Consider the following 288,358-nt stretch of genomic DNA (forward strand, 5'->3'; position numbering starts at 1 on the left):
TCAGTGTTATTTCAACATTTTCCTCCCTATTAATATTGTTGGCAACCTCCTTAGCAAATGTTTTAATTGTGCTGGAATTCTCCATCCTCAGCTGGTGAGAAGCTTTAGCCAGACCTTTGTGCTGGAATTCTCCATCCTCAGCTGGTGAGAAGCTTTAGCCAGACCTTTCTTTGTGCTGGAGTTCTCCATCCTCAGCTGGTAAGAAGCTTTAGCCAGACCAAGGAATAATGAAAGAGGATATTGTTACATTTCACGTAAAATTTTGCATCAAATGTAATCATTAACATTAACAACATCCTCTTTCTTCCCACGCTCCCAGTTTTACCTCTTACTGTCCTACCTCCGTATCCTCAGTATTTCATATAAAAAAGAATGTGGAGGGATTGAAACACACAGACTGTATATAACAGTGATAAAACATAAGGTATAAGGAGAGAGGGCCCCCCCCCCCCCGCCTCACCCAGCCTGGACAGCACACTAGAGCTGACTGACCTCCCCAGTCCTGCCACCCCTCACCCCCAAACCTCTGTACCCTTAACCCCACCATGTATATATCTCCTGCAGTAATCAGGAGAGAGGGCCCTGCACCTTGCCTGGGAAAAATGGTAGAATTGGCCCTGGTGGTGTGCATATTAAGTGGAACGAATCTGGGGACCTGAGAACAAGAGAACTAGCTCCGCCCCTTACTACAGGCCTCACTGAATGAGCTAGCCTAGGCAGTGCTGACCCCAGGTAGTGACTATGAGGGAAAGCTGGCAGGCTGACCAACACAGCTACCACCCAGGCCCAGAACCAGGCCTATGAGTTAGCCCACCCCAACATCCACAGCTTCTATGAACTGTTGGAGCATGTGAAGGGGACGAATCTACTGATCCTAAACTGCAGGATCTCCATGACGCAGGACAACAACAGGATATCCAAGAGGAGCTCCAAAGCAAGGCCCCATTATCAATAGTGTAGCAGAAGCCAGAGGCCTCAAACCAGACCAATGATTCATAGCAATGAACACTTACAAGATGTATAGACTAAAGGGATGTATAGACTCGACAGGCCACACAGTTGATTCTTTTTTTGTTGTTTGAGTTTTGGTTTTTCTTTTAAATTTTGTTTTGTTTTAGCGGGGAGGGTGCATGAGCAGAGGGTAGAAGTGAGGGGATAGGGAAATAAGTGGGATCTGGATGCATGATGTGAAATCCACAGAGAATCAATAAAAACTTGAGTAAAATATAAAGTATAATATACAAACATATTACTATTACACAATAGTTTATAATTATATTAATTACTTAAAATATAGCAAATATATAATAAAAGTATTCATTGTAATGGTTAGTAGTAATTGTCAGTCCAGTGAGATCTGTAGCTGTTTGGGGATGGACCCCTGGGCATACTTGTGAGGGGGTTAACGTAATTATGTTAACTGAGGTGGGAAGGCTTGCTTATTATGGGTGCCATTTGCTAGGCCAGGATTCTGGACCATATAGAAAGGAGAAAGTGAGCTGAGCCTGAGATTCACTCTTCCCTTCCTGACTGAGGGTGTAGTATGAGCAGTGGAGACTGCTCCACCATAATGGACTGTACCTTTGAACTGTGCACTAAAATAAACCCATTCACCCTGAGTCGGGATTTATTCCAGCAAAGAGAACAAACTAAGACAGAAAATTGATTCCAGGCCGCTATCGTGCTGTGGTAAACCTGGTCATGTGAGAGATCAATGGTATTAAAGAGAAGACAATTGCGAGGCACTGGGATAATAGAGGGGATGTGAGGTGGGCAGGATGCCACCCATCAAAGGCTCCAACTTATCAAGATGTGAACCTATGTGACAAGAGAAAGCCTGAACCAGAATGCAACTGTAAGGGGCGTTGCCTGCTCCTCAAAAGCAACTGCCTGGGAGAATGCTTCCCCAGAAACACACCTAGAAGCTGGTACGGCTGTGGTCCGAGGCAGTCAGGCAACATCCTGAGTTGGCAGCAGAACTTTGAAGCATCCCTCATATGCTACTGGTTTTGGAAGCATGAAACATGCAAGACTGAAGGGGTCATAGGGTCTTAATCCATGGTCTCAGAGAGTAACTGAGGCCACAAAAGGTGCAGCAATGTCAGAATGTTGGAAAGGAAGCCTTGGGAAACCATAGGGTAAAACTGGGAAGATGATACCAAGCTTGCAATGAAGACCCCAGTATTTGTGAGATACTGGGACTCTAGGATGTCTGCCAAGAAGAGGTGCAGGCAAAAAATAGAGATAGCTGTGGACAGGGTGATCAAGCTGAATGGGTGGATTTGCCAAGCCCTTTAGATCCCAGCCAGTTTCATCATGAGACCAGTAGGACACAGAACTAGACTTTGTCTTTTCCCTCCTGGATTTCACTTTGCTTTTGTCTTTTTCCTTAGATGCTCTTCTTCCATTTGGAATAAGAATATTTACTGTGTTCAAATATGTGTTCAAAGTACTTGTATTTGATTGTATGGTAGCTCAAAGTTAAGGGACTTTAGACTTTTAAAGTATTGGATATGTTAAAATTATGGGGACTTTTAAAGTTGGACTGAATGTTTTTTACATGGCAACATGACTATGAGCCTATGAAGACAATGGATGGAAGTTATGATTTGAAGTGATACGTTTGAGTGTCAAGTTGATGTGGGGTTTCTCCTTTTGTTTCTTTTGTCGTGATATTTTGTCACAGACACAAGAAAACAATCAAGACATATATCTTTAAGGTTTTTTTTTAAACAGTTTTTTTAGTGTATGTGTATGTGTGTGTGTGTGTGTGTGTGTGTGTGTGTGTGTGTGTGATGGCAGGGACATATTCATGCCACTGTGCATGTGCAGAAATGACAGACCACCTTTGGAGTTGCTTCTCTCCTTCCATTTTTACATTGGTTCCAGGAACTGGACTCAGGTCATCAGGCTTTCCAGCAAGCCCCTTTACCCACCGAGCCCTCTTGTTGGCCTCTCTCTTTGTGTTTCTTTTGCAGAATTCTTTATTTTCTCTCAAGCACAGCATTTTGTCTTGAGGACCCCTTATTGCCAATCTTTAGAAGTCCTACAAGTTGTTCCTTTCTGTAAAGGGCAATATAATGATTCCTTTCTGTGCACCAGTTGCTACCAAAATGTGTCAATCACCAAAACATGGAATCAATACAGAAACACAGCCTCCTGTCTGAGTTTTCAGTACTAGCCTTGGGTAGCTAAGCCAGGCATTAGTAGGCTTAGAAGTCAGTGAGCATGAACCCTTCCTTCATGGTCAGCTTTGGACCTTTCTCTGGTAACCCGTTGATTGTAAGAAGGGATAAGTGTCACAGCTGTCCCCAACTAGACTTTAAAATACTGAATGAAAGAGGTGGGGAGCCAGGGCTTTGCTGGTACCCACTAAGGGACAGTTGCTTCCATCTCTGACCCTGGGTGAAGACTTGATGGTCTAAACTTCCTAAAACAGTATGTACTATTATCTCTCTCTTAAGTGTTAACCACCTGGCTGGGAGGCCACTCCTCACAAAATTAATACAGCCAAAGACATGTTTCAGAAGTAGGTGGAATAATCATCCCTTAGTGGGATAAAGTACTTCTGTGCCCCGGAAGCCCCTCCTTCAGCTCAGTTGCTTACAGATCTTTACTGCCAAGCCTGGCCACTTTTCTAAGCTATCAAAAACAAACAAGGCCGGTGGATCTCTGTGAGTTCAAGGCCAACCTGGTCTACACAGCAAGATCCAGGACAGGCACCAAAACTACACAGAGAAATCCTGTCTTGAAAAACAAAAAAAACCCAAAACAAACAAACAAACATACAAAAATTATTTATTTTTTCCCTTTTCTCCCATTCTGTCTCCTTGAACACCAGCCCAAATCCTAAGCCTGCTTCTCCTCATGCTGGGTGCTCTCACTCTTCACGATGCGGCTTATAGACTTTAACTCAAAAGATGTGGCCTTCTGCCTCTTCTCCATCTCCATCTCACCAGCGAGTGGGATTTACTCACCCTGCTGTTCTTCTCTCACACTCTGATCAGATGGTCCCATGCTTCCTTCTAAGTCTATTTTTAAATTTTTATTTAAAAAAAAAAAAAAAAAAAAAAAAAAAAAAAAAAAACAACTAAGAACCCACCAAAGGGAACCTTGATTCCTTAGTAACACTAGGAAGATCCTGAGAAAAGTGACAGAGGGGAACAGGCAGGATTTACCTACCAATGATCAGAGGCAGCATTCTCCAGGGGCCAAAGATAGGTCTATTTAAATATACTTCGGTATCCGCAATAGTGTCAAACTTTACATATGCAACAGACACCAAGGGAATGGTCTGTCAGGATCCTTGTCCTTGTTGTTCATCTGAGTTAGGATCTTTTTTGTAGCTACCTGAGGATGGCTTGGAACTCTTGATCCTCTGGCCTCTATCTCCCAGTTACTGAGAAAATAGGCATATGCCACCATGCCTAAGCATAGAATTCTCTTTTAAACCAAGTTTTATCTTGATAGCTAGCCTTCATGTGACATAAAAGGCAGGTGGTCTTGTGGGCTGGGGAGATGGCCCAATGGTTAAGAGCACTTCCTGCTCTTGGCACAGGACTGGAGTTCTGTTACTGACACCCATGTCAGGTAAGTCACCACTGTTGATCACCAGCTGCAGGAGATCCAACACCTTACATTGCATGTGTTCTGATTTGCTTTTTCTGTTGCTGTAATAAACACCATCGCCAAAGCAACTTTGGGAAGAAAGGTTTCATTATGTGTCACTTTGTTTTAATCATACAAGTTACAATCCATCATTGAGCCAAGGCCAGAACCTAATGCATGGTTTGAAGCAGAAACCTCAGAGGAATGCAACTTACTATTCTACTTCCTGGCTCACGTTCAGCTACCTCTCTTATCCATCCAAAGCCTGCCTGCCTAGTACTGTCCACCGTGGGTTGGATGTTCCTATCCTAAAAAGTAATCAAGAAAATTGACTACAGACATGCCCATAAACCAAACTATGGCTAATTCCTCAGTTAAGGTTCACCCTTCTGAGGTGTGTCAAGTTGACAGCTAAGGCTAACTGTGACATTCCATCCCTTGTTATCTTTGACACACAAACATATCACTTTAAACCATAACCTTCCCTTTCCTGTTTGTTCCCAACATCTCATGTTAATATCATAAAATAAAATGCAGTCCAACTTTTTAAATTCCCACAGTCTTTAAAATGTTTAACACTTTAAAAGTCCAAGGTCTTTTTTAAAATCTAGAGTCTCTTAACTGTGGATGACTATTTTTAAAAAAGTTAAACACTTTCTTATTCCAAGACAAGGAAGGGCACAGTTTCAGTAAAATACAGCAAAAACAAAAGCTCAGCAGTATAAAAAGCTCAGTATCCAATATCTGAGATTCCCTTATGATCTGGCTCCAAAAAGCTTGGCTATATCCTCAATTTCTCCAGCTCTGTCACCCCCAGAACACACAGCTTGTCTCCTCGGCTGGGTCCAGCTTCCTGCCCCTGTCCTTGGCAGACATCCCACAGTCCCGCCATCTCCAATGTCCTGTGGTCTCCACTGAATACCTTCAACAATGGCTTCTGGTGGCCCCTTTTTTGAGACTCTGACCCTGCCACACAGTGCCATGCCTTAGCTTCCCTCCATCACCTCTTCAATACAGCAGCTTCCCCCACCACCAAAATAAGTACCGTGTGAGCTCTTACACATAACCAAGTTCAGCGGCCAGCTGGAGATGCAGCCCTGCTTCCCTCTAGACCTCAGCTCCTGTGCACTGGCTGACCCTGAGGAAATACTTCCCAGAAGATTTACCTCAATGATGCTGGTCTTTTAATCACAGCTGACTTTTCAAAAACAGTTAATAAGCACTCATTTTCCCAGTGAAAAATAAAAGGTTTCAGTTCCCTGGATTTTTTAACAAAAATACCCAACGCCCCTGTGGAGTCTTCACAAGCCAGGCCTCCACATTCCTTTCAGCGTTTGCATCTTCACGGTTCCCACAGAACAGCTCTGCAAGCTCTGAGCACTCAATGGCTTTTCCAGCCCAAACTCCAAAATCCTCCCACGATCGTACCAAAAAACAACATGGCTGCCTATCTGTGACAGCATGTCGCTATTGAAATGTAGGCTCAGGGGCTGAGAGAGAACGCAGTCAGTAAAGTGATTCGCCGAGCCCAATCCCAAGCACTTAGTGTAAGTTGAGTAAAAAGACAGGCACTTGTAATCCCAGTGGTGAGGAGGTCGTGACAGGAGAATGTTCGAGGCTCCCAGGCAGACAGTGCAGCTGAAATACTGATATCCAAGCCAATGAAAGACCCTATTTCAGAAAGCAAAGTGGTGGGCGGTTAAAATGGCTCAGTAAAGTCATTTGTCACCAAGCCTGAGTTTGATCCCTGGAACCCATGTAGCAGAAGGAGAACCAACTCCTACAAAGTTGTCCTCTGAAGTTCCACATGTGCCCTGGCACATGCACACCAACATACACACATAAACAAATAAATGGATAGATAAATAAACATAAAAATACTTTTAAAACTGTTAAAAATATAAAGTGGAGAGTGCTGGGGAATGTCTTTCTGTATGCTGGGAATATATGTTGTTCCCATTGGTTAATAAATAAACTGCTTTGGCCTATGGCAAGGCAGCTTAGAGGCAGGTGGGAAATGCAAGGAGAGAGAGAGGAAGAAGAAAGGCAGAGTCTAGAAAGACGCCAGCATGAGAAGCAAGATGTGAAAGTACTGGTAAGCCACAGCCACATGGCAATTTATAGATAAATAGAAATGGGTTGAGTTATAGGAGATATATCATCCTGAGTGAGGTAAGCCAAACCAAGAAGGACAAACATGGTATGTACTCACTCATAAGTGGACACTAGATATAAAACAAAGAACAATCAGACTGCAACCCACAGAACCAGGGAGGCTACAAAGCAGGGGGGACTCTAAGATGACTGTGGCTTATAATAAGTTTTGGTTTTACTCAATTACTGGACAAGCTTTAGTGAAACATTTCACTATTAGGATAAGAATTTTTACTGTACCAAGCTGAAAATAGAAAAAATAAATAAATAAAAATGGAAAAAAGTTATAAGAGCTAGCTAGCAAGAAGCCTGCCATAGGCCACACAATTGGCAATTAATATAAGCCTCTGATTAATTATTTTATAAGCATCTGTGGGACCGCAGGCAGGGCAGGACCAGAGAAACCTTCCAACTACAGGAGAGCAATTAAAGAAGCCGCATACTGTCAACCTTTGGCCTCCACATACATGCACACCCTCGTGCACACACACTGGTAAATACATGTCAACGCACACATACATATATAAATATCCAATAAAAGTATAGTCAGGCTATGTGCATAAGTTGAAACACACATGAATTTCACTTATATACCTAGGTTTCCTTCTTAAAATCTCTTATCATATTACAATAAAATATGTAATAAAATATATACAATAAAATATGTAATAAAATACAAAAATAAAAATAAAACCTATTCTCTGTAATATCCCCAGACACTGGAGATGAGGGCAAGGCCCTTGAAAGATAAGCAGATGGTGAGAATGGAGTCCTCTTGGTAGGATCCATGTCCTCATAGAGAGATCTAGAGAGAGCTCACTGTCTCTGTCCTCTGAGGGTATAAGTAGAAGACTGCTTCTGCAGGAAAAGTGAGAGCCCACCATGCTACACCCCAATCCCAGAACCCTAGTCTGCAGAACCACTAAAAAGAACAATGGTTGTTTCAACCACACAGCCCACGGCATCAGCTATCACAACCGCATTGAAAGCACATGCATCGACTACTCTTTGAAAGTATGCAGCCAGCCAGGTGTGCCCATGTCTGTGATCTTAGCAGTCAGGAGGCTGAGGCTAGAAGACTACCATAAGCCAAAGGCCATCCTGGCTACATAGTGAGTTCCAGGCCAGCTTGGGCTACATAGTAGATTGCAGTTTAGCCTCAAAAAAAGGGGAGGGGGAGACAGAAAGAGAAACTTTAAAAAAAAAAAAAAAAAAAAAAAAGCAGCCAGAATAGGTATATGAAAGAAAATAGAACATAGATGCATACAAGATAAAAGGGCTTGTTAGGGGCTAAACTGTGTCCTGTGAAAGCTATGATCCCCATTATAACCATACGTCTTAGTTAGGGTTTTATTGCTATGAAGAGACACCATGACCCCAACAACTCTTATAAAGGAAAACATTTCTTTGGGGCTGGCCTACAGTTTCAAAGGTGTATTCCATTATTATCATGGCAGGAAGCACGATGGTACAGAGGCAGACATGATGTTAGAGAGATAGCTGAGAGATCTAGATCCAGACTGACAGGCAGTAAGAAGAAATAGAGCCACTAGGCCTGACTTGAGCTTCTGAACCCTCAAAGCCCACCCCCTTGCAACACACATTCTACAACAAAACCACACCCACTTCAACAAGGCCACACCTTCTAATAGTGCTACTTCCTGTGGGCCTCTGGGGGCCATTGTCATTTCAAACCACCGCGGCATATTTGAAGAAAGAACTGTTGGGAAGGTAACTGAGGGTAATGGAGGCCAGAGGAGTATGGCTATTATCTCTAGCCAAGAAGAAGAGGCATGGTGACCTCTCTTACGGAGTAACTGTGCCTCACATATATCCCGTCATAGAGCTCATGAGGATACACAAGAGAAGAGCGTAGAGGTTGTAGCCAGAGAGGAACAGGAGCTGGCCATGTCAGTTTGCTCTATGTATGTACTGCTCTGCATACAGGCCCCTGCTAGTGTGGAAAATAATACAGACCAATTAGAAATGCAAGATAATTTGGCTGAGGAGACCGGCTCAGTCGGGGAAGTGTTTACTATGAGAACCCAAGTCTGCGGCCCAGAATGCAGGTTAAAAAGCCAGGCGTGGTGGCATTTGTCATCCCAGCACTGGGGAGACACAGACACAGACAGACTAGCCTATGGGGGAAATTACAGACTGTGAGAGACCCTGCTGGAAGAAACAAAAGAGACACTGCTGTTGAGGAACCCCTGAAGTTCACCATGCACCTCCACATGAGTATGCAGACCAGCGTGCACACCTGAACATGTACAGATGTGTATACAACATGCAAAATGTATCAAAAGTTTTGAAATCACCCCATCAGGAAGATCTTAAGACTCATTCTGGTCATTCATTACCTTTCCGGCCAAGTCCATCATCATTGGCCTCTGCCAATCTTCAGCTTCCAGTCCCTTGGACTCTGGGTTCAGGTGCAGCATTTTCCAGCCTCATATGACTCATGATGATCTTACAAACAATGTCCCTTAACCTTTTTCATGGTATGAGATAAAATAAATTTAAGTTTAAGCAGGTTTTATATTTTTAGATTAATACATTGTTTGAAATCATATTACAAAATTCATTTAGTATAATCGTTCAAAATATCTATTCTATCTATAAAAAGGATTGGCTTTCCCTCATTATTTTATGTGACATATACTGTTTGATTTACTTTAATTATGTAAGATAAAAAGAATGGTTTAGTAATAAATTTCCAAATGATACTGAATGTGATGTGGGAACCGATGTAGACTAAAATACAGATCAAAATTTAATTGCATGTGATGTCATCAAGTTCTGGCTGCTTGAGTAGCTAGTATTTAGAATCCCTGCATTCTGAAGCTAAAAAGAAAAAAATTGTGCTTCATTTTATAATTGCTAAGTTTTCATGGCTGCTATTTTACACACTCTTTCCAAATAACACATTTTTATTAGATGAAAGCCAAACTAGAAATGATTAATACTGTATTTCTCTCTGTTTCTATTTATAAGCATTTGAGGCATCTCTAGGAGCAGAATAAGATCTTTTGTATCTCACTTGTAGATCAGTTGAAAATTAGTATGAAGTTTATCACTTGATTTTCAATGACTTAGACTCCAACATTACATTCTATGTTAACTCAATGACTTCCTATTCAGTTCCAACACATGGATAAAATAAAATAATAAAATAAAATAGCCTTATAAAGTTTGAAGTCAATGATGCGTGGTCAAGTCACGATTGTACTTTTTGATGTCTCCACTGACACACTTGTTCACTTGACGGGGAAGCTTGTTTACAGTTGAGGCTGCACATTCTTGTTCATGGAAGCAAGATAGGGACATGCTTCCTCACGGTGGTGTGGAGAAAAGGACTTGAATTGCTTTGTCTCTGTCTCCAGTCATATCCTGGGACACCCTACGTGACTGCTGGCATTCAGAGAACACAGTGAAAACAATGCTCTTGATCAAAGCTAAAAACTCTTAAGCCACATAGGCCATGTAGTTGAATGTGGAAGTCATAAAAAACACCATTAACAGCAGGTTTCTGAACACTTGACAACCAAAAATTAAATCAAAATCAAGTACATAATTAATTTGGGTGGTCCTGGCAATGTTCAGTCATATTGTAGCACATGACCCACTGTAGCCCTGGACGTGAATACACAGCTCCTGTGGCACAGGGCAGGCTGGCACATCACACAATGGCAGCAGACACTACCTGAAACAGCTCAGCTTGGATCTGAAATGCTTAAATGTTTTTACTGTACATACAATCAAAAAACGGTTTCTGCTCTCCTAAAAGCAACAGTTTAATTACAGAAAACAAAGAAGTTTAATAGTTTCCTTCAATCATTCTTCAGCACATGTAAGTATAAAATCAGTGTATTTTTGTTTTGCTGTGTCAGAAAGTCTGATTTAAAAAATGCTGCTAGGGGTCATGGGTCAGCAAGACACCTCAATGGATAAAGATGCTTGCCTCAAACCTGATGACCTGAGTTCAATGCCTGGAACCCATGTAAAAGTGGAAAAAAAGTTAGAGAACTGACTCCATCAAATTATTCTTTTGCCTTCATGCACAGAACATGGCACACATATCCACCTCTCTCTCCCTCCCTCCCTCCTGCCCTCCCTGCACCCCCTCCCCGCCCCCGCACACAAATACACACTTTAGTAAAAATAAATTTTCAAAAATTGCTGTTTGATTTGCTGACTTGAGTTTCATTTAAAAAAGAAATTCAGTGACTTTGGGCTCAGGATTAGGACAGAATTTCCATTGATTTCTGAATGATCTTAAAATATATGTCTGCAACTTGTTGTATGACGAAACTCTTCCTGAGGAGATATAACGCACATGTCTACTAACCCCTGATAGGGATTTCTCAACAGATCAAAGTATGAATGTCACCAAGGTCCAACTTGGTGAGCCAAAGACTTTCATAGGAGTTACTTACAGGAATGTGGGTGAGGGGTTACTTCCAGGAGCAGAAATGACTCAAAGACAGTTACATCACCAAAGCCCACCCCAGCATGAGTGATAGCTCACAAAAGTTGGGAACCTGGAGCACACTGCACAACCCTCAGGCAGCTCAAAGTTCAGAGTGTCCTTTCCAGGTTCTTCAGTTGGTCTAAACCTCTTCCAGGCAGCTGGACTGGTCACAGAGCCTTTTTACAGCTCTGCTTCTCTAGTCTCAGAGGGATTCTCACATTTTATTTAGTCTGGAAGGGAGGGGCCTAGTGAATCTGGCCAGTTTAGGGAAGTTCCTGAAGCTATTTTGAGTCCTTTACTCTGGTACTTAAGGAACTTCCCAGCAGGATAGAATGTTTCAATCTCAGGAAAACAGTTACACAACACCACAGTGTACTGGTTTTTACGTGAAGCAATGTTCTCAGCATTGCTGATTGTAGCATTAGCGTCAATTAACTCCAGAAATGAAAATGCTCTGTGGCCTTCAGTATCAATATTCAACCAAAATTTAATCCTTTACCTAAATATAAACAAGCACATCTATCTTGTTAGTATGCAAATGTGCTTTCATCTTTAATAAATGATAAAGGTACATTACATGTCAAAGAATGTTTTAAAATAAATTTCTTTATGACGTATTGGAAATGTTTGATTTGTGTATCTTTTTTATGCCTACCTACTGGGGCGTCCATACGAATTTCTTAGGTGAAAAGGGCAGGGCATGAGAAAAGCTTAAGAATCTGCCAGCAGCAGGACCGAGCCAAAATGACTCTTGGCTGGAGGACACTGTAGGAGCTCTCGGCTGTACCACAGAACTCTAAAGTCTGTGATTGTGGGGAGTTCCCCAGCAAGTTGCATCTCTAAGAATTCTTTCTCAGTAACAGTGACAGTAACCATGTCCACACTTGAGATCCGTGCCCCTCCAGCCCATTCTGTGCACACTGAATCCCCACCCCATGCCTCTATTATCTCTTTGACTGACATGCTCCCTCCCCTGATCTGTTCCGTGGAAATCCTGCTTACCCTTCAAGGGAAACTTTGCTGCTGCTCTATCTGGTGGGCCCTCTCTTTTCTCCAGAGCCTCCATTCATTCAGTCCTGGGACAGTGAAGCCCGAGATCACAGCACAAGCCATGGACCACACTCCAAGGGCAAGTCCCAGCACCTAGGCTATAATCACTACTGCTCTTTCCTTTCGATGAGCAGATGAACCTCCATTGTGAAAACTGTGTTTTATTAATCCTAGATTAACAGCGCAGAGCAAACATGGGTGTTTAATAAGGCTACTCTTGACTTTAATTGATTCATGAGGAATACTATTTACATACTCCACAAATAGTTATTGCATGTGCCAGGATGAAGGAGACAGTGTAATCCCAGCCCTCAGTGCTGTGACATTCAAGATGCTTTATTGAGTGTTTATCTGCCAAGCACTGTACTAAGTGCTTTGTGTTTATTAACTCATTTAAAACTCAAAGCAAATCTATATGGTGGAGACTATAATTAGCCTAATTTTACATTGAGGAAGTCTAAATGGTCTTCTTGATTTCATGCCGCTAAGGAAAAAAAAGGGAACTGGTACTTGGATTCAAGGCAGCCTGGCCCTAGAGCCATTTTCTAGCTGTAGAGATGAAGGCAGGGAGACGGGCATTGAGGACCAGTGAACCAGATGCCAACGCTGTATGGGCTGGGAAAGAAAAGCAGAGCCTGCTCCAGCAGGAGATGCAGAAAGGGGTGACTGTGGTGTCCGGAGGAGTGGGAAAGGGCAGGACAGTTTCTCAAGAAAACCATTTCTAGGCTAACCCCTGGGAGATGAGCTGGAGATGAAGGTGAAAGAGATAAAGCGGCTTTATACTCAAAGGGAGACTTAGTGCCAGAGGAGTAAGAAATGTTTAAGGAACTAAAGGAAAACAGATGTGTTAAATGATGCAGCTAAACAGAAACTCGGAGACCAGGGAGTCACCTCAAGGGTGTCTGAGGAGAACAGCCGGTCATTCCAGGTGCACAGACGAGAGGCACAAACACAGAGGTGAGGAGGAGGTGGCTGAGAGAACACTGCAACAGTCTAGGCAAGTGGAGGAATCTTACATCGTGACGCTGGCAGTGGGAGAAGAAAGGGGGGAATGGACTTAAGCCAGATTTAGGAAATACACAAAGCCCAGTCAGATGACCAGTTCTGAGGCAAGAGCTCCGAGGAGGACTCTAAATTCTGTCTCCCTGGAGGTTGCAACAGAATGAGTGGAGGGTGAATTTCAGCCCCACCCCAACCCCCAACGTGGTGAAGAAGCCCCACATGGCAGAGATCTTGCAAAGGAAACCATACATGCCAAAGTCCCCCCCCCCAGGCCAACAAGCTTGAGAAGTGTGAAGAGGCTGTAGCCAGTATGGCTTATGGATAGTGTGTTGTTTTACCTTTGGCACACTGGCTGCACCTTATTCTACTGCTATTTCAGCCAGCAACTGCCACTCCACAGTTACTGGCCTGCTTCTCTGGCAGCAGCCTGGCTACCCAGGCCTGGTGGGAATTCTGTTCCCACAGGTACTGGAGCTGTCACTTCTCCTAAAGGTGGCTTTAACTAAATCCCTATTGTACTATTTATAAATAAGACTCGAGATTCAAAGGCTGGGGTGAAAATCTGCTAGCTCAGAGAGGCTGGGTTAATGAGCTAACCTTGTCTCCTTACTGGCATCTCCAAAAGACCCAAACCAGAAAAAACCTGCACCACTCCAATTCCCACCCCCCAACTACTTCCTGTGTCTGTCTCTCCCGGATGCCCTCTGATGCTCTATGACTACTGTCTGTCAACCGATTGCTAACTCAGCCTCCTGACCCAAGGTTAATTTTATTTAATCCATGCAAATGCAAACTCAGTGGACACAGTGTGATTTGAAAACCCTCCAACAATAGCTGGAGATGGAGACTATGGCGTGGGAAAGAAGGGTGGGGACGCAGAACCTGAAGTCGTAGAGTCTGGTGAGCCAAGGCAAAGAGCAGAATTACCTTATGTGCATAAGAGCCACCCAGAAATATTAGACAAGCATTGTTGTGATGGCTCTGTAGAGAATTAGCAAAGGAAGAGCAAGACTGCACAGGAAGACGTGCTGGGTGCTATGGGCTCAGGTAAGACATGCTGGCAGTTTAATGAGGGAATGGAGAGATGGAAAGGGAGTAGGAAGGCACATCTCAACACGAGGCGGTGGAGCTAGCTGATGGATCATATTTGGCAGTCAAGGCAACTAGGAGGCAACTGGGAAAATGGCCCTATCAGTAAAATGTTTGCTGTGCAAGCATGACAGTCTGAATCCAATCCCCAGAGACCACATAAAAATCCAGGCATGCACTTGTGATCAGCACTGGGCTGCAGAGACAGTCAGATCCAGGGTGCACTAGCTAGCCAACCTGGCTTAATCAGTAAACCCCTGTGTGGTGGTAATCTAATTGTACTGAAATGTGATTTTGATTGTATGTTAATAAATAAAGTTGCCCGGGGGTCAGAGCTATTAGAGCCATAGCAAGAGTGTGGCGGTGGTGGTACATGCCTTTAATCCCATAGATATCTGTGTGTTCAGGGATATAGCCAGCATTGGAGACATATGCCTTTAAGACCTAGGGGGCTGTACATTCAGACAGTGACGAGGCAGTCACGTGTTTGGGTTTGCAACCAATGAGAAGACAGAACAAAATACTTTAAATAGACGAACCGACAGGAAATAGAGTCTCCTTCGGGAAGCTGGGACACCGCAGGCGGAAGGGTGAGATTTTAGCTCTGAGCTCTGACCTCTCGGCTTTCTCTTTTGCATTATTTCTGTGTTTCTTATTTAATAAGACGGTTGGTTACATCTATACCCCTGTGCCCAACGAGAGACCCCTTCTCAAATTACAAGACAGATAGTACCTGAGGGGTGATCCCCAAGGTTGACCTCTCACCTCCACAAACACATACACTCATGCATGTATAAGTGAGCACACAGAGAGAGAGTGGGGGGAGGGTTAGAGTTTTTCTTGAACAACAGGTAACTGGGAGTGCTTCCTGCTTACTGAGATGGAGTATTTCAGAAAGCAAAGCTTAGTTAAGTGACTATCAGCAATTGTATTTGACGTGTTGAGTCCAAGGTACTCAACAACTAGAGATTCAAGTGGAGAAAGACACTGGTAGTCACAATGAGTCATTTTCACAGGTTGTGTTAGAGGTACACTAACACACCACCAGGCAGAAAAGCATTTTAGGTCACTTAGAAATCAGGGGTCTTAATTCACACACACACACAAACACACACACACACACACACACACACACACACACACACACACACACGCACACATACTCAAGAGCATGCGCCCACACATGCATGTGTATGAATAATACTTTTTTTAAACCCAGAATTTGCAAAGGGGAAACTAGGAGTTATAATATAGTAAACAGTAGGCTGAATGAATCAATATGGATAAAATCATGTGTCCGCAGAGCCAGCTGCAGCCTCCTGCCACCTGCTACCTGCCACCACAGATCCCCGCCCCCCATCCCTCCCAAGCATGCATCTGGCTCGACCACTATCCTAGCCTGAGCTAGTTAGGTCTCTGATAGACATGTCTGTACTGCATGTGCACAGATTTTTTTCTTGTCTTTGTTCTTTAAACAGTGCAGCCTAGCCATTGTTTGTTCAGTATTTACCTTGTATTCGGTGTCACTTGTAGAGATGATTAAAAACACATGTGAGGGTGTGTAAATCATAAATAAATACTACATTGTTCTGTAAAAGAGACTAGAACATCTAAGAACTTTGGTACCAGTCCTACATTGATGCCGAAGTTCTGGAACCATCCTCATCTATGAGCACAAGGACTGCTATCTTCACACCCGAAGTTCAAGACCATGGTGGGTCTGTAAGGTAAAGCCTAAGACAAGGGGAATTGGATAGATCAGTGAAATGAGGTACATTGGGACACCCCAACTCATAGAATATGAGCTTCAGTGGAGGATGTGAGAACTAATCAGGAGGTGTATAAAGGAGGAGGAGGAGAAGCAGAGGAGGAGATTGGCTAGCCACCAAAATGAAGACAAGAAAATAGTTCCAGTATGATGGACGGCTCAAAGGTCAGGATAAAACCAGGGAAGCAGCAACTATGACACCCAGAAGATTCTGGGGATCTGGATAAAAGCAATGTCGCAGGTGTGGGAACAGCTGGAACCTGGGGAATTAATGAAGGAGAAAAAGTGGGGGAGAGGTGCTGATGGCTCCTTCATGAGGCTGTAATGTTGTGAGCTGAAGAGCAGGGCATGAAAGGGGATGGGGGACTGGCAAAGAGAGGAGCGAACTGTGAGACCTGCAGAGGGAACCTAAGCAGGGAAGATGCTTCGGGCAGACACAGGAGGACCTTGTCTGTCAACAAGGGAAGAAGTGCACATGATGCAGTGCCACCAAGTTTGTGGACCAGGCTTTGTGGGGGGAAGATGAATGAATGATTTCCTTTTTATGCTTATATAGTTTTTTCGGTGAACTTGCTTCACTCAAGTAAGCTGAGAAAGACGGGCAATTAAATAAAGGCATTTTAAAAGATAATAGTAAGATATAGCATAACCATGTAACACACAGACCCCAGGAAATTTAGCATGTGGCTTTCCCCTCAACAACCTTCATTTGTTTGGAGGAAGGCAGGGAGTGGGTGGATAGTTTATTGAGAGAATGATAGAAGTCTGGCCTGGTAGCACAGGCCTGTCATCTTACTGCTCAGGAAGCTGATGCAGGAGGATCAGAAGTACAATGCCTACCTAGGAAATGGCAACACCTTGCTTGCCTCAAACTAAAACTGTGGAATATTTCTTTACGCTGTATGAATATATGTCACTGTGACTGATTTAATAAAGAAGCTGACTGGCCAATCAATAGCTGAACAGGATACAGTTCGATTGGGAGAGCCAAACTGAGAATGATGGAAAGAAGGGCGGAGTCTGGAGTCCCCAGCAGATGCAGAGAGAAACAAAATGAACATGCCACACTGAGAAAAGGTACCAAGCCACGTGGCGAAGCATAGATTAAAAAATATGGGTTAATTGAAATTGTAAGAGTTAGCTAATAACAAGCCTGAACTATCGGTCGAGCATTTGTAATTAATATAAACCTCTGTGTGTTTATTTGGGAACTGCTGGCAGAAACTTCCACCAACATAAATGTAAGGTTGTATGGGTGTGCTAAGAATGTAGCTCAGAGCTAGAGTGGTTGCCTATTGTCCAAGGTAACCTCTAGCACAGTTGAAAAGGGGAGAGAAAGAAGGAATGGAGGGAGTGAGAGGAACAAGGAAGCATGGAGATGGGTCAAGCAAGAGCAATGAAAGGAGAAAGTGGAGTGTGGGGAGCAGACAAAGTCCTGAGTGAACATGTGTTGTCGGCAGAGGCCCTGCTATGTCAAGGACCTCAGTGTCTCAGACCCCAGGGAATGCCCATGCCTTCCCCAGGTTAGTCTTAGGGGAACTACAAAGCCTTCTTCTGGTTTGTAAATGTTGACAGTATATACAAAATTTAGCAACCACAACTGCCTCCTCCTGGACACTTTCAACCTGAGATTGCTCCCCTTCAGACTAGCTAACCTTTCCTCCTTGTCTGTACATAGTAAGTGGGCTGACGTTGCATGGGAGGTACACTCCATCAGAGCAAACACAGTCCACAGGATCCCAGCTTTTCTGTATGTGTGTCTGTTGTCTCTTCAGTGCCTTGTACTTTCCCCAGTCCCGCATTGCCTCAGTCAGGGTTCTAGGACTGAGCCACACAGGTCACAGCACAAAAGGTGTGCTTGTGATGAGGACTTGGAGAGAATGAGAGAGGACATCAACAGACTTGAGATCTTTCTAGAGTGTAAGGACTGAGGGTGTGGGCTACTACAGTCTGTGCATGTCTTCCTCACTTACTTCCCACGCCATTCTTTGAGGTAGAGTCTCTCACGGCACCTGGAACTCATCAACTAGGCTAGGCAGGGTGGCTGACAAGCCCAAGGGGTCCTCCTATCTGTGCCTCCCCAGTGTTAGAATTCCAAACCTGCATCCTCAAACCTTCAAGCACAGCCTGGTGTTTTTACATGGGGGATCTGAAATCAGGTCCTCACACTTATGATGCAAGTACTTTATCCACTGATCTATCTCCTCAGCCATGCTATTTGATTCCTTAAAACAAAACAACTGTATTATTTCTATCTTTTTTTTTCTCCCTCAGGGAGCTGCACACACTCCCGTTGGAAGAAACTCATGTAGTGTTCAAACAATAGGCATCCCACTAATGTGCTATTTCTCCAAATATCACACATGGTTTCTAGGGCTTCCTCACCACCACCCCAAACCCAAACCCTGGAAGAAAAACTGATGCCTAAGTTGAAATCACAATCCATGAAGAAAAAAAAGTAACCCTTTGTAAATATATGCAAACAAGCACGGTATTGCCTCTGTGGGTGGGGAATCTTTTCCCAGGGAGTACCAGCTCTGAGGTCTGCCCACACCCTCTGGTTTCAAGTTGTAGGAATGACCCACCCAGCAGTTATGCCTCAACTGTGTTTAGGGTTGCTCTCACCCACCCTTGGCCCAAGTCAGTGAATTGTAACCAAAACGTGGAACTGAATGGACTAGGAGCTACACATTATACTCCACTGTGTGACTGCATAATTACTACACTGTACACACTGGCCCAGAGGGTGACAGGAAACTAGGGGATGTTGGACCCCATCCAGAAAGCAGAAGAAAGACACACGACCAAGATTCTTCCAAGACCAAGACTATGGCTAACCGAACCTTGTTGGCTTAGGGGGAAGACTCACCAGAGTCAGTGTTTGGGTTAAGTGAGGACAAGTAAGCTTGCTCTTAATAATTCCTCGGGCTGTCAATCATTGTCATTGTCAAACCAACCTAAGTTTTATCAATGCTTCCAGGACCTGATAAAGTCCTCCGCTTTCTATTCTCTTTAACTGACTGAAGTGAATATATTTCTTGTTAGAGAGTTTTCTAGATTTCTGAGTCTCTAAAGACCAGAGTCTACAATGGCGATCCATGAAAAATTAAAATTTAGGGGCCAAAGATGGCTCAGTGGCAGAGCTGGTGTTCAGCACATACAGGACCCTGGGTTCCATTGCCAGTACCAGGAAGGGGGAGGAGAGAACACATTTCAAGAATGGTATTATTCTGAAAGTATAAGAAAACTACATATTAAGTACATCAGACTTAAGCTCACTAACATTTCAAATGAATTCTTGACAAATCATCATAGGTGGGATGGAGTCTGCAGAGACAGAAAGATACTCATAGACACGTCCAGCTCTCAGAGCACGCAGCAGAAGTGACGGCAGCGAAGAGCAGCATTCTCAGGTTTGAGGCTGGTGTGAAGCTCTAGCCTGGAGAATAAGGTTTAACTAGTTCTGAAAACAATGCTATCAGGTAAAGGAGATTGCTTAGTCACTAAACACTTGCCTTGCAACCATGAGGACCTGAGTTTGACCCCCAGAGCCCATGTTAAAAGCAACAACAACAAAAGTCAAACATAGTAGGGTGCTTGTAATCCCAACACTGGAAGCTAGAGACAGGAGGCTCCCTGGAGTTTGCTAGCCAGCTAGCCTAGCCTACTGGATGAGTGCCAGGTCAGTAAGAGACCTGGTCTCAAAAAGTATGATGGACAGTGCCTGGGAACGACCCTCAATGCTGATCTATGCGTTGAGATCACACGCACGCATGCACGCACGCACGCGCGCGCACACACACTCAGAATCACAAGAATTTTGAATAAGAAAATGACAGGTTTCTACAGCTTTTCCATACAGCTTAAGCCACACCAAGCTGAGCCACTAACTCCATCGATGGCTGGAGGGTAACATCGAGTTAATTTGAATCCTTGTCCTAGTTTTCACTGAATTCCAAGACCTGAACTCTACAGAGTGAGCCAGACACTCAGACTCTGAACTTCATTATGCTCATATGGAAGTGGGGTAATAATACTAACCCTATAAAGGCCCTTGAGGATCAAATGAGAGAATATAGAAACCACACTGAGCAATGAGCAGCAATAAGTAGATGTTCATTATAAAGCCATCCTCCTCGAAGCCTTCCATCCTTCCAATGATTAAAGTGATCTGATCAGAAAGAAAAAGCCCCCCAGGTAAACTTTTCCATTATTTCTTTGGACAATTTGACAAACTTTTATACAATCCTTGGTAGGCCCTAGGAGACAAAGATGAATAAGATAAAGCCTCGCTACTCAAGGATCTGCAGGCTCATAAAGGAAGTGAAACCATGTCAGTCACCAGAACATCAAGGGAAGAGAACTACAGGGTGGGGGAGGGGCCAATCAATCATCGAGGGTGGGTCTGGAGAGACCTGCAGGGTGTCTGCAGGATGAGGGTGGGATGTGAGAAAGCTTCAGAGGTGCAGATGCTGGTCTCCTGAGAGTAGTGAGGAGCACAGTATAATTTCAGAAGGAATGTGAGTGCAGATTACTAAGGAATATATTTACCCTGCAGTGAGTGTGAATGGGTCCCCATAGCAAGGAACGACCACTATGGGGTTCAAGTCAAACTGCCATTTTTGACAGTAGATAATGGGGTAGGTGGGTGGTTGAAGGGGGCACTGGGCAGGCCAGGAGAACCAGGAGATCCCCCAGAAGCCTCCAGCTTCCCAGCTCCCATCTAATTCTGGGGTAATTGGAATGAAATGGAGAGTCCAAGAAGAAAAGCAGAGGCAGTGGGTGTGCAGAGAGCCTGGGGTTCGAACTGTGTGTGGCCCCTTGAGATGACAACATGGGTCTGAAGTTCAGCTGGATATCACAATGGATTCAAGGGACCAGGGTGCGAGTGATGCTAACCCCCAGGATGAGGCCGGGCTCAATCAGGAACCTGGGGTGTTTAGGAAAGCCACCTCAAGTGGGATTATAGGATCAAAGTGCAGAGCACAGTATGGAAAGAGAAAAGATCTGGCACCATCGATAATTAGAGGAAAAACATCAGTGAAGGCCAGCTGCTTTTTACGAAGAAAGGTCAAATACATGTAGGCAAAATGAATAAATACAGAAATAAAAATAAAACCACAACCCCTCTTCTTCCTTCTGTAGCCACTTGAAAAACAAGACACAATACTTTGCTGGCTTCTTGTTGTTGGATTTTTTTTTTTCCCCTCTTCCTTGTTATATATCGACTGCAGACAGAAAAACAGTTCCTGGAAAGAATGTTGCTCAGTCATTCTGAGATGATTTCGAAGGCACTGTTCAGTCTAGCGCCTGTCCTTTTTGTAACACTACCCATTCCACTTCATAGCACAGAGAGACTTCCCTGACACTCTATAGCATGCTACGAGGACCTCAAGGAGTCACTGCTTTCCGGGTAAAGTAAGAAATCCTTCTCTTTGGCATTCGAGAACCTCCTTATGTACACTGCAATCTCATTGTTCTTGTAAGGGACATTTTCCATCTATTCATGTCACCAGTCACATGTCATACTTAGGCCTCAAGTGCTTTGTTGACACTTGACACAGTTCCCTTTACACTAAGTCAGAAGCAAGAAGCTCTGCTGTGCCAATTCTCATTCACCCTCACCAAAGGCTGGAGGGCTGGAGAGATGGCACCGTGGTTAAAATCACTGCTTGCTCTTCCTCAGGATCCAGGTTCTATCCCCAGCACCTACATGGCAGCTCACAACCATCTGTAACTTCAATTTGAGGAGACCTGATGCCTTTTTTCACCTCCACAGGCACCAGGCACATACATACAAGAAAGCCAAACACTCATACACATAAATGACTAATAATTTAAAAGGCTCATCTGGAAACCTTCTCCTATACAGTGCTCTCTGTCTTCCTATGGCCTTTCTAGAGACACAATTTAGTGTCTATGTGGTTAAAGGCAGATTTGGACTTCCAAATCACCTTGGTGAACATCTCTGGAATTTAGGTTTTCCACTGCTAAACTGAAATAAACTTTACAATCCTTACTGAAATCAATTGAGCCTATCTCCACTACATATGGACAGCTTAAAAGACGACAATCTCTAACACAGAACAACAGACTAGAACCATGTCATTGTGTGTACAGCCACACATCCACATCCACACAGAACTTTCCAGCAAGGGAAAACCAGGTGTGCTCTGAGAAGATGAGTGTGCTAACACCAGGACTTCACGAGTGACCACAGTTTCAGGCTTGAGCGTTGACAGGGTATGGAGTCATGGTTTCCATCATGGGAGAACTCAAGCATTTCACAAAACAGAAAGCTGAACAAAGTTGAGGCTTGAAAAATGCTATGAGTAAAATGGACTGATTTCCCCAGCAACCTGAGTTCAGTCTCCTGGTTTCCAAGATTGTCAGCACCACGGCGAGGCATGGTGTCTTCTCCAGACTTAGAATACGGCAGATGTATTTTGGTGGGGTTTGTGGTTCTCGTTTGCTTTCTAAATTCTCTTTCCCCTTGGGGATCAGTTTTCCTTTTTGCTGCTTCCATTTCAACTGAAGGGTTGTTTCTCCTCCAATGTGAGATGATTAGCAATTAGCCCTTCACACTTAGCCGGAGACTAGAAGGCTGTTTATCTGTCTGCTTTTCCCACTGGGAAGCAAGGCCTTTGAGGATTGGTACCGTGGTCTGTCCATGTCTTTGGGTGAAACACTCTTGCAAACATGAATTATTTAGAACGTGACTGAGCCCCCTCCCCCGTTTCTATCATGTTTGGAGTAAGAATGACATTAAAACCTAACAAAAAGGACTAAGTGGGTTCTAATATCTTATTCTGTGATCAATAGTTAAATGATTTTGTCATTAATCACACAATGATGAAGTTACATGAGGAAGAACAAGCAGAATGAAGCAAATGAGAGGGGACATTAATATGTCATCAAATATGTGGAAGACTAGTGGGCGAATAACATTTACGGCTATGTGAGTTTTCCATGTATCAGGCACTAGTCCGAAGATTCAACCCCATAACTCTCCTAGCCCTTCAGTACACACTATTATCTTTCCATTTTACAAGTGTGAAATTGAAAAGCAAAAAACACTTATGTTAATAATTGGTGGAATTTGTATCCAGGCTATTTGTAAAACAGTCATTTAACCTTTAGAGACATAACGATCTTGCATTGAGTACTTTAGAATTTAGACCTGGGAGGAATGTGTTACAATTAGAATTTCCCAGCAGCAAACAGCGGGGTCAAAAGGCAAGGATGTCAAGAGTGCGTTTTTGCTGGCTAGGGAGATCACTTAGTCAGTGAAGTGCTTGCTTTGGAAGCAGGAGCAATCTTCAAGATTCCCACTCCCACCCCACCCCACCCCCCAAAAAACCAAGTAAAATGTCAGGTGTGACAGTATACACTTGTAGTCCCAGGACGGGAGAGACAGAGGCAGGAGGATCCTTGGAGTTCAATCTAGCCTATTTGGTCAGTGAGACACCCTGTCTCAAAAAGGCGGGCAATATTGGAAGGATGACAATGTCTGAGGTTGTTCTCTGCCTTTCATATGCACACACACACACACACACACACACACACACACACACACTTGGGGGGCATATTTATGATGGTCTAGACATTCAACCTTCAAACACTCTCTACATTCAAGACTTCGATGGCAGCTTTGTGTACATCTGTATGTCTCTCTTCGGCAGCATGGAAGACTCCTGGGGGTATGGACGATATAGTTACCCACGTTCTTTGGAAGCAATTGCATGCACATAGTAATCACAAATATTTGTTGGCTGTGTTTGAAGTGCTTTCCACTGGCAAGCCTTTTAGAACCGCGGTCGATGCGCTTCCCTCTGAAGTTAAGCATGAAGGCAACAGCTTCTGAAGCCCCTTCTAGGCCTCTGATTTGGAAGCAGACAAAAATAGACAGGAGCAAGCACCAGCAGGCCTGTGGCCCTCTGTGGCACAGCTGGAGGATGCTGTGCCAGAATTTCTGATTTAAAAAAAAAAAAAGGCAAAAAGGAAGGAAGGCCCTAGCAATTCTCCAAATGGCTTATTGATCACATGGCCCAGTTCTTCTAAACTCTGTCCTGGATATATCGGATGTACAAGTTGGTATTGGGAAAAGGAGCTGGCCTCTCTCCTGGTCTTGAGGAGATAGCAGCCATCCAGAAAGCTGTCTAAATATTTCTGGACTACAACATTCAAAGACAAGACAAGAGGAGCAATCAGGAAGGCTTTATAAAACCAATTGTCAGAAATAGGAAGACATCTGAAAAATTACAGCAGGGTTGAGAGTAAGCGATCTTAAATATTTGCTAGATTGTTAGAAATACTTTGAAACAATCATTTTGCCTTCAAACAATGGCCATTTGGTATTATAAATGGCACAATACAATTCTGAAACAAAAACTACGGGGGTCACTGAGCAATTGACTCTGCACTCAAATGCATTATTGTTCTATTTCTTAAGGCTAAATGCAAGTGGAGAAAATATTTTTGAGTCAAGAAAGGAAGAGGGTAGGATAATGACAATAATCCTCCAAGACTACTCTTGACAAGTTAAAAATAGTGCATTGTACATAACCTGTAGCGGAAACATAAAAACGCAACTCGAAGAGAAAGATACGCCCATGTTTCAAGATAAAAATGATGAGACAAGACCAGGCTGTGAAAGCATCCAGGGATCTCATCACAACGCAACACAACTGGTTTTTAAGCCATCCCTTCGCTGCCATTGAAGAAGACAGGCCTTAATGTCCGAATGAGCCGTGCACAATTAAAAACCATGCTGTTACGTGTTGTCCTCCTCTGGTCCCCAAAGCTACTCAGCCTGGCTGAAGATACCACCTCACTCTGTCCCCCTTCACACCCACATGCTCAGTGACAGTTCCTCCTGCTGGGAGCTCTGCACACTGTCAGAACACTGAACAAGTTATCCATGCCGATCCTCCTTCTCAAGGCCAGTCCTTGGCAGTCCTAGGAGACCAATCCAGTTGCCATAACGGGGATCTTTCTAGCCTTCTTCCGGTACAACATTGACTTGCTGTCTTTGCTCCCCTACAAATCCCCAGACTTGGGGCTGGGAGTGGAGGACAGTTGATAGTGTGCTTTCCCAGCATATGCAAGTTCCTGGGTGCCATCCTGTGCTGGTTGACTTTTGTCAACTTGACACAAAGTAGAATTACCTGAGAGAAGGAAACCTCAATTGAGAAATTGCCTTGATTGTATTGGCCGGTGCACAAGTCTGCGGGGCATTTTCCTGATTAGTGGTTTGATGTGGGCGGTTCAGCCCAGCATAGGTAATGCCAATCATGGGCAGCCAGTCTTGAGTTACTTAGGAAAGCAAGCTGAGCAATCCACAGAGAACAAACTAGTAAGTAGGACTGGGCTTCAGTTCCTGTTTCAGGTGCCTGCCTTGAGTTCCTGCCCTGACTTCCCTCAATGCTGGTCTATAACCTGTAAGCTGAAATAAATCCTTTCCTCCTCAAGCTGCTTTTGGGTCATGCTGTTTATCACAGCCACAGAGAAGTAGACCTAGGCACATCCCCAGCACTGAATAAAACTGGCATGGTGCCGCATGTCTGTGATCCCAACACTGAGGAAGTGGAGGCAGGGGAACCAGAAGTTTAAGGTCATTTTTGGCTACATAGTAAGTTTGAGCTCAGTCTGAGATAGCTAAGATCCTGTTTTCAAATGTAAGCTTAAAAATAAAAACCAGGGTCACAAGCAACCTCTCAGCTCAGAGCTCCAGTCATGAAAGCTGCCTTGTTTCTGTAGAGAACTGCATAGAAATCTACCCAAACAGCTTAGACTTGCTGCCTACAGAGGAACTGTTTCTGGGCTAGTGATCTCATAATAATAACTACCCTAAAACAAGGCCAGGCCTGCTGGCACAGGCCTGTCATCCCAGCTGCTCTGGGGACTAAGACACGGGTGTCGAAAGTTTTAAGAGTGAGTTCAAGGCCAGTCTGAGCTGTCTCAAAATAATACTAATAATACTAATACTAATACTACTACTACTACTACTACTACTAATAATAATAATAATAATAAAAGCAGGTGTGGAGATGTAATTCAGTGGTGAAGGGCCTGCCCAGCATGTGTAAGACTATGAGTTCAATCCCCAGTAACACAAAAGTAAGAGTAAATCCATAAAAGAAATTCCTCAAAGCAAGTAGTGGGAGCTAAGATTACAGAACTGATAATATTCACCAGGGAAAGAAGAGAAATTAAAATACTGAGAATGTGCATTTAATCATATAGCCACAGGAAGAAAAGACTTGGCAAAAAAAAACAAACAAAACCAAGAAGACGTTTGGGTGAAAATTCCCAGCTAATAATGCTGTCCCAGGAGCTTACAGTACAGCCTAACCCATCCCTCTGCTGGTTCAGAAAATGGAGCTGTTGAGAGCAGAGTGTCTTTTGTACTAAAAATGTCCTCCCCGCTTTAGGTGGAAAAGGGTGTCGTCAACATTACACAGTCATAATAGCTGAGGAGAAAGGGGAAAGCAAGCAAGCCCACACACCAAAATCACCACAGCTGCCCTTCCTTGTAAAATAGAAGCCCTAGGAAAGGAGAAAAGAGGGCAAAGCAAGTAGACCAGGCTTGCCCCAAGTGCCAGAAGAGAAAGGGAAGCAGCAAAGGTGACGGTTGTACTCTGAACAGAGACTGGACACCCGGGGATCCGGAAGCGGCAAGCTTTGCCTTGGCAGGTAGAAGTGTTTGTGACTCATTATGGAAGCCCTTGGAGACTCTCTCCCTGCTCCCTTCAAATGTGGGGAGTCATCAGGAATGGAAATAACCTGGTTGTGAAGTTAAGACCGCAATAGAGACCAAACAGCGGGGCATCGCTCTGGGGGATTTTCCTATCAGCCAAAGAGCCTACCTCTTCCTCCATAGATGTGACCTTCAATTACAGCCCCGTCTCCTCATCACCCATTTTCAGAAACTTATTTTCCGCAGGTTCTCCCAGGGATAATGGAATAGAAGTCTGAAGAAATAAGAAAAGGATTTTTAAAGCAGAATAGTCATTATAGCCCCAAGAGAACGTGGTTAAGTGTTTAGGAGCTTGTACAAAACTTTTTTATTTATCTTGTTTTCTGAGGACAGCTCTTACTAATGTATGTGATTGTCAAGATGGCAGCAAACACATCTTAAGCTAGATTGAGGACACCGCTTGGCTCAGAGTCCCCCCTGCATGGGACCAGCGTGTGGCTCTGGAATTCTGTCCTGTTAGCCGCAAAACCCTCCTCTGAACTTTAGAATTGCTGAAGATGATGCTGTGGCCACAGCTTGATCACTGTGAGCTGGTCCAGCATCTCTGTGAATAAAGGAAAATTGCCAGAGCCCTCTATCAAAGCATGATACTCTCTGCATATAACTTCCAGCCTAGCATGTTACCTCAGCAATGAAACTCAAGACAAGAGAGATAACTCCACTCCCATAGGGGAGCTAGAGATGGCCTAACAGGAGGTCCACCACCTCCCTATGCTACTGCTTGTTTTCTACCTGATCAGAGCTCCCTCCCTGACCCTCTGAGGAGACCTGGTCATGAAGCAGCAGGAATATGATTTTGTTGGGGGTCCCTGCAGGTATCGCCACCAACCACGAAATGAACCTTAAAGAGATGAGAATGAAAGAGAATGAAGATTCACCACAGTGGGACTTGTCAGTCAGACTGGATCAAATGCACGAGAGTCTGGTCCTGAGTTTATTCTTCTTACACATCTAAACACAGGAAAACATTGTGGGGCAGGGGGATGTCTCCACAGGACAATTCTCAGAACAAAGCTTCAGGGGTGGCTACATCAAAATTCCCTTGGAAATATCCCACTATAGCAAAGTACCTGAGACCTTTGTCACAAGAGTGAGTTCTGTTGACAGGGAAACAGAGGACTTTGTAATAAGCATAAGAATGGATTCTATTGGCGGAGGACACAAAGTACTGGGGCTTCAAGCTCTGGCTTCCATTGAAGAAAGCATGCCTGTGTCTGCGTGCTTAACAATCCTGGTGTCTCTGTGCATCCTGCAATGAGTGTGGCACATTGCCTCCCCATGGCAAGTGACCCAGAAGGGCAGGCACAGCAGCACTCTATCAGAGAAACTGCCTTCACCCACCTTGGCTGGGTAAATCCTTCCCTGAGTATTTAACGTAGAGGCTGGGGAAAGGACTTAGTTAACAAAGTGCTTGAGAGTCAAACATGAGGACCTGACTCCAATCCCCAGAATCATGTATAAAAAAAAAAGCTGGATGTGGTGACATGTGCTTGTACTCCCAGCATGCATTTCTAGCACTAGTGAGACAGAAGCAAGAGGCTCACTGGCCAGCCTGCTTAGTCTACTTGGCGATCCCTAGTTCAGTGGGAGACCTTGTCTCAAAAAACCAAGGTATAAGGTCCTGAGAAACAGCATGTCAAGTAGTTCTCTGGCACAAACACACAGGAACACTCGTAGGCACATATGTATATATGCACATGTGCATGCATGCGCACACACACACACACACACACACACACACACACACACACACACTCAATTTAGGTAATTCCCAGAGATCCTTCATGAACTAAAGTCTTGTGTTCCCCACTGAAGGGGAAGAATACCAACTTCCTTCATACCTAAGAGAATGCAGCACAGAAACATTTGGGTGTGAGGTGTCTGCATATGCTCTGTGATCCCTTTATTATGTCTTCTTTTGTGGTTTATGTAGCAGGAATCTTAAAAGTTCTTATTAATAAAATCAAACCCGGAGCCAGGTATTGGGGTGAACTGGAAAATCAGAGAGACAGAACAAGCCACAGTTAACCTCACCTGGCCAACTTCTCAGCTGGTCTTGTTTCTTCAGACTGGAAGCCTCTGTGTCCTCATCCCAGTGACTCTCAGCTGAACTGTGCTGCTCAAAACCTAAAAGCTTAACCAGCCAAATCCTTAACCAGCCAAATGCTTCTATTTTCTGGTCCTCATGCCTTATATATCTTTCTGCTTTCTACCACCACTCCCTGGGTTTAAAGGCTTGCTTTCTGGGATTAAAGGCTTGAGTCACCATGCTTGGCTGTATCCTTGAACAGAGGGATTTCTGCCTCTGGAATGCTAGGATTAAAGGTGTGTGCTACCACTGCCTATCCTCTATGTTTAATATTGTGACTCTTCTGTCTCTGCCCCAGGTAAGTTTATTAGGGTGCACAATATTTTGGGAAACACAATACCACCACAGGTTTGAGGTGTTCCCAGCTTTGTTTTGTTATCATTTTCCACACTGGAATTTGAAAGCATGTACAGACAGATGACGCTGTCTCCATATGTATATTAGAGCTCTGTGGTTGGTGTTAGGACCACAAACGGTTCAGAACACAGAGTGGATTCTAAGCCTCAGGTATAGAAGCCGATTGGTATCATGACAGCCACTCATGCACGGTCCTCGTGGGGCACCCGTGCACTCCCAGCCCGGGGTGGTGGCAAACCTACTGTTTCAAACTGCTCACAAAGCAGGAGACTCATTGAGCATGACCACTTCAGAGATCCTGAAAGATCACTAAAATTTATTCCTGAAGCCCAGGAGTTCAAAGCTGGCAATGAATCCTATAGTTTTCGGCTGCAGCAACAGTCATTTGAGGCTTCTCATGTTAGTAGTTCTTGGTCTTTATGTCAACTTGGCAGGCTCTAGAATCACCTGGGAAACAATGTTCAGGTATCTGGGAAGCAGTACAGTGTGTAGATTAGGTCAACTGAGGTGGGAGGGTCCACCTTCAATGTGGGCTGCAGCATCCCACAGGCTGGGGTGTTAGACCGAATAAAGAGGAAAAGGTGATCTGGGAACAAGCATTCATCGCTTTCTGCTTCCTGGTGGTAGACACGAAGGGACCAGCTGCCGCAGGCTCCTCCCACTATGCTATCCACACCATGATGGACTGTGCCTTCGGAGTGTGGGCCAAAATAAATCTGCCTTCCCTACTTTGTTTTTGTCAAATATTTTGTTACAGTAAAAAGGAAAGTCACTAGCTAAGTCCTCTGGACTCCATTCCCGGGTCTCCTCTTCCTCTCAGTTCCCTATGTGGTGGATGACAGAAATGCTGTCTACAGCCATCTTCCAGTGAGTGCCTCCCACAGGACAGCCAGATTCAAACCACTTGATTGCCCTCCCCTACACAGGTTTGCCCAGGGGACTCTCAGTCACTGTATGCCCGTATGGAGCTCTCACCTGCCACGTTTAGCCTACCGGCCACAACTGGTTCCAGAAGAGGCACTCTAGGAGCACCTTGACTCCCAAGAAAGTTTCTGCTCACAAGCCTTCCTTGCTACTGGAGGGCTTGTTTGTCCCTGACAGCCACCTCTTTCCAGCTGGTGACACATGTTGCTCTCTTCCCTTGGTGTCTGTGGGTAATGAAATGCTTCTGTTAGTCTGCCCGCACTACTGAGCTATCCCTCGTGTGTCTCCAGACTGACACCCTGACCATGGCTTCAGTCTCGCTCAGGACCCTCCTTCTGCCTGGTAGGAATAAACCTTTGGTAGGAATAAACCAAATACAGGCTGGACAATAAGTAGATTTCCCATGAGAGAGATACATGCCCATGGACCAGAACAGGGACACTAGGCTGTTCACAAGGACAACTGTACCTATTGAGGCATCCTCTGATCATCCTTGACCACCCACCTCCCCGAAGCACCATCAGAACCGAGAGATAGAGACCCCTCAAGACCGAGTTAGAGGAGAGCACAATAATGTGTACAGAACTGCAGTGAGAGCCACCAGGAGTGGGGACTGACCCTAGCAGAGCTCTTGGGTGGAGAATGTTCTGTCCTGTGTTTCCCCTCTCTCTGTTTCTGTCACCTTCACCATCTCTCATGGAAATGTGTACTGTAAAATGTAGCAGGAATCTTAAAGAGTCTTATTAATAAAAATCAAACCTGAGGCCAGTTATTGGGGTGAATGCTGGAAGGTCAGAGAAGCAGAACAAGCCACAGCTAATTTCACCTGGCCAACTTCTCAGCTGGTCTTGTTTCCTCAGACTGGAAGCTTCTGTGTCCTCATCCCAATGGCTCTCAGCTGAACTGCTGCTTGAAAGCCTGAAGCTTAACAAGCTAAAAGCTTAACCAGCCAAATGCTTCTAGTTCCTGGTCTTCACACCTTATATATCTTTCCTTTCTACTGTCACTCCCTGGGATTAAAGGCTCACTTTCTGGGATTAAAGGTGTGAGTCACCATGCTTGGCTGTATCCTTGAACAGATGGATTTCTGCCTCTGGAATGCTAGGATTAAAGGCATGTGCTACCACTGCCTATCCTAAGTGTCTAGTGGCTTTTCTGTTCTCTGACCCCAGATAAGTTTATTAGGGTACACAATATTTTGGGGAACACAATACCACCACAGTAAAACTTTCCAAAAAAGTTACATTTCACTTGTGGGCTTTCTGTTAATTTTTAATTCAATTTAGCATGAGTACGTGTGCATGCATGTACATCCATATGCCATGATTAGTATGTGGCAGTCAGAAGATGACAGCTCATGAGTGTTGGTTAGTTCCTTCTGCTGAGGGTTCCAGGGATTGAACTCAGGTCACCAGACTTGGCTTGAGGTGCTTTAGGCTGTGCCCTCTCACCAGCCCAGGGTCACATTTCTTAAAGAGACAAGCTGGCACATGTGTATGTGTCTGTTATAAATGGAAATCCAAACTGTCAAGTGCTTCTTGTGTTGCAAGACTCTGAACATAGTCAAGAAACCAGATCATATGGGATTTCCAAAATAACAGATTATTCCAAGCCTTTCCTTGTATGATGCTAGTATGTGACAACCTTCCCCCTAGAATTCAGCAGTTATGCTCCTGTGAAGACTACACTGTTAAATTTACTATTTTATGATTCCTAGGCAGTCTCTACATGGAAATATCCCTACTTTTCATTTTTCTCTCAAATGTTGTTTATAATTTCTGAGACTAGTAGAATATTCTGATACCAGTTTATACTACCTCTTCAACTCAGAATTTTTGTAAGACCATTCTAGAAAGTTCCTTACCTTTTAAACCGTTTCTACAAGATTCACAGAGCCATGTAAAGTGGATTAAGTGTGTAAGCATCCAATGATAGTTTTTGGGATTTTTTGCTTGTTTATTTTTGGGGTGTTTGGGGTTTTTTTGGGGGGAGGTGGTTTTTCTAGACAGGGTTTCTCTGTGTAGTCTTGGCTGTCCTGGAACTCACTCTGTAGACCAGGCTGGCATCGAACTTACAGAGCTTCACCTGCTTCTGCCTCCTGAGTGCTGGGGTTAAAGGTATGCACCACAACCACCCAGAGTTGGATTTTTTTTTAATGCCAAATGCCATTTATTGAAGGAGGGAGGAGATCTTATATACAGGCTTACAGCACAATGGGAGAAACCCAGAGGGCAGAAGTTTACTACCGATGTTTTACAATCTTGCATCTAAGCTGTTAACACCCAATATGCAGGATACACAGACAAGGAACTTCCCTTAAGCATTCAGGAGGGTGGAACCTGGCAGGGAATTAGCATAGAGAGGATATCAAGGTCAAGGTCAGCAAGCACGGCAATAGTTACCCAAAAATGGAGGCCAGGACCCTAAGGTCCCCCTTTTACCAAAAAATGAGCTTCTGACTTAGGTTGCGTGGGACATCAGCAGGTCACCTTACCCGTCATGGAGATGCCTGCCCAGGGCACACAGGCACTCTGTCTTAGGTTGGTGAGCGCCCCCCAGGCATTACCCGTCTCTGAATACTCATTATCATACAGGCTCAATCGTGTGTGAGCTGCAGAGTTAACTGCTGCCAAAGATCTCAAAGTGGTGCTGGGCTTGCAATTTGTGTGTTCGACACAGAAAAGACCAACAGAAGTCCTAACCCATCCATAGCCAGTAGGCTAAAGGCAACTGAGCCATTCCCTTCCTTAACAAGCCTTACTGCAAATTGGAGTCCATGTAAGATTGTATCCCAAAGGCAAATGGAACCTGAGTTTATAAATTTATAATTTTCAATGCCAATCGAAATGTATATAACTATTGAATTAAATTTATCATGCCCAATAGAATGAAAGATTAACTAACTATGGTAGCTACTTTTGCTGCCAGGGTCTCTACTGTGCTAGCTGTAGTAACCAATTATGAAATGGTAACCCCAGGATTTCTTTAAAGACTATTACCAGAGGAAGAGCCGGGAAGAACAAAAGCTAGAGGCACAGCTCCACTAGCTGCTGACTCACCGCTGTGGCCAAATACTTGACAAAAGTAACATAAGGTAGAAAGGATTACTTTGACTCACAGTCCGGGGTACAATCCAACATGGTGGGGGGACATGGAAAAAGAGGAAGCCGGCTGGTCACAGTGCGTCCATAGTCAGAAAACAAGAGACAGACCCTGGTGCTCAGCTCACTTTCTCCTTTCCTGCAGTCCAGGACTCCAGCCCATGAGATGACACCACCCAAACACAAGGTGGGTCCTCCCTCATCAGTCAAACTCAGGGTGGGTCTTAGGTGACTGCAAATCTAGTCACACTGGTTAACCATCACAACAATGAAAAAGGAAATAGAGGTGAAAATCGATGTGATTTGCTTCATAGTCTCATGGGCAGTTCAATGGCTCATGAGTTTCCAATTTTGAAATTAAAGCTGTTTACCCCCACAGGATATTTATATTAGAGGACACTTTTAAAAAAGAAAGAAAAACTAAACACAATGTATGAACACCAACCATACTGAAACTGAAATCAGAACGTTTTATATTTTCTCACTTGAAAACAACTAAAGGTCACACAGACAGAGAGAGAGAGAGAGAGAGAGAGAGAGAGAGAGAGAGAGAGAGAGAGAGAGCTGGCTGTGGGATGTGGAGAAGTAACTCAGTCGTAAATAAACAGGAGGCCCTAAGTTCTGAATCCCAGTGCCCATGTAAAAAGCCAGACCTGTCTGCAATTCTGGTACTGGGCAGGTAGACACAGATAGATCTAAGGGGATTTTTAGATAGCCAATCTAGGCAAACCAATGAGCTCCAGATTCAGTGAAAGACACTGTGTCAAAAAATAAAGAGAACATAGGCTGGTAAGATTGCTCACTGGGTAAAGGCACTTGTCATTCAAGCCTTGAGACCTAAGGTCATGAATGGAAGAAGAGAATCAATACCTTGAAATTTTCCTCAGACCTCTACACACATACTATGGCACAGGATCCCATACATTCATCATGCAAGTGCACACATAAAGACATTAATCACATACACACAATAATAATAAATATAATTTTTTAATTGAGAACAATATAAGAAGACACCTCTAGCCATCATATGCACACACACACACACACACACACAGAGAGAGAGAGAGAGAGAGAGAGAGAGAGAGAGAGAGAGAGAGAGAGAAAGAGAAAGAGAAAGAAAGTGACTGACATGTGAATATGTTGCCTATCCCTAGCTTAGCATATTCCTCTTTTCTTCTGGTCACAGACTCCAAAGATTCATTTCTCAGTTGCCTCTCTACACACTGTCTTCCTTATACCTGATGATACCTGATGCCCACCACTAGGGTGGGCAGCCTGGAATGCTCTTCTTGAGCAATTGACTGGCCAGGGGACATATATATATATATATATATATATATATATATATATATCCACAATCAAGCAAAAGATATGGGATAATCACACCTGCAGGGAGAAAATATCCTGACCCCAAACTTTTCTCTCTGATGTGACTTTAGAAGTCCACTGAAGCATGGGCTATTTTTTCCACCTTTGTCTTGCTCGGAGCATGCCCAAGAATCAAGCCACCAGATGGAAATACAGGTGACCTCCCACAGACTGACATCTATGTGATCTTTGGTTCCATTTTGGTCTCTGCATGAAGTCAGATCTGTGCCTTGGCTGCCTAGTCACAGCCACTAATTCACTTTTCTGGTTCAGCCAATCTAGCTTGTACTTGCTTGTGACTCTGTATGTGTACATATGTGTGTGTACATGCATGCATGTGACATGTGGTGGCCGGAGCACAAACTCATGTGCCATTCCTCAGGAGCTGTCCACCTTGATTTTGAGAGTTTTTCACTGGCCTTGAACTTGGCAAGTAGTCTAGGTTGAGTGGCTAGCAAGCCCCATGGAACCTGCCTTTCTCCATCTCTCTAGCACTGGGGTTATAAGTATTGGGCCACAAAGCCTAGCTTTTTAAAATATGGGTGTCTTAGTTATTGTTCTATTGCTATAAAGAGACACCAAGGTAACTCTTACAAAAGAAAGTACTGTTGTTTTTTCTCTTTTGAGGGCCTGCCACCTAGGTCCCAAACAAATCATACATGAAGGCTTATTCTTAATTATAAACATCCAGCCTTAGCTTGGCTTGTTGCTAGCCAGCTTTACTTAACTCAAATTATCCTCTCTGTTTTTTGCCTCTGGGCTTTTATCTTTCTCTATTCCTGTATACTTTTCTTTGTTTCTTACTCTGTGGCTTGCTGTGTAGCTAGGTGGGTGGCTGCCTGGCCCCTGAAGTCCTCCTCCTTCCTCTCTCACTCTTTCTCCCTCTCCTCCCAGATTTCTCCTTCTCTATATATTCTCTCTGCCTGCCAGCCCCACCTATCCTTTCTACCATCTTGCTATTGGCCATTCAGTTCTTTATTAGACCATTGGGTGTTTTTAGACAGGTACAGTAACAGAGCTTCACAGAGCTAAACAAATGCAACATAAACAAAAGTAACACACCTGAAAATAATATTCCCCAACAAGAAAGCATTTAATTGGGGATTTGCTTACAGTTTTAGAGGGTTAGTCCATGATCATCATGGTGTGAAGCAGACAGGCACAACACTGAAGCAGTATCTGAAAGCTTAACATCTTACTCCATAGGCAGAGAAAAAGACACTGGACCTGGTGTGGTCTTTTGAAACTTCAAAGCCCACCCCCAGTGACACACTTTCTCCAACAAGGCCATACCTCCTAATCCTCCTAATCCTTCCCAAACAGTTCCACTCCCTGGTGACTAAGCATTCAAACATAAGAGTCTATGGGGTCCATTCTCATTCAAACCACCACAGTGAGCTCTGAAGATCAAATTTCAGTCCTCAGGCTTGCAAGGCAAGCACATTGCTCACTGAGTCACCTCCCCAGACTTCTGGGTTGCATTTCTTAAGATGCAACAACAAACCCTGATTCCTGCTCACTCTGTATCCTCGAATTTACAAGATGCTTCCTCTTAAATGAGACATGAAAATGAATGTCTTCTATCTACATGGATCCTCAACATGATCAAGATGAATGTCAAACACACAGCCATCAGCATCAGTCTGCCTTGGTGGGGGACTCTTCTGAAACCCAAAGAGATCATCCTCAAGCCAGGGTTCTAAGCATCTTGGAGATCAGAAAGGTCAGACCGGGCTCTCACAAATAACCTAAAATCTGGGTGGGTATGATCAGATCTGAGTCTGGATTAGAGTTGAGTACTGCATTAGTTACTTTTCTTGTTCCTGGGATCAAATACAAGACAGGAAGCAATTTAAGAAAGGAAGAGTGTATTTTGGCTCATGGTTTTCAGTTATGGTTTACCATATTGGGGAAGGAATGGCAGGAAGGCAGGGTGGCGGGAGCATGGGCCAGTGAGATGAAAGCTGATGCCATGATGCTCAGGGCACTTTCTCATTTTTTTCCATTCAGGATCCCAATCTGGGCTGGTACTGCTCATATTTAGGGTGGGTCTTCCCACCCCAGTTAATTCAATCTAGAAAGTCCCTCACAGATAAGTGTAGAATCTAGTCTCTTAGATGATTTCTGATGCCATCAAAATATCACTCTGTAGATCAGGCTGGCCTTGAACTCACAGAGATCTGCCTGCCTCTGCCTCCTGAGTACTGCAATTAAAGGCATGTGCCACCACTGAGTGGCTACCATCAAAATATCAGAATATCATGAACCATCACAGGCATATATGGCTACAATTAGTCCATGCCTCAGCCTACTTACTGAACCTGCACAGTCACAAATAGGGGTTGAGGAGAGAGCGTAGCAGAGAAGGAGCTGGCCACCAATTGTAAAGACCAGAGTTCAGATCCCTAGTACTCATGTAAATGTAGCAGTGCGGCAGAAATCTCTAATCCCTGGATGTAGGAGGCAGAGAGAGGGAATCCCTGAAACAAACTGGCTAGGTAGATAGACTAACTGAATCAGTAAGCTCTGGGTTCCAGTGAGAAACCCTACATCAATATATAAAGGGGAGATAGATCAAAGAAAGAAGAATTCTGTTATCAGTCTTGAACCTCCATATGTGTGTACATGTGTGCACACATACACACACACACACACACACACACACACACACACACGCACACACACACACACACTTATACACAGCTCGTATATTTTCATGCCAAAAAAGAATCACAAATGGGTTTTAAAATTCAGAAAAAGGAACTGCAAGGAGTAAAGTACCTGTAGGCCTAACTAAACATAACAAAACTCTATAGGTTCAGTGGCGCCATTAAACCTATAATATGCCCAGCAATACAAATGTCTCTGAATTGTTAAAGGATAAATTATATTATTTGGCCTTATTTCATTATAAAAATTTAATTTCACTAACTTTAAGATATAGACCCAAATTCAAAACATCTCATTTGCTCTATTAAATTTCATTGCAGAATTCCTCCATAACCCCACCACTTCTGAAATCACAACGTGCCTCAGTGTCCCCACCTGTGACATGAGGGAGAAACAAGGTCCTTCCACGACAGTGATGCTTTGAATTCTGAGGATGCAAACTGAAAGCCTGACTCAGCCCCTGCCTTTTTCTTCATGGTACATTTTTCTTTCCCTTCTTTCTTTCTTTTTCATTCCTCAGTACCCAGAAGTAACCTTTACTTATCTATCACCAATGGGGATACAGTCCAGTCTCCTAGTTATAGACACAGTGTCCACAACAATCCAGGCGCACGCTCTTTAGTAAAGCTGATTGACCGGGCTACCTTTTCATCTTCAGGGTAGCCATGGCACACGTGACACTGTCCTTGTGGCCTGTGCATTTCCACTGTGTTGCCCCCCCACTTTTGCATGTCTATACTTTCTGGTTTCTGCAAGTCAAACTGTCTCTGGGAGAAGGAAGGCAAGGAAGTGCGGGGGGGGGGGGGGACGGGACACGGGGAGAATTCCCTCTGCTGTCTACACAGCCAGTTCCTGCTGGAGTGTGGAGTATCTGTGCAGGCCTCCAAAAGCTCACCTGTTCTACTAGCAGGCTAGAGTGCTCTGAAAACCTGAGTGCTCCAGGAGGCCTGCTCCTTCTGCATGACTGCTTCGTGTCATCCCTGCCTTGGTGTGGCATTACAAGTCCCTCAAGATGGTGTATTTTGTGGCTGGAAACCAACCCGCAGGTATTAATGCAACACTTCTCACAGAGGAAACGAGGTACTGTGACAATCTAATGGCTTAACAAAACAAATGGAAGGAAAAAGACTTAAGAGGGACCGATGATAGTCTGCCAGCTGGTTTGACTGAACTATGATGGCAAGAAATTGCATGACAATTTTTAAAAGTCACACATATCCCCGAAAAAATGGCTCAAGGATGCTGCTGAATGGTGACTTCACAAACGGAAGTTGTGTTATGCTCTGGTTGTTTCAGACTTGCCCAAACAATACTGTGTCACACATGTAAAGGCTAACATCTTAAATTCTCCTTGAGCTATTTTTGGGAGTGTAATGAAGGAAGAAGAGACTGGACGTAGAGGAAAGAAAGATATTATTGTTATTGAAGAGCTTTGTGGCTGTGTGGTAAGGGGAATATTCCCTGGATATCAATAGACACATTCATTTATTTGATATAAATAATGGCAGAAAAAATTTGTTTTACAAAAAAGACATTTATTTGAGAATCTACCTTGAGTTATAAAAACTGAAATAATATCTTTAACTCTGTATTACTACACAATTAGGCAAATTGTAGTGAATTATATGAAAAACCAGCACAGTATTCTGAAAACCTTCTAACATGCACTGTGTCCCTAGCCCCAAATGTGAACTTATAAAATCATCAACAGAGTAAGGACAATAGTATCCTCCCTGGTCAGCGCAGTCTCCATGTTGGTATCCCTGAGGCTCATTGACCAGCCTGCCTAAGCTAATCATCCAGCTCCATGCCAGTGAGACGACCCCGACCAAATAAGGTGGGAACAAACAAGTGTGTATTCCCTGACCCACACCCCCCAAACAAATAACACAGGTTTCTAAACATTCTGCTCTGGCCTCCTTCCCTGTTTCCTTCATACTGCCATCCTTCCTGCCTCTTCACCGCTACCATCTGCATTTCAGTGACCCATACACGCATACCTCAAAGCCAAGCGACTGTTTGGGATTACAAATGCATCCCATTGCCTCAAAGGAACAAAAAATGAAACTAGTCCAAGTCCAACTTTCTCCCAAGACAGCTTTCCTCAGTGTCCACGCCTGGGTGGCCACGAAGACCCCTATAGTTATGGAGGATTGAACCCTGCTGGTTCATTCTTGACAGCACCTGCTCCTTCGTTGCCATAGCAACCTGTCTGTCCAGTTAGCTTCATTCTCTAACTGCACTCCTTGCTTCCCCTTCCTTCCCACTGTGTGCTCCGGTGCAGCACATCAAAGCTCGTCTTGAACTGATCCTCCAGCCTCCACATCCAGGGTGCTGGGACTGCATGAGGCACCACCCTGCATGATTTTTGTGTGGTGCTGAGAATGAACCCAGTGCCTGCATGCTAGGAAAACACTCTACCTGTAGCAGGCTTTCTTTGGGGCCAACCCGCTCCCAAATAAAGACACGGAAACTTATTATTAGTTATGCATGCTCGGCCTTATCTTATGCTTGTCCCACTGGCTCTTATAACTTATTTTAACTTGTTTCTTTTCATCTACATTTGCCTTGGGACTTTTTATCTTTCTTTCATTCTGTATGTGCTAGTTTTCCTGCTTCTTCCATGTCTGACTGTCTGACACCCCACCCCCCACCCCACTCCGCCCTGGCATCTTCCTCTCTTTCTCCTTCATTCTCTTCTCTCAGGCCTAGACTCCTCCTCCTACTTATTCTCTCTGCCTGCCAGCCCCGCCTATCCCTCCTCTGCCTAGCTATTGGCTGTTCAGCTTTTTATTAGACCAATCAGGTGCCTTAGGCAGGCAAGGTGAAACAAATGCAACACATCTTTACATCATTAAACGAAGGCAGCACCAACAAACGTAACACATCTCTTTGCCTAGTTAAACAAATGCAACATAAACAAATGTAACACCTGTTTACATGGTGAAAGTAATATTCCACAGCATCGACCAAGTGAACTACATCAGCAACCCAGTTTTGAGCTCTTGGCTGGCTATTTTAATAATGATTTTATTGATCTTTCAGCATCTTTATTTTTTTTTATTCTTTATTCACACAGAGCTGTGGTTAGATTTGAAGTGAGAAGCTGTTCCCCTGTTCTGATTGCCCGAGTTGAACTGCAATGATAAAATTCTTAAAAGATTGCCATTTGGAAATTTTGAATTTATCCTCTCTAATGATAGTTTTAATTTGCTTGATGAGTATTTCTATCAGTGTTTTTTTTTGTTTTGTTTTGTTTTTTTGTTGTTGTTGGTCTGTTTTGTTTTGGGTTCCCAATTCAGAGAGAATTCAGCCAGGTAGTGTAGTGTGCACCTTGTAATCTCAGACACTATCCCAAACCCTGCCCCAAAAAGTAGTTCATGGAAGGCAGATTAATCTCCGGTTACTGTTTCAAACCAAATACCATTTTGAAACTCTAACCCCAAACTCCACAAAGGCTGTGGCTTTACCAGTAGGACTCGGAGATTGGCACTGTCCACCTGTGTCCGGGGATGCTCACATCCCAAAGACTCTGCTTTAAAACTTTATCCTGCAATTTTAGAAAGCATTCATTTCCCCGGTATTTAAGGAAATAGAAACTAGGGCTAGAGAGATGGTACATAGATGCGCTTACTGTTCTTCCAGAGGACCTGGGTTTGGTTCCCAGCATCCACATTTGGCAGCTAATAACCATCTGTAATTCTAGCTTCAGGGAAGCTGGCCCCTTTGGTCTGTGGGCACCTGCACTCACGTACACCTACCCACGTGCAGACACATACCGGCACACAAGAAAACTTAGAGTAACTTTAAAAAGAAACAAAACTCAAGATTCATTTATCCATCTTCTTCTGCCGCTACAATTCAGACAATAGCCACAGCAGGAGCCCCAAAAAGACAACGCTGCCTGGCAGTCGTTTCATAGAAGTATCATTTTAAGGGAATTGTTTCACTTTGAAATTGTTAAATTCTTTTTAATTGTGTGTACGTATGCATGTGAGTGCAGGCTCCTGTGGAGTGTAGAAGACAGTGCTGGGTCCCTGGGAACTGTAGGTATAGGTGGTCCTGAGCTCCTTGATCTGAGGTGCAGGGACCTGAACTTGTGAACTTGGGTCCTCTGAAAAAGCAGTACCTGCCCTTTTACCACTCAGCCATCTCTCCCGCCCCAAAGGGTATTTTTTTTTAAAGTTTCTTTCTTATTTTTTGAAAACAGTACCTCATGTAACACAGGCTGACCTCCGACTCACTCTGACCTTGAAATCCTGATCCTCCAACCTTTATTCCAGAGTGCTGGGATTATAACCCCATCCCACTGCGTGTGGTTATAAATTGTGATTTCATATCCTTTCCAAGTTCCTCTTCTTCCATGTCAGGTGTTGGTTAGTGCCTAAGAATACTTTGCCGTTCTATATCCATAGGTTTGACTTTAAAAACAGCATAATGCAAATCTCCACTGAACTTGATTTGGTTTTAAGCTACTTTGGGATCCCCATATTGTACCGATCTGAAGTACCAGGTGGCTCCAAAGGCCTTCTGGGAGCAATGACTCTCCTCTTATTTCTGGCAAGCTGATATGGCTTGGTGAAGGGAGCAGGGCATTTCCACTCAGCTAGTTCTTACTGGTGAGGCCAGGTTCTGACCCTGCTCAAGCCGGCCTCATGCTGCCCCTGAGGTGGTCCTGACCACCACAGCCTCTGTCCAGCACTCCTTTAGGGCAGCAGGTAGATAAATCACCCCATAGGTGGAAGCAGGCCCTATCTCCTCAGCAGATCTGTGATATCAAGAAGAGGGATGTGTGCACGAGACCAAAAAAAAAAAAAAAAAAAATCAAGCTAGGAATACTGCCAAATTCTTCCTCTGTCTCACACTTGCTCTCCTATAAAGCCGGCCTATCTCCCTGGGTGGAGAATTGCAGATATCTGAAACGGCCCTTCTCTACTTAGTGGAATCCTATAGCACAGGAAAAGGCTGTTAGCCAGAACGGTTAGCAATATACCAACGCACTAGCACTGGTAATTATTAATTAGGGTGGCTCGGCTCCATTTCGCAGCACCCACTATGGAAAACGAGGCGTCTAGGAAAGCCTCAGATAAGCGTAGCCCTGGAAAATCGGAGACAGAGCTCAAGTAAGTCTCCCCTAAAGCGCATAGGGCATGCCTTATGCGTTGGAGAGAGTACCCAGGGGCTGAGCCAGAAAACCAGGGGTCATTCATCAGTCCCCAAGCTTCTAAGCCCTTCCTTGCCCTTGCTTCTGGGTATGGGGAACTGTCCCTCCCGGGAACACCAGTTGTTGGCCTGCTTCTAGTCTGGGAAATGCACTCACAGCGGGGGTGGGGGGTAGGAGGGATTGGATTAGAAGCTGTTTCCCCAAAACATTGGCGGTTCAAGTGTCCCGCGTGTGCCCCCTAGCTCACCCGACCCGGGGCAGACTGCTTAAAAACGGCTCCGCCTGGGCGAGCAGGGCACTGGGGATCCTCTTTGGAAAGAGACAAGGATCTGGATCTCCACAGCTTCGGCCTGTTTTCCCTTTTCTGTCGTCCTGAGAGGCGCCTGGCCCTTGAACTCCAGGACGAAGGTGGCTCGGGGTCGCCCAGAGTCTAAGGCTGGCTCGGCACAGTTGGAATTGGCAGGGATGCACCCGGCGCCTGGCGTAGGGAGGCGGGGACACGCGCTCCCGGTGGCAGGGCGCCAGGGCTGTCCCCCGCCGCCGCTGTCGTTCCCCGGGCTCTGCCCTGGGCGCGGCTGACGCCTAGACCTTGCCTGCAAAGGGCCGACCGCCCCGCCACTGCCCCTTCCGCTCGACCCAGGCGTTTGACTCCCGGCGCACCCAACCCACCGGAGCTTCCAACGGGTCGGAGAGCCCAAGAGGAAGCCAGTGGAGACCATCGGAGGCGCTTCGGGACAGGGCTGGCTCGCAGTGCCCAGGGGTGGAGATGTGGTGGGGCGGGGGAGAGGGGTGGGGAGGCCGCGCTGTAGGCGGAGCCGGGTAACCAGGGCCGGAAAGAAGGCTGAGTCCAGCGCCGGAGCCCAGGCTGCAGCTCCGCGCCTTGCACAAGCTTCAGTCCAGCGCCCAGCCCAGACACCCAGCGCAGAGCCCTGGCCTGAAGCACCAGTGTCCGGGCGTCCTTTCTCCCCGACTGACCCTAGTTTTTCAGCCAAAACCTTTGACCAGAGTCTCCTTGCCAACATTCCTAAATCTTTGCCAGCCCTCGCACCAGGTAGGAGTCGGTCTCTGTGGTGGCAATGAGTCTATAAATGCCACTTCCCAGAAGGCTTGTGACCTTTTCACCTTCTTCACCAGCTCCTTCCGAGGGCGAGGAGCCCGGTTAAGTGCTTGATCAGAGGCCCCAACCAGTTCAAGTCCCTGGGTTGTCCTTGCTATTCATACACCAAACGCCACCTGCTGCAGTTCTCGGAAAGCCCTAGAGGAGGGAACGGGACGAGATGGGCGAGGGGGGAGCACCGGGCAGACGCCCGGGACTCACCTCCTTGGGGGCTGGAGGGCCAGTGAGCACAGTTGCCCGTAATCTAAAGCTGGCACTAGGAGACCTTTGCCAAGGCCTCCTGTCACCCCATCCCTGGTTCTTGCCAGTCCCTTGGGATACAAAGAAATGGGCCCCTCAACCCCGGATTCAGAATTCCTGGAGCACCTGGGTTTCTACATGGCTGGTCAGTGTCTGTTGGCGGCTGCCCCCTAGCTGAAAGGCGCGCCACCACCCATCCTCCGGGTTCATGTAACCCCAAAGGAGAGGGCATCAAATCTCGGGGAACAATGCAGCCTGCAGCGTCGTGGGGGGGGGGGGGTCGGGGGCGGCACCCACCCTCGAGCCTTTACGCAGGGCAAAGAGGCCTGGCTCCGCTGCAGCCAGGCTAGGCTCTCCAAGAAGGTCTGCCTATGCTTTACGTGGCAAAGACAGGATCACAGCTCAGCGGCGCGTCTCCCACAGCAGCCAGGCTTTCTTCTCCTGATCTACATACAGTCCCACTCCAAGAGTCCTGGAGCGCCCGGCTGCTTCCCACCCCAAGCCTCAGGCTGGCATCTGGGAAGTGGAAGGGGGGGGGGGGACTAGCTCAGCGATCCTCCCAATCGGGGAACACGGGTGCCTGGGGATTTGGAGTTCCGTGAAGTAGCCGCTAACCCCGGGCTCCCAAAACCCCTTGGCTCCAGGATCCTCGCCTACTGGAGCAGCCTAGCTCAGTCCTGGGGTGCAGAGGAGCACGCCGAGGTAGTCTAGCCGGCTCCTGGGGCTGGTACCGCTCGCCTTGCCCCTCCTGACACACACTCGTCCTTGCATTCTGGGCGCAGACAACCTGCGCCCTCTGCGCCCTTCTTCCCGCGGAGAGCACCGCAGGGTATGGGGGAGAGCCACGCCAACCCGCCGGGAAAGCACGCTGAGGGAAACTTGAGTGTCTGAGTCTCCAGCCAGGCAATCACTGGCGGAGCTGTGCGGGGAGGGGGCGGGAGGAAGCGAGGGAAGAGCTCTGGAGGGAGGGGGAGGTCGGAGGGGGAGGCGGGTGCCAGTGGAGAAAGTCCTCGCTCTCCCGTTCATCTTTTCATTGCTCTCTCTCCTTCCCGCAGACAACCCGGACCTCCTCTGGGCGCCAGCTCCTCGGCTCCAACCCGTCCAGAATCAAGCGGGATTTTTTTTTCCCCTCTAGAAATTGGCTTTGGTGTGTCGCCCGCCCTCTCCCCTCCTCCTTGCAACTCCTCCCCTCCTTTTTTTTTTTTTCCTCCTCCTTCTTCTTCCTGAGACATGGCCCGGGCAGTGGCTCCTGGAAGAGGAACAAGTGTGGGAAAAGGGAGAGGAAATCGGAGCTAAATGACAGGATGCAGGCGACTTGAGACACAAAAAGAGACGCGCTTCTCGCGGATTCAGGCATTGCCTCGCCGCTAGCCTTCCCCGCCAAGACCCGCTGAGGATTTTATGGCTCTTAGGCGGACTTAAGAGCGTTTCGGATTGTTAAGATTCCGGCTTGCTGGGCTTTCGTCCGCGCAATCGTGTTCTCCCGCAGCTGCCTTGGGACTGGCTCGGCGAAGGAGGATGGAGAGGGGGCTGCAGTTGCTGTGCGCCGCGCTCGCCCTTGCCCTCGCCCCGGCCGGCGCTTTCCGCAGCGGTAAGTGACAGGCTGAGGTGCGAGCGACCGGAGTGCCCAGGGCTGCCGGGTCCCCTCCGGCGGTGGGCTTCCCGCCCCAGCCGCGGGACGCGCGCACAGCTGCCAGGCGCAGGAAACTTGCCTGCGCTAGGAACAGAGCGAAGTCAGGGCCTCTGGGCCAGGAGGACCGCAAGCCCTCGGTACCCTGCTCCAGTTGGTTGCCGGCTGTGGGCTTCTCCTGCCAGTTTCGCGGCAGAGTTCCCTACCTTCCCAGATCAGCACACCAATTATCTTAATAATGTTTCCTCCCAGAGGCAATTAGATGAGACTCCCTTTCAAAAATCTGATGGCTGCTGAAAGTTAATGAACACTTCACCGGGAGGACTTCCTGGTTCTCCTCGCAACTCCCCTGCTCGGTTTCCTCTGGTGGGCGACACCGAGAGATAGCGGTCAGTCTTGGCGGTCGCTAGGACTCTCTCCCCCGCCTTTGTAAACCGTTTGTGATCCATCTGGAGTATGAATGAAAGTCACACTGTCAATAAAGCCTTTGGATCTATTCAGTGCAAGGCACCAGCGTATCTGAGAATCCTTAACCCTGTTGCAGCTTCCAGTTGGTTTTAAAAAACCACTCACTGTTAAGTAATGAAAGGCAGCCCTAGGTATAAACAGTGCCTTGGAACCTAAAGAGTGTGTTTAAAATGGGATCCGGTACAAATGTGTTCCAAGTCCCCTGGAAAGGTGCTGAAGGCCAGGCAAGAGCTGCTCCGAACAGTAAATCTTCAGCATTATTATTAACTAATGGCCAAATATTTACTTTAGTCTGGCTTAGATTTCAATCAAAGTAATTAGGAGAAAAGTGCATCTACTACTTATTGTGGTATATTGTTTTAATAAGAGGAGGCGAGAGGAGGGCTCTACCAGGAAGAGTTTATTTAAATCACTCCTTTATGATAGAAGTTAATCTCCTTAATGCGCTTTCCCCGGGTTTTGTGATTTCAGCGATAGATCTCTCCCAACAGGTACCAAGCAGTGTTCTCAAAAGATATGCAAAAATTTTGTGAACGCGGCTGGAATTCAATTTATTAATGAATCCGAGTTGGCGGCATCTTTCTATATACTCTGGCAGGGAAGCCAAACACTCAAAAAATCATGAATGTAGAGTTCAATTTGTTAATGAACCTGAGTTGGTGGAGTGCTTGTGTACTCTGGCAGCGGATAAAATATCATTTTCCTCTAACCAAAGAAACTCAAATGTCTAGACTTCAAAACCGGTATCCTTCACAACGCCTAAGGTTAGAGCAGTGGTTCTCAACCTTCCTGACGCTCCTACCCTTTAGTACAGTTCCTCATGCTGTGGTAACCCCCAACCATAAAATTACTTTTGCTGCTACTTCATAACTGCAATTTTGTCACTGTTATGATTCATAATGTAAATACTTGTGGAGAGAGAGAGAGAGAGTGTTGGGGCGGGGGTCGCGACCCACAGATCGAGAACCCCTGGGTTAGAGCCCTGTTGGGGGTACCCCAGATATGGTCGTGATAGCCAATATGAAGAACATTAAGATTTATGTGGTTCTGAACAGCACACCCACGCGCGCGCACACACACACACACACACACACACACACACACACACACACACACACACATTTTAATTTCCTTAACAGAAATCTGGGGAATGTTGAGAATCTGGGGTCCAGTCAGCTAAAACCCTGTTGCTAGGCTTGAGGTGACCAGTGCCAGCACATGCCTCGGTAAGCCTGTAGTCCTCTTAAAACCATATCCACCTCCTCTCAGTGTCTACTAAATTAATTCATTAACCTTATTTAGGACTAATGGTCCAGAGTCATTAGGAATTGCTCTCTCCTAATCAAGTGTTAGAGAGACTGAACAGAGTGTGGGAGTCCAGCAGTCCACATTATCTTATTACACTGTCACTTTCTCAGAAGTCACAGATTAAAGTGCTCTGGTGTGGTACCAACTCCACCTCACTGTCTTCTGAAGTGACTAGCTGGCGACTGTTTTATTTCACTCTCTTAACAGATGCCATGGTGGCTACACAGAGCTGGAGGGACTTAATGAGCTGGGGGTCAGACTCCAAGATTTCTGCCCAAATAAAATAGTGCCAGAGCCTCCACAGAGTCACACCACTGAGCTGGCTGGCATCATTAGCTGAGATTCTGAGTGTCAGCTGCAACATCAGTCCTTCTTGCAGACCTAAAGCTTTTTAAAAGCCAATGGGAAGAGAATCTGTAAGACCAAGCCCCTCCAAGCTAAGAAACAGCCAGAAACATCGAGCAATTGGAGAAAACAACATAATTTATATTGTCTTCTTTTTAATTTATGGGAAATGACTTCTGTAATGCATGTAGCTTTATGCATTTTTGATGTGCACTTCATCTTTCATTTCCATTTGACCTGGTTTTCCTGTAATAAAATTCCGTAGATTTATAAATTCATGCTGAGAGCAAAGAATGCCATTCTCTTTCCACAGGGAATCTATTAGATGTAATATTAAAATCTATATATACCATTACTGGATGTTTGTGATTGATAGGCTTATATATTTCAATGCTTCATACCTGTTCCCCTTACATAGTTTATGCACCAAATTTTTATTGCCCAAAATTAAGCATCAATAAATGGGGTGGCATTTGCAGGCTGGGGCCCTCCTGTATGAAACCTATAATACAAAGTGACAGTAGCAATCTCTGCTGAATTGTAAACCAGCCCAGAGTCTAGTTTGTTTGGCTCTTAGAGAGTCACTTCGGCATTTGGGTTTTTGTGGTGGTGGTGGCTTGTGTTTCAGTTAAGGCTCAAAACTAGATAGTTTCTCTTTCCGGGGATGTAAAAATGTAGATCGGCATATGTGATACCCAGACCTCAGTGGCCAGGGCTTCCCCTAACATCTAGTAATTAGAATTAATGCCGTGTGGCTATTTATTTTTCTTTCTGCCCCATTGCTTTGATCTGGTCGCCAAGGCTGAGCAACTTGGATAAGTAAAGCCCCGGTTCTTTCTGCATCACCGGTTGCACTTTGTTCTCTGCTGATTTGAGTCTCAAAAGCGGAGATAACTCAAAATCACTCAGATTTACAGGCAGATGAAACAACAACAAAAGGAGGTAGGCCTCAGGCCAATCAAAGTCCTGGAAGACGTCCCCACCGGTCAATGACACCGACCAGGCTTATCATCAAAAAGCCACTTGCAAAGGGGTAGCACAGCATCTTTTAGTCACCTTCCACTTAGAACTGTTCCTTAATGTGATTACACTTCTCGGAGGATAATTAAGTCTAGCAGGAGCTCCCAGGGGGCTGTGTTAACATCAATTGAGGGGATTTAATGTTTTTAATGCTAGAAGACCTCTTTCTTTGGAAGGAACTTGGGAGGTTGGGGGGGGGGGAGCATCTCAGATCTCAGCAGGCTTTCTGTGGAAGCCATGCTCCTTGAGATTAGAGAGTGTTCCTTGGTGGTGTGGTGCTCTTTGTGTTTAGGGTCACATGGAGGACTTGTGGGGACACTCTGGAGTTCCCTTTAACTGATAGAATGTTTGCTAATGCATATGTAAATCTACAAGACTCAACTGGTTGTGGGGGGAAAGAGCTATTAAAAATGTTCTTTTTGTTGCAGATAAATGTGGCGGGACTATAAAAATTGAAAACCCGGGGTACCTTACATCTCCCGGTTACCCGCATTCTTATCACCCAAGTGAGAAGTGTGAATGGCTGATCCAAGCTCCGGAGCCCTACCAGAGAATCATGATCAACTTCAATCCTCACTTCGATTTGGAGGACAGAGACTGCAAGTAAGTGAAGGAGTTTGAACAGGGCGCCACAGCACCATCTAGTGGTCATGAGTGTCTGAACGGTGGGTGTAAGAACATTGAATGGGTCCCAACCCAGATCAGATCAAGTGTCAGTGGTGTGGAAATGAAGTTACAAGGGGCTGAGTTCTCCCAATGTGGAACACTGTATTTTAATGTATGATTGCTTGTCCTCTTTCTGTTGACACTTTTGGTTTGGGAAATCTTTTGTTAAGAAATGTGTGGTGTGTGGTTCTTTCTGGAACGGGTTTTGAGAAAAAGCTTGAGTTTTCTTAAATATTGTGGGTCACCAGTATACATTATCTGCAGATGGTGAAGTTGGGTGTTTTTTAAACAAATCTGTGGCTCATTTAATGATTTTAGAGCTGTGTTTCTCATGGTTGGGGAATGTAGTTTAGTGGCAGGGGTTACCCCAGCACTCTGATTCCAAAGATGTTATTGAGTTTGACATGAAAAAAACAAGTTGTCATGGGGCAGAAATAAAGTATATGGAGTGAATTAGATGAGGGTTTGGTATTATTGTTAGTGTTCATTTGTTTATTTGTTTGTGACGGGGCCTCACTATGTAGCACGAGATGGCCTGGAACTTACTGTGCAGTTCAAGATGGCCTTGAACTTAGAGATCTGCTTGCCTCTGCCTCCCAAGTACTGTACTAAATTACAGACATTCGCCACCATGCTGAGTTTAAGCAAGAATTTTAAATATTAGGTTGATTGTGGAAAAATTTATGAAATTGATGAAAAATTGCACAACTGCAATGAAAACTTAGGTGTGTATCGGGTTTGAATTCATCTGCCCTACCTGGCTATCTGCTTCAACTTGAAGTTAATAAACAGTATGTCAAGTTTCATTATTACAATAATATTTTACTGTAGAGATCATCTAAATGCTGGCTACCTCTTTACTTGGCAACCTTGGCATGTAAATGTAGAATTTCTGCTCATGCATTGTGTGAGGTGAACCACTGAGGTCTTCATAGCTCGTCGCTTTCCATATCCAGATCCACCTCTGGTGTCTTGCCTACCTGATCCCATTCTGAAGTACTGGAAGGAGTGCAGTTCCCAATTTGAACTTGAATTATTAGTTAATCTTAATGAAGAAATGGGCCAATTCTTCTCCTTGCTTTGGACTTAACCATGTTGCAGACATGTACAATGATCAACACTCTTCTATCTGCATACTTTTATTCTTTGTAGAGAACAGAGTGATGTGAAAACATTCCCACCTGTACGAAGGACTCAGCAACCTGTTGGTTTTGTGGTGTGGTGGCAGCCAGCTTTTCATCATCAGGGCATCAAGGTGTCTACTTTATCCAACATGTTAGCGCCCAGTGAATTAGCAGAAATCCATAGACAGACAATGCATTTGTGGATAGTTGGCATGCATGATGGTGCAATGAAATTGTTCTGATTCCTGTTTAACTAAGTCTCAGCATTGGATTGCATTTTAATCTTTTGTAGAATCAATAGAGTGTTCCAGTGCTTTCTAGAAAACAGGGAGTTATTTTGATTTTGTTGTTGTTTGGAAGTTCTGGGGATCAAACCTGGGCTTCATGCATGCTAGGCAAGCACTCTGTTACCAAACCACACCCCAGCCTGTTAGTACTCTTTATGGTAACTGTTACAGTGTTAATAGTGTAGACAACTTGGATACTGTGTATTGTATTTACTTTTGCAACTTGACAATGTTTAAACTGCTGCAGGAGATATTTTCAAAAAACTCTGGTAACACATGACTCCTTCCAAAATAAAGTGCTCTTAGATTTCAATAAACTTATGTTTACTGATTTCTGACCAGGAAATCATGACCATATAGCTGTATAAAGGAATAAAGAACTCTGAGTGATCACAAGTCATCAGAGGTGGCATGGTAACAAATGTTCAACAGCCGGTTCTGGGAGGAAGCAAGTCAGGTCCTGATTTTGATTTTGCTCGTTTCCATGTCTTGACTGTTCCACTGTGGACAGTGTCCAACTCCTCAAGTGATGCTGCTGCATATAGCCTTGCAGAGGGATGTGTATCAGCAGTGGTTCTAAGAGCTGGTGGATGCTGAGCCCAGCATACCCTGCAGGGGCAGTTTGGGAGGAAACTGATTAACTTATGTACAGATAGTGCTTTTATACACACACACACACACACACACACACACAAATATGTACACTAATACATTAGTACACAGGCTGTCTCAAGAAATTGATAGTGGGAAATGATGTATGGGAAACTTTACATTGTTATTTGTCATGATACAGGGTAGGATATGACAGTACTGGAGGACCACCTTTTTAGTTCATTTCCTTCTTTAAAAAAAGACAAAAGGGCCTGACAAGATGGATCAGCAGGGAAAAGCCCTTGCTGCCAAGCCTGAGGGACTGAGTTCAGTCCTTGGGAGCCACATGGTGGAGAGAGGGAGCCTACTGTGAACAGTTCTCCTCAGGCCACCCCACATTCACTGTGGGACACAGGAAGGCACGCACACAGAGACACATGGACACACACACACACACACAACTTAAACAAAAAGATTGTTTTCATAAGGGCCACATGGTGGTTAGATATGAAGAGGTTTTTTATGGGTTTTTTATTCGTTTATGGCAGAATAAAGTGATCTCTTGATTGTCACATCTCAGGCTGTGTGTCCGAGAAGAAGCCACCAGCATCTAAATGCTGATTATTTACTCTGACTCTGTGAAGGCAGAGTGTCTCTGCTCATGGGAAATTTTTTGTGCCCCATTCTGAAGCGCAGCTGCGTGGCCTTTTTTCCCAGTGAAAAACTTCAAAATGTTACAGAGATAACAGCTTAAGGTATGGCCTCCACTGTCTTTCCAGATCCTACATGGCTCTGGTCACTGTTGAGGGTGGCAGTTAGGGCTGTTCATTCAGATGTGCTCAGGATCACAGCTTTAGCATCTACAGGTGCTCAGAATTCCTGGAGAAGGCAGAGCACACAGAGATTCTTTAAAAAATAGCTTTCAGTGTTTCATCTTCCGGTTGTATGAGGACATTTATGAAACAGTACAGCACACCTCATATCACTCCTTGAAAGGCCTACTTGCTCTGCAGGTCATGGGGATTCACACATGTGATCCCAACACCCAGGAGGTAGAGGCAAGAGAATCGGGCCTCCCAGATACCCCTCAGCTCCACAGCAGGCTTGGGACAAGCTTGGGCTGTCCGAGACCTTGCCTCAGAAAACAGAGACCAGTTGTTCATGTTCCCCTTAGTTGAGATAGTTAACGTTTCTCCCTTGCTGGCTGTGGTGTATGGTGGATGACAGTCAAATGATCTGTTGTGCTGGTGCATTAGGTTAGTAGTGGAATAAGTTAGGGAGCAGATGTGAAATCACTGAGAAGCTAAAAGCTCTCCACCAATACATTTTCATCATGACTGTGATAGCAACAATTTGGCTATTGTTAGAACATTTCAAAATATGAAAGTAAACATATGTCAAACTAAAGTGATTGATCTTGTAATGGGTTGATTCTCATATAAATACAACCTGCATTTTTTTTTCTTGAAATTGCCCCTATTTCTACAGTCAACTTTCACCATGAGAAAGCAAGCAAGAAATCAATTTCTTATAACATTCACCAAAGGAGAAACATCTTTGAGACCCAAGGAAGCAATTCTCTTCCCTAGGTTGGAGGGCTGGAAACATAATTAGACCAGCCAACTAGTTTAGCAGGGAAAAAAAAAAAAATCTCTATTTAAATTTTCATTGTTTTGTTTGTAATTATGTAAAAGCCATCATATAACTGTGACAATTCAAGATATAATCAGGAGCTTTTCATGTGAATTGTTCTAAAACTGACCTAGCTCATACGTCAACTGTGGACTTACTTTCCAAAGTAAGGGTTAGGTTCTCACCGTGGTTAGAATGGGGTGGGGGTGGGGTCCTTGGGGAAAATGAATGTGTAAGTGATTGCTGAGATTCTATTTTTTTTTAACATGCAGCAGCCCATGGTGACGCTGCCATTCAACTGGGTTCATTACACATAAGCACTGAAACCATGGTAATATGAGCCCTTCCATTGTTTTATTGAACAAGGTGTGGTATAAATCAATCAATGAACAGACAGCAGAGCACCTGTCTTCAAGGCTAACGAGGGGCTAAGGTTTCCAGCTGGATGTTCTTGTGTTGACATAAGAGACAACCGTAGAGTGCTCTGAGAGGAGAAGGTGCTGAGGAGAGGCCGGGACAGTCGCTTTTTCCCCTCACACTGGCCACATCATGCATGTTTAGGAAGCGTTAAAGTGCCGTTAAAAGTAGAGCAGCTGAGGTCTGAGGCAGAAACCTCCACTGTACACTGGTAACGTCCAACTGCTCAGAACTCCTGCTCCAAGGCTTCCTTCAGTGGTAAAGGCAGACATCTTGAGTCTCATAAAACTTTATTTCTGTATAATAAACAAGAATGCCATTGACGAAGTAGTTAGGATTTATGGAACTTCTCTGGCTTCCCAGCAATGCAGGCTATCAGCATGATAATTTATAATGGTTTGTGACAAATGCTGCCAAGCCGAGAGGTGTGTGGTTACATTCAGATCGGATGTCTTTATCTGGGGAGCGATAAAAATTTCACAGACATTGGGCTAAAAACATTAAGAAAATGAATGTGAAGCTGCAGAAGAAAAGCCTGTGAAGGTGGAGCTGGGGAAAGCCCAGCCGAGGGGTTATGGACCCCCCTCCCCCCCACACCCCCCACTCCCACCCACTTCCATCTCTTAACTCAGCAAGGACGCTTCTCTCTCTAACTTCTTTGGCCATCTCTTCGGAGTCACCAGTGATAGGTATGTTTCTGAATTCCGTGCAGCTAAAGGATCCTTTTGCTCCTGTGACTCCATCTGAATCACGATGAAATTATAATTAAATAGAGATGATAGTCAGATCATAGAGGGATTGATAAACTAAATCACACCATGTTTCCTTATTGCTACTTTAAAATTTCCTAAATGTTTATGAGCTTTGAAACACTGCTGATCCGATTTACTTTTGAAGAATGCAAACTCATTTATTAAAACTCAATCTGCCCTTGGTTTCTTAAATCTGATTACCCCTGCAAATTAAATTTCATAATTTTACAATGGCCTTTTAGTCATTTATTGACTAAATCCCATTTTTGTTTCCTTGAGTAATATTTTCTGATTTCATTCTTTCTTCCTTTCTTTTTTTAGCATGAATTTTTGTATCAATTTTGATTTTTGAGTGTTATATTAAAAACTATATTTACAGAGGTATGGTTTATATATGTGTGTGTGTGTATGCGTGTGTATGTGTAGGGGTATATATATGTGGATATATGCATGTATGTGCGTGCTTGTGTGTGTGTGTGTGTGTGTGTGTGTGTGTGTGTGTGAAATGGAAAGTATATCCAACACAAGCCCCTCCTCCTAGTCTTTCACTTTTCAGCATCACTCAGGCTAAAACAAATCTTTTATTTTATGTAAAACAGTGGGGACCTTAAGCTAAAATATGTCTCCATTTTCTATATGAAATATAGAAGTATATGTGCTTTTAATTAGAATATAATATATAATTAGAAAAGTGCATAACTTAAGTGTACCAGTTGATAAAAATCTTGAAAGGTCCCCAGACCAGAGAGAAGCAGTTCTAGTTCCAGAATTTCCTGATATCTACCTACCACCAGTCACTGCCTCTGCCCTCGAGGGGAGCTGCTGCCCTAAACTCATGTGGTTCCATTTTTGCGAGTTTCAAAGTCTAAGAGAACCAAAATATTGTTAGAAGTCTTCATGCATCTGTACTCTGAGTAGATCCTGTGAAATCTTTGGAAAGATAGAAAGGTACGTACACACACACTCAACACATACACACACACTCAACACACATACACACACACACAGACACAGACAGACAGACAGACAGACAGACAGACACACACACACACACACACACACACACACACACACACGCACTCCTCCCTTTCCAATAAGGAGTCCTGTCCTGCTGAAGACTCAGCTCATTTTTTATCGGCTACTGTAGAAATACCTTATCTATACTTACTATAGTAGCCTATACCTTATAACAAACACTGTCTTCCATCTGGATCTGCTTTCAAAGAGAATTCAGAAAATTCTTCCTCGTTTGTTTTGAGGCTAGGGGAGGGACATGCGCACGTGTATGTATGTGTGTCCATGTTGAAGCAAGAGAGGAAGTTGTGTGACACCCTCAGTCACTCTCCACCCCCTTTCAGAGCAGGGTCGCTTGTTGAATCTGGAGTCCACCTGTTTGGTTAGACGGCTGCCCAGCGAGCTCCAGGTCCCCTGCTTTCTCATCTTCCCCAGCACTGAGATTCCGGGCCCAGCTTTTCGCGTGGATGGTGGGGATTAAATTCAAGTCCTCAGGGTTGTACAGTAAGGACTGTACCAGCTGAGTGGTCTCCCCGGCTCCTCCCCCTCGTTTTAATGGATCATCTTATCACTTCTGGTTTTGATCTTGGGTGACTGTTCAGCACTCACTGGGCAGTTGGAAGAGGGCACTGCCGATCTCAGTTCAAAGAAACAGCTCTTGGGAGAGTAGGAATGGGCTCCCGTCTTGGGTACCGCTGCAACTGCAGCCCAGGAATATCATTGGGGCAGCTAACTTTCTACTTTCTTCCTCTTGATTTTTTTTTCCCATTAGCACTGATTGAATCTGAAGAGGGCCCAGGTATTTAATCAAGGGATTTGTTTGTTATGTTTCAAGTATAAGCACTCACATGTGACAGAGATGTATCTTGGGTGTGACAAGGTACGTTTGCGTTAGATGCTTGTGTACTTTTAAAAAAGCAGCAATTGGGGTGGGAAGAGGGCTCAGTGAATGAAGTGCCCGCTCCACAGACTTCGGGAGCCGAATTCGATTTCCGGAACCTAGGTAAAGATGCCAAGCATAGAGGCGTGCACTTGCAATCCTAGCCCTGGAGAGGTAGAGACTGGCAGATTCTTGGAGCCCACCGGCCAGCCACCCTAGCCAATTGAGCACCTGTGTCAAGGAAATGAGGTAGAAAATGGCAGAGCATCATGTCAGGTAACCTCTTCTGGCTTCTGCCTGCAGTCATGGTCACACACACCTACACCCCCCCCCTCTGCCACACACACACACTAAATCAGATTAATTAATTAAACAAACAAATAAATAAATAAGGTAGAGAGTTGAGAGAGACCAGCAGCACCCTCTTTTTCCCCCAGGGTACTCTTGAGGAGGGAGAAGTGAGAAATACGTAGATAAACATATAGAGGAGAGAGACAGTTAGAAACAGATGATAGCTTGGGAGGGCCTGGGTCAAAACTCACCAGCCCCTTCTGTCTCTAGTAAAGGGCTTTTAAAGGAATGCCAAGGGGTGGAGCGAAAGACCTCCCTACAGTACAGCCCAATGCAGACTGTCCCAGGCACCCTGGAGACCATGCCTGTGGCCAAGCCATCCTCTAATGCAGCCCTGCTGTGTAAAGCAGGCTCAGATCTCACTAGAAACCTTTGTGGGCTCCCACAGAGAGTAATTGAGGAAAAGACTCAAAGTCAAAGCTCTGGTCTTCATATATATGTACACACACACACACACATACACACACACACACACACACACACACACACGTACACGTACACGTACACACAACCTTCCATCGGAAGCTAAAGGAGTAGGCCCCTTGAAATGGTGTCACACTGAATCAACAAGTGTACGGTGTCCCCACCAGAGTTCTCTTTGGGACACAGAGTCCTAAGAAGGGACCTGGACAGACATGCGCCTCCAGCTTCACGTGTGTTCTCAGCTCTGTCCTTCTCATCGTAACCTTGGGCAGATGCACATTTGCGGACATGCTCCAGCAACTGCACACATGAGCACATGTGCACAGGGGGAGGAAAAGATGAACTTCACTAACCGCAGTTGCCTCTTCTCAGGGCTGATAATTAGGCCAGAGGGAGGGGTGAGGTGGAGGGAGAGGAGAGGAGAGAAGTGTTCAGATCAGGTTCCAAACGCCTCTTAATTGGGTGTTTGTCAATAGTCCTGAATGTGACAGGCGGTGACTTAGCTGTTCTAGCTCCTCGCAGGAATGGCCGTCCAGCTGGTCTCTGGTCAGATGGTCTGTGTCTAGCATCTAGGCCAGTTAATGCTGTCATATGACTGAAATGAGGCAGACAATTCACAGCAGAGAGCCCGGAGCGCAGTCTGTCTGTTCACAGCGACTACATTCTGCAGACAAACAGAGGCAAACAAACCACCAATCATCTTTTGGCTCCTGTCAACTCAACTGCTTAAAAACATTCATGTTCACCAAAGAAATGTTGACCCTGCTGCGGTGATATATTGTGAACTCTATTAAAGTTGGCCTGAAGATCAGACACACATAGGAACAAGCCACAGTCAGTCTTACTTCTAGAACTCCTCAGCCTGAAAAGGTCCTTAGTTCCTGTCTCCTCACACCTTATATACCTTTCTCCATCTAGCCATCACTTCCTTCTTAGTGCTGGGATTAAAGGCATGTGACTCCCAAGTACTGGGATGAAAGGTGTGTGCCACCACTGCTTGGCTCGGTTTTCTCACCTAGACTGAACCAATCTCATGTAGTCCAGGGTGGCTTTGAACTCACAGAGATCCAGACAGATCTCTGCCTCCCAAGTGCTAGGATTAAAGGTGTGTGCCACCACTGCCTGGCCTCTATGTTTAATCTTGTGGCTTGTTCTGTCCTCTGTTCTTCAGGCAAATTTTATTAGGGTACATAATATATCACCACACCTTACAACACGTTCCCTTCCATCCAGCCTTGATATGTATTTACTGACTCTTATTTGCTCAACATGGCTTTTATCCCCACTCCTTTAATTAATTAACTTGTATGTGTGTTCATGCGTGTATGGGATCCACTTGCTTCTACCCACCCCATCTGCCGTACCAGACTTTTGTTTTTAACATGGGTGCTGGAGATCCAAACTCAGGTCCTCAAGCTTGCACTGTTTACACTCCCCCCCCATCCCCACCCCTGAGCCAACTCCTTAGCCCTCTCCTTTAATTTAAGGTATCATAGAATGCTGGGGAAGAGCAACTTGCCTGCTTCTGATCCTCAGAGCTGCATCTTGAGTTCATAGCATGTACCCCTTGGGGTGCTGTAGGCTCAGGGCATGTGATCTTGCTTCTTCCTCTCACATATTTTAAACACCACAGACCTAAAGTTGGACAAGTATAAATTAAATGCCCAAGTGCTCCCCTGTTACTCCAAAAACCTGGCCACTGTTGCATCAGAAGATACGTCTGGGCTGTCGTACCCTTTGTAAGAAAGACTTATAAACTGTTGCCAGCCATTTTCTTCCCTGAACCAGCTCCCACAAATGCTTAAATATAAAGCAAATAATTCTGAGGAACAATTGAGCTTTTCCATTAAGTAAGCATTTGTGAATCCTGCAGAGACCAGATTGGTAATTTCCTACTCCACCTAAAATGGCTGCCAGTTAGGAATGAAAATCATGGTGGAGGTGTCTAAATTATGGTGCCCTTGGTTGGTTTCTGAACACAAAGCACAAGTTGCCATAATGTTTGCCCAAATCTGGTAGCCAGGCCAGGCATGGCTTAAGTTGATACTGTTGGTGGTTAAATGGGTGTTCTGGGTACCAGCTTTGCATATAGTCCTAGACCCCAAGTAAGAGGGCCACATTCTCTTCTAAATACTATGTATGCATTTACTCAATCTCAGGCAAATGTCAGAGAAGCTCCTCATAGCTCACCGTCTACCATATTTTATACTTGTATTTGCCACTGTGGCTCTGGAAGGGTCTAAGGGAAAATGCTTGCCCAGGCATTCACTTCCTATGACAGACAGAGGAGTGTTTTCTGAGAAAAAACAGACCCTGCCAAGTCCTTTGTTGTTATCTGGATAGATACTTTGAACAAGCAGCCAAATCAGGACAGAGGTGTTTCCTGTGGCTTTGGTGACGGGCTGGCCTGTCACGGAGAGCTTCCAGTTCCCTCCTCGTGTCTCATCCTACGTGAGGTTTCTGTAGACCAGGCAGAGAGGGCCAAAGCCAATGATTCCCAGTTAGCATCGCAAGATCTCCGACTCTCCCATACACAGATACTATGAACAGAAGATCACCAAGCTACCATGGAAACATGACGTAAGCCAAACTTTGGTCTTAGAAAAATAAATCTAAAACTTTCAAAAACATAAAGGTCCCCATTTTAAATGGACCAAAGAACATACCCTCGATACCGACGTAAGACAGCCACACAGAGCTGCACTGTGGAGGCAGCTGTGCTCACGTGGTCTTGAAAAAGGAAGGTGATCTTTGTTCTTAGAGAAGTTGAGGAAGTGGACATTCATTTCCTAAATATGGTTATAGGAAAAGATAATTAGAATGGATAAAAGGTTTAATTTCTAGAGGGATTCACTCTTTGGAAAAAATGGTAACCCACAAATCTCAGTTAACCGGACCGTCTGGGCTCCCTCTTGCTCACTATTGCTTTGCCCTTCTGATCTGACACTTCTTTGTTGAGGTGTCTCTTTCCAAATATTTGGTTAGTGTCTATCTCCCCTTAGGTGGCTTTACCCCCAATGTCATGTTCTTTGTCCATGACCTGGGCTGTGTTGAGCAATATGGAGAACACGTTGGATCAGTCCTCAAGGCGTACCTCTGTCCCCTCCTTAGCTTTCTCACCTCATGTCTGATGCATGTGCAGGTTCATTACTGAGAGCTGGGGATTCCTGATTGCCAGGGGACTGTGTTGGCAGTTCCCTGTGAGGAAAGGCTCTGGTGAGAATTGAGGCCAAGGGTTATAATTGCCCCTCTGCCATTCATTCCCATCTGTGAGACAGGAGATGGTTCATATGGGCTGGGTCCCAATTATGTGTGAATGGTGTGGTTATTGCACAGTTAATAATGCTGCTTTGACAGTAGCATTATTAGGCAGTGTAAGTGGGAAGATGAAACAATGGACCAGGTTACCTACTGTGAGGTCTGGCTGAGAACAGCGCACAGACCCAGCTTTCTTCATCTTTAAAGGTTGTATTGCACTTATTTGTGTGCATGTGCATGTGGACACATGTATTTCATGACATGAGTGTGAACACCAGAGGTCAACCTTTGATAGCTGGTTCTCTCTTACCACCATGTGTGTTTCAAGGATTAAATTCAGGTCGTCAAGCTTTCCAGCAAACACCTTCAGCTGCCGAGCCAACTTGCCAGCTCCCCAATCATTTTATTATCATATATTAATGATATACAATAGTGGGTTCAGTGTGACATTTCATGCTTGCATATAATGTATTTTCATGTTTTGACCATCACGATCTTCCCAACTAGTCCCCTTTTAACTTCTAATTCCGTGCCTCTTCTCGTGTATGCGAGATTCAGTGAGCTGCATCGAGGCCCCTTTTCTTCTGGAAGTGTGCGGCCTTCCTTCCTCCCCTGGCTCAGGAACACAATGCTGATGAGGTAGGCTTATGGATACAAGACGAATGTTAAATAAAGCCTAGGTATGACTCGGGCAGGAAGTGCATCCGCAGGTTTTGTTCCTTAAAATAAGTTCAGACCGTAAACAATAACATCCGCATCCTCAGGAGGAGACACAAATATTTCCAAAGTCGTGCATACCCACAGTGAGACAGCCCCGAGAACTTTCCTCCATGGTCTTGTAAAGGTGATGGAGCTCTGATCAGTCTCTAAACATTAAATGGGTGGAGTTCCTAACATGCCTTCTCGAAGATGCTATCTTGCTATCACACAATTGATAATAAAAGCATGTGTGCTTCTTGTTCTGGTGTCCCTGAGGGCTTGGAAATATGCCTGGCCCATTCAGAGAATGAGCCAGCCGGCGCTTAAATCTCAAGGTAGGAGTCATTTTGCAGGAAGGACCAGCCATTTCAACCAGCATGACCAATAGTGGTCTCATGAGTTTTATAGCCTGCATTCACAGGGAAAGGCAACAGGGGAAACTAATATTTAAAACAGGCAACTCACCCATTCATCCCTGCCTCTCTTTTATACTTGCTCCTGTCCCTTAACTTTGCCATCTCCTTCCTCCATTTCTGGCTTTGTCAGGTTTCCCAGTGATGAGGGACAATCTTGGAAGAGCCTGTTCTCAGGGAGGCCCTGGAATGGAAATAGAGGGGTGACTGTGTCCAGCTCTTGTCCCCAGATCACCACTATGACCAGCTGTTGAGGACATGAGTTGTGTTTGAATCCCTTGGAAAGGGCTCTTCACGTCACTGCGTTTGAAACGACACAGGTGTGGCTGGGAGCCCAGCTGAAGGAATTTGTTTTCCTCTCTGTGGGAGCCCAGTAGGCCTCTGTGGGTCAAAGGGATTCTGTAGGACTTCCCTGTCCTCGAAAAGAAGAACTCCCCCTTGGATCCTGTCACCCTTCAGATCTGTATTCTGCTCCTCTCTGCCCCCCTCCCTTTCCTCTCACTGCTGGAGGTGTGTGTGTGTGTGTGTGTGTGTGTGTGTGTGTGTGTGTGTGCCAGCTGCCAGCCAGGGCCCATTCTGATCTCTACGACGCAAATGCCACCCCCCACGACTCTTCAAACTATTGGTCACTACCTCATCCTAATTTACGTTATGTGTGTCTGGGAGAGAGTTTTTCACGTGTGTTTAGGTTCACATGTGCGTGCACTTGTATGTGGTGGTCAAAGTCTTTCTTCCGATATTATTCTTCCAGGGCCATCCCTTTGATTTTAGAGACAGGGTCTCTGGTTGAACTTGGAGCCTATTGACTAGGCTGGCCAGGGAGCCCAGGGACCCACCTGCTTCCATCTGGCAGGCACTAGAATTATGTCCAGTTTCTCACATGAATGCTGGCCTCCAACTCAAATCTTTACGCTTTCAAGGCAAGCACTTTCCTGACTGAGCCATCTTCTCAGCCGAGGGGCTTAATTTCTTTGTCGAACATCAAATACAATCACCTCCTCCCCACCTTTCATGGTTCCACTTTTCTGTGTTGTTGTGCTGGCCTGGCTGGGCCTTTTCCTGCTGCTCTCAGCCCTCTTTGAAGGGCCTCTTTCATCTCAGCCACCTGACCTACTTAGCATCTGATCTTTTGCCCAGCCCCACCTCTCACCTGACGGTTGGCCTCCAATTTTGCAGCATTTTCTGGATGATGCCTGCCTAGAAGACTTCCTTTCCATAAATGAAGACTCACACTTTACACTCATCAAGCCAACATTCTCTCTCTCTTTTGTTCCTTCATCCCTGTTTTCCCAGATTTGAATCTCTGGGGCATCTTGTGGTGCCTGCTCCTTCCCCCAAGTCTTGCCGGTTTAAATGTCTCCGAGTCACACCGCTACCATCTTTTCCATCCTTCTTCTGCCTCATTTCTGCCATCGTTCAAATTCTACTCCTTACTCTGTCTGTTGTACTCCTGCCTCGGCCTCCCCAAAGCGCTTTCCTCATGCTGGCTCCGTTTAGAAACCACAGAGTTCTCTTCTGCCCTGTTGCCTGCCTGAGCCTTTCAGTCATCCCGTGTAGTGCCGGCTCATGTCTGGGCTCACATCCAAACCACCTTTGCATAAATTTAACACAAATAATGGAGGGTGTCTGCTCCAGCTGGCAGCTGGGTGTGCCGCATGTGAGCACCTCCGTTAGAGAAGGTAGCCTGGTGTGCTCCCAGCATAAAGGCCCAAATCCACTGGCTCACGCCAACCAGCAAAATGGGAACCCTGAGTTCCGGGAAAAGAAATACCCTGAGGAGCAGAATCTAAGCTAGTCCTAGAGTAGCTGAGCTGGAGTGTTTCCTGAGGTGGAGAGTGAGGCATTCATCTCACCCTGGTTCACCTCTCATATCCTTCCTTTTAAGACAGAATCTCGTGTAGCTTAAGGTAGCCTTGAACTGGGTGGCGGCAGGGGGCAGGGGGCTAATGCCTATGCTGATCTTGACCTCTGGTCCCCCTCCGTCAGCTCCCCAAGTGCTGGGATTACTGATCTAACTGCCATACCTGGATAATACCTCGGCCTTTCTGTAGCAGCACGGCACCGGGCATGCTCACAGTCCTACGTACAAGAGGGAGAAGTTCCTGCAGTTCCAGAAAGTTTCTGTCCGTCTGACCAGCTCTTTGATGTCTCCACCTGGGATAGCCTCAGATGTTTCTGGTATCAATGACCACAACAAAGAAATGAACAAACAAACAAACAAAAGAAAAACCCAGACACCCTCAGCATCAATGCCCTCATACCCCTGTACATCTGCAGCTATATAACAGAGGGCTAAGGTGCCGGACTCACATTTCCATGGAGACCGAAGCTAGCGCAGCCTCAGACACAGGACCCACCCAACCCTCAGCTGTCCTATTTTGTGCCATTTCTGTGTCTGCCATTCTCTTGAGAAACTTGCTTAGTCAGTGGTGTGGCCTCCAAGGAGGATGTTGAAAGCATACAGTGCGACTGAGTTCTAGAACTCACTCAACCTCTATTGGCTATATATATGCTGCGGGTTTCCCATTTCTGAATATCTGGTTCCTGGAATGGGAAAGGACTGAAGAGCTCAGCTTTTTCAGCCCTCTTGGCTTCACGTAGGAGGTCATTGCTTCCCCAAAGCCCCGTTGCCATGAGTCTACGGACTCCCTTCTGGAGACTTGAGCCTGGCCCTGAGCAACTCTGCTACCCACATGCTCACAGCTCTGCTTTTGCTTCCTGCTCAGTGGCTGCGCCAACCTGCCTTTTCTGCCCAGTCCACCCCTTCTTAACTGCTTTTAAACTCCATTCTTATTAGCATATATTAATTATACAAAATAACCTGTTTCACTATGGCATTTTCATATGCCCATATTATATATTTTGTTCACATTCACCCTCTATTACCTTTTCCTGTTCCCCTTTCATTTCCTCTGGTCCCTTTCTTCTTCCCAAATAACCACTCCCCTTCCGCTTTCACATCTGTGTGTGTATGTGACTCGGTGAGTTTCATTAGGGCTCCATACGGGAGCAGGACTGAGAGGCTACTGACCGGCACATGGACGACCTGCCAGTGCTACACCACTAAAGAAAATGCCGCTCCCTCCTGCAGCAACCAGGCTGACAACAGATGCTCGCTCGGGGAGGGGGTGGGGCCTTAGGAACCTTCCTCCCAAACTCTGTTTTTTGTTGTTTTTCTAAACTGGCACATAGACGCACAAAATTGTATACGTGAAGGGGTTCCACGTAATGTGTTGATGTAGGTACATGTTGTGGAAAACATGCCTGTCTCTTCCAACATTTATCATTTCTTAATGATGAAAACTTTCCAAATGCGTAGTCTCAGACCAGTGCTTTACAGGCAGCACCCATTGGGCTGCCTTTCCCCACCCCTCGGTCCATCTTCGCGTTCCTCCTGGAGGACACACATCCCATAACAATAGCCCTAATTCATACCTGGCAGTTGGGTGTTGGAAGCTTTTGAGTGTAGACTTTCCCGATTCTTACCTGGGGGCGAGTGCACCGCTTCTGAGCGGTTCTTTAGAACTGGGAACGGGCTCGTGCGTTCTGCTGCTGGGAAACACGCCATCCGCAGGCAGGCAGCGGAGACTCGGCATCACAGTGAGCGGTGTGCATTGCCAGCCGAATCTGAGGTGTAATTTAACATAATATGCAGTTGATAGCTCTGGTATTAACCTAAACTCCAATTTCATCACTACCACAAAAGTAGCTTTTACTTTATCTTTTCATTCAACCAAACATTAAAATTAGATTGTAAAGAGTAGAAATTACACTGGGAAAAAAAAATACAAAGGAATGGCAACAGGGATTTTGTTAATGAATCCCACCTCACTCTTCGAGTCTCTGAGGCAGCGCCTATGTAATAAGCTGTGTATCTATTTGTAAAACAGACTCAAATTAAGGGGCTTATTCAGATGCCATTGTGAAAACAATTTTCCAAGATTGTGGTCTATCAACAGGAGATAAGATGGCACTTTGTTGTCGCCCGCTGAGGCCCATTATGAATATTCTATTTCAGAGGCGAATCACACTGTAAATACAATGTTCAGATTCATTTATTCCCACAATAGCATTTTTGCAAAGGTGCAATTTCATAATTTGACTTAGCATTGATAGTGCATTCCGAAGCTCTTTCTAACCACCAGTCAATTCACACATCCCGGGGAAATTGTTTATTTGCACTAGGCCCATTTTAAAAATAAAGAAAACCCAAACACACAAAGATGAAATGTTTCGCTGAGGGCTGAACAGGACGGGGGTGTGATTAAAACCCAGTAGCCTCCTCAATGCATCCTTAGGCATCTGACTAGGCACATCTGAGCAGTTTAAACAAACACGCTCCCAAGCAAGACGGAAGATCCCTGTTAACAGTTCCACAGCTGATAGGAAACTTAGTTGAGAAAACACAAACACAAGCCCTTGGAAATGCAGGATGCAGATGTAAACGGGGCCTGTTGATAGTACATTCCTCCTCTTTGTGGTCTTTCTGAGCCAGGTCTTCATTAAATCAAATGATCAACGATGAACTGACATCAAAAGTTACCTATATTCCCAGTGCTGATTGGGGGAAACCTGGTATTTATAAACCCTAGGATAACAAATGATCTGAGCTGCCAGCCCATATTCTCTCATTTGTCACATCTTTTCCAAGACAAGCGTTGAGAATGAGACTCCTTGTGTTTCTTCTCCACGTGGTCTTAGGCGTGGCTTATACAGTGACTGTTATACAAGCCCAAGATGGATAGTGATCATATATCTACTGTTTAGTATTCATCAAGGTGTACACCTAGGAAAAACTAGGTATGGTCATAAACCCTGGACTTGAGAGCTTGAAAGCTGGAGGTAATTCAGGCATTTTACCCCCCAAATGGTGTATCTTTGGACACCGAGTTTCTTCCTCTGTAAACTTCATCTGTAGCCTACTGTCTCATTCACTCAACAGTTTCATCAACTACCTGGAGAGTACCAGTTAGTGTTGTACTGATAGAGTACGCACCAAAACAGGCGCCATCCTTGCCTTCATGGCATTGCTATCTAGAAAGACATGGTGAACTGCCATTCAGATCTGCCACCTCCAGATCCCTCCTCTGTGCACCCGCCATGCCATCCCAGCTTCCTGTTCCACCTTATCTCAATCTACAGGTGACAGGGTAGGGACCCTCGGAACCCGTACAGGTTCTAAACAAGATGTGTGTGATAGGCATTTGCTTGAGGCATGTGTTTGGTGGAGGGTCTGCACAGCCCTGGGTTGCTGGTACTCTGTAGCCACAAACCCCTGCCCTGTGCTAATACTCTAGTTCTCAGAACTCCAGGTTCACTCGGTTCTTTAATTCTGGGCAGAGCCAATGTATGCCTGTTCTACGCCTTCAGCCCCACTGGCTGGCTTTAACTTCGGTTCCTTTCCTTTCTGCTACAGTCCTGGCTCAGCCAACACCTTCACTTTCTCTTATCCCTTAGTAGGGGGCTGAACAGTCAGTGGGCAGGATTTCATGTGGGTTTATTTATAGTCCTGGGTACCATTTTACTGGTTGCTCAAGTGACTCAAATTATACAAAAAGGACAAAAAGAAACCTTAGGAAATCTCTTCTTCTCTCAACCCAAGCCAGGGTCCAATGATAACTATACAACAAATATTTATAACTCAATGGTGAGTGGAGTGATATATATATATATATATATATATATATATATATATATATATTCCTTTTTGTTTTCATCTTCTCCAGTGAAGGGATCCCCAGCATCCTGGGTGTGACTAGCAGTCACAGAAACAGAAAGAAAGGTACACCCTGATGGAGATGTGAGGGAGCTGGAGCAAAGGTAGAGCTGGGGATGAGGTAGAGACTGGGAGGATTGCCCCATCTTTGTGTCCAGAATGATGGCGCATCTGACACACGAGGGATGAAAATGTAAGAGCAGGCCATGTTCTGGACATTTCAAGATGCTTTTAAGGTTTTCAGGTTGAGGGGTCTGGGCTGGCTAGAGTCACTAGACACAAGCTGGAATCAGTAGGGAAGAATGAACTTCAGTTGAGAAAATGTCCCCACTAGACGGACCTGTGAGCAAGCCTGTGGGGCCTTCTCTTGACCATTGAGGTGGGAAGGCCCAGCTCACTGTGGGCCGTGCCATCCCTGGACTGGTGATCCTGGGCTGTAGATGAAAGCAGGCTGAGCAAGCTACGACTAGCAAGGCCAAGAGCAGTTTCTCCATGGTCACTGCTTCGGTTCCTCCTTCCAGATTCCTGCCTTGAGTTCTTGCCCTGGCTTCTGTCAATGATGGAGTATGACCTGAGAGCTGAAAGCTGAAATAAACCCTTTCCTTCCCAAGATGCTTTTAGTCATGTTATTTTATCACAGCGAATGAAACTCCAAGTCAGTGTCCAAAAAGAAACTTGATTGTGGGAGGCTCGACACACTGGTCATAGGTATTCTGGATCATTTCATGGCTGAAGTTGCAGAGATGAACAATATTTCTAAGTATAGCAAGGGGGGGGGAGAGAGAGAGAGAGAGAGAGAGAGAGAGAGAGAGAGAGAGGAGAGAGAGAGAGAAGAAATCAGGCCCCCGAGGGAAAGCCAGTTACATGGGCTGATGTTCATAGGAGATGGGAAGTCATTACAAGAGAGGTTTCAAAGGGTGGCATGGGCTGCAGAGATAGTTCGGTAGATAAAGTGCCTGCTTCACAAGCCCAAGGACTGGAGTTCAAATCCCTTCTAGGCATAGTGGTATGAGCCTATCATTCCAGCACTGGGAGATGGAGATAGACAGATAGTCCTGAGCACTCCTGGCTAGCCAATCTAATCAATTCATGAGCTCCAGATTTAGTGGGACACTGCCCTGACCCAAAAATAGAATGGAACACTATTGAGGGAGACACTTAATGGTGGCCTGTGGTCTACACAGAAACAGAGAGAGAGAATTTTGGGACCATTCATGGAATCAGAACTGGGACTTTTCAGACTCCTAGGACTCCACACATGCTAAACAAACACAGATACTGAGCTGTCCTCAGCTCTTTTCACTGTCTCATTTTGTGACTAAGTGCCACTCTGGAGATCTGGTTGGCCTTGAACTTCCGGTTTCTCTGCCTTAGCATTCTCAGCAGTCTTAGCTCTACAGGGACTTTTAAACAAGCTGTTTCATTCAGCCCAAAGCATTAGGCACTGAATGCATGGGAAGAAACATAGACCACGGGGACGAACCCTGCTTTTTACCTTTGGATGTGAAAGAAATGTATACAGAGAACATTCGATGGCTTTCAAAGCAAGGTGATCAAGTTCAATAGCAATGCGTGTTTCACTGTCTAGTCTTAGGGAAAGAACAACCAAGAATCAACTTGCCAACCTCTTGCCAAGCTGTATGAAGTTCTGTCGAGGGGGGATGACTCTGCTTGATCCCACCTGATGCTTCTCACTGATCAGTGGTGACCAACCACAGCACATTTTAAATATCTGCTCAGAAGGGAGTGGCCAGTATTCTTGAGGAAACAGTGTCTCTTGTGCCATTAATTTGACACTTCAGCCTCTCACAGACTCAACTCCTTCAGCCCCCCCCCACAGACCCGCCTCCTTCAGCCCCCCTCTCACAGACCCACCTCCTTCAGCCCCCCTCTCACAGACCCACCTCCTTCAGCCCCCCTCTCACAGACCCACCTCCTTCAGCCCCCCTCTCACAGACCCACCTCCTTCAGCCCCTCCCCTCCTCACAGACCCGCCTCCTTCAGCCCCCTCTCACAGACCCACCTCCTTCAGCCCCCCCCACAGACTCACCTCCTTCAGCCCCCCCACAGACCCGCCTCCTTCAGCCCCCCCACAGACCCGCCTCCTTCAGCCCCCCCCCACAGACCCCCCTCCTTCAGCCTCTCACAGACTCACCTCCCTCAGCCTCTCACAGACCCACCTCCTTCAGCCCCTCACAGACCCCCACCTCCTTCAGCCCCCCCCCTCACAGACCCGCCTCCTTCAGCCCCTCAGACTCACCTCCTTCAGCCCCCCGGCTCACAGACCCGCCTCCTTCAGCCCCCCTCTCACAGATACACCTCCTCCAACCCCCCCCCCCCAGACCCACCTCCCTTGGAAAGAGGCAAACTCCAGAAGGGAAGAGAGGAACTTGGTTTGTAGTAAACATTTTTGCAAATTAAACAGGAAGGCTTGAACTTATAATAAAAGATGGACCTATGGTCCAGCCCCTGTAACAACTTTTAGATTCATTTCTTTAAGAAAAATCTAAAGATTTATGTTCTACATATTTTATATAGAATCCTTTTTTTTTTCTTTTTAAATTCAGAGGGCAGGCTGAGGAGACGGCTCAGTTGGTAGTTTGCCTTGCAAGCATAAGGGTTTGTGCTCAATCCTCAGAACCCAACTGAAAAACTAGTGTGGCGCCACCCTTGCTACATTAGCGCCGGGCAGGCAGGGCTCTGGCACCCCTGGCCGGACAGCCCCACCATGTAGTCAGTGAGCTCCAGGCCAAGGAGAAGCCCTGTCTCAGAAGAGTGGCACGGCATTCCTGACAATGACACCAGAAGTTATCGTCCAGACTCCACACATGCCTGTGTATGCACATGCGTACATGTGTGCCTGGACGCTCACGGACATGCACACAAAGAGGTAAAAATAAATAAATAAAAAGTGAGTGTGAGTGTGACTTTTTTTTAAAAAAAAAAATTAGGATCATTTAGGAACTTTTAAATGAAAAATTATTTCTGTATGCTCTGGCCAACTCAAGTCTCGCTTTTATACAGTAAGCCTTTTTTGGAGATGTGTATACATCCTTTAAGTGTGTATACTTAAGATGTCCTTTAAGTATGATGGAAACATGTTGCATATTTTTCCTTTAAGTAAATATTTGAAAATATAAGAAAATAAATCACCCATAGCCCCGAGGCTAAATATAACAGCTCTTTTATTTTGGTGTGTTGTGTCTCTCTTTAGTGCACTCTGCATTAGAGATATGTGCATGTTTCACAATGTTTAAAAAAAAATGCTACTACTCACTATAGACAGCTTTTCCTGTACTGTTTTCCCTTAAAATTCAATGTTAAACATTATATTAGGCTCTAAATATCAAATCATATTATCTCTTCAAAATGATGATTTTTTTTATTTAAACTTCTTGAGATATTTAGAGTGCTTTTAATTATTCACAAAGTATAAATAACTGTAAATGGTGGGGGAGTGAACATCTGAATGCTAAGCCCTCGGATGTTTTAGGATTGCACGAGATGTGATTTCTAGCTGTAGAGTTGCTGAACCTAACAATGAGGGCACAATTAAGACTCTAAAAGCCCTTGTTTGAGAGGGCAATTCACGGAGGTTTTATACAGAAATTCATGCACCTTTTCAAAGGCACTGACAGGTTTTTATGGCATGAAATCAGCTGAGATTTTAAAGCAGAAATGAGCACACTTTCTGAAATGAGTCAGATTCTGTGGGCTTTGCTGACAGCACAGACTGCTCAACCCCTCCACTGTCCTGAGAATCAGCACAGCCCTGATGCAATAAAACTATTTGCAAAGGACGGGCCATCTGAGTGTGGTCTTCAGGGTTCTATTTGCTGACTCCTGGCTTACTTGGAACTTGGGCTGTTTTGTGAGAACATCTGGATTTGTGGCTGTGGAGAATCAGGTCCTGCCTTGTGGTGTTCCGTGGAGGAAGACAGCCCTTGTGGGATCCTGAGCCCAGGTTTGGTGCAGGGCAAGAAGGATAATTTTATTGAAAGTGATTTGGAAACTAAGCGAGGAAGCTGTGAATTGACCTGATGGTTCAGTGTATGGAAAAGTCCACAGAGCCTGGCTCTGTTCCTCGGGCAGGCGGCTGCTTCTCTGTCTTTTATCTTATCTTAGTGTACTTTCTGGATAAATCCAACCCAGCTCCAACAAAAGTAGCCCCATCTATGTATGCAAGTGAATAGGACCCTGTGGTGGTTCAGCTGAAGCCCTCCTGGCTTTCTGCACCTTCCCAGGACTACAGAGCTAGAAGCTGGGAGGGAAAGGATTCTGAGAAAGAACTTTGTTCTCCTGAAACCTCCTGGACAGGAGCTCTGTCTCCCAGAAGTGAGGAGACAATCGCTTTACTGAAGTGACCCTCTAGAGCAGCCCAGACCCCTCATGGAGTGCCTTTAACAAAATTATAAAACACAAGCCTACCATGGTGCTGCACTCCAGAGGCAGAGGCAGGAGGATCACTGCAAATAGGAGGCCACCCTTATCTATGTCATAAGTTCCAGAATAGCCAAGACGACAAAGCAGTTTTTCAAAGGTCTGGGCAAATGAATTAATGGAGAAAGTGCTTTTTTTTTTTTTTTTTCAAGCATGAAGACCTGGGTTGGGATCCACAGAATCCAGGTAAAGTTGGATGTAGTGATGTGTACTTGTTAGTTCAGGGCTGAGGAAGCAGCTACAAGAGAATCTCTGGGCCTCACCATCTAGCTACACAATACACACTTACCTTTACACACATATAGCACATACATGCACACACATATGCACACATGTGCACATATATACCACACACATGGATGTATGTACATACACGTATGCCTCCCTCTCTCTCTTTCTCTCTCTCTCTCTCTCTCTCTCTCTCTCTCTCTCTCTCTCTCTCTCTCTCTCACACACACACACACACACACACACACACAATAGAACACAAAGAAGTATAATTTCTTAAACAATACCACTGTGTTGTCAATATCTGACCATTGTCCCTGAAGGAAATGTATAAACTGGCCACAGACATAAAATGCATTTCCTATATTATTTCAGTGGGTTAGTGGCTGCCCACCACCTCCCTTGTTCCCCATTGCTTCGGAAGCAGCATTGATTTCAGAACCCCTGTGTGGAAATAAAGGGCAAAGAAAGCTACTTCCATTGACTGTTGGCTCTTCCAGAGGTACAGAGGTGCTCCACCCCCAACCCACCCTTCTGACCCCAGAATACGAAAGCAGCTGCCTCAGTAAACATTGCATCGAGGCCAGCAAGATTTTATTCATGCTGGAGAAACAATGTGTGCTGGATGTGGGCAGCTCCCTGCCAATAATAGAACTCTGTTGGCAAGCTAGCCCAAGCTATCCACAAAGACTTGGAAAAGAATGGATTTAACCTTTGTTAATTAATATAAACAACAATTTCCCGTGTGTGTGGGGGGGGGGGTGAAATTAAATTTCTGTTAGAAACACATCTTGTGAAAATACTTCAAATTGTGCTCCCATCCTCAAAGCCTCAAGCACTATACACTATAAATATGTTGGGTTTATAAATGCACACATATTACTTGGCAGCTGATGGAGAAGATAACCCCGCATCTGCACTCTGGCCTCTTTAGTTGTAGATAAAGAAACTGTAGTTTGGACAGCCATTGGCTTGCTCAGGACATGGCTGACCCAGGGAGAATGTGTTTCTCCTGAACCCAGAATGTGGACATTCTCCCCTTCCTGCCAGTATTCATGCCTCATGTTCATCCGGGACAGTAAATGTCTTGTCTGTCACAGTCATCTCTGGAGGCTTTATACCTCATTCTGTGTCATCCTCAAGGATAGGGTGGCATTGAAGGACAAGTCTTACAATTTTTGTAAGAGATTTCCCTCAGTTCTATCATGTGTTATTTTATGAAAGGGGCAGGATTTTTTTTTTTTTTTTTTTGAGACAAGATCTTATGTATACCAGGCTGCCTTGAGCTTGCCATGTCATCAAAGATGACTTTGAACTTCCTATCGTCCTGCCTCCGCCTCCTGAGTTCTAGGGTTAGAGGCATGCACTGCAGTTCCTGGTTTATTTGATACTGGGGTGGAAGCCAGAGCTTTGAGCATGCCAGACAAGCATTCTACCAACTAAGCCACATCCAAGCCTGGGGAAAAGGGGGTTTTGTTTTTGTGTCTTTTTTTGGGAGGGGGCGGGGGGTTCAAGACAGGGTTTCTCTATGTGGTTTTGGTGCCTGTCCTGGATCTCACTCTGTAGACCAGGCTGGCCTCAAACTCACAGAGATCCCCCTGGCTCTGCCTACCCAGTGTTGGGATTAAGGGTGTGCGCCACCACTGCCTGGTAAAAGAAATGTTTAAAATGATAGATCATGCATGTTTGTTCAGATGTAGTTCAGCTTGGCAGATAGTTATAACCTACCTAAATCCTAAACGGAGTTACCATCAGATCACTGCGACTGTGGGTGCTCATTCTCCTTGTAGGCTACAGAGTGGGCCCCTGTTTGAGGCTCCAGGACACACGATCATGGCACACATTGTTCTAGTGTAAATCACTCTAAAGTTACTACAAGCTGCTTTGCTTGCTGGCTTGAACTTGTCCAGTTTTGCTGATGCTTTTGTGTTTGGGTTTCTTGCTTGGACTGGAAGCCCCTGGTTTTCTCCTGTGTTTCCACTCTGTTGGTGGATGGACAACCTGAAAACAGCACTGGGCATCTTTCTAGATGCTTTCGAGCACTAGCCAAGTACTCTCCGAGAGGAGAGGCATACATAACTGTAGAACTCCCACCCAGAAGGACCTGGAATGGGAATGACCAGGGTCAAGTCATTGATGGGCCTCTGACTGACATGAAGCTGTTTTCATTTCTTTGCCCAGAGGACATCATGAAAGAGCCAGCTTATCGCAAAGCTTGAACAGGATAATGTCAGTGAGGTGGCTGCTCGGGGATAGGCAATGTGCACTCATGGGTTATGAGTACCCAAAAGCATAGACAGTGAGGAACTAATGAGAATAAGGAAGTGGATGAACGAAGGGGGCCTTTTAGTAGAGATGGTTCAGGGTCTCACAGAACAGGCAGAGATGCTGAGAGAGTCCCCGGAAGGCCAACTGTTGGAGGCTCTCTCCTGGTCCTGTCGATTCTCTCCCTCGCTCTCCACTTTCTCTTTTTGTTAACCATCCCCCCCAGAAGTGGCGTGGTCCTTCTGAGGCAGGGGTTCCAGTCAAATAAAGTAAATCAGAGAAAGATGACGGAATGGAAACCAAAAATAGAAGGAATTTTAATGAGAACATGTCGTGGGTCAACTCCTAAACTAATTACTGTAATGTGTTTCAGTTGCTCTCAGCCGTTTGGGCCTTTGTTTATGTATGAACCAAATTGTATTTAGCTGTTCTCCCAGAACGGCCATGTAGCACACAGGAAGTACTTCCTCCCTCCTGTGACTTGTTTGAGTCCCTCCATCCTATCTTGGAGGCAAAAAAAAAAAGTCTCAAGATGTAGGGAAAAAAAAAAAAAGCTGTTCTTTTTAATTTCTCACCTCCATGTTGCCTGGTGCCACCCAGAAAGCCTCTTTTGGTGTGTCCCACGATGCCAAAGCCAGCACTGAAAGCTGGCATCCTGCCTGGTTTGTTGTCCTCAACAGTGCCGCAGCTAACAAGGGAGGCAGGACCGGTAAACACTTTACAGCCTGAGATGGTACCTGCCCCAAGTGGAGTATAAAGGACGTGTCCTCTGAGCTGGTACCCAGTTTGGTGGTGTGGGTCAAGCCCATCTTTGCATTTCTTTCCTTCTGGTGGACTGCTCCCCTCTGACCTCGAGGTGCTGGAACTGAAGCCCTCTCATCCTGGGAAGCCTGAAGGTCATCACTTCACTTCTCTGTCAGGGTGAGAAAAGTCTCCCGCCATTATGTCCTGGCAGTGCTCCGGATCCGACTGAAACACAGCTGACCCTGATGTGTCCCCGGAGGGTTTGGAGGTAAAGAACAGCACATGCTCCTGGATTCCAGTTTGCATTCACTGTTTCAGAAGATGGAGCTTAAGCATGTCATGAGATGGCCAGTGGAAGAGGACACCCTCTTCAGGGCCTGCCACCTGAGTGGTCCCCAAGAACTGATGCAATAAAGAATTATGGGCTGTGATACAGCTCGGTGGTAGAGCTTTTTTCTAGCTTATGTGAGGCCCTAGTTCCATCTCCAGCCTGTGCACATGCATAAACATGAAGTATCAAAGTGCCTCTTTTTCTAGTTAAAGACTTTTTTAACAACAAAAAAAGGAATTATTTCCTAGATAAAATCCTTCATGAGAAAGGACTTTTTAAAATTTGTTTTGCCCACTACCCCATTTTGATTTAGTCTCCCAATTTATAAAAAGGCTACAAGGTTTTGTTGACTTCCTCCACTCACTCTAAGGGCCAAGCTTCTTTACAGGTGAACCATCAGAAAGAAATTTTAAACAGGGAGCAGGGATTAGCTCAGTAGTGGAATGCCCACCTAGTGTGTAGAAAGCCCTGGGTTCTGTTCTCAGTACCTCAGAAACCAGGTGCCATAGGGCACACCTGAAATCTCTCAGCTACATAGCAAATTCAAGGCCAGCCTGAGCTACAGGAGATTCTGTCTTTAAAAATAAAAATATTTTTGCCTGGATGAGATAGACTCTAATGAAATCACAGAGGAGAAGTTAGATACCTTAGACAAAGGTATGGTCCAACTTTGAAAATATGAGCTGTGAAATAAAAGAAAAGAAAAAAGAAAAAAAAGGGAAAAAAAAGAAAATATGAGCTGTGACTATAATACAGCAAAACCAATCCTGAAAACACACATAATCAGTCCTTTTTATGAACAAATGAATGTGGTTTATCATTGGCCATGCCCCCTTTCTCAAAATAGGACACTTGCTAACCATGGGGACAAAGGTGGTCTTTATCTCCAAACCTGTGGTCCTGAGGTTGCTAGAGCACCCCTTGCATCTCTAGGGTCCCTTCTTGGGTCTGTTTGCCTCCTGTAAGCATAGCTGTGAACCAGGTTGGACCCTCAGCCTAAGCCCAGTGGGAGATCTGTGTTTCTCTAGGCTCCACTTCCTTAATCCACCACCACCCCTACTCCTCCTATAGTCTGCCTTTGGTCTTTGTCGTGACCATGCCCTCTAGTGAACCTAAACTGGAAGACTCTCGTGGCAGGCAATGGGAAGTCCTTATCCTGCGGCCATCTGAGGACCAAGGAGGAACCTCGGTCTCAGAGGAAACCTTTCCTGTTTACAGACTTGGGGGGGGCTTTGAAAACTTGGCCCAGGGCAGGTCAGAAGCCTCAGCTCTTATGCCAAGAGTCCAAACAGGAAGAGCCCAGGAAGGAGCCTGCCTATCACAGGAACCAAGAGGGCAGGAAGGAGCAGGTTAGAAGGACTGCATGATTAAAAGGCGAATCGGAAGGCTCGTTCTGGGTGGAGAGAGGACAACAACATTAAAACATGTATAGTTCCAATGGTTTTGCTGTCAGAAGCCACTCGGCATCTCTTTATCAACAGACTTCCTGTATCACCTCATTACCACTTAGAGAATTCAGATATTCTTTCTGTATGGAAACTTCCTGCTGGATCTATTTTGGAAGACAACAAAAATGCAAACTAATCATTTTTTGCCTCTAGATAGATAGATAGATAGATAGATGATAGATAGATAGATAGATAGATAGATATAGAGGTAAATATACAGATATATACATATATATATATATATATATATATCTTCCTTCCTCCTTTTTTCCTAATGGAAAACAAAGCCTGGGGAAACCTTGCTACTCTCTGTAGGATTTTATTTTGGGGTGTTAGGGATTATACCCAGGGCATCATGCATGTTCAGCATATGCCCACCACTGAGCAACACCCCCATCCACCCATATTGACATGGGCATTGACTGTGTTTCCATATAGAAATTAGAGAGATTACTCTATCGCCACACCATCAGGCCAACTAGAGAAGACACTGTCATCACCAGCTGGCTCAGTATGGAGGAACCCATGTTAGAGTAGAGATCCCCATCTGTCTCCCAGATCCCAGACCCTGCTTAGTGGGTGATAGATACCCTGTGACCCTGTCCCCGGCAGGTGATAACTATAGACTGTTTACAGGTTGCTCATATATGGAATTTGGGAGGTTGTAACTTTTAGTCTCTGTCGTCAATGCATTTATTTTATAAAGATCCTACTCCGTAGGTCATCAAATCCCACATAACCTCCCAAATTTCAGGCTGAAGTGGAATCCAGACTGTGATGTAAGGCAGAGCAGCAAAACAAAAGGCTTTCAGACCATGCAAACTCATCCTCCCCAGAGGCACCACCGTGAAACCGCTGCTTAGCCCTAGCACACAGCCCTGAAAACAGCTAGCCCACAGCACACATGCGGTTCAGTTAAGAACTGGTGTGGACTCTTTTCCGTGTGAGTAACACCCCCTTCCTGTTCCTCCCCATGAAAATGGCCTCTTGCTTTGGGCTTTGATCTGCTCACATGGAGGAGAGAACTGGGCAGTCACTGTGTGAAAAGGGAAGTACTCGACCCAGGAGGCTAGAAGCGGGTGGCAGCATCCTCGTGTTAGACGCATGTGTCTGTCACTTTTCCCATATTGTGGTGAATAGCTGAGAAAATCAGTATATGGAAAGGAAAGGGTTATTACAACTCACATTTGGGCAACTGTCACTTGGCCTTATTTCTTTAGGCTTGATGTAAGGAGTAACACACAGAAACAAATTGTTCATCTTATGGCTAAACATTAAAAGAGGGGGCTGAGGTCCCTCTAGCCCCTTGAAGATCTAGAGCCCCCTCTGGGGATCTCCTGCTAAACCCAAAGTTTTAAAGATTCCAGTGTCTCCCCAAAGCACCAATCCAGAGACCAAGACTTTATCACAGGTACCCATGGGGGACAGTCTTGAATCAAACTATAAAAAGAGGCTTCTCCTTAATAGACATAGAGAGCATTTACTAATTCAGAGTCTGGATGGGGACAGATAGATGGGTTGCTGACACTCCAGTGAGTCTAGAGCTCCCAGGATGTATCTGTGATTCTGAAGCAGCTGTCCACAGCAGTTTTGTAAAACTTGGGCCTCGGAAGGCAGCTCGGTCAGTAACGTGCTTTATGGACAAGCAGGAGACCTGAGTTTGATCCAGAACCCATATAAAGAAGGGATGGTAGTGCACATCTGTAATCTCAACACTCAAGAAGCAGAGACAGGAGGATCTCTGGGGCTGGTTGGTCCGCTAGTCTAGCTTACTCAGTGAACTCCAGCTCAGTTAGAGACCCTGTCTCAAAAAGCAAGTGTGTCCTCCGCACACAGAGAAATGGGAAAGGAGAAGGAAAGAGAGAGAGAGAAATGAGAATGAAATAAAACCGTTTCTGTCTTGGACGCTGTGGATGGAAACCTTGGGATGGCTCTTGGATTAGAGCCATTTCTGGTGAGCAGAATGGACTGAGGACCCTGCAGCACTCTGTCCCCACTGCAGGTGTGCCGAATCTGTTGTTCTGGACTGATGGAGCCCTGCCTGGGAGGACCAGTGGCTCTTCAGGCCAGGTGGTCACCGCGGTGAGGAGGGGGTGGTGCAGGTTCAGCCAGAGGATGGCATGGTTCAGAGCCTGACCCAGCAGTCACTCGTGGCGAGACTGTGGGCAGTGCACCATCACCAAGCCTCATTACCTTAAAGTGATGCTAAAAATAGTACTGCCTGGCTTGTGAAGTGACAGGAATATAAAATGAGATTATTCAGGGGCTGAAGAGATAGCTCATTGGTTAAGAGCCCTGGCTGCTCTTCGAGGGGACCCATTTTCGATTACTAGCACCCACATGGCAGCTCACAACATCTGTGGAGGCTCTGACACTCTCTTCTGGCACCAGGCATGCACATGGCGCACAGGCATGCATGCAGCAAAACACCCCTACACGTAAAAATAAAAATAAATCTTAAATAAAAAAACTTTAAAACATGAGCTCATTCAGCAAAAGTGCCTAGTGAGGTCCCCGGCACAAGTAACTGTTCAATGAATAGCAGATGTCAATCACAGTGGTGATAGCCATGGAGGACAGTGGTTATTTAGATTTGTGTGAAGAGCAGGGGATGTAGATTCTGGCTCCATTCCAGCTCAGACCTGGACTATCTTCATGGAGTCTACAGTGTGCCTGGTGGGCTGGGAATAAATATAAGCGTTAACCCTCAAACGCTTAGTGATCATCTCGATTTTCCAGGAAAGGGATTAAAGACTGCAAGTAGTCAAAGACCTGCCTAAGAATACAGAACTCAACAAAGAAAACATGGGCTCAAAGGAAGGACCTTCTCATGCCAAATCCCCTCTGTGGTGGGTACAATGCCCAGCCAGCAGAATGCAGATTAAAAATTCTGTCTGCAGAACTGATCCCCCTGGGGTTCTTTCCAGAGAGTAAGATTTAAAAAAAAAAAAAAAAAAAAAAAAAAAAAAAAAGCACTTGGGGATGGGGATGTTGGGAGCTCAGGCATTATATACTGTTAAGACATCAAATGGGCCCTTCAACCTCAAGCTGAAAATTCATGAGGTGTTTCTCAGGCTCCAGAGTAGGTCGTGAAAAATGGGCCTGAGGCAGTGTGGTGGCTGGGAGCTGGCTCTGTACAGTCCATTCTTCACATCCCTGAGGCTGCTGCAGCCTGGGTGATAAGTCCCAGTGAAGCAGAGACCATTCTGCAGGGAGTCCCCACTCATCCAGGGGAGAAAGAAGTTTAATGAGGCTTCCATAGGCTGCTCCTGGGATAAGGATGATGCTGTCTTAGAAGTATCCTTTCACTGACTGGAGAAGCGTTCTGTGGAGCTCAAGGTCTTGAAATAATATGGGTGTGTGTTCTTGGTATTAGATTGGGCAAGAGGACAGGAGAGCTAGCTTTTCACTGCAAATAGTTGATTCTTAAGATCGACAGAAAACACAGCTCCTGTTTCCTGAGAGTAGAATGCCAAGAAACTTTTTTTAGAACAGAAGAGTGGTTTCCTAGGGGCATGAGGACATGGCCCAGTGGATTACAATACCCCAGAATCACCAGGGGCGCAGGTACCTAGGGCTATGAGGACACATCCCAAGTGACCACAATACCCCAGTGATCACAAAGATTAGGGCACCTAGGTCCATGGAGACGTACTCGATGCAAGATCCCAGCAAATCACCACGGTATGGGCAGCCAATCTTGACCCTCAGGTCCCAAGGTTTGAAAACAGAGTCAGTTTCTTGGAACACCTGACAAGAAGCAGGGAGTAAAATTCACAAAGTCACAAGGAATGTTCCAGATATTCTCCATAATCGACCTCCGTATTAGCTACTTTTCTGCGGCTGTGATAAAACCCTGTAGCCAAGGCAACTTCCAGGAGAGTTTGTTTTAGCTTATGATTCTAGAGGAAGACTCCATCATGGAAGTTGTGGGAGATGGTAGCATGTATCTAGATCAGGAAGCTGGGCAATCTCATCTTCAACTCAAACACCAAACAGAGAGAAAACAAAGTGAGGCAAGGTCATGAACTCTCAAAGCCCACCCCCAGGGATGTGCTTCATACTAACCCAAACTTTCCCAACCCAACCACCAGTCCCAAATTAACCCAACCTAACCACTGATCCCATCTTAATCCACCCAATCTGGCAGCCCCAGGCCAACCCTCCCTACCTGGCAGGCCCACCTACTCAAATCACGCCATTGGATGACTGCATCTTGTAGAAACTATGCTTCGTGGGTGGTTTTACTTGCTATTAACCCTTGAGTTTCAGCACACTGGACAACCCTTTAGTCATTATCCTTTCCCTGGTGGGGGTTTTGGTTTGTTTATGTGTTTAATTCATTTTAGCTACTGATAGGACAACTATTTTAATATTGAATCCTCCAAATGCAACATCTGAAGGGCAAACCATCAATGAAAATTCTTTCCTTCCTTATTTTTTATCTGAAATTACATTCACCACAGTACCTTGGGCATGGTGCCAGAGGATGTAGGATGGTTCGTTGGGGTTCAGTTTTCTGTCACTCCCGTGACCCAGGTGGTAGCTCCCTCCTCCCTCCACCCATCTCTGTTTGAACCACAGGGAAGCCATCTTCACATGTGCCATGCTTTTCTATGGCCTTCCCTTGGCAGTCACTGCCTCCTAAACACAAAGGCACGACCGCATTCCTTCCGAACAGATCCACAATGTGTTTACAGCAAAGGTTTTAGGAAGCAGTTATCAAGATGAAAACCTAAGCATTTCCAATTCCATCACAACTGTGGGACACTTGAAGACGGCCTGGCTTGGATCCACGGCCCAGCACTAACACGCTGCAGATGGCGGTGGGCAGTTCTGAGGGTCTCTGCAGAAAGGGCAGAACCAAACGAGACAGTTAACATGACTGTGTGCCATGGGGTGTTAGTGGAGAGGGCCTTGGAGCAACCCAGTCAGGCTGCAAATGGGGACCCAAAGGTGTCCCACAGGTGGGTGGAGGCAGACTTGAGACTCTGCGGTCCTGCCTCAGGGGCTGGGTTGTAAAGCCCCTGTCTCTCCTTGAGTAACGTTTCGCGTCTGTGGTGATTTCTTTGGTTTTCCCAGACTGGATTCTAAAGCGATGTCAGTGAGGAAGAAAATGAAGCAGACTGAAAGCCACTCACATGGCCCTGCCAAAGCTCAGCCTCTGCAATGGAGTGAAAATGGCACAGCTTTTTATTTATTATTTTTAACAGAGGCCAAACACCATAGAAATTGTACCTGTTAATAGGATACCACACCATTTTTAACATGTGTGCATATTGTACAGGTGAAACATTTATCATCTCAAACATCAAACATTTATCACTTCTTTTTTGTGTGGTATGCGTGTCTGTGTGTCTGCATGGGTGTGTTCAGGTATGCGAACATGGAGACCAAAGGTCAACATCAGTGTCTTCCTAGATAATTCTCTCACTGACCCTGAAATTTACTAAGTCGGCTAGACTGGCTGGCTAGTGAACTACGGGGATGCTTGTCTTCCTGCCTATCCAGTGCTGGCTTCACAGGTACACATTCTGGTGCCTGGCTGGCCAATGAGTTCTGTGGATCCAAAGTTGGTTCCTCTTGCACTGGACCTACTGAGTCATCTCCCTAGCCTTGATTTCTTTTCCTCATGTGGAAAATTTCACAATCCTGTCTTCTTAGAGCACACAGGGCATTGCTGTTTCAGATAGGCAGTCCTCTCCCCGGACCCCCCCCCCCCCCCCCCCCCCCCCCCCGCCTCTCTGCTTCCTCCCCACTTCCTCCCCCTTCACACAACAGCTCCCAGCTCTTATCTGACTACATCTTAGCACCTATTGATGGACCTTTCTCCATCCTCCACCATCCCTCACCAGTTCATTCCCTCACCTCCAGTCCATTCCCTCACCTCCAGTCCATTCCCTCACCTCCACTCTTCTATTCTCAAGTCATATGGGCAGGGGATTCATCCCAGGGCCTCAAGCACATTAGACAAGCACTGGACCACAGAGTTGCACCTTGTCCTGAGACTGGTTTCCTCAGATTCCATGTGGGCATTATGGTATACTTGTCTTTCTGGGTAGGGACACCACATTTTATTATGGGGCAGATCTGTATATTAAGGGGTTGTGGTATGTGTGGGAGGGGTGCATATGTGTGAGTGTGCTCAAGGAGGCCAAAGGTCAACCTTGGTTCTTGGTTCTCATTCTACTTTGAGTTTTGAAACAGCCTCTCTTACTGGGCTAGAGCTCATCAAGGAAGCTAGACTAGCCAGCCAATGAGTCCCAAAGGTCCTCCTCTTTCTCCTTCCCCAGGGCTGGGATTACAAGCACATCACCATGTATGGCATTTTCCATGAGTTTGGGGCATAAACTTGGGCACTAGTGTCTGTATCATAAACACTTTGCTGACTGAGCTTTAATCAGATGGCTAGCACTCATGCTTCAGAAATAGCCAACATGTTTTCTGTTTTCTCCCCTTTGATGAAAGCTGAAGGCGAATCTGTTAGTAGAAGCCCAGGGGTCATAAGTAAGGTCCAGAATTGAGTATAGTACAGTGCTGGCCATGTGACTTTAACAGTCATATAGCAACTGAGGTTTTTAAAATTGAGTTTCATTTACTATTATTATTATTATTATTATTATTATTATTATTATTATTATCATTGTGTATGTTTATGCACAGGCATGTGTGTGCCATAGGGAGCACACAGAGGTCAGAAGCCAAGTTTCAGGAGTCTGTTCTCTCTGTCCTCTGTGACGTGAGGAGGGGACCCAGCCCAGGGTCTCGTGCATACAGAGCAAGCACTCTGAGGCTTGACTCAAGTTGTCAGATTTGTACAGCAACTGTCTCCCTGGCCAAAGCACCTGTTTCCTTATCACTAACATCCAGGCCTTGGAGAAGAAGCCTTGGGAAGTCCCCTCCGTGGTTCCCATTCTCAGGACTTTTCACAAGGTTGGAGTTAATGGTATGTGACTGGATTCATGATTAGCAAGTCCCTCTCCCATTGTAAAATGGTAATGGTACAAATGGGTTGGTCGTAAAATCCAAAGCAATCCTGTCCATCTGGGTTATCCTCGGTCCCAGGAGCTAAGCCATGTATGGACTGGTGGTGCTCAGGTTTGCAGGGCCAAAAACATTCCAGAGAAGGAAAAGCCTGGAAAGAAATCCCTCCTGAATTATTGTGTGAAAGTTAATATGTCAGAAACATTTCTTACTTCATCTGAAGGAAATGGAAAGTCTAGTCTGGTATAAAAATAGATTATGTGGTTATAATATGTGGTGTATATGTATATTAAATAAAAAGAGAGGTTGAACTGTCTTCTAAAGTCTTCTAACAGTGGGGCTTATGAAATAAAAATTTCTCAGGAAGGTTGGAGAAATCCTTTGATGGGTTTTAAAGTGGGAAGAACACAAGTGACTCTAGCTCCTTCATCCAGCTGAGGTAGGATGTAACGATGACGCCATGATTCCCACTGCAATGCCGTTTCCCTCTCTTGCCTGCGCCCCCCCCTCCACCCTGACACTCAGAGTCAAAGTCATCACTGGGCCTCATGTACGAAGAGCTTCGCTTGCTGTCCACCTCGATTTGGCACGAAACACAGTTCACACCACTTGTAATGTTTGAGAGTACATATTGTTTTGAGTGACGATTTCAAAAGTCCCTTTGTCTTCTATTCAAAATATGCCAGGAAGATAAAAAATCCTCTGGGGATTGAGGCCATGATCATTTGGAAGTGTGTTCTAGCATCAAAAGGCTTTGGTTCCATCTCAGTACCCCATAAACCTGGTGACTGTCACAACCTGCAATCAGGTCTCACAGGGTGTGCAGACAAGAGGATCAGGAGGTTTAACGTCAGTCTGGGGAGTATAGTAAGTTATTTCAAGGCCATCTAGGGCTACATGAGACCTCGTCTAAAAAGAGGAAAGGAATGAGAGAGGTGGGGGAGAGAGAGAGAGAGAGAGAGAGAGAGAGAGAGAGAGAGAGAGAGAGAGAGAGAGAGAGAGAGAGAGAGACCCTCACACATAACCTAATAAAGTAGAATTCTGTTCTTAAGAACAACTAGGAAGGATGCATATTAGCATTGTGGCTTGGCATTATTACCTAATACATGCTACCAGTGTGAAACTCTGGTGCTGTTGGAACTTCTGGAACTTTGTTTCCACCTTTGAAAACATACATACTGAAGCAGATCATTTTCAAGTTCATTTCAAGGTCTAGGACTCTTCTAACTTTTCCCTATGGCTTTTCTGCTTTGGGAAACTCATTGCAACCTCTGTTAAACAGGTATTATAAACAAGTGTGCCTCCTCTTTGAGTCCCTGAGGTTTTTTTGGTGAGAATTTTCTGTGTCCCTGACAGTTTCTTGACTAAATTTCCACAGTACATTTCTATTTGAGATGCAGCTGTGGCTGTTGCTGTTCATTGTTGTCTGGAGAAGTCTCATCTCCACACTACAGCGGCTTGCTTCCTTCTTGTTTGACAATAAGGGGAGAAATATGTGTTTGTTTCAGAGTCACTGGGCCACAAACATAGAAATCCCTAACGCTCTGGTTTCTTCCAGAGACTCTTAAGTATGTGTAGCCATGTGATCGTGCAGCTGAAACAATGTGAGGGCCAGATTGTGTTAGTTAACTGACCACATAGCTCAGAGATCCTGCAGGTTAAATTAATTGTTCATACCAGATTGTGTTACTTAAACTTAGGATCAGCCTATGGATGTGGTCAAGGCTTTCTTCCCAGATAAGAGTTAGAAATCTGAACTTGGTAGCTCTATAGATTGGTATGTGTCTAAAACCCAGGCACCTTTTAAAAACCCAAATAAAGGTTATTTTGAATGGACACCTACAGTGAGATTCTTTACAAGAGCACACAGTCATTTTCTCCTTCCTAAAGTGCTATTGGCAGAATAAGGCTTGGTATTTAATCTATAACCCACCGTGTCCTGCACCCCACAGTGGAGAAAAGCACAAAGGACCAGAAGAAAGAGATCAAGAAAGCATTAAAAATGTCAGGCCACAAGACCATGTTTAAATTATTAGGTGAGATGCTGTCTTGCATTTAACAATGGCCCAGCACACCTCAAGGCCAACTTCCTCTCCACTTGAATGTTTTGACGGGTTATTGCAGTCTGCCCCGAAATTGAATTTCAGTTTGTTTCAATAGTATTTTCCAGTAAATAGGAGTGACTCTGGTATCTCGTTTGTGAATCTTGATGTAATAATCAGAGGTAATTGAAGCATGCACCAGCCACAGAGACTTATGACATGTTTTTAAACAAGTATTGACTGATCTGAAACTAATTTAACAAAAGCTGAAAATTGGACTCCACTGAGAAGCCAGGCGTAGAATCCAGGGCCCGCTGCAGCCGCACGGAGTTTGGTTTTAGAAATGGTGTGTTCGAGTTTCCTTACCTTTCTTTCAGAGTTAGGTGTCAGTTAGTGACAGGCAGGGTTGTGACCCCACTGCTAGAGCTAATCATCTGACAACTGGAGTTAATCACTTGTCAGCCTGTGGCTTTGATTAACTGGGGCAGTTGTCCTCTTGTATCTTGGTGGCCCATGGAGACAGCAAACCTCTCAAAATGAACTCCAAATGCAACATTTTGTACAGCCAAGAGTACAAGTTTGGAATCTTTATATTTTGTGAATAAACTTTCTGTAAACAGACAAGCTTACTTTCTAGTATTTATTCTCTGGAATACACAAATAGATGTGCATTTAGGTACTTCCAGATAGCATTGTAATCCTGGACTTGCAAAATAATTGCCTGATTCTATTCTATTTAATGGACATTGTGTACTAAAGAAGAGAGAAGAATCGATAAAACCTGTAATTTACATCTCTATGCTGTACAAGAAGCAAAGATTAAAAGAGCAGGTGTGTGGTTCTCCTTAAGCTTACAGTGGTGGGGGTAGGGGGGTAAACATTTGCAGAGAAGAATTTGAAATTCAAATGATGGAATAAGTAGTTGAAAATGTTGGTGTATGCACAGACTGACCTCAAGTCTGAATGGCGGTGGGTTTATATTTTCACACACCAAAGAAAAGAGAACGGGTAGTTATGTAGTGCCCTGGAGAAGATGACGAATGGAGATCAAGCAAAGGGAACCATTTGATGCCTGTTGCCTAATTGGAGGAAGGAGAGGCAAGTGATAATGTAAGAAGAAAGCATGAAGGGGAAAATAATTAACGGCTTCATTAGGCAAAACTCACCATTTGTACATGTTTCTAACACACACTAACGGCAGATGCACTGAGACTCCATGCAGACCAGATTTCTCTAAAAGACAATGAACCCATGGTTCTTGCAACAGGCAATTAGGCATCCATGTCACCCTTGTCAGTAATGCGGCAAGGGATTCACAGGGAAGTGGGATCTGAACCATTTATTTTTTAAGTAGAAATCTTGCAGACATGGGCCTCATTAGAGCATCATTCCACCTGTGGAAAGCAAAGCAGGTAGAGTTGACATGATCACCTGGGGATTTGCAGACGTAATGCCCATTATCGCTAATAGACACCCAGTACCCAAATCCCAGAACGTCTAGCTGAGACTATGCCCCTAAGTATTTGGCACGCTCTTCTGACGAGATGTTGTTGTCATGATGGCTGTTTTAATAAGGTTTTGTGTAATTGGAACAAGAACAGCACCCACAGTGTGCCTTGGCGTTTTCCCTAAAGTGATTTATGTGATTTGAGGGGAAGAGATGCTGAAGGCATAAGAGGGCATGAGGACTTCTCCACCACCATGCTTATAGAACCATCTGGAAGAGTCAGCTTACCTGTCATAAAATACGGTGTAAAATAGTTTTCTGTCAGGGTTCTGTGATGTCTGCTCTGGTTATTTTTGTAGATTCATTTTATTCTCACGATGTGTAAGCTCATTTCCAAGGAAACAGTATTCTAGTTCCTGAGTATTTGATTTACAGAGAAATTCAAGGTAAACAGACATAGATCCCACCTAAGGGCATCTAAGCTTTCTTCTGTTCAGCAGTGTTGGGGCTGAGCACAGGGTTTCACACACTGGCAAGCACTCTACCCATGAGCTACATCTTCAGCCATCTTTCTACTCTTCATTTGGAAACAAGATCTCATTGAGTTTCCAGGCCTGGCCTTGGATCCACTTTGTATCCCACGCTGGGCTTGAACTTGTGACCCTCCTGCCTCAACCTCCTCAATAGCTGGGATTACAGGCCTTCTCACCTAACAAGAATATGTTTTTATCCAGGAAATAAATAAGGTATGACAGTGTCTGAAAGTAAATTCTATCAAATAGCATGGGAAACTTATATAGTTTGTGTGCCCCTGAAGGACAAGGTATATCATGAGGGATATATGCTTTGGCCATTTTATCCTTGAGTGAACATTCTTGAATATACTTATACAAACAAGGATAACCACAACTTCAGCAGGAATTACAACTTCCCAGGAGCACCATTGCACAGACAGCTCGTTGTGGCAGGAAGGGCCCTTATGTTAAGTGTGTCTGCAATCACTTGGGGCACACCCCATGTAACTAATGAAGACTTTCTTCATTAAGTCCAAGTGGAAGAGCATTTAGAGGTGACTTTGAATAAGAAAAGTTCCCAGAAGATCCTTGAATTGAGCTTTGGAAAGGGGGGATTTAAATCAGCAGAGATAAGCATTAAGGAAAGAGATGCCAAAATTAAAAATAAAACCAAAAACTCTGTATGGTTGTCCTTAGATGGCATCAAGACCGTTCTGCCTCCCCCTCAGAAAGACTAAGTCAAGCCTAAAGATGGTAGCTGAGCAGGGACAGGCGCCAGAGACTGTGTGATGTGCCACAAGGTGAAGGGAGGTTTGTTACTTTCGTGCTTTAAAATGAAGACCCCAAAGTTGATTCCTGGACCTTTGTTTAAGCATCCAAATCATCCTTCTCATTTTCTTTGTCCATTTGTCCATCTACCATCTATCTACTGGAATCCGTATTTCATCGTCAATGTTCACAGTACCCAGATTTATTTCCTTTTTTGTTTGTGTTTTTGTTTGTTTGTTTGTTTGTTTATATTTTGAAGCCTGAGTTGGAAAAGTGGAAATGTGTTGTGTTGTTTGCAGTTCGAGAACTCCTGGCCTTAAACCAGTTGAATCACTGAGACGGTTCTGAAGCTGGAAATGAGCAGAGCCCATTCATATGACGGTGGCCAACATGTTGCTAGAAAAGTGCTCAAGATCACCATCTACCAACTCAGCCTCCCCTTCTTCTACCCTCTCCATGGCAACCATACTGTTGCCTCACTTCCTAGTCAGGGGCCGGGGTCCAGACCTAAGCATAAGGCTAGCGTGTTAGACGGCACCTATGCCATGAATTCCATTCACACACCTGGGCGAGACTCTGGGCAGGGAACTCAGGACTTAGTTCAGTCAACTCACTGCTAACAGTGAGTAACTGCCTGTGAAGCTTGTGGTTTAACCACATTGACCAGCTGCTCCCAGAGTGCTGTGGACACAGCTGCCCCAAGAATATTCTCCTGTGTAACAGGATATAGCCTGCTTACTCCCTCCCAGCTTATAAAATAATGACTGGCATAAAAGCACACTCAGCTTTTCAGGAATGAGTGCTAAATAAACAGAACCTACTAGCACATTCTCCACTGAAAGCACACACACACACACACACACACGCGCACACACACGGAGAAACCCTTACTTTTTAATTGCAAAGTATAATGGAACTAAAAATCAAAGCGTCTGCTAATAGCCTTCTTCCATTTGTCCAGAAAATTTCCACTGAAGGATCAATAGAATCGCCGCTCTTACATTTGCACAGCTTGTGTTTAACATATCTGTCACCCATTAAGGAAGAAGTACTTTTGAAGACATTGGATTTTAAAGGAGAAAAATTAGAAAAATATTAAGTTGAGGTTATTATTTTTAATGACTACCAAATCCTGCATTACTTCTGCTTTGGAAGTCTTTGAACCGTTAACCTGTGCTTCTGAGTGTACATTCATCAGCGCATAATTAGGGGGAATTCCTTAGGAAGTAATTGATATGAAGGCCATATGACTTCTAAATTTACAACAGGCTATTTAAAGGTTAAATTTTTATGAAGGTTATGAGTGTGTCTAATTAGTGAAAATGGGTATTTTGCCCATGTCTGAGGGGAGAATTATTACAATCTGGTCATTAAGGAAAGTATCTTGAATCAATGACATTTTCACAGCACAGTAATAATCTACTGTGTTACACACAGAAAGAAATGTTAAAGGAGCCATCAGGTTTGGCTTGATACTATATAGTTGCATAAAAGGAAATTCAACATGCACATTAAACAGTTATGAACATAGGCACCCTCTTCATCGAGAATTCAGAGTTCTTGGCTAGCATGCCTGGCTTGTAAAAGAAAAGAAAAAAAAATCAATGGAACAAGTGAAATTCTTTGGCTTCAGAAAGCCAACCCTGAAATTAGACATGGAAACTGCTTGAGTAAATCATCAGGAAGCATTAGTCTGTGGCTATCTGGCTCGGGAGCCAGTCTGTGGTAGACAGGGACCCGCCTTCCTCAGCCTTGCATTTCATGGCAATTCCTGGGTCCTCACTCCAAAGCATGATGGGAGAGTCTTCATTTCTGCTACAAGATTCTCTAGATTGCCCAGGCAGAGTCAGCAGAACAGATAGAAGCTGGATGGTATGGGACACAGGGAGAAGGCATAGAAAAACCTAGAACATGGAGCAATTCTGAACGGCCTACCATCATCAGCACCCTCTGAGCAGCCGAGGAGCTGTTCATTTACTTAATGTCATTTCTATACTTTATGATCCAGCCAATGAATCTGACAGGTAAATGCTTCTCTTCTCACAACACACAACACACACCACCACCGCCGCCGCCGCCGCCGCCACCACCAGAAACAACAACAAGAAAAAGACAACAACTCATTCTGAAGAAGTAAACACGTAGTGACCACAGTTTGGGGTGTGATCTTAGGATCAACGGTGGCTGCTGTATGGAATTCTGAAAACGGATCTACTGAAGGAGTAGACAACGCAGAGTAAGGAATATGTAGAATGGTAGCCAGGGCATCTAGAGGGAGAGGGACCCATCCACACACAGGGAGTGTCCTCTTCCTGTAGGAACCTGAGCATAGCAGAACAGTTCCCCAGTCCAGGGGCGGTCCTCTCAAATAAAATGTGGGCCCTCAGTGCAGCAGACGCTTCACTCAGTCCTGGAAATGTGCTCAGCCTTTCATGAAAAATGCAAGGAAAGTTCTCCCTCTTGGGCAGAGGTTCTCAAACTTCCTAATGCTGGGACCCTTTAATACAGCTCCTCATGTGGTGGTGACCCCCAATCACAAAGTTTTGTGTGTGTTTTTGCTACTTCATATCTGTAATTTTGCTATTGTTACATTGTGTAAATATTTTTGGAGACAGAGGTTTGTTTGCCAAAGGGGTCTTAACCCACAGTTTGAGAACCACTGTAACTGGCTGTGAAGTGTTGCCCACCCGTGACAGTGGCATGGCCTTTGGTTCTGTCCTAGGAAAGGTACGGCCCCAACAGCCATCACCTCCAGCTTCACATTTTACTTCCTTTCACTTCCTTTTCCTTGCTGTGGTCACTGAAATTCTAAGCAAATGCTGAAAACCAAGGCAGCCTGATCCTGCTCCCAGAGACAAGAGAAAACCAGGCTCACGCGGCTGCCTCAGTTGAACCTTCTGGACCAAGTTTCATCAGCTTGGGCTATCAACGCCGTGCTTGTTCAGCCAGAAGTAGTCACTAACACAGTTTTTCAGGCCTCGGATTCGTACTGAACTGTAATATTCAAAGAAGAATAGAGGGAATTATAATGCCAAACTGATCTGTCTTGCCAACTGTATGCCATTGTTTACAAAGCTGATTTCTTTCCTGAGTTGTGTGTGCTCAAGCACAGCTGGGTGTGTTTAATGCAAGTGTGTACTTGTGCACATGTGAAGACATGAGGGCAACCTCAGGTGTCGTTCCTTGGGTACCATGCACTATTTTTTTTTTTTTTTTTTTTTTGGAGACAAAGTTCCATGTAGCCAAGGCTGACTTCAAACACACCAAATAACTGAAGATGACCTTGAACTTCTGGCCCCCTGTTTGCACTCCTAGGAGCTGGCATCCTAGGTTTGTTCCACTCGGTGGTGCTGGGGATCGAACCCAAAGCTTCACGGTGCTAGGCGAGCACTCCACTGCAGCCCTAGCCTTCTCTCTGTGACTCTGTCTCACATGAATTCTCTCCACAACCTTTTGCTCACAAAGCACAATCAACTTTAGCCCTCTACTGTAAAGAGTTCAAAGAAATCAAGTTGCTGAGGCAGAGGAAAAAGTTCAACCTTTTACATTCTATTATATGTTTGGTTTTGGGGTTTCTGAGATAGGGTTTCTCTATGTAACAGCCCTGGCTTGTCCTGGAACTCGCTCTGTAGACCAGGCTGGCCTCGAACTCACAGAGATCCACTTACCTCTGCCTCCTGACTGCTGGGATTAAAGGCTTGCGTCGCCGTGCCTGGCCCTACAATGTTTTAAATAAAGAAAATCTGCTTATGTTCTGGGATATGTGCTCCTGTAAAGAAGGAGCTCAGTGTGACCTTGACTTGTCACCTACTGTCTTGTTTGCACAGATGGACCTGTAGTGTGATAAGTAGGGAACGTTTGTTTGCACCTTTATCTACCTTCTGCTGTGCTTGGGAGAAGTAGGTGTGGAAACACACACTTAATGCTGTGCTTGATTTTAGCTGCCTTGACCATGTTCCCTTTTCCTTTCTGGGAAGCTGGCCGTTAAAGGCATTGGAGTCTGGGGAACCCCTTGGATGGGAGGATAGGGTTCTGTGTTTTCTTGTCTGAGCTACATCTGTGCTGAAATCATAGAACCTCTTTCAACAGGATTGCTTTTATGTGGCCAGATGGTTAAACTTCCCCAGAACAGTGCCCTGCTCTTAGGAGACCAGTGAGGTTAAGGCCAATGCTTACTTTTTTCCTGAACACACAATTACTCCTGCATGTCTTTATCACAATTGCTACCTAGAGGTATTCAAATTCCTTCTTCTCCCCTAAGATTGTTCCCAATCCAAAATAATAAAGGGCTTGAATTTATGAATTAGTCTGTAGAGGAAGTCAATGAAAAGAAAAAAAAATCACATAAGCTGGTCAGACAATAACCAGTGATATATATGTATTTTATATGTGCATGTTCATAAGAGTGTATGTAATGTGTATGTGTGTGTGCAGGTATATGTGCAAGTTCATGTGTGTTTGTACAGGCGTGCACATGTGTGGAAGCTGGAAGACAACCTTAGTTGTCATCCTCAGGAACACAAGCCACCTCCTTTGAGATAGGGTCTCTCAGTAGGCTCGAATGCTTGGCCAGTGAGCCCCAGAGATCCTGTCTCTGCCTCCACAGCACTGGGATTGCGAGCAACACCAGGCCCCACCTTTTTATGTGAGTTCTGGGACTCAAACTCATGCTTTATGCGTGCGAAGCAAGGCTTTAGCTGCTGGGCATCTGCACAGCCCTGGGGATTTTACTGCCAACCGGTTTGCAGGTTGTCATGAAGACTCTAGATGACAGCGTTTTGTCATTAGCTGAGTTATTCACTGCATTATGAATTGACTGGGGTGAATGGAGAATACAAGCCAGGGTGATTGCTGGTGGCCCAATAGTGTGTGGCTGATAAACTCACCGCCTGCCTATGGAGTCAAGTCACAAGAAGGCACAGGAGCAGATGCTCAGATCTTCTGCCAACAGTGTGATGTTTTCACTGAGCACCAGGGGTAAAGGAGAGAAGCTCTGTCCCCTTTGACCTGATCCCTCGGGCGTGTTTCACTCTAACGTCAAAAACTCATTAGACCCAGATCTGAAAGCTCTTGTTCTGGGCTGGCCTTTACTTGCTCCAAGACTTGAACTGTAAGTTAGCCTTAGTGTGGTGTCTGCTCAACACAAAACTATATATATATAATTTTTATATGTGCATGTTCATATGAGGGTATGTAATGTGTATGTGTGTGTGCAGGTTTATGTGCAATATATATATGTGTGTGTGTGTGTATATATATATATCCCACCACCTATCCTAAAGTCAACTCCACCCAGTCACTAAAAGAGGCTTCTTCTGCTATACACTTTTCCAGAAAAGACAGCTGGTTGTTTGAGGGAGGGACTTTACTACAAAAGGAATAAGCCCACCTACTTGGCACTGAAAGGGTTGCAAGGTAATTATTAGGGGAGAAAAAAAAAACCCCTAAAGATGCAAGTATTTGCCAACTGTAGTTCCTGCAGCTCTGATTAGCAAATTCTCTTGATCCCCAGTGAATAATTACTAATTAATCAGGAGGATTTTTTTAAGCTCTTAAAATTAGCATGTTGGGTCCTGAAGCCTGAAAAAGAATTATGGCTTTAGTTCTTCTTTCTAAAGAATTAAAGAGAAAATTGAGGATTAGGATTTTTCTGATACTGTAAGCCAGGGGCACTGCCTTCCAGACCTAAAAGCTGCTCCCCAGGGGTCCCACCCATCCCAGTGAAGGAGTTTTTTTGTGCTAATAGCAGGAATCCAACTGCAGGTCATTAAGTCAGTCCAGCACATCAATAAAAACACTTAGTGGACTTGTTACCAGTGGTCAGAATCTGGGCTGAGTGGTTTTGGGTTCTTGGCCTCTCACACCAAGAACTGAAAATAAGAAATATCACAGATTTGCAACAGAATCAAGATAACTTGATTTGGAGCAAAGGGATAGTACAGATTAAAAAGAGGTACAGTGTCAAGACTGACAGCAGGCCACGTGAGTAAAGATAACTCAAGAACCCTGATTATCATTCAGGGCTTCCTCTTCTGGGGTTCATGAGAAGGATGGTTACTGAGGGATATAGTCTGGGCAGTTCTCTATTTTAATTGATATGATTGTAAAATCATGTCTCCACTGTACATGTCTCCACCTCCAGTGCATCTGATTTTAATCCTATGCATGCCTAGTTATATACAGGCATGAGATGGTAAACGGGGGAATTCTTCCTAAAAGGTGACTAGAAGACAGTTTTACCTTATTGTACCCAAAACTAGTTCAGGCTGAAATTAGCCCATCCTGTCTTCATACTCAGATAAATTTGGATTAGACTTGAATAGAAACTGTCTAAATTTGATTGTTATTGGGGATGGGGAAATGTATACCTTTGTTCGAAGAGTGTGGCCCAATGTAGATGGAGGTAAGGGTTCTAAGGTTGATGGGTGCATTGGTTGGAGAGGGATGCATAGCACCTGCAGGCGAAGGAACTAGACTGGCAAATGCATTATTACAGGAGGAGGGTGTACATGACCTAAAACCAATGGGAGTCCCAGGTGCTAACCAAGCCTCTATACTTACCTGCTTCAAGTTTAGTGATTTCCAATAAACAGCTTTATATGGTATGCATGCACTGTGCCCTCTAACTCCATCACTGACTTTCGCTTTGATTGACTGATTTCTGACAGTGGTCCTGAGGCAGACCTACAGTCAGTGCGAACAGTTTTCTAGATGTCAGGGTATGATCACACTCTGGGAATCAGTCATGTTGAACTCAACACATTCCCTGGGCAATAGTAAAGCTACATTTTCAGAACTACGAAAACACACAGAACTACTGCTGTGAACTGAGGCTACACACGGGAGAAAAGAATCCTCTGTCCCAAATAAACCTCATGTGATGTGTACCAGTCATCCCAATATGCAGGGGATGGATCAGAACTTCAGCTAGATGGAGATGGCAAGTTTGAGATCCTATTTCAAAACAAGCAAACAAACAAAAAACCCAAAACCCAACAACTCTAACACCACCCTCCATCCCATTCACTTTTCTACAGCCTCCTTATAATACTCACTTCATAGTCCCACCTCACTTGGAAAGGGGAAATTAAGCATCTACAAAGGCATTGTATGTATTTAGTTTTTCTAACCCTCCAAGTTAGAAATTCCCATTCTATCCATTTTATAGATGAGTATCTGAGACTCACAGAGGCCCATCAGTACCTGCCCAGCACACCCTGAATAATACTAGTGTCAGAGTCAGGAAGACCCAGTTCCAGCTAATGTCAGGTGACTGTCCGCCACTGGTGTTTTGTGGGCTATCAGGGATGATGACTGCATTAGGTTTCTTTCTGTGTAACAAATACCTAACTGCCATGAACTTATAAAGAGCACAGGGCTCTTCTTGTAAAAAGCTCGCTGTACAAGAACAAGGACTGAGATAACCATGTGAAAACACTGAGCTCAGCAGCTCACACTTGTGTTTCCAGGGCTAGGGAGGTGGAGGCAGGAGGATCCTGGCGTCACTGGCCAGCTAACCCAGTCTACGTGATGAGGCCAGTCAGGGAAATGGACATCTGAGAAATAACACCTGAGGTTGTCCTCTGGCCTCCTACACGCATGCTCACATCTTCACCCCTTCTTTCCACACAGGTGCATCTACATATCTGGAAGGGGGGTGGTGTATTTTGGCTCACAGTTGAGGAAGCTTTAGAGCTAGTTCTGTTTCTTTGATCTGTCAAGAGGCGGCTGCCTTGGCAGGAGTGTGTGGAGTAGTTCAATCACTCATGACCTGGAAGAAAAAAAAAGGAAAAAGAAAGGTCTTGCAATACCCGCCAAAGACATGCCTTGTTACCACCTGACATAAAAATCTCCCATGAGGTCCCACTCTTCAAAGGTTCCACGCCTCCAAATATTGCTGAGGTGGGAACTAGAGCTTTAGCTCATGGGTCTTTGGGGGCCGCTGGAGCTACAGACTGTAGCAGCAATCCTTCCTTGTAGGCTCTTTTCCATCAAGATGGAGATGGGGCCTGAGCCTCAGAGCAAGATGTGGACTTGAGTCCTGACTGCTCCAGCCTGGCTCCACTGGACTTTGTGAAAGCGACCCCAGATGGCTTTAATATGTAGATTTGGGTTGGAAGGGGGAGCAGAAAAGGACAGTATTCTACGTGTTTAAAAAATGTTCGAGGTGTGAGGGGCTAGAGCTGGGGCTTGGTTGGTGGAACACCTTCCTAGCGTCCACAAAGCCCAGCACCCCACAAACTGGACGTGGCGGTGCTCACCTATAATCCCAGCACTCCTGAGGCAGCGGTCGGAGGATCTGAAATTCAGTCATACTTGGCTACGACGTAGTGATTTTAGGCCAGCCTGAGCTCCATGAGACCCCGTCTCAAAAAGTAAGCACACTGCCTGCAAGATGGCTCAGCAGGTAAAAGCCCTTGTGGCAAAACCTCATGACCTGAGTTTGATGCCCAGATCCCACATAACAAAAGGAGAGAGTCAACTCCTCTTAAATACAGAGAGAGAGAGAGAGAGAGAGAACACAAACAACACTAAATAAAAATACACAAATATGTATGTAAGGTTGTAAGTGCCTGAGGGGCATCAATGCCCACATGTTCCTCTCAACCCTTCCCTTCTGCATGATTTAGCCAGTTATCCAAACCCTTGTGAGGAACTTGGGAAAGTCAGCCCCTGTCCCTGTGTGTGGGTCTGTGTCTGTCTGTCTGTTTGTCTGTCTCTGTGTGTGTCTCTGTGTTTCTGTCTGTCTATTTATCCCTCCTCCTCCTCTCCTAGAGAACAGTGGAAAGTTGGCAAGAAGTAAAACTGTCCCATGAAGTGGGAGGTGGACTAGTTATAAATGCTAATGTCTTCCAGGTGGCCATTTTCCTTGGGAACTAAATTTATTGTAATTAAAATCATGTGAATTTTCTAGAACACCAAACTCTGTGAGTCTGACGCCAAGAGATGCTGTTCCTTCCACAGCACACGTGCTCCAAGAGAGGTGTACCTGACTGCCCCTCCAAAATGCCACCATTTGGGATCCAAGTTAATCCTAAAAGCATTTTCTCATGTAAAGGTTTCTTTTATTTTCATTTCAATCTAACTTACCAATAAATCTTAATTATGACATGAAATTCCACACAGACAGAAACTCAAAGTCCAAGTATTTCCTATTAAAAATATAAATTTGGTCGTCATTCCATACCACATGTCTTGACTCCTTTGGGGTTTTTGAGACAGGGCCTCGCTGTGTTGTCCTGGATAGTCTCTAACTCGCTGCGTAGAGCAAAGGGGCATGAATTCCTCAGTGGTGCTCATGAATCCACCTCCCAAGTGGAGTTACAGGCACCCATCACCACAGCCAGCTTTGTGCAGTGCTCCAAGCTTACATAGAACCCAGAGCTTCATGCATGCTACACGGTCTACCAACTGAACTGCATCCTCAGCCCACAAATTCTTGGGTGGTTTTTTTTTTTTTTTTTTTTTTTTTTTGGTCAAATTATTATCACATTTCCACCTTAGGCATGTGTCACAACAATCTTAGAATTGCTGTTTTTGTCCCTCTGGAGACCAGCTCAGTCCACTTCTCTGCTTCCCTATTCTCTGGAATGGGCGGGCATCTGAAGCCTCCTGAACCCACAGCAGGAACATCTCATTGACATCACTTCCGCTGCCCCACCCTTCCTTCTTTTGTTCTTGCCCTGGACTCGGCACTCTTCTGCCAGACACACTCTGGTGAACCTGAAAGGCACCTTGGATTTCTTGAAAGGTCTCAAAGCAAGCATGAGAGCAATCTGAAGTGGAAGAGGTTTCCTGTAGCTGGACTTGAAGATGGAGAAGGCCACGTGAGAGGATGCTGTGCTTACTTTTCCTGAGGAGATGTTAAGAAACATCTATTCACCCAAGATAAGGCATCTACCAAAGGCCAAAGTAAGGATTCCACCCAAGTCTTGTTTAGTGAATCCATCACTTTATTGGACCTGCTTGGAGAACACTGGGGGAGGAACACAAGTATGAGTGTCTCCCAAATCGCTGCCTCACCACAAAGCCCCACCCCACTGTGGACTGCAGCCCTATTAATACCTTGCTTCTCGAACTGCGACACTCTAAGAAAGGATGCAGCCATGTCGTTTTACACCCAACTTGGGTGCCAATGGTAGCTTCCCTGCCTGGGCGGACCAACAGTCGAATCTCAAGCTAACCATGTGGATTATTTTCAGCCACGCTGTCGGTCATCTGTGCTTGGTCAACAAGAAAGCTAGACTAGGTTTCCTACAGGTGTGCCTTGCTGCCTTTTCTTCTTGGCCATCTGTGGCCATTGAAACCCTCCTGGTCCCTCAATACCTTTCTTGATTTTAGACTTTTTCTCTTTAACGTTTTCCTCAATGTCTATTTGTGTGTGCAGGTATGTGCACACATGTATATAAGTGCCTGTGTCGTGGAGGCTGGAGGTCAACAGCAGATGCTGTCCTCAGTTACTCATTTCTTTTAAAAATGCTTCAGATTTATGATTATTTTTAATGATTATTTTTATTTCATGTATATGAGTGTTTTACTTCTATCTATACAAAAACTACGGCCTTCAACTCAAAGGAGACAAGAAATGATTAATTATGAGCCAAATTTGAGTAACCATGGCCCCAAAACATGGATTTAGGTTACCCTAAATCTATATTCCAATACAGACACAGCTTCATGAAGTTTCATAGTAACAGAAAAATCAAGTCATAAATCAAGGGACTTTAAAAATGCACTGGAAACAGTAAATGGCAGCTACAGCGCAGTGGGGAATCCCTGCTGTACCTCCCAGATGTTATCTGATGACTGCAGCCTTTTGGTTGGTGGGAAATTAGGGTTTCCTTAAGTTTGTTAATACATTTCAAAAGTGTTTTTTTGTTTCTTTGTGTGTTTGTTTTATCTATAGTCAAGGTATTAGGTTAGTCCCAGAAATGGGTGGGAGCAAGCAAATGGCTGTTTTGTGGGCTAAAGAAAGACCAAGACAAATTGGAATTGGGCTCTGGACCTGCAAGCTTCTAAACGTACCATAGCCATTGAGGTTTTAATAAGTCAATCAGCCTTTGCAGACAGAGCTTCTTTCCAGGCATCCCCATTCATAACTACATGTGTGGAGTGCCTGATGCCATCAGAGGTCAGAAGAAGGCATCGGATTTCCTGGAACTGGAGTTATGGCACCGTGTGTGCTAGGGACCAAAACCAGATCCTCTGCAGGATCAACAAGTGTTCGTTTGTTTGTTTGTTTGTTTGCTTGTTCGTTTTCGAGACAAAGTTTCTCTGTGTAGCTTTGCGCCTTTCCTAGAACTCACTTGGTAGCCCAGGCTGGCCTTGAATTCACAGAGATCTGCTTGGCTCTGCCTCCAGAGTGCTGGGATTAAAGGCGTGTGCCACCACCGCTGTTCTTAACTGCTGAGCCATCTCTCCAGCTCAGCCACTTGATTTTTTGAGGTCCAGTCTCTCACTGAACCTGGATGTCATCTCTTCAGCAAAGCTGGCTGACAGATGAGCTCCAGAGATACTGTTGTCAGTTCCCCCAGACCTGGGGTTATACACACATGCCGCGCCACACCAAGCTTTGACCGTGGGATCTGGGAATCTTAACTCGGGGACATCATCTATTAGTATAGATAATAACACTGAATGTTAAAATTTTATTACGTTAAGTTAGGTCCGAGAGAGTCACCTAATTATTAAAGAACAAGCCATTTGATCATAATATCATGGAGTGGTGATATGATTTTTGTCAACATGACACAATTCAGAATCACTTGGGAAGGAAGTTCCAATGTGGGATTACGTAGATAAGGCCAACTTGTGGCTCTGTCTGTGTGGAATTATCTTGATTACATTAATTGAAGAGGAAAGAAAGGAGGAGGCAACACTCTCTAGGCAGGGTATCTCGAACTATCTAAGAATGGAAAACGTGAGCTGAGCACTTACAAGCATATACTCATTAATTCATTGCTCTGGACTTGACTGTGGATGTCATGTGACCAGTTTCTAAAGACCTTCCACTGTGACTTCCCTAACATAGTGAACTGCAACCTGGAATTGTGAGCCGAGTACACCCTTTCTCCTTTAAGATACCTTTGCCAGCGTACTTTATCACAGCAACAGGAAACAAAACTACGTGAGAGACCTTTCCTAAACTCAGCATGAGTGGAGAGAAAAGTATTCAAGTGCTCTCCAGTGTTGGACTTACTCAGAGGAGACCCGTCAGAAAGCCCATGGCCAAGCTCGGGAATAACACTGAGTGGGCCTTTGAAAAGAACAGTAACGCAGGTAACTGACACCATGAAAGTTTCTAGGAGAGGAGCTGTAAGGTGAGGGTAAGGTGAAGTGCGGTGAGTGTGAGGAGAGGTGAGGGTGAGGAGAGGAGGGGAGAGGAGAGGTGAGGGTGAGGAGAGGAGAGGTGAGGGTGAGGAGAGGAGAGGGCAAGGAGAGTTGAGGGTGAGGAGAGGTGAGGGTGAGGAGAGGTGAGGGTGAGGAGAGGTGAGGGTGAGGAGAGGTGAGGGTGAGGAGAGGTGAGGATGAGGAGAGGAGAGGTGAGGTGAAGTAAGGTGTGGTGAGATGAGGTGAGGTAAGGAGAGGTGTGGTGAGATGAGGTGAGGATGAGGTAAGGATGAGGTGAGATGAAGGTTAGGTGAGGTGAGGGTGAGGAGAGGTGAGGGGAGGAGAGGGTGAGGGGAGGGGAGGAGAGGGTGAGGTGTGGTGAGATGAGGGTTAGGTGAGGTGAGGGTGAGAAGAGGTGAGGGGAGGTGAGGAGAGAGTTAGGTGAAGTGTGGTGAGGGTGAGGTTGGATGAGGTAAGGGTGAGGTGAGGAGACGTGAGAGGAGGACCCCATTTCCAGGTCGCCTGTATCTTTCAGCATCGTGCTCTTCTGGGTCTAGCCAGTAAGGGGCCCTTCGTGAACCTCCAATGCGTGCTTCTTTTGCAGTATACCTTGATCTGCTCAGAGGTGGGACTTGATCTTGGGATTGGACTGCAGAGAAGGCAACAGTGGAGATTTGGAAATGCTACTGAAATATCACTGTCCTCAGTGGGGCGACCAGTGTCAAATGTGCTCTGGCCACTGTGACAGCATTTTATACAACACAAATATGCACAAACATGTGGTTTATGAATAGATACAGCAATAGATATCACAATGCCGTTTATGGTTAAGAACTTAGATCTATGGTGCATGTTGAAAAACCTCTTGAAGAAAAAGAAATACAAACTGAATGTCACACCAAGTAAAAATGAACCCCAAACAAAAACCTGATGTGGTATGATCCTGACACTATGGCATAGAGAACATACAGTAGGGAAGCTAGAGAGGTAGGGTGGGTGGGTGGATGGGAAATAGTTAAGATAAACAGATAATAGATATAGGTATCTTGATTGTTAGATGATAGGTTCATAATAGATGATGATAGATTGATAATAGATTAGATAGGTTATAATAAGATAGATAACAGCTTAATTGGTATAGATTGATTAGTAGATTGGTAAAGATTTGACAGAAAAATAGATAAATGATAGGTAGGTACATGTGGAGATAATAGATTAGCTTGATAGATAATAGGAAGCTCAATTGATAGTAGGGTGGGAGATGGATGATAGAATGAAAGGGATACGGGGGAAATGCTTTAAGAAGGGAACATTTGCTTATGAACATAGAAACAAGCTTTGTGGGGGAGAACGATGACATAATAAAGAGGAAGGGTCTCCAGTGCGACTCTGAGTTTTGAATACACATTGTGTGGCTATTGTAGAAACTGGACTGCAGGCTGGGAGCTGGGAGGAAGCAGCCTGTCATAGTCTGCCTTTGTTTCAGGGAAGAGACCTGGGAACACTCAGCAGGGCCCTTGGTAGGAGGCTTCCTTTGTCCTCTGAACCTGGGGGCATTATCACCCACATTGACTTCAGAACACCCCCACTTCCCTCCCTTCCCCCCCACACCACCCCCATAGTCAGGGAAGCCTGCTCCAGTCTCTCCCTACTGTGCTGAGCTGAGCTGCCTGTCTAAGGAAGGTCAGGCTGCCGCACCCTCAACTAATTTGGTTCTCATCACAAGGTCCCTGAACACGCAGCCTGGGCTGGAGGACACAGGCCTCAAGGGCAGGAGGTCCACAGTCACTTTCAGCCTTGGTGGCTCCCCGGAAGCCAGGACTGCACTGTCTCTCTTTTCATACTCTTACCTTTGCTCAAACTAAAATTGCCCTAATTTGCCTCTTGAGTGTCTCCCCAAGGCCTCAGTTGGTAATTTGGGGGGACAGTGGGCCTTTAAAAGGGTGTGTGTATATATACAGGGTTCTCATTTCACAGGGACATGGGACTGTGCTCTTGAACGAAATGGCCCTGGGCCTCTATCTTGTTCTCTCTTTGCTTTCTGGCCATGAGATGAGCAGCTTTGCCTTACCAGGTTCTCTGCTGTGATGCATGCTCATCACAGGCCACAAAGCCAAAGGGCCACCTCCAACTGAAACCTCCAAAGCTGTGAACTAATGCAACCTTTTCACTTTAGGAGCCGAATGGCTCAGAATCTGGAGAACTAATTCAGCAGGTAAAACGCTTGCTGTACCAGCATGAGAACTTGAGTTGCGTTCCCAGAACCTTCATAAAAAGCTAAGCTCGGTGACAGGTACTTGTACCGCCAGTGCTGAGGATGCAGAGATAAGTGGATCCCTGGGGCTGACTGGCCAGCCTAGCTGAATCTGCAGGACCCAGGGCATTGAGAGACCCTGTCTCAAAAACAACCCAGGTGCACAGTACTTGAGGAACAGCACCCAAAGTTGACCTCTGGCCTCAGTGCAGGCATACACATGTGCACAAATACACATGCACACATACCCCCACATCTATCAACAACAATAATAATAAATAAATAATCATTAGAAGAAGTTGGAAAAATCTGGAGCTTGTGCGAGCTACGGAAGGCTGACATGAAAATGTCTGCGTAACTTTAAAAAGAAAAACTAATGAAGGCTTAGAGGAGGCAGCATGCCTCCGAGTAACCAGGCGAAAAAACAACAGATGACTGTGAATGGCTAGTTACGGCACAAAGACCCAATCCTTCCAGAAAACATGTCTGAAAGGTGCAGCAAGAGCAACTGGCCGGCCGGCCTAGCCGACGTGGAGAGCGCCAGGCCTGTGAGAGGTCGTGTCTCAAAACAACAACATGAAGCAAACAGACAAAATATAAAAACAAAGCAGACCGCTCTCGAGGAACGGCAGCTGAGGTTGACGGCTTTGCTCCACATACACTTGACACGCATGGGCCTATCCTGTCATGCTCACCCCCAGAGAGGCAGAGAAGCAGCGGCGGGGATCAGGTAACACAGCAGGCAGCCTTGCGTGGACATGGACTCCATCTCACAGGGCCCTCCCCACCTCTGGGTTCTTCTGGGGTGACTCCACGGTTAATGGATCCCCCTCAAAGACCAAGCTGGCTAAGGCAAGTGAGAGAGCATGCTGCACCGTGGAATTTATGGGACAATGTCATGCAGTATGGCCAGCATTTCAGAAAGTAAGAAATCAAATCCAATTTCCTTTAACTTCTTTTATTAAAAAAAAAATCACACGGAGTCCCATTGATTCTGTGGTTTATTAAAAAAAAAAAAAAGTCCTTGATTTACTTCCAAATAAAACATCTTAATGATAATGTTTGCTAACCAAGAAATAGAAAGTTGCTGGGAAGGCAAACACATTGATTTGCTTCTTTCTGCACAACTAGTTAGTGCTTTGCACAGTAACTTTATCTGATTATAAGCACTTGTCCATAATAAAAAAAAGATAAAAAAAAATTAAAGATATAGAAATGGGTAAAGAACATAATCTTTTTAATCTTTTTTATGTGTATGAATGTTTTACCTGCATGCATGTATGTGTACCACGTGCATGCCTGTTGGATTTCCTAGAACTGGGGTTACAGATGGTTGTGAGCACCATATGGGTGCTAAGAATTGAACCCGTGTCTCCTGCAAGCTCTGCCATGAGCCATCTCCCAGCCCAGAGATCAATATGTACCTAGAGCTAGATATATTTCCTTCACAATTGAGGGAGGGGGCGATGTTGGGGACAAGATTTCTCCATTGTGATTGTACTTGAGGGGATTGATCCTATTGGAAGATCAGGAAGACACCCACCCTGAGATTTCCCCTTCCTACCAGCTCCAATCTGTGTGGAAGCCAGTGGAGGGAGATGGGGTTTGGACACAGTAGCGCTCTCTCTCTCTCTCTCTCTCTCTCTCTCTCTCTCTCTCTCTCTCTCTCTCTCTCTCTTTCTCTCTCTCTTTCATGACAGGGTTTCTCTGTACAGTCTTGGCTATCCTGGAACTGGGCTCTGTAGACCAGGCTGGCCTCTAACTCAGAGATCCCTTCTGCTCCCAAGTGCTACAGAAATTCTTAGAAGGAAATCTTTATTCTTTTATCACTCTCATGCATGGCTATTAGGGTGAGAGCTATTTCATCGGGTAGGGTGAGGTTGGGGATCAACACAGGCAAAGGCCTGCGGCTTGTCAAGGGCTTAGACTCCAAGTCCAGGAACAGCCAAGGAAAGCTCTGTTGGCTGTTGCGGCTGCTGAACTCAGCACCTGAGGGACAATCCCTTTTCATTGCAGAAGGCTACAAGGATCCTCCTGTTGCCTTCCAGGAAGTAGATATCTGTTCAGGCACCCTCATCACACAGGGAAGAGTCTGAAAGTAGCGGACTCTAGCAGAGGGAGGATGCCACCTGGAAGAGTTGATTGGATAATTTAAAAAAATCTACAGTAAGTTTACATTCCCTAGGAAGTTTACATTTTCTTTGCAATGATCAGGGAGCCACATTGATACTGTGAACAGGGACAGAAGGGGCCACTTCCTGACTCCCCACATGGAAGGGTGAGCTCTTCCCTAGTTACCGGGAGCATCCGTTTTCCAGAGCAGGAGGAATGACTTGCAGAGCTTCCCCTGTGGCTTTTGTGAATTCCATTCCTCAGGTGTAAGTTTTCAGGTCTCCCCTAGTGGCTAGAGCCAAACAGGTGCCCTCTGGCTCACTCCGCAGGGCCCTGTGTCTCAGCCAAGGATCCTGACATTCTAAGCAAGGGTGTTTGCTTCCCTGGCAGCCGCAGAGCAAATGCACAGCCTTTTGGGGGGCGGAGAGGGGGTGGTGATGGGAGGGAGTGTCGAAATTTGCAAACTTAGGATCCTGGGCACAGGGCCAGTGAGAGCTGGGTGAGTTGCCTTGGTGTTCCAGGGAAGGAAGCTGGCCCACCAGCTGCATTCTGGGCATGGTGTCTGAGGGAGAATGGTGGGGAACGAGGCTGCTGTCAGCTCTAGAGGGAGACGCAAGCTGCTTCCTCTGTACTCCTTTGGTGCTACTTTTCTTACAACTTGGGCAGGATCCACTCTTCTGAATGTGTGCAAGAAAGCCTCTTCCCTATATTCCTTGGGACCTGATTGGATAGTACTTTGAAGGGAGTACTAAAATGCTAGCAGCCTTCAGCACCCAAATGTGACTGTAGTATCCCTGAATAACTCAATTTCCTAAAATTGGCACTGGCTATGGCTTATCTCTTGCTGGGAAGGGATTCTAATTCACACCCCTCACACTTTTAAAAATAGCTTTTACGGTTGCCAAGGGGAGGGTCTGGTATTTACTATCAGAGACTATATGAATTAAAATACTAGCTCTCCCCCCCCCCCCTCCTGAGACTCCCTAGCAATACTTAGCTGAGCACTCTGATACCTGAGAGAAAGCCTGTCCCACAGAATGTCCTTCCTTCTTCACAGGGCCTGACCCAAAGGCAGCGCGCACCAGGATTTAGTTGCTTAGTATTCATACCGTGTCAAGATCGGAGTGAAAGCTTATATTGCAAAGCGGGTGTGCGGCGGCGGCCAGACCAAACACAGCAAGCAGTTCAAATCACAGTTAGGTTATAAGAAAGCGCAGGGCAGAGTCTACAGGCCTCTCTTGTCAGCGGAGTGGTACATGAAAGGAATCCCTCCATAAAGGCTGCTAGGGAGGCTGTGGTGGGTCCAGGCTTGTTCTTCCAGGGCTACTGTTACCTCTGAAAGTTGGTTACGGTTTTAAATATATTTTTCTCCTCCTCCCTCTCCCTTGCCTGCATCCCCACCCCCTTTATCTTTTAAATAGAGAGCATTTCTGCCAGGGTGGAGAAAGAGACAATCCGTCTGTGTGTTTCCACATTTCACAAAGGGTCAGTGATAGTGGAGGTGTGAGCTGGCCCCGTGATTACTTCTGGAAACAACAGACTCAACAAGGGAAATGGTGTTTGGACAATAATTCACATATGTTAATGCTTAGCTCCATCAATGCCAGCTTTATTTTCTCCTTGATATACACAAAGCTGGCAGACAATTTTAACTGATGAGGTAATGTCATCTTTAATTTAAAGAGCCTTGAGCTGTCCACTCTAAGCAGTGATGTCATCCTGGTGATTGTCTCCTGGGGTTTTCCATAGACATAAGTCATGGGTCCTGGCAGTTCTGTTAACGACTGCGTGGTCATCATGAAGATTTCCCCCCACTTGATTTCTTTTAAATTGCCAAATACAGTTTATGTGACTGACATATTTTAGCCAGGCCTGAAATGAATATGTTCCAGGATTTTAAAAGCAAGTTAAGGTTTGAAATAAATGGGTTGCAATGGTTACATGTGAATTCTAGGAGAAAAAAATAAGACAAATCAGGATTGTCAGTCTCCCAGGTGGCTTGGTAAATAACAAGAACGAAAGGGCTGGAGTTTATTCGGTATAGGACTTACTGCACAGGCACGACGTCCTGAGCTTTAATTCCCAGCAACTCCATACAAAGCCAGGCGTGGCAGTATGCATCTCTAAGCACTTGCACTGGGAGGTAAAGATGAGGGTCCCTGGCTCGTTCACTGCCCAGCCAGTCCAGCCTGATCGGCAAACCTTGTTTCAAAAAATGAGGTGGAGAGCTCTTAAAGAAAGATAGCCAGTGTTGACCTCTGACCTCCACACACACATACACATACTCCCCTGCACGAACACACACACACACACACACACACACACACACACACACACACACACATACACACACGTTTTTAAAAAAGAAGGAAGACAAAAGCAGAACACTAAGAACTGTAACCTCAGACGAATGAAAACCTCCCCATTCTTCTCCCGGACACCTTGTGTCTCCTGTTGATGATTTTCTGTCTTGTAAAGATCCCTGTACGCCGAGCGCACATTAACCAGGTGTGACCCTTTATCACTGGTCCCATCAGTATGATTATCAAGCCTGGGTTTTCCTTGATTTCACGGTTGTGTTGTTTCTTTTCCCAACAATATCCCTTTAAGGATTCTGACCAGCGAGTATAAACAAAGTTACTTTCCAATTTTACATCCCCCCCCCCTTTTCTTGCAGACTTTAAATCACGCTTTGTGACATAAGTGTGGGCTGGGGGGGCGGGGGGAGGTATTCTGTCTCAGCCACTGAATGTGGTTACAGAGAGAGTCCTTTCTCAGAAGACTGGAGTAGGGCAGAATGGCGTTAAATAGTGAAGAATCTGTTTATTATTCCGTGGCCATATGTTTAGAAGGTCGCTCACAGAAATCAAAGTATTGTTCATGGGGCACTCTAGCCAAGGAGACATTCTGAATTCATAAGAGAACCTCGCAGTTTGAAAAGAATGCCCCGCATTATGCACAGGACACCCCTACCACAGACAAAGCAACACTACTTAATAATAGAGAATTGTGCTTCAGAGAGTTTGCTTTTTCTTGTTAATTGGTTACTTTAACTGACATTGTCTGCAAGTATAATGGACACCATTCTTCTTAATGGTTCTGTGCTGTTGATAATGTGCACAGGCAATGCGGTCCATTTTAATTATTGCATTTCACTCTATGTTTCCTCCCTCTATGCTAAGCAGTGGTAAATGCAGATGGTGCATTTTTTCCCCTTGACAGACCATACCAGATGTTAGGTTTCTCCAGTTTTGGAGTCGAAAGGACCTTTCTCTCCACCTCACCATACCTCCCGTTCTTGTTTGCAAGGTATGACTACGTGGAGGTGATTGATGGAGAGAATGATAGCGGTCGCCTGTGGGGCAAGTTCTGTGGGAAGATCGCACCTTCTCCTGTGGTGTCTACAGGGCCCTTCCTCTTCATCAAATTTGTCTCTGACTATGAGACGCATGGGGCAGGGTTTTCCATCCGTTATGAAATCTTCAAACGAGGTAAGTAACTTACATAAGAACAAGAATGACTAAATGGGTCTTTGTGTTGTTTGATTTCCCAAAAAATCATGTGAAAAAAAAGATGACGGTCATGATTTCATCCTTTCATAAAGAACTGAAATTTTTTTCCCTTAAAGAAATGTTGGGGAGATGTCTCAGCGGTTAAGAGCACTAGCTGCTCCTCCAGAGGTCCTGAGTTCAATCCCCAGCAACCACGTGGTAGCTCACAACCATCTGTAATGAGACCTGGTGCCCTCTTCTGGCCTGTAGACATACATGCAGGCAGAACATTGTACACATAATAAATAAATCTTTTTAAAAAAAAGAAAGAAAGAAATATTGGAAAATATTTTCAGTAAAGAAAATATACCCGTGATATGGCAAAAATATGTTTAAAATGGATCAAAAGTACTCAGAAATTTAAAAAAAAAATAATGGTGTCACCCCAATGTGTGTTGACTATTTAAATTCAATGCATCACATTGAATTCTGAATACTGAAAAGTATTGATTCTTATCTTTTTCAGAAATAAGCTAAAATACTGCTGGAGTTTAATACATTCTCTCTCCTTCTCCATCTCCCTCCGGCCCCCTCCAAGATCTATAAGCCAAGTTAGTCTCTAACTTGCTATGTAGCTGAGAATGACCTTCAACTTTTGATAGTCCTGCCCCTCCTTCTAGGTAGGAAGATCACAAGTGTGTGGCCCCATACATCAGGCTGGCCTCCAACTCACAGAGATCCGCCTGGTTCTGCCTCCTTTGGAGTGCTGGGATTAAAGGCGTGCGCCACCGCCACCCGGCAGTTTGCCTTCTTTTGTGTCAAGGGGAATTAGTTAGTCCCTGTTACCTTAAATCTATGGTTAGCATATTCCTCTCATTCATCTGACAGCTCATAGGCTTCTAGTTTTGAGGAACTATGGCCAGGACTTGAAAAAAAAAAAAAAAGAGAAAGTTTACCATCTTACAAGCACTTTCAAAGATATCTGCCCCCTCCAAAAATGACTGGATGACTTCCCAATATGCAGTACTGCCTAGAGCAATGAGTCTCAACCTTCCTCATACTGCAACCCTTTAATATAGTGCCTCATGGTGTGGTGACCCCAACCATAACATTATTTTCATTGCTACTTCATAACTGTAATTTTGTTACTGTTTTGAATCATAATGTAGATATCTATGTTTTCCAATGGTCTTAGGCCACTCCTGTGAGAGGATTGTTTGACCCCCAGAGGGGTGAAGACCAACAGGTTGAGAACCACTGACCTAAAGACTTTCACATAAGACCAAGCTGGAAATATTCCAGATCCAGTCTGGAACAGGTTAGCACATAAACACTGTGAGGTATCTGGAAACTACTGCAGATTCCTCTTGCATTAACTTTTGTTTCTGTTATTTACATTTTTAAGTCGGCCTGAATTTCTTGACAATCCACCAACAGTGGCTTAAGTTTGAAACACATTGTTCTGAAATACAGGAGAAAGTGCTTGTTTAAATAAAAAAAGAAATCTAGTCACAACAGTGTCAAAAACCTAAGGAATTCCAGGTCAGCGATGGCTGAGCCATGGGAAGAAGAGCCACTGGGAGTTTGGGAAGCATCAGTATGACTTCTTTACATTTCATAGATGTCTGCCTCATGTAGAAAGAACTTTCTGCATAATTTTATGTGAGCAGAGGGCTGGGCAAACAGTGAAGTGCTTCTTGAAGGCATGAAGACCTGAGCTGGACCCCTAGCAGACATGTAAAAAGCAAAGTGTGGCAGTATGTGTCTGTAATCCTAGCACTGGGGAGCTGGAGAAGTAGGATCCCAGCTGTCCAGCTGTCCTAGCCTACTTAATGAGCTAGTGAGAGACCTTGTCTCAAAAAAAAAAAAAAGAATAACACCTAAGATTGTGCCTATACATACATATGCCCTCCACACACACATACACAGAAAGAGATAGAGACAGACAGATGGATAGAGACAGAAAGACGGAGACAGACAGAAATTAATATAAGCACATACTTAGAGTATAACTGATAGTTTACGAACCACATCAGGGTGGACCCATGATTACAGAGATCCAAGTGTTTTTGCATTGGAAGTTGTATGACTTGTTAGTCCTTGTTATTCCAAGGGTATTGCATGTCTGCATGTGCCCACACATACATTCACATGGGCTTTCTTTCTTGCCTAGGGTATCATCAAAGGCAATAGGTGTCAGAAAAGGAGTAAGAATAGACTTTCATTTTCAATACTTCTAGAAGACCCAAAGCTAGTGGAGAGAGATGTGATGGGGAGGAGGGAGAGGCAGAGGGATTAGGAGAGGTTGCTGACATGTACAAAGTTCTTCATCCTTCTCCATCAGAGGCCACAGCCCACAGCACTGTTAGTGTACTCTCTGTTCCCTGTCGTGTATCCTCCCTGGAATTGTTCTCTTCAGTTTCCTATAACAGACAGACAATCACAAACTCCTTCCAGGTGCACAGCTATAACCACCAAATAGACTAAAATTGTGATCTTGCCAATGTAGCTTAATCCTATTCGATACCTCCCCATGAGTCGTCAAGCCTGTCATTAGAACCCGTCCCTGGCCTCTTGCCTGGTGGGTTAAATTCAGTCCTGCTGGATGCTGGACAGGGCCTAGGCATCCCTTGTCCTTGTCTACCTTCAACGGTCACCTACTCCAATGGGCATCCTGCTCCAGGACTATGCTGTGGTCAAAGTGTGAATTTTACTTCTGCCACCGCCTAGTGGTGGTTGGTTGGCACATCAGTTGCCCGGTCAGTGGAAGCCAGCGTGGGCATGTGGAACCAGGTGGAATAGAAACATGTCATTCTAGCGCCTGTCCACTGACTTTTCCTCAGTGAGCACTGTCATAGCAAGTACAGATGAGCTGATTCCTTCAAGCCTCAGTGGCCTTCCAGGATGCACTTGGCCTTTTAGGAAACCTGATTCCAATCTCTCTTCTCACGACACATTCCTAGGTAACCTGACTTTTTTTCTATGCACATGCCCAGGTTGTCCTCTATGCATACACTGTATACAGTACACAGAATGTCTGTGTGTGTACAAGCATACTGTATACTCATATATTACATTTACCAATGTTTCCCTTAATAGCTTCAAGTTTCCTCATGTAAAATTTGCTTCATTTCCCAACACTGTTGCTTCTATTTGAGAAATGCAGAAACCCACTTTTCCATTACTGCACATATATTTTGTATCAAAATATTCACAAAATACCTGCATAAATATACATTATTCCTCAGAAGTCATATAATGATACAGAACTCATGGGTTACTGATCTTTTGAAAACTCAGCACTTCTTTCAGGGCTCAGCAACTTCAGAAGTTTCTGGAAAACACATGGATTATACTGATCATAGTTTAATGCAACCAGGAAATTAATTTTTTAGATGCTGGCTTTGAAGTTTTCAGGCAATGGGTTACAATTATGAGAATTTGCCATTCAAATCCCAAGAGCTGAGGACAGGACTGTCCTGCCTGGTAGCCTTGGCACCACTTTGCTTCTCCCCTGGTCACCCTAGACCACCCTGACTCTCTCCCCAGAACCCCTATTTTCTCTTACATCTGTTCTCCCTGATGTTGGAACGTTGGGCCACTAGCCCAACATTCACCTAAAGAAACTTCTCTGGGACACCCATACCTCTAGCTGGTCACACTTCCTTTATTCTATCTGTTGGCCTGGGCCACTGGTCCTACTGATGAAGGAGGTTGGGCCAGTTTCTATGGACCTCAGTGTCAGGGGCTGAGTGTTGGTACTATGTAATAAAGGTTTATATATTTAACAAGGCTCAGAGAGGGATGTTACTAGGTTGGTTGAGTGCCTGCCTACCATGCAGGAACTCCTGGGCTCCACCCCCAACACCAAATAGACTAGGCATGGTAATACTCTCCTATAATTCTATTGTGTGGTCAGTGCAGGCAGGAGTAGCAGAATTTCACCAACATCCTCAGCTACGAGGAGTTTAAGGCTAAACTCCTGGGAAATAGGGGACCCTAACTGTAACCCCAAGAAAACACCTTAGCTATTACAGTTGTCCATCCCCTTTATCATCAACATCCAGATGTGACTTTTTGCAGCCATACTAGGTACTTGTCATCTTCCAAGTCATAGCCAGAGATTGGCACACCTCAGGATTTGTGTTCGCCAGCACTGCCCCCTTGCCACCCCCCCCTCCAGGCTGGCCTCACTCCTGCTCAGCCTTGGGAGCCCCTTTGAAGGTCCCGAGCCCTCTCCTGCCACTGCCCTGCCCTTTGGAGAAGACACTTTTTCAATGGGGCAAACATTTATAACAGTAAAAAACATTAAAAACAATAACAAAACCAACCCTTTGGAGCCTGGGGGTGTGGCTCAGTTGGTAGAGCGTATGCACAGAGCCCTCTTGAAAGATGAAGACAAGAAGACAAGAAGGTCAATGTCATCCTCAGCTACAAAGCAAGTCCCAGGCCAGTCTAGGTTCCCCAAGGCCCTGTCTCCAAAAACCAAACCAAAACAAAAATTTTCTTTTTGGTATATAAGTAGAGAAAATAAGAAATTATTATTCTTTTATATTCAAATTCAAAGCTTGGGGTCCATGAGGACAAGGAAGGCTCAGAGACCACCTGAGGCTCCACGGGGTGTCAGTAGCCAAGGCAGAAATGGAGCCCACATCTTCTGGCACTCAGCCCAGTTCTCTCCCATCACCCCTTAGGATTTCTCTGCCATATATCAAGCCATACTCAGCCTGGGATCACTTCCAGTTTTACGTGGTATGGCCAGACACCGTGGAAATGTTGAAAATTGTGCAGTTCTGCAAGTGGAATCAATGCTCAGCCTGCTTTTTTTTGTCTCATTGAACCATAATGTCATCTGGGCATGCTAACCTTTCCCGGGAGAAGGTATTAATGCCTTCCTTAGGGCTGTCTGTGCACCTTGCCTTTGAAGACCTAACCAAGGTGTTTCTTCCCCAGAGAGGAGGTTGAGACATCAAGACACATTGCATCTTGGAAGTAAAATTCTTAGATTGCCAACATCATATATCATATATTATATAGCATATAAATACACACATTTATTATATATTAACTATGTGACTATAAATTACTACAACAATACATGATATATTGATATGTAGTTATGGTATATGATAGACAGGTATGTATATATTCCATACATAACTTGTGAATTAGTGACTCAACTTGGCATTATCACTGTCATCTTAGACGCTCCAGAGCATCCAGAATGGAGTGAAACCCTTTACTTAAAACTAACCTGTCACAATACAAGAGGGCCAAGAGGTTTCAGCCATAATCAAATGGGTTAACATGCAGAGGCCGAGCAGAGCAGTGTGAGCCCCATGTAAGAAGGTTTGGGGTACATTCTTAACAAGCCAGATCACCCTGGAAGGCCAGGTGTGTTCAGTACCAATAACAAGGCCTGTTCTCCTCCACTCCTGAACTGTGCTAAGTCAGAGGTTAGCCAGCCAACTTTCCTCTCAAGAGCTGCCAGAGCCTCAGGTAGAAACTAGGCTTATTGACCTGAGCCACTAAAACCATCTGCTTTGATGTCTAAGAAGTTACTTCAAGTCACTGGGCACTTCAGAAGACTACTCAGTTCAGAACAGTCAGACCAGGCAGATGGCTCAGTCAGAAAAGTACTTGGCCTACATGTATGAGGACCTGAGTTCAATCCCCAACACCCAAGTAAAATGTTGGTGTGATGTAACATGCTTGGGGAAGCAGATTCAGGTCATTGGTCAGCCAGACTAGCTAATCTGTGAAGCCCAGGGGAGCTCCAGGTAAGAGTGAGAGGCCCTGTCTCAAAACATCCAGGTGGGTAGCATCCTCTAGCCACTGCATGCATGCTCACATGCACTTGCATACACAGACATGTGCACATGCACACCAAGATGAAAGAAACAGTCTTGACTTATTTCACCTTATTTCACCAGCTCTTGGAATTCTTACATTGGCCTGTGAGTCACAGCTAGACAGGGAAAGAGAAGGTGACTTGAATGTCCTCGGATTCAATACTGAGATTCAAAAGATCCCATTTTCCAGGCTGGAGAGATGGCCCAGTGGTTAAGAGAACTTTTTGCTCTTGCAGAGGAATCGGGTTTGGTTCCCAGTATTGGTATGGTAGTTCACAACCATTCCAGGATAATTCAACCTTTGTAGGCCCCAGGTGCTCCTGTGGTGTGTATATATGCAGGCCAACACTCATACACATAAAAATAAAATAAACAGATCTTTAAAAGGGAAGGGGTGTCCCATTTTCTCTGCTTTACTTAAGTTTGTCTATTTGAAGATCAGAGCAATGGTGGCCACAAGGGAAAGATGGCTTTTCCGCTGCATAGACAACCCTGCCCCGTTTGGTACTAGAGGCCATAGACCGAAATCTTGCTCATTCACGCGCCTGCAAGGTCAGCCTGCAGTCCATGCCCACCTCCTCTTGTTTTGCAATCACAAATCACCACAGTTTGCAGAGTCTTGATAACCCTGAAGAGCTATTAAAATCACACATTGTAAATATGCACCTTCTATGCACATGCCTGGGAACAAGCACATTCAGGATGGTGTACTGCACCACAGCTGATTCTTGGGGGAAGGTGATAGTGTCAGTGTTGATATCAGGTGACGCCTAGCATCGGGGCTGTAATCACAGTTTATGGTGCCCTCCCTAACTGCCACACGTTGACACGCACCTGTGTCAACACCGCTCAGAGTGGGTCAAGTCACCCGGGGTCCATGTACGAATTCCCTTTCACATTCAGTTTGTCAAAGAGACAGAGGTCACATCTGGCAGAGTGACCGACTCACAGCCAGGGGAATCTGAAACCCAAACTCTCGGGGCTGAATCCTCTCCCTCGCCTCTGTAAATGTTCTATTTCACCAATAAATGGCTGTCAGCCTTGAGATTTAAAGATCTGAGCTTGAAGGGGCTGTAATTATTTCTCTAGGGCTCTGTCGAGATTTCTGCAGCTTACTTACTCATTGCTCTCACATAATTTTATATTGTCCCTCCCCCACCCCCACCCCCACCCCTTTTTTTTTTTTTTTTTTTTTTTTTTTTTTTTTTTTTTTTTTGCCTGAAACAGCAGATTCCTTTCAATGGCTCTACACAGATGGGTCACTATGATGAGCACAGTAAACCTTAGCCTGACTTACCACATCAGTCGATGTTAGGGAATGGCTGAGCAGTGCCTGGCGAGGATGGCGATGACTGTGGTGAACTTCTCCTAGAAATCCTCTGCCTTCTCCCCTCACTATTTGTGCAGTTGAGAAATTTTCATGGTGCTCTTTTGTCTCTTGCTCACAGGTCCCGAATGTTCTCAGAACTATACAGCACCTACTGGAGTGATAAAGTCCCCGGGGTTCCCTGAAAAATACCCCAACGGCTTGGAGTGTACCTACATCATCTTTGCACCGAAGATGTCTGAGATTATCCTGGAGTTTGAAAGTTTTGACCTGGAGCAAGACTCCAATCCTCCTGGAGGAATGTTCTGTCGATACGACCGGCTAGAGATCTGGGATGGATTCCCTGAAGGTACTATCTAAGAACAGCTGGGAAAAATCCCTCAAAAAGGAGGAATCTTTTATAAATGTCATAATGCACACATCATTTCTTAAAAATAGCCAGTAATGACAAGGGAAAAGAAAATGAAACTGTGAAGGGCAGGAATGGAATTTCTGTGATTAGAAAGGCCTTCCCAACGATACGTCCCAACTCCGTCACTGTGTACATAGGCAGTGGAGGCAGAGAAAATTAGTTCAAAGTCCTGAGTGATTTCTGTGACAGCCTGGGGACCAATACATAGTTTTTCCAACCACCTTATTTCTGTTTATTAAAACATTATTGACATCAAATCGCTCATTTTAGAAATAAGAGAGGGAGAGTGGAGCAGAATTAAGGGATGACAATATCAGGAAGGAGAGGTGTAGCTGAAATTCTAAATGGGATGGTCAAGCCAGACCACAGTAAGACAGAACCATTTGAGCATGGGTTTGAAGGAGGTGAGGAAGTAGGCATGCAGAAATCTGTGAAATTTTCTGGGGAACTAGAAAGTGAAACAAAAATCCACATGAAGTGCAGGGCATTTACCCACCAACCCCACAGTCCCCTAGAGTTTTCTTGAGTGCAAGCAGCGGGAAATATTAGATAGAAGGATTTAGATTGTGGAGATAAACAGAAAATAAAGGATAGCCTCGAGAGAGCCTGGAACCTATTCCAATGGCCTTGTCTGTCTCTGCCCCAGGGTATCTATAGAGACGCCAAGGGGGTGGAGCAAAAGACCTCCCCCCCAGCACAGCCAAGTGCTAACCATCTCAGACACCTGCACTCAGGTCCGTGGTCCTAATCATCCTCTATGCGGACCTGCTGGGTAAAGTCACGAGGAAACTGAAAATGGGCTCCCACAATGAAGACTCTAAGCAAAGGGAGGAGTATCAAGAACTTGTTGCAGCCATGTTGCTGATATTGCTCTTAGCCCAGTCTCCTGCTAAGATTCCCTGGAGAATCTGCTGCATGTATTTGAAAGGGCTACTCAGAAGGGCTCAGTGGCTGGCAGTTGCAGATGTACAGCCACTGTTACAATGACAGGACAGTGTTCTTGAGCCAAATACATTGTGAGTGGAGAGCAGGTAGAATATGAAGGCAACTGCTTATGGTATTTGAAGACGACATTGAAATTCCAGTCATTTTATCAGTAAACAGCAGAGAAAAATATTAGTGTTAGAGGAGCTTTTGACTATCATTTAGTAAATGAGTGAGTTAACGTTGGTTTGATCTGTTCTTTCTCTTTTACCTTATGAAGAAGGTTATAATGAACTTACATGAACTCCTTCATTAGATGAGATTTTCCCAAACATAGCACTGATTGTTTTCCAAGCATTCAATCTGATAATTAGGAAAACAGCATTATAATAATGTGGTAACAATAGTTGGAATGTGTAATAATGGGTTTATTTGTTCACAACTCAAATTTGCAGCCATCCTTTCTAGAACTTTCATTTAAAGTGACATCTGAGGAGGAGGTCCCATCAACCAACTTATTTAGAAGACTTTTAGAAAAAGGCACATTGTTATTAGTGTCAAGGGTTTCTTAAAGTGGTAATTTTCGGGTTCTAGAAAATCACTGTGTTGAAACTAAGAACAATATAAGAGTTACCAGCCTTATGCACCCGTGGTTTGAACTATGGCAAAGTTGACTCATTTCCAGAGAGCACTGGCTTTGGAATATGAAGAAGTCACTATTTTGTTCTTGAGACAGGATTCTCATGTAGTGCAGGCAGGTCTCAAACTTACTATGTAGTTGAGGATAACTTTAAAATCCTGATCCTCTCATTTCTATCTTCCCAGTACTAGGATTCCAGGCATTCCTCATTTATGCCATGCTGGGGATTGAACCCAAGGCTTCATACACACTAGACAAGCACTAAGTCATCTGAGTCACATCCCCAACACAAAAACTTTGTATATTTGTTCATAGTTACCTGGCCTCATCCAGTCAACACCAGCACAACTGTGTGGTTATAGCTTTCTCTTTTGTAGAGAAAATGGGGACCAACCCACCTTGGTTTTTTGTCTGTGGTGCTAGAAACATTTTTGTTACTGTAGTTCAACACTCAAAATTGCCATGCCAATAGACTTAGTCTCTGGCATATTTTCCAGAAACAACATCCAAAAGGTGCAGAAGGCTTTTAACCATCGCATGACTTTATGTTCCATCTTGCCATAAACATTGAATTAAATGACTAAGTAATTGAAAGCTACCCATCAACACAATTGACTTTGAAGAAAAGCAGTGAACTCTGAACTCTGAATTGAAGGCATGCAGGTTGTGAATCACACATCTCCCACCTCTCACTCTCCGGAAGCTCAAGTAGAGTCACGAGTTCTGAGGGGATTGGTGTAGAGTGCCAACCCTGCCCCTGCAAAGGGATACTGCATGTGTGTGGCCTGGACATGGAGTTAGGGAGTGAGAAGCTCACACCACTGGCATGCCAGCTTTCTGCCTGAGCTGGGAAGAGAGACCAGAACTTGGTTGTCACTGACATTGCAGAACTGATCGGCCAAGTCAGGAATGGGTTCCCTAAGAGACAGATGAGTGCTGTAGTTTTTATTTACTTTTACATATAAAGTAGTCTAGTAAGACCATGTGGATAAAAATAGATGTGCCAATGTGCAAACTCTAAAGACTCTACCAGTAGGCTTATTAATTTATGAAAAGTGAAGTGGTCTGTCTAGAGCCTATGAAATGATTTCTTTCTGATTTATTAATCTCTTACTAGATGTACCTCTTTAGCCAGCGTAGCAGAATATGACTGTAATCCCAGCACTTGGAGGGCTTGAGTAAGATTACTATGAGTTCAAGGTTAACCTAGGCAACACAGCAAGTACCAGACTGTCTCAAAAAAAAAAAAAAAAAAAACTTTACATTTGATGGTTGCTTTTTTCATATCAGAAGGCAGAAGACCGCATTATCTTCATTCTGAGGCAGGGCTGTCATTATTGAAAAGAATAAAGGAGTGGGGTGCTGTTTTCTAAGGAGGACAGGCATACTGTCACCTTCACATCCAACTTGATGGGACTAGGATCCTGAGGTTCAAAGCCTGTACATCCCCCTTCCTGAAGTCCTCCGTGATTCACTTTGTGCATTAACTTCTGGGTTTGGGGATCATTTTCCTCCATCTCTTTGGCCTTTGGGTCTACAATTACAGAAAGAAGAAACCCAGTAGCCCTCTCCGAATACAACACAAATGAGCACACGCGTTGCGCATGAGAGCGCCTTGTCCTCCCGGCTCAGATCAATATTGCATTAGCTTGTGAGGCTGAGGTCTCCCTGTTGTTCACGAAAATTCAATACCTCTTTGTATTATTGTCGCCAGAGCCTTACACTCTCATATCTTGAGGGCTCCTAAGGAGACGTTCAGGGATCTGTCTAGGGGCAATGTTCTAAAAGACAGAAGGCAGATTTACCCAGCATGCCTCCAACATTATAAACCAGTGAGTCATGGAGACTCTCTAAATTATGAGTCTGCGTTAGACAAGTTCTCTTCTGTTTCCTCTTTCAAAGAGACTCCCCCTGCCGCCCTCCCCAGAGGAATGGGTGGCAGGGGAGGGGAGGATGGCTGTCCGTGCTTCCACGGGCACTGTCGCTTCCCTCGCCAGCGTTGACTGGGAAGGTCAGAGGCTGTGGTGACTGAGGAACAACCCAAGGATTAGGACTGTAAAAGTTTGCCCACAAACTAAAGTAAAAGATTATGAAAACCACACTGACGGAATTTAAATGAGGGGGAACCATGAGGAGAGGATGAATGGACGCTAAGCCTCTCATTTATAAGTGCAGACCAAAATGGGATTCTTACCCAGGCAAGGGAAGAACTGAGCTCTTGGCTCCAGCAAGATGGTTTTTGTGCATACATTGTGGACAACCTGGAGCTCCTTGGCCAAGAAAAGAGGCGTTGAATTAGTGGCAGGGCCTTCCATCCCGAATGAAGAAAGCCTGGCACAGAGCTAGCACTTGGAGAAGAAATCCAGGCCAAGATTAAGCTGAAAAGAAGCAGAAACAATGAGGCTTCCATTTTCTGAGGCAAATGTAACAAAATTCTCTTTGCGACATTCAAAGCTATTGACCAGTGAGATGCTCTTTCCAGGATCATTATCAGTCTCCCTTGTGTTTTCCTGGTGATAAACCATATTAGACCCCAGGTTCTCTCTTTCCAGAGAGAGGGTGATGGCTGAGAGAAGAGTCTTTGAATTCAGTCCGGTTGATGACTTTGAATACATCAAGTAATCAGCTATCCAGAGTAATGCATAGAGGGATTAGAGCTGAGGCTTAGTGGGTAGAGAGCCTACCTAGCACACACAAAGGCCTGGATTCATGTATACAAAAAGAGTATTGTGTCAAAGCTGGGCATTGAGCTCAGTTGGTAGATTTGCTTACTTCATCTAATGAAGCCCTGGGTTCGATCCCCACTTCATAAGCCAGGCATAGTGGGACATGCTTGTAATTCTAATGGCGGAAGCAGAAAGATCATAAGGTCAAGGTCATTGTCAGCTACATAGTGAGTTTGAGACGATTCTAGGATTCACATTAAACCTTTCTCAAAGACAACAAGAGAAATAAACTCAACTATGTAAACCACCTCAGTTTTTTGTGTGGTTTTAGAGGGTTGGTCAAACTCAAGACCTGTCAGTCAAGGATCTACGTACTCTAAAATACAAAGTGTTCAGATGGTCTCCCCACTAGACAGTCAGTGGTTCCTGGGGCCTTTGGGAAGAACAGCTCTTGTGGGGTTCACTTCTGTAATCATATTTGAATCACCTTACCCCCAAAGGCTGCCTTCCACACCAGTTACATGCTTGGGACTTGGAGACCCATGCCCCTTTTGGAGACCTGTCCCTCCACCCCAGGGAAAAGTGAAAAGTCTACCTACTGAGATCCTTAAGTGGAGCTATGAGTCTTAGCTGAAGTGCACAGAACTGTGGTTTTCTGGGGCTGGAAAATAATCTACAACAGACTGTACTTCAAAATCCAAGCCATATGGTATGTCTCTACCATATGTGAGATAAAAATACTAGAGAGAAAGTGACTACCTTTCTGTCTTGTTGATCTGAACAGATCAATGGAGAGGTCCCTCAGCTGCAAGGGGCTTCTGCACTCATTGCCGAGGTTGGGTTAAAACATTTCAGCAAAGGCACAGCTACACTGGCCAGCCCAATCAGAATTTGACTTTAACACAAACTAGTCAGTGTTCTGGGCCATTCATGGCCTAGGGCAGACATATCTCCTGCTGGGCACACATGGTTGCTGTGGACCATTTCATGGCCACTAAACACAGTGTAGTACAATCCCCATTCTTGGGTTTGGAAGAGTTAAAAAAAACCATCAGAAATCAGAAAAACACATTATCCATTCATTTTGGTTGTAATTTATATATAAAACATCAGTGTTTGTAGTCTCTAAGTCTTGGATGGTTAGAATTGTCTATTAGTTGGTGGACTCAGCCCCAAGGAGTGTTTTGTCAAAGCTTTTTGTCTAAGTGTGTGATGTGGGTAGTTTAGGATCCAGGGCTGCATAATGGAATGAGGAAGGAAATCTGGGTTGTGTGGCCCTGGATGTTTCCTGGGGCATTATGTCTCCCCCAGGCTCTCCACTGGGGAAAGGAGAAGTGAGACATCCTGGACCTTGCCTAACTGAAGTCTCTTTCCCTGCTGAGCTGTAGAAACAGCTTGGACTGAATTACATTCTTTGCAATTGAAAGATCTCTCTCATTCTTTGTCTCTATCTCTCTGTCTGTCTCTGTCTCTGTCTCTCTGTCTCTGTCTCTGTCTCTCTCTCTCTCTGGTGTATGTGTGTATGTGTACTTGTGTGGAGGCCAGAGGGAAACCTCGGGTATCATTTCCCTTTGCTTTTGTTTCATTTTGTTTTTACGTGTATATGTCCTGTGTGTGTATGTGTATAACATGTGTTCTCATATATGTGAGTGTGTGTGTGTGTGTGTGTGTGTGTGTGTGTGTGTGTGTGTGTACAGGTACATGTGGAGGCCAGAGGCTGGCATTGGGTGTCTTCCTCTATTGCTCTCTCCTCTATTTTCTGAGGCAGGAGCTCTCATGGAATACAGAGGTCACTCACCAACTTGTCCTTGAGATCTCGGCCTCTACCTACTGAGCTCTGGGCTCACAGCTGGGCTGCCACACCACACCCTCACTGTTTTGTACGTAGACACTGGGGATTTGAACTCCGGTCTTTGTGGCATTGAGCCATCTCCCCAACCTGGTCCATTCCTGAGAACAACTGGGCTGGCTGGGGGACGTGGTTGTGCCTGTGAACGCCCATCTGAGCACCTTTCCAAACCCTCTCCACAGATTCATCTAGTATGTGCGCCATTCACCAACTAACCAGGGAAACTCGCATTAGGCTACAAAGTCTTCATGTTCTGCTGAGACTCACTCTTATAAATGGTTATTTTTGCACCTCCTGCTGAAGAAACGACAGTCTGACATTCTCTGTGCTTCTCTTTTCCAGTTGGCCCTCACATTGGGCGCTACTGTGGGCAGAAAACACCTGGTCGGATCCGCTCCTCGTCGGGCATTCTGTCCATGGTCTTCTACACCGACAGTGCAATCGCGAAGGAAGGTTTCTCAGCCAACTACAGTGTGCAGCAGAGCAGCATCTCTGAAGGTCAGTGTGTATTCACCTCACAAAGCCCTGTAGTAAACACTGCCCGTTATTTCTCGTACACCTGCGACCACATGAAACACTACAGAAATGTTCTGTGCACTGTGGTGCCCACTGTTTGTTTTTCTCTGTAAAGGAGAAAAAAAAAAAAGAACTTTTTGTGTGTGAGTGTCAACTGGAAAAATATCATTTGCTGTATTTCCTCCATAAAATTATGTGTGAACCTCTGCAGTTAGGGAAGTGGAAAATGACTGGACACTGCGTGGAAACAATGAGAGGTGACCTGGAGGCTTCCCTGGCACCTCAAAGGCACAGGTGTCAGCAACTACAAAGGACAGTTCCAGGCAGAACCAGCCCAGGGTAGCTGATACACGGAGCCGTCACACGCAAGGATGCTGGTGGAGGAGACCCTGGGGGACTCAGTTCCATTTTCTTATAAAGTTAAAAAAAAAAAAGAATGTGTAAAAGAATGTTTTTATTTTCTTATATTTTAAATCAATTAATTTAGTGTGTGTATGTGTGTGACAGACAGACAGACAGACAGACAGACAGACAGAGGATGGCTTACAGTTCCCTCCTTTCATGTGGATTCTGGTGGAAAAGGCTGTTCCCTGCTGGCCCGTCTCAGCAGTTCTATTATTTTTTTTTTTTCCTTTTTGAGACAGGCTCTCATGTGCACCAGGCTGGCCTGAAACTCACTCTATAGCCAAGGGTGACCTTTAACCCCTGAGCCTCCTGCCTCTAAATCCCACGTGGTGGGATTACGGACGTACAGCACCATACCTGGATGTGCAATGCTAGCGACTGAACCCAGGGCTTGGTGCATGCTAGGTAAGCAGTACACCTACCGAGCCTGAGACCCAGCCTGTAAAAGGAGAGTATTTCCGTTTGTCTTCCATACCTTTCCAACAAAAAGAGTCGTGTATTTTTTAAAGATCTTATTAAATACTCAGGGCAGGGCAAACAGCTCAGTGGTAGAGTACTTGCCTGCAATGGAGGAGTCCCTAGATTCAGTTCCTAGTGTTGCAACCCCTCCACACAACAGAAAAATAAAACGAAAAGAAGAAATACTGACAAGTTCATGCGGCTAAGCATTCTTTTGGAGGCCAGACGGAGAAAACCCTGTGTCCTGTTGGTTTTGCTGACCTGCATCGCACCTGTTCCGGAGTCCTGGGTGGGGCCTGAGTGTTTCAGAGCTCTGCTAGGAATGCTGACGTCTTCTGCCCCAATTCTGACTGGGAAATGAAAAGGCAAATAAAATTCAAACTCTCTTTACACTTAACTCATTTGGTTAGTTAAAACCTTATCTGTGAGCCTGGCGGTGGCGGCGCAAGCCTTTAATTCCAGCACTCGGGAGGCAGAGTCAGGCGGATCTCTGTGAGTTCAAGGCCAGCTTGGTCTACAGAGCGAGATCCAGGACAGGCTCCAAAGCTACACAGAGAAACCCTGTCTCGGGGGGGGGGGGGGGTACAAAAAAAACAAAAAACAAAACAAAAAAAAAACACCTTATCTGTGAGGACACAAATTTTAGAAAAAGGTGACATTTCCATTAGTTGAACATGTTGGTCAGCTTTCCATTGATTCAACAAACATTAGATTTTCAGTTTAAGAAAAAGGGTTTCTTTTTTTCTTCTTCTTCATTTTTAATTTATTTTATTTTGACACATGGTCTCATGTATACCTGACTGGCTTCCAACTCAGTATGTAGGTGAGGAGGACCATGAACTTCCGATCCTCCTGCCTCCACCCCAGGATGCTGGGGTTGCAGATGGTGTGCCCCACCACATCAGATGACAAAGTGCTAGCATGCCACCCGTGTGGCTCCGTTCATGCTGCACAAGCGCTCTGTCAACCAAACCACATCCCTCTGCCTCCACCAGCGTTTTGTCAACCTTAGCCCACATGGGAGAGTCAATAATAACGGTGCTGACATTCATAATCTTATTTTTAAATATCCTCATTCAGGAAAAGATAATTATAGGTGCCATGTTCCAATAATCCGATGTTGCATATTTTCCCAGACTTTGATAATGAACTCTGTTCTCTCTCTCTCTCTCTCTCTCTCTCTCTCTCTCTCTCTCTCTCTCTCTCTCTCTCTCTCTCCTCTCTCTCTCTCTCCCTCTCTCTCTCTCTGTCTTCGTGTGTGTGTGTGTGTGTGTGTGTGTGTGTGTGTGTGTGTGTGTGTAGTCCTGAAGATAGCATCGTTTGTGTCTTCCTCAGTCACTGTCTACCATATGTTTGGAAACAGTCTCTCAGTGAATCTGACCGGTTAGGGTGCCTGGCCAGCAAGCCCCAGGGATCTGATGCCCAGTGTTCATACCACAGGCCGAGCTGCCTTTTACTTGGGTGCTGAGGATCAGATGCAGGTCCTAACGCTTACTGAACCATCTCCCCAGGCTATGAGTGAACACTTTAGTTTGCCACATTAAATATAAAATGTGTCTTCAGCCCTTCCTAATTTGTCTGCAGATTTCAAGTGTATGGAGGCTCTGGGCATGGAATCTGGAGAGATCCACTCTGACCAAATCACGGCATCCTCACAGTATGGCACCAACTGGTCTGTCGAACGCTCCCGCCTGAACTACCCTGAAAATGGCTGGACTCCAGGGCAGGACTCCCAGCGGGAGTGGATCCAGGTAGGTGGCACAAGGCTGGGCACAGCTGGGCTGGGAGACCTATGAGGCATCTGGAAAGGCTGGCAAATAGAAATGGATGCTCTGTCAACCACACAGCAAAGAGCCGTGAACACCATTCAGTCCACTCACACATGCAGAGTAGCAGAGCTGGCTTAGGTGGCCTCCCAGAAAACATTCTTCACTGCTCCTTCCAAAGTTTGAGTAGATACCTTACTTCCATCACAACTAGAAGATTCCCCCTCCCCCTAACAACTACACATTTACTTCCTGTGTGGCCACAGTTCTATTTCATTCATGGAATACAGGAATTCTGTCTGTAGGGTGTTTTAGATCTTTGTCTGCAAGTATTGGGTTTGGGGTTTGATTGGAGTAGAGCATGCAAAGTATACATGTTCTGTGTAGCAAATCGAGAGCATCTGCTAACTGTGTTCATGGGCAAGTATGGAATCCTCATATGTGCATCTTCATTAGTGCTTCTGTGGCTTCTGGGTCCTTTCTTACTGCAGCCTCGCCCCGCCACTGGTCCTCCTCCCCCAGGTCTTCTGCTCTCACTGTTTTCCGGGAGTCATCCCTAGTACCATTCAGAATACCCATCCTTGCACAACCTTGACTTCCGGATGTATCCACCTGTGTTATTTGTCTTCTTGTTGCAACAAAATATCCAACAAACGCAACTTAAGGGAGAAAGGGTTTATTTTGGCTCAGTTCCAGGTGACCCAATCTGTCAGGGCAAAGGAAGATGTGGCAGCCTGAGCAAGGGACAGCTGGTCACATTGCATCAGGAAACAGAGAAAGATGGATGCTGGTACTCAGCTCACTTTCTCCTTTTTATGCAGTCCAGGACCTTAGACCATGTTGTCCACTTTTAGGGTATGTCTTCTCACCTCAATTAACCTAATCTAGAAGATCCCTTGCAGACATGTCTGAAGATTTGTTTTCTTTGTGATTCTAAATCCCATCACATAAACAATCATGATTAACCATCTCGTCACCACCCAAGGCCCTGTGCTTGGGTTCCTGGGGTCTGCACCATTGTTTAATTAAGCATGTATATGTGAATATTCTGTGTATGTGCCAATCAATTGGCCTAAGAGTAGCCAGAGCCTGTCTTTCATTTATTGCCTGATATATAAAATGGACTAACTCCAGAGACAGTCTCTATGCAAGGGGAAAACTGAGATGGTTTATCCTCTCCCATGTCCATTGCTGTTTCAGTCATTTGAGCACAAATACAGGATTCTGTTTTACTTTGCAAAGGTCAATATTAGTTTAACATACACTTAAAGTGAAAGCCCATTATGGGAGACTGAACTCATGCTAACCTCTGAATGATAACACGGAGCCATGTGGAAAGGGTGGGAAAAGATGAGGCCTCACTCGGGATTGCTGAAGCCTGCTTTAGATGAAGCCAGAGGTGAAATTAATTTGCTCATGGTAGCTTGTCTTTCCATGTCTCCAAACCCACCAGCGGTTCCTTGTGAATGACAGACGCAGCTCTGGGGGAAGCTTGCATTTTTGCAGTGCTAAGCATGTCTGCATGGTAATGCGTTTCTATTCTGGGTAACGTGGACCTTACTCAATAATGGGGCCCCTGTGGTCCTGCAGGGGTTCTGAAACTGCCCGAGCAGCAATTCTTCTCTACGAACCAGTTCTTCTTTGGCGGAAAGAGAGAGACAAAATGGACACTCCTGAAGCACTTGTCCAAGAGATAGGATCTTCCTTCATTTTCACTCGGTGCAATCTGAGATAGCTACAGAAGAATGCCATCTACCCTTTCTCTCGTGGAATAGTGTGGTTAGAAACATGGCCACACACGCACCACACCACCACCACCACCACCACCACCCCCCATGCAAAAGGTTTATTTCTATGCATATTCCTCCACCCCTAGCCTTGGGGGGGGGGCACCTCAGACCTTTACATACCAAACTGAGCAAGGGGTTGCCGTTATCTAAAATGTCTCTGTCAGCAAGGCAGAAGAGGAAGGAAACCCGGGGACAGTTACCCAAGCTGTTGAAATTCCACATCTCCTTGCCAACTCCTTGTCATCCAGCCTCACTCAGCCTACCTCTGTGGAGGGAAAAGGGCAGACTGTTCGGCGAATGCCTGACGGTGGTGCCTCTCGTAAGCTCTTCCCCGCTCCTGTTTGCTTCTGAGGTGTCCTGGCCACTTAACAGCTTTGGGACACTTTCCTTTTCTTTTTGAGGTGGTCTCTCCGGTAGGCCATGATGGCCTTGAACTCACTATGTAGCGGAGGGTGACCTTGAACGTCTGACCCTCCTGCCTCCCCCTCCTGGGTGTGGGAATCGCAAACATGGATTGAAACACCTGGTTTTATGCGGGGCTAGAGATGGAACCCAAGGCTTCCTAAATGCTAGGCAGACACCCTACCAGTGAGCCACATTTCCCGTTTCAACAGGAGGCAGATTTGGTTGAATCCCCTAATCCTTCAAAGAAGCTAAAATTCCTCCATTTCAAAAATAAGGACACTGGGGCTGAGGAAAACCAGTAAGTATTGGTTACACGTGGGACCCTGGACTTAAACGAAGTCTGTTAGGCTTCCCAGCCCCACATGCTTCATGTTATCAAGTGTGGTGACTCCGTGGTCCATTTTCCTTCACACATGTGGGTCTCTCTCATGAGCACCAGAGTCTGTCCTCTCCTTCCCTCTAGCTGAAGATGCTTATGTTGGCAACATGTGGGGACTTCACCTCTCAGTGTCTACAAAAGGCGGCTGTCACGAAAGCTTGGCTTCTCGTTCACATTGAGGTGAGCGCCTTCTCCTTTGGCGCTCAGAGCTCATTTACACACTTATGTCTGTGTTCATGGCAGGAGCAGTTCTCATCCACCCATCACCTAATTATGAATAATTTCATGTGCTTCCAGCTTTTCTGAAGCTCCTTGGAAGTGGTTGGCTGGTTGTTTTCATCAGATAGATGTTTTATAAATTAACTAACGAGTGCAGCGTAATTCAGATGAAGGGCCGAGGCAGGCGCTGCTAATCACGCAGCATAGCACGTACGGCGGGCACACACGTATGTGTCTATTTTTATGCACATGATTATGCAGATGACATTTGTCTTGATTTTCAGCTTTATCCCATTTTGCATGAAATATGCCCCACAAAACACGTTGCTGTAGCAACAACTAGAACAAATACTTGCATGTGTTAAATTAATAAGCCAACATTGGAAACTGGCTTTCCTTAAAGACAGGAACAGCCTCCAGTTCCCATTGTTTTCTCTAGGAAATTACCAAGTAACGTTTAAAAAAAAAAACAAAACAATACATCGTTAGCTGAGGATATGAACGTCCACACTAGTGCTTCCTGTGAGATCCGTTGTCTGCCAGGAAGCTTCAAAACAAGACAAGGAGCTGCCTGGTAAGAAGAAACATGAAGGGAAGTCCCAACTGGAAGGTTCTCGAATGGCCATATCCTGCTCACAAGGCCACTTCACAAAAAGCTCTGGTTAGTGGTCACAGTTGAGCACAATGTAAAATTTGTTCATTTTTTCCAGATTATTCCCTTCTGTAGCTTGTCTTCTAGGCTACTTAAATTATTAACATGACCTTTTTCTTTCTTTGTTTCTAATGAAGCAATCACAGACTTGTATTAACTGTGATGCAATCAAAATTCTCAATTTTGTACACATCATTGCAGACTAACCTTAGACTCGTGGCAATAAGGTCCTTCCCCACAAAACAATGATGTGACCTTCAGCCACTGAAGCCCCACTAGTCCATGGCACTAGAAATCTCAGAGAAACATGGGCTGTGTTTTTCTTTTCTTCTACACAAAGTACATATCATGTTGTATTTGTTCAAGAGACATGGTCTCATAGATCCTAGCTGTAGCCATTCACACACAAAGCAGAATTTAATTTGTTAATTATTCCAATGTTTTATTAATGATGGTGTTCACCACACTGTAAACAGATTTATCCTTCCAGCTTTAATTAAAGCTCTTGGGAGCATTTTCCTCAAAACAACTGTGACTTTCCCTGATTAAAATGCCAGGAGACAAAAAAAGAAAAGCTACTCTAAGAGACATAAGACTGGGTGGAAGATGAACTCTGCTGATCCCAGATAAATAAAAATGGCACCAGGGACTAATCTATTGCCACCACACCCCCAGTGACTTTAGAAATAGGATGATTTGATAAACCAACTCAGACTGAAACTTCACTCTTCTCCAAAGGGGAAGGCATTGCCTTTTGTAGAAAAAGAAATGTTGTAGTAGGTTATACTCCAGACAAGCAGAAGACAGTTGGCTTCTTAGCCACATTCTGTCTGTTTGTGAGTTAGCCCTGGTGTAGACAGTTCACACTGGAGCAGACCTCTGGGAAAGCAGTGATCAGTTATAATGTGATGAGATTCGAACCTGAGGATAACCAGAAGCATGGTATTGGGGCTGGGCAGATAGCTGTGCAAGCATGAGGTCCTGGATTCCACCCTAAACTTTCGTTTAAAAAAAAAAAAAAGCCTTTTATAATGGGGGTTGACTGTAATCCCAGTATTGGGTGGAGGAAATAGGAGGACCCTGGGGCTTGCTGGTCTACCAGGCTAGCTCATTTGAAGAGCTCCAGACTCCAGTGAGAGATCATGTCTCAAAAGACAAGGTAGACAGACCCATGTCTCATCTCTGGCCTCTACATGCACACACAGACACAGACAGACAGAAGACACACACACACATACACACACACAGAGAGTCTTTTAAGAGCAATGACAAAACAAGTTGGACTTCTTTCAAGGACCACATGAAATAAAATAATGTTTTCTCTGGTAATCAACACTAATATACATTTTAATCATCTTTTAGGTAGAAAAAAAGTGCTTGCTTATTCAGTTCGGAGAGTGTTTGATTTGAAGTCCTTGCTTGTAACCTTTAGAGTATCCCCAAATTGAAAGTTAGAAACTGAAGTGACTTCTCTTAAAGTTGTAGACTGCAGCTTGTGTTAACAATTTGTAGACAATGTTTGCTCTCCTATTGTGCTTTCTGGATTGATCCTTTGTTCTCAGGTGTCAAGTATGGAGCAGGTACCTCATATGAAATCATGTTTGAGTTTTCACAAAATTGCCAGCATCTTTGGGGTTTACAATCTGTAACGCTTTCCTCACGATCGCTTCCATCTGCCAAATTGACTAATCCAGAATGTGTATCCAGCAGGGTTATTCTGACTGTAAACATTCCGTGTTTATAAACCAGACACACTGGGGGGTGCATTAACTCATTCAGATCATTAGCAAATCGCTGAAATTACAATAAAATGATACTTTATAAATCTGTAACTAGAGAACTGACAGAAATAGCTCACCGGGTTCCCCAAATGTGGAATGATGCTTATAAAATATAGTCTTAGCCAATTTAGGGAAAATACAGGTGTTCAGTTCAATGTGCGTTTGTGTGTGTGTGTGTGTGTGTGTGTGTGTGTGTGTGTCACAACTACTATTGGTACTCTAAATGTTCACCTGCAAAGCATATAATTTTCTTTAAAATATTCCCCCAGGTGAGTCTTGGCAAGTCCCTTTACCCTGAATCTGCACTGACTTCTGCTTCCCACATAGACCAGTGTTTTGCACTGGACTGATACCTGGGCTGTGTTCCTTCCAGAACATGTTACAGAAGCTCCTGGTCCTTGAGCCCCATTTCCTGAAGTTTGTCTCTGAGACCTTGGACTTTCGCATCACAGGTCATTTGAAGGTCATAATGAGAGGTGCATTAAATTCAGAGTCCCAAGGGTTTAGGGGTGGATTTGATTGGGAGTAAACAGAAACTCATGTAACATAATTGTTTCAATACTTTAACTGACTGCTTTGTCATGTAGAAGTTACCAAGATGGTTTAAATAACTTTGGTCAAGTTGACCACTTAATTCTGTTTTAGAAATCAGACAAATGATTTTGCTAATGAGCAATTCATGTCAACACTCCCTAAAGAGCATGAATAATGTTTGCAAACAATGTTGAAAGACCCACAGTTGTTCACCGAGAACTGGAAGGCTGTGTACAGCCCTCAGCTTGCTGCCTTGCCTTCTCATTATTGTAATGACAGTATCTTTTTCTTTTTTCTTAACCCACATTTACAGTTGCATCCTGAAAGAGACTGTTTCTCCTTCCTAGGATACCTCAACTCAAAGTGTAAGACTAAAAGTGGGTGTTACATCATTTTCCCTTTGTCTAGGCCCAAAGACCCTGAGATTTGCAGCAAATCAGGATGTTGACACCCTTGTTCCTACTCAGCTCTTAGTAAGCTATGTAGAGAGCTGTGTCCATCTGAAGGTGATCTCAAGGGCAGCAGCACTTTGGGTCCCAGCTGGCCCCTGTGTGGTTGCTGGTTGGTAGACTGTCTGTTAACTAGAGTCAACACTGTAGAAACCACAACTGTGATGCAGGACTGGATAATGTGTGGAGGAGTTTCTTAGTGTGGGCGGGGCTCAAGCTGTGAGGGATAAGTAGGTCGTGGGCATAGGGACTGCTCTGTGACTTGCGGGTTTTTGAACCCCTGGGGTACAAGCAAGAGTGCCCAGGTGCCTTCTCACACAATAGTTCCAACTCCCAAAAGACATTTGTGTAGATGTTTGGTTTTTTTCATACCCAGCCAAAAGTGACCATCAAGAGGATGCTCACAGCATCCTGGACTCCAGCTCTGAGTCATCAGATAGGGTAGGCTTCGGGAACGACAAGTAATTTGCTACCGGGTTTTTGGTGTTTTGTTTTGTTTTTAAGCTCCTTAATACTGCTCTTTGAATGGGAGCCTGGTTCTTCTGTTTCCCAAAAATACAGATATATTTGTTTGCCCTGTTCAGAAAAGTCACATCACTACTTCCCTGCTTGCTTATCTTGAGTTTCTCTATTTTTAGGTTTTAAAAGTGAACTGTTTTAACTAAACAAATACAGATGTTATTTTAGACTACTACACAATTGCATTCAAAATGCACAGAGATAAGGATGAAACCGGGGAGCGGAAACACAGGATGAAATTGTCAGTCCTGAGCAACAAGACCTGGGGAAATGAGAATGAGATCAGCACATCTGGGGAGTGTGCACACAGACATGTTTTTAGATCTCCTGAAGCATGTCAATCAAAAGTTTATTGTTGTTGTCTTTTAAGTTCCAACGTACTCCAGAGTAGGGAACAGAGATTACAAAGCCTGTCTAATATTTATTAATTTATCTTTTCATAGTATTACATTTTCATATCTGTAGCCTAAACAACAGCCCATTAAGTGCTCCTAGTTACCAGCCAGCGCCAAATCTGTGGACCAATGAGAAGGGAAGGCTGATGGCTTCACATCTGTTTTTGGGTGAAAAGGCTGTTCCTGTCTGCGGTCCTGAAAATTTAAAGAACTTCTGTTATTATACAATTGGGAATCTCCGGGAGTAAAATGTTAATGAAATCCATAACGCTTGCAGATTTTATGATAGCAGTTTTAGGAAATTCCTTTGGTGAGGTTTGTTGATTTCTGTCCCAGTGGTAATAATTGCACCTTTTACAGAGTGTGTTAATGTCCGCATTTAAGGAGCAATGGCTACATTTATGCTGCATGTAATGTAACACACCCACTCTTGAGCCTTAAATAACTTTCATATTGTAGTTTGAAAACCCCAGAGCAAAAACAAATATGTTCTTTAAAACTGGGAGAACCCCTCGGTCAAAACTTCTAGCATATCCACAAGTACCTTCTCTGGTGATGGGAGAGAGGTCTGAATCCTGGCATCCTGGCTCAGATATAGAAGGAGATGCAGGGCCTCATAGCTCTTGGCTAATACGCCACTCAAAAGATCCACATCAACATGAGGATTTTAATCAACATCAAAAGGGCAGTTTGGGTTGCTGCTCTGAAACAAAATTGATGCTTGAGTAAGTGTGTGTATACACAAGTATGTACACACCCAACCCCCATGTACAAACACATACAAACATATATGTGTACAAAATACATGCACATGTATTAGCATACATAAACCCATATACATAAACATACATATCACAAATACATATGCCTGTATGCACACACAAACATTATTCAAAATACAAGCACATGTGTGAGCATACATAAACACACATGTATATACAAATTTATGTTCCTGTATGTATGCACATAAACACACATGCATACGTGGGTTATTTCCTTTCTTCACCCTTTCCCTCCCCTCCCTCAGCCATCTAATCTCATTCAACTCTTGGTTCCAATAAAGAGAGAAAGTAGATTAAATTTTAAAATGCTCTGTATATCCCAATAGTAATAAAATGCATTATGCTTTTGTATTTCCAGCAGTTGACAAAAGTAGGCATTTGAGACTAATTGCACACATTATGACTAAGAATAATCACACATGTGTTTGTGCATGTGACTCGTGGTATTTTTTTTTAATCAGTTCTCTTTGCCTCAAGGGGTTAAAAATGCATTTATGACATTCTTCTAATTGCCTTGTGTCAGGAGAACAAAGCCGTCATTGCAGCAAAGTTTTATTTTTCTTACAATTCTTACGCTTGAAACTTCTAACTACATTTTATGGATCTAGCAAAGAGGATAAATAAGCCCTTTCATTCTTTTAGCAAGCCTGAGAGGGCTATCGATACTGTTCTTCAGGGGGTAGGTGATTGCATAAGACAGCTTCTCGGGGCCTTTCAAGCATTTAAGATTCCATGATTCTATTAAAAATAAATGTACTCGATCAGCTAGTGCCCTGAGCTTGCCTAAGATGAAAATATAAATACGTGGAGCATAGCTGGAACTCATTTTAAACGCTATTGATAATGGTGTGAGGCAGCATGCAACTAATTTTCTTCCATTAAGGAAGTTTTTTCCCTTAGATCAAGTAATTGTTAGGGCTGCCTCCACCACGGAGCTGAGGAGCTCATGCTGAAACTCTGCGTGTGGTGGGGTTGTTCCCCTGGGTTCTCCTGAGCTAGTTTGCAGGGACATGCAGCCCATGAGTGACGAGGTGAAGTACATCTGTCTCTGATGGTAATGTCTGTGAGGCTGCGGCTTACCTACTGCTACAACCTGCTTGCACCTTCAAGTCTGGCCAACACCCAGCCTCTGTCTCTCCTTAAACAAAAAATTATGTTCATTTCTGAGTACCTGTAAGCTAAAAGACTACCCAGACAGATGAAGGAGAAAGCCACACCACGCACCAGCTTCCTGAAGAAAGGCATCCTGGTTGTTTCTGGCTTCTAGAGTTGAAGTGTTTACACACTGTAGATGCTGGTAAATCCCACCTTGGAGCAGAGAAAGACCAGACCCAGCTAGGCTTCTAGCTACAGGAGCAAGGACTTAGGCAGGACTTCAATTTGAGAGGCTCTGGGAATTAAATACCAAATTTCTACTGGGAAATACTTAGGATAATAAAAAGAAGTTAGGAAATCACAGGAAATGTGAAATCATGATGAATCCTTTTGCTGTATTAAGAAGTATGTGGAGCTTATAGGAAAAAGAATAAATAGCTTTTTTTAAGCACCCAATTTTAACAAAATAAAGTATGCGTGCAGGGAGCCAAATTTGGTGGTTATTTAAACATTTCCCAGAAAATCCAGACTAATGAAAAATGCATAATGGAACTCATTACTCTGTTATATCAGTTGCTTTTCTTATTCCTGTGACACAACCCGATGTAAGCAGCTTAAGGAAGAGGCGTTATTCTGGCTTACGGTTTGGGGGTACGGTTCATCACGATGGGGATGGAAAGACGAGAGGAACAGGAGGCATCTGATTGTCACGCTGTACCCAGTCAGGGAGCAGAGAGAAGAGTGTTGGTGCCCAGCACACCTTCACTCCTCTCCAATGCTCTGAAGGGGGAGGGGCTGCCTCTGATCAAAGCCAGACAGGCAGCAGGTGTGTTCGCAGGAGTGAGGTTTTAAGGAGGAAAAGGGAAAGTCTGTGTTAGGATGAGTTGGTAAGTCCTGATTGGACAGGTTAGCCAGTGTAGTGAAGTAATGAATTTGTTTGCTGGTCCTTGGTGCTGTGTCTCAGGAACGAGTCAGACAAGGGACTAGACCTTGGGGGCTAGCTTTAGGAAGGGAGGGGAAAGGACAAAACCTGCTGAGCCACGTGTGCGGTGCGTGGCTTGTTAGAGAGCCCCTCAGTATGGTCTTCCTACTTCAGTCTACCTAATCTAGACGCTCCCTCACAGACATCCCCAGAGCTTTGTCTCCTAGGCAATTCTGTGTCCTGTCAAGTTGACAACTTTAGCCATCACATGTTCACTTAGTGTTTTAAAGTATGTTTTAAAAATCCAGATTAGTCATTGCTACTCTCAATCAACAACATTTCAGAGTGCAGATAGTATATTATTCTATAGTTTCACATGTTTCCAACAATTGCATGCATGTATAACATTCTCATTGTTTGTTTGGAAGGCATCCATACCACATGGAGTAATTTATTTGTTTAGCAGTTATCTAACATATAAAAAATTGTGTACGCTTGCACATATAAAACATGCACACACACATGTGTACACATGACACAGACAAAAGAGGAGGAAAGCAGTCAACACTTTCTTGTGTGTTTCTCGTAGGTTTCCTCTAAAATCAGTTGGCTGTTAAGTAGACGGATCTCATTTAGTGCAATAACCATGATGGTTTCTCAAGCCTTCTGCCTAGACGTTCTGTGTCTACCAGGCAGTGTGAGGCACCAATGCATGCTTCCACCCGGAAACTCAGCTGCTCTTCCCGAGCTCCACAGTACAGTAACTTAGCTCTCTTAGAGGGAACCACTGCCGCTTTCTAGAATGGTTCACGTAAAAATCTGGTCTCCACTTCACTTCCTAGGAAACGTCTAGATTTAGGATATTTGTGTTTCTCATTTTAGAGTCATCTCAATTAAGGTCTTTTATCAAACATAATTCATACAGATTAAGAGTCATCATTCCACTTCTTTTTAATTCCTAGCATTTTAATTAAAACCATGTGAGGCGATGTGCTGCAATGCCTTAACGTTGCATCTCGGGGTATAACCACCATGTAATTGAATTCCCTCTGACCAGAAAACCTGCAAAGTCCTGTGGGAAGAGAGAAGCTCCTCGAAGCATTCCAGAGCACTTTAGCTCCGTGTTTCTGCCAAGAAGTGTGTCCTCCCCCCCCTTACATGTTTACACCCCTTGCAGCCTGGCCACCTGCATCAGACAGGTGACCTCTTACCGCTGCCAAGCACACGGTTGAAGCAGATGTATCCAACCATCACTCGGCCAGTAAACTGCTTTCCACACAAGCATGACGAGCTGAGTTTGATTCCTAGGACCCACACAAGAAGTCAGAGTGACAGTGTGTACCTAGGCTCTCTGGGATGGGGAGGAGACAGGGAGGTTCCTGGGGCTTATCGACCTGCCAGCTGAGCCACGTAGATGAAGGACACAGATCAGAGAAAAGACAATGTCTCAAAAAGAATGGTGAAGAAAAGATCAAGGAAGACACTTGATGTTAATGTCAAACTTACACACACACACACACACACACTACACCAGAATGGCTCTAGTGAGTGAATGCCAGCCACAGTTTCTGGCATGTTAGAGGACCCCCAGCTGAGGTAGGAGAGGGGCACACATCACAACACTGCCCTGTGATGACTGTGCTTGTGTCCCGTGGTTTACACGTTGTCAGCCAGACATATTTTTTTCATTGTGTGACCCGAGCTCAAATGCTTGAAATTAGCATCTGGCTTATTCTCAAAACATGGAAATAATTTGCAATTGTGTGAGCTGATTGCCTTTGGACTGTGAAGGAGGCATGCGCTCCTCAGAGGGCTGCATGTTGCTATCTCTGTCCCTTTCTTCCAGGTGAGGTTCCAGTGGATTCTCTCTCTCCTGCCACAGCCTAGGTTTCATTTATCTCAGCCACTGTGAGTTCTAATCACAAGTCTTAGTCATGCTTTGAAAGTGTGATTTAGAAAATCATCCCCTTCAGAAATGACACTCAGGAAAAGAATCAGTATACCAACAGATTGGTAAGCTTCCTAGCAGGGAAATGCAGTCACAGCTTCATCTGTGTGTCATCAAAATGATCGGGCTGAGGGTGGTGACCCATGCCGGCCACGCTAGGGCTCTAGAGGCCTCAACTGTGAAGACAGGCGAGCCACACAGACAAACCCTGCCTCAGGCAAACAGACAAACGAAAATCAGAATGATGGCCTTTCCTCCAGAGACTGCGCAGAATTTGTGACAGTTGGCACGGAGCAGTCTGCTCCTTTCCCTCCATCTTGTCTCTGGGCCACATTCATTATAACCTCAGGTTCAGCGATGCTGTCAGCTCCTGGCAGGACGTTTTATGCCAACTGGAAGAGTTTTCCCGACACCTGAACTCACAACCTCTCTATCAGCACATGAAACTCTCGTTACCGGGAGAGGCCCACCTACAATCACTGAGAAATGCAGGGAACATCGTGTGAAAGGAGGCTGTCAGAGTTTATAGGGCAGGTGACTGATGGAGGCCATTACTCCCATCTGCAAGCCTTTAGTTTCCAGACCACCACCACCACCACCCCCAATTTGTTTTTGAAACCAAGATTTTCGGCAAAGGAGAAATTAAAGGCATGATTGACTGTGGAACAGGCAGACGCTGACTATAAATGCTTATCTCTAGTCAGTCACTGAGGGATCACCGCACTATAGCAAAAAGACACACATGCACAGAAGAGAACAACCACTTTGTGTTCGGGGAGGGGCAGTACACGTGTGTGCACACGTGTAGAGGACAGAGGACAGCCTCAGGTGTCACTCTTTAGGAGCCACTCACCTTGTGTTTGAGGCAGGGTATTGTAGTTGTTTGCTTACTCTTTGGCTTTTTTGCTCTTTGGGGGGCCTGCCACCCAGCTCCCACATAAATCACACGGAGACTTATTATTTCTTATAAATGCCTGACCTTAGCTTGACTTATTTCTAGCTAGCTTTTCTTAAATTATCCTATCTTTTGCTCTGGGTCTTTATCTTTCTGCATTCTGTATATACCTTTCTTTACCTCTTACTCAGTTGCTGGATGTGTAGCTGGGTGCCTGGCCCCTGATGTCCTCCTCCTTTTCTTGGTCTTTGGTCTCCCTCTTCCCAGATTTCTCCTCCTATTTATTCTCTCTGCCTGCTAGCCCCACCTATCTTTTTTTTCCTGCCTCGCTATTGGCCATTCCACTCTTTATTAGACCAATTAGATGTTTTAGACAGGCAAAGTAACACAGCTTCACACAGTTAAACAAATACAACATAAAATAATGCAACATATCTTTGCATCATTAAACAAACGTTCTACAGCATAAACAAATATAGCACATCTTGAAATGATATTCTACAACAGGATGTCTCACAGACCTGGAACTCGCCAGATAGGTTAGCCAGGCTGACTAGTGAACTACAGAGACTCTTCTATCTCCACCTTCCCTGTGCTGAGATGACAGGTGTGTGCCATTGCACCAGCTTGATTCTTTTAGTTTGAAACCTTTTTTAAACTGCCAAGAAACTAGGAAGAGGTGTGTGTGTGTGTGTGTGTGTGTGTGTGTGTGTGTGTGTGTGTGTTCTCCAGTGCACCTTGGATCGAGCTTAGCTTTGCTTTTGCCTGGAGTCTGCTGCTTTTTCCAGCCCCTCAATGATAACTCCTTACAGATTGCATTAGGTGACCATTATGACCTATGCAATGGTACAGAGAAATTGATGTTACTTTTGCCAAAGTACAAGAAAGGTATGAGGGATTCCCAGGCCTCAGGGAGACAGAGAAACAGCTCATACTTCCACACCATAGGGGATCAGGCTTGTCTTTGCTTCTTAACAGGAAGGTGGGGCAGGCAAGGCAATGTCTTTGAGACTGTGAGATATAGCACAAGAGTTATTTCATCCTTGCCGCCCTTTGAGGCAACTTCCAGGAGAAGAAACACTAAGTTCCTGAGAGACCACTTGAGAAGTGAGTAACAAGGACCACTTCATACAGGGTGGACCCAACCACCAAGACTCAGTGGCACTGCAGCTTTAAGTAATGGTCTTTCAGAAGGACTGGAGAGTTTATGTTGAGTTAGAATATTCACAGTGTGAAGTAAGGATAAGAGTCATTGCATTCCTCCTTACAGGGGACTGTTAGTGGCCCAGACACTTTCAATGTTGACTTTAATATCACACGATTGGCTTTGTTTGGAAGAAAGGAGTTTCAGATCTTGCCAACTATGCTGGACTTAAAACAGCATTGAATTTAAACATAAGGAACACTGCCGCCCCATCTGCTAAGGATTAAGGCCTCATGGAAGTCGTGAATTAAAACTGCAGAGGGCTCTCTCGCTCTCTCTCGCTATCTATCTATCTATCTATCTATCTATCTATCTATCTATCTATCTCTCTCTCACACACACACAATTACAAAATGACTAAGGAAAAACATCCTCACAGTCTATTGGCCCTGGTGTGTGAGTGTGTAGTATGTGAAGCTCATAAAGGCTGGGAGAACTACGTATTTTCTGCTGAAGAGAGGGGGAAGCTAGAGCTTGGATTGGATTGGCTAATTAACCTGCTTAGCCAGGTTGTTCTTCCATGTCAAAGGTACACAGCCACTTCCTGGGTCTCTGCTTTGACCACCACATGCCAACCAGAAGCCCCTCAGTTTTCCTAAGCCCAGAATCTGCTGAGAAGTTCAGTGCAGCCTGGATGCTCTGTACGGCGATTTATTGTTTACTTGGCGTTTTCTCTTCTTACTGCAGGACAAAATCTTGTAACCTTCCCTTCCTTGTAACACCACAAACACTTAGACACACCAAACACTTACTTGCCTTGTAAATGAATAATTGCCAGCCCCTGCCTTCCCTGCAGGGTAGGATGCCTAGTACAGGTTCAGTCTCCTGCTCACACTCACTGACTTGTCCTTAATGTTTGAGGAGCCAACGTGCGGTCTGGACATCAGAGGGAACCCTGGGAAAGCCACCACACCATGAGTGTGCTGTTGTCTCAAATACTTTGTCTCTAGCCCAGGCATAGAACGTCACGCAGCATGGAGAGGAATGTTGCACGCCCAAGAGAGCAACTCAGACAGGGAACGCGTCTCTCCTTCCTGGGAATGCCTGGCATCCCAGAGGCAGGAAAGGCAACCGAGCAGTGCAGTGGATGGTGCTGAGCTCAGAATGAATCCACAGTGGGGTCTGCCCTGGTTCCATCACTATCAGATGCTTATGATCTGGATTCCTGCATGTCACAAAGGCCCACAAAGAAGGATATGTGTATATGGAGTATATGTATGTCCCTGTGGTCTATGTGTGTATATATGTAGTCTCTCTCTCTCTCTCTCTCTCTCTCTCTCTCTCTCTCTCTCTCTCTCTCTCGTGGGGGGGGCATGTGGATGGTATGTGGTATGATATGGTGTGGTGTGCCTATGTGTGATATGTATCCAGTGTGTATCTTGGTATATAGTGTAGTATGTGTATGATGTGTGGGTACGGGTGGGTGGGTGGGTGGGTAGCTGTGTGCACATGGGCATGTGCTCACATGGTATATGTCTAGTATGTCTCTCTGGGTGTGATGGGAGTGTGTGGTGGGTGGGTGTGACATGCGTGAGTGTGTGATATGTCTTTGTAGGTAGGAGAGTGCATGTGGTATGTATGTGTGTCTGTGTTTGTGATATGTGCTTTATTAATGTGCATATGTGTGGTGTGTATGCATATATGTGATGTCTTTGTGTGATATGTGGAGGAGGGGCTGGGGAGAAAAGTCGCCCTTGTTCTCTGGTAAATTCTGCCAAGAGATCCTAGACAGAAGAGTAATATTAATCCCACTTGTAGGCGACTGGCCATTCCTTTTGTCTCTATCTCATCAGGCCTGGCCACTTCCTCAGCCCGTCTCTCCCATCCTGTGAGGCCCAGTTTGAATGCATCACTTGACCTTTTCAATAAAGCCCTTTCTATTCCCGTCCCCAGCGCTTTTCCCCTTCTCTGAACTCTGTGGGGCCCTATTGCTCTCACAGTGTCAGTTTTGACTTCACTCTGACACCATCGTGGGTGACGTACCACATTTCTGTGCATGCCTCTGCACTTCCAAGAGTCCTACCAAGTGTTTGAATCTACTGGTGACATGGCATTATCTGCACACGTCATGTCCTTCAGTCCTTTGGTTTGGTTTTGCCCTCCGCATAGGAGCATCTCTGAGGCCGTGGAGCCCGTGACTGAGCTTATGCTGCTTGGCTCTGGCTCCTTGTTTGACTTGTCAGAGTCTAAGCAAGGCTCACACTTGCTGGGTGTCTCCTTGTTCCTGGGCAACGTTAAGGGATGATCAGAGACTTCACTGTTCTCACCGAACCGAGGGGGACTGCTAGTCAAAGACTACCTCAGAATTAAAATTTTCTTTTTAAATGTGTTGCTTCTGGTTTGTGCAAAAGAGATTAACCTGAGAATGGAGAACTGTCCCAGAATCTGTTGCAGCTACAACCAGAAGTTTGTTTTCTCTTAATGTAACTATGGTCAGAGGATCCATGCAAGCAACTAGATAACCAGGGACAGTTGGTTCTTCCTGTCTTGCACTTAGAAAAAAAATTCATAGCCATCAACTTATTTTTCCACCATATAATAATATTCAAAGTGGATGTTTCCAGTAGCCCTGAGTGGGGTTTAAGTTCATCAACAAGGTAGCCACAGAGGGTCTCATATTTCCTATAACTGCACAAAATGTTTAATTTCCAAAGAAGAACTGTTGGATCATATTTTTGCTACCTCAGAATTTGGGGAGCAGCATGGGGGTACTCTGGACAAAGGAGCATGTCACTTGGCTTCTCAGTTAATTTGTCAATAAAACTTTCCTTGTTTGATAGGAATTTCGATGTAGGTAATGCATTTAAATTTAGCCCTTAAATGAAATACCCTAAATTCAAAAGCTGCAAAGCAGATCTCCTATTAAAAAGAACAATCTTAGTTACCAGCATTTTTCCATGTAACACAATAATCATGACAAAATAATATAGGTAGAGAATTATGTTATTAACCATTAGAGGATTATGTTATTAACCTTGGGTGGTTGGGTTCTGATAAACATCTATAAGCAGAGACCCTGCATTTCAGGCAGACAATGGTCAGATGCTGCGAATTAGCCCCACTCAGCCTAGAATAGCTGAGGTCCACATGCCTGACTAGGTCAGAAAACATGTGTTTTATCTAAGGAAATGAGACAATTACTTAAAAATATTTTCTTTAGCTTTAGTATCAACTGATGAATTAAACAGCCTTGAGTCATCAGAGATGTTCTGAAGAAAAGCCGCCATGGTCTTCCCCTTGCAACAGACTTTCCGGTTTTTAATCAGGCCTCAGTTCTTTGTCCTTTATTTTCTCAGGCTGTTGTGCGGCCCTGCCAGGGGAGCATTAAAAGCTGATAAATGCTCCCTTGCCAATGCTCACTCACGGGGCAGTATTTTATTGAGCAAGGCAGATTTTCATTTTGGAAATGAGGTTTTCCACATTACATTACCGATGGCCGGTTGTGCACAATCATGGCAAGCCTCGGCATGCATTTCATGGCTGGGAGGCTGCGAGCTGGGTGATTTACTATACAATGCTGAGACACGCTGCTTCGTCCTCTGGTGATTCTCAGTAAAATGTGGGTTTTTTCCTTACTTCTCTTTATCTGGGGAATGTGTTTCCTGTTACTGTGAAGACAATGCCTTTGGCCATAAAGTGTTTATTCTTGTAGATTCCCTAAAAGAAAGAACAAGGAAGAAGTCAGGGAACCCAGAGCCTTCAGGGGTCTCCTGCAGTAGGACCAACCATGCTCCCTATCCCATGCCTAAAATGAAAAGCAAGAGATTTCCTTTTCTATGTGTGAAAATAAGATATGGATAGACAATCGAATGTCTTAGAGTTTTATAGCAAGGCTGAAAAGAGGGCGCGTCTTTTTGAGTCGCTTATGTTCATCGAGCTGTGCGAACTGGCTCAGGAGCAGTGACTAGCACTCCCAAGGAGGCTGATGGACTTCTGAAGATAGCACACATACCACTGGATACCTTCCAGATGTGGATGTGTGTCACACACCCCCGGTGGGAAATGCTCAACGAGCTGAGAGAATGCATTTGATGTTCACTTGCACATGTGCCGACCCCCACTCCATATCCCTCCCCGCCCCCCTTCATCACAGAAGTCCCCCAAACTCAGAAGTGAAAACACATCCATCTTCTCGTCAAAAAGCAGACAGCTAGGAAGTGAGGACGGCCGTCTAAAATTCAGAAGATGGTGCATGAAGCTAAGTTGCTTGGGTTTAGGGAGCACATGACCTGATCGCATGCCTGCGAGTCTGGGTATTTATGGGGAAAGAGTAATGTTTGGGAAGGGAACCCACCAGAACACAGAGGGCCACTCTGTGGAGAACGGCCCTGCACAGTCCTGGCCTCTCTACCATTCCTGCTGTTTGTCTTGAGTGCACCATTCCTGTGTCCTGGGATGTAAGGTCGGTAAAAGCACAGCATAGATCTAGGCCACGATGGATCTGGACGTTCCAGATTGTCCCCATGGCTGCTGATCACTGCCTTCCAGTTGTGGAAATCGAGTGTTCAGCAGAGTCTGTGCATCTCAGGTGACGGCGTCTGCGGTAGTGTGCAAAGCAGAGCTGGCTGTTTGGTGCCTGCTAATTCACCCTTTCATTTCTTCATGGTGAGTTCTGCTCTCCCCACCCCAACTCCCCAGCCCCCACCCCCCCAAAAAGCGTTCTTTCTCCTCCTGTCTGCTTGCAGATTCCTACTGTGGAATCTTTGCTACACATCTTGGACATCACAGTCAGCTGTGGAATGTCTCCCTCCCCCTCCCCTTCCAGTTCTCTGATAACATTGTTTGCATCTTCCCTTGCCTGCTTCATGCGATGTTTGCCAGCCCTTCCTGAGGTCATATTCGAAGTTGCCACATAGTTGCTCTTCATTCTAGTCCATTAACTCACTACAGAACACCCCTGACAGGCAGTGTAACGTCTACTGGTTGGGTCAAGCTTATTACATAAAGCCCAACACCTGTAGGCTCAAAAATAGCAGACGACATCAATTCACCAGGACATGATGATGCCCTTAAAAACGCTGATGCAGTTAGGTGCGGTGGTGCCTGCCTGTCAGCCCAGCACTCCGAAGGCTAAGACAAGAGGAAACTGAGAGTTCCAGACCAGTTTTGGCTATGTAGTAAGTTCTAGACCAGCCTAAACTACACCGAACCTGTCCAAAGGGAGGGATGCAGGGAGGGAGGGGAGAGGGAGGGAGGGAGGGAGGGAGGGGAGAGGGAGGGAGGGAGGGGAGAGGGACGGAGGGAGGGGAGAGGGGGGAGGGAGGGAGGGGAGAGGGGGAGGGAGGGAGGGGGAGGGAGGGAGGGAGGGAGGAAGGAAGGAAGGAAGGAAGAAAGGGGAAAATATTCTTGACAGAGAGATAATTCCAAAAACCAGAAGGAAATGACAAGTAGTCAGTCACAGAGATGAAATGACCTTATTTTTATAACTACAAACATATATCCCCATGTGTTTTCATAGGGAAAAGACTCTGGAAGAGTGCAGTGTGTTGTTCCAATAGTGGTGTCTTGTGGAGGTTTGGTTCCTTTTTGAATCTACTACATCTTATGAATTTTTCACTAGGAATCTATTAGCTATACAGAAAAACAAATATTTTTCCAGAGAAATCACAAATGACTAAAAGGGTCTAACTAGAAGGAGAACACAGCATGATGAACTCAGTGAGCTGTATGATGAACTTCCAGAGTAGAAATGTCCGGCTCATCCACCAGGCTGCAGAGGAAATGCTCACTCCTGTTTAGAAGAAGGGTGGGGGGAGTGGAGGGGAAGGAACAGGGGGAGGAAGAGGAGGAGGAGGAAGAGGGAGGGACAGAGAGAGTGTTTTGGTTTTATTTTCTATTATGGCACAACAATTTTACATGTCAGGGTGTACAAACAAAACGTTTTCTGTTAGGAATTACAGATATTTTAACTAGGTTATACATATTCTGATGTAATTAAATAATACACATAAAGGTAGACTGAGGCCGCTGTCCTACTTCACTGTGCCAGTGAGAAAGACTCCTCAGAGCAGAGAAGGATGTCCCTGTGCCCATGTAGGTTTGTGTCTGGGCCTGCAAACTAAATTCACAAAAGGTGGATTAACCAGAGAAAGTGGTACAAATCCTGCTCCTCTTTTTATGTCCCTGGGGCTTCAGGGGAAAGCAAAAGTTCAAAGAAACAGTTACCTATCCAAGCACTAATACATCATGCTAGCAAATGGCAACTACTGTGGAGAAATGACTTACTAAAAGGAAGGGGGTGCCAGGAGGTGGTGGCGTATGCCTTCAATCGCAGTGCTTAGGAGGCAGAGGCAGGGAGATTTCTGAGAGTTTGCGGCCAGCCTGGTCTGCAAAGTGAGCTCCAGCCAGGACTATTACACAGAGAAATGCTGTATTGAAAAACCTAAATAGATAGATAATAGATAGATAGATAGATAGATAGATAGATAGATGATAGATAGATAGATAGATAGATAGATAGATAGATAGATAGATAGATAGATAGATGATAGGTAGGTATGTAGGTAGGCAGGCAGACAGACAGATAGACAGACAAATTGAAGGAAGGGTATTTGGGTTTCTAGGGTCAATAGATTGTGGCTAGTCACTAGTAACCAGAGCGCCCATTAAGTAAGGGCAGTCATTGGAAAACCAGGTTTTTCCGGGAAGGTGTGCTCATGCACTCACATGTGTTGATTCCTGGTAGCACAGCACAAGGGAGACTTTCACACCCTTAACACACAGGATACATGCCCGGCTGTCAGGCAGGAGAGGGGATAGGCAGCAGAAACTTTTTCTTGATTCTGTTGTTGATTCTCCATTGCCTTCATCTCAAAAGGACATTTATACTAAGTGGCACATTCTGGGGTGGCCGATGCTGAAACTGAGAAGCACCCAGGGCATTAAGCCTGACAAGGAAACCATGGTGCAAACAAGGTGTTGGTGAGGCCAACTGTCTCCATCTCCTCCGAGACTTTCCATGGCACTTTAGGGTGGAGGGTGATCCCTTCCAGTCATGCAGAATTCCCCGCGAGCACTTGGAGAGGAAGAGTCAGTGGGCAGATACCCCCAGTGTTAATGCTGAGCCCACAGCTTGAGGGAGGGAGGGGGGCGGTGCTTAGCAGAGACCTAGGTAGCATCCGCTCCTGTTCTCAGCCCAGTCTAGAGTCCGTGAGGTTGTCATCCATCCTTGGTAAGGCCAGCAGCAGTCACGTTGGGAAGAAAAATGAAACGGAATTTCGAATATCCCAGTGTGGCAAATAAGAGGAGCCACAGAGTTTAAAGCCCAGCAGGAAACTTTATGCAATTACCAGGGAAGTTGCTGCTGCTGGGAAAGAAAATACCATTTCCTTTTCAGGGGTGATTCATGCTTGTGTTCTAGGGGCCCCTGTGTTATGTCTTGGACATTTTCCTTACCCGGGAATTGCTTGTCTTTGCCCTAGAGGCTCCTTCCTGAAAGTCAGCTGATTCCCTATACCTGGGAATGTTCTAGGTGACCACTGCCTCCCTCCCTCCCTCCCCCCTCAAAGCTTTATAAACATGGGGCTAGGGATGTGTCTGAGATGGTAGAGTACGTGTCTAGTATCACAAAGCCCTGGGTTCCATCCCCAGGATCCCATAAACCAACGCATGCTTACCATCCCAGCGCTGGGGAGGTGGAGGCAGGAGAATCAAATGTTCAAGATTACTCTTGGCTACACAGTGAGTTCAAAGGAAGCCAGGCTACAGGAGACGCCGTGTCTGTCTGCCTGTCTGTCTGAAAGTACATCCAGTGAATAGAGTTCTAAAGTGATTTCAAATCAACTCAAGCCGCGGTTGGACACTTGAGAGTTCAATCATTCCCAGACTGAAGAGCCTCTTGAAGGCCTGACAGGAAGTTTGTTTCAACGGTGCTGCACTGTGCTCCCTTGGCCGTCCTGGTTCCAAGGACCTTTGAGCTTGCAAGTGGACGTGCGTGACTCTGGCCTAACTTGGTGATGGCCAGTCAGGCCTCCAGTGTTCTGAGAGCATTGGAAACCCTTGACACTCTTCTCCAGTGTCTACATTAACTTGCAGGTGCGAGTGTTCTGAAAGCCCAGATTTTGTAGGGAATTTTTGTTTTCTTTTTAAGTTTTGAGTGAGTATAGTTTTTTTTTTCTTTTCGTCTGAAATTCAGTTTAATTTACCATCTTTTATGTTACTTGCCAAATATTATAAGCATTGGCAGTCTCTGCTTTTGGAAACCCATGTTCACACGGGGTATTCCCTAGACACTCCCTGTTTCCCTTCTGAAGAGGATTGCCATCAAGATAGGTACTGTTGAATGAAACGTTGAAATGGCCACCATTGTTCATCTACAGTATTAATTTCTATTAAAATTTTGTTCTGGGCATGGGCCAGAGCTCTGCTGGTAGAATGTATCCCTAGCATGCACAAAGGCCTGGATTCCATGCGGTAACAAAGAGCAGGGTATGGTGCTGCATGCCTGTAAGCCCAGCACGAGGGAGGCAGAAGCAGGGGGATCAGAAGTTCAAGGTCATATTTAACTAAATAGCAACTTTCAGTCAAGCTGGGCTTTATGAGCCCCAGTATGAAAAAAAAAAAAAAAAACATGCCTTCAATCTCATTACCCAAAAATCAGATCTCTGTGAGGTCGAATTCTAGGACATCCTGGTCTACATAGCAAGATCCAGGCTTATAAGCACCCCCACCCCCACCCCACAAAAAAAAAAAAAGATTATATTGATTCTTTTTTTTTCTCTCTCAAATCTTGTGAAAACTTCTAAAGCATCAACTTTACATTTTAGACCACGGAACACAATCGTATTGTTGGACCCTTGCAGGGAAAACTGTTGGACTATGAACTTCACACTCCTTTCAGCGTGTTCCTTTTCCTGTACCTCTGTGTTTCTGCCCCTCGAAGGGCCAACAGGGGAAGGCTGTTCCAGACAGAGGAGAAGGCAGCCTTCCAAGACAGGCCCACCAACCCACGTTCTGCAGGGGCCCTGGGCTCACAGGCACTGCAGGGTTCATTGACATAGTGTTTTCTGAAAAGTGGGCTGTCAAGTCACGGGATTCAGAGGCTGAGGGAAGGGTGGGGATTTGCTGTGTCTTTGTTGTTGCTGTTATTTTCTTTTTTGAAGAAAACTGTGTTCCATTAGTTCTTAGTGTATTGTTGAAATATCTGGTCAAGGCAAACCAAGTGTATCCTTTCTTTAAAAATCTTTTCTGTAACACCCAGGCCATACAACAAACATAGAGAAACAGTCTTCCAGGGACAGCCAAAGGCGTTAGTGAAAGGACATTGAAAATACTCAACATGTGGAGACTAATCATGGTTTTATTTTAAAATTATATGTAATTATTAATGATGGCAGTGAGAAGAGGTAAAGGAAAAAAGATTTGATTATACTGAAAATATCTATGAGGACCATGAAAAGAGGGATTGTAGAAAGTCAAAAGCAAGAAAGTTCTTCCTAAGCTGGGAGCATGGCACAGGTAAAGAGCTTGCCATGCAAACTTGAGGACCTGAATTCAACCCCCAAAATCCATGTGAAAAAGCTGTGTGTGATAGCACTCACTGCCTTATGATTCCGGCATTGCAGAGGCAGAGACAGGAGGATGTCCTAGGGCTCACTGGTCAGCCAGCCTATTCCAATTAGTGATTGGGTCCCAGTAAGAGACCCTGTGTCAAAACCAAAGACAGACATCTCAAGCTTGACTTCTGACCTCGACATGCATGCACATACATGTGTGCCTGAATATACATGAACACACACACACACACACATACACACACACACACACACATACACATACACACACATGAAGGGGAGGCCCTCAGGGAACCCCAGTTCATGACCAGTTGTCCCATTGCTTTGGGGATGATTGACAGCTAGCTAATCAAGGTAGGAACACAGGACAGAGTCCCCACCACCCTCCAGGGCATGAGATTAGCAAGCAAGGCACAAGGTGAGGTTCTCTTGTTGGGAAACTGACAAAGAGGAGTTCTCAAGCCCTGCTTTATATTTTTATGTCTATATTTTTATGTTCCTCCCCATCATGCCTTGGGACTCATCTCCCTCCCAACCTAGCTGCTTATAGCAAGGCCATGAACAAGCAAAAGGAAGAAGCTTCATGCGAAGCCAAGCTCTCTTGCTCTTCTCCTTGCTGGACCATTTCAGACTCTGTGTCTGCTGCTAGAACCACCACGTTCCTAGGGCGCTCACATCAGTGCCCTTCCTGGCTGCATCTCACTAGAAAGGGATGGGATGCGGCAAAGAGTTGGGACACAGAATCAACTGGGTCAGATGGGAGCCCTAGTTCAGGCCTCTCCAGTCACGAGTGTGTGCATCTGTCTTGTCTGTCTTGAATCTCTGTCTGTAAAATGACAGGTATGATATTATACTTTGGGAAGTGTGTTAAACGTCTTGGAAGATATACTGACATGAATCCAGTTTCCTTCTTTGCACCAGAGATCAGGTGATCTTGGCTGCAGCAGGAAGAATATTCTCCTTTCTCATAGTCTGGTCCCCTTACTATCTTTGCCCCCACCCCCACCCTCAGTGTGTGTGTGTGTGTGTGTGTGTGTGTGTGTGTGTGTGTGTGTGCACCAATGGATTTCATTCAAGGTTGCCAATGGCTACATCACCTCCTTCACTGATAGATTCTCAAGGTGGGGGTAGGAAATATGGACAGACCCAACTCTGTGCATGTCTTATGCAGGTAAACTCGGGCTGTAAGTTCATGAGTCCAAGTCATATCATGCCTGGAAGACAGCATTGCACCACACTCCACCCCTGCCTGAAGCTCTTTCCTTCTGTCTCCTTCTGTGATGTTCCCTGAGCCTTAGAAGTGATGCAGATGCCCTGTTCAGAGCTGAGCACTCTGTTATTCTCAGCACGTGGACCAGTTCTGAGTCTCTGCAGGAACTGTTACCTACTGCAGGAAGAAGTTTCTCTGACCCAACCTGACAGCAGCACTAAGCTATGAGCACACGCATAAATATCTAAAAGGCAGTTTGACAGCCTTTGTCTTTCTTTAGAGTAGAGGTTCTCAACCTGTGGGTCTCGACCCCTCTGCCAAACCTTTATCTCCAAAAATATTTACATTATAATTCATGTCAGTAGCAAAATTACAGCTATGAAGTAGCAATGAAAATAACTTTATGGTTGGTGTCACCGCAGCGTGAGGAACTGTAATAAAGGGTCGCCGCATTAGGAAGGTTGAGAACCACTGCTTTAGAGGGTGGATAGGAAGATAAGGGCCCTTGACATCACATGGGGCCCTGCTGATGCCGATGGATGGAAACCCCCGTGCAGAGCCTGTGGGATAAGCTGCGTAGGCCACAGCCATGTTTGCTGGGGCAGCTGACTGACCCCATGTGTCATTGTCTTGCAGGTGGACTTGGGTCTCCTGCGGTTCGTCACTGCTGTCGGGACACAGGGCGCCATTTCCAAGGAAACCAAGAAGAAATATTACGTCAAGACGTACCGAGTAGACATCAGCTCCAACGGAGAGGACTGGATCACCCTGAAAGAGGGAAATAAGGCCATGGTGAGTCTGGCTCCTGCCCCTCCCCCCCCCCAACTAAAGCCTTTCACATGCGCGATCAATTTTTATTTGTTTGCATGGGGATTTTTCCGTCAGGCCTGGTTTATTTTTTGAATTGATTTAAAATGAAAAGTGCAATTAGAGGTTTAAATCTGACCAAAGGGTCTCATGTTCCCAGATCCAAAGGCCAAGAGGAAATTACACAGATGTTTCTTAAAAAAGACAGCAGACACACCAACCAAACTCAACGACAAACTTGAGACTCACCTTCAGCCCCACCTCCCCCCCCCCCCCCCCCCCAGGGACAGACAATGCACAGCCTAACACTGCCCACCTTAGGAGTTCCTGGTACTTGTTTGGCTTCGTTTATTTGGGGTTTTTCCTTGTGTTTCTTCATTCTTTCATAGATCTTTTTCCTCTTTCCTCTCCGTAATGGGCTAGCACTCTTTCATCCATCCTTGGCGCTCACAAACTCATTGACAAGTGCAGTTGGCTGTGACTTGTCAGAACAGGAGAACCGTGGGTTTTTCCGTGTGTTCTTTCAGATCATACAGCTAGCATGCTCCCTCCCTGCTTGAAGCTTCGACCTGGGGGGCAGCTGGGTCCAGCCTCAGGGCGTTTGCTCTGCCCTCTGTCATTTAGGAACTGAGATCTCTTCCTCAGCCGGCCTGCTTATTTGAAGTCATACTTGCTCTGATTTATTAATCAAAAGACTGAGAATTCATATTTGATGTTACCTAAAATCAAAAGCCTGCGGGGCTGGAGAGATACTCAGCCAGTAAACTGCTTACCACACAAGCATGAGGATCTGAGTTCCATCTCCAGAACCCACATTTTAAATCTATATGAGCACACGTACATACACATGCTAGTGAGATGCCTCAGAGGCTAAAGGTGCTCACTAATAATCCTGACAACCCAAACTCCATTCCTAGGACCCAAGTGGTAGAAGTAGAGAACCAATGTTCATGAGTTCCACACATGTACCATGGCATGTCCCTACACATAATAAATAAATAAATAAATAAATAAATAAATAAATAAATAAATAAATAAATGTTTTTTTAAAATGTCAGGGAGTTGGTGTGGAATGTGCTTGCCACCCCAGTCCTGGGCAGTTGAAACAGAAGGATCCCTAAGACTCATTGGCAGACCAGTAAGAAATCCTGTCTCAAAAAACTAGTTGTGTGCCAGGTGGTGATGTCGCACACCTTTAATCCCAGCACTCGGGAGGCAGAGGCAGGCAGATCTCTGTGAGTTCAAGGCCAGCCTGGTCTACAAAGTGAGTTCCAGGACAGGCACCAAAACTACACAGAGGAACCCTGTCTCGAAAAACCAAAACCAAAACAAACAAACAAAAAAACTAGTTGTGTTAGCACTGTCTGAGAAATGTCACCTGAGGTTGCTCCCTGTCCTACACACACACACACACACACACACACACACACACACACACACACACACACACGGAGGCCAGTTCAGTTTGCATGTCCTCAGCTCACCTTTTCAAACACCCATGGCTTGGCTGGTGCTGAGAAAAGCCTCTGCGGTATGAAGAAAAAGACAGTCATAGACTCCCTTGATCAGTGGCAAAATCCCTCTGTCATGGAGGGCAGGCAAGATGGAGGCCGGTGTTAGAGGACAGCCGTTCTGTGGGAAGAGAGTTCCTTGGAAGCTTCTGTGGACAGTGCAAGGGCTATCAAAGGTGGAGAACATAGAACCCTTGCTCCACCTGTGAGAAAATCCCTCATGACCCTATGGAGAAGACACAAGGCAGCAATGCCCCAGGGTTTGATGACTTCCCGTTACGGAGCACCAACAGGTCTGCACACACAAGCCTTCCCAAGCAGGAGGCTGGGAGGACACAGGAGGATGCAGCAAGGATGAGACATGGGGTCTTCACTGACCAAAATGACAGTACCAGCTGACATCTGTTCCCGCAGACCTTCCCATTTCTTCTGGACATAGATCTCACCTGAGATCTTGTCTGTCTTGTTTTCATTTGCTGGACCGTGGCAAGGTTGGAATCCAATCCTAGCCTTTCCTGACAGCCATCATCCTTTGGACAGAACGTGAACTTGTATGCCTTTCAACAGTCAGGGGAAACTCTCAGTGTTAGCAGAATGACCTACCCCTGTCTGTGCAAACTCTGTGCAATGGGTACACACCCACCCCCCAGTCTGTGCAAACTCTGTGCAATGGGTACACACCCACCCCTGTCTGTGCAAACTCTGTGCAGTGAGCCACACCCACCCCCAGTCTGTGCAAACCCCAGTCAGCCAGCTCTGGTCCCTCTAGGAGAACTAAATAGGCCCCTAAGAACAGCATCATTTGAAATGCTACTACTTCCGGAAGCTTCTCGTTACTTTCGCCACATGAAAATGTACCCATTCGGGTTGTTTCCCAGAGGGAGTTGCTGAAGTAGAAACCAAGTACAGGGGGCGTTTTGGTGTTTGCTGAAGAGGACGAGCATCGGGTCACACAAACCCAGTGAAGCAAAAGTCCCAGTCAGATGACATTGGTGAGACCTTGCTCTGGAGGGAAGAGCAAAGCTCAGGGAACTGCAGGCACTCACTGGAAGATGGGGAGAGTCTCTGTGCCCTGAAGGAAGGCTCTGATTATAATACCTGAGAGATGGTGGGGGTCACAGTGACACACACATCCACTACCACGGAGAACTGCTGGGTTTGTATTTTATTGGAAGGGGGTGGACTTATGAAACAGGGTCCCTCTATATAGCCTGCCTGTCCTGGAACTCTCTGTGTAGACCAAGCTGGCCTTGAACTCACAGAGATCTGCCTGTGAATGCTCCTGAATGCTGAGATCAAAGGTGTGCACCGCCGCCATACACACACATACACACACACACACACACACACACACACACACACACACACCTGTAAATATTGCTGCTTTTACAAGGCCATCCTCACCCATAACTGACCTACAAATCTAAAAAGCAGAGGCGTCCACTCTTATCTGAGGGAAGGCTGGTGCTAGAATGTTCCATGATGGTGTACAGAGATCCTGTAAACAACACCACCCACCACCACATTCCGTATAGTCCCAAAGGACATTTGCAGACACCTGGTTTATATTGGGCCCTCCTTGCCTTTGTGGTCACATGCCTCATTGTTCTTCGAATCGAAGGACACGTTTGTGCCTAGAAGCAGAAGACTGGAAATTTTCCGTTAAAAATCATTTATTATTTAGTTTTGCCTCTGACCACTGAAGCATAATTCTACCAATAACTCCGAAGTATTAAAATCACTGATGCATGACTAAGAACATTTACCAAGGGACCAAATAAGCAAGGATGGCAGGAAGCAGGGGATGTGGCTCTCAGTGGCTGGAATGCTTGTCTCATGCGCACAAAGCCCTGGTATTGATCATGAACACCCCTAAACCAGGCACATGGTACCTGCCTGAAATCCCCACACTTGAGAGGTAGAAGCAGAAAGATGAGGAGTTTAAGGTCTCCTTCAGCTACCTGGTGGATTCAAGGCTGGCCAGGAATACACGCCACAAGGTCTACAAAAAGAAGGAAGGGAAAGGGGAGGGAGGTACTTGGCTTAGGGCTGTATCTGAGGACATGAGCTAGAACTTTAAAACGCCAGACCTAAGCCAGCATTCAAAGAGCCTTTCTTCTGAGGAAGGGAGATAGTGAGAGTCCCCGAGGAACGTGTGAGGCTTGGCTCTTCCGGTAAAGCTAACTGCTTCTCACTTTTAAAGATGACGGCACGTGTCCTTTAATAAATGCCATCCTTGTGACAGTGCTTTTAGAGACTGAAGCCTCTCAAGCAAGAATATATGGCGCGGGGTGGCATTCTGCACTGGACAGGGTTCTCTTTGATTACAGTTATTTGGGAAAATAACATGACAGCTTGCTAATGGCACACCAACCTTGGTCGAAAATGCTAGAGCTGCTAACAGTTTCTACAAGCATTCGTGGAAAGTTTCTGGGATTTGTTTCGAATACAGCTAGTTTGTTAACACCCTCTCTCTCCCATCTAGATCTTTCAGGGAAACACCAACCCCACAGATGTTGTCCTGGGAATTTTCCCCAAACCCCTGATAACTCGGTTTGTCCGGATCAAACCTGCGTCCTGGGAAACTGGCATTTCTATGAGATTTGAAGTTTATGGCTGCAAGATAACAGGTAAGTGCCAACATGGAAGTTACCCCCTCTTGAATGAATGCAAATTTTTTCCATTCAAGGAGAATTTGTTCATATGTGCAAATATGAAGGCGATCTATTCATATTTATTTGGTAGTTAAGGTCTGTACTAGTTACTCTTCTCGTTAGTATGACAAAATACCTAACAAGAAGGAGCTGAAGGAAGAAGGATTGGCTTGCAGTTCGTGTGGATACAGTCCACCGCAGCAGGGAGGTGTGGCGGCAGGGGCAAGAGGCAGCTGATTATGTTACATCCCGGTAGGGAAGCAGAGAAGAAACAAGAAACGGCATGAGATTATAAAACCTCAAGGTCAGCCAGGTAGTGGTGGTGCACACCTTTAATCCCAGCACTCAAGAGGCCGAGGCAGGTGGATCTCTGTGAGTTCGAGGCCAGCCTGGTCTACAGAGTGAGTTCCAGAACATTTGAGACTATTACACAGAGCTTCCAAACAAAAAACAAAACAAACAAAAAGAACCTCAAGGTCTGCCCCCAGGGACGCACTTTGTCCAGTGAGGTGTTCCCTCCTAAAAATTTCACAACCTTTCCAAAAAGTTCCAGCATCTAGAGACGAAGTGTTCCAATACATGAGCCCATGGGGGACATTTTGTATTCAAGTCACAAGGGCCTGGACACTGGATGTACATGTGTCTGAATTCAAGTTCCACCTTAACTCGTTAGCCATTTGTGATTTATTTAGAGTTTCCCAGGCCTGGTTTTTCTCCCCTGCATACAGGCTACTCCTCGTGGCAGGTCGGGATCAGGCTACTCCTCGTGGCAGGTCGGGAGGTGGACATGAGCATTCAGTGTAGCGTGTCAAGTGGCAGGGATTCTGTCAGTGTCCTGCTTTCCACCAAATGCAAGCTCTGAGAAGGCAGCTCACGGGCCTGGCCCTCTGCTTGTTAGGTGGGCAGCATGCTGACTGTTATTATTGGGTCCTAAAAAATGGCTGCGCCATGGAAGGCTCCAGACCGGCTTTCTCTCTGCAGTTTTGAAATCCAGAGGTGGCTTAATCAGTCGTGCTTGAAGGAGTTTGCCTCTCTGACAAGGGCGGCTTTCACTCCCTAAACAGCCTGGCAACTCCGCCATGGATGTTTGTCTCTGTTTTGTTACCTCAGTGTGTATGTGAGTGTGTGTGTGTGTGTGTGTGTGTGTGTGTGTGTGTGTTTTCCCCTGGTGGTATTGGGGATTGAACCTGGGCCTCACACATGGTAGGCAAGCACTCTACCACAGTAGGAACTGCATCACCAATTCTTTTTTTCTTTTTTTGTTTTTTTTTTTTGAGACAGGGTTTCCCTGTGTAGTTTTGGTGCCTATCCTGGATCTCGCTCTGTAGACCAGGCTGGCCTTGAACTCATAGAGATCTGCCTGGCTCTGCCTCCCGAGTGCTGGCATTAAAGGTGTGCGCCACTGACACCCAGCTGCATCACCAATTCTTAACTGGACTTTCTAAAAGTAGAAGTCAAGTTGTGAAAGTCTCTGGTTTTTCAGTTTGTTCTTCAAACAGTGCTTGAGGAATCTGTTAACTTGAAACAAGAGGCTGTTCCTACTTGAGGGAAATGATGAGGTACACTTAGTCCTGTTACATGTCCGAGAGAGGGTCACTGGGTGGCTGGAAGTCAAGGTGTGTCCGGCCGTGAGTCGCTGGACTCGAGGCCCCCAGGCTTCTGGAACGGTCCTTACTGGGGGCTTCTCCTGTGTTCTGATGTAGAAGCCACACTCCAACCCTCTTCCATGTAAGTAGATGTGTTACAGAGCTTCCAGTTAAAAGTAGCAACAGCACACATGTAATCTTCATATCTTAAAAACTGAAAAACACGGGAGTGGGAGAAATGGCCCAGTGGTTAATAGCACCCACTGCTCTTCCAGAGGACCCAGGTTCAGTTCCCAGCACTCACATGACCGCTCACACCATCTGTAACCCCACTTCCAGGGGATCCCACGCCATCTTTCTGGCCTCTGTGGACACCAGGCTTTCCTGTGGTGCAATACATACACAAAGCAAACACTCACAAAATAAAAATAAATCTGTTTTAAAAGATTGAAACACAGACTCTGAGGCTGATTCACTAAGAAGGTAATTAAAAAGTCCACAACTTTTGGTCTCTTGTGAACCACTGTATTCTGGTCTCTTAGAACATTTCATTTCCCAGTGCACTTTATGCTTTGTCTGCTGAGCCTGATAATTTCTAAAGAAGGAAGAAAAGTGACTTTTGAAAGCAAAGCATCCCCTGGGACTTTCCCATCAGAGTGGAGATGCTGTGTTGAGAAGCTACTTCATGAAAGATCTGTGGAAAAGTCCATTTTGGAATGGAAAGCCCAGATCTGATGTCAGACCCAGGTTTTACTTGTTTCCACAGTGGACACAGACTTGTTTATCATAGGAGGATCTAAGACTTATGAAGTTCAAGGCCTTGGAGGCAGCAGTTGGGTGCAGGGACATTTGGAAGAGAGAAGGACACTGAAAACTCAGATGTGACCTTGTTTTTGTTTTTGATAATAGTTAAGTAACAGAAAGTTCTAGGGGACTGTAGAGCATTACTAATTTAGGAGTCTACCCATAAATTCATAGGAACAAGGCCACATAAGGTCTGGGTGGGAATTTCTGGTCCATTTCTCCAACCTTATTTCATGTCACTACACCAGAATTTTATATAGAAGCAAGCTTAATAAAGACTCCAAATTAGTCTGAACTCTGAACTCTGACTGTCCAGTCTCTTAAGATTTATGGTATGTCCTTTCGGTTAAATAAAATATTTATTTGAACTTAAATTATCCTTTTTATTTTCATAAGGACATCCCAAGAGGTAATTCTAGGAATGTGAACAAAAAAAGAAAGTAATTTATTGGATTTTAAAAAATAGTTAAATAGCCTGTTTATTTAAACAGTATCTAAAGTAGTTTGTTCTAATGCTTTTAAACACAGCCTATTTGTGATTTTTAACCACACAGTTGGGTTTTTCTTTGTTTTGTTTTCTCTCGAGTGAAATGACTGTCATTTCCCAGAAATTGACCTTGGCAGGTTTTTGGAGAGGGCAGTATGTGACCATGATGGTCACACAGCCAGAAAGGCCAGGCCCGGCTCAGGACTGTCCACTTAGTGAATGGCTGACTGCAGCCAAGATCTTTTGCATCTCAGATGTACATTTCCTGGTCTGTTAGTGCCTTAATGAACTGTGATGAGTATTAAATGAAAGAATATTTATAATGTACTTGGCTTAATGTGAAGTGCTCACTAAATGCCCCCACGAAATAATGCAAACATGCTACTTACTGAACTGGATGCAGGATAAGCTGCAGGTAGAGCCTGAGATAATCACTCATAAGCGTTTCCTTCTTTTCGAGACCCTGGTCCTCTGCAAGTGCAGGCTGATACAAGGTCTGCCGTGTCCTGTTGGACTAGACAATTCGGCAGAGTAGAGCCTGCTCACCACGCTTTGTCTTTACCCCTAGGCCTGGAGCACCATGAGTGTTCCGTGGTTATTTCTGGATGAAGGAGTTCCACTTCTCATGCCTTCTGACAGACAAGCAACCTTGAATTTTCACCCCCTCTTTATGAGTAGGCAAGTCCTAACTTAATCTGATTGTTTAAAGAAACTAGCAAATTTAAAATCCTTAGGACGTAAAGCATCATTTCCTTGACTTCCAAAGCCTCTAGAGTCCCACATTTGAACCTAGGTTTTACATTCAGAAATTCTTTAGAAATACAGCTATCCCCAAGATCCAGAGAATATGGTGACATGTTACCCAGAAAGAGACACACTAGGGTGACATATTCTGCTTTACAGGTGATTGAGGAAGGAATGTTTTCCTTGTTTCTCTAAAGAGGGCTGCATCATTTTGGTAAAGGAGGGGATTGGGAAGATGACACTGGGGGACTTCTGTTGGGCTGAGAGAGCCAGCCTGCGCTCTGCTCTGTGGTGTTCTATTCCCAGTCATATGCTTCTGTCAATCACAGATGAGGGTGACCTTTCCAGACACCACAACACCCTTCGGAAACTTCCCAAGCCATCAGGGGAAGACCGCATGGTGCCCATCGAGAGTTTCTGTCATACTTCACTGTTCCTTTCTCATTCTTTGAAAGCTTATTACTTGGATGTGCTCTGTTTCTCTTTGAAGGTCAAGCACAGAGGTCTTACAGTCAATTAGTATCACTAATGATTGCCACATCCAACCTCTCCCCATAACATCATGCACTTGACTCTTTCATCCAAGATTGATTTTAAGGTTTCCAAAAAACAGTGTTGCCAAGCAAAATACCAAATCCCCAGTGAGCTTGATGTGGTTAGAAAATGTTAATTGTTAGTGTACATATTTCCCATTGCAGTTTTGGGTACACTAAGTAAGTTCTCTGCAATTCCAATCCAGCTGGATATCCTATTTCTTGTTCCGTTGTTTATTTGCTTATTAAATCTCACAACATGGGCAAACGTGCATCTGAACCTGCCTGCCAAGGCAACCCTGCTATAAACTAGCATCCCATTCAAACCTTGAAATAATTGCTAATGTGATTTCTTCCTCATCATCGTTAAAAGTGAGTTATGGGCTAGGCTGAGGAAATAGCTCCATCAGTAAAGCATTTGCCTTGCAAGCATGAGGACCTGAGTTCAAACCCCAGAACCCACATAAAAAGCCATGCACAGTAGCATTATAATCCAGAGCTGGAATGGTGAAGAGGAAGTTCCCTGCTGCTTGCTGACCAGACAGTCTGGCCTAACTGGCTACCTCCAGGCCAATGAGAGACCTTGTCTCAAAAAACATCATGGAAAGTATGGGAGGATGTCCTTTGTCCCTCAGACACATGCCCACACATGCGTAGTGTAAGTCTTATGGTTTTCAGTCAAGGTCAAATCAAGGTTCTCTTTGCTGTTCTTCAGAAGGGACATTCACAGAGACGTGGTGGGGAGTGGCTGAACACTCTGACTGCTGGGGTAGTGTGGGCTGGGTATCACCAGGTGTGGGAAAGAAACAGCCCAGAAGCTCTGTAAGAGAAAGGGTGTTCAGCTAGTGGAGGCTGCTCCACTCATAGCGTCCAAGTTAATTGTGTTTTTGTAAAAGGCTGGCATCTGGCTCCCTCTTCCAGCTGTGCCTCACCTTTATAAGGAAGCTGGTTGAAAGTCAGGCAGGTGTGACCACTGTAACCAAGAAATGGGACTTCTATTTTTAACACGAGTTTCATAGTTCTTCAGTAAAATGGGTTTTGTAAATCTTTTTTTTTTTTTTTTTTTTTTTTAAATCCCCATTAGTTTATTCTTGGTTTCCAGATCCCACCCAGAGCAAATAGCCAGGCTGAGTTACAAGAAGGCATCCTGAGAAACGACAGCTGCTTCTGACTGTTGTAATATGTTGATTCATTCAGCAAGTATTTGTTGAGGATGACAGTGTACAAAAACAGGCTCAGCAAGGCTTAGAAAACAGAAAAATATGATTTGTTTCATACCCTCAATAAAATTAAGATCCGGCTTTGGTATGTGACTCAGTTGTTGGTATGTTTGCCCAGCACATAGGAATCCCTGTGCTCTGAACCCAGCACTGCAGAGGCCGCCAGGCAGTGCACACTTGAAACCCCAGTACTTAGGCAGGGGCAGAAGAGTCTGGAGTTCAAGGTCATGCTCAGCTACATAGTGAATTCAAGGGCAGTCTGGGACATGAGATCTTGTCCAAAACAAAAAAAAAAAAAAAAATAGAAAGGAAGGGAAATAAAAAGAGGAGGGTAACATAAAACTTGAGCTAGCAAAAAGTAGTTATCCAAAAGAGTGAATAAGATTGTCCATATAAGAAAAATACACATCAAGTATCATAAGGCATCCCAGAAAAAAAAAAAAAACCTATCCAATTGCAGACTGGAAATATTGACTAAGTTAAATAATATTTGAAGATGAGTCAATATTTCCCACAGATTAAATAAATGGTGGGAAGAGCAAGTTGATAGGAAGGTCTAGCAGAGAGAATGAATGGGAGAAAGCCCCACCTCCACCCAGAAAGGAAGTGCTTCTTCTCTAGTATCAGTGAAAGTACAAGTGAGGAGCTGGGATGTGTGATGTTCAAGGCCCTGCTTGCAAGCCCTAGTGTGTGAATGAAACTGCAGCATCAGAACTGTACAATTTTGTGAGGAGACGTGCTGACTGGCTTATGCTTAAGGTCAACACAGGAGCCTCACTGGAATCACTTAGAACGGTTAAACTTTCAGATTGCAATTTATCACAGTATGTCGAATGGAATTGTTTCAAAGGAAAAGAGGTTGTCACTCCTGTATGTCCCTAACTGAGCTGCATGATTTTGCAAGGAGGATAACTGATGTCAGTTATTTATTAAGCAACCAATCAGTCAATCAATGATGGATACTCGCCTGTTGCTTAGAAACTCGATCTGCTATTGAAGATGTGAAGGGGTCCATAGGTACTTCATTGCTCTTGGGGCTTTTTCAGTCTATCTGTGATTACAGGACTTGTAATCCCATCCACAGCACGGCTCTGTCCCAGCTTGGAGTCACTTCCTGCCTGGGCCATCACATGCCCAGAGGGGGAGTCCTCCCAAGATGGCTCAAGTTTCCATAACTCTTGAGCTGCATCTTGATGTTCACACGGGCTGTGTCTCTGAGATCAGGAGAGAGGAGGCTGAAGGTCTTGACCAAAAGCAGCGATAGGAAATCTGTCTATGGGATGTGAGGGGAGAATTGGTAACTAGCATGTATTGTCAGTAACTGGATATATTGGATAGCTGATATGAAACCAAAACGAGACTCGTGTGTGTCTCACGGATTCATGGGGTGTTTGAGTTCACGGAAGGTGTGCATGTGGGGAGAGCACATGCAGATGCGTGAAGGCCCCAGGCAAACTCTGTTGGCAGTCCACAAGTGCAGCCCACACGTATGTGTTTGTTTCTTTGTTTTTGAGACAGTCTCTCACTGGGATTGGGAGCTCACCAATTCATCAAGGCTGGCTGGCCAGTGAGGCTCAGGGATCTGCCTGTCTCTGCCTCCCCAGTGCTGGGTTACAAGTGTCAGCTGCCATGTAAAAAACATGGAAATCGGAGATCTAATTGAGCTAACTCCCCAACACCCAGCATGTGATTCTTAAGACCTAGATAGAAAATATTGCTCTTTTCCTTGAAATAATAGAGAGATAGGACAGAGGCGAGCTTTAGTGTCAGGTTCAAGAGTCACTTGTGGAGTGACAGCAGAGGATGTCCTGGGGCCACCACACATGCGCAGGTCGATTTTCATCTCAAAAGGCAGATCCAGGCGAACCTCTATAAATTCCAAGCTGGCCAGAGTTACACAATGAGGCCCTGTCTCAAAAAAAGGGGGCTCAGTTAGCAGCGTGCTTGCCTACCATGCACCAAGCTCTGGTTCAATCCATAAGAGCACATGCATTGAACATACCTGTCATCCCAGCATTCAAGTGGTGCAGGCAGGAAGATCAGAAGTTCAAGGTCATCTTTCATCTCAGCTACTCATTTCAAGCCTACATTAGACCTTATCATTAAAAAAAAAAAAAAAAAATAGACCAGGCGGCGGTGGTGACGCATGCCTTTAATCCCAGCCCTTGGGAGGCAGAGCCAGGCTGATCTCTGTGAGTTCAAGGCCAGCCTGGGCTACCAAGTGAGTTTCAGGAAAGGTGCAAAGCTACACAGAGAAAAACCTGTCTCGAAAAAGCAAAAAGATAAAAAAAAAAAAAAAAAAAAAAAAAAAAAAAAAAAAAAAAAAAAAAAAAAAAAAAAAAATTAAAAATAGATCCTGAAGACAGTTGATGGAAAGGATAAAATGGCACCGTCCTTGTCCTTGAGCATGGGGCTCCCTGGACCTCATGTGCCTCCTCCATGCTAAGCCAGGTTCTTCCTTTGTTGCTTCAGCAGTTTCTTGTTTGGGGGATAATATTTCTTTAAGTATCTCCAACCCACCATAAACTGGGACCGGTAGGCAGCACTTCCTGAGACTGGAGCAACTTCTAGGAACAAAAGAGCATGGAACCTTAGCTTGACATTAAACTTAGGAGACCTGAAAAGGCAGAAGGGCAGGGGTGGAAGTGATGCTCTGGGTGAAGATCTCCTTCACAGGAATGTAAGTCTGAGGAGAGGATACAAGTAGAGAAGAAATCTGCAGGAGGGAAGGCTCTGCTAATGTACACTTAGAGACTGGGAATTTCATGTAGATGGATACAAGCTTATGTGTTCTTTCTGAGCTTGGTGTCTCTCAGGAAATAACCTCACCTCGTCTGTTCTCTCCACCTCTAGATTACCCTTGCTCTGGAATGCTGGGCATGGTGTCTGGACTTATTTCAGACTCCCAGATTACAGCATCCAACCAAGGAGACAGAAACTGGATGCCAGAAAACATCCGCCTGGTGACCAGTCGTTCTGGCTGGGCCCTGCCGCCCTCACCCCACCCATACACCAATGAGTGGCTCCAAGTGGACTTGGGGGATGAGAAGATAGTGAGGGGTGTCATCATTCAGGGTGGGAAGCACCGAGAGAACAAGGTGTTCATGAAGAAGTTCAAGATCGCCTATAGTAACAACGGCTCCGACTGGAAAACCATCATGGATGACAGCAAGCGCAAGGCCAAGGTGAGGCCTGGGGTAGGGAACAGCCACTGTCTGGGGACACTGCCTGCTGGCTCACCAGGAAGTCACTTCTCCAGACCATGATAGAAGTGAAGAGTCATTTCTTCATGTCCTGGGATTTTTGTGGTGGTTTGGTTGTGTGTGTGTGTGTGTGTGTGTGTGTGTGTGTGTGTGTGTGTGTGTGTCTGTCTGTCTGTCTCTGTGTGTGTGTCTGTGCATGTGTGTGTGTGTATGTGAGTATGCATGTGCCCATGTATGGTTGTGCACACACATCCATTCACGCATGCCTAAAGCACCGCACATGTGAGTGTGGAGGCCAGAAGTCAACCTTGAATGTGGTTCCTCAGGAGCTAGCCACCTTGTTTTTTGAGACAGGGTCTAGGCTACTTGGCCATAAGTCCCAGCAATCCTCAAAATCTCCACCTCCTAAGCCCAGGATTACAAGCATGCACCACTATACCCAACTTTTTCCATGGGTTCTGGGGATCGAACTCAGGTCCTTATGCTTGCATGGCAGCACCTTACCAACTGAGCTATGGTCCAGGCCCCTTTTCACGTCCTGGCAGAAGTCAAGGCCTTCCCAGGGAAGCACAGGTTTGGCCAGGCTGGCTTGTCAGTAAGCTCCTGGGGTCTACCTGACTCCACCTCTCCAGCATGGGGGTGACAAATTCAAGATGCCTAATCTGGCTTTTACTTGGGCGCTGGGGGACTAGTCTCAGGTCCTCATGACTGCAGAGTAAGTGCTTTAGTTAGACCTGCCCCCCACCCCCCGCCCCCGCCCCGAAGCATTTGTTTGTCGGTTTGTTTGTTCACAGTACTGAAGAGCATGTATGCAGAGAACATACTCTTCACTGAACCACATTTCCCCACACTGTTTAAAGTTTCCATTGTTGAGCTGGGGATGTATGTAATCCCAGTACTCAGAAGGCAGAAGCAGAAGAATCTCTGTGAGACTAGCCTGGGGACATAGTGAGTTCCAGGCCAGTGTGGACTATAGAATGAGACTACACCAAAAATAAAACGCAAACATATATTCAGTTGTCATAAAATATGCATAGAATTTACCATCTGAATCTTTGTAAGCACACAGCATGACAGTGTCATGTAAATCCATATCTATGGCCAGCTCTTCTCCAGAACTTTAGGCTTGTGAAGCTGAGATGCTGGGCCCATCAGGAATCCCTCTCCGCTTCCCCTCAATCAGTCCTTACCCATCATCCTCCTGCCTCCCGCCCTGGGTCTGACTACTCAGGAGCCTCCTGTAAGCCAGTCATAGTACAGTATTCCTTGCTTCATGGCTAGTTTATTTCACTTAGTGTAACATTGAAGTCGTGTGCGTCCCAATTTCCTTCCTTTTAAGAGCAGAATAGTGTTCTGCCATGTGAAAAGCCACATTAATTTATACATTCACTACTGAGGGACCCTTGGGCTGTCTCTGTCTTTTGGCTATCGTGGATAATGCTTAGATATATTCTTATGCGTTTGGAACCTCTTAAAACTCAATAACCTCCTGCTAATCTAATGAAACGAGGAGGCAATCTGAATATTAAAATATCCCAGCATTCAAACCCAAAAGATATGCTTTAACCACTAGGTTTTACTCAGGGTTCTGGCTACATTTATTTACACTTCCTGAGCAGACCACACCAAGTTGGAACGGGTCCCAGGAGAGTACTTGGGTGGCCCTTAAGTGGATTTGGAATGAAAATGAGGACCCACCCCCAGGTTTTCACATACTCTGTGGACATTTCTCACACCAACACATTCGGCCTTTGTTCTAGGTCTTTCTAACTCTACCCACCCAAAGCTGTTTCCCCCATGGGTGAAGACCGCAGCTCATTGGCTGGGACATCCTCTTTCCCTTTCCAAACAGGGTGGCAAGGCCTTGCAGATAGGAAGCAATCCTGGTCCCACTGCTAGCTTTCCTCCCTCCAGATATGTGGCTTTGAGGGTAAGACCCTGTTCCCCCAAAGGCTGCAGGTCAGTGATGGAGCTGCCGGCCACTGGCGAAACCAATGTTCTTGCTGAGTACCGTGTCAAACTGTCTCTCATCCCTCCCTGAACTGACTTGTGGTTTCTAAAGCATCTCAGCATTGTGTGTGGCTACATTCTTTCTTTTCGGAGACAGGGTCTCATGGAGGCTCCCACTGTGGCTGGCCCCCAACTCACTAGGTAGCTGATGATGTCCTTGACTTTCTAATTCTCCTACTGGGATCACAGGCATGCACTATTATGCTTGGTGTATGCAATACTGAAGAATGAAACCCTGGGTCCAGTGCATGTTGGGCAAGCACTCAACCAATTAGTTGACCTACAGCCCCAGCTCATAACCTTCCTTCTATCTCATGTCTTTTTTACTTTCCTCTTTTAGTGTGTGTGTGTGTGTGTGTGTGTGTGTGTGTGTGTGTGTGTGTGTGCATGTTTATATGTGTAACTGTCTCTGGGTGTGTCATGCACTTATGTGCACAAGCATGTGGAAGCTGGAGGGCACTTTATCCATCATTCCTCAGACGTGATCCACCTTGTGTTTTGAGACACGGTCTCTCTCAGACCTGGGACTTACCAGCTAGGCTAGGCTTACCGCCCAGGGAGCCCCAGGAAATCTCCCATCTTGGTCTCCCCAGCACTAGGGTTACAGGTGTGTGACACCACTCCCAGTTTCTTTTTACTTGGGCTCTGGAAATCAAACTCAGTCCTTACCAACTGTACGATCTCCCAAGTCCACTTGTCCTTTTTATGTCCACCCTTTCTGGACTTGGGAAAAGGGAGAGGGAAACCCACCCCCAAACTGACGTCCCTGTACACCGACTTCAAAGAGTGGAATGGACCGTGACTTCATCCTGGAACTTGAGCAGGCAGCAAACCAACCCCCGCTGCTGCCGAAGCAGGGTGTGTTGTTGTGACACGTTCTTCACACGAGGCTCTGAGAGAGCAAACAAGTCGCCATATGTGTCTGATAGGAGGCATCATATGCTTCCTGTCATCTATCCCTCACGGCAGTGGAGCCTGAAGCTGTCAGCCTGTCGCTGCAAACCCAGTATAGAGTAGCACACGAAGCTGACGTGTGTGTTTCAACTTTAACAGAGTCCCCTGCTGGAGACTGGGTGAATACATTGGGATTTATCCCTGAAATGTTCGTCACTGTCATCCTCCTATGATACCTGAAGCCATGGAGACTTCTAGACCACTTAGACTGAGCCTAATCTCTGATTCTTAGCATGCTCTTCCCCTAAAATAATATTACTAAAGTAGAAATGGAAATTGGTAAAATCTTCCATTTCAGACAGCCTACATTTTCAAATTATATAAAGGTATTTGAAACGTATTCTACTTAATGGTCCAAATGCTGGCTGCCTGCCGAAGATGCCAGCCATCATTCACGTAAAAGTGAAATGTGGATATTTGTAGGATAAGACAATGCTTTTGTGAATTAATCTCCTTTATGCCCTTCCCTCACCCCCACCCACAAACGTATAATTGGCAAGGTCTATCTTCTACCAGAGTGGTTATGGTCAGAGCCTGGCCCTTGCAGCCCAACAGGTTACTCTTAGCCATCACAAATACCAGGAGAAAAGCCGAGAAAGGGGACTTATCTATCCGATGTGGCCCCATTGAGAAGATGAGCAAAGAGGGTATCAATGGCCCCAAGTTTATCTTCCAGGTCCTGGGCATGAGGCTTAGGTTTAAAGAGAGGGCTAGAGGTATGCATAGATAAGCAGTGCTGGTCAATTGTGGTCTCGCCCATCACTGATCCACCCTTGTCTCAGCTCCCATCTCTGCTGCAAGGTGGTCTGACAAGTCCTCAGAACTGTGTGAAATCTCTTCCTGGGGGACAAGCTCTCACTGTGGCTAGCACCAGCCTTCAGCCTTTTCTTTTGCCCAGAATTTACTAGGGAAATTCTAATTCTTTGGGGTTCATCATTTTTTCTATAGTATAAAAGTCAAGGTGAGGGCATGATTGTCTCTCTTTTAACTTCCTTCTTGCCGGGATGGTTACATGTCAGGGTCTAGATTAACTAGACGTTTCAGGCCTAGAAGGAGCCAAAGACCTCAGGTTCTAAAGAACAATGGTTTGTGGAGCCCTACGCTAATTCCTAAGCCAGCCTCTGCTGTCTGAGTTCACCCGAGCCCATGCGGCTTTCACAGCTAGTGTTTTCCCAGCTCACCACTGACAGCTTTCATAAAGATTCACATTGTGTTCGTTCTTTGTTCAAGCTGAAGTGGGGAAAGGGTCCCAGAATTCCAACGATAACAGTGCTTCCTCTGATGCTCTTCCCAGCCTCATCAGTGTAGACAGGACTTGTGTGTGTAGTAATGGTGTTTTCGTTACAATTAGCGTCTTGCTGACAACAGCTTAATTGGGACTAACAATGCTGTGTGTCAGATTCTCAATTACTCACAGTGCTTGTGGATCTATCAAGAGTCAGGACCTTGATAGCAAATGTATTCCTTAAAAAAGGAAATTGATGAATTAAGCTCTAGTGTTAGTATGTTAGATTGCTACTGGATTTTCTGAGTTATAAAGGCCAATTAATTAACTTCAAGAACCCAGAGCCCTTGGTTGTCTGTCTGTCTCTTCCTACATGTTTCCTGTAGACATGGCATGTTCTCCCTGGGATCCTCACATCCTCTGCTGTGTTAGGATGCTGAGCCCATTCGGTGTGCTCCCACTCTGCCTGGAAGGGCTGGGGTGGCCACTCCATCTGGCTGCCAGTTTGCACCAAGTTAAAGGCACATCAGTGAATACAAATGTGTTTCCTGGGTACAGACATTTCTTGGACGTTGGTGTTCTTCCCTCCTAGTGAAGAGGCCAGAAGCATGGTGTGTGCGGAAGACATCTCAGCTATACAGGAGGCCAACACAGGAGAATCACGTCAGCTCAGGAACTGTAGTCAGTCCTGGGTACCACAGAAAGACCCTCTTTCCTCAAAAGCAAAAATAAAGTGAGGAGACTGTGCTACTTGATCTTTGAGAGCCAGAGCCCTGGAGTGGTGTGGCTAAGAGTGCGAGTCAGTCAGCCAAGGTTTGCATCCTGCCTCCACAAACTCCTTGACTACTCTGTGACCCATTTCCTCATCTAGAAAAGATGTGTAAAGGACTCTAGAGATGACTGGGGAGGTAAAGTGTTTACCTCGCAAGCTTGAGGACCTGAATTTGATCGACCCACATGAAAAAGTCGGTTATGGTAGAGTTTGCTTGCAGTCCTAGCAGTTGGGGAGGGGGAGGGGCAGGCAGAGGCAAATGGATCCTTAGGGACTCTGATCACCAGACAGAGGTGCTATTAGGGTGCTAATCAGTATACCCTAACAGACGTTGTTAAAAAAACAAAGCAAAAAAGTAGAGAATGCCTGAGGGAATAATACCTGAAGTTGCCCTGTGGCCTCCATAAACACACACACACACACACACACACACACACACACACACACACACACACACACACGGGATGGTAGAAACCAATGCATACTGTAGTTCAGACCACCACCTGAATGTCCCTAGTAACCAGGATTGCTGTTGACCATTGAGGTAAGAAGACTTTTGGTCTGTAAGTACCTTAGCTGGTAGTATTCCTTAAGCAAAAGCTTTCCATTCATCGGTTTAAGCTAAGGTCTTGAAATATGGCATTTGGATTCCATTAAACTATTACTGAGCTGAGAGTATAGATTAGGGGTAGAGCACTTCCCTAATACACAGGAGGCCTTGTTTCCAACCCAAGCATCACAAAAGGAAATTAATTCTTCCTTCTTCAGGGATTTAATTCACCCTCTTCAAGAGGACCAAGTTTGAGCAAAAACAGGAGCCTCTCATTTAAGAACCAGTAACTGCAGTCTTTACTGAAATTCGGTATCTACTATAAACTCCACGAGGTGGCTAGTTCTCTTCCTACATTATCTTCCTCCACCTCAAATAAGTGATACGGAGCCACATCTGCAAGGCAGATGGGAGGATCATTTCAAAGCCTCCCATTAAATCTTCAGCTTCTGGAGCAACAGTGTGTGCTTTAAGGCTCCTGAGAAATGACACTGGCCAGTTCTTAGACCACATTTGTTTTTCCTTTTCTCACTTATGGAAGAAATACCAAGCATTTCTAAAGAAATGGGTTCAGTTCCCACTTCTATGCCCTACCAAGAGTCCCGATGAAGGTGGCTGGGGAGATGGTTGCATTTGTAAAGTACTCGCTGTGCAAGCAAGACCCAAGTTACATCCCCCCCATCCATGTACTCAGTCATCATGGCAGCTGGCAAGTGGAGACCCTGGATCACCGGCTAGCCAGTCTAGCCAGTTGGTGAGTTCCAGATTCAGCTAGAGACTCTCTCAAAAAATAATGTGGAGAGCGATTAAGGAAGACATCCAGCATTGACCTCTGACCTGCACAGGCTTGGGCACACTCATGTATATCACACATGCATGTGTAACACACACACACAGAGAAAGATAGACAGACGGACAGACAGACACACACACACACAGAGAGACTTGAATCAAGTAAGGGGGTTCAGAAAATGCCACTCCCAAATACGCCCCCTTGGATTTTCTGGTTTAGGGTCTGTAGGGCCCAGAAAATGCAGGTACAGTTCTCTCTGAGCTTCCTTCCCCTGCTAACAAAGATCCTCTGGGGCCTGTCCGAGGAATGTCATCAAACAGGAAAGGATGAAGGCCATGTCACAGCAGGGAAGGCTGGGGTCAGACCCCCACCTAGACATAATGGGCACAGGTCTTACCTTCTGGGACCTATAAATCATCATCTGCCCCCTACACTGCTTGCAGTCTCTCGCCTTGCTCTAGAAAGAGAGATAGGCATTTCCAGAGCTCACTGGGTACTCAGGAATTTGCTTTTCTTCAAGGCTCTGAGGATATTCTTAATGTGGTCCTTCCTTCTGTTAACCTTTCTACTCTGTTTAGTTCATACTCAGTTACTGACCTCTTAGACAGTAAGAGTTTCTACTGTCCTATACAAAGAAGAAACCAAGTGACCTCGTGTATGTGTGTGTGTGTGTGTGTGTGTGTGTGTGTGTGTATCTATGTGTGCATATGGTTCATGTACAGGTGTGTGTGTGTCTCTGTGTGTGTGTGTATCTATGTGTGCATATGGTTCATGTACAGGTGTGTTGTGTCTGTGTCTGTACATGCATATGGTTCATGTACAGGTGTGTGTATGTCTGTGTGTGTGTGTGTGTGTGTGTGTGTGTGTGTGTGTGTTTTGTGTGCAAGGATGTTCATGAATGTGGAGGCCAGAGGACACCCGCAGGTGTCATTCCTCAGGCACTTTTCACCTTGTGTTTTGACACAAGTCTCTCACTGACCTGGGCTAACCATTTAGACAAGGCCGGCTGGTTAGCAAGTTCCAGGGATCTGCCCGTCTCTGCCTCCACAGTGGCGGGATCACAAATGCATAGCACCATACCCAGCCTCCTTTTTCATGGATTCTGGGCATTGAACCCAGGGCCGTATTCTTGAAAGGCACGGATTTGACCCGCTGCGCCACCTACCCAGTTCTTATTACTTTTTCTCTTAATAACCAGCTCTTTTTGCTTCACAGTCTTTCGAAGGCAACAACAACTACGACACCCCCGAGCTGCGGACGTTCTCTCCTCTCTCCACGCGCTTCATCAGAATCTACCCTGAGAGAGCCACACACAGCGGGCTTGGCCTGAGGATGGAGCTTCTGGGCTGTGAAGTGGAAGGTGACTATAGTTCCTAGGGCCCCTTCTCCTCCCTCCCTTTCTACTTACATCCTCACGCATCTCTGCCTCTGAGGTGCTGAGGTAAAGCTGCCACCCTCTCCCCGGAGTGAACGGTAGCTTCATACCTCACAGCCAGTGAGATCTGGCACACACACCCCATGCCACAGATCATCCAAGTTTTGCCTCAGTAGTCTACACTGCTTTCTTTCTTTGGAGTCTAGAAGATTGTCTCTCTTGAGTGTGTGTGTGGGGTGTGTGTGTGTGTGTGTGTGTGTGTGTGTGTTAGAGAGATGGCTCAGTTGGTTGGTAAAATGCTTGCCACACAAAGCATGAAGGCCTGAGTTCAATCCTCAGAATCCACATTTTAAAAAAAAAATGCTGGGTGTGGTAGTGCGCGTTCGTATTCCTAGCACTGGAGAGGCAGGGAGAGGCAAATCCATCCCAGGCTAGCGAGAGACCCCGTCTCAAAAACCAAGGTGGATAACATCTGCAGAACAAAAGTCAAGGTTGACCTCTGGCTTCCACATGTATGTATACACATGTACACCTCCACACACAGGAACATCCACATACAAAAATATCAAGGTGAAACATACAAAAACAAAAATTCATTTTGCTTATTCATTTTTGAGATTGCTTATTCATTTTGAGATTTATTTTGAGATTGAGAGTCCCACTATACTCTAAATTGGCCTCAAGTTTGTGATCCTCCTGTCTCAGCATCCCAACTAGCTGAGATTATGATATGTGCCACCATTTTAAAATGAATAACCCAGTGTCTTTGAGCGTATCCACAGTTTTCTTGTCTCCACCATCTCTCTGGGGTTCTGAAATACTTCCATTGAGGTTCAGTGACGCCCTCGGCCCACTACGCTGCCTCTCCCTCTGTCCACTTCTCAAAACCCCTCGCCAACTCTTTTGGCTTCCAAGGGTAAAGGGGTCATCAAATGGCCCAGAGGGAAAATCACTTTTGCTATGGCAAGACTGGCAACCTAAATTCAATCCCTGGAACCTTCCAAAGAGGAGAGAATTGACCCATGAGAGTTGATCTCTGGTCTCCACATGTACGCACTTGCTCACATAGTCATCTGCACCCCCACACATACACCACACATGCACAAATAACAAAGTCAAAATTATTTTAATAAATAAAATAATAAATAAATATGTGTATAGGTCTGTCCCATCCAAATTTCTGTCTGTACTATTGACTACTGTCCTGCTCCATTTGATAGAGGGATGTCAAGACATCTTGGATTGATTCCTTAGGCTGCTAGGAAGAAAGAAAGTTTGACCTGTGATAAAGTATCTGATCCTATGGTGAAGTCTGCTGAAGGACATTCCCTCATTTCTCAGATTATCATATGAAGGTCACGTGAAGGACAAATTTCAGACCCAAAATCTTACCAGGGACGGAGGTGCTGAGTGATTTGAGCTGGTTATTGTACCATTTGTTGCTTGATGCAATGGAATTCCCATCTGCCTTAGATCTGGGTATAAATGAGTAACCTTACACCAGCTTTTCCTCCTCCATAGAGGTCCTTCTCTGGGTTACCTAGAAGAATGGCTGCTGTTGGTGCCCAGATGTTAATCAACTGAGCACATGCTCGAAGTTGTTGTGAAGAAGGCTTTTTAATATCACCTTCCTCAGGTTTCAGAATTATGTGTGTGTTGAGCTACCCAAACATAATTACATTCCTGAGCACATTAAATGCCGTAGAACTTTCTCTATGCACTGTAGGATTTTAGGCTATCAATCACCACACTGCTGAGTAATTCATAGCTACTCCTCGATACAGATTGAAAATCAAGTTGTGACTCCCACCCTACCCATGCTTGTGGCTTCCAAATCTGTAGTCTTAATCTTTCCGACACTATCACTGCAGACCAACAGTCAATGTCAGGGATCAGGCAAATGACAAAGAAGCAGTTAGCAACCTTGAGCGAGTATAAAATGTGCTCATTCAGCGTTCTGAGAAGGGCGGTCCTCTGGGAGAGGGGAGGTGGTACCCGGAGGCAGGTGTTTCACCCTGATCCTGGGCGGAACTGTGATTTAGAGGGTGGGATGAATGGGGGGGGGGGTTTTGCAAACATTGAGCCTTGTGGCAGTTTGCCAGTTTCAAGTGCAGCGTAAGATAGGGGACATACAAGCACTGCCCTGAGGTAAAGAAAAGTCATCTGGGAAACATAATGCCACCGCTTCTTAATGCACGTGGCGAGGGGCTGCCCTTCTCTGCCTGAGGCCCCTTCTCAGGCTTTATCAAGTGAGCACTGGGACCAAGCTTCTTAGTGGTGTCTGAAGGGCTACTGGGGAGATGATGGGGTCCAGTCCAGCCTTGAAGGACTCTCTAGCCTGTTTTGTGCTCAAGCTCCTTTTTAACAACAGTTGGAGATCCCCAGAAGACTGTCAGACTGGGAAACTGAGGCATGAAAATGAGTCACTTCTTACTTTTTGTAATGGAACCTAGGTGCCACCTTGGACCACTTCCAGTAATAAGCCTCTCCTTGTACGCACGATTAACAATGAGGAAACGTCCACAGAATGAGCAGAGCCTAAAAGTCTTAAAAGTTGCAGGTTATCAAGGACTGTGCACGCTGAGGGACAATAGCTATACCAATGGCCAGGCGTTCTGCTGACCCAGGGATGGCAGTGAATAGAGCCTGGGGTGTGTGTGTACATCAGGTAGGAGTGTGCATGGATATGTGTTCAGATGAGTGTGTGCATGTGCTCGTGTGTGTGTGTGTGTGTGTGTGTGTGTGTGTGTGTGTGTGAGTGTGTGTGTGTGTGTGTGTAAAACACTAACTATTAAGAAAAAAATGTAATAAGTACTGGGTAGATGGCACAGAGGGTAAAATCCTTGCCTTTCAAGAATAAGGCCCTGGGTTCAATTTCCAGAATCCATCCAGAAGAAAGTTTACATGGTGGTAAATATTTGTGATCCTACCACTGGGAAGGCAGGGATAGGCAGATCCCAGGAACTCACTAACCAACTAGTTTCACGAAGTCCAGGAGATGGGCCTAAACAGCAAATGTCATCTGTTCATGGTGATTTCCTAGCTATTCTTAGGTTCAGGGCTTTGGAGCACTGGAAACTCAGTTCTGCCTCTACATTTCGCTTAATGCTGCTCACTCCTTAAGCACAGTGACAGTGTTGAGTTCCTCCCAATAAAGCAACTGTAACTGGCGCATTCCTCCTGGCCAGGGCTGGAGAGGAGCCTCCCCCACTTACCTATTCCCAGCCTCTCATATGGTTCTCTCCCATTAAGAGACTTGACCCTTATCTCTTGTCCTGTAATGTGAAATACAATCCTCCAAACTGTAAAATATTAAACAGATTGCAAAAATGAGTAACAGGCTGGGGGAAAAAATGGACTGAACCAAATTTAAAGGACTTCAAAAGCAGTCTTTGATTAATGCTGGCTACTTTTCAACTACAAACTCCAAGATACAGGGGGCCCAGCCAGCAGTGGAATGCAATCCCACTGGAGACCAGACTAGGTGAGCTGACCTCAGGCCACAGGAGACAGCTCACACACCTGCCTGGGACAGAGGGCCCCAGGTGGAGAGCTGCTTAGAGAGAAACAGAACAACCTGTGAGCAAAGACTAGCGCCATGCCAAGTGCGAGCTGATGTTCCTTTGTGCAGAAAAAACAGTGATACAGACAGAAAACTAGTCAATACTGAGACCATGATAGAATTCGTGGGTGTGGCTTCTTAGTACTTCAGAAATAAAAGGGAATGTGGTGTGTGCTCTCACGCGGGGGTTCTTGACTCCAGAGTTATGAACAAATATCTGGGATACTCGAGAGGCTTTGCAGGAAAGAAATGTTTACATAGATAACTATGTTTTGACTGCCCCTGCAGCCAAATTTACTCAGCGGGTAGGGATCAAACACCCAAACCCAGCAGCCCCTCATTCATGTTATAAAATTCAGGGGTGTTTAGCTTCCCACAAGAGAGGCAGAGCATGTCCCTAGCCTCCACAGTACCCTCTAGAGTGTGCTGCGCAAGCATATCGGAAGCTTGATAACACTTTTCAGAAGTGTGGGAAGTAATACCTGGATCTTGTTTCAGCGCCTACAGCTGGACCAACCACGCCTAATGGGAACCCAGTGGACGAGTGTGACGATGACCAGGCCAACTGCCACAGCGGCACAGGTGATGACTTCCAGCTCACAGGTGCAGAGCCCACCCTCCTCCCACCATTGTGCCCTGTCCGTCTGTGTCCTAGTCTTCTGTGTGTCTGCTTGTCGCTCAGAGTGGTGGGTGGCCGGGGTACTGGCAGGGCCACTGAAGAATGGAAACCCACAGGTGGCTTGCCACCCCCCAGGTGGCTCCGTTTCCTCCCACCACCCACGTCCACAAATCACTCCTAGTAGCTGCGGCTGTTTTCAGAGCTGAGCGTGTCAAATTCATCTTCAGGCACACACACACACACACACACACACACACACACACACACACACACACACACACACCCGAGGTACCATGCACAGCACCCTTCCCTAACCACACGCTATAAAGCGTTCACTTTCCTTTCCTAATGAGGACAAAATTGTTTGAGTGGAGGCTTTATCCAACAAATTGATTAAATTAGACTTCTAATTTCAATGCAGCTTTTAAGTTAGGATTTTGCAAATTGTTTTGTATTGAAATTTACTAAGGCGGAATTAGCTATGACTTCACATCAGCCCTGCCTGGCAGGTTCATCAGATGGGGATATGCAGGTGCCTCGGGGTCTATCTGGTGTTACTCTCACACCATCCAAAACCACAGAATCTATAAAGAAACCTTTTTTTCCACTTAGACTGGCAGAGGGAATTAAACAAATAGAGAAATGGGACTGCCCACTTGAAAACTGGGCAGGGCACTGAAATTCATACTCTATTTCTGCAAAAGGTATAACAGGACCTTTAAGACTAACTGGAACAGAAAACTCTGACAATCGTTTTGTGTTGTGTATGCGTGTGTTTGTGTGTGCATGCACATGTGTATGCTTGTGAAAGTCAGAGAAGGACATTGGATGTCCTCTTCAATTTGTTCCTTATTTTTGGAACCCCGCCACCCCACCCCACCCCCGCCCAGTTTGGCTGGACTGGCTGACCACTGAGGTCTAGGGAGTTACTTGTCTCTACCTAGCCCACGCTAGGGCTACAGATGTGTATTTCGGCTCCTAACTCTGTGTTTTAAAAAGCCTGGCTTGGCTTTTTATTGCATCTGATATAAAAACCAAGTGCACTGAATTTAAACAGACAAGGACCTTCACGGGCCGTAGAGACCCAAACCCTTCCCTCTTAGACATGTGGGTGGAGCCTGGGCACATGTTTGTTTGGGGGTCTGCAGAATTGTGCTGGGTCTTTATGCATACCCACCCCCTTGGAAAATGTTGATGGCGATAACAAATGCCAGGAGGCGCCCGGTCAGGAGGCACCCTGTAGTGTTGTGGGGCAGGCTGTCTATGATACAGGCAGCCTGTTGATGCCTGGTCTACTGTGGTGGCTGCGTTTGGTCTGGGGACTGCGAAGGCAGGCTAGCCCCGATACCCATCTCACAACACACACATGGCGCAGTTGTGCTTGAGTTTAGTGATCTCAGAATGACGGATGAGAATGGATTCAGCTTTGCCCCGGGCCACTTGTGTTGTTCACTGCCTCTCGGGAACACGGAGGATGGGGACCCCGCTGGGCCAAAGAGAGAAAAGTCGGCACTGACGTAGGAAGGGGTCTGGCCCTCGGTGAGCAACATGGCCAGCTGCCAGAGGCCACGGCAAGAAGAGCTGTTGTCCTTTACACAGACAGGTTGATGTTGCCAGTAGAGATGCCTGTGGGCCTGACTTGTCCTCTGACAGGTGACCGGTGGGTGGGACCCGTCACCCCACCTTTCACTTCTGTTTTCCCTCTGGCTTCCTGCACCTAACTTTTTATGTGGGCACTAGGGATCGAACTCGGGTCCTTGGGCTTATGCAGCAAGGACTTTGCTGAACTGTCTTCCCAAGCGCCTGACCCAGAGCCCCCGTAATGAATTCTCATGAGCAAAGTTGACGGTGTTATCATGTAATTTCCTAATACTGCAAGGCTAATGGCTGAACCCATTCAAGCGAAAATTTAGGGACTGTCCCTTGGTTCATTTCCAATTACGTCAAAGTCTCTCCTCTGCAAGAGGAAAGAGCTCCAGGCCCTAGGTAAAACACAAGGTTAAAGGGGGGAAAAATCAACCCAGAAATGTAGCACAGCTGACCAGAATTTTTATGTTTAAATCCCAACCCCCCCCCCGAAACTGTCACCCTCCAAATTTCAAAGATTTACCACACGGCTGTGGGCTGGCAATGGAAATCTTATACTTAAGTAGCCACAAGCCCCAAAATGTTTGTCCGATGAATGCAGAGACATTTTTATGTCAGACAACAAGTTCTGGGGCCAACATAGAAAACAGTTCCATCCCCAAGCCAGGCCCCATACAACCTTCCCAGAGTCGCCTGCAAGCAGGCCACCCCAAGCCTTAGGGTTCTGTGGGCCCCAACACAGCCTCAGCGAAGTCCCTCATGAAAAGGAGGCATTTCAGAATCACAGTACACCCTTTTCAATTGCCCTCTGTGGAGGGCTCTTATCCTTGTGAGCCCGAGGGTAGTCAGTTAATATTGATTAGAAACAAAGGTTCAGATTTACTCCCCATATCCGAACAAACGGCCTTCTCATTTTTACGTTAGTTCATGACTGAGCCAACTGAAACCAGAGCCTTTGAATGAATAGGGCAAGCCTGTTAGCCTGGAGCAAAGCGCAGATGAGGCAAGCCTTGCACCCCAGAAAATGTGTCATTCAGAGTGGAAACAGTGACAGCCCTTGAGAGGACAAGGTTTTGTTTCACCTACAGTGATGAAATGGTTTCTTTAGTAGAGAAAAAAAAATCTTTCCTAATTTTTTTTAAAGTTAACCATGCCATGAAAGAAAATAGTTATTTTCTTAGGCTAGTATGTCTCAACAATTCTAAAAATCTATGCCCATTAGTAAGAACCTCAGGGGCTGGTCATGCCCGGCCCACAGCCCACTAAGAACACATGGTCTTGTTCATTCTCAGGCTTGATTTTCATTGGTTATGTTGAATATATTACATTGGTCAAAATTAAAAGTGTATGTGTGTGTGAGTGTGAAGGAGTGTGTCGTTTTCCTGGAAAAGGCAATGCTCACATAACATCATTTTCATGAATCCAACTAACCACACCTGACCCGAGTACCTTTCATCTGTAAAACACTGACTCGCTGAGCTCACACCTGCTCCAAGCAACTTTCTACATACAAAAGGCATGCCTCTTGAACTCATCATACCAGACCCAAGTAACTCTGCATGTGAAACACAGACAGACACAGACACACACACATACACACACACACACACACACACACACACACACACACACATCCTGCGCTCACCTGACCCAAGTACCTCTAATATTCCAGAGTCAGCATATACTCACATTACCCTTTTGGCTAATTGTGACAGACTTTATGGCTAGAGCTATAAACTTTGGGTGTCCGGTGTAATAAAACCAGGGAGGCGGGGAACGTTCTTCCTTGAACTCCAAGAGCAGGGTGTATAGAAACAGGGTTGAATCTCTCTTCAGCAATGCTCATTCCCTCAGTACATTCAGAGTCTCCTCTCATTTTTCTCCTGGGGTGGCATGTTCAGATATAGAGGGAACCAAATACTCCAGCCAAATGCTATGACTCGCAAATGATGCTGACGTTCAGGTGAGCTGTGCCCCCGGTTGGCATTGGAGAGCGTGTGTCTCTACGCTTTCTGGCCAAAGTTAGGAATCATCCCTGAAGTTGCTGAACTACAAACCCGTTTGAAAGGCAGTGGGAGGTGAAATTTCACCTTGAGCCACGTGGCCCCAACAGTGGAATTCAGCTTCCAGCCTGTTACAAAACTGATCGTGCGTATCAGATATGAAAGCGTGTGTTCACCTTGAATCTCTCTCCTCTCAGACTACTGGGGACAGTATGCTAATGTATTCTGGCCTCCCTCCAATCCTGCCATCAGAAACTCACCTTCTTAACACTCAGTGTGCAGAATCCCTTCTTTCCAGTGTCTACCTGATGGAGGCCATGCATATGCGACCCTTCTTCAGCACAGGGAGTGGGACGTGTTAGTGAAAAGGTTTAGCTCAGAAACTGCTAGATGTTCCGAAAGTAAAAACATTTTGGCTCTCTAACGCACGCCAGCACACTAATGTGAGCTCTGGTCTGTGGGGCTGTAGGAAAGGACAGGCCTGTGTAGAGAACATCACAGATCTGTATGAACTGAGGGCGCTAGGCCGAGCGCAAGTGCAGCACCTTAGAAGCGCGTGCAGAAGTCCCTGCAATAAGTCTCTGCCCTTCCCACCACGCCTCTATCCTGAGTAGACCAGTGCTTAGACTCTGGAATAAAGATCGGTTCCTCGGGACTAGGGAGATAGCTTAGCAGACAATGCGCTTACACAATCATGAGGACCTGAGCTCGGATCCTCGGTCCATGTGAAAAGTCAGGTGCAGCTGGAGCAGTGTGCACCAGTAATGCCTGTGCCAGGGAGGTGGAGACAGGAGCCCCTGCACTCATTGGCCAGTCAGTTCAGCTCTAGGGTCAGTGAGAGGCCCTGTCTCAGAAATAAAATGGAGGGGTCTGGAGAGAGCCCAGTGGTTAGGAGCTTGTATAAAATCTGAGTTTGGGTGCCAGGCAACTTACAACTGTCTGTAACTCCAGCTCTAGGGGATCTAGGGGATCCAATGCCCTCTGGGCTCCACAACACACACACACACACACACACACACACACATGGGCAGACACACATGTATTTAAAATACACATAACTTAAAATAGAGTGGAGAACAATTGAAGAAGAGACGTAATGTTGGCCCTCTGGCTTCCACACACTGTGTGTGTGTGTGTGTGTGTGTGTGTGTGTGTGTGTGTGTGTGTGTACTAATAGAGATGATCCGTTCCCTGCTGTGATGATACACTAGAGGAGAATGGCTCCCTTAAGCTCCTGAGTAGAAAGCAACACACTGCTTGTTTCCCAGACCCATCAAGTCGAAGACTCATCTGAGAAGCTCTGGGAAATAATTTATTTCAAGGCCCTTTCTCCCAAATATTCCGTTCCCACTAGGTCCCAGAGGGGCTGAGCAGAGAGGAAACTGTGATGAGTAATCAAGGTTCTTCCTGTGGTTGGGCGAGTTTGAGAACACTGCCAGGGGCCTGGGGGTACTCAGTAAAGTGCTTGCTACACAAGAGTGAATAGTGGCATGTGCTTGTCACCCCAGCATTGGGGAAGCAGAGACAGGAGGATGCCTGGGACTTGATGGCTGGCCGCCCTAGCCTAACCAGCAAGCTCCTGGGTCTCAGTGACAGATCTCACCTCAATAACTCAAGGTAAGAAGGACATCTGATATTAGTCTCTTGCTTTCATGGGCACCTTCACACACAAGTATACATATTCATGTATCCTCATATGCAAGCACCCCCACCCATACAGACACACATACAGAGAGAGAGAGAGAGAGAGAGAGAGAGAGAGAGAGAGAGAGAGAGAGAGAGACTTAGAACAGCCTGGAGTGGGGATGGCAAAGCAGCCATGCAGAAGAGAAGTTAAATTCTGCACAAGGCTACAGCCCATTCCCCCGACAGAGATTTCCAAGGAAGTCCCAGGCTGAATCAAAGCTAACAGTATTTCTGCAATCATTGTTCCATTCCTGAGTCCCCTGGGACTGTGAAGAAATGTTTATCCCCTTGGCCTTCACAAACCTTCCACCGCTTCTCCAAACCATATTCTAAGCAGAATATTTGTTCTTGGAAAAAAATAAACAGCTATGCCAGAGGAAAGAATGAAAAAGGGAGAGAACCACAGTCATCCACTTCAAACCTTCAGTTTTAAAAATACCTTGCGGGCACTGACCTCATGACTTCCCTGAGGGCACACTTCTCAAACGCTGGAAACTATTTGAAGCTTCAAGGTGTAGGTCAAGTTTAATACTTCAGTCAGTGAGGACTGTTAGCGGCCCTGGCCTTTCACTGTTGAAACTGAATGTCACATTTAGCCTTAGAGCCAAGTCCCAGACTCCCCATGCCTTCTGGATACTTTATGAGGAAATGTGCCAGGATATATGGCACACTTGAAAATTGCTACAAGAGGACCTCATTACCACCACCACCAAAAGAGAGAGAGAAAAAGAGCAACGCATTTGCTAATCAGCCCAATTTAACAATTCCTTTGTGTGTGTATGTGTGTGTGTGTGTGTACATGCAAGAATGTGATATTATACACCATAAATAACAATGTTTATTTGTTGATTTTTTGAAGTTTAAAAAACGAATGTGTGAGGTTTTTTAAAAAGTAATGCTGCCAGGCGGTGGTGGTGCATATTTTTAATCCCAGCACTCAGGAGGCAAAGCCAGGTGGATCTCTGTGAGTTCGAGGCCAGCCTGGTCTACAGAGCAAGATCCAGAACAGGCACTAAACTACACAGAGAAACCCTGTCTCGAAAAACCAAAAAAAAAAAAAAGTAATGCTGTTAGAGCTAGGACAATGAATCAGTTGGTAAATGGCTTCCCCACATGCCTGAGGGCCTGAAGTTAGCCCTTAAAGCCCCACCCCCCCAAAAAAAAACAAAAATGTGAGCATGATAGCAACAAGCTTGCAGTCCAGTGTTAGGGGAGTGGATCCCTGGGGCTCACTAGCCAGCCAGCCTAGCCTACTTGGGTGACCCTGTTTCAAAGGAGGTAAGTGACATTTCTAAGCATGTCACCTCCGGTTGTCCTCTGGCATCCACATGCACATACCCCTGCACACTTACCCAGGTGAATCTGAATCTGCACACACTTGTAAACACACCCAACATGTGCATAAAAACTCAAATAAAACAGTTTGATGGTAATGTTGTTTGAATCAGATATTGTGGGAGACCAAGTATCAGTCAAACGTGGTTGATCTTGGCAGGGACTCAAGCAAGAATTTTCTGTCAGGAATGTGTCAATATGTGAGCTTGTAACATTACCCACCCTTACCTCTGTTTTCTTATTTTGGTATGCTATTGCTCTTATTTTTCAGGAGGCACCACTGTCCTGGCCACAGAGAAGCCAACCATTGTAGACAGCACCATCCAACCAGGTATACCAGATGTCTAGTTTCATACACCTCCCTTCCACTTCCAAACAACATCACTGAGCTCTCTGGTTTCAATTGCTCTAAAGGCCTAGGAAAGATGCCCAGGCATCCGGTCTGAAGGAAAGCTGTAAAAGCCACATGCCTTTGGTCGGTCCTCAGTAAGCGCCAGTGAGCAAGATTCCCTTCCTCATCAGTCATTGCTGAATGACAAGTCCCAGCTACCCCCTAGGGAACTGAGCGACATACTTTGTTTAATTGCAGCACAGCTCTGATGTGGCCTGTGTTTGCAAACTGGAAGAAGGAAATCCCACCAGCCACAGCCTAGCTATTTATTTTCATCACCATCCTGCAAAATCAAGAAGCGCAAAGTTTGTCTGCTGTGCCTGCCACAGAGTTGGCAGTTTTACAACAGCACTTCCAGGGGGTGTGCCACGAGACAGGGCGCAGGAAACCAAGGTTTACACTGTGCCCGGGCAGAGAAACAGCCCAGGAGCAGCCCCCTTATCCTTAGCTATGAGGAAAACCCAAGGACTCTGCACACCCAGCAGTGCGGGTTATCAAAGGCTGCCCTCTTTTGTTTTCTGTTAGTATTCTGTGACATTCTTCCCCACAGACTCCCACGAAGGGAAGCACTTGTATAAGCAACCAGAGTTTTTTTTTAAATACTTTGGAGTTAATCATTAGAGGAAGGTGAGAGAGGTCAGCTTTCCAGATTCTTCCATTTCCTTTATTGAAGTTCACTCAGCCTTGGCCCCGGCAGTCATTTATTAATGGACCGTGTGGTGTGTATCAATGTTTCCTCCACGTTGACTGCAGGAGAGAGGACTAGAAAGGACTGCCCTAATTAGCATGCTTCCTTAAAGGCCATTGTCACCGTTGACCCGATTAAATGGCAAGGCAAACTCCTTCTGTGGAACTTTCCCCCAGTTTTCTGGCACTTAGGCTGACCAAATGCTTGCTCCCATGTAGCCTAAGACCGCTCGCTCAAACATGAGGCAGAGGAATAGTTGCCTAAATGCCCCAAATGCTGTATTCCTGCACACACCTTTCCAGGATATAATTTGACTTTGGGGCCTGTAGCCTATGATGTTGCTAGGCTCTGAACCCAGGCCCTAGCAGCCCTAAGATGCTAGGTCTGTCCACCCACCCTCAAGAGGTCACTCAAACAAATAAGAGATGGCAACAAGCAAAAAAAAGACAGAGTGGGAAGAGGAATCAAGAGGTCCAGAGACACTCAACTCCATCTTAGCGATTCTGACATGAGATTTATGTTTAAATAGAGGGCAAGAGGTATGCTGTCAGCCCTGGGTGAAATCTTCCCAGAGAAAAGTTTCCCCCTCCCGATGGCCCAGGCATGAGCCATCCTCCTCCCAGCATAAGATTTATGGGGAAATCCCAGTATTGTTTTAATAGTCTGATGATACAGGAAGGACACCAGTGTCTCTTTGCAAATATTTTGCTCTTACCAGGCCATTGCAAGGAGGAAGGTCCTGGTCTACATGTCCTGTGGCAGGCTTCTCTAGAGTGGGGCTGTGGGACTGTGGCTCTCAGCATGCTGTCTTTGGAATGAGACAGAGTGAATAGTGGGGTTCTGATGATGTCATGTGTGTTTTAACTGCTCTTCTGGTTCCTTCTCTTGCTGGAAGTGATTAGAGATCCTCTGCAGTAGTCAGCTCTCTGGCTTCATTCATCTCTCTTCTCGCCTATCGAAAGAGCATAGGTATCTTTGAAAACAATCAAAGTGAAGGTCATGGTGACCAGACCACATGTGGTTTTGATAACACATTTGCTTTCTACGGGACCTCTGGGTCATTCTTGTGAAGGCCTTACAAACAGGGACCTGTCAACCCACTCTCAGGGTCTGTCAAGGTCAGAGGACAGGAGTCCAGAGCATGAATCAGTAGGACTTGTGGCTACCACCACCTAGACAAGACTGGTTCAAACAGCCTATCAGACTATTTATTCCATTGTCTGAGTTAGGAATCTGATCTTCACCTCCTCAGTGGAAGGTGATGAACTGTGTGACCTTTGGAAGATAGCTGTTCATTAGAGCGTTCTGGTTAGGTCACTGCATAGGCTTCATGGGGACTTCCAGAGGTCCAGCTCAAGGTTAGGTTGATCACACCTAAACCTTGCTGCATACAGGCTTTCCATACTCCCCAGGTAACAGCAGCAGCAGACAGACCTCAAGGCTTTGTCAAAAATTCTGTTTTCCTGAGCAGTTACAGTCTAAGAAGAATCTTAAGATTCTGTTTTAAGGGCTGAGGGGGTATCTCAGTGAGGAAATGCAAGCATGAGAACCTGAGTTCAATGGCCACACAGAAAACAGGGTACATGGAGCATTCATGGAGGTGGAGATGGGCAGGTTTTAGTGACCCAATCCTAGCAGGCCTAGCCCTACTTGGCAAATTCCAAACCCCAGTGAAAGCCTATCACAAAAAAACAAGGTGGGTGATACCTGAGGAATGGCATCTGAGGTTGACCTCTGACACACAAACATACACACACACACACACACACACACACACACAGACATACACACATGCATGAACACATGAACGTACACACAGAGAGAGACTTCATCTTGAGGATTTTTATCAATATGATAAGCTCAGCAGGAATACAATATCCATATATTGCCTAGGTTGTCATCAGAGGCATAAAAGCCTATTGATGCTTGGACAGAAAGTGCCAACACACACACACACACACACACACACACACACACACACACACACACACACCCGTTTAATGCAGTTCTCTCTGCAAAGGACTTTCACCCTCTGAGGGTCTCCCCACATTGCCCCAGCAGCTCACAGTGTGTTGGTGACCTGTGATTGTGTGTGCTTCCATACCTCACTTGCTTGGACTTTGGGACCAGGGGATGACTAAGCAGAGATCACACGGGACAGGAGCCTTGACTCGAAAATGAAGCCCTTGCTTACATCCTGTGTTCATGACTCAACTGCGGGCAAGATCGTCTCAGTAGCACAGCTGGCACTTGCTCACAGAGGCCGTAAATTTGTTTTCAGTTCGGAAGATTGTTTCCTGCTATTTTTAAGAAGGGATTTAGTCCAATTATTACTACTGAATTTAATGAGAACTGTGCACAACTCCAGGGCCTGGGTAATAATTGAAATCTTGGCTGTTAGTGTCCCTGTGTCTGTGTGTCTTTCCTCCACTTGACTTTCTCATCTTCCTCTCCCCTTCCCCTTTTCGCCTTCTTTCCTAATCCTCTGCAGTTTTCTTTTGTCTTCTACAAATGTCTGTTGATAATTTTAATGTTGAGTCACCCTTTTATCCAGGCTTGAGTTGTCAGCACTGAGCTACACGCTTCACAAATCCCCCGTCCCCCTGAAATGCATTGACTTTTCTAAATGAATAAGACAGCCATATGTCATCAAAACAAGACAAGGAGACAGGGGTCCAATACAATGTAAAAGTTAAATTCTGGGGCTGGCCAGGCTACTGGATGCTAAAGGCAGACCACTGTCCACTGAGGAGAATATTAATGTGAGGAACAACTTACTCCTTGTCATGGTCATTGCTGAAATGCTTTATGATGTCTTCAGAATATTATCCAACATAATGCACAGTGCGGATATCTGGACCAGAGAGCAACTTTTATGTGCTAGCAAAGTGGATGGAACCAAAGCCATGTGGGTTGTGAAGGCTCTCTGCCCTCTTGAATATCTTACAAAGCAGACTGAAGCGGAAAAGTTAAACCCTCACACTTTGACATGGACGTTTCCTACCATGAGGTTACACAACAGTACATTCCAGGGCAAGGACGCTGACCACGCCATCTGCAGAAGTCAGTTTTGCTGCCCAAGGGCGGTAACTTCGGGAGGGAGATTTCTGAGCCTTGTGAAGTCCCACTTCATGCTTCAATAGCTTGCACATGAAAAACCTCTCTCCTCTGACACTCAGGCTGTCCTTTTGCACTAGCTGAGCATGTGCACAATAAACGCATCATGTGACCAACTTTTCTTTTGCAGACAGCTCTGCCCACCCTTTGGGAGGTCACATTACCTCCTTACTATAAGGAATTACATTCCATTTCTGATTATTCATATGGTGTGCTCCTTCCAAAATTGGACATTAGCACTTGAAAAGAATTCCTTGGAAACCAAAACATGCATATTAAATCATCCTTATCTATTTAATAAATCTTCCCATTAGAGCCCCTCCCTCCATTGTTCAGTGGGGGGAGGGGCACTGGAGAGCACAGGAAGAGCTATCGCAGGACTTTGTGTTAAACACTTGGGCAAGTTAAAGAAATGCTCAAAAGGAGACGAGGTCTCCGCCTGACCCTAAGGCAGCCCATAATAACATGCTTTCCTTTATTGTACAAGGCAAGTCCTTTGAGATTCCACTTCAGTTGGGCAGACGCCCCGATGTGCCTCTAGCTGACTCAATACTGCCATCCTGTGGAAGACTGGTCTCGGGCTTGCTGGCCGTGGGGACAGGGGCCTCACAATGATCTCATCTTTGGAATTGTTTTTAGCCACCGCTGACTCCTCCCCCAAACAAAACAGTACTACCCCTGATTTCTTCTTTCAGTACTTCCAAACTCAAGACCCTTTCAGAGAACCAGACTGAGTAAACGAAAGGCTTTGGGGTTATGGAACGCTAAGGTCAGACGCCTTCCTACAAACCCATTAATGCTTTCAGCTTCCAAAGCAAGCATTTGGAAGATTTAAAAAAGTATTTCTGAAGGGTCAATGTTTAAATGAGTTTGGGCTTTCTGTGACCTCAAATCGAGGTTTTAAGTGGAGCGAACAATTTATATGCAAATTTAGAAGTTCACCCAAAAAAAGCCAGAGATTTATTCTGAAATTAATTGACCTGATGGAGAGCACAGAAGAAAGGAAATAATCGCAGGAAAAGGCCTCAGTCCCTCCTCCCTGACACAGGTTTGAGCTGTCAGCTGGCGTGATGGGGGGGGGGGCTAGGCTTCCTGTCAAGTCACATCCCAACTGTGGAGGCTACAGTCAATCTCTTATAAGATTCCTTTCATTGATGAAATCAATTTTTGCGGTTCATCCTCAATAACAGATTACCCTTCCTATTGGCTATTGTGCAAACAGGGGAAATGCCACTGATGCCCCACACACGTGTTCCTTGGAAAGTAACCTTCCTGGAAATCTTATATAAACCTGATTGATTGCCGGGGAAATCCATATTCTTGGTAAAGATGCACACACACACACACACACACACACACACACACACACACACAAATGAAATGGTAGTGCTAAATATGACTTTGCAAACATTTTGACATGTTCAGGCATCTATTAGTTTCTTGGTAATCCTGGATTTTGTGGGTTTCCCAGAGCTTTAGAACAGATATAAGATTATTTTTTTTTTAAAAAAAAAATGTTTTGAGTATTAATGGCCTTCCTGAACCTGGTGGTTAATTCTCCCCATGTGTCTGTCTGTCCTTCCCCACTGAAGAGTTTCCGACCTATGGTTTTAACTGCGAGTTTGGCTGGGGCTCTCACAAGACCTTCTGCCACTGGGAACATGACAGCCACGCGCAGCTCAAGTGGAGCGTGCTGACCAGCAAGACGGGCCCCATTCAGGACCATACAGGTAAGAGTGACACCATGCCTCCATGCTAGGCACATCTTTGGTTACCAGGGAAGGTCCCTGACACCTGCAGCTTTGTGGGTGATAAGAAATGCTAGAAGCGTTCACTTGTGCTTCTGCTTTCTGGAACTCTCAAGATTCCTTTCTGTAATGGAGAGAGGCTTGGGGCAAGAATAGGAATTCTGATTGAGTCTGGCCATGGACAGGCCTTCCTAAAAAAAACAACAAATGGAGCAAGGATGGGAGAGAGCCCTGTTTACTTTTACCAAGGTCAACTTTAGCCACATTCAGTGAACTCAAGCTCATTTTACTTTTTCTGGACTTTTACTAAGGATGTTTTTCAGTAGGGGCCAGTACTTAAAACCAGACATGGTTAAACAAAAAAACAAACAAACAAAACAGACATGGTAGCACGTGCCTGCAATCCAAACACTGAGAAGAGGCACACAGGAGGATCAGAAGTTCAAGGTCATCTTGGCTACATATTGGGTTCCAGGCCAGCATGGGTTCTGTGAGACCCTGCCTCGGAAAAGAAATAATACTGTCCAGTGGGCATTCTCTGTGCGCAAGCACGCCTCGTCGGCGATCTCTGCATCCCAGGCTCGGCTAATGCATGGCCAAGCACAGCGCATCCTGGTGCTTCTTCTCTGGTCCCCTGAGGAAAAGGGAGAACAATTCAGGAGACTTCGCTCAACCTGACCCATTTCCTCTAAGCTCCATACTCCAGCCCTCGACCGTAGTTTCCTCTTACGAGGAGTTGCTGGGAGAGGAATGATTCAGTGTGTGTGTTCCTTCCCATCCTGTTTCTTTGTTTTTTGTTTTGTGGTTTTTTTTTTCCTTTACCTTACATGCAGTTCTTATACAGAGCCGGCAGCATCCTGATAAACAGACATACACCTACTTCCACAGACACACTCCCTACACACACACACACACACACACACACACACACACACACACACACACCACTCCTGAAATATAGTTAGTAGTGGACCACCAAAAGAGTGTTTGGGGGTGCTGAAGAACCCCTACATTTTTGCATGCCCGCCCTGGGGGCGGCTGGCTTGTGGGCTGCCAGATGAGTCGAAAGGTAGCCCACCCTCTCCCATTGTACTGTTCTCTTTTCCACAGTGAATATGAGCACAAAGTAAGCTGAGGGCCCCTTTCTGCCACGGCTACCTCCTTTCCTAATAAGAGTGACAAGGAAATTGGATAAAATTGGACTCCTTCAATTCCGAGACACTTTCCATTGAATCTTAAGACAAGCGGTTTTAGAAAACTTCAAATACTTTGACTGTAAATGGCACTGTACACATAAATGGCATCAGATTAACTAAATGCAATTAGCCAAGACGAAGGCAGCAGTAGCGGGAAAATGGATGCAAAGTGAAGTGAAATGGCTCAGTAGGACCTGACATTCAGAGGGGGTGAAAAGCTGTGTTAGCCGGAGACAAAAGCTAAAAGGCTCACAGAAGCGGAGTGCTAATTGAGAAAATGAAGACCCCGTTCCCGACCCAGAGTCTGGTAAAATGTCTGAAAGGGAAACACCGGCACTTTGTGCGTTGGAGAATCACAAGCCGAGTCCATTTCTGGGATCCACAGCAGAGAAGGGATTCCTTCCGACTATGTGGCTCCTTTGTTCTCCCAGCCGCTCAGCCTGACTGGCAGCTGGCTGTGCCTTCACTAGAAAGAGCCTCCGCTGCACAAGAGATCATCTGGGAGAAGCAGGCATGCCTGGCATGGAAAAGACAGGAACTTGTTAGCGAGGAACCATCTAGATGAAAACAGCCCCCACCTGCCAGCGTTCATGTCCTTGGGCACTCCCAGGATATTCACTTCTCTTTTTCTTTTTTGAGACAGGGATTCACTCATGCCAGAGCTGGCCTTAAATTCCCACTGTATGGCTGATGATGACCTCGAACTTCTAATCCTCCTGCCTCTACCTTGGAGTGCTAGGGTTATAGGCATGTGCCACCACACCCAGGTTTATATGGTGCTAAGGAAGGAACCCAGGGCTTCATGCATGCTAGACAACACTGTACAAACCGTGCTCCACCCCCCAGACCTACGCTTTTTAATAATATTATTAGGAAGCTAGGCAAAGTAGTGCTCACTAGAATTCCAGCCCTCAGAAGGAGGACCGCAAGTTCAAGGCCAGCCCATAGTGAAACTCCTTCTCAAGTCAATGATAATGATATTTGGAACTTTGCAAATTGGATGTTGAGGCATTTTAAAATTATTGCTACTTTGGTGACATTCCTAACTTTGAATGGTAAAGGAATTGCACTGGGTTCTGTGCTCTTGACTTTAGGAATGGATCTGTGTACCTCTTAATAAGCGATTCCAGCTTCTTTGCCTTGTTCACTGAATGCTGGGGGGGGGGGATGCAGTAAGGGTAAAAGAGAACCCAGTGAGGACTGGGGAGATGGTCCTGTCAGTAAAGTGCCTGTCATGCCAATATAAGGACCTGAGTTCAGATCTCCAGCACCCAGGCATGGCCTTGTGTACCTATAATCCCACTGTTGAAAGGTAGAGACTAGAGGGTCTTTGGGGCTGAAGGTCAGCCTGTCCAACCAAATCAGGGACTCTAGATTCACTGAGAGACCATCTTAAAACAAGGTGGGGAAGAGATTGAGGGATGCCCAGCATCCATTTCTGGCCTCCACACACACATGCATGCACCCATACATACACACACACACACAAAGACTCACCCATAATCATAGCTCAGGAGGTGAGAGGAATTTCTCTGAGAGATGGTGCCAGGGTATAGTTGAGACAAAGGCTATGTGCGCAGCAGTTAGACTGGCGGCCGAAGTGTGGGCCCCATAATCTTGTTTCCTCCCTTTGCCGTTACCCACTACAGTCTTTTCCCAAAGGATCGCAGAACAGGTGTGCTTTTTCCCTGAGCATCTCAGTGGACCAACCTGCCACTCACTGAGGCAATGGCACTGTCACAAAGGGACACCCAGGTCCTGACATCTCAGCAGGATGATAGAAACCCAGGAGTACCAGAATCAGCAGGCACTCAGGGCACACTCCCCACGAGGGTAGAGAGTGATGCTCTGCAGTGTCTCATACACATGTGGATCAGGGACCTATGTCCACTCTTCCTCATGGATCCACTCACTGACTTAACAAGAGCATCCATGGGAGCTCAGGTTGATTGCCCAGTAAGAGAAGAGCTGCCTACTGAGACACGTAGAGACTACCGGAACCAGGCATGAGGACATGCCCACATATGCATGGTGAAAAGGTACCTCACAGGCCTGCAAGCCTGTGAGCCAGGGAAGGAAACACCCTACTGGCCTCTGAGGCCCAAGCATCACGTTACATCCCCGGTTACCTCAGGTGAGGTGTGGGAGTTTGTGATTCCTATTCAGAGAGCAAAAAGGCAGCCCACAGGTTGTGTTTAGACCAGGTGGAGGCAAGCACAAACGTTCCCACTGGGGGTCATTAGAGCAAGGCCAACAGGCAGTCCTCATGGCGCCATAAGCGCGGCCGTTGCCAAATGGCGCGTTCAAAATGAGTGTCAGAAATGCGGGCTTGCTTCTCCTTGGGCCTGAAGCACGGCAGACAGAAGCAGGCTCTCAGGTGAGAGCCAAACTCTTGGGCACAGCTGAGAAATTCATAGACCAGTAACATACACTAAAGGGAAAAGAAGAACATTTATTTGTTTAAAGATGCTCAGGGATTGGTGAGATGACTCAGTGGAGGAGGCGGAGTGCCTGCTTTGTAAACACAAGGGTGTGAATTTAATCCCCAGAATCCATCTTTAAAAAAAAAATAAAATAAAATAAAACAAAACAGGTATGGCTTGTTGTCCTAGCACTAGGGACAGGTAGACAGGTTGAAGTTGGCCTTTCAACCTATCCTATTCGTGGAGCTGTAAGTTGTTGACACCCTGTCTCAGAAGACAAAATGATTAGCATCTGGAGAGTAATGCCCAGGGTAGGCCCCTGGCTTTTACCTGCATAGTATAGGTGTGCTGAAACATTTTAAAGTCACTTTCTCCGAAGTCTGGAGACAGACTGCGCATAGTGTCTACCTTTCATAGTGTGAAGACAGGTATAAGTTACAGCCTGGCTCCCTGTGATACTGTGATCCAGGTAAGCAGTGCCCAAAGTCCACTCAATGCCTCTTAGAGTAAGGCCACAAGTGCCCATGGGGTTACTAATAACTGCATCTGCTCTTCCCACTGGCTGCTTGGCTCCTTGGTGCCCCGCCCAGGAGAATGTCTTTATGGGTAGGTAGTTCTTGACAGGAGAGAGAGAAAAGTGCTGTGGACTTGTCTGGTCTCCCTGACACAGAGTTTTGCCTCAGCAGGAGATGGCAACTTCATCTATTCCCAAGCTGATGAAAATCAGAAGGGCAAAGTGGCCCGCCTGGTGAGCCCCGTGGTCTATTCCCAGAGCTCTGCCCACTGCATGACCTTCTGGTATCACATGTCCGGCTCTCATGTCGGTACCCTGAGGGTCAAACTGCGCTACCAGAAGCCAGAGGAATATGATCAGCTGGTCTGGATGGTGGTCGGGCACCAAGGAGACCACTGGAAAGAAGGGCGTGTCTTGCTGCACAAATCTCTGAAACTGTATCAGGTACGAACTCTCCACAAAGGGAGGATTGGGGGTCTGGGACAGTGGGGTGTGTGGAATGCTTCCCCACCCTGAAACTGTTGCCTCTGTGACGTTTGTCTTGGTGACATGTCTCACTGTCTCTTAGATGACAGCAGGAAAAAGGAAAAAAAATCTCCATTATAATTCATTCTAAGATATCACAGATACCATGTCTTTCATTTAAAGCTTTTCTTCCTTTATGAAAAATGAATGTGAAGAGAGATTTGAATCACCTCTGCCACTGATAGGGAAGAAAGAGTAACTCTCCTGTGTCTATGTGCAATCTTGTGAGTTTAACTCACGTGAAGTCTCATGAACTTGAGTCAAAGTTTTGACTGAGAGAGTGTTTGCAACCCTTGATGTTGAAGGCGGGGCTTTAAAATACTGTGAAAAACATTTCATTTTTTCAGGTGATTTTTGAAGGTGAAATCGGGAAAGGAAACCTGGGTGGGATCGCTGTGGATGACATCAGTATTAACAACCACATTTCTCAGGAGGACTGTGCAAGTAAGGATGGGTTTGGGGTGGGAATGCATGAAGCCCTTTGCCCTGGCAGGATTATTAGCATGTGACAGTTTTGCCTTGTCATTTAGACCAGAAGTCAAATGCAGACAGGGTGTAAAGTGGGGCGGTTTATCTTCACTTACTTCCTCCTCTAACCTAGTCACGTAGAAGGTCTGATTGACGCCTCCAGAATCCAAAGACTGCAGCTTAGAAGTCATATCTGGCATATGGAAACATTTTGATAGAGAATAGAAACACACAGACATCTGGACATTGCCATATCTGAGTGTGGAAACAAAGCCGTGGGCCTTCAAACATGTTGATAACAGAGAATTTAATTAAGATTACATTGTCAATGAGTCAGAGACACCATCATTTGCCTCTGTATTCTAAATAAGTAGATACCTCTGGCTCTGCCACTAGCTGACGTGACTTGGCAGGTAATGGCGATTCAGAGATCTACCTAACAGAGTTGATCATGATGGGCTTGTGCTGTCCACAGATGAAAATTGGACTTAGAAAGCCAATTCATATTCCCCGGTTCTTGATCCATAATTACAAATAGCATCACTAATGACAATGTAATAGCACAGTAATTAGTCTTAAGCCCCATTTGCTACACTGAAACTTTTGTTATATATCATTACATAATAGGCTGTTAATTATAACAGAAGGAAATAAGCCTGCTGGGCAAATTGAAGACAAAGGAGGCCTGTTGGCTACAGTGGGTTTTGGGCCATTTCAATAACTTACAAGTCTTTTATTATGTAATACATCGACTATGTGTAATCCTTAAAGGGGCAATAATTGGATACCATTAGTTGAAGAAACTGAAAAAAAGAAAGACAGTAACTAATGGTCTGCTTCTTTGTTCTACATAAGGAAACCTCTTCAACGGCACCCTACCCAACAGACAATACGGCTTAATAGTTCAGCTGACGTTGTTTTTGCAAATTATTCATTTCTATGGCTACCTGGCAATTCAAATGTGTATTTCATGTAGTTAACACACTATGTGTAATAGTGTATTCCTCCCCCAAGCTGAGACTAAGAAGGGGATGTTCCAGGGATAGAAGAGCAAATTCCATGAATGAAAACAAAGCAATAAACTCAGTTCAGGCCAATAAGTTCTAACTGGCTGTGTACTATATGCAAAGCAATGTGCCACGCAGTACAGTGAATTAGATGGACGCGGGGTTTGTGAGTTTTTTCTTTTAATGGCTTTCGCCTACTTAGGTAGAGCAATAAAGAGTGGTCTAAAAGGGCTGGTTGAGACAGCAAGCTGAAGACCTGATCTGGGATCCCTAGTACCCAGGCACAGATGTGTACTAACACATCTGTAATTTCAGCATTGGGTAGGCAGATAGGTAGATCTCTGGAGCACATGGGCCAGCCAATCTACCTGAATCAGTGAACTCCAGGCTTGATGAAAGATCCTGTCTCCAAAACTTAGATGAAAAGAAATTGAGAAATGACACTTAATGTCAGCCTCTGGTCTTCACATGCATATGTGTGTGATTATATAATTACTCACAAAATATATGTTACTGGACAATCTAGTCATAGAGGCTATGAGTACTAACTATTTATGAACCATTCATTTGAACAAATTTACTAAAGTGTTTATTATGTATTCGACAAGGTTTTAAATTCAGGGATAGCAGGGCACTCAGGACTGTATCCAATCCCAAGGCTCCACTTTTCCCATAGAATTTTATTTTACTTATTTCTGATAAGTACAGGAAGAAGTTTCCTGGCTCAAAGAAGCATTGGGCTGTTTCAAAAGCGAGTTCAGTACACACCAACAATAGGAGGCAGCTGCCAGCATGCTATAGCCTCGTAGTGATGGGTCCATTCCCCCTGGTGCTTCTCATCTTCATCAGCCTTCCACAGTCCACGTGCCAAAAACCCATCCCTCTGCCCTTCACAGCATCTTAATAGCATTTCTGAGTCCTGTAGAGGGACACTGTGCAATCTGAACGACTATGAAAGGCCAGCAGAGGGTTGGGGGGGGGGGTCCGTGCAGTTTGGGTGAATCACATCTGTTTTATTTTATTGGCGGTTTCAACATCTCTTTCCATTCTCTTTGCCTTGTCAGAACCAACAGACCTAGATAAAAAGAACACAGAAATTAAAATTGATGAAACAGGTAAATTCATCTTACTGCTCAGCCTCTATTTTAATTTCCTATGGTTTTTGTTGTTTGTAAATAAGCATCTCTGAAATCCTCATACACGAGTGTATCCAGGCAGTTCAGATAAAATGAGTCCCTGTGCCTGAGTGGGTGTGGCTTGGATCCTTGTCACAAAGTGCTGTATGTCCTTAGCTGCCTAGGGGACTTGGGAGGGACACTGTGAGGTGGCACTTCCAGGAGTAAGTATACCCAACCCCTCCCTGCCTGAGATTTTCCACTGAAACACAATCACAAAATTATGGAGACTATTCATGTCATCATTTGAAGGCAACAAATCCTTGTGTTTCCTCGCCTCCCAGGTGGAATCTTGAGGAGGGCAGAAACCTAGCTTCTCTGGGGTCTGATCCTGTTTCCTGTCACCCCGCAGTCTGGGGGTGACGTTGACAATGGGACTTTCTTAGGGACTGCTTTACACGCCAAGCAGTAAAGACCCGTGTTCCACAGGGCACGCTTTCTCCCATTTGACAGACATCAGGACTGTAACAAAAGGAGCAAAGTTCATCAGGGGTAGCCTTGGGTGTTTGATCAACTCTAAAAATGTGTGGTTTGGGTTAGTATTTCCTCGGTGCTCAGATGTAAGACACAGTATCAGGGCTAGGTCCTGGAAGCTTCCAAACTGCCTGGCCAGCACTGCTCAGAGCTGGCAGGGACAGTGAGGCACCATTGTCATCTGCTGCCTTTGGAAACGTGGTCCTACCATATGCACGGCCAGCACAGACCATCAAAAACACCGAACACAGGCCTGCGATGCCTGAAATGTTAGCACATTACCGAGTCCACACAGCTGTAAACTTTATTAGAAGTTGTTTCAAAACAATCTTTCATCAAGGGAGAGAGTATTAATATGCCCCCAAGACTTGTTTTCCCTTGTTTAGGGACTCGCATCTCATATTTTTAGTTCTCGCTGATTGGAATCTCAGTTGATCAGAGCACCATTAAGTAAACACCACACAAGCTGCCCATTAGCATTTCAGGCCTGCTCCTAGCACCAGGTAATTAGACTCAAAGCTCCCATGCTAATAACGTCTCATGTTCCACTCTACAGCAAACACATCCCTAGTGACTCCTTTGCAGAACAGCGTGACCATCTCCAGCAACACTGCCAGGGTGGTGAAGACGCTATTAAATGTCTTCTCTTTGGCACAGCAACAGACACTGTTTCTTAATCGGTGCCACAGCCCTTTCTGCATGATAGGAGTAGGCATTAGTTTATTCAGGAAAAAAATGTCTCTCTTTCAGTATTACTAGATAGTTTGGGGTTTAAGGGTGTTCATGGCTTTCTGTGTAAAAACCCACAGGGACACTAGGAACAGCATCTGGGCCTGCCTGGGAAGTCAGGTAGAATATAGGAGAATGTTTAGATCCACCCGCCGAACACAGTACACAACTGTGTGGCCAAGATTTGACAAAACTTCACACCTACACACCGAAGGCTGGGGATGTAGCTCAGCTGCTGGAATGCTTACCCAGCATGCACTAAACTTTGGGTTTAATCGCATATGTATTAGGCATAATGGTACATGTCTACTATCCCAACACCAAGGAAGTGGAGGCAGGAGGATTGGCAAAGTCATCTTCTGCTATATGTCAAGCTCAAGGCCAGCCTGGGCTTTCGAGACCCTGACTCATCATAACTAACTCTCTGGATGAGAACTATAAACATATCTGTCACTCTAGAGTGATATAAACTAGGTTGTGACCTCAGTGTCCACCTCCAAACCCCAGCACCCTCACCTCCCATCTCCCCACTCCTCCAGCACTGGAGCATGGAATGGCTCACAGGTCCCTCCCCTTTTTCCTGGTCTTCTGTCTACTCACATATGGCCTCTCAGCATTCATGAGTCCATCTTGTCTCCTTCCTTAGGGAGCACCCCAGGATACGAAGGGGAAGGTGATAGCGACGAGAACATCTCCAGGAAGCCAGGCAACGTGCTTAAGACCCTGGACCCCATCCTCATCACCATCATCGCCATGAGTGCCCTGGGGGTACTCCTGGGTGCCGTCTGTGGAGTTGTTCTGTATTGTGCCTGTTGGCACAATGGGATGTCGGAAAGAAACCTGTCTGCCCTGGAGAACTATAACTTTGAACTTGTGGATGGCGTGAAGTTGAAAAAAGACAAACTGAACCCACAGAGCAATTACTCCGAGGCATGAAGGCGCCGAGCTGGAGGGAGCACCGGAGGACTGAGGTGGGAGGACAGTGGAGGTGCGGGGACTCTGTTGCTCTGCTCTCACTGTAAGCTGGGAAGGGCGTCTGTGACGCCACGCCAGGCTTTTCTCAGGAGCTTCAATGAGCGTCACCTACAGGCGCAAGCAGGTGACTGGTAACAACCGGAATCATGTACAGCCCGCTTTCTTGGTTTCGTTTGGATAATCAGAAGCCAGTTGAGACCAAGTGTGACTGACTTCATGGTTCATCCTCTTTGTCCCCTTTTTCCTCTCTCTCCTTACCCTGTGATGGATTCTTCTCGGAAACCGCAAAATCCAAGATGCTGGCACCAGGCGTTGTTCAGTGGGCCCTTTTGATGGATATGTGACCTGTAGCCCAGTGCCCAGAGCCTATTAGCATAATCACGTTTCAGGGGATGCCAACATCCACCTTTGCCTCGCTACCCACAGCGAGCACAAGAGGGGTAAAAGAATTAGACTATTTTGTCTGCAAAGTACTGTGGCCTCAGTACCCATATCGCGTGTCAGCTCTGTTTACCAAGCAATACCGACAGATTTTCTTGATGTTTTACAGTGTTGTACCGAATCTCGTGTTTGTGACCTCCATTCAGAATACCATACCATGCAGCCACCAAACTGCTGGCACCCGGGTGTCCCGCTGATGACCACCACAAGTCTTCGGCACTGGCTAGTCTTCGTCCTCTCAAGTGCCTTTTTGTTTGTACTGGTTCCTTGTGTCCCGTGGATGACCCACTCTGTTTCTGGTGAAAACCCTCCTCTTCAATCAGACCTGGTGGCCCACTGACTAAGAAGAAAGTATATTTTAGTGTGCTATGCCGACCCCGGGAAGGCAAGGGCTCTGAAGACCTGGCAACGTGGCTTACTCATTCTGCTTTTTTCTGAAGTTCAATGTCATGTCTCTTGACCCTTTGTATAAAGCTGCAACGTTCTCTCTCACTGTTCTTTCCAATGGAATGTATTTTCAGATGTAAACTCTTGGCTTTTTCTCTCCTCCCTCCGTCCTTCCTTCCTCTCTTAGAATTGAAGCATTTGCCACTGTCCAGAATGAACCTTGCAGCTTTAACCTGCTGGCGATGGCGAACAATTTTACTAGACTTTATGTTTTAAGATAATTAAGTAAGGGGAATTCCTAACTTTGTCCCCCAAAGTCTAACTTTGGGTTTCTTGTTAACTGGTTAAAGTGACAGTATCTTTTTTCCTGAAGCCATGTGCCCATCCATTCTGATTAGATTGATATTTGACAGGAATGTTTTCGTCTAACGGAAGTCTTAAGTTGAAAGAGAAAAGAATACAAACTGGCTTCCAGATGAGACCCACAGGAAACACTGAATAGAATCCCCGAGTCTAAAAGGACATGACAGTTTTACATCCAAATATACAAAATGACCTGAGAACCTTGCAGTTTTGTTATTGGGTCCGAGGAGGGAGGTTAAAGGAGCAGCTCATTTAAGAAATAAACAATAAACCTGATGCCTGAGGCAAAGCTATTTTAAGACCAGGCAGAAGGGGTGCATAAAATCCAAACAACAGCCATTCAGCAGAAACCCTGAAAAAAATAAATTTTAATGAATGCTTTTAGAAACTTCCAATGGCTCATAAAGAGAAAAGGCCTACCTTAGAGCTGGCAAGGCGTACCCCTCCACAGCACAAAGAGGTAGATATCTTAACCCAAAGCAGCTTTCCAGCTGGTGGACTCTGTCTTGCTGAGCTGTACATAAGAACTCTGGACTCGACCTTTCGCGTGTGGCTACAGGTCTCAGTTATTGTTTCTTGGAGATCATGTTTGCTTCCTGGACGAAGGGTCCATTCACCTTGGTTTAATGGGATTGTGAATGTCTTTTTTCCAGGAAAGTATTGATCACTTTAAAAAAATAAAAATAAAAAGACTATGTTTCCATTCCCAGGGGCATCTATTCACTTGTTACAATCATACTGGGAGGAAAGCATTAAGTGAGAGTTTGTTTCTAAGGCAACAGACTCGACCCGTGTCCTCAGCCAAGGAAAAATGATACTGCAACTTTAAATTTTAAAGTACCTTGCACTGATAAATATATTTAAAAGTTATATGTTTATAAAGTTATTAATTTGTAAAGGCAGTGTTACAAAATGTTCAGTTTATATTGTTTTAGATTGTTTCGTAATTTTTAAAGGTGTAAAATAACATATTTTTTCTTTATTGAAATCTATAAGACTTTCTGTAGTAAGATGTCTCATTTTCTGGTATATTATTGCTTCATGTTTTGTACCCTCATAAAATTTTGTGCAAATTTTTTTTACAGAAATTTTTATTTTCTATGATGATATGTATGGCACTTGTAAATTGTTGTTTCAAAATGAACAGCGAAGCCTTAACTTGAAATGACATTTGTATTCTCTGAGTAGCATAAAAAAAAAAAAACCACCTAGAATGAACTGTAATTTAAGCTCCAAACTACACATTCCAAAGAAGCAGTTGAATTAAACATTTTCATAGAAATCCCAAACCTGATGGCTGTTATTCCATTAGCTCTGTTCTTGTTAAAGATGTTGGGGGTCAGCCCAATGTCCAGTACCTTCCAAGATTGAAGTTATCTTTTCGAAAGAATCTCCTAGTGGGAGAGAGCAAGCAGACCCCTCCTTCCCAAAGCAAGAATCTGAAACCAGGTCTTCAGGGGTGAGCAAGGCAGAAGTGGCCTCTAAGTGGACACTTTTTTCACCCAAAATATATTGGTTTGTACATCCACGTGGTGACGCTGGTTTTATGATACAAACAGATTACTGTTGGTGACTCTTGCTTCTGTAGGAAACAGGTAAATTTACATACTGATTATATACTAAATTTAGGGAAAGGGGAAAACTGAGTATATATAGTGTTATAACTGTCCGTTTAGTAAGCCTTGGGGAAATGCCCATTTCTTTGGGGACCAAAACAATAGGAAAAAAAATCACACACACACACACACACACACACACACACACACACACACACCAAGAAAGGACAAAAAATAGTGTTGAGCCAAAACACCTCAAATAGATCCTTTAAAAAGCTTGTCACAGCCAGGCGGTGGTGGCGCACGCCTTAAATCCCAGCACTCGGGAGGCAGAGGCAGGAGGATCTCTGTGTGTTCAAGGCCAGCCTGGTCTACAAAGTGAGTTCCAGGAAAGGCGCAAAGCTACACAGAGAAACCCTGTCTCGAAAAACCATTAAAAAAAAGCTTGTCACAACAGAGCTGGCGGAACCCGCCTCCCACTCTGCAGGAAGGGGGTCAATTCTCTCCTACCTCCAGTAGTAGAAAAGCTCAGCCCAGAGAGCACTGGAACATGGGGTCTCACCACTGCTGCTGCTCTGGGCAGAGAATCAAGTTTCTCTACTTCCTGCTTTCCTGGATCCTGAAACCATCTCCTAGGACTTATTCAAGAATACAGAAAACTTCCTGCTGTGTGTGTTTTTAGGTCTTTGCCTAGGAAGGAGATAAAACCATACTCATTTTACTAAGGTTAAATTCTACTGATGTCCAGGGACAGTTCCAGAAAACACGACGCATGCAAGCAAGCTGTTTATCAGAATGCATCTAGATATAGTTTATTTATTTTAGTTTTTTTGTTTGGTTATTTGGGCTTTTTTGTTCTGCTTTGTTTTTGAGGTAGGGGCTCATGTAGTCCAGGCTAGCCTCACACTCACTATGTAGCCTTGAACTTCTGATCCTCCTGCCGCTGGGGTGATGAGAGGTGTATGCCAAATTTATACAGGGCTAAAGATGGAACACAGGACTCCATGCATGCTAGGCAAGCACTCTGCCAACTGAGTCGAAGCCCCAGCCCCCTAGACATAGTGTCAGAACCACACAAGGACCATAGGCTTATAGTCTCTATGTCCTCTGAGGCTTTCAACATAGCAGCTTCTCACTTCTTTCTTCTCCCTGGTTGATAGTTTAGCTAAGCATTTCTTTTTGTTTAATCTGATAAATCATTGTCTAATACTTCCCAAATCTGTGGATTAAAATGTCACGAGGACTGAAACATTTAATCTAAACATGAAAATGATTTACTGTCCTGTTTCCTGTGTGTCCTGATAACTTTCCTGCCGCTGGGTCTGAACACACTATCTGTGCAAATCAAAGACCTTGTCTGATGTTCCCATTCAGTGCTTCGGCTTTGTGGTTCATTAAAAAGCAGTTCTGCCAAGAATTAGCTTTTGTTTCTCCTAAACTATATGTCCTAAGGAATCTCAAGCAACTCAGCAACTGAGAAACCTGAGTGGAAGCGCCCTCAAAAGGAGTCAAAGTTGGCATCAGGAGGCATGTGTGCCCAGGAGGCTTTTTCCCCACCCAGTAACACATATGAAAACATGGAACCAACCGCCCCAAGAGAGGATCTGCTCCTGCACGGAAGGAATGAAGGAACCTCCCAGGACACAGGTTCCTTTTTATTGAGAACACTAGGCATTTTTATTTTTTAAGGCAAGGTCTCACAGATCCCTGCCTGCCTGGCTCTGAACTGGCTATGTAACCAAGGATGACAATGAACTTCTAATCTTCCTCTACCTTCCCAGTGGTCCAAGCCCCAGCCCTCGCAGTGTCCATTTCTATAGCAACCTTATAATATCAAGTTTTAATGGTCTCCTTATTTCCTCTTACAAATGAGAACCCCAAGGTTCAGAGAGGTCACAGGGTACATGCAGATGCATTGGGTCTTACTTCCCTCCATGACTCCTATCGCTTCCTCTCAGGGCACTGTCTGCCAGGGCCTTCACAAATGGCCCTGCTGCTAACAGCCTGTGTGGGAGATGAGAGCTGCCACTTAGATTTTATGTTTAGTGGCGGGTGATAATTAGGCATATTTTGGAGACATGATGTGATATTTGAATACACATTACATTGTGTAATGATCCAGTCAGGGTGTTCACAAGATGTTTGGTGACCTGCGCCCACCCATGTTACTCTGTCACCCCACTGAGCCATTTGTCTTGGCATTTCAACTTCTGGTCACTTCTAAACCTTCAAAAATAAGGGATGGTGTCCCCGCAGGGTTTGTAAACACTCCAAACTGAGCACAAAGCAGCCAAGAAAATCGGTGCGTTCAAAACCTCACTCAGAGCTGAGCATGGCGACTCACAGCTATAATTCCAGCTCTTGAGAGGGGAGTCCAAATCAATCCTCAGCTATACAGTGAGTTCAAGGCCAGGCTGGGCTACATGAGACCCTGCCTAAATGAATAAATACACAAGCAAATAAAATCTGAGCTCTGCAGCCATTTTGCCACCATAACCTGTGAGGAGCCTAATGTGATTTCAAGAGAAAGAGTATGTATGCTGCTGGCTTAAAGATTTTGAAGCAATTACAGACGTGTAACAAATCTAGGCACTCTTCAGAGCTCATCCAGTGAGGCGAGGACACCAAGTTTGGAAGAGTTGGTTCCTCCACTCCAGGTAGCTTTTAGGTCATACGCAGCAACTGAGTTCTAAAGAGGTCAAAGCCCTAAATGGTGAAATTAGACGGTCTCTTAATGCTTCCTTCATGATTTCTAACTTCGTTGTGTAGGGTCTTTCTTACAAGTAGATAAGGTTATATCAGGTCATAGAGTTTTATGGTCAAATAGGGGTGCCCCAAAATTAGTTTTTTGTTTTTTCCATAGAAAGAGGGTGTCTAGCCAGGACTGGTGGGGCACACTTATAATCCCAGGAAGGGGGAGGTGGAGGTAAGAGGATCAGGACTTCAAGGTCATTCTTGGCTACCAGCAAGCTCAAGGTCAACCTGGGATATAGGAGACCGTGTTTCAAAAACCCAAAATAAGGTGTCATCTCCATATGGTAGCGAAATGGTACCAGGAATGATGGGTAAAGCAGCCGGTACCTCATTTCCTCTGGGTCGGGAACAAACACACACTGCCTTCTGGCAGCTTCAACAAGAAAAAGCATCGCCAGGACAGACAGCGGGGTCCCCTCTCCTTAGGCCCTTTCCAGTGCCTTGGCATCTCAGCTCCTCATTTGGACCAAAGCCAACACACTCCTTTTCCTGAGGTCTCATCACCACATCAGAGGTGTGAGGCAAAGGGCTACTAGTCATGATGTGATCCTGCTGGGAAACCACCCATCCCCTGTGAGGCCTCAGAGCTCCGGTTCTACCAACCCTGGGAGCTTCTCATGGTTGACTAAATTATGTCTTAATGACACAGGCATGATTTATTTGAAGGGGACTCGGTCACTCTCCTCAGATCTCTTGGAATTCTGCCATAACATAACTCAAACTCTCCGGCTAAAAGGAACTTACTTTCAGGGTCTTAAATATAACTTTCCTCTGTCCAATTCTCAATTTTATCTATATTTAAACTGGGCTGGGGCTGTAGTTTAGTTGACACATTTTTTCCCGAGCACCCATGAAGCCCTCAATTCAATCCTGAGAAGTGAAAAATAAAGATGTCACGGGACACCCCTGTAATCCTAGCACTCAAGATGTAAAAACTGGAGGATCAGAAGTTCAAGGTCACCTCAGCGACATGGTGAGCTCAAACCCAACCTGGAGTAAATGAGAGGCTCCTGTCTCAAAATCTTTGGGGAGGCTTGATCCCCTTACATCAGCTCAGAGGTGGGGGTTTGAGATGTAGCTGAATCAGGAAGGCTATGATCCCATGAATGGATACATCTGTTTTTGAATTTAGAGCCTAATAGGTTAGTGGGAAGTAGTTAGAAGACATGTCACTGAGGCTGTGTCATTGAAGGCTGCATTTTGCCCCTTGGTCCCTTTCCTTCTTATTCCTGGTCACTACGAGGGGATCAGCCCAGTTCCTCCATATGCTCCCTGCCCTGATGTTCTGCCTAGCTACAGACTCATAGTAATGGCACCAAAAGACTGTAAGCTTGATACCATGAGTCAAAACAAGTATTTTGTCCTTATAAGTCGATTGTCTCAGATATATTGCCAGAGCAACAGGAAGCTAACTGATGCAGCTTCGAAGTCTGAAACTATTTGAGTGTCAATATGAGACATAAGTTAGAAAACTACACAGCTGCCATCCTGTGATGGGTCACACCAAGCAGCATGCAGATATTATATGACATTACTGTCATACTATGTCTATAATGTATCTATAAAACACAAATGAATTCCATCTTATACTTTGGTCTCATCTTCAAGATATCTGTCCGTCAGATTGTTTCACTAATAAACACCTGATATGACCATCTTAAAAGAAGGAGAGTTCTGATGTGGCCCAGGGCTTCAGAGGTTTCTAACCACAGTAACTTTGCCCCATTAATGTGACCTGAAGAAGCTCAGGACATCATAGCAGGAGCATGTGGAAGTAGATCTCTGTCCACCTCGAGGTAGCCGGTGAAATCAGGGTCCCCACATCCTCTTCCAGAAAAAGCCCTCTGGAACTTTAAAAGAACCCAGTTAGCAAAGAGCTTGCTGCGCAAGACAGAGGACCTGAGTTCGAGTCCTGGAACATATGAGAAACAGCTGTGTGTGGTTGTGTGCATGTGTAATTCCTGCACTGGAAAGGTAGACACAGGAAGGTCCCAGTACTTGATGGCCAACTAGCCTCATCTGGAAGTTCTAGGCCAATGAGAGACTGTGTCTCCAAAACCCAAAGTAGATGCTGTCTACAGAAGAACAGCTTCGCTGGTCTCTGGACTCCACACTCATATACACATGAGTGTGTGTGAGGGAAGGGACGGGGACACACACACACACACACAGAGTGGGGGGTGAATCCTCCCTGACCACATCATGCACCAAAAGGAGAGCTTTGTTCTTCATGTGGAGAGGTAGGAAGCCACTGAGACAACCGTTGGAATGGAAGGAGGAGGGTGCCATGGGACTCTCTCAGTCTCAGGAGCCAATTTAAGCTCAATTTCTCCTAACCCAGAAATGAGCTACATCGCACCATTAGATGGGAAACCTTGGTGAGGTCACGCTTTCCCATTTATTCCTAGAATAGTGGAATTCCCAAATGCCACCTGAAAATGTGACTACCCAGAATACTGAATATATTTCTCAACATGCATGTACACACACACACACACACACACACACACACACACACACACACACCACTTCAAAAGGTGACTGTATCACTATGTTCTAGACATATGACAAGTTAATAGTTAAAACTTAGGGTCATGGAGATCACAATCGGTTTTTTGAGAGACTGTCTCAAAAGAAAACAGTAGACGGTGCCTGAAAACCGACCTCTAAAGTCGTCCTCTGTCATGCTGCCCCCACTTCCCCATTTGTTCTGACTGGTGTGGCTGCGCAGTCAGAGCTGAGCATAGCACAGTGCTCAGAACGCTGGTATCCCTAGACAGGAATACAGGAACCCCAACACTGCAGAGCAGCCAGCGGGTTGGAGCTGCCACTGGAACGGAGCCCCAAAACCATACTGCTCATGTTCAAATAGTTAGCCAGGAAAAAGGTCAACTTCTGTGTCATCGAAATCACTGCTGGGCCCGACGCAAAATCGCATCTGATACCTGAACGGCTACCAAGTGAAAGGTGTTGTACGAACTCTTAGAAGAGAGGGCTGAGCCCAGGCAGTCCAACAAAGGCTTCCCATCCCTGAAGATGCTGCACCCCCTGCCTTTCTCGAGTCCTCACACTTCAAGGGAGATGAGGGAGAAGGGAGTGGCCAACAAGTCCCTGTCCGTTCAGGCAGGAGGCATCAGCAAACAGAAACAGCACAGTCCAGAAGAAGGAGGCGCAGGACCGGAGAGCTGGCTCTGTGGTTAAGAGTACTTGCTGCTTGTGGTGGTTTGCATAAGAATGACCCCCATGGGCTCATATATTTGAATGCTTGGTCATCATGGATCGGCACTGTTTGAAAGGGAGCAGAGGAGTAGGAGGTGTGGCCTTGTAGGAGGAAGTGTGTCACTGGGGGTGGGGTTTGAGGTTTCAAAGCCCCCAGTCGCGGGCTTTCCACACCAGGTCCAGCGTCTCTCTCTGCCTACAGATCAGGGTGTAACTCTCAGCTCCTTCTCCAGCACCACGTCTGCCTGTGCACTGCCATGCTACCCCACCATGAGGATAATGAACTAAACCTTATGATGATAATGGACTAAGCCCCAACTAAACACTTTACAAGAGTTGCCTTGGTCGTGGTGTATCTTCACAGAAATAGACACTAAGAAACTGCCCTTCCAGAGGACCCTGGTGGACTCACAACCGCCTGTAGCTCCAGTCCCAGAGATCCAGTCCCCTTTCTGAAGTCCCCCAACACCAGGCACGTACGTGGTGCACGTGCATACATGGAGGCAGAAGTCTCATACATAAAAAAAAATAATTAATAAATCTTTTTTAAAAGAACACATAAATCAAGACACACATGATAAACAAAAACTTAAAATTAGACAACAAAATAACAGGATATGACAAAAATAGGCTTGCAGACTTGAGATAAATTTTAGGAACATACTAGCGTTATTACAGGCTTAACAAATAACTTAAGAACAAGCAAAATAGTGCTGAGAATAGAATTGTTGATAAAAGAGGAATGGTATGAGATAATTATAACTGCAGGCTAAAAGGGAAAAGAGGACTGGGCCATAGTTCTGTTGAAAGAACACTGGGTATGATCCCCAAAACTGCATATACTAGGTGAGGTGATGGGTGCCTATAATCCCAGCACTTGGGAAGTGGGTGCAGGAAGATCAGGAGTTCAAAGTCATCTTCAGCTACATGCAAGTTCAAGGCCAGCATGAGATGCATAAGGCCCCGAGTTCCTCCATCCCTGTCTCTCTGGACTTACTTGTAACTCCTCCTGCAGGCTGCCTGCAGGATCGCTTTCTCCCAGCCTGCCCCCATTCTCTGGGAACTCCACATCTTGGTGTGGACCCAGGGTCCTTCTAGCCATTTCTCAGCCCCGCCCTTGTATTAGCCTTCCCTTCCAGCCCATCTCAGGTCCTTTGTGCCAGCCTGCATTTACCCCATGGAGCTTCCAGATTCTCACAGCCACACTTCAGAACTCTCCTCAGTGAATGCTGCTTCCACCCCAAAGTCAACTCTAGGGGATCCACATCCACACGCAACCTCCTTGCAGAGTGCTTCCTACCTCGATCCACAGAAACAGTTGCTACCAGGGGACCCCAGCAGCCACACTGGACGGGAACTCAGGTAAGACTATGTCCTTCCTGTCCCCATTCTGGTCTTTGCCAAACTACTCTGAGTCCTGTAGCAGCCTGCCTACAGGGGCCCCTCCTCACACCCCACCCCCATTCCCTGGGGACTCTGATTCTCAGTGTGAACCCCAGTTCCTCCTAACTCTTACTCACTGGCCCTCTCAGCCTTTCCTCCTAGCTAATCTCCATTCCTTTATGTCACACACTGACCTGCAAAAGCATCAGGGACCCCACAGACATCACGCTGACCTAGGAACCAGAGTGGGCAACAGCTACCAAAGAATGGAACGCTTACCCAACAAAGACAAGAGCGGCTATCTATTCCAAGAAACACCTTGAACATCGTAACTCTAGATACCCAGATTCCATTACAAAAACACAAACATGAACAGCCAAGACACTAGGCCTCCTCCGGAAACCAGTGGCCCTATTGCGATAAGCTGTGAGGGTTACAATTTAGATGAAGCACAAGACAAGAATGTCAAAATAGCAATTATGAGCATGTTCATGGACTTTAAAGAGGATATGAATAAATCCTTTAAGGAAACAAAGAGTTGAATGAAATAACAAATACATTTCAAGATATGAAAGTAGAAACAGAATCACTGAAGAAAACCCAAATAAAAATAAAACTAGAAATAAAAAATGTAAGATGTCAAACAAGAGCCTCAGAGGTAAGCCTCACCAACAGATTATAAGATGGAAGAAGGAATTTCAAATCTGAATACAATGTAGAAGAAACAGATAGTTGGGTCAAAATAATAATAATAATGTTAAATCTAAAAATATCCAGGCACAGAACATGCAGCAAATCTGGGAAATTATGAAAAGACCAAACCTATGAATAGTAAGTACAGAGGAAAGAGAAGAACCCAGGTCAAAGGCGTGGAAAATATTTTCAACAGTATCATAGAAGAAAATTTCCCCCAATCTAAAGAACCCCAGTACCAGGTACAAGAGGCATACAGAACACCAAATAGTACTAGAAACGAAATTCTCTCCATGACACATAATAGACAAAACAATAAATGTACAGAACCAAAAAAAAAGTGGGTATTAAAACTGCAAGGGAAAAAGATCAAGCCACCTACCACAGCAGGCCCACCTGACTTTTCAGTGGAAACAATGAAAGGAAGAAGGCCTGGAATGACGTTCTACAAACTCTGAGAGATCACAGCTGCCCTTCCAGACTGACTGCTGTACCCAGCAATTCTTTCTCTATGGATTGGAGCACAATCCATAGAGAAAGAAAAACATTTCACAATAAAGACAAATTCAAACAATTTCTACCTACCAATCCAGCTCTACAGAAGACACTGGAAGAAAAAAATCTATCTGAAGAGATTAACTCCTCCCAAGAAGACACAAGGGATAAAAAAAAATCTCAGAACAGTAAGTCAAATCGGGGGCAGGGCATACCCTAACAAAAAATAACAGGATCGGCCGGGCGGTGGTGGCGCACGCCTTTAATCCCAGCACTCGGGAGGCAGAGCCAGGCGGATCTCTGTGAGTTCGAGGCCAGCCTGGTCTCCAAAGCGAGTTCCAGGAAAGGCGCAAAGCTACACAGAGAAACCCTGTCTCGAAAAACCAAAAAAAAAAAAAAAAAAAAAAAAAAACAGGATCAATAAACACTGTTCATTAATAATTCTCAATATTAATGATCTGGATCCCCTAATTTAAAAAACAAAACAAAATGAAAACTAATGGACTGGATTAGAAAACAGGACCCATCCTTCTGTGGCATCCAAGAAAAATACCTTACCATCAAAGATAGATATCATCTCAATGTAAAATTTGGAAAACGGTATTTCAAGAAAACAGAAACAAGAAATAAGCGAGTATAGCTATTTTAATGCCAGACAAAGCAGATTTCAAACCAAAGTTAATCAGAAGAGATGGCACACTCCCCCATCCCTAACCCCGAAGCGAGCTAGCTCCAACTGATACCACTTGCGAGTGGAAATTTAGTTCTTTTGGCTAAGGTGGCCGAGAACCTGAGACGAGACAGGTCCTGGGCCTAGGGGAAAACCTACTGCTATGCCAGTGAACTCTTGACCTCTAGCAGCTAGGATTACCTGCAAGAAAGAAATGTAAAGTTCTGTCATGGAGGAGAGAGGGCTCCCAAGGCCCCACCCATCCTAGACAATCTATAGGCGGTTAATAGTTAGACAATCTATAGGCGGTTAATAGTTAGAAAATCTATAGGCGGTTAATAGTTAAAGATGATCTATAGGCGATTAATAGTTAAAGACGATCTATAGGCGGTTAATAGTTAGACAATCTATAGGCGGTTAATAGTTAAAGACGATCTATAGGCGGTTAATAGCTAAAGATGATCTATAGGCGGTTAATAGTTAAAGACAATCTATAGGCGATTAATAGTTAAAGACGATCTATAGGTGGTTAATAGTTAGACAATCTATAGGCGGTTAATAGTTAGACAATCTATAGGCGGTTAATAGTTAAAGATGATCTATGGGCGATTAATAGTTAAAGACGATCTATAGGCGGTTAATAGTTAGACAATCTATAGGCGGTTAATAGTTAGACAATCTATAGGCGGTTAATAGTTGCTGGAGAATGGAGAGGTATTTTCTTTAGTGGTATAGACACTAGCGGGTTTTCCTTGTCCCTGTAAATAACTTTTCACCAACACTCTTGTAAGGAACCCTAGTGAAACCCATTGGGTTAGCAAAAAAAAATTAAAAATAAAGACATGAAAATAGGAGGGGGACAGTTGGGAAGAGGAAAGAAATCCAAAGCGGGAGACAAGGTAATGGGTAAAAATTACAATTAAGATGCATGATATAGGCCTGGTGGTGGCGGCGGCGGCGGCGGCGGCGGCGGCGGCGGCGGCGGCGGCGGCGGCGGCGCACGCCTTTAATCCCAGCACTCGGGAGGCAGAGGCAGGCGGATCTCTGTGAGTTTGAGGCCAGCCTGGTCTATAGAGTGAGATCCAGTACAGCCTCCAAAGCTACACAGAGAAACCTGTCTCAAAAAGCAAAAAACAACAAAAAAAAAGATACATGATATATATACGTAAAATGTCACAATGAAACCAATGATTATGTACAATTAACACATGCTAATAGAAACTATGAGAAAAATCACTTTTGAAGGTTCACTGTTTCCTTTGTTTCCCTTCAGTTTTTTTTTTTTTTCCTTATTATCATTCAGGGAAATTAAACTTAATAGTTTTCATTAAAATTGCATCTCAAATCCTGATTATATAAAAATAAATTAGCCATCTCTCCATCCACTAATCAACCTGTATTACACCTTTACCACTATAATAGGAGGGATATTGATGAGCCTTTTCAGTTTATTTTCCTGTGCTTTAAGACATTTATAGTAAAACAAGGAAGAAACTGCTCTCTGGCTGATGGGAAAGCAAATGTCCCAAGACAATTGATCCAGCATTTTGCCTGTTTCACTTGCGATTTTCCCTTTTCCCCTCATTTTAAGCAGCCAACCCGTTTTGTAATTCCTTGCCTCCAGCATTTGCTGGATGACAGGAGCTGAAGTTAACTCCATAAAAGCATAAATCCATTGAAAAATCAATGTTAAGTATCTCATAGTGAGTGAGAAGAAAAGAGAGGCTTGTAGGGTAAAGAATGATGAACCTGAAGATTCCATCAGTCAGATCCCATTCTGAACAGCCCCCAAGGCAGGAACTTGGGGGGGGGGCATCTATTGGCCAGGATTTCTTAAGCTCAGAGGACAGAAGTTGGGGAATTATAAAAACAAAATTCCAATGAATATTTATTCCTACCTAAGTAAGCCGAGTTTCCTTTTTAAAACATATAAAGGCATTTTTGTAAGTTTAAATTCTGTGATTCTGTTTTCCTTGGAAGGGGTCATATTACCAGGAATTTAACTCGTTAGCTGATCAGAGCATTGGCAGGCGGGGTCCATCTCACCATCCTGTGGCATCATCCATGCATGGCCACAGATGTATAGTGTGGCTTCCAGGGAACAGGACATTGGACCAGTAAGGTACTCAGAGAGGGAGCAGGCCAGGAGGATGTCGAAGGCAGGAAATCCAGATACCTGGAGAAAGTATCTAAAAAAAGAAAGAATTCCCAAAGGTGAAGTCGCTACCCTCACTTCTGAAACAGTCCCTATTAGAAGGAGGAGGCTTTAAAGCGAGTTCCAGAACAGCCAAGGCTACACAAAGAAACCCTGTCTGGAAAACAAAAAGAAGAAAGGAAGGAAGGAAGGAAGGAAGGAAGGGAGGGAGGGAGGAGGGAGGGAGGAGGGAGGAGGAAGGAAGGAGGAGGGAGGAAGAAAGGGAAAGGGAAGGAGGGAGGGAGAGAGAAAAAAGAGGGGGAGAGAGAGGAAGGGAGGGAGGGAGGGAGGGAGGGAGGGAGGGAGGGAGGGAGGAGGGAGGAGGAAGGAAGGAAGGAAGGAAGGAAGGAAGGAAGGAAGGAAGGAAGGAAGGAAGGAAAGAAGGAAGGAAAGAAGGAAGGAAAGAAGGAAGGAAAGAAGGAAGGAAAGAAGGAGAGGAAAGGAGATTTTTTTCAGACTAGTTACTGTCAATGCAGTTTTCAAACTAGTATCAAAGCCTGAAACAGACTAGTACTACATACGGCGTTGAGAGCTGAGACAGGAATGATGAGACCAGGGAAAAAGAGATTCAGTCCACAACCATGAGAAGCAGGCACTAAACTAACTCACATTCCAGAGCAGGAAGGCAGCAACCCCTTCTGAAATCACCCTCACAGCTCAACAGCTTCAGATTTAGAAACAGAAGCAGCTTAATCTGTATGTGTCCATAGGGCAGGCTCTGTATTTGACTGTGGATGGTACGGAAACACAGCACCCTGTCTCCCTCAGGGCACGTGAAAGCATTGTGGATAGCGACCCTGAGGACTCGCCCCCAGGTGAAGGACAGCACTCTTCAACTCCCTGGCCTCACCTGCATTGTCAAATTTGGGGCTTTAAAGGTCACCCTGAGAACGCCATTGTTTGTTCCTTCTCCTGTCACTGGTGAAGTCACCTTCCAAGTCATGCCAGTTTATAACTCGCGCTACTAAGTCCCTGTTCACACCAGTTCACACCAGTGCCTGAGAAGGGAGTTTCATAAAGGGAAGTGTTACCATGAGTCCCATTTTCTCATCATGCTCCGAGTTCCCACAGAAGTCAACAGCAGTGATTCGTAGAGCCACGCCAGCACAGAGTCATAGCAAGATGTAATGAGCCTGCTCGCCTTGGGAGCCATTCCCCTGTCCCAAGGCTGGAAGATGAAGTGTGTGATTATCATATACAGAGCCACAGGTCGACAGTGCAAATACAAAGGATTCTCGTGGAATCACCAGTAAGTGGCTCTGAGTGTCCGGCCATGTTGTTATGCCCTTGCTCTGGAGCCTGGCATCGTGCCCCGCAGAAGCACCTATCAACTGCTGAGTTCCAGGTCTCCAAACCATCCAGAAAGCTGGACAGACCAAAGTGCAAAAGCTACAGACCCAGGGACATATTCTCTATATTGAAGGCTATAGCTCTAAAGAAGACCAAGTGATTTCCTATCACTTAACATATGAATGACAGTTGATGAAGTAAGACAACGTGGACTCTTACATGGTAACTCTCAACCGCTTCAATCAGCTCGCTACCTCATTAAGCATACTCTCAGGAGGGAGCTGCACTGTGTACATCAGCTCCAAACCTATTGCCTCCCATTCAAGCATCAGGAATAAGCTTCTTTTCTAGACATCACATTAACTCTTTGCCTAACTTGAAAACCAACACAGACTATTTTTAACATTAAAAAAAAAAAAAAAAAAAAAAAAACCTCTTCCAATGCAGAAATGTAGGGAAAATGCACTAGCCTCTGCAGACCTGCAGATTTACCTGATTCTACCTTTCTCTCTCCCCTTCCTTCCCTCTCTCCTTTCCTTTTTTCTCCCATATATACGTATTAATTGCTGATTAGAACAAGGTTTTGTGTCATATAAAGAAGTGCATAAGGGCTATGGAAATGGATCAGTTATAAAGTGTTTGCCTTGTAAGCATGAAGATCTGAGTTCTATTCCTAGCATCCTGGCTTGATGGTATGTGCTTGTAACCTCAGCACTGGGAGAGAGGCAGAGAGGTAGAGGTAAGAGGCGGGTACTCTGAGGCTCACTGGCCATTCATATCTCTCTCTCTCTCTCTCTCTCTCTCTCTCTCTCACACACACACACACACACATACACACATACACACACACACACACACACACACACACACAGGGTGGGGTGAAGGTGAGGCACTTATCTCAAAAAATAGAAAAGGTAGAATTGGAGAAATAGCTTAGAAGTTAAGAGCTTGTACTGCTCTTCTAGAGGACCCAAGATCAATTCCTAGCACCCATATCATGTCTCATAGCTGCCTATAAGTCCAGTTCCAGGGAATATAATATAACACCTCTGACCTCCGAGGGTACCTGGATTCACATGTATTTATACACACAGAGACATAGACAGACAGACAGACAGACAGACAGACACACACACACACACACACACATACACACATACACAGTCTTAGTTAAGGTTTCTATTGCTGTAAAGAGACACCATGACCATGGCAACACTTATAAAGGGAAGTATTTAATTGGAGCTGACTTACAGTTTAGAGATTCAGTCCATTATCATCATGGTGGGAAGCACGGCAACATGCAGGCAGACATGGCACTGGATAGGTAGCTGCGAGTTCTACATCCTGGTGGACAGGCAGCAGGAAGAGAGTGAGGCACTGGGCCTGGCTTGAGCATCTGAAACTGCAAAGCCCACCCCCAGTGACACACTTCCTCCAACAAAGCCACACCTATTGGTGAAATTACTAAAGCCACTCCACATAGTGTAAAGGAAGGTTTATTTAGTGGCGTAACTTACAAATGAAAGGATAGGTAGGTTGCAGGGTCTGGGAAAGACATAGCGCAGTCCGGCAGTGTTCTCTGGAGAACTCTGCTCGGTCTACCTCCAGCGTCCAGGGTCCAGGCACCAAGAGCGGCGGCGAATCCGGATCTCGGGTCTTCAGGGTCCTCTCTTGGCCCCACCTTGTAGGTGTGACAGTTACCGAAGCCTCATTGGGGCTTAGAACTTCCAGATCAAAGCTGGAATGGCTACCCACTACACATACCTACTCCAACAAAGCCATGCCTCCAATAATACCACTCCCTATGAGTTTATGGGGGCTATCATTCAAACCAACACACACATACACACACACACACACACACACACACACACACACACACACACACACACACGCATACACACACGGTTAAAATTAATCTTCTAAAAAATGCAGAAAACCTCCTGTATACATGAGGTTGCCTTCGGGGCTCCACATGCATGAGCATATGCATGTACGAATACTCTTGTACACAGAGGTGAACACATACAAACACATACATAACTGTACACACACACTTAAATAAAATCCAAATTATGTCCCCAGAGAACTGCAGATCCGCGTGCTAAGTATGAATGACAAGGTGGAGGTACTGGCAAGGACTTTGAGACTTAGCAGCCTCAGAAGTGAATACAAAGATCATCATTCATTTGATAATGAGTCCATAATGCAACATATTCAAGTTCCTTACACTTGCTTAGGCTCAGATACCCGACAGTATAAAAAGAACCGCTTGTGAAATCTAACTGCCAATTGCCTAAAACACTCAGAAATTTGTGCAATAATTTTTTTTTAAAACAAATTCTATATTTTAAGTCACAAGAACTGGGCACAAATCTAATTCTGCTGCATATACAATTTGAGGGTATTATAAAAGTGCTCCATGATTTTTTACTATTAAAATGTATTTTAGTCATACACTTGAATTTTTAGCAGAACTACAAAGGTTGAATACAAAGATGAATTTGGGCCCTGCATAGGGACCTGTGCCTATGATCCCGTCACTTCGGGGGTAGGAGCACCAGGCACCCGGAGCACTGGGAGTTCAAGGTCATCCTCTGCTACACACCAAATTAAAGCTGCCTGAGACCTCTTCCAAAGGGAGAAGGGAAATGAAGGAGGAGGGAAGGAAGGAAGGAAGGAAGGAAGGAAGGAAGGAAGGAAGGAAGGAAGGAAGGAAGGAAGGAAGGAAGGAAAGAAGGAAGGAAAAGGAAGTGGAGGGAGGGAGAAAGAGAGGAAGGGAAATTATTTTAGTAGTAGCCATCTCACCAGCGCCCACGCACACGGGAAGTCCTTGTGCTGGGCTCACCTGCTCCTTCACACCCTGCCTGCTTCTGCTGCCACTCTTGTGATCATGTGCTGCTACCACCAACGATTCCCACTGTGCTCTGGAAGGGCCTTCCCAGAGTTCCTCCATCGTGTCTCCATACCAGTCCCTCCTCAGCTCTAGTCCATAGCTGTGCAGCCTGCGAGGTCTTGCTTGCGTTTATACACTCATGGCAGAGTTTTGGGAACCCACAGTGGGCCAGATACTCTCTTACAGTGCTTCTGGTAAGTTCTCTATCTTTCTAAAGCCTCCTGTCCAGAGTGGTGTGTCGTCTCCATGTCACAGGATGCCAGCCCATAATAAGCAGCAGCACCTACAGAGGTGACCCAGCACCTGTCCCCTGTGAAACCACACGAATGGATATTGTTTCACTTACTGTTTAGGGTAAAATGTGTGTGCTGGAGAGCGAAGTCATTAAAAAGCCTTTTCAGTGTCAAGTGGTGTAAGATACAGTTTCTATAACACAACCCTCTGAAGTCCATGAGCCACTATTTCCAAGTCTGGGATCATCCTAGAGCACATCCCTCCCCAGAAAACTTAGCCCCAAATAGCCCTGGTGTTAGCCCTCTGCTGAGAGGCACTGGTGATTTTCCACACTTATCCAATTCCAACTCCTGGTAAGGGTTGGTAGCAATGTCCTGTTGATAATGTAAACTAATATTGAAGAACAGGTCCTGTGCCCGGTACTATTTTAGGCATTCCCCATGTGTGGTATATTAACTTATTTGTTGTTGTCCCAGACAAGAAGCAATTTCAGATAGGCAGGGCCTAATTTAGCTCACCATTTGAGGGAATACATTCCGCAATGGCAGGAAGACATGGCTGACTACAGGAGAGCGAGGCACCTGGTCACATTGTATCTACAGGCAGGAAGCAGAGAATAGACAGGAAGTGAGGTAAGGCTATAAAACCTCCAGGCCCACCTCCAGTGACACACTTCCTCCGGCAAGACTCCGCCTCTTAAAGGGTCTAACAACCTCCCAAACAGCAGCATCACCTGTTGACCACGTGTTCAAACACATGAGCCAATGGGGGATTCAAATACTAACACACGTTTATTGGTTTCCTTTATCTACTTGTCCATTCATTTTGGGAGTGCTGGAGGTTGATGGTCCACCAGGTCCTCGCGATGTCAGCAAGCACCCTGCCCTGCAACCCCACTCCCAGCCTCTGTGAACATAACTTGATCCCTGGTATTATCGCTGTTACTACCTGAAAGCTATAAACCAAGAGGCTAGGAGGAAGCCTGAGCCGGTCTAGAGAGCATCTGAGGGAGGCAGGATTCAGCGACAAGCTAGCCAACCTCAGGGGTCACCGACTACACCTCCCCCAGCTTGCTAGCTGGTGCCTCTCACACTCTCTGCTTCGGACCTGCCAGACCCAAACTAAAAGCTCCTCCCCGCTTTGGGTTCTCTGCCATTCCTCCTTCCTTGTCTTGCTCTGACCGAATGCCACAGGCTTGCTGAGGGCAGAGAAAGCTCTCAATCAAGCCTATGTATGGCTCGTGACTGCAGCCTCACTAACTTCTGCATGTCTTGTCCTGTCTGAACTGTTCTTACCTAATGCCTGCTACCCCTCTGCAGGAGCTCTTCCCAAGCCTTTGGGAGCAAACCACTATCAGGATACCAGTAAAGAGTTGGGGAGACAGCTGGGAGATAGTTCCATTGCTGAAATGTTTGCCACACAAACATAAGGACCTGAGGTGGGTCCCCAGCATGAGAGGAGAGAGAGAGAGAGAGAGAGAGAGAGAGAGAGAGAGAGAGAGAGAGAGAGAGAGAGAGAGAGAGAGACTTATAATCCTAGGCTTGGAGAGGCAGAAACAGGAGATGGATGGAGTTCACTGGTCAGTCAGTCCAGCCTATTGGTGAGTGCCAGGTCAGTGAGAGACCCTGGCAAATGGCATCTGAGAAATGACACCCAAGATTGACCTTGGCCCTCCACAGAGAGAGAGAAAGACTAAGGTGGGGAGGCAAGGGGGCGAGACTGTCTTCTCTAGAACTGCAGTCAGAATGCCTTCTGCTCTGGTTTAGCCATGAGCAGTCCACCTCAGCCTCTGAGTAGCGCCAGCACAGGGACACGTATGCTCAGGAAGCTCGGGCAAGGCCCTTGACTCCATGCTGCAGCGTCTCCCCAGCCCTTCCAACAGTCTCTATGCAGTGAGTCTGCCATTACTGCTCACCGCCCTCTCCTCCTTCGTCACCTCGAATGCCCGGTGCATCCACAACCGGAAGTTCCCACACACAAACAGTCCACCCGTCCCTTCTCCCTGCTGTGGCAGGCAGTGTGGAGCCCTTTCTGTCTCTCTGGTCACCTTCATGTTCTTGGCATTAATGTACCTCCTTGGTACATTAATCTTCTAGTTAAATATTGATGGCCGCCTTCTCCCTTCCTGTGTGCCTTGCTGTGGTGTTATTGGTACACATGTGGTGATTATTTGTTTTTGCTTTTGCAGCCTGTTTATTCGGCGCAAGCTGATGCTCCGGGTTTAAGCTTCCATCCCAACAGAGCAGTAGTGAGTGCTGATGTCTGTTCAGAAGAACTCTACTGTGGTGCTTACTCGGCACTGCCAGCAGGGGTCACAAGGGCATTTCCCCTGGGGTCAGAAGGCTGACGCTGACTAGAGAAGGCCCTTGAGCAGACCTCTTCCTCAACAGGACTTCCTAAATGTCGCCCATGAGGGAAATGCCACAGGTCAGGTAGGAGATGGGGGTGATCCAGAAATTTTCGTGTCTGTCTGGGGAGTTACCTCAAGTCTTCTGATAAGAGTGGCCATCCACACCCGGAATAAAGTGTCCAGAATCAGTAGACAGTTCGTTGTTTCTCTGTGAGTAAAACACAGAGGAGCCTGCTGGGTTTGGGCTTGGTCCAAGTCAGTGTCCTCTGGCAACCTGACCCTCCTCGTCATTGTCATGTTTTGACCAAGAGCTGGCTTACTCTCTCCCTTTCTACTTCCTCCTCCTCACTTCCTGGAATTTCCTGTTCATTCTTGGATATGCGACCTAACTGCTTGTTCAGTAGGAGCTTCCTTAGGTGAGCAAGGGCTACCACCTGTGCCTGCAGGTGAGGGAAGGCTACCACCTGTGTCTGCAGGTGGGGGAAGGCTACCACCTGTGTCTGCAGGTGGGGGAAGGCTACCTTCTGTGTCTGCAGGTGAGGGAAGGCTACCACCTGTGTCTGCAGGTGAGGGAAGGCTACCACCTGTGTCTGCAGGTGAGGGAAGGCTACCACCTGTGTCTGCAGGTGGGGGAAGGCTACCACCTGTGTCTGCAGGTGGGGGAAGGCTACCACCTGTGTCTGCAGGTGGGGGAAGGCTACCTTCTGTGTCTGCAGGTGAGGGAAGGCTACCACCTGTGTCTGCAGGTGAGGGAAGGCTACCACCTGTGTCTGCAGGTGGGGAAGGCTACCACCTGTGTCTGCAGGTGGGGGAAGGCTACCTTCTGTGTCTGCAGGTGAGGGAAGGCTACCACCTGTGTCTGCAGGTGAGGGAAGGCTACCACCTGTGTCTGCAGGTGAGGGAAGGCTACCACCTGTGTCTGCAGGTGGGGGAAGGCTACCACCTGTGTCTGCAGGTGGGGGAAGGCTACCACCTGTGTCTGCAGGTGGGGGAAGGCTACCACCTGTGTCTGCAGGTGGGGGAAGGCTACCACCTGTGTCTGCAGGTGAGGGAAGGCTACCACCTGTGTCTGCAGGTGAGGGAAGGCTACCACCTGTGTCTGCAGGTGAGGGAAGGCTACCACCTGTGTCTGCAGGAGGCTTTGTTCAGACCGCTCAGATAAGCACCATGTAAACTTTAGAACTATTTGTTTTCTAAATTGATCAACCTACAGCCAACAAAAGAAGGCCTTGTCTGCTTATTGGGAGGAACTTAGTAACTAGTACTAGCTGATATACTAAGCTCTAGGCACTCTCCCAGATACTGGGAGTTGATGAGTCAAATAGCAACAATGAGATCGTTCAAATTTGAGTTATACCAGGAAGTTGCTCCAGGCACAGAGCTGGAAGAAAAATCAGGCACAAACTGTTAGCAGGAGTCCAAAATGTCACAACTGGTCCGTGGGAGCTGGGAGCCCTGGGCCACCAACCCAAGGAAGTAGAGAGGGATAGAGAATATCCTGGCCTTGTCCCAATGCCCACACTCTAATCTCCAGCCATATTCTCCATGTGCTAAGCATAGACTGAGACAAGATGGCTAGGGAACCTAGAAAATACAGCTTAGCAGAAAGGTTTGGGTCAGATCCAGTCTAAGAACAAAGAAGCAAGCGACTGTCCTCTGTTCTGTTACCTCCCGCACCTCCGATAAACTACATACACTTGTCGAGCAATATACTGGTGGGGTGAGATCCGTTTTCTCTATATCATTGGCCAAAGGAGCTTATGCTTTCGTAGAAAAACAAGACCAACCTTCCCCAGCTACCATAAGGCATTTTCTCTTGTCCTCCATCAATTGAAATCCCTCCCACCTCAACTCCACGGTTGCATCTTTGTTTCTTCGGTTTCTGCATTCCCAGAGTTCCTGAGGGATGACATGAAGCCAATGTAATCTCCTTTGAAATTTGCATTAACTTCGGATGTCTATCTCCAACACCCACCCCCACCCCCCACCCCCCACTCTGGAGGCTCAGCAGGCTAAAAAAGGGGTTTCTCTGCTATCAAACACATTTCAAGTCTTTCATTATCAATTCGCCAGTCCAGCACATAATGAGGTCTTGTAGCTGCAGATAGGGAATTCATTTCTCAGTCAAAAGGCTGAACTTGAGGCTGCCAGACCGTGGACCATTATCTATAATTACTTCATAGGTATTCTACAATGGTAATTTGCTTTGGAAACTAGCAAAGTCAGGTTGCTGAGAGCTTTGTAGATTAAGTCCCGGCCAAGGCAAGATGAGCTAGGGCTGATATCCGGGAGGAGGCCTTTCTCTTCTCTGCTGAAACCAGACAGCCTATGCCCCAGGCAAAGCCAGAAAGCCGGTGACAGTCACTCTCCACACTGGCTGGCCTCTGAAACTCTAAGCTCTTTGCAGTTTACCATCTACCATTTGAAGCCCGGCAGTGAAAGTTTCTGTTGTAGTCACCACATCCCACACAGCCCGCTTCTACATCAGCGAGGCACCCGATTGCCGCACAGATTCAAGGAAAGGAAATCACATACCACGAGAAAAAGACAATTCTGGGAAACCCAAGGAGCAAAAAGATGTTTGTCAAAGGAGGATGAGTTGGGAAAAGAATGCACGACAGCCCACTTGTCCTGACCTCTGAAAGCTGACGGTGGGTCTCTTCGGAGAGCTTGACTATGTGAAGTCATCCTCGGAACCTGAGCCAACCAAGACAGGAGTTTTTACTCCACAGACATTAAGACCCCCAGAAATCAGAGACTTCTGTTACTCTTTTCCAGGGCTTACTTGTAACTGGTCAATGTACTGCTGTAACCACCAAAAGGGGAAGAACCCCTCTTCGCCATCTTTGACCCAAGCATTAGATTTATCAACTTGGTTACGTAAAAGACATTGGAAGCCACACAGGCACAGCAGGGCATCTCCAGAGTCAGGAGAGAAGTGACCCGACCCGGCTTGGGAGTGAGCAAAAGGTTGTTTGAGAGAGACCAGTGAGCTCAGGAGAGTGTTTCGTCTGTACAGTGCTTGCCTTGCAAACAAGAGGGCCGGAGTTAGATCCCAGAACCTGTGTGTAAAGCTGAGTGTGGTGATAACTGTAACGCTGGAGCTGGGGGGGGGGGCAGGGCAGGGGGATGGGGGGGAGATGGAGGATCCCTGAGGATTTCCAGCCAACCAACTTAACTAACAAATGGACTCCACATTTGCAGTCACACACACACACACACACACACACACACACACACACACACACAGAGAGAGAGAGAGAGAGAGAGAGAGAGAGAGAGAGAGAGAGAGAGAGAGAGAGAGAGAGAGAAAACACCAAGGAAGGGGAACTGTCTACACTGGTCCTTGGCACAGAGCAGAGGCAACTTGGAAACTGGTCCAGGGCCATCTTTACACATGAGGAAGAAGACCGAAGTGGGCCGCAAGGAGTGGTTGGGAAAGAAGTTGCCATTAGGAAGGAAAGCAGTAGCCACTCCAAAGGACAGAGGCAGCCTGTCGTTTGGAAGCTATGGTGTGACACTGAAAGGCAGAATGTTTACAGGCTTTGGCCATGTCCCATCAGAAGCCTTTTTATTTTCCAGGAACATCACAGCCTGATTACCAGCAGGTAGGTCTAAGGGGAGACTCAGAGTCCCGTTTCCTTGGAAACTGCGAGGTGAAGCCGACTGTGAAAAGCCTTGTACCAATCCCTCATGGCCTGTTCCGGAAGCTGAAGCTGCTTCCCCATGTCAAAGTGACCCAGGAGGCTCAGGGCCCCAGGCAAGCACGGGACAGCCATCCTCAGCCAAGCGAAGCCCACAGCCCTAGCCTTTCATGGCGCTGGGTCTGAGGAAGCATATTCTCTGAGAGTTTCGCTGGTGTCAATGAACAAAGACTGTTTTTTCTAGAGTCACACCCGCCAGTTTTCAGTGCTTACCACAACCCTTACCACGTGGAACACATAGTACATGCCTACCCAGATGACCACTACACAGATTGACAGTAGAGTGTGTGTGTGTGTGTGTGTGTGTGTGTGTGCACATGTAAGCCAGAGGCTGACCTTAAGTATCATTTACCTGTTCTTTTAATACAGAGTCTCAGGCTAGAGTGGCTGTCCAGGCAGCCCCAGAGATCCACATGCTTCCTCATCCCCAGCACTGAGATAACAGGCGTGCATCACATGCCAGGCTCTCTTATACGGGTTCTTGGATTGAACTCTGGTATTCACGAATGTTCAGAAAGCGCTTTGCCAACTGATTCCAGCCCCCAGGGAGGGGTTGAAGCTCCCATGTCTCTGAAGCCAGCGCGGAAATGGTGTGGTGAGAAAGTAAGGGCTGGAGAGAGCTACATCAAGACGAAACACCAAGCGGCTGGGAGAGGGCTCGGCAGTGAAGAGCGCTTGCTGCCCTTCCGCAGGGACTCAGGTTTGGCTCCCGGCACTCATGCCAGGCACTTTATACCAACTGTAGCTCCAGCTCCAGAGGACCCAATGCCCTCTTCTGGCCTCCATGGCACCCACTTGCATGTGCACAAACACACAGATTAAAAATCAAAACTCAGCCTAAGATTCATGTATTAAAGAAGGCAGTTTGCAGGAAAAGGCTGGAAACCCTTCCTCACCTGGACTTCATGTAGCAAACGGAGCATGCTTGAGGAAAGCCCTCGGTGTTCACACACAGGAGAGGCGGGGGCCACGCAAACATCCTGCAAAGGTGAGGAGCCTCTTCGCCCAGGGCTCTGGAGCCCAGGCCTTTCTCAACTCCCTAACCCTTACATTCTTGGGAGGGTCTTTCCTTTTTCTTTTTCTCTACTTTATTTTTCTAGTTTTTGTTTGTTTGTTTGTTTGTTTTTTGAGACAGAGTCTCACTATGCACCCCTGGCTAACCTCATGACATGGACCAGGCTGGCCTCAAACTCAGAAAGATCGGCCTGTCTCTCTGCCTTCTGAGTACTGGAATTAAAGGCACGTGCCACCACACCCAGTTTCAGATATATTTATTTTTTATTTTACCTGTCTTAGTTAGGGTGTCTGTTGTGGAAATGAAACACCATGACCAAAAAGCAAGTGAGGGACATCGCTGTTCATCACTGAAGGAAGTCAAGACAGGAACTCAAAACCAGAATCCTGGAGGCAGGGGCTGGTACAGAGGCCATGGAGGGTGCTGCTTACTGGCTTGCTCAGCCTGCTGTCTTATAGAACCCACCAGCCCAGGGATGGCACCACCCACCATGGGCTGGGCCCTCTCCCGCTGATCACTAATTGAGAAAATGCCTTACAGCTGGATCTCATGGAGGCCTTTCCTCCACGGAGGCTCGTGATGACTCTAGCTTAGGTCAAGTTGACACCCCAAACCAGGCAGAATAAGTGTTTTTCCTGTGTGTTTGTGCACCGTGTGCATGCAGTGCCCTGGGAGGCCAGAAGAGGGTGGTGTAGCCTCTGGAACTGGAGTTACAGACAGATGTTAGCCATCATGTGAGTGCTGGGAACTAAACCTGGGTCCTCCTCAAGAGCAGCAAGTGATCTTAACGACTGAACTCTCTCTCTAGCCCCCATCTTATTTTTTTTTTTTTTTCAATAAGCTGTAATTCTAACTATGTGGTTCTGGAGCAGTTTTTTGTCTAAGATGTAAGGGCCTAGAACCAGGTGCCCTCTGAACTTAGATTAGCACCTATTATACCAGCCTTGGTAAATGCCTGATAAATGCTTTTAGAGTGAAATAATAGAGAATAGGGGCTATTTGCTGGTGAAATGGGACTTGGATACTTGTCAGCAGACGCTGTTTAGGTAATTCAAATGTGTGCATTTGTAGGAAGTTTGATGGCGGTTTTGTTGTTGTTGTTTTGTTTTGTTTTGTTTTGTTTTGTTTTTTCTCCCTTCTTCTGTAGGAAGTTTCACTTCTTGGGACTAGAAAGGTGGCTCAGTGGTTAAGAAATTGCACTGCTCTTCTGGAGGACCTAAATTCAGTTCCCAGCCCCCAGGTAGGGTGGCTCATAACTGCCTGTAACTCCAGCTCCAGGAAATCAGAAGCTTCTAGCCTCTATGGGCATTAGAACTCAACACACACACACACACACACACACACACACACACACACACACACACACACACACACATACTAACATCTTAAAAATAGCAAACTAAATCTTAAAGGAAGAAGGAAAGATGTTTTCTAGCATATCAGGGCTAGGAAGAAAAAAGAAAGGTCTCCACTGTTGCAAGCCCTGGGTGTGCCCTTTGCAGCAAGTAAACATAAGACTTAGCCTTGCAGGTAGACCAGCTCCTAAGGAGGTACACAGCCACCTGCTGTACAATCACTTGAGATGTTCACTTGCGAGGCCAGCCTGGTCTACAGAGTGAGATCCAGGAAAGGCATAAAGCTACACAGAGAAACCCTGTCCCGAAAAAAAAAAAGAAAAGAAATTAAAATTCTAGGACTGGAGAGATGGCTCAGCTCTCCAGAGAACCGGTTCCTGGCGCCCACAGGGCAGCTTACAATGCCGCCCCTAACTGCAGTTCTGGTGTTCTAGTGCCCTCTTCTGGTCGCCAAGGGAACTGCATGCTCACAGCACACCTAGATGCAGGCAAAAAATGCCCATACACATAAAAGAAATCATCTTTTAGAAGTGTGAAACTCCTTTATCCACCCTGATAGGCTTATCTGGAAACTGGAAATGGAACATACAGTTTCTCCAAGTTCCTTGTGGGGTGCTGTGCATGCCAAGGTTTGAAAACAGTTCCTCTTGAAGAACTGGCTTTGTCTGTCTGTTTGAATTTTTATTGTTGTTACTGTTTTCTGCACAGTCCTCCATCCAAACAAATCCATAAGAATGCAACGATACTCAATATTCCTCCACTAACAATTACTGGGTGCCAGGCTGAGAGGTAACTAAAGGAAAGGACTCGGGAGGCACAGCTTCCAGCAACTTTTCAGGCTGTTTCTCCTGAGCTGGGGTGTTTGGTCGTGTTTTCGAGACTCTGCAGGTAGCCCAAAGTAGTCTGGCTGCAGGTCCTTCTGCCTCTCCCTCACGTGTGCCAGGATTATGGGTGTGAGCCACCACACCCAGCTAAGAGATTTTAACTATATTTAAACCAGAAAAACAAAAGCAAAAAAAAAAAAAAATGTCATCTGCTTCCTGAACAACAGCCGGAATTGCTAATGTCTACAAGCTGAGCTGTTTACAGAGGTTAGCGGGGTGTGGTCTGTTGGGAGCCCGAGAAAAACAGACCTAACCTGCACACAGAGCCCTGTCTCTGCCGTCCGTCCGGTTCTCACAGCCGTTCCTCATCGCCCAGGCCTCTGCCGAGGGCGCGGTGGGAGCAGGGCCTGGTGCCCGGCCCTCCTGTCATGTCGTCGCCCCCTTTTGCAATAAGCCCATAAGACTTTTCTCAATGGGAGGAATATATCCATTAGCCTCTGGCCCATCCGACCTAACACGCTAGGCCAGTGGCTCTCGACCTTCCTGATGCTGCCACCCTTTAATACAGTTCCTCATGCTGTGGGGACCCCCAACCATAAAATTATGTTTGTTCATACTTCATAGCTGTAATTTTGCAACTGTTACAAATCATAATGTAAATGTCTGTGTTTCCGGATGGTCTTAGGCGCCCCCTGTGAAAGGGTCCTTTGCCCTCAAGGGGGTCTCGACCCACAGGTTGAGAACCTTGCCTGCCCTTACCAAGTAGGGACCCACCCACCTGCACGGCACAATGGGACTCAGGCCACAGAAATACCATGGAGCAAGTGACTGATAGAAGACAAGAGAACATGGCTGATGGCCCCAGGCTCCTCTCTCTCCTCTTCTCTCTCTCTCTCTCTCTCTCTCTCTCTCTCTCTCTCTCTCTCTCTCTCTCAAATTATTTACCTCCAATGTTAAGGGCAAAATGAAGCCATTTGCAAACATTCAGATGCTCAAATTTTTCTATTTCCTCACAGCTCTTGGAGAATATGATCTTGTCAAATGAGAGGAAATTAGCAAACAGGAAGTGATCCAGTCTAGCTAGGATTGGGGGCTGCTGGTACGGACATAGCAAAAAAAAAAAAAAAAAAAAAAGGCTAAGCCCCAGATTCCATTTGTTCTCTGCCAGTAGGAACCTCACCCAGTTCTGTGCTAAAGAACAGGTGATCAGAAACACTTTTAGAAAGGAGTTAGGTTGCAAAGATTCTCTCTCATGCTGACTGGTCTGCAGAGCGGGGCCTTGGGGAGCCTGCAAAGCCCAAGTGAATTCAATGCACACAAGGCAGTGTGTTCTTATTGATTGCCTGGCTAGAGGTTAAGACTTTGGGTGGGGATTCATCTTCCCTTGGCATATTGAAGGCACTGCCCCCCAACCACCCCCACCCACCCCCGTCTTCTGGCTTACAGTCCCGCAACTGAGAAATCTGTGTTACTCTCTCTTCATCCTTTGTGTGACCTGTCTTAGATAACCTGTCAGGGCCATTTCATATCACAGGGCCCGCGATGCTCTCCTCCTGCGGAGGCCACTTCTCAGTCTTCGGTGTGCTGTTCTGAGAATGTTATGGGCCCTTTCAATTTCGGACCGTGCCCTTTGGCTCGAAATTCTTTTTCTTGTATTGATCCTGTGGTAATTCTGAACACTCTGTCTTCTGTTTCTTTCGCTTTCTGATGCTGGGACTCCCAGTAATCAGATCTTGCACTTTCTCACCCATTGATGTGAAGGAGGCCCCTGAACAGTGGGGGCTTCCTCCCAGACCCTGGGTTAGGCACAAACCACATCCAAACACCTGTTTTCACAGAGAGATCCTTTATTAAGTGGGGAAGAAAAGTTAAAATGACTGCTTTCTGACTCAGGCAGAGAAACAGCAGCAGATGACCTTGCAGCTGTAGTTTTTCGGAGGAGGAAAAGGGAGGTTTGTGTTAGAATGGGCCAGGATGCGGTGGTAAAGGAGATAAGGGTGAGGGAGAAGGGGAAGGGGAGAAGGGAAAGGGGGTGGGGGTGTTTGTCCCCGAGGGACAAAGGACGGCCTCTGGACAGAGGGGAGGCAGACGTGGCACAGAAACAGACGGCTGGTTATAAAGGTAAAGGGGGAAACCCTGTGTCAGGATGAGGTGTTTAATTTTAATTGGGCATGTCAATTAGGTGAGCCAAAGGGGCCTTTTTATTGCTGGACTTTGGTAGCCTCAGGAGAAGGAAGTGGCTATATACAGGAATAGACCTTGGTGGCTAACTTTAGGAATGTAGTCTAACGGTTTTTAGCAAGGGGGGGAGAGGCCCGCCAGAGCCAAATGCTCGAGTGCGCGGCTGTCCCTTCATGGCGGCTCTCTCTTTATTTCTCATTTCCCGTTTCTCCCTTTATGTCCTGTGCATTAGGTTGCTTGTTTGGCTTTCTTTGAGACAGAGCCTCGCTGTGTCGCCCAGGCCAGTCCCGAACTCATGACTGTTCAGCTTCAGCCTTCTGCCACCCAAGATTCACAGAGATGTGTCCACCATGCCCAGGTTTTTAAAGACTTTCAATGGCCTGTTTTTCCATCTTCTCCCCTGACTTTGCCAAGAGAACACCGGAAGAGAACTGGCCGGATGGCCCAGTGGGCAGCAGTACTTGTCTCCTGAGTCTGACAGAGGGAGTTCAAGACCCAGAACCCCCACAGTGGGAGGAAATACCTGGCTGTCCTCGGACCTGCACACAAACACCCACATAGACAGCGCAGAGACCCACATACATCCCCCCGCCCCACACACACTATAACAATAATAATAAATAAAATAAAATTTAAGTTTCAAAGGTTGTTAGAGGAGCATTCTTATTTTAGTCTCTGGGATCGCTTTCTTGTTTTCTGGTTCTTTGCTTTTCTCTTTTTAAGATATATTTATTTGTCTTTTATGTGTATCAACATTCTGCCTGGGTGTTTGTACACCGTGTGCATGTATTGCTGCTGGAGGCCAGAAGAGGGTGTTGGATCTACTGGAACTGGTGTTCCAGATGGTTGTCAGCTGCTAGGAACTGAGCCCAGGTCCTCTGGAAGAGCAGTCAGTGCTCTTAACCACTCAGCCTTCTCTCCAGCCCCCTCTCCTTTTTTTTTTTTTTTTTTTTTTTTTTTAATTGTGGTGAAACGTTCTTGGACCATTTGCCTCTCGGACCATTTTTAAGTGTGCTGTACAATGGCATGAAATACATTCACAATGTTGTATGCCCACCATTACCAGCTGTTTCCAGACCCTCTCTTCATTGTGTGTGGAAAATGCGCCATTGAGCACATCCCCATTTCTCCCCTGCCCCTCTGTAAACCAACACTGCGCTCTCTCTCACTCACGATCTCGCGCTCGCGCTCTCTCTCCCCCTGACTCCTCCGTGGATTCCATGCAGTCTTTCTCCTCTGGATCTGGCTTGTTTTAAGCTGCCTGTTTGCAAGGTTCAGTCAGCTGACAGCATGAATAGTCACTTTCATTGTCTTTAGAGGCACTCGGGTGTGCATACCACACTGCATTACCCATTCATTACCATGGACATTTGGTTTCTCTCCACCTTTGGTTGTGAATGGCACCATCATGTACACTGGTGTATGTTCATGATTGATTCAAAGCCACGCCTTGTGCTCCGGCTTCCAAGGGGAAAATTCTCTCTACAGAAATCCTTTTTCAGGAATCTGAGTTCAGCTCCTTCCTCTTTCCTAAAACACTTCCCATCCAGGGGTCTCTTGCTTCCCAGGAACTCCTTGTAACCATGTGTCTGCCCTTGTCCTCCACGTCAGTGGAGTCTAGTTCCTTTCTGTTCCTCTGCTTGTGCACTGAGTTGGGAAAGAGAGACATAGGAGGTCAGTTTACTCCACCCTAGCCTAAGTCCTCCCTGTCTTCCTCAGTGTTCCCAGCAGAAGTCCTCCCTGTCTTCCTCCGTGTTTCCAGAGGAAGTCCTCCCTGTCTTCCTCCGTGTTCCCAGAGGAAGTCCTCCCTGTCTTCCTCCGTGTTCCCAGAGGAAGTCCTCACTGTCTTCCTTAGCGTTCCCAGCAGAAGTCCTCCCTGTCTTCCTCAGTGTTCCCAGCAGAAGTCCTCCCTGTCTTCCTCAGTGTTCCCAGCAGAAGTCCTCCCTGTCTTCCTCCGTGTTTCCAGTGTTACTATAGTTTAACATTTTCCAGAGATTTTATTTTAGTGAATATGATCACAACGCGGTTAATAAAGGCATGCAAAGAAAGACTCTCATGACCAAATAAGCAAGAGTAGCATTAGTTCACAGACATCTTCTTACAATTTGGTGTTGCTTAAACAAATTGGTGATGCTCTTCAAGAAATCCACTCCAAGCTAGCCTAAAAGCCACACAAAGACATTCTTCCTGTTCACACACACTCACACACCTGTGTTAGATTCACCTTGCATTGAACTATAAGTTTAGTTCATAACTAAAGTATACACACACACACTCACATCCACCTGCCTCTACACACACACTCACACCCACCATCAACATACAAAACCTCACTACTCATGTACATGCATATATACACACACTGTACACACTTACACATACCCAAACACACTTTCACACCCACCTATCTATACCCACACACTACCTACATCACACACACACAACACACAACACACACACACACACACACACACACACACACACACACTCCTCAATCTATTGAGAGGAACCCCAAGCACTTTCTGAGTGATGATTTAGCAGCTTATGCCTCAGGATACCCACAGTGAGGATTCCCAGTTCTATATCAGAACCCTGACTCGGAACACTTTCCAATTCTCTTGTGTATGGGGGCTGGGAGTATGGGTTTATATATGTATGCACATGTGTGTGGAAGCCAGATGTTAAAGTGGGCCATATTCCTCTCTTTCTACACTCTAGTTTTGAAACAGGATCTGCCCTGAGCCTAGAGCTCACCATATAGATGGGTCATTTTTCCCCAGAGACCCACCTATCTCCAACTACCCCTGTGTTAGGCTTACAAGCAAGCCCCACCAGATCTGGCTTTTTACATGCGTGCTGGGGCCCCAAACTCATGTTCTTATGCTTACACATCAGGTACCTCACTAAGCCATCCCCCAACGTCACTTGAGTCTTCTGGTGCTGTGGCTACATCTTATGTGCACAAATGAGACACACCATATACGGAGGCTTCCAACTTCTGAAAAACAACAACAAAACAAAACAAAAAAAACCCAAAGATTATTCTCCCTAGATGATCAGTGAAGGCTCTCCCCCGCCAGTCAGCCAGCCAGCCAGGGCCTGGGCTTCTGTGTTCTTTGTTTGGTCTGTTAGGCGCTTCCTATGGAGTTGCCCCACATTTGATGTGGTCTTTGTTCAAATACCACTCATTCCCTGCCAATTTAGAAAAACACGCCTTCGTGCCGCTGCTCCAGCTGAAAGGAGAATAAAAAGTCTAGAATTTTGTTTTTTTTCCAGGGTGGGTGGGGGAGACGCTTTTCCACAAGCATCCAGTGATTTTTCTCGACGCCCGATCCTGACATCTCTTTCATGGTCTGTCTCTTTTCTGAAGAAAGATGCTTCTTGTATGCCAAAATACCACTTGTTACAAATGCAGTGAGTGTCCCTCCGAAACCCTCCCGGGGTAACTTCATGATCTGCTGGAGAGGCTGGCTGACACACAGCGCCGCTCAGCTGCCAGGACCCTAAATGGATGCCGATTACAATTAAATGCAAATTAGCGGCAAGAGCACATACATAATCCTTTCAGCATCCTCCCCGTTCCAAGGCACACATGCCGCTCCAGGCTGTTAGAACGGCATACCCCCACGTGAGCATATTGCGAGAAGAGCCTATCCTTACACCCTCATCTTTGACTGACACATTCATGGGAAGCATGTGGTTAACCAGTTAGGAGTTTAATTAGGTTAATGGACACAGCCACAGTGTACTCTGGGAGTCACTTGTGACAAGGAGTGACTCCTTGTCACCTACCGAGTTCTCAGCAGTGTGCTCGCTCGCTCTCGGACTGCAGGGAGAACCAAAAGCTGGCTGCACAGCTGGCCTCCCCTTGGGCTCCCTACTTCCTGATACCTCCAGCCCTCGGTACGGCCCCTGAATATGGGAGATGTTTGCTCAGTTCGGTCAGTGAACGGGTTCCTCAGGCATTTATTTTCATCTCCTCGGTGTCTTCCTGTGAAATCAGAAGTCTGTGTCTGAAGGGCCTGGAGGAAGTGCAGACGGATTAGTCAGGGAGGGGAGCACTCAGGCTGGACTTCCACCTTGCTGCAGCTCCTACAGAGGTAGCCATGCCACCTGGTCCCCTCACTTCCTCTCCGCAGGACACTGCTTCCTCTGCCGATACCTTACACAATGCCTGTGCAGATGGTCCGCTTGACCTGGGAGAGTTGCTATGTGCTCATGTATTAGATGAAAATGCTCCTTAGCACATGTGGCGGAGGTCATGGGACTTCTTACCATCGCTGTCACTGTGTGATTTCTGCCTTGCTTGGGCTGTATTTTCTGGCTTATTCTGCATCCAGGTGGCATCCCAGTAACTAGTTCTTAACAGTGATACAGATTGTATTAGGACCAGCTAATGGCGGCTGGGTGCTCTCCCTGTGAATCTAGGTAGGTCCATGGGGCCTATCACACCACATCATGAAAGACAACATACTCTACCCAGTCTTCTTCTGGGGACACTTCCCTGGGAACACAGGCCCATGCTGGGATGCATCCTGTGACAGACAGTCAATCTAGACATGGATGCTGCTGCTACAGCTACCAGGTATGTACTAGTAGACACTCACATCTGATATAGGGGACACATCCCCCAGAACTCAGCCCCCAGGCTAACAGCCAGCATGAGAGACACCATGTTGGGGCAGAAGCAGGCTATCCTACTGAGCCTTCCTTGAATAAAAAATTTCCTGATGAAACAATGTTGATATTATCACAGACCTGCATTTGGGGCAATGTATTTTTCTTTTGGAGACAGGATCTCTTGTGTCTTGGAATGACCTTTAACTCAATATCCAGTCCAGGATGCCCTTAACCTCCTGATTCTCCTGCCTCCACCTCTGAAACTCTGGGATTGCAGACGAACACCACTACCCTCAGCTTTATACGATTCTGGGGACGGAACCCAGGACTTAGTGCCAGCTTGCCAAGCACTCTACCACCTGGCCTGCCTCCCAGCCCCTTGGGGTGATTTTCTAATCATCAACACTGAAGCAGAGCATTCCTGTGAGTGGAAATGATCTGTGTCCACTCCAGCCTAAGGTATTCAAAGTCTGGAGATCCCCTCTCCACACGCTCTCCTGCCCCAGTCCCTGTGGAAACCACACAGCAGAAGTAGACAAGAATCAAAATGACTGTGCTGTGGCACATCACCCACCACTCAAGGATACCCACATCAAACCATGTCAGGGCTGAAAGCACAGTCTACCCTGTGGAGCCCGTGGCGATGAGCATCTACACTTTCCATAGCACCTAAGATGAGCCTGCCTAATCCAAGCGACTTCTCCGATTTGACCCAAGTCTTCTGTTCTGTCGTTTCCCAGGTGTCTGAACTGCACCAGCCGTGGTTTTCTGCTCTGCTGTCCCCCATAGTGGAAGGGCACACTATCTACTCAGAAGAGAGAACCTTCACACATTGCTTCTCCTGGGGCAGGGGAAGGTCAGAGTTCACCCTTGTTCGACACTCCTTCCTAGCACTCCAGTGACGAGGCAACATTAGCCAAGGACAAGGGAGAATGAAGGACACTGGTTTCAGTTAGGACACTCGTATCAGCGAGCAGACCTGATGTCCCCATGTAAAGTCCTAGCAGGAATGAAGCCATTCTAAAGAGACTCTGTACCACCTCCTCTCTGCTTCCAGACAGTGGAAACAATGGACTCTCAGAGATTGGAATTTCCTCAGGAACCTTGTACTGGAAAAAAGGATAAAGACTGAAGTCTTGTGCTGGACAGAGAGGAGCTTGTCTCCAGGAAGAGATTTCATACAATTATGACAGCTTGTCAGACCACCTTGCAAAAGAGATTGGAGCTGAGATAAGATGGATCAGTGACGGACAGAACCACGCTAACCAGGACTACTCAGCTATTCATACCTCTTGCCCTATATTTAAACCTGAACCTCACGTCAGGACCTGAAAGGTGGGCTTAGGGGATCTCTGGATCTCCGTTCCTCTTCTTGATGAGGCACATTGAATAAACCTCCATCTCTTCCTTTCGTTAGTGATTTTGTCCTTCATTAGTTTACTGAAAACTAGTGGGTGAACCCGGCTTGGAAGGGCTGCCAGGGCCCTGGCTCTGACCCTATCAATTCCTGTTGCACTAGCAGCCAAAGCAATGAAGTTAGAGGCTGCATATTGTAACCCTTTGTGGCAGACCACATCTAAGACATGGCCGTTTTATAAGCAGTTTGCAGGGAGCTGATCCATCTCCAATTAGCATAGACTCCAGTGACAGACAGAGCAGAGGAAATCAGAGTGCTGGTCAGTGCCCCTTTCCTGAGGTTGTCATGGACAAGGGTGTCCCTATCTTAGCAGTACCAAAGAGCCATATGCCACCCCAAACTGCTGACTACCGTGCATCAAGTTGCAAGGTTGTCTTGGTTACTCTTCTTACTGTTGTGACCAAACACTTGACAAACAAACCTGGGGAAGAAAGGGTTAATTTTGATCTAAACTGCAAGGGTGCAGTCCATCTTAGCCTTGGAAGCATGACTTGCAACAAGAAACTGCCCTCAGCCACTGCAGCTTCCAGGCTGGCTGGTACCCTCATTGCTAACACTTCAGGGTCCCTAAAGACCTCTGCTTGATTACAAATACAGGGCACACAAAACACTTTTTTATTTTATTTTATTTTATTTTATTTTATTTTATTTTATTTTATTTTATTTTATTTTATTTTATTTTATTTTATTTATAGCTGAATGGCAGCTTCCTGGGGAATAATTGGAATCCAATCTAAGATGCAAGCTCTTTAACCACCAAAGAGAAAGCCACAATACAAACACAGGCCTCACTTGGTGTTGACTTTGTTTTTGAATTTCATTAAGAACTTGTCTGCCCAGTGGGCCCCACATTTAGTGGTCCCACCACTCACAATTTCCTGCCCTGCGGCCACTAAGGAGGGTCTGAAGGATTCCACAGTCTTTGCTCTGCATAGCCAGCCCTGGAACAGGATCACAAGCCATTTTCCTCAACTGGCCTGTGGGAGAATTGGGGGATTTTTTTTTATGCCTCATCAGAGACCCTTGTATAGAACTCGGCTTTCCTCAGCTCGTTCTTAAGCTGCACACAGCCCTTTCCACGGGGACCTCAAGAATGTTAGAGACTCCCCATCTTCCCAGGCTTTCCAGCAAGTCTAATCCCTTATCTCTTCAGGAGCCTTTTGGCTCATGCTGTTTTGATTTCCCTTGCTGAGCCTCTGGCATCCTGGCCCTGGCCTCCTCTCCTCAGTGGGGCCCTCTGGGCTTAATGCCTTCCACGGAGATCTTGTCGGCTAATGTTTCCAAATTTGTTTTCCAGAGCTTTGGCCCCTGGGAGTAGCCTGGCCTGGGGTTTTGCCAGAAGCTGCTTCCTCTGCCTCCTCCTCGTCCTCCTCTTCCTCCTCCTCTTCCTCTTCCTCCTCCTCACCCACCACCACCTCCCCTTACTCCTCCCTTCCCATCCTCCCTGTGGAATCCGTTTCTCAGGCTGCTGACCTTAGAGCCTGAGATAAAGGCTTTTTGGTGACAGTGCTGTGCTGAAGACACTCAGAGGAGCCAAAGGCCACTCTCTCCTGTTCACCCTCCTCATCTGTCACCAGTCCCCAACAGCTCTGGGCTTTCAGAGGTAGGAAACTGCTTTGCACCTGCCCTGACCTTGAAACTCTCTGCTAAAAGACTCTGACCATCTTGGCAGGAGGGAAGATGTCCTAAAGAGAGACATGTATGTCCTTTCCTTCATCCGACAGTCTATGAAGACCATGGACCCCAGGAAAATGGAGTTTCACTAGGAGCCTGCCTCCCTCCTTCTCTCTTTCTCTCTGTATGTGTTTGTGTGTGTCTCTCTCTGTCTCTCCTCTCTCTGTCTTTCCCTCTCTGTCTCTCTGTCTCTGTGTGTGTGTGTGTGTGTGTGTGTGTGTGTGTGTGTGTGTGTTTCTCTGTCTCTCTCCCTCTTCTGTGTGTGTGCATGTATGTGTGTGTGTGTTAATATCAGAATTTCAGGCTTCATCTGGGAATACTGCCTATTGTCCAACCTCCAGAAACAGGTGGGTTTACTCTTCTCCATCCCCAGAATCCATGTTAAAAGGCCAGATGCAGGAGCATGCACCTGCAATCCCAGCACTAGGGAGGCAGAAACAGGAAGATCCTGGGGTGTGCTAGTGAGACACCCTCGCCCAGTAAGGGGAGGCTCCAGGTTTGATAAGAGAAACCTTTTCAGCCTCCAAAGAGAGGCTGTCCTGCCTCAAAAAACAGCTGCAGGTATGGAGCAAGACGAGAAAACACTGGGCATCAGCATCAGTCTCCACACATACACATGTACACCTGAACACACACACACACACACACACACACACACACACACACTAAATGAGCGCATAGCTGGGACTCCCTCACTAACTGAAAGCTGAGCCAGCATTTTCCCGCCTCCCTTGCCACTCTGCTAAAATCTTGTGTTGTCCAACTAAAGAGAAGATTAAGAAACACAGATTCATATCTCTAAATTCTGACTTTTTGCTAGTGGGAGGTTGCATCTGTCTGGGTCAGGTTGGCTCTCTGAGGAAGCTGCACATTGTGTTGTCAGCCTGCGTGTGCTCCGGTTTCCATGGAGACACTGGGCCCCGCCCACACACCTGCCAGCTGTCACGTTGCATCAGGGCTTTACTCCCTACTGGTGGGCTTTCTCCGAACCTCCATCTTGCTACTGCACGACCCCGACCCTGCAGCCGGTTTGCCTCAGCCCTCTTGCCTGCTCGGTCCATGCACACAGTCGCACTACCTCCGCAGCGGGCCACATCTACTGAAATAGCTTCGATTCATTTCAGTCTGCCTTCATAGGAACGGTTGTGTCTGCCAAGGAAGGCTAGACTCGAGTTGAGACTGAATCAATTAGCAGGGAGACCTCCCATGCCCTGCCTTGCTGCCACGCCCCGGCGGCAATGACTGAATCTGTAGCATGAGCTTCTCCACAATGGCTGTGCCAAGTTCTGAGCCAGGGCTCTCAAAGGCCTGCCTGGCTGCCACCGCCTCCCCATTCAACCATTCCAGAGCATTGGCTGAACAATGACCCTCACTTCCCTCCCTGAAAGGAAGAATAAGAATCAATCTCAATCTCTCTCTCTCTCTCTCTCTCTCTCTCTCTCTCTCTCTCTCTCTCTCTCTCTCTCTCTCCCTCCCTCCCTCCTTCCCTCCCTTTCTTCCTTCCCCCTCCCTCTGTCTCTCCCCCCCATGAGTCCATATGTATGTGTGCATACATGAGTGTATATGTGTGTGTTCATGGGTGTATCCTTCCTCAGGAGCCATCTTCCTTGTCTTTTGAGATAGTGTCTCTCATGGGCCTGGTTTGCACTGATCTGTCTCTGCTGGCTGGCCTTTGGGGGTCCCCCTGTCTCCCAGTCCCCAGCACTGGGATTTCAAGCAAACGATACCATACTGGTCATTTCTCCTGGGAATAAAACTTGAGTCTTCACGCTGGTGCAGCAAACACATTACAGACAGAGCTGTCTCCCCAGCTCAGGAAACGTCGTTCTTATTTCAAAGTTTCAGTGATCATGTCACTTGCGTCCCCTTTTAACGGAAGGCAGAGGAGGTGGCCTGTTTGTGATGAAGTGGCTTGCCCGTCTAGGCTGAGCCTAGCCAGCTCTGCTAGAGGCTACCTCTAATCTCAAGCACTTCTGAGAGTTCCCTAACTGATATCCTTCTTGGTATCCTCTCATTTTAGCCCCACCAAGTAGAGCCAAGTTCTGTGGATTTCACGCAGGCAGCTTTCGTCAGGCTGACACCTTTAAACTCTGAAGCATACACTTTACAAAAGTCCCAAAGGTGAGTTCAATGTATGGGGCTCATTGAGCCTGGGGTATATGTGAGTTGGCGGGAATGTCAGAAGTGAAAGGGACAGCCACCTCAGGTCCCTCCAAGCAGGGGGCTCCAGGCAGCATCTAGAGATGACTGTCACCTCCTGTTTGTTAGTGTTCAGTGACTGGAAACTGTTACTGGGTACCGAGCTGGCACCTCGGGGTCTTGAAATGACTAAGTTCTCATGAGTAAGCTGACTCATAACTCCTGCCAGCCTCCAGGCCCTGGGTTTAGGTTTTTGATATCCTACCCAAAGGCCAAACCTTGCTCAAATGGGACTCTAAGCTTCAAAGCCCCTCTGCCTCCCCCAGGAGGAAGTCAACCAACTGAGGCTAGAAAGCAATGCTTACCAAAAGATGTGAGCTTTTGTCTTCTGTTCACAGTTGAGGTACACTGGACAAGTCGATCGAACAGAGTTTTCCCCTTTCCTTATTTGGTCACTAGAGTTTTCCTTGGAGCCCTGCAGTGACTTACTCTCTGTAGCCTGCACAGCATCCTCTCTCCTCTTCGTATATTTTTGAGGAGGGGAGCAGGCAGTGACAGCAGTGTGGTCAGTTTTGATGTAATTAGCTCAAGGCTCTGTGCCTGCCTCTGTCACCATATGTCCATGCTCATGGATAGAAATATTCAAAGCACAGAGCTGGAATGTCAAAAATTTGAACCTGGGGCTGGAGAGATAATTTAGTCAATAAAACCTCTAACACACAAGCACGACAACCCGGGTTTGATTCCTTAAAACACACATTAAAAAAGGCATGCATGCTGGCACACAGCTGTCATCCAGTGCTGTGGAGGCAGAGACAGGAGGATCCCCAGGCAGTCACTGACCAGCCTAACCTGGTGAACTACAGGACAATAAGAGGCCCCATCTCAAAAACTTAAAGAAGGCTTGGGACGATGGTGCAGGGGTTAAAGGGCTTGCTTTGCAAGCAGGAGGACCAGGGTTCGATCCCCCAGGATCCACGTAGATGCTAGGTGAGTCTGCTGGCCCGCCTGTAATGCCATCCTTGGAGGGGGATCCCCCCAGGCAAGCTACCCCGTGAGCATGTTCTAGGTTTGATTTGAAGGCCCTGCCTCAATGAAGATGTGAATAACGAGTGATTCAAAATGATTTTCCTGACATCACATTTGGGCCTCCATGTACACACATATGCATACCCACACCACAAGATACCTGCCCTTACATGCAAAACCAAAACACACATACATAGAGCGAGTGTGTGCATGCATGCACATGTACGTGTACACACACACACACACACACACACACACACACACACACACAAATAGAAAGAGAAAAAAAATTTTAAAAAGGTAAATATCATCTGAGGAACAACACCTGAGGTTGACCTGTGGCCCCCCACATGCACACAAATGCAAGTTCATACACCACAGAGAGAGAGAGAGAGAGAGAGAGAGAGAGAGAACGTGAGCTTAATCTTCTTCATCAGTTTCTAGCCCAAAGAAGCAAATGATTAACTAGGCACAGACCACAGGTCTGCAAATCACATTTACCGTCATATAAGCAGGGCAGGAGAGGCTGCTCCAAGAACACCCTCGGCCCCAAACTGAGAGGAACAGCTACTAGGGAGACATCTCCCTATCCTCCGCCCAACCATGGGTCGTGAGGACCAGGCAGGGCCGTGTAACCCAGCCCAGCTGAGCAAAGGGCAGAGCTGATCCAGCATCACCACTCAGAGGGAACCATGTCCAAAGGGAGCAAGAGGAGCCAGGAGTCCATGCTGCAGAGCGGACAAAACATGAGCCAGGGTCCCAGGACACGAATGGCAAGGGTTGACATGCTTTATGGGAGGGTTGTCGGCAGGGCAACCATGAGATCGGGAACGCAAGCCCTGCAGCTTTGGTGGGACAAGAAAAGAAGGCAAGAGTGGAAGCCGGCTTTCACTGGAGATGAATAATGGACGGCTTGAAATCCAGGCAGAGGCGGTGATGAGAAGGGCCGTCGAGGGATGTCGAGGCTTGGTCTCCACTCAGCTGGAGGAACCTCAGAGCTGCTGACTGTAGTTAGGCACACAGTAAAGAGAAAGGCCAGCCCACGGCTGAGAGGGAGGGGCCGTGCTTTTCTCCATGCTCACTTGAGGCTTCCTGGTTCCTCGGTTTCCTACCAAATGCAGCATGCACGGGTACCACTGAGCTGCATGTGTTTAGGTCATGAACACTGTCGGTGCCCCATGGGGCGCTCCTCATTGGCGCCACATCCATAGGGTCATAGCCGGATAAACTTTAGATAACTCCAGTGTGAGAACAGGAGAACCAGTCAGCTGCTCTAAACAGAACCCTTTGGGGCTGAGGACCTCAGTCAGCAGTACCATGCTCACCTCGCTGGCAATAACCTGTATCCAGAACCCATGTCCAAAAGGCCAGGCATGCTGCGGCATGCTAGTTGTTCCAGCACTGGGGGGACAGAGACCAGCAGATCTCTGGGGCTTGCTGAGCAGCCAGCCTAGCCTAATCGGTGAGCTCCAGACCTGTCTCAAAGTCTAAGGTGAACGGTGACTGAAGAATTGAAATGAAAGTTGACCTCTGGCCTCCACACATGTGCATACACACACACACACACACACACACACACACACACACACACACACACACACGAGACATTTGAATTCATACCAACATGAAAAGACAAGTTACCATGTAAATGCTGAGTAGTTCGGAAGAGTAAGAAGACAGTAAGTATTTTTAATACTATACACAAATTCAATTTTTGAGCAATTTTGTGAATTTTGATCAAGTTTACCAGATCAAAATTAAATTTTGATCAATTTTGTAAAGTCTCATAAAGCAAAAAAAAAAAAAAAAACCAGTAGTCTCATTATAAATTCTGAACTGGGTATGGCCGTTGTTGCTATTGTTTCATTGATAAAATGATTTGATGACCGAACAACAAGCTAGGAGTGTCCTGCCCTGTGGGAAGGCAGCTGCAGGGGGTACACAGGTGAATGCAGAAGCCACCTCTCCAAAGAACTCAGCTCTCACCGGCCCTTTGTGAACAGAGCCAATAATAATTAAATATCATTAAGGAACTGTCATCTAAACTCCAGGATAAGACAAAACAGTTCTGACTGAAGAAACCACGAGGGCTGAAAACTGAATTATGGTTTGGATCAGACATGCTCTCCCAGGTTGTCCTGTTGAGCATTCACTCTCCACCTTGGGATGCTATTTTGAAGGCTGTAGAGGGATGACAGAATTATGTCACTAAGGGGTGACCTTTGAAGGTTTTGGCCAGCCTCTCCAGGCTGCTCCCTCTGCTTTCTGATTGGCTTTACGTGAGCATCTTCTGCCAAATGCTCCTGCTGTCAGGACAGAGCCATGCTACCCCACCATGAAAGGCTGAAATCTCGCTGTGACCTTCTGCCAAAGAAACCCTCCCTCTCTTAAGTTGTTTCTGTCTGAGATCTTGATGACAGTGACCCAGAAGTAACTAATCAACTGTACCTGGGAGGATGAGTAGGACTCCACTCTAAATCCCGTGTGGGGTCCCTCCCTTGTCCCCATGAAGTAAAAGGATTGATCAAGGCCTGGGACTGGACCTCAGTTAGTAAAGTGCTTACCTTGCACACACACAGCCCTGTCTTGGAGTCCTAGCACCATATAAACCAGGTGTGGTATGCACTGCTGGAATCCTATCGCTCGGGAGCTAGAGATTGAAGGACCAGGAGTTCAAGACTCTCACAAAGAAGGAAAGAAAGGGGGGGGTGGGGAGAAAGGATCATGAAAAAAAAAACCTCATTAGGCAAACCACACACAGTAGCCACTTTCGTGGGTGACATTGGCAGCTCCATATGGTTCAATCTACCAATGCGCACCTGCTTTAGCTGAGGCCCTAGTCCTGGGAGTTCTTAGTGTCTACTGTAGGTCTACAGCCTTCTGAAGAGGCCTGGGGCTGGCAGGGTCTCACATTTCCCCCTGATGGAGCAGCATTCTGACGCTGCCCATAGAAATACATCCCACCGTGTGAAGCCCTATAGATGCTTTGGGGTGTCCATTTCTGAAATCTGTCTCATTTCCAGGGATTCCAGACTTAAAGACATTAAAAGGAAACCAAGAGGATGGGGTCACACATCTGACCCCATTTGCTATGCTCCTGACAGGATGTGCATCTCAAATTCTCCTTAGAGCTAAGAATCTCTGGCCGCAGCAGCTTGGGGAGACTCCGGGTCCATCTCTTGCATCGTGCGTGAAGATTAATCACAAGAGTCACGCCATCATCCCAGCCCTGCTTTGAAAAACTCACCCAGCCTCAGGACACCCCTCGTGGAGCCAGCCTGCAGCCTCCAGCTATGTCCACTGGGGCTGGAATGAGTCAGTCTCTCTGAAGCTCATGAGCTCTCAGAGCTGATGGATTACTGGTACTGTCAAGTGATGAGGGTATAATGATTCCCGGAAGCAGAGGTCATGAACCCAGAGCGTATTTTTAAAATGTATTAGAGAAGGGCTAGGAGATGGCTCAGTCACTAAACTGTTTGCTGTGTAAGCTTAACGACCTGAGTTCTGATCTCCAGCACCCACATAAAAAAACAAGCACTGTCCTCCTGTAATGCCAGCCCCACGGAGCTGGAGACAGGTAGATGCCCAGTGCTCACTAGCCAGCCACTTTAGCCAAATCAGTGAGTTCCAGGCCAGTGAGACCATGTCCTGAAAATAAGATGACTGAGGTGGACATCTGATGTCAACCTCTGGCCTCTGTACATGGGTCACACACACACACACACACACACACAGGAATGCACACACATGGGCACAATACACACACAGCATATTAAAGGACCATCTCAAGATCTATGTAGAGACTAAGGGGGAAATGTTGATAATTAAAACCACTGTATTTTGTCCCTTCTTACGGTTGTGAACTCAATCTCAATACCCTCAAATGATTTTTGCTTAGAAAGGGAGATTCTCACTCTAGCTTTAGAAAAGAAAATGCCTTGGAAACCCAAGTTCTCTCCACCCTTGGCAGACAGGGCTTCGTGGACCCCCACAGCCTCTTCACGGCTTCCATTTGGCTCAGCTCAGATGCAACGGTATGTGAAGAGCTGGCAGAGGTCACACCCTGCATTGGCTGAGCTGTCCTCTGGGAGGATGATACACGCTGTGTGACAGGAGATGGGTGCCAGATGTGTGGATACAGCACCACCTTCCTCCTGTGTCCACCGGGCCAGATGTGGGCAGGAGAAACAGAAATAGGGTACCATCCCCACCCATGGTTTTGTTTTCTGCAGTTTCAGTGACCCAGTCAACAGCAGTATAAAAGTATCAACAGGAATCTTCTAGACAGTTTGTTTGTTTTACATTTATTCATTTATGTAGTGGTAGGGGGAACTTGCCATGGCACCTGTGTAGAACCAATTCTCTCCTTATTCCATCAGGGTTCCAGGGATCAAACTCAGGCCATCGGGCTTAGCACCGAGCACCTTTACCCACTGAGCCATTGATCACCAGCCCGTAATCATTGGTTTTATGATGCATTGTCTTAAGATGCCATTCTCAGGGGCATGATGAAGATTTCCATGGTCCTATTCTGTCCCACCTGTGATGAGAATCATCTCTCTTCCCAGTGTCTCCGCACTGTGTAGCTACTCTTGGTCATGAAGTCAGTTGTCAGGCTATGGCAATACCTGTGTCCTATAACATTATTTTTATTTAATAGTGACAGCACAAGAACCAGCATGCTGGTATTTCAACATGCTAACGACAAGCCATAGAGCGCTTCCTTGGGTAAAAAAAAAAAAAAAAAGAAAGGAAGTTCACAAAGGTAGAACACAGAATCAAACCTTGACCATAGTGACATGCCTATAAATAGGAAATTAGATGCATGGAGTCTGATATACCTGATATGTCCACTGGGATCTGTATCACATCCCCTAATCGTGGGTGGGGAGCCTATCCTGTTATAGATGAGTGACTTACATTACCAGAGGTTGATGATGTGGGTTCCTGGAGTCCCTGAGAGCCACCATTTGTGGGTTGGCAGGGTATCTAGAGAGGGTCCCATGCCCAGATCATCACTTCAACTAGATTATCTCTGATTTCCTCTTCTTAAACTGTAGTCTACCTTACGGCTTCAATCCATTAAGAAGTGAGTCCCAAGGCAGCAAAAGACCCCCTCAAAGGTCCAAACAAAGAGAGGTAGAAAGCCAGATATTCACCCACCTGGGGTGGGGGTGGGAGGCTTGAGAAGGAAGGGGTAGGGGAGTTGGCTTATTTGGTAAAGTGCCTGACCAGCCCACCTCTCGGCCCTGCATATAAATTTTGAGTTGACTCTTTGATAACGCTCTGATCTCAAAGAGAAATATGGCCACATTCTCCCATGCCTAAAGTAGGCAGGCAGCAGAGGGAGGGACATCGTGTTTGGAAGTAGGTCAAGCAGGGGAAATGGCCTGGAAAATCACCTCGTGTTTGCCTTCAGAGGCTGAGAAACGTGGAAAGAAATTCCCAAAGCAAGAAGGTACACATCTGTCCCTTTCAGTCCTTACCAACTGCCTATCTGCTCAGCCGTGTGGAATGATGCAGAGTGTGATGGTCCCTGACTGAGGAGGACAAGGAAAAACAAGGCCACACCACCTAATGCCTCCTCTCTGCATGTGCCCATAAGGACATGTACGACTGTACATTACTACTCACGTGATTCTAGAAATTTCATAGGTGCAACCTCAACCATCCTGGAGCTTTGAGAACAATGCCTCAGGTTAGCTGCTTTCCAGGAAGGCATAAGGGAGACCCACCTGCAGCCTGGCCAGGGCCTTGACCTGTGGCGTTCACACTGAGCACCCCCTCCAGCCTGGGACCTCCTATGTCTGTGCTACACAATCCTGGCTGCTCCCTTCCTTTGTCTCCATGCTCTGATCTCTGGGCCATGTGCCGATTCATCTCCGATGGGATGAAGTCTCGGCCACTTCCATTTGAAAAGCAACAGCCTCGACTTTTCCATTTGAATCACCTGCATGAAATATTTATGACTGCTCGGGCACTTCTGAGCCCCTCTTCCCATCGATTCTCAGTCGCGCTAAGTGTACACTGGGAGGAAAGCACTTCCCGTCCATCAGGGACAGGCCAGGGATGACAACACCAAGGGGCCCAGCTGTTTGCTGTCCTCTGGGAAAGCAGCAAAGCTGTGATACACAGGTGAAGCTGTTGTGGATTCTTGGGTCACAGCCATAACCCCACAGAGGGCTCTTGCTGTTTGGGATTGTAGAGTTTTGATTTTTTTTTTCCCCCTTATTTTCTTCCATTGGAAGTTCTTTGGAGTTTTTGCTACTGGTTCTAGTAGTTTGTTTTGCTTGTTTTGTTTTTTGAGACATGGTCTTAACAGGCTGCCTTCAAACTCATTGTGTCCCTGAGGATGTCTTTGAACTCCTAATCTTCCTGCCTTTACCTTCTGAGGGCTTGGATTACAAATTTGTACCACCATACCAGATTTCTATGGCCCTGGGGATTGAATCCAGAGCTTTATGCATTTGAGGCAAGCACCCTACCAACTGAACTGCGTATCTTTAGGGTCTCCTTGGGGGCTTCAGGGGCTACTTTAAGGTGATTTAGAATGGAGCTGGTATAGGAAGTCCAGCACGGGTGCCCAGAGCAGTGTATCTTCTCCTGCACTGACTGCCCCACACACTAGTCTCAGAAGGACTGGGTCTTCCAGATCATTGCTCCCAGGGCTTACCAGAGGATTTTCTTCTGTATCTCCAAAGTGACTCCTCCTAATCATTGGCTTATCTCTCTTCGGTACTCCCAAGCTCAGCATTGTGATCCTTCTAAACTCACACGTAGAAGCAGAAAATAGCACGAGGGTGATGCAAGATGTGTAGACATCAAGTGATAACAGGAAGGATTCAGCACTCACAGGATGTCGGACCTTTTGGCACTGAGATACAACGATGGCATCTACAAAGTTCATGCTCAAGAACCGCACAATTGAATTATAAAAAACAAACAAACAAACCCAAAATGTCATGTTTGAAGTAAAGTCACAGTTTTGTGGCAGTCTTCATTCATGCATTCATAGTTACCCTGAGCCACAGGTGGCCTTTGGACCCCGGATTGAACACATTTAATGTCTCCCAGGCTGTTCTGGAGGACAATGCTGACAGTCACCACCCGGGACCCTAGGAAGGTTCCACATATATGTAGAACACCTAACCAGGACCCAGAATGTGGTAAGAGTCTTAGTTAGGATTATCATGACCATGATGAAACATCATGACCAAAAACAACTTGGGGAGGAAAGGGTTTATTTGGCTTACATCCACGTCACTGTTCATCATTGAAGGAAATCAGGACAGGAACTCAAACAGGCAGGAGCTGATGCAGAGTCCACGAAGGAGTGCTGCTTACTGGCTAGCTCATCATAGTTTGCTCAGCCTGCTTTCCTATAGAGTCCAGGACCACCAGCCCAGGGATGTCACTACTCACAATGACCTGGGCCCTCCCCCAACAATCACTAATTAAGAAAATGCCTTACAGGCTTGTCTACAGCTGGATCTCATGGAGGCATTTTTTTTTTTCAACTGAAACTCCCTCCCTCTGATGACTCTAGCTAGTGTCACGTTGACATAAAACTAGCCAGCATAAAAAAATGCCTAGCAAATATTAATTATTATTGTTGGTGATATATTGTTGGTAACTAAGTGTTAAAATTGTTACCCCTCCAGTAGGGATGTTATCAGATATGATATTGCAAGAAGGTATTGACCAATTGACCTGAGCTTGATCCCCAGAACCCAATGTTAAAAAAAAAAAAAAAAAAAAGCAAACAAACAAAAATGAGTGGTAGCATTTACTTACAGTCCCAGATCTGGAGAGGTAGACAAAAGAGGATCCCTGAGGTTTGCTGGACAGTCAGCCTAATCTAATCAGAAAGTCCCAGGCCAGTGAAAGACCCAGTCTCACAAAAACAGTGGAAGCATCTAAGGAAAAACACCCAAGACTGTACACACACATACACACACACACACACACACACACACACACACACACACACACACACACACACACGATATTATAAGATCACTGCAGTAGGTGATACATACTACTTATCCATACTTACCCATAGTACTAAGTCAGAATTACCATAAGTCAGCACAGTGAACCAGAAAGTACTTGGAGTTGACTGAAACTTCTACAAACAGTACCACAAGACCGTCAAAACAGCAGCTGACAGTTTTGCTAAGGGTAAAGGAAAAGTGTGTTTGGACAAGTGGTCCTCTGGAAAGACTCCCGGGGCCAGTAGTGGAAAGTTACCTCCTCTGACCACGACCAAGGAAAAAGAAAGAAAATGCTGCTGCTGGGCTGGAAAGTGGCTAAGTTCACACAGCCCCTCACTATACCAAGGGAGGCGGGCCAGGGTGCAGCAGAGAAAACACAGGACTGCCTCCGAGCCAGATGTGGTCAACCTGGCAAGGCGGCCTTCGTTTAGCGCCGAAGTTATTTTAGGTGGTAGCAACAGGAGGTTGGTTTGAGGTTGCTCCATTATGTTGCCCTCTCTGCACACACATACCCTCCACATGCAGGTTCTGGATAGCATAAAAGAAATGTTCAAGTCCCTGAGGCTCACCCGGTGTGGTCCCCTGAAAGTGCGTAAGCCAGCAGGCCTGCCCCGTGTCTGCTGAGCTAACTCAGGGCACTTCACTCTGTGGGTGTTCCCAGGGAGGCCTGAGCTGTACACTTTCTCTGCCCACGTGGAAAGGGCTGAGCAAGCACTACTGTTTAATACAGCTCTGCTTACCCAGCCAGCACCAGAGTATCACTGCAGCGGGATGTATTCCACGCAGCTGGCACCTTGTCCATCTGTTTACATTGAAAAGGGTACTCTCTGCCAACCTTAGGAATCCTGGTACCCACGGCCCAGAAAACACAAGCCAAAGAGTAGAAATGAAAACCAGTTGAAAAATCGCTTGTACTGGGTGGCTCAGTGGACTTAGAAATGTCTTGGCAGAATGTTCAGTCCCTCAGAGGAGGGTCTTGGGGAGAATAACAGATGGGTCTTCAGGGACCCTCCCCACAGATACTACCTTGGCTCTAGGCTATCTTCCCCACCATACCAAAAGTTCCTGGTAGCAAGAAGAGACGTGATGGATTCTTCCTAGTCTCCTAGCATGGAGCCTGATACCAGAATCTGGAACTCTAGATGAGCTCTGCACCATGACTTGGTGGATGTGTGAGTTTCTACCGTGTTGGGCCTCATGTGATTCCAAAGCTTGGTTATACTCATTCATTCACCAGAACTTGCCCTGGTTTGTTTTTTTATAACATTCGTCCTCATCTCTGAGGAAATATCTCATGGCAGGTTTGGGTGTGTGTGTGGGTTTTGTGGTTGTTGTTTTGGTATCTGTGAGGAGGAGGTATATAGATAAACAGAGGCCAGGGGTCAACCTTGGATGTCGTTTCTAAGACACCACGGTTTTGTTTTGTTTTGTTTTGCTTTGCTTTGCTTTGCTTTGCTTTGCTGTTTTGTTTTGTTTTGTTTTGTTTTGTTTTGTTTTGTTTTGTTTTGTTTTGTTTTGTTTTGTTTTGTGACCGGATCTCTGACGGGCCTGGACTCAACTGAGTAGACTATGCTAGCCAGTCAGTGAACAACAGGGATTCACCTCTCTCCACCATCTTGGTCCTGGGATTACAAGTGTGTGCCACCATGCCTCACTTTTTAAGTGGGTTTTGAACCCAGATCCCCATGATTGCAAGGCAAGCACTTTACTAACTGAGCAATTACCCCGCTCCTCATAGTGGTTTTGATTTGCACTTTCCTTAATAATGAGTGGTGCACAGGGCACCTTTTCACATACCTCTGTCCTTCATTGCACAGACACATACACAAAGACACAGGTGCACAGGCATACACATATGTGTATACCAAGAGACAAGTGTATACCAGAAAGAAAAAAGAAAGGAAAATAAAGGCTGTGTAGCTTTTACATTTGCCCTCAACGCCATTAGCACACAGTCAGGTGTCTAGCCTTCCTGAAGCTCCCCGTGGCAGAAGACAAGTGCAAGGATGTGTGGGCACTGCAGAGGTGCCCAACAAGACCCCAGCATGTGCCTCAGGGGTGAAGAAATCAGCTCATGATCCCGGCCCTGCTGTGTAGCTTGCAGGTGTTAAGCCTGCTTGTTGAGCCATCCCCATGAGGAGCAGTCTAGAAGCATTCCTGCCGTACTGTCTGAACTCCAGAGCTCAGTACCTATGGCAGAGACAGTGAGCTACACCACAAGGTTTGGGAATGATCCCATGACAGCAGACAAACCTCTCGTCCTCTGAGACCCAAGGCAGAACAGCCTGCACTATCCAGGGCTGCATCCCGCACAGCTTGGGTCCTGGGACACCGGCTAGGGATAGCAAAGGAATCGAGAGAGGACAGACACACAGACACGCATAGAACAAAGCTGGGATCGGGTGGGGTTTAGACAGACACACAGACACGCATAGGACAAAGCTGGGATCAGGTGGGGTTCAGACAGACACACAGACACACATAACAAAGCTGGGATCAGGTGGGGTTCAGACAGACACACAGACACGCATAGAACAAAGCTGGGATCAGGTGGGGGTCTCTAACTGCTACCACTGCCACTGTCACTGCAGCCTGGAACCTCAGCGTATTGGTTAGGGATGGCACAGTGGGAGGGGTGGGCGAGCCTCAGAAGGAGATCTGTGTACCTGAGCAGTCTAAGGCTGTAAAGTAAACCGCCCTCCCCCCCCCCCCCCCCCCCCCCCGCAAGGAGGAAGCTGTAGCTGCTAGTCTTTGCAGACACTGATCGATCGTTCATAAACACTCAGACTCTGCCTCCCAAGGAAAACTGTGGCAATCCTCTTGAGCCTGGCCCTTATGGGTAATGACTTTGCCGGTTTACCATGCGCCAGTTGGTCTTGGGTTCCTTGACAGACCGCACCCATGTCAAAACACACATTCACTCAGGGTTTCCTCTGTTCCCTGCAACCTAGCCCCTCTCCGGGATGACAATTTCCTCATGCAGGAAGCTGGTTGCAAAATCACCTAAGTCCAGAGGCTGAGGACGGCTCCGTTGACAAACATGTCCTACATCAGCACAAGAATCTGAGTTCAGAGTTAGTCATGGCAGCAAATACCCAGACCCCACCCCACCCCCCCAGCGCTGAGGAGGCAGAGGCAGAAGGGTCACTAGGGCTCGCTGACAAGCCAACATGGCCTAATGAGCAAGCTCCTGGTTCAGTGAGACACCCTATCTCAAAAACTAAGTCAGGAGAAATAAATAATGTAAGTCAGAGAGCAACAACAGAAGGCACCCGACATCAACACACATACACACACACACACACACACACACACACACACACACACACACATACACACCTCTTCCATTGTAACCATAACTTTTTTTTTTATTTTATTTTAACATAAGGGTGAAAGTGAACAGCCGCCTCCCACACTTTATTTACCACGGGCCTTCGGATCCTGAAAGACACTGAGTGAGGAGCTTCTCGACTTCATTTTTGGGCCAAATACTCTGAATGTGCACATATTCAGCTTTCTCTTCCTATTATTTTTCTGTTCGTCGCTCTCTACAAACAGATGTCCATGGCTTCTAGTGGGGCATAAACCTTGGGGATGAAATGCCAGCCTTCCATCAACATGACAGTCCTTTTGGTCTTTGAGGTCTCTCTGTACGGTGGTAGCTCTGGGTTCACGGCACACAGCCATGTGGTGAGAAGGGTGTCTGTCCGAGCTTAGCTCCTCTCTCAGGACCACATTTGCTAAGGTGGAGCAGAGACCGGATGAAAACCCTCCCGTGAGTACAGGCACAGGGCAGAGAGATAGCTGGGAAGAGTGAGCTCAGCTGACGGCCTTGAATAGTGAATTATTTTCCTTTCAATGTTCCTTGATTATAATTTCACCATTTCAATAAACAAAATCAGGACATTTTTAGAAAAGAAAGAGTGGGTCTTTATAGAGTGTTTGGATACTGTAGAAATATTTTGAAGTCTATAATTTTAAGCATAAATAACTCCGATTGTAGGCACAACAGAAAACTACACAGAATATTTTCTACTCACTGCTGTCATTGACTTTAATTCCTTCAGTTTCAGGGGGGAAAAAATGGTAGAAACTTTGCTGTGGTCAGAATCAGACATGGGAATGTGCTGAGCAGCTCTGTAATGGTGTGAAACAGTGTACTTACACAGAACTCAAATGTGTCCTACTGCACGAATAACGTCAGAATCAGGCCCAAAATACACTTCAGGTTTTTTTTGTTTGTTTGTTTGTTTTGTTTTGTTTTTTGTTTTTTCGAGACAGGGTTTCTCTGTGTAGCTTTGCACCTTTCCTGGGACTCACTTGGTAGTCCAGGCTGGCCTCGAACTCACAGAGATCCTCCTGGCTCTGCCTCCCGAGTGCTGGGATTAAAGGCATGCGCCACCACCACCTCCCGGCCACTTCAGGTTTTTTATGGACACCATGGTGGTATCTTCATGGAAGTCACTTGAGAGACTCGGGTCTAGCCTTGCTGCACCTGACAGCAAAAATCACAGCCTATGATGTATAAAACAGGGTCAGGATGGCGGTGATGGTGCACACCTTTAATCTCAACACTCTGGAGGCAGAGGCAGGCAGGCCTGTGAGTTTGAGTCCAGCCTGGTCTACAGAACAAGTTCCAGGACAGTCAAGGCAACACAGAGAAACCCTGTCTTGAAAAACCAAAACCAAACAAACAAACAAACAACAACCAGAAACAGGGCTGTGACAGCTCTGACTGTAAAGTGCTTCCCATGCAAGCCTTAAAACCCGAGTTCGGATCTCTAGCACCTATAGAAAAAGCTGGACACAACAGAAGGCAGAAACTGGAGGATCCCCGGAGCTCACTGGCCAGCCAGTGTAGCTGAATTCAGTGAGCCATAGGTTCAGTCAGAGACAAGCATTTGGACCCACACATGCATAGAAATCCTCACGTAGACACTCAAAAGAAAGAGGGAAGGGGTAAAGATAAGGAAGAGGAGGAGGAGCAGAGGGAGGAGGGGGTGAGGCATCTTCCGTGGGGACAAGGGTTCCAAATTCCCATTTGACCAGAAACCCCTGGCAGCTGAGACACTAAACATGACTATTTGTGTCATTACCTCAGGAGATTGAAGAGTTACACAGTCCAGGGCTCTGTCCCACAGTGAAGCAGCATTCCAACCCAAGCTCTCCTGATTCTCAAACTGGACTCCACATGACATCTCACAGCAGCACAATCTTGTGGGAAATCTTGACTTTTTTCATGGGCCTCAGGATGCAAGAGTGAGGGAGGAGACAGCACCGTCCATCTCCTGTTCATTTTGTGTTTGACATTTGATGTTGGCTTGATATAAAAGCATGGCTACACCCAAAAGATTGGAACCCCAAGGCGCCATCTGAGTGGTGTGCTGTGGTGGTGTGTGTGTGTGTGTGTGTGTGTGTGTGTGTGTGTGTGTGTGTATACATGTTCACATGAATGCACACAGTGTGTATGGTCACACATGTACACGTGTCTTCCTCAGTCACTCTTCACCTTACTTTTGAAGATAGAGTAGTCACCAAACCTGGAGCTCAACAATGTGGCTAGCCAGCCCCAGGATCCTCCTGTCTTCTCTTCACCAGCACCAGGAGTCCATGCTCAGACCATTGTGCCTGGCTTTTGACAAGCCTGCTAAAGCCGGAATTCAGATCATTGTGCTTGTACTCCATGCAAGCACTTGACCCGCTGAGCCAACTCCCCAACCCCCAAGGTGCCATTTTGGATTATAGAAACTTACACAATGGCAGAGACGTTTGGGCCCAGTGGTTGTTCAGTGGTCTTTGGATCACTGAGAGTGACTTAAAAGGTGTCAGAGGCAAGATCCACATGGCCCATCAGTATCAATATCAATCTATGTTCAAATGGGCAAAAGCAGCCGAACAACTGGTACCACCAAAGGTGGTGACCGCCAGCCACCAACAGCCCAGCCGCAGTAAAGAGGATGTGGGTACAAACCTTTCAGAGTTAGATGTGCTGCCCGAGACCAAGCTAGCACCATCAAAATACCTCATGCCCTCCACCCCTTCCGATTGCCCCAAGCCTGGCAGAGGGGCTTACTCAGAGCGAAAGTAGCACTTGTATCTCTGGGGCCAACAGTCTTTCCTAGGTGGGTAAGTGAGGTGCCAGACAGAGAGGAACTAGACCAGATACTTCTGTTGCCCAACAAGATACATGTCTGAACAGAATCCGTGTGCCTTGCCAGATCATATTGACACTGTGATAAACACCAAAAGCCTGACCACAAATCCTAGCCATTTTAATTTGTCATTCCGAAATACATGCAAGCACACACTTGGACCTTCTTTGGCCTAACGGGCATTTTAGAAATAAATTGGCAACATGTCGCTGTGAAACTCTGCCAGTTAGTTTCATTTATCAATTTGTTGATGTCATTGTAAAAGAAATAGCCTCCACTTGAGAGATGACACTTCATCCATAACAGAAATGGCTCGTGTGTTCCTCGACTGCTAGAGCGTCACATAATAGAACATGTCACCAGGCTGGGCTTCTGCAGGTAGGTGACACCACAGCCAATGTGGACTTAGCCAAAAGATGGCTTCAATGCCTTCAGAATGTGGGAAGAAAACTGAGATTCTGTGGGGTTAGAGATCAGTGAGTGTGGAGTGTCCGAGAGATTGACCGCTTGGCTCCGACAGTCACCACTTCTCCGTGAGCTGTTCATGGGGGGCGGGGGTGGGGGGGAATGGCAACGGATAAATGTCTGTTGTCCAGGTACTCGAATGTGTTCATTACCTAGTCAGCTTCATCTGTCTGTCTCTCATCTCTCCCCATCGCTTTCCTTGGGCTGAAGAGTAGACCTAATGAGCTAGTGTAGTGACATCAGATCGTGCTGGGTTAAGCAGCAGTCATGAACAGTAGGGATCGAAGGCGGCCCGTCTCTGTGCTCTCCGCCAACTCCTAGGCCAGACTACCATCTCTAAGAAGTTCAGAGAAAATGTCAGGCTGGGAAGCTAGCTCAGTGGATAAACTGCTTTCCCCACAATGTGTTCAGATCCCGTGTTTAAAAGCTGGGCAGAGTGGAACATCCTTATAATCCCACTGATGGTAAGAAGGGAAGTCTCCAGAGGACAGGCAGCTCCCCAGAAGTTCAGGGGCCAGCCACCTTGGTCTACATAGAAGAGTCCCAGGCTAGTCTCAAACAAAAGATGGGAGATGCTAAGGAACATCTGAGACTGAAAACTCTGACCTCATGCATACACCCCCACACACAAGCACACACACACAAGCACACACACACACACACACACACACACACACACACACACGTGCGCACACACATACACACACACTCCCACACACAGAGAAGGAGCAATTATATGCTGTTGATTCCTATTCCAGGCTGAAAAGGCACCATCCAGAAGGTTTCTTAGCATAGCATGTGGGATGCTGAGTCTCCTCTCTAGCTCTCTTCTGGGCTCAAGATCCTAAAGCTATCCAGCTAACCTCCCCAGATCTGAGTTTCCTGGAAAAACAAAACAACAACAACCGAAAACCACCAAGGCTAATGGACCTAGCCGTCTGTAGAAAAGTGCTAGGGAGTAATCATCTCTCCAAATGATTACAAAGCCCTTCGCAAATATCAAAGTGGTGATAGAGCCGTAATGAGCTCAGCCCGGGAGGAGGGATGTGCTGACGGCTAGCTCCTTTAATTGCTCCTGTTCCTTATTAAACGACTGTTGGTGAGCAGAAGAACGTGAGGGTGACTCCAGTCTGGTCCAGTTGGGCTGTGGATTTCTGCAGATGTACAACACTGCCCTCTATCGGCACCAGGAGTACTAGCCAGCCGCCGAAGCTGAGCAAGTCTTCTTCCTCACCTTGTTGTATCTTTTTGTACATCACAGCTGAGGCCCAGGGAGCTGGTAAGCAGGGGCCTGTGACCTGACGGCTCAGTGGAGGGCTTTTGCTTCACAGAGTGTGGTATGTGTCCATTAGAAAGCTGCTGAGTGAGAATCTTATTCCCTGGGATTTTAAACAGCCACATTTCCTGGCATTTGACATAAACGGGACATTTAGCAAATGGAGAGCCAGATGGAGCTCCTGGCTCTGCTTTCCAGAAGACACTGGAGAGTCGGAACCTCTGTATGTATGCATCTGATAGGCTTGTTCACCACAGGACCAAACCATGGCTCAGTGGACGTGGGGTATGCTTCAGGCCTCCGAGTCCGCAGGTGGCCCCTCTGCCCTCAGCGCCTCAAGGATACTTCTCAAGTGCCACAGTCTTGGTAATTCATTTTAGCCCCTAGCAGCCTCTCCTCTCAGCTTGACTGTCTTATAAGCCTCGTACAGGAATGTAGTCAGTGAACAACATTTGCACAGTTCATGGGACCTCCGGAGTGGTCTGGGGCTGACCTTGAGGTTCACTGTTCTTAAGGTGGAGAAACGGAAGCCTAGGACATCCAGGCAGTTGCCCAGAGTTACTCAATAGCATCATGTAACATAAGAAAGTCATGAAACCTCGGGTTCTCTCGAGTGTCTGAGCCCACTTTCCCACAGTTACATAATATCATCACATACACATAGGAAAGCCACAAAATCTCAGATCTTCTCAAATGCCTGAGCATGCTTTCCACACACATGGACACACCCTGTCATTCTGGTGCTGGGCTGTTAGTGCGTGGTTCACCTCTTGACATTGCTGAGGTGGCAGGCAGAAACTCAACAGTGACATGATGACTCTGGAACAGAATATCTGGATTTTTCTCCATCAGGTCTCCAGGGTCTTTTGAGGTAGAGGTTTCATTTCTTTGTTAAGCTGCTGCCACTACCCAGACTGAACAAGATGAAGGTCTGATGTGGCCCACATTCAGATCATTCCCACATACATTCACGAAGTAGCTTTTTCTTAAATCCACAACCCAGCTAATCATGGCATTTGCCAGTGTAACCCAGCCTTGATGCTGTTCTTTTTCTATAACAGAGATGATAAATTTCTAGAAGCACGTGTTGGCTCAGCACTGAGGAGCTTTTAGCTCATGTGGTAGACAACCGGGAAGAACTTGGATGCTGGTCATTGGCCAAGTGCTCTCCTCTTGTCCTCGTGAAGTCCATGTGCTGTTATTTTACAGGCTGTGGTCTCTTATGTCCCTACTTCAACTCAGGGGAGTTCATGGGAAATGAAACTGTGTTTCCTCTCCCTCTCTCCTCCCTGCACTTTTGACTTAATTATAAACACACAGACAGACACGCTCTGCCAGTCAACACCCAAGTTGTTTACCACCTCAACTGGGAGATGCTGTGAGTAGCTGTATTGGGCTTCAGAGAAGGCTGCCTCGTGAGTGTGCATGGGGATGACCTGAGCGCCCGGCACATCCGACCTCTGTCTTGATCAGTTTGTACGGTGGCACCTGCTTCCTCCTGAAATAGTGAAGCCCCTCTCAGCCTCTGTGTAAGAACCTGGGCATGAGGTCCCCTGCTCCAGAGAAGTCACGCGTCACCTACTTCAAAACAGAACTCTTATCCGTAGAACTCATTCAACAAGCCCCCTTAAAGAGCATTGTTTTTCTTTGTAAGCAAAACACTCAATGGTGAGCACAGAGCAAACTCCTTCCCCATTTACACTCTTTAAGCTTTCTTGGCTCCCTGCACTGAACTACGTGTCTGAGAACAATTTCAACAAAGCTCAGCTTCAGAAGTTTTGAAAAGTGTTTGTTCCAAGCCTCCACTGAGCATAAAAAGCCATTTTCTCCATAATGTTTCCACTAAGAACCTTTAAAAGGTTGTCTACTCCGTTTCTGAAGTGCTCTGAGTGAGAAAGGAAGGGCCTTACTTTTCCAGGCGTTGTGACTAGGAAGTGCCCACTTCAGACACGTTCACAAAAGGTCAGTGAGCAACAAGACCCCAGAATGGGCCACTGATGGCTAGGGAGGAGGTGTGGCTCAATGAAAGGGGGAGGGGAGAGGGAGAGAGAAGGAAGAGGAAGGGAAGAGAAAGAGAAAACAAGGAAGAGAAGAAGAAGGCAGGGAGGGAGAAAAGATGGAAGAAGGGAGAGAGGCGAGGGGAAGAAAGATTGCTATGGGAAAACAGCATCTCAGATAAAAGTCAAGAGATTTGATTGACTTTGTCATTTCTGAAAAGTGTCCTGCCAAAGGGGATACTGACCCCCATGCAGCCATCCTTGCACTTATAGATGGTCTGGGGGTGGAGTGGGATGTGACATTGTGTTAGCACACAGGGACAGAACATGATCGATCACTCTGCACATTAAGTGATTCCCTAGCAAACAGGTCCCTGAGCTCTATGAAAGCCAGCCACGGGCCTGTGATGAAACGCAACGGTGACAGACAAGTTATTACACAGCCCCAGGGTTCTGAACTGGTATTTTCGCTGGCTAGTCTTAAACGTGGGAAGAATTACATCGGTCATCCTGTTAGTTATTAGGAAGAGAGAGACGAGGGCGGGCTCAATGGCAAAGATGACTGGGCCAGGCGATATTATAGAGCTTCTGTTGAACATACTGCCACGCAGTACCTGACTCATATTTCCCCTCCATAATCATTAGAAAAGAATGAATTTCCAAAAGAGGGGGCGGGATGCAGTGGTCTCCATAAGCCAGGACTCTGCTGCCTGCCATCTGTGACCACCCAGGCTTGCTGACAGAATATGCTTCCTTCCTAAGCAGAGCTAAAGCCACTTTGCACAGGAAGCTGCTGGCTTCAGACTGCAGCCCACAGCATGGGAATGAAATCTCTTTGTTGGCATGTGACGGGACAGGGTTGAATTAGAAGCTTATTGTAATTTGCATATGCGTCAATGAAACCTTCCTCCAAATATTCCATTAAAAAATGGCTTTTGATTTCCAGAAAAGCCATGGTACTGCAACATACAGTCTAAATGCGGGTGCATGCAAGGGTGTGGGCACAGATGTCCGTGCACCTGTGAAGCCAGGGGTCTGCCTCAGATGCCATTTTCCAGGAGTCTTCTGCCTTGTTCTTTGAGAAGGATTCTCTCCCGGAGACCTGGAACTCTCTAAGCAGGCTAAGCTAGCTGCCCAGGGGCCACCAGGGACTCTCCCGTCTCCACCTCCCCAGCTCCACCACACTCAATTTTTTTTTTGTTATCACTGTTGCTACTGCTGCTTTTGTTTTGTTTTTACATCCATTCCATTCCTAGCACTGCAAACAAAAGGAAACCATGGGCTCCCAGACAGGGAGCAGGCAGGAGCCTGGATGGCACAGCTGAGTTACGTTGGCCACGGGTTTGTGTGGGTGCCAGCGGAGCATCCTACCAAGCGAGCAACAGCCACAGCACCAGCCCGTCAATCACTTTCACTTCCATGCATTTGTACCAGGCAATGATGAGTCTCACACTGCCTGCAACCTCAGACCTCATTTATAAACACTAATTAGATAACAATTTAAGTTTTCCATTCCAGGGCACCCGTTCTGAAAGCCAATGTTTGCTTTTTAAAACAGCAGGTGCCTAAGAGCCTGTCGTGCTGTGGGGTCAAGTGTCTACGAAGTGAGGGACTGTCATTCAAGAGCCAGGGATCACACGGCATCTTTATGTCATGATCCTTCTCCGTTTCTTTTGCTTCTGAATTTTCAAGCTCCTTATCAGGGTAAGTCACCAGTATGGGCCCCTCGCTTCTCTCTGCAAAGGGATTTCACATGCCACACTGGAATTTCCTCTGTTTAAGATGCTTGCGGAATCTGGAATGCTCTCACTGGCTTCTTCCTAAAGTGGGGGTGTCCAGCCCTGGGCCATCACTGACAGCACGCTCAAAGGGTCTATTCAGCACTACAGTAATTTGTATTTCACAGGCCAGGAGTAAATGCCGAGCATTTCCTGGTCCACACAGAACCAGAGCAGAGCCCCGAACACCCAGTGTGTGCAGGAAACCGAGTAAAGGACCCAGCCAAGGCCAGAATAGCGAGGCACATGGCAGATAATCACTGCAGTTAGCCGATGACCTGTGAATTAGAAGAGACAACAGATGGTGCTGAGGAAACAGCTAAGTTGATAAAGTACCTGCAGTCAAGGCATCTGATCCCCAGGACCCATGTAACGCCAGTCAGTCATGGTGGTCCACATCGGGAACCCCAGCCCTGGTAGCCAGAGGGGGCAGGAAGATAAGGGGACTCCTGGAACTCAGTGACAGGCCATTCTAATCAACTGAGGAGTTCCAGGCTCAGTGAGAGAGCCTGTCTCAAAAATTAGGGTGGGGAAAGACTAAAGAAGACACCCAGTGCCAACTGAACTCCATGTGAAAGTAGGCACCTATAGGCATGGGTACCCCCCCCACATGAATACACACATACATGCATGCATACATACATACATATGTACATACATACGTACATACATCTCGTTGACTCCCACACACATACATATACACAAACAGAGAGAAAGAATAAGTATGGGGTGTTCTGCTGACTTCTGTAATACTCCTTATCAACTCTACAGATCACTATCTACCTCCCATCACTATCACTCCAGGTACGGGACCTGCTGTCATGAAACGTTAATATTTCAGGGTAATTAATTAATTATATCTTCTATGTTAACGTTACCACAATAAGGTATGATGCTGCTAATGATTTTTAACTTTAGACAAATTATGACACAACTATTTTGTGTGTGCAAGAACACTATGTGTGTGTGTGTGTGTGTGTGTGTGTGTGTGTGTTAGGGTAGTGTGTGTGTGTGTGAGGAGTCTAGAGGCTAACCTCGGGTGCCATTCCTCAGGAGCCATCTACCTTGGTTTTTTTGGTTTTTGTTTTTTTTTTTTTTTAGCTGAGGATCGAACCCAGGGCCTTGCACTTGCTAGGCAAGCACTGTACCACCGAGCTAAACCCCCAACCCCCTACCTTGGTTTTTGAGTGAGAGACTCTCACTAGGATCCAAGGCTTACCAATTAGGCTAAGCTGGCTGACCAATAAGCCTCGTGGATCTTCCTGTCACGGGCTCCCCAGGGCTCGGATTACAAGCGTACATCACCACATCCAGCTTTTTATGTGGGTGCTGGGAATGGACCTCTAGTCCTCATGATAAATCTTCAGGCATTCTGCCACTGAGCTGCCTCCCAGCCCATGTTACTGTCTTTCACCTTTAGATATCAAACCACAACACAGACTAGAAAACAGACATTCCAGTCTCTGTTTTTACTCAATTACCCAGAGATGCATGAAACCAAAAAATAGTTACCAGGGCTATTTGAGGGAGCAAGTCCATGTCTCATGACCCTAAGTTAACTGAGCTACTGCTAGGCCTGAGCTGGGAGTCTGGAAGTTGCAGCACAGGTGACCCAGGCCATCGGAGCCCTGTCCCAGGATGACAGGGACAGCTGGGATCCAAGACCACCGCAGACTCAGGCTCAGAGCGATGCGCTCAAGGAAGAACATGTGTGTTTTGATTTGGGAAAGGAGGAGTCTGCGAGGGACTTTGACGTCCAGGGAGTGCTGAGGAAACGAAGTTAACCCTCCCGAGGACTTTGTCAGGAGGAAGCAGGCACAGCTGCAGCCCCGCTGGGGTCCTGCCTGGGGCACCAGGAGCCATTTCCTGCCAGAGAGACGGTTAAACACAGGGATGAGGGCTTCTGGAGGCTGGGGCGACCTCCATTCCTGGCAGGTTTGGAGATTACTAAGTAGATTCCCATCTGCTGGAATGGAAGTCATGGGGAGAGTGCTGGCCGGCCTTCACAGACCTTTGGGTTCAGCTCTTCACACCCCTGTGGTTAGAGGAAAGGGAGAGGCAAGCGGCTCTCCACCCCTCCCTGAGACGTTTCCTTCCCCGTCAGAACAATAATGTTTTTCTTATCTTTTCTGAGAGTATGTGAACCCTGAAGAAATCGCTCCTTTCTATTTGTTTCTCATAAAAAGTGTCCACTTCGTCTGATTTTCTTTTCTTTTCTCAAAGAAGTCCCTGCAGGGTTGATGCAGGGTTTGAGTAAAGCCATTCCTGCAACAGCTCAGCATGAATCCTCTAAGTTTTCATTAAGGGAGGCACAAGAAGGTAGCCCAGAGTTTACACAGTCATTGGGATGCTGGTCTGTGTGGTTCTGAAATAGAAAAAAGAGCTAAGGAGGTGGCGGAGTCCTGTTTTCTCTGGCAGCAACTTGGGGTACTTGGTCATCGCTGACCCACAGAATTCTGAGTCCAGGGAAGTCTGCTCCTAGCATTTAGTCAAGGTGCTTCTAAGAAAACCCACCGGTTTCTCATAAGCCTCTGGACTAGAACTGTGCAGAGGGTTGTCCCATCAAAAACACATGGTTTCCGACACGCTGTAGAGGAGAGCACAGGACTCCTGGACTTGAAAAGGTCATCTTGGGAGAAGGGCCAAGAAGGAAGCAAACTTGAATTCCTCTGTAGACTTCTCTTCCCACAAGGAATAGCTGCTTCCTTTTTCTGGGCCTCAGATTCCTCGTCTTTGAAATGATCATTCAAGTCTCTCCCTTACAAGGTCACTGTGAAGGTTAGTTGAGATGATATTTGTGGGGCAAGTGATACAGGGTACACATCTGGTGTTACTGGTGTCCTTTGCCCTTTGGGGTAAGGACACATCTGACTCTCAAATGAAAACCTCTGGTAACAAACTGGCAAAAAGATTCCCCAAAGTACACGGACAGATCCTGCCCATTAAAGCCAGCAGACGTCACTTCCCATCTGTCTCTCTGTAGCTCCCTCCCTCCTGGGCCTTTTGTACATTCCCGGATGCTGTAGCTGTGAGACTCATTAAAGTCATTCAATTGTTCTTTCTTCCCTTCCAGAAGAACCAAGGAGGCTGCCCCAGCCGTTTCCCACATCAGAGACTTCCCCGTTCTCTACAAAGAAATGACTTCTGGCCCTGTCCAACTGGAAGGCTGCTGCAGACTTCCTGGGCGAGGGCTGCCTAGGGTGAGTTATATTCATAGCCGTTCCTTCCTCTGGGCTGTTCTGGGAATTTGGGAATTGGGAGCCCCCTCTGTCCTGATCCAGACAGAAGCCTCTGGGCCTGCATCTCACATCCACACCTCACCAGCACTGTGGTACTGCATTGTTTCCAACTCCAATTTGTCTCATACCAGCGGGTAAGCCTAGAACTTAAGTCTTCTGCTTGTACTACTTCCCATCGGTCTGGGAGATGGCTCCATTGGTAGAGTGTTTGCTGCACCAGGACCTGAGTTCTACCCACAGCATCCACATAAAAAAGAAACAACATCAACAAAAAGATGAGATGGTGTACCTGTGATCCCCGTGGGGCTGAGGCTAGATGGGAGAGTCGATGGAGCTCTCTGGCCAACAGTCTAGTCTAATTGATGAGCTTAATGACTCTTAAGGACCAACGCCCAAGGTAGACTTCCACATACACATGCACACACACACACACACACACACACACACACACACACACACACACACGTGCACCTGCATGAATACACACTCCCACACACCCTCATGTATACACACATAAAACATTCTCCATTGACCGACCTACTTGTAGTGTGAATTCTAATCGGTCTTAATAATAAAAGACTGGAGTCAGATATGAGGGTAAAAGCTGAAAGATCAGAGAAGCAGAGCAGCCAGCCACTAGAAAGACTTCTTACCTCTAAGAATCCTCCAACTGAAAGGGGTCAAGCTCTCCACCCGGCATTATCACTTCCTGCTTCCTCCTACCAAGTGCTGGGATTAAAGACCTGTGCCTCCCAAGTACTGGGATCAAAGGCATGAGATCCCAAGTGCTGGGATTAAAGGTGTGTACCACCACTGCCAGGCCTCTAGTGGCTAGCTCTGCACACTCTGATCTCCGGGCAAGCTTTATTTGTTAGAGCCCAAACAAAAATATCACCACACCGGCTCACTCTTCACCAACCATTTTTCAGGAAGAACCCTGATGTGAATGCAGCTGACATAACAATAACCTGGAACTCAGTTCTCCTAACATGCTATGAAACAAGAACCTCCAGCTGAGGAAAACTGAGAACTTGAAGGTCACACTTCAAGTTACTGATTGGCCAACCCGGGAACAGACTCAGAATGATCCCCAGCCCTGAAGTGTTACCCTGCAGACACCAGCTCCTCGCAGCAGACTGTATGTGAGTGTTTGGGAGGAACTAAATAAAATGTGCAGTTTTTATTTTTTTAAATTGCTGTGGCCTGATAAAAAACAATTTAAGGATGGCGGAGTTTAGTTTGCCTCATGGTTCAAGAGGACACAGTCTGCCATGGAGGGGAGGCGTGGCAGCAGGATCCTGAGGTGGTTGATCACAGTGCATTCACAGTCGGGAAGCAGAGAAAGACAAACGCTGGTGCTCAGCTCACTTTCTCCTTTTCCTTGAGCCCAGAACCCCCCACCCCGAAGTGGTTCTTCCCACCGAATGAACTCAATCTAAAAGCTCCCTCACAAGCATGCCCCAAAGTTTATCTCATGCTGACTCTTCATCCTGCCAAGTTGACAGCCAGTCTTAAACATCACAGAGGACAGTGCCGGCTGCGGCTGCTTCTCATCCGTGGGGTGAGTGTAAGGCTCCGTCACCTCTGTAAGGCTCTGTCACCTCTGTAGGGTTTCGTCGCCTATGAGATGTACCACCAGTTCATTAGCACAAGTGCCAAGTTTAGGCAAATTGTAAATTTCTCAGGAAGGACTTTTTCTATCCAACGCATCTGTTTCTAGAAGCCTAATGGGTCTCCTTAGGGATGAATGAATCCTGGAGGGACTGAAAACTACTTTGGGGAGCCAGCCACCGGAAGGACGCAGCTACCACATGGATTTCATCTCACCCAGAGCTACGGCTTCGGGAGTCTCACTCCGAGCACCCTAGCATAGACAGTGTTTGAGACATACTGAGGATGGTGTCAAGCATCGGCTCAAACCCCTGCCTGAACTCCCAAATACTAGAACTACCCAGACAGCCTCTACCTCCTGCTGGTCAACCTGCTGGGATCTGAAAGCCATCCTGCCTCTAAGCTTTGCTGCTTGAAGCTGAGGACTTGGTCAAGCATAGGTAGAAATCTGTGGGCATTCTGATGATCTCAATGTTGCCTGAACGGCAGTGCCTCAGAATCCCAGTAAGTACTAGGACCAGGGGTTACTCACGGCACTGTGGAATGTTGATTTTGCAAAGGGTACTAGTCTTGCCCCAGTTGCCTTGGAAACCTACTCGCTGATGTCCTGATACCTCCAAGTATAACAATCACAGGGGCACACTTAGGTCTGTCCTGTGTGGGAAGGGGGAGGGTATGTTCTCGCACCTGTCTGCTTTGCCCTGGGTTTTGGCTACGATGCTGAGAACTGAACCCAGAGCTTTTGCACATGCTGTGTAGTTACTTTTCTGGCTACATCCCTAGCCCAACTCCTCTTGTTTCAAAGGTAATTTATGTAGACACATTATAAAATAACAGATATCCCAATCTATAAATACCACATTCTATATTTAGTGCATGTTGGCAAACATGTATCTCGGGCTGAGCCGGGTGTGGTAGTACACACCCATAATTCAAGCACTTGGGAGGCTGATGGAGGAGGACCACAAGGTCCAGGCAAGCCTGGGCTACATAGTGAGTCCCCATCCCAAAAGGCCAAATAAAGGAAAGTTGACATGTACCATGAGCCATACTCTACAGGTGACTAAATGATAATTGGCTATTATCAAATACCTTATTTGTTTCTGTTTTGGAGCTTGGAACTAACCAAGTAGCTCAGCTGGTTCCCAGGACCCTCCTGACTCCATCTTCCCAGCTCTGGGATGGAGGTGCATACCATCACAGTCAGCTTCTCATGCAGGTTCTGGGGATTGAACTCAAGTCCTTGAGTTTGCAAGGCAAGCACTTTACCAGCTGAGCTATCCCCACAGCACACCACTCAGGCAGTTCGTAGCTGCTTTCCATTTTGACATCAACCCATTGAGAGCTGGAGACGCAGGGGTATTGAGACAGCCGTGGCCTTCCCAGCGCTTCTCAGGCATTACTAGTAAAACAGCACATTTACTGAAAATCAAGGGGCGAATGCTGCTTTGAGTGATTAAGCACCGTGTGTGTGGATGTCACAGCGAGATGTGGTGCTGTTGACCTGCACTGAGGTGGCCAGCACAGTGACATCGGTCAGGATGCAAGCAGATGGGCTAACAACCACTTCAGGCCTTGAAGTGTGCATAGGCAACTGCGACAAGATCGTGCTGAGACGCCTCTTTCCTTTCTACTTCCCACCTCCAGGGTACCTGAGCCTCAGTTTCCCCTCACTGCAGCTGTTTACTGAGGCGAATGCTCTTGTCGCTTCCTCCCCCGACACCTCATGATAGGAAAGAGATGTGTTTTGGTTCTGCTTGGCTTGTTCCATCTCTAGCTCATTAAACATGATTTAAAATAGTTTACCTCACATCCCTATTCATTTGGGTCTTTAAAGCTCCTCCCCACCTGGGTCTTATTGCCAACTCACCGTCTACAAATCCCCAGCTGTGAACATCACATACCTTGCTCCAGCACTGGGCTTCCCTTTTATCCTTTAATTAGAATTTACCTTCAAAACCCTCCAAATCTCCTCCCCGGCATCTTGAGTTTTATCACCGGCCTTTGCCGTAATTCAGCCCCTCTCACGTTATATCTTTCTCCCTTCAGGAAACCAAACAAAGACCCATTAGTGAGGCCCCTCTCGCTATTCAGTTATTCCTTTCTTAGAAAGATCTTTTTTAGAAGCTAACATTCACCCCAAACACACAATCTAATTTGTGTGTGTGGGGGGGGGGACAGCTAATGTGTATGGAACGAAGTTATCTACAAAAAACAACCACAGCTCACTTCTTAAAATGAATAGGAGATAGTTTATTCAAAACCATTTTGAGTGACCATGGCCTAGGAGCATGAGTTTAGGTTACCCCAAGTTCCGTGTCCCAACATGGGAGCAGTTGCATGAAGTTTTATAGTTTTACAGAATAAAGTCATGAATCAAGGGAAGTTTTCAATACGTTGGTGTGTACATCTGAGAGATTGCTACAGCTGGGAGGGGGTGGCGCACAGGAAGCTTTTCTATATGCCCAACATGCTATCCGATGACATTCTCCTTAGCTTTGGGGTTGGTGAATGCTAGTGGTCTACTAAATTGATAGATTTTGAAAGGTTTTCATCTGTTCCTCATGGGGAGGGTGTTGGTTCTGACATAAAGGTGGGCAAGGAATGGCTACTGAGGACGTGCAAAAACTAGCCCAAGATAAGGTAATCAGCCTCCGGACTGGCGACACTCTGGCCTCTCCACAGGACTGTGGTTTCCATTAGTTTTTGCAGACACAGCTTCTTCCCAAGAATTTCCATTCACCAAGTAAAACAGAGTCCACCTTCATTCGACCTCAGAGTTGATCCCTGTGAAAGAAAACCACTGTCACGTGGACTGAGTTTCTGCTTTAACAGATAGCCCCGTGTTTGATTTCAATGGTGCCTTATGCTTTTCCTCTAAATAATTTAAATAGAAATGGTGGTGGGTGTACAACTCTTGAGAGAACAGTGTCCAGACACAAAACAATAGTTGGCTATTGAACTCCTACTCTGGCCAAAAGAAAACACACTTGACTATGCCAGGGAGGCCACTTCAGAGGCCACCAGGACCTCTCCCTGCCAGGCTCCAGGCAGTGCCTTGCTTGAGCGTCAATGACCAGGGCCCAGTACAGGGGAGGCAAGGAAGAACCTGATTGTCCAGTTACTCTGCTGAGCTCCCCGATGCCCCATCTGAGTCACGGTCAAGGAAGAACCTCTAGCACTCAGAGGTAAGGAAACCCAGGTAGGGCAAGAGGCTGGGCCTGTCTATCAGTTCTAAGAAACTCCTGCACATGGGAAATAAGTGCTCTGAACAACCACCTGCCTGGACCTGAGCTACATCCTCACATCTGAGATCTCACTGACAGCCCGACGGTCTCACCCGGGGTAACCCACAGGCTAGCGGTCTTCACCCATCAGAAACAGTTTCCCTTTAATAATTCTGTGGATTCTGAGGGAAACTAGAGTGCTGAAAGATGTAGAAACAACAGGACATTCATATACATTCTGAGCAGAGGAGAGAGAGGGCTGGCGTAGTGGGAAAAGGAGTGGACTCTCAAGCAGTCGTCAGCCCTAGCACCACCCCAGAGAGGGAGGGCTCACCATCTCAACGGAGCACTTCATTACAACCACACTGATAACTTTTGGATCCCCAGTTATTGGACACCTGCCACCAATATAATAAGCCAATCAAACCAAATTATTAAGTCCAGGTTTAATGAACAGAGCAAAGCAACTCCTAGGTGGCCCTCAGGAGGGCAGGAGAGGAGTCACATGGCAAATATGGCTACCAGGTCTTAAGTAGCCGGCTTGGTTTTGAGCATCCTTGGTGGGCTTCCTGAAGGAAGGGGCTGCTGTTTGGCAGGCTTTTTGAGGAGGCGGGGTCTGTAATGGAAAGAGTGAAACCTGAGTGTGGAATGGGACCCCAAGCTGGAGATCCCCAACATCCCAACCTTTTGGGGTATATATGGAGGCCGGTAGGGCTTCTACCTAAGCACTCACCATCCCAGCACCCCTTCATGTCATGACGCCCATACACATCACTGCTCTTCTGAAATAAGTATGCTCTTCCGTCATCAGCTGATTCGATTTTCTTTCTTTCGTCCTTCCTTTCTTTTCTGGGGGTGGGGTGGGGTGGGGTGGGTGAGGAGGCAAGGGTTCAAAGCTGGCCTCAAACTTCCTGTGTAGCCCAGGATGATCCTAGGTGTGTGATCGTCCTCGCTCCAATTCCTCAGTGCTTGGGATTACAAATCGGCACCACCACGCCTGGTTTACGCAGTGCTGGGGACTGAACCCAGGGCCTTGCACATGGAAAGCAAGCACTCTACCAGTGGAGATACGTCCCCTGACCTATATAAAACTAGTTATGCCAAATAGATCATGATGGCACACTGGTACACATTAAATGATAATAAAGCCAAACCAAAGATATTAACAACACAAGTGTTAGGGTTGAGGATTTAGCTCAGTAGTAGAGCACTTGCCTAGCAAGCACAAGGCCCTGGGTTCGGTTCTCAGCTCCAGAAAATAAAAAAATAAATAAAAAATAAAAACACCATGTTAATAAGGATCAAACAAGAAAATATACATGGAAGGTATTGTAGAATCTTAACATACACAGGGTTAACTAACACGATTTGATTCTAGTCAGTGCTGATAACATCTGAGCAGCATCTGAGGGCATCTCACTCTCGTTGCCTTGCTCACTGCCCTATGAGGAAGGCATCCTGGCTTCTTCCCACACTGGTTGGTGTATAGGAGTCAACAGAAGGCAGATAACAACCCAGTGGCAAACATCTAATCCATCATGGATGTGACTCTGAGATTCCATATCCCTTGACTGTGAGCATATATCACAGCATCTTCTCCCTGATTTACATGAAAAGAAGCCCAAATGTGTTACTTCCAGGGAGGCCAGGTGCCCTACCCTGTTGGCAGGCTCTGTAGAATTTGGCTTGACTAGGACTGTCTGTGAAATGTCCTGCAGCTAAAGACATGGCTGTATAAGCCCATCCTTTCACACACATTTGTAGCTGAAAGTTTTCCTGTGTCCTGCCTGGCCCCGCAGTCAGGACAAATCTCTCTCACCCACCAGTCCCACAAGTAAACACACAGAGGCTCATATTAATTAAAACTGCTTGGCCATTAGCTCAGGCTTCCTACTGACTAGCCCTTACACTTAAACTCAGCCCATTTCTGTTAATCTATATGTTGCCACATGTTCTGTGGCTTTACCTGTGTGCCATTACATGCTACTCCCTGGACGGCAGGCTGGCATCTCCTGACTCAGTCTTCCTCTTCCCAGAATTCTCCTTATCTGCTTATCCTGCCTATACTTCCTGCCTGGCTACTGGCCAATCAGCGTTTATTAAACCAGTGTACCACAGTACACATTCACCTACTAACAGAGATGAAGAAGTAGCATCCTGCAAAGTGATTGTTAAACCTACCATAGCATTTGTATTTGTGTGTGTGTGTGTGTGTGTGTGTGTGTGTGTGTGTGTGCTTGTGTGCACATGTTTGTGTGTGCAGGTGTTTGTTCACATATGGAAGCCAGTGGGCAAACTCAGTCATCATTCCTCGTCACTTTTTTCCTTTTTTTCTTTCTTTCTTTTTTTTTTTTTTTTGAGTCAAGTTCTCTTACTAGCCTAGAGCTTAACTATAGGTTGTTTGGGATGGCCAGTGAGCCCCAGACATCCTCTTGCTGCTGTGTCCTGCCCTGTTCCAAGGATGAACCTGAATGGGGCATGGAGAGAATGAAGAGTAGGCAAACACACAGACACACAGAAAAAGCTGGAATCAGGTTGACTGGGTGGGCCCTGGAAGCTTGGTGTGTTTATTATGTACACTGATCAGGGTGACCAAGTTATTGCATACTGTTGAACAAGGAGGCGAGGTTTTACACGCAGATAAACAAGGAGGCAAGATTTATGGTACACAGCTGAAACAAGGAGACAGATTTAGCTCACCTTGGTAGGAACAGTCTCCACAGGAGAGCAGTCTTCAGACTGTAAATATTGGGGGAGGAGCTACTATGATGGACATTTTCTGCACACACCATCAATATCCACGCAGGGACAGAGAAGACTTTGCAGTCCCTCTGAGCCTCTCTCCAAAGGGAAGTGATCCCATGGATCTGGGGCTCTGTGGTCTTGTCATGGCTGTGTTCCCATCAACTACATACGTTCACTCAGGATCACACACTCAGGGCTTCCTCCACTCCTCATCACATCTTACCTCGGCCCTCACCCCCCAACACTGAAATTATAATGCCACCAAACTTGGCTTTGAAAGTATAGACTGTGTGGAACTGGAGAGTGGCTCCATGGTGAAGAGCACTCCTTGCTGTTGAAGAGGATCAGAGTTTGGTTACTAGCACTCATAAAAGTAGTTCATGACCATTTGTAATTCCAGTTCTAAAGGATCTGATGCCCTCTATCAACACATGTGGTACACATACACAAATATAAGCAAAGCACTCATATTCATACAATTAAATAATCTTTAAAAATATTTTAAGTCACTGGGCAGTGATGGCACACGCCTTTAATCCCAGCACTTGGGAGGCAGAGGCAGGCGGATCTCTGTGAGTTTGAGGCCAGCCTGGTCTACAGAGTGAGATCCAGGACAGGCTCCAAAACTACACAGAGAAACCCTGTCTTGAAAAAAAACAAAAGAAAAAAATGTAAGTCAACGTGTGTATAGGGCATTGGATGTGTGCACGCACCCATGCACGCACATGCAGACTCCAGAGGAAGATGTCAAGTGTACTCCCCTATTGTTCTCCATCTTGTTCTTTTGAGACAGAATCTCTCAATGAACTTGAAGCTCTTTGGTTTGGCTAGGCTGGCTGGCCAATGAGTTCCCAAGATCCACCTATATTAGCCCCCTAAAGCTGAGATTCTAATCATGCCCTACTTTACATGGGTGTTGGGGATTTGAACTCTGGCCCTCAAACTTATACAACAAATACTCTTACTGTTGTATTTTGCTTTTTTATTGCTTCCACAAATACCATAACCAAAGTCAACTTGGGCAGCAAAGGGTTTCTTTCATATAGCATATGGTCCTTGCAGGAACTCAAGGCAGGAACCTGGAGGCAGAAACTGAAACGGAAACCATGGAAGAAGAAATTTTGCTTACTGGCTTGCTCTCCAGGGCTTACTCAGCTTGCTTACTTATGCATTCTAGGACCACCAGCCCAGGAATGGCACCACCTATGGTGTGCTGGGCCCTTCCACAGCAATTAGCAATCAAGAACATTTAACAGACACGCCCACAGGTCAGTCTGGTGGAGGCACATTCTCAGTTAAGCTTCCCGCTTCCCAGATAACTCTATCTTGTGTCAAGTTGACAAAGAACTAAATAGTACATCCACCCAGCCATCTCCCAAGCCCCTCACAGGCTTTTCATTAGTTGGGTTCCAGAGATCAAACTCAGTCCCTCTGCAAGCTCTTTACCCACTGAGTCATCTCCCCGGCCCCCACAGTCGCATTTTAACTGTAAAGGAGTGTGCCCAGATGAAAGAGTAGCTAGAGAGTAAGAGTTTCCTCCACCCTCTGCCTTTGTTTGTGCTCGACTCATCCAGACTGGTCTGTTCCATTCATTGACTCACCGAATTCATTATAATCCCCATTCTCCTTTACCGCTGCTTTTTTGGGGAAATTTTTCAACTCTCCTACTCCTTACACCACCACTCATTGATGGTTTAATTATATATGCCTAATGTCTTGAGCTAACTAATGGCATGGTCTTGTGAAAATAAAACCAGGAACTGAGAATGAGTCGTGGCTGAGGGCTATCCCCTGCCAACCTGAATACTCCCCACTAAGCAGCCACACAGAGACACCCCAATCAGACCGTTTAATATACTGCTTTAACACTCTTCCTAATCACCTACTTAATAAGGAATAATGCTTATTAGATTACCCCTTAATGAGTTTCAGAATGGGTGAGCAAATAATAAGAGGTAAATGGGAAATTTGAGCAAAAGGAGCAATGGCTGCTTTATCCATGATGCTGTGTGTTGTACATAATCATACATCGTGGTTAGCACAGAGTACCAAAGATCACATGGCATATGTAGCATCTCTGTGACATAGAATTATGCTATAGAATTATGTATTATGTTATAGAATAAGAGTGTTATATGTGAAGTGTGTATAGTACTCATGTATTTTTTTCTTTTTCCATTCTCACATGAGTTATGAGTACATATTTTCATGTGTGTGGGTACATTTGTGTGCATGTGGATTCTTCCTACAAGGTTGACGTCAGGAATCATCTTCAATTTCTCTTCCATTTTGTTCATTGAGTCAGGGTCTCCGAATTAAAGGAGCTTGCCAATGTGACTAGTCTTGCCAGCCAGATTGCTCTAGGGACCTCCTTGCCTCTGCCTTCCAAAGCTGGAATTACAGGCGGACAATCACACTCACCTAGCATGTATGTGGGTTCTAGGGGTCTAAACTTTGGTCCTCAGGCTTTCATGGCAGGATCTTTGGTCACTGAACCATCTCCCCAGCACTCACACTCAAGTCTAAAGAGTAAAACCCCAGCATGAAGATCCCATCGATTTCTACTGCTTGCTTAGATGACACATCCAGGTGTACCTATTTAATCCCAGCACTCGGGAGGCAGAGGCAGGCTGATCTCTGTGAGTTCGAGGCCAGCCTGATCTACAGAGTGAGTTCCAGGACAGCCAGGACTACACAGTGAAACCCTGTCTTGAAAAAAACAAAACAAAACAAAACAAAAGGTGCTGGGTTTGATTCCTAGCATTCCATAAACTAGTGTGGTGGTACATACCTGTAATCCCAGCATTAACAGAAACAGGAAGATCCAGAGTTTAAGACCACCCTCAACTGCAGATCAAGTTCAAGGCCAGCCTAGGATATATGAAACCCTGTCTTCAAAAATGCAAATGAGGGGCCAGGGAGTTGGCTGGGTCAATAAAACACTTACTGTCTTAGCCCAGAGACCTGAGCATCCAGGTAAAAGCTGGGCACAAGGGTAAGGTTTGCCATCCCAGAACTTCAGAGGTGGGCAGGAGTGGGCAGGCAATGGGGCTTGCCGGCCAGCTAGATTAGCCTAATAGGTGAGCTCCAGGTCAAAGAGAGATCCTGTCTGGAAAGAGAGAGAGAAAGAGAGAGGAGGGAGGGAGGGAGGGAGGGAGGGAGAGAGAGGGGCAGGGAGGGAGGAAGGAGGAAGCTTTCTCAGTAACAACCCCTAAAGTTGTTCTCTGGTCTCAGGGCACTCTACACCCATATGAACACGCACATACATACACATAAATGATAAGTCAATCCATAAATTAAAAACCTGAGCGTGCACCATGGAGCTGTCCTTCTTGAGTTTGTGTCTGCCCCAACACAATATCTGTTTCCATGGTTCTCTGTAGAGTGAGTGAGAACTCAAACAGATTGGGATGTAGGGCTAATATCTGAACTAATAAAAAGGCTGAATTATGCATCCTTTTCTAAATGCCGTTTTAGTATTTTTAAATGCCTATTTAAATCAGCTTATTCTAGTTCCTGGAGGGAAATTGTACGAAAAACACATTAAAAATGAGCTCTATTTAGCAAATAAATTACTTGCTAACAAAGATCTGCCAATATGGTTTTAAGCATATTCTGGAAGTTTGGTATCTTAGAGAATTTCTAAATTCGGCCTATTTTCTTTGTGATGCAAATTGAGTTGCCAGAATGTCAGTGGCTAGAGTTCGCCTTCAAGGAAGTCCGTTGGAGGGGAGTTGATGCAGTGTCCTCTTGAAAGCAGGACTTGAGGTTCGGACTTGCCTTCCATTGCTGTCTGCAGACACTGCAGAGCGGAGGGATCGGCTCCCAGCAGACACACTCCCTGGTGCTCTGCTTGGACCTTGAAATGTCCCTCACTGACTCCATGTTAAGGCAGTGGTTCTTTGGAGGTCAAGTGACCCTTTCACAGGGGTCGCCTAAGACCATCGGAAAACACAGAAGTTTACATTATGATTCATAATAGCAGCAGAATTGCAGCTATGAGGTAGCAATGAATTAATTTTATGGTTGGGGGTCACCACAACATGAAGAACTGTCTTAAAGGGTCTCAGCACTAGGAAGTTGAGAACCCCTGTGTTTAGGACTTGCAAATCAGTCCATGTTGCTAGTAGGAGGTTTGTGGGAGCTTTAAGAGCCAGGGCTGAAGGGAGGAAGTCCAGTCACAGAGGGCATACCTTAAAGGGAACGTGGGGACTCTGCAGCTTCTCTTCCTTTCTCAGTTGTCATGACCACCAAGATGGACTGAGCCACCAGAGAGGCCCAGGGCAACAGGCCACATGAGCACAGGCAAGGCCTCTGAAACAGTTAGCTAAAATAGCTGTTTTTCTCCTTAAAAGTAATTTATTTCGGGCATTCCATCACAGTATGGAAAGCTGACTAAAACACGAGGTAAGTGATGTATTACTAAAATAGTAAGGAATGAGATTGGCATTCGTTATGAAAGAAAATTAAACAAGACACAAGATATTCATATTTTAATATGCATATGCACATACGTGTGTGTGTGTGTGTGTGAGAGAGAGAGAGAGAGAGAGAGAGAGAGAGAGAGAACACGTGCACGCTTGCAAGGAGGCTAGGACCCAGGACCTCACACAGGCTAGACAAGTGATCCTCTACCTAGTCTGAGAATCATGTTTTGAAAGAAAAATACTGAGTAATAATTCATCCTAGGGGCCCTGAGGGGACAGAGTGAAGACCCCAGACACACAAGGGGAGACAGAGGAATGAGGAGGGAATGAAATTGCACTAAGAGATAAAGCACGGAGTCCAGGGGCTTCACTGTGTTGTGACCAGCTCAGTTGAGACAGAGTCAGAATCCTCCCCATCTTGAAGGCATGGAACTCCAGTATAACCATCTGTTGTGCTAAGGAAGGGTCACGGGAACAGGTATCGCCTGCTTTGCATTTTAAGAGATGCTCGTAAGATTGGTCCATCCCTTAAGGTTTTCAAGTAAACTTTTAGCATACAGCCTAAGTACAATTTTTCCTAACGTATTTTACATCTTAGGCATGCATATTTCAATTCAATGATGCCAGTGTTTACGACCACACTTAATGCAGACTCTGGCTGGGGGTGGCTGGTGGAGCTACAACCCATCTCGCTGGGGAGTAGCTGAGGATGGATGGCTGGACTGTAACTCATCTGTCTCTGCAGATGCTGGCTGCAGCTGCTGCAGCTGGCCCGCCTCTGTGTGTTGATGATGTTGCTGTTGTTTCTGCTCACGTTTCCCTGCTGTATACCTGTTCTTCCCTGTCACTCATCATTTCTTCCTGAAAATTGCCACAGTCTGTCAATATTTCTCTGGCTTTTAACAAGCCTATCTTGTTTTGTTTTATTTTTTTCTCTCCACTTCCCTGTCTGTTTTGTAAGGAATGGAGGAAGCTTTAGGATTAGTGTCTGTCAAGCACAGAATTACAGCAAGAACCCAGAGGCTACAAGAATAAGCCAAGGAGTCAGACTCTCTTTGAGACCAACCTCATGGGGTTTCTTGGAGAGAGCTTCACACCCATTTTAGTCAGTCCGGTGAACACCTGGGGAGATGATGGTGGCTCTGAGTGGAATCAACATGAGGGTGAGGAGGCCATGGGCAAGAGCAATGATCAGAACCAGAGAATTAGTATTGGACACCTTGGCCTTGACCTTTCTGAGACAAGACACACCAACCTTGCAAAATGCAGAAGACTATGTTAGTGTCTTGGCAAATGTGATGGTCTATCAGAATTGGCAACTTGGTAGGATTTAGAATCATAGGAGATGAACCTCTGAATGTGTTTGTGAGGGAGTTCCCAGAGGTTTAACTGGAGATGGAAGACCCACCCTGAATGCGGTTGTCCCTGTCCCATGAGCTAGGTCCCTGGACTGCATGAAAAGGAGAAAGATAAGTGAGCACAGAAGTCATCTCTGCTTCCTGACTGGATGAGGTACAATTGGCTGCCTCAGGCTCCTGCTGCTGTGCTTTCCTCGCTGAGACGGACTGTGAGCAAAAACAGACCCTCACTTCCTTCAGTTGTTTTAATCAGGTGTTTTGCCACAGCAACAAGAAAAGCAATTAGCATAGCATCTGCTACTTTTGTATTGCTGAGATAACACACCATGACCAATACAACGTACAGAAGAAATGGTTGGTTTGGGACTGTCTTGGTTTCAGTTTCTATTGCTGTGAAGAGACATCATGACCACAGCAACTCTTATAAAGGAAAACATTTAATTGATATTGGCTTACAATTTCAGAGGTTTAGTCCATTATCATCATGGCAGGAAACATACATACCAGAATGCAAGCAGACATGGTGCTGGAGAGGTAGCTGAGAGTTCTACATCTTGATCCGTAGGCAACAGAAAGTGAACTGTGTACTACACTGGAAGTAGCTTGAGCGTATGAAACCTCAAATCTGCCCCCACAGTGACACACTTCCTCCAACAAAGCCACACCTACTCCAACAAAGCCACACCTCCTAATCATGGCACTCCCTAGGAGCCAAGCATTCAAACACATGAGTCTACGGGAGCCGCACTTATTCAAACCACCACAAGGGATTACAGTTTCAGAGGGTTGGAGTCTGTGGTGGCAGGCAGGCAGCAGGCACGGTGCTGGAGCAGGAGCTGAGAGCTTACATCTTAACCACAAACACAAGGCAAAGAAAGAGCTAAGCAAGAATATCATGGGCTTTTGACACCTCAAAGCCTGGCCTAAGAGCATACTTCCTCCAACAAATGTCACACCTCCTAAACCTACAGTGTCACTAACTAGGGAACCAAGTATTCTGATGCCTGAGAATATAGGGCCATCTCATCCAAACCACCACAGGACCCAGGCTAGCTGGCCCTGGAACTTCCAGGGATTCTCCTGTCTGCTTCTCATCCAGCTTAGGCACTAGGAACACAGGGGTGTGCTACCATGCTTAGCTTTAGAAGGTTCTAGAAATCTGAGCTCATCACACTTCCCTCGACGGTGCTTTGACTCATCTTCTGAGCCATCTTCTCAATCCAAAAATTAATTTTAAAAATTAATAACTAGGTATGGTGACTTGTGCCTTTAATCCCAGCACTCAGTAGGTAGATGTAGGTGGATTTCTGAGTTCAAGGCCAGCCTGGTCTAGAGAACAAGTTCTAGGATAGCCAGGGCTACACAGAGAAACCCTATCTCAAAAAAAAAGTAAAGAATTAGTGTTACAGTTATCAAATGTTGGTTCAACTGACATGTTAAAGCAGTGTGGATGAGGGGGTTGGAGAGATGGCCCAGTGGTTAAGAGCATTGGCTACTCTTGCAGAGGTCCTGGGTTTAATTCCCAGCACCCACATGGTGGCTCAAAAATCACCTGTAACTCCAGTTCCAGGGCTTCTGACACCCTCTTCTGAACTCTGCGGGCACCAGGCATGAACTTGGTGCACATATATACATTCAGACAGAACATTCATACACATAAAATATAAGAAATCTAAAAAATAATAATAATTTTAAAAAAAACAGTGTATATGAAAACATAAAGCCAAGCATGCTGGCACACATCTGCAATCCCAGCACTTGGGCGGCGTGTCAGAAGGCTGTGAGTTCAAGGCCAACCTGGTCTACATAGTAAGACTCATCTTAAAAAAAATGTGTCTTTGTGTGTCTCTGTATGTCTGTATATGCCTAGATGTCTATGTGTGACCATATGTGCACATCTGTGTGTCTTTGTATGTTACTATGTGTCAATCTGTGCACATCTATGTGTGAGTGCCTGTACACATGTTTGTGGATGTGTTTCTTCATTTATGTGTTTGTGTCTGTGTGTCTATGTATATGTATAATTGCACGTCAATCTACATTGTATGTGTCTGTATCTATGGGTGTGTCTGTATGTATGTGTATGTCTATGCGTTTGTCTATGTGTTTATGTGCATGTGTATGTCTGTGTGTCTGTATGTCTCCCTGCATGTACATTCTATATAGTATAAAAACACAAAGTTAAGTCTTTGTGTAAAGAAGGGAAATTTCATGTCTGTTGTCATATAAAAACATTTCATTGGTTTTGCTCAGGTTTTACTATCTCAATAAACACCATGTTTCCAGGTAAACAAACTGCCTCCCATTTGTTAGAGAAGTCATGGGCTAGATGTTCAAAGAAAGCAGATAATCTAAAAGTCGATTCTAAGGCGGCAACTTCCCTTAGAAAGCTGTTCTGTGAAGTCAGCAGCAGGCAAGAACCTCGAAGGCGTAAACATTATTTGCTCCTTTTGTACCACAAATCCAGGATTACCACACATGTTCTACAAGCAGCTTTTAAATTGAATTTATTAACTAAAAAGTTCAAACATGGGGGTGATAAGGGGGAATAAGAGCCGATGTGAGATTTATCTCATGGATTTAGAGATAAGTCCTGGAACAAGGCGCCTTTCACTCTAAGAAGGCTTAACTGATGGAGAAAGGTCTCTGGCTGGCAGCTGGCGTCCTTCAGTCTGAACCTGTCCTCTCTAGGTCACAAATGGAGTCCCATTCTTTACCATCACCCCAGGAAGCCTCTGTCTGAGCCTCCTTCTCCTCCTCTGCGTACAGCTTTGATTTGTTGACCAACTGAAACCAAATCAGATTCTAGACGCACAGTACCCACTCATCTATGTGAACACCCCTTGACCCCTTCCTTCCCACTGAAAAGCCAAGTCCTCCTACACAGTCTGACCCCCAGACCACTACCTATGCAATCGAGACTGGTCTTCACCTTTTCATTCTCCTGCCTCTGCCTCCTAAGTGCTAGGATAATAGGTGTGTACCTCAGCCTGTGATAGAAGCCAGGGCCTCATGAACAGGAGGTAAGCACTCGCCCAACTGAGTCACACCCTCAGCTCACTACCCTTCCCAACACTCACCTGCCTTCCCAGGCCGAGGACGCAGGTGGTCGATTATTCTCTCTCTGGGTCTGCAAAGCTCACATCTCCTCCACCTTCATTGAAAAACACCAGACACTGCTCACTCGGGCTCATAACTCTTTTGAGCATTGTGTCCTTTCCCATCCGTCCCCCTACAGAGAACCCCAAAGAGTATCAGCATTCTACTACCTCACCTGCCAGTGATCTGTGTAGCTTTGTGCCTTTCCTGGAACTCACTGTGCAGCCCAGGCTGGCCTCGAACTCACAAAGATCCACCTGGCTCTGCCTCCCGAGTGCTGGGATTAAAGGCGTGCGCCACCACTGCCCAGCTCCAGCTGACATTCTTAATACACTTGCCTCTGATCCTGTCTCTCTTCTCTCTCCACTTATGTTCTTCTCCATATTCCCATCTACTCTCTAGTCATTCACTTATTGTATCTGTCTTGGGCACTTTTTTTTTAATCCTCCAATCATGAACCTTCTGTCCTGTGAAAGCCCTGTGGGAGACTAGAAGTAAAAATGGTGATGGTCCAGGCATGCAAAGGATCGATGCTGTTGTGTGATTTTTTCCTGGGGAGACATGAGCAAAAATCTATTCGCCCTAGACAGGGCACCAACGGCAGATCAAAGACTCCATTCCATCTGAGTCTAGCTTGATAAGCCAGTGAGCTTATTGGGTTGTTTACAGGCAGCCACATCACTGAAAAGCCCACCCCAGACTCATGAAAGCTGCATCCCTGGAGCTCTCTACATGACCTGCAAACAGCTCCTCTGGGAGACTTACTTCCCAGCTATTGTTTACTGCTTCTATCACCTTGGGGCTCAGCTTTGTTCCTCTCTGAGCCTCCTGAGCCTTCCAAGTTTCATGAGCCTTCCTGCTTCCTCCAGGACAGAAATAGCTATGCAACAGATGTTCAACCCTGTCCCCACACTTGCTCTTGAAGCAGCTGGCTTCCTGGGAGATGCTACTAAATGAACCAAACAGGAAGAATTACAACAGGAAGATCAGACTTAATCTAGCATTGAGAGGAATGGGTGGGATGAAGGTTCTAGAAGGCCCAAGACAACCTACAGAAGGATGAGGGGGAGGACTGGAACATCATCACCCTGTAACAGGTTGTCCTCACCCATCAGCCTGAGGAGCACAAGCTTTCCACAGCAATTCTCTGTAGCCATGAAATTGAGTCTCCCCAAAATCTCCAGAGATTTCTTGTAATCCAGTCTCAGAGGGATAAACCTCAAGAGGAAGTCAGTCAGCTTCCTATAATGTTTCCTGTTAATTAAAACACCAGGTTAAGAATACAAAAGCAGGGAAGCCTATTTATACCTTAGGCATGGCACACAGCTCGTAGAAGCCACCCTGGCTGAGCCGTCTGCTCTTCCATTCTGTTCTTACCCAGCAGCTTTATCGAGAGAGGGGACATCCAAAATATGTGTTCAATGTGACAGTTCCTAAAATGAATCGCAAATGTGTCTCTCCAAACCCAGCCAGTGCTAAGGCCAGTCATCACCCTCAAAGAAACTAGTGTCTGCCTCCTCAAACCCGTCTTCCTTTCCTCAAGCTGTCCCTTCTTAACGGAGTGATTATGCCACCTGTGTCCCACCCTCAGGCTCTCTCCTCCATACAAGCCTACAGTGAGCGCCACCCACTTAGGTCCTCTCCTCTGGGGATTAGCAACTTGCTGGGTAGACTTACTGATGTCTGTCTTTTTAAAAATCTTTCCTAGGCACTCTAATTCTATAGCTTGGAGACCTGAATGAGCAAAGGCTGAAATGGAAGGCTTGCGGCGAGAGAACTGGAAAGTCCACTGAAAGCTGGGACAGCCTGGGGATTCCTGAGGGTGGACTGTGACACAGCTTCCTTCTTCCTTCTGGTAAAAGTCTATGCCAAGCTGGGCGGCGGCGCACGCCTTTAATCCCAGCACTCAGGAGGCAGAGCCAGGTGGGTCTCTGTGAGGCCAGCCTGGGCTACAGAAGAAACCCTGTCTTGAAAAAACCAAAAAAAAATAAATAAAGTCTATGCCATATCATCTCCCAGGTCAAAGTCAGAATGTCTCATTAGAATCTGTTGACTTTTAAGTCCAGAGACTCTATTTACTGTCTCTAAGGTCCCCACCCCCCAAGGCAGCTCCCTCTCAGTATACCACTATCCAAATTCACTCTCTGTGTTACATCCGCACCTCACACTGTAACAAAAGTGAAAATTGCCTTCACCCTTCCTGACCTCCTCAGTGCTCCCAGATACCATTTGAAGAAAGGCAAGAGATAAAGACAATTTCAAGGGAGAGAAATATTCCCCAAAGTAAATCTGTATTTTGTAATGCCACCTGTCTGCCATTGAAATATTATTTTTCACTAAAGAAGCTTGAATCACCTTTAAAAGGATTGCTTGTTTTTTACACACCCTCAAGAAGGAAGATTCCTGGCTGGAATGATTGCTTAATGGGTTAAGTTCTTGCTACACACCGTGAGAAATGACGTTTGGATCCCTAGAATCCATATAAAATGCCAGGTATGATGGCGTGCTTGTAATTTGCCCACTGGGCAGTTGGGAACAGGGATTCCTGAGGTTTGCTGGCCAGCCAGCCTAGCTGAATCAGCAAGCTGCAGGCAGGGATATTGCAAACAGCTGAACAAGGAGATGGGGTTGTTATAAATAAACAAAAAGGCAAAGTTTATGGTTTACAGCTGGATCAAAGAGACGGGTTTAGCTAATCATGGTAGGAGCAGTCTCTATAGAGGAATGGTCTTCAGGCTGTAAGCATCCGGGAAAGGAAGCTATGGTAGACATACTCTGCACACAGACAACACTTGCATTCAATCCCCTGAGGAAGGCTTTGCCATCCGTTGAGCCTCCCCTTAGATGAGCAGTGGAAAACGTTGCCATTCCTCCATGAGTCCAAGGCTCCGGAGGTCTTTGATATGGGCAGCTCATGTTAACATACACTCACTCAAGACTTGACTCACTTGGGGCTTTTTCTGCTCCCCACAGGCATGGCCATGTCAAGGACCAATGCCTCTGACTCATGGAAATAAATGGCAAAGCCGTCCCTAGGTGAGGCTTGGAGGCATAGCAAAGCCTTCCTCTGTCCAAGTGCAAATCTTGACAGTGTGTGCAAGCACAAGTATTTATGAACAATTGCTCATTGTGTGCAAAAACTAGCAAATGTAGCTTCCTCCTCCCAGATGTTCACTGCTTACCTGCCAAGGGCTCCTACATCAACTAGCTAGCCCCTCCTGCTGTGCTTGACTAAATAAACTCACTGAGGTCCTGGGCTATTTCTTAGTTGGTGTGGCTCCATCAGAGGGCACAACCCGACCCTAGCTTTTCTATGCATGTGTCTGTTCTTTCTTCATTCCTCCAACTAACATCTTAGTCGGGTCAAGTTCCAGATACTCTGGACTTGGCAATTCTTACAGCAGATTTATAATTAGTTACATGGAGCCAGGTCTTAGGTCACGCTGCTTCTAGAACTCTCCATCACCCCAAGGTCCCATGCAGAAAAAGTGTATAACACAGATCTTCTGGCTAACTTGTTGAGATCACAGAATTTCTGAGAGAAGCCATGACCTGGGCATACCTTAGCCAATTGAGATACCCTTAGCAATAAACATGCCAAATAAATAACAAGTGATTCGGAGTCTCTGGTAAAAAGCAAGAGCTGAGTGTATTCACACACACACCACCACCAAGAAACAAGAGTTGCATTTGTTTCTTTTTGTGGCACACAAGAACAAGGGACCATTGCCCCACAGGTCAAACCATATGAACAGAAAAAGGTTTTTAAATATATAAAAGCAGGTGTCCACTGGAAGAAAACTAGTCACACCAAAAGAATGTTCCGTTCGGAGAAGATTGAGTTCTTACAGCATCCAAGAGAAACTGAAATATGACATAAAGAACACGTGGGTACTATTTATGGAGGAGCTATTTACAAACCAGATTCTGAAAAAAACACTTACCAAATATAATAGTTCTGATTTGTGCGTGGTTGCGTACGTGTGTGTACGTGTGTGTGTGTGTGTGTGTATGTGTGTGTGTGTGTGTGTGTGTGTGTGTATTGCACATGTGTGGAGGTCACATGTCAACTTCAGCTGTTGCTCTCTAGGCACCATTGGCCTTGTCTTTTGAGACAGGATCTCTTGCTGGTGTGGAATTCAACAAGTAGGCTAGGCTAGTTGGTCAGCAAATGCCAGGGACCCTCCTGTCTCTGCTGCCCCAGCACTGGGATCCAAAGCATGTGTCACCACTCTGTATTTCTCTTTATATGAGTTCTAAGTGTTGCACTGAAAACAGATGTTAGGGTTAAAGGAAATATTAGGAATGAAACATCAAAGAACAGGGAGCTGGAGAGATGGCTCAGAGGTTACAAGCACTGGCTGCTCTTCCAGAGGTCTTTAGTTCAAGTCCCAGCAATTCAATCCCCATCTGTAATGAGATCTGGTGCCCTCTTCTAGCATGCAGGCATACATGCAGGCCGAACACTGTTTACATAATAAATAAATAAATCTTTTTAAGAAAAAAAATCAAAGAACAATGAGAAAAGTAAAGCAAAGGGCCTGAAGTTGGGTATAAGACAGCCAAGCTGATCAGGTAAAAGCAAGAACAGGACTCTGGGAAAACAACAAATCCAGTCTTGGCAGGCTTTACTTGACTCCCACAATGCCTCCCCGAGGAGCGCATGCAAGGCACTGCTGTCCTTTCACATAGTCTTTACATCTGGTGCACTTAAGTGCAACAGACTGAATTGTGGGTAAGGATGGCTGCTAAAAAGCCTCTATATATTACAGAAAGGAGGCTATCCCAAGCCTCCCCACAGACAAAGAGCTAAATATGAGGTAACCAAGAAAGACTGCAGCTACATCGTGGCAGCTGTGGTAGGAGTTAGCTCCCCATAGGTAGAAAAAATAAGGGTCCATGGGGAGCTCTGAGCTGGTAACATAAACATGAGAGCACGGTTTAATGAATGGCTAGTGGACCCTACCAAAGCCAAGTGCCAACAGACCTAGTCAAGGTCAGAGGCTGACAAACCAAGCCAAGTTCTGGGGAACATGCATGCTCCATCGGTATGGTTGACGATTTGCTCAGAGAATTAGCCAGTCCCAGTAGAAATGGCCTCAGTCTTCGTCCTGTTTCTGCCATATAAAAAGACGCTGGAAGCCAGGCAGTGGTAGCACACGCCTTTAATCCCAGCACTTGGGAGGCAGTGGGAGGAGGATTTCTGAGTTTGAGGCCAGCCTGCTCTACAGAGCAAGTTCTAGGATAGCCTGGGCTACCCAGAAAAAAACAAACAAACAAACAAAGATGCCGGGCTAGCAGCTCAACAGAACCCTCTGGGGATCCCTCTCACTATGGAAATCTTAGTTTTTCCTGCTCTTTTCTTAATGAACTTGCTTTCCCATGCTCACTCCACCTACATCTGCATCTTTATTCCTCATTGACGTGAGACAAGGATCCATACTCCAGGTTGGCTTTTGATGACAACTGATTATCCTACACTTGGGTTGCTGGACCACGCCCATCTGGGCCAAGGCGGGCCCCATGGCTCCCAAATGCCTACATCATGGGGATCAAATTCAGATCCTGGTGCTGTCGAGGCGAATGCTTTACTGACTGAGCCGTACTTCCAGTCCCAATAGCTCTAAGTTTTTTGCTTTTCTAATTATTTCAACTACTAATTGAGTGGCTGTGGTAATTACAGCTGTTTCATCTACTTCTGGACAACTAAGAAAATTCCCTGTCCCCTGGGAACTGAGGAGGAGCAATGTGACCTATTTTAGCCAATTAATTTCGAAGGTTAATAAATCATTCCCAGATGGAAGATTCCAGAGGCGGTACACATTTTTCTGCACTCTGTTGTCCCCTTTCAACGGTCGCTACAAGCTCACAACTGGGCTTTCTTTGCACGAGCTTCCCGATGGGGAACACACGCACGCAATCTCTGCCCCACCGTGCTCACTAGCAGACGGCATGTTCACACACACCACCATCTCTTTGTAATTGTGTTGCTGATTACATTTAATTTTGACAAATTAATACGGCTAACATTTTAAATTATAAAATACATTAACATACCTACAAATTACTAATTTCAATGCAAAAAATCAGCCACCAACCACTTTGGGTATTCTGACATTACTTGTATCAAAATGCATTAATTAGTCATTGGGAAATTGTTTACAGTGTGCACCATAATTTTCTATGTTTATTAGTGTGCACTAATGGTGACATTTTCATTCATGTATATGAGGTGCTTTGATCACAGTCACCTGTAGCTTTCTTTTATCCCTCTGGGTCCCCCTGAACCCCCTTCCTTCCCCTACTGGCCCTTCCACTTTTGTGTTTTTCTCCTTGAATCCATGTGTGAGAGAAAGCATGATAGTTGTCTTTCTGATCCTAGCCTAGTTGGCTCGTCACATCTCTGACTACAACCATTTTCCTGCAAATGATGTGATTTCATTCTTCTTTTGAATACGCAGGTAAATTTGTGTATACAAGTACAGATATGTGTGCTGGTGTGCCTGCGTGTGTGTGTGTGTGTGTGTGTGTGTGTGTGTGTGTGTGTGTATGCAGGTATGTGGAGGTCCCAGTATGACCTCTGCTGTCATTCCTCAGGCATAATCCATCTTGTGTATTAGCATTTACTTGTTTGTTCGTTTTTGAGTTTGGGTTTTGGTTTTTGGTTTGCTGTTGCTGTTTCTGAAACAGAGTCTCTCACTGGCTTGTAGTTCACCAAGTAGGCAAGGCTGGCTGGCCAACTGGCCCCAGGGATCCACCTCTCTAGTGCTGGAATTCCATGCTCTGCCACCACAGCTGGCTTTAGTCCGTGAGTTCTGGGAACCACGCTCAGGTCCTCATGTTTGCAAGGGAAGGACTTATTAACCAAGCTCTCTCTCCAGTCTCTTCTTCATTGAGGATGACTATTATGCCATTGCAGCAGACCGGTGCTTATAACCACTTGTATTTACTGAACTCTTAGCTTTCCACCCTCCCCCCACCCCCGAATTCACATAGCAATGCCTCCTGAGAAGACACAGTCCCTGCTACTTCTCCAGATGCAGTCCTGAATCAGCCCTTCATCCCAGAGCGGCACGAGAAACCATCACATCCTACGTGTTAACTTACTGCTGTGTGTCCGGTTGACATCATCTCACCCCTGGAACAGATGACCCTATTCAGAACCATGTACTCTCATCATCTGACCCAGTGCCTAGCACTTAGACTATGCTCCATAAATGTCTATTGGTAGAATGTATGAATGACTTCAAGAATGAGTGAGTTAAACTATTGAAGCAGAGAAGTCTTGTCCCCAAGGGCCATATAAGAACTCAGATCTTATTTCTACTGTTCATCAGATGGCATAAAATGACCACTCAATGGGTTAAATGTTAGGTGTGAATGGCTTTGTTTTTCTCTCCTGAGGTGAGGGTGGGGTGAGGTAGGTATGTCTCACATAAGCCAAGCTGACCTCAAACTCCCTATGTTGACAGAGAATGAAGTTCCTATCCTCCTTCTCTGCCTCCTGAGACTGAGATTACGGGCTTGTACCACTACTCCCGATTTATGTGACACCGAGGAGTTGAACCCAGGACTTCCTGCACATGAGGCAAGGACATGGCCAACTAAGTCACATCCCCAATCCTTTATTTTTCCTCTTACATCCAAGTTTACTGTTCTTTCCAGAGGAAAAAATTAGCTGTGGGAAAGTATTACTTAGGCTCCCTGGATTTTGCATATTAACTATGAATTCCAGGACAACCTTGGAACTTGTTCAGCGTGTTGACAATGGGTCATCCCTCTCTTTTTTCATTTGTTAAGTAAGAAAATAGACCCACGAATTGGCCTCTCTGTCTTTAAACGATCCTTATACTGAAAAACAGCCAGGCAAGATTTTCAATTGCAGGCATAAAATAGTCAAATAGCCTCTTGAAACAGGGCCAAAAAACAAAATCCTGGAGTAAATATATGAAGTAGAGATTCCAGGCACACCACAGGACCGACTCACTTAACAAAAATGGCGCCGACCGTTCTCGTCACTGGCCACTCTTCATCAAGCAGCTGGCTTGCTAGCATACCCCTCCTTGCCTGTTAAGGTCAAGTTCAGGCCACGGATGGTGCTGGTCCCATCGTGGAACACATTCAGATACCAGGCTAGCATTTCAGCCTGGCTTCGGAAGACACGGAAAAGGCGTAAGAGCTCAGTTCTTATCTGCATTATGAGACTGTTTATTCAGTAAGCCACCCTGGGCATGCTTCCCCGTCCACGTTGGTTAGCGACACAACACGACCTTCTTTCTTTCCAATAAAATATATTAGAAAGAAAAAAAAAAAGAAAGCAACGCGCTGGGTCAAACTTCTCAGTGTCTCAGGAAATGAGAAACCTCAAACAAAACAACTTAAGCTCTCGCAAGAACGAGATGAGCTTGTTGGCTCCTGGTGGGTCTTTCAGAGGGAGGGTGGATGTGGGTTCTGTTGCACATTTTATAAAATTCTTAGGCTAAATATAACAGCTGTGCCAACAAACTCCAGTTACATCTATTTTCAGTGAAGCGGCTAGCCAGCCCTTCTGGCCTGCCCCTTTGGGAGGATGAACGGAGAACAGTAGATGCCCCACGTTCCTTCTCCCAAGATGAACTTGTGCATTCCAATTCAGCCCAAGTGGAGAAATGCAGTCAGGTGGATGGCAGGGTCACAGGTACTCAAGACCATGAATCACAGCCAGGAAACAAATGCTAAGGCGCCCCCACCCCAGAGATGGAGCTTATTCACACCGGGGTGCTCCGAACCCTCCCAGGCGCCGTTCTCACCCCAGACACAAAGATGAAGGAGGCAGCAGAGCATGGAGAGAGAATGACATGCTTACTCCTCACAGGGACTCAGTTGGCAGCTGTGAACACTTATTTTACAGATGTGCTGAGACCCTGAGCAGTCCCAGAGTCTAACACAGCAGACCTGGAGTCAGATGTTCAGGTTGGCCTTCTCGCGACGCATCCCTTTAGCAGGATATCAGACCCTGCAACCTGAAAGAGCCAGGGTGATTGCCTGGGCTCTCCCTCTCCCCTTCCAATAGCAGCTTGGACAATAAAGGCAGTGGATTGGATGCCTTTCAGGAAAAGAAGCGTGCGCGTGCAGCAGTTTCAAGAACATGGTTTTAAAATCAGATGCCCCCCACTCACACTGGCGTTACGGGTCTATGAAGCCATCTCAAGTTGAAAATATCCAAACCAGAAAAGCATTTAAAGACTGGCAGATGGTTCAGTCAATGAAGTGTAGGAATTAAATGGGTAGAGGGAAATAGGAACGTGAAAACACAGATCAACCTTGATGGCCAGAGTCAGTCAGTTTTTACTGGTCTGAGAGGTGGAGCCTTTAGACCTGAGGGTCCGGGAGAATGCACAGTCCAGAGTGTGAGCACAGAGACTGAGAGAGTAAGGAGTGGGGTGGGGCAATGGTTTCTGCAGACCCACAGACTTTTGTCTGGATAAACTGCTTTTCAGAACTGCAGGATGGGAGATAACTCCAAATGCCTGTTCTTGTAGCGTCTGGGCTCTGGGGTGTGTACACCATGGAGTTAGCTCCTTTCTGGGAATTCCACAAGAGGCAGGTTTCCCAGAACCTTGAGTTTATTTTAGGGACTGGTTTTGTGCTTGCCTTAGAAGCAGGAAGACCTTCATTCCTTTTCACGGCACCCATGTTAAAAAGCTGGACATGGTGGCACATAATTATAATCTCAGTGCTGGAGAAGCAGAGACAGTCACTTGGGTTTGCTGACCAGTTACTCTAGCCTTTCTGGTGAGCTATAAGCCAGTGAGAGACCTCCCCCCAACCCCCCAGTCCCTGCCAAAAAAAAAATAAAATAAAACAACAGCTTCTGAGGAAGGGCAATGAGGCTGCCTTCTGACCTCTACATACGTGAGCACAGGCATGCAGATACACACACACACACGTAGACTCACTCACATGCACTGGAATCCCAGAGCAGTTTCTCGAATACATATCACTTTCTCATCATTGTAGAGTGGAACACTCATAAGCCATCATCAGGCCAGAACCATCTGTATCTTGGTCTGCAGCACCCTATGTCAGGAAGCTGTTGACGCAAAACCACAGCTCTCAAATCAAAGGAAATATAAACTAGTTTATTCTGGAGTCAAACTGTGAGTGACCATGGCCTGGGAATTCAGATTGAGGTTCTGTGTTCCAATGTGGAAGCAGTTTCGTGGAGTTGTTATGGTAACGGAACAAAGAAAGTTATAAATCAAGGGGATTTTAAAGTGCACTGATGGGAACATTAATTGAGCGGTTACAGCAGGTGGAGGAATCTCAGCTATACCCCTCAGACGCTATCTGAGAGCACTCTTGGCAACCCCTCACTGGTGCTAAAGAGGGTTTTGTTAAGTTAATACATTCCAAAGGTTCTTATCCGTTTATCAGGATGTTAGTCTGACTCAGAGGTGGGCAAGAAGACACTGCAATTAGGCTCCAAACCTGGCCACATCCAAACTGCCTCAGTCATTGAAGTCCTCGATTAAAATCAGCCTTTGTAGACACAGCTTCTTTTCAGGAGTTTCCTGATCACAGAGATTAAGGCTCAAAACATGGCCAATAGGGCTGAGGATGTCCCCGCTTAACACACATGAAGTCCTGGGTTCCATCCTTAGCACCTCATAAGCCGGGCCAGTAGCACATACCTATAGTCCCAACAGTCAGGCCATGGAGGCAGAAAGCTCACAAATCCAGGGTTATTCTGGGCTGTATAATGAGTTTGAGGCTGTTATTGAACTTGGGGTCACAGCCTGTGCCCCAAGACAGATTTGGCCACCCTTTTTTAATAGGTGAGT

General features: G+C 45.9%; 1 protein-coding gene and 1 long non-coding RNA gene across 6 annotated transcripts; both read left to right on the top strand.

The window, feature by feature from the left end:
• Positions 1 to 43,539: 43,539 nt before the first annotated feature.
• Nrp1 (neuropilin 1) lies at positions 43,540 to 199,764 on the top strand. Of its 5 annotated transcripts, none has more exons than XM_028887838.2 (18): positions 43,540 to 43,628; positions 44,990 to 45,525; positions 49,134 to 49,308; positions 108,146 to 108,327; positions 115,628 to 115,855; positions 122,340 to 122,495; positions 124,962 to 125,128; positions 150,471 to 150,626; positions 154,638 to 154,782; positions 163,034 to 163,365; positions 170,903 to 171,047; positions 175,123 to 175,227; positions 182,126 to 182,185; positions 187,643 to 187,780; positions 192,104 to 192,375; positions 192,804 to 192,900; positions 194,996 to 195,046; positions 196,956 to 199,764. In XM_028887838.2, exons 2-18 carry the CDS (start codon positions 45,453 to 45,455, stop codon positions 197,243 to 197,245), a joined length of 2,772 nt encoding a protein of 923 aa, XP_028743671.1. In that variant the 5' UTR covers positions 43,540 to 43,628; positions 44,990 to 45,452; the 3' UTR covers positions 197,246 to 199,764. The 5 variants fall into 5 exon arrangements, with proteins under 5 accessions (XP_028743671.1, XP_028743673.1, XP_028743670.1 ...); XM_028887840.2 differs by lacking the exon at positions 43,540 to 43,628 and adding an exon at positions 44,277 to 44,636 and having other exon boundaries at positions 175,123 to 175,206; XM_028887837.2 differs by lacking the exon at positions 43,540 to 43,628 and adding an exon at positions 44,278 to 44,636.
• A 52,727-nt stretch (positions 199,765 to 252,491) lies between these two features.
• Positions 252,492 to 264,430, top strand: LOC114705779. The gene is made up of 4 exons (XR_003736440.2): positions 252,492 to 252,691; positions 257,610 to 257,755; positions 260,903 to 261,029; positions 261,998 to 264,430. It is a non-coding gene; the product is annotated as an uncharacterized LOC114705779 (long non-coding RNA).
• The last annotated feature ends 23,928 nt before the right edge of the window (positions 264,431 to 288,358 follow it).

Source organism: Peromyscus leucopus, chromosome 5 (genome assembly GCF_004664715.2).
Source record: "Peromyscus leucopus breed LL Stock chromosome 5, UCI_PerLeu_2.1, whole genome shotgun sequence".
Classification (NCBI taxonomy): Eukaryota; Metazoa; Chordata; class Mammalia; order Rodentia; family Cricetidae; genus Peromyscus; species Peromyscus leucopus.

Bases quoted from the DNA above. Each gene is read 5' to 3' on its own strand.
- Nrp1 (XM_028887838.2), top strand. From the start codon at position 45,453: ATGGAGAGGGGGCTGCAGTTGCTGTGCGCCGCGCTCGCCCTTGCCCTC. The intron at 163,366-170,902 runs GTGAGGCCTGGG...TTTGCTTCACAG, and splicing joins ACAGCAAGCGCAAGGCCAAG to TCTTTCGAAGGCAACAACAA. The intron at 182,186-187,642 runs GTATACCAGATG...TCCCCACTGAAG, and splicing joins AGACAGCACCATCCAACCAG to AGTTTCCGACCTATGGTTTT.